Here is a 266,830-nt window from a genome sequence, read left to right on the forward strand (position 1 = left end):
CTATATGGCACACGCCTGCACATGGGACACACCTGCACAGCACGTGCCTGCACAGCACATGCCTATATGGCACACACCTGCACAGCACACGCCTATATGCCACACGCCTGCACATGGCACACACCTGTACATGGCACACTCCTATATGCCACACGCCTGCACATGGGACACACCTGCACAGCACGTGCCTATATGGCACACACCTGCACATGGCACACACCTGTACATGGCACACACCTGTACATGGCATACGCCTGCACAGCACACGCCTATATGCCACACGCCTGCACATGGCACACACCTGTACATGGCACACGCCTGCACATGGCACACACCTGTACATGGCACACACCTGTACATGGCACACACCTGCACATGGCACACACCTGTACATGGCACACACCTGCACATGGCACACACCTACACATGGCACACGCCTGTACATGGCACACGCCTGTACATGGCACACACCTGTACATGGCACACACCTGCACAGCACATGCCTATATGGCACACGTCTGCACATGGCACACACCTGTACATGGCACACACCTGCACAGCACATGCCTATATGGCACACGTCTGCAGGGTACATGCCTATATGACACACGCCTGCACATGGCTTCCCACAGTCACCTGCTCATTCATTCACCAAAGTCATCCTGCAGTGGATTAATTCGGTGAAACAATCATTTCCTCAATCATTCATTCAACAACTATTTGATGCCTATTTACTGTTGGGAAACATGGTAGGACAGGCCGCTCTTAGCCAGGGGGCAGCAAAGGACCCAGGAATGCTCAGACCCCGGGCCTCCCCCATGAAGGCCCATGAGGGAGACACACGCCATGAGAGCAAATGTCCATGCATCCTCGGCTGGGCTTAGGCCTGGGCCTCCAGTTCAGGCCATGCGGCGGCTCACTGGGTCCCAGCTGGAGATCTAGAGGCCGTCCCTAAGTCCCAACCAAAAATATGGAGTCTTGACAAACGCCACCTGCCTCAAGAGAGGTCAGGCACCCGACAGACTCCGAGAAGAGCAGTCCCTCCCCAGGCAGTGACTCTGCCTACTAGCAAATGAGGCTCCTCGTGGTCCTGGAACCAGAACAAGTCAAGCTCGAATTCCTCTTTGGATTGGAGGCTGCGGGAAGGGTGAGATGGGGACACCTAAGAGCTTGCCCCTCCACCAGAGACCTGCAGTGACCTTGAGTTCTAAGCCCCGGTGAGAAGCCGCAGCACCCACCTGCAGGATCCGGCCCCTCCGTTTGAAAGGGATGCTCCAAGTTCTGGCGAAGTTCAGCTGTGCAAGAGCAGAGGAAGGAAAAGGTTTGTCAGGAGCCATGAGCAGGGAGTGGCTATCTCAAATGAGGGCGTTAGGGCCAGCTGCCTGGAATGAGAGTGCTTCAGCTGGGCTTTAAGGATGACCAGGGTTTGTGCAGATTTGTGTGAGCTGAAACCTGCTCCAGGAAGAGGGCCTGCTGCATGTGGAAGACCAGGCCAGGAGGCACCAGGCAGACCAGCCACTGGAGACTCACAGGCTCCGCAGGGAGGCAGCAACGCCAGCAGGAGCTAGATTATCAAGTCCTGCGTGGGGGGTGGCAGAATGGCTGGTTGTCCCCCTTGATTTCCGTTCTCTCCTCTTTCTATAGAAACACAGTTTCCTCTGAGCAATGTCTGTCCAGCCAAAGACCACATTTCCCAGCCTCCTTTATAGCCACATGTGACCGTGGGGGCTGTCCAGGCAGGGTAAAGACAGCCTTGTCCTAGACACAGCTCCTGGGTGCAAGGGATGGAAACTCCAACCAACCTATGCGAGGCCCAAAGGGGAACTGACGGGCTCATCAGGCAGCCAGAGGAGTATGAGGCAGCTTCAGGCACCGGCTGGGCCCTGCAGGCCCCGCTGCTGTCTCTCTCCATCCTGTCTCCTCATCTGAGGGCGCTGAGTGCCGACTTCCTGCTCCTGATGGGGCCTGTCCACAAGGTGGGTACACACACACATTCACACACGTGCAGGTGCCCCACATGTACACACATGCACACGCAAACACCTGTATGGCCCCATGCTCCCCCACACATATGTGCACATGCATGCACACCCACACACTCATTCATGCACACACACACGTATGTATATGCGCACTCACACATGTGCACAAAGGCATGGCAAACATGCACACACACATCAATGAACCTAGGCAGACATATACAGGCCCACATACGTGTACACCTGTGCACACAGGCAGTGCGTGCATGCATAGATACGTGTGCACACACATGCATTATCAAGGGGAACAGCAATGAGTTCAAAGCACAGGCTCCGAGGCCATGCAGACCCCATGCACACAATCCCTGAGCTGCGGCCAGTCGCCGGACCTCCACCCTCACACCTAGAGAATGGTGACTACGGCATCCACCTCCTGGGGTTCCAATAACAGTCGAAGAAACATGCATGGAAACCACTCCCAAAACCTGGTGCCTAAATGGTTAACAAGGCCACTCTGCTCTCTCCCCACGCTCTGTGCTCTGCTCTTCCCGGCTCCGGCTCTCTCTGTCTCTGTCATTCTGTCTCTGTCTCTCCCTGTCTCTATCTCTCCCTGTCTCTGTCTCTCCCTGTCTCTGTATCTCCCTGGCTCTGGCTCTCTGTGGCTCTCCCTGTCTCTGTTTCTCCCTAACTCTGTCTCTGTCTGTCTCTGGCTCTCCCTGTCTCTGTCTTTCTCTGTATCTGGCTCTCTCTGTCTCTGTTTCTCCCTGTCTCTGTCTCTCTCTGTTCTCTCTGTCTCTGGCTCTCCCTGTCTCTGGCTCTCTCTGTCTCTGGCTCTCCCTATCTCTGTCTCTGGCTCTCCCTGTATCTGTCTCTCTCTGGTTATGTCTCTCCCTCTCTCTGTCTCTGTCTGTCTCTGGCTCTCCCTGTCTCTGTCTTTCTCTGTCTCTGGCTCTCTCTGTCTCTGTTTCTCCCTGTCTCTGTCTCTCTCTGTTCTCTCTGTCTCTGGCTCTCCCTGTCTCTGTCTCTGGCTCTCCTTGTATCTGTCTCTCTCTGGTTATGTCTCTCCCTCTCTCTGGCTCTCTCTGGCTCGGTCTCTCCCTGTCTCTGGCTCTCTCTGGCTCTGTCTCTGTCTCTGGCTCTGTCTGTCTCTGACTCTCCCTAGCTGTCTCTCTCTCTATATCTCTCCCTGTGTCTGTCTCTCTCTGGCTCTGTCTCTTCCTCTCTCTGGCTCTCCCTGCCACTGTCTCTCCCTGTCTCTGTCTCTCTCATCCCTGGGCTGTCCAGGGCCCTGTGATGACAGCCATTGGGACAAACACTCAGTCTCATTCATCTCAGGTCTTTGTTGGTCCAGGCTCCCGCTTTCTTCCCTTTTGCATCTTTCAGGAGAGTCACACCTGTCACAAGATGCCCAACAAACCCTCGGTGATTAAGTGGAAGATCAGCTAGGGATGGGATTGAAAGAGAGTGTCTTTCTTGAGCAGCTACTGAGTATCCAGGCCCGTGATGGACTCTGTCATGTAGAGACAGGGAAGGGGGGCCCTGGAGGGCCTGGGTGTGTCCTGGAGAGGGCAGTGCACAGCGCTGGCCAGTTGGAGGTGATCCACACATGGGATGATCCGGTGACGTCTGTGGCTCGGCTACGCTCAGCACACGTGTTAAACGTGAGCTCTGGACCCGGGTCTGCACCGGAGGTGGTGAATGTAGGGATGAGTAGGTCACAGCCCCTCACTTCAGGATGAAGCTTGGTGGGAGAGAAAGAAGGCCAAAGAGTGATAACAGCAGCCAGGTGCAAGGTAACAAGGGGCAGAGGCGAGGAGCCCAGTCCTCTAACCAGGTTCCTGAATGAGGTGGCCTGGCAACAGGGTTTTGAAGGGTAAGTAGGAGTCCTTGAAAAGAGTGTCTTGTGGGATAAAGCCTCTGTGTACACAGACAGGCTGATGATTCAGTTCTCACAGAGGCTGAGTCGTCGCCCAAGCTTACACCGCTCTTAAATGGCAGAGCCAGGACTCAAACCCAGGTCTTTCCAGTTGAAACATCCATGCTCTGAACATGCCACTAGCTAGGACATCCCCTTTGTAACTTCCACAAACCTGTCCTTGTATAAGGGATCCCAGCAATCCCCTCCCCCGCACTCTAGAGCCGCTTTCCGTGGGTGAAGGGGGCTGCAGTCTGTGGGGAACCTCCAGGTTTAAGGTGAGGGGTTATGGCCACTGCTGTCTCTTCCCACCAGCCCCCTTTCCTGGGTGGACCTAGCTCCCAACCTGGGTTCCAACAGCCCCCTGCTCTCCAGCTCCCAGGTCAGGAGAGAACCCTTCCCCACACCTGGCTCATGCTGGGCCCTCTCCCTGAGCGGGGTCTACAAGGGACACACTCGGGGGCAAACCACCAGCGGTCCCCATGAAGGCAGCCTCAGCACTGGCACCATCTGTTTCACAGTGAGGACTCGGCCCAGGGATGGAACTGACAGCCAAAGCCATGAAAGGAAGATGAAGAGCAGGAAGGAGGGAAGGAGGAGGGAGAGGGAGGAGGGAGAGGGAGGGAGGAGCAGGAGGGAGGGAAGGAAGAGGGAGAGAGAAGAGTGAGAGGGAGGGAGGAACAGGGAGGGGGAGGAGCAAGGAGGAAGGAGGAGCAGAGAGGAGGGAGGAGCATAGAACAGGGAGGAGCAGGAGGGAGGGAGGAGCAGGGAGGAGAAACGAGCAGGAGGGAGGGGAGAGCAGGGATGAAGAAGGAGTGGGAGGGAGGAGCAGGGACGGGGGAGGAGCAGGGAGGGGGAGGAGCAGGGAGGAGGGAGGAGCAGAGAGGAGGGAGGAGCATAGAACAAGGAGGAGCAGGAGGGAGGGAGGAGCAGGTAGGAGAAACAAGCAGGAGGGAGGGGAGGGCAGGGATGAAGGGGGAGTGGGAGGGAGGAGCAGGGATGGGGGAGGAGCAGGAGGGAGGGAGGAGCAGGGAGGAGAAACGAGCAGGAGGGAGGGGAGGGCAGGGATGAAGGGGGAGTGGGAGGGAGGAGCAGGGATGGGGGAGGAGCAGAAGGGAGGAGAGAGCAGGGAGGAAAAAGGATCAGGAGGGAGGGGAGAGCAGGGAGAAGGAAGGAACAGGAGAGAGGAGAGAGCAGGGAGAAGGGAAGAGAAGGAGGGAGGAGAGAGCAGGGAGAAGGGAAGAGCGGGAGGGAGGAGAGAGCAGGGAGGGAGGAGTGGGGGACTGGGCTCACTGGTGCAAAACGGAGCCACTCTGTGGGAGCCGGTAAACTAAGCACAGGCAGAGAGCTGGGCACCCCGCCTTTCCCTCCCACCCTCAGCCACCCCCCACTGCCGTGCACCCTGCCCCAGTTGGGAGCACGCTGGGAGGTGCCTTTGTCATCAGGAGCCCAGCCCAGCCCAGAGCAGCAGATGACAGAGGCCTCCTGACCCACAGTTAACCCCACCCGGGCCTCGGGGACCCGATCGCTCTGTGCCAGCTTCAGGCCCACCTGGCCTCCGGCTCCAGACTCTGCCGGCTGTCAAAATGCCCACCATTAGCAAGAGTGTCTCCCCCACTCAGAGGTCAAAGAGACGACGGATGCCCCAGACTCATGCATCGCATGGGCCACACCGGCTCACGTCTTCATATTACAGAAACCAAGAAACGCACGTCCAGATGGCGGCCCGCCTCCCGCCAGCCTGGATCCTGGATCACAGCCTACACACGGGACCAGCCGCCCCGCCACCCTGCAAGGCAACACCACACTCCCAGCCACTCGATGACCTCAGGCTCTGAGAGGCCCGTCTCCTGCCCTAGGTCACACAGCTGGCCAGGGCAGCCAGGATCTGAACAGGAACCACAAGCTCTCCCCAGGGGGCAGCCAGATAAGGAGGGTATTGGCCATGGTCATGCCCCAGCCTCCTGGTATCGGTCCCCATCCCTTCCTCACCAATGTCCCGAGCCCAGGACCCAAGGAGGGCCTTCAGGGGGAGGGCAGCAGGTCAGCATCGGGGCCCGTGAGGGTCTCCAGGACACAGCCACTTTGGGACCACGGACAGGACCTGCTAAGTGTAATGGAATGCAGGGCCCTTGGGCCCTCTGTGGTCTGGTCTCTGCTGACTGCGCCCCAAAGCAGGGCACCTCCCACATGCAGGCACAGCCTCTCCCTCTGCATCCGCTCACCCTGACCCACGGACGGAATCCCACCATTCCTCCCCACACCTTGGCCCCTCCTCCCAGCTCTGAGCTCCTGCCTGTCTGGCAGTACAAGGTGCCCTTTTGGCTTTGAGAGAGGACACACATAAAGTGTGCTCAGTAATAGCACTTGTCAGCTCCCTGATGGGAGATTTCACAGAGGAGGGGGGCTTCAAGTCGGGTTTTGAAGAATGTGTAGGAGTTCACCAGGGGGTTCAGAGGGCAGGTGAGGGGCATTTTGAGTAGAAACAAAGAGGCAGGAAATATTCAAGGAAGGGAGAGGAATCAGACAGGCTTGTGCAGAGGGCCTGGCATGGGGGTGTGGAAGGTGACAGCCTCTTCGGCCTCCGAGTGTCAGGCCAAGGACTCACCAGTGTGCGCGTCAGAGGGGCCTCGGAAGGTCAGAGGAGGTTGGCGGTGGAGGGTCAGGCTCGCCATTCCAAGGGTGACCGGGCCACTGCTGTGTGACGGGGCTTGGGCTGGGTCCATCCGGAGGTGCAGCCAGGGCCATGACGGGAAGGATGATGGACAGGAGGGCTGTTCAGGGGGCAAAAATAAATGGAATGCTTTTTTCTCGTGCCTTTGATGGATCCAAAGTCACTTTGTTAACATAAGAACATAAAAATGTGTAATGCGTGGCTTGATTTGTACATAAAATTACCATGTTTGGTCTATTTGGAGAAAGAAGGCCTGCCGGGGGCAGGAGCTGCACGGGAGGGGCACTGCTTCTCCCCGAGGGTTTCTTTTGCTTCTTTTTCAGGTCTCTGCTGCACAGGTGCCTTGTTCATGTGGGGTGCTCCAGCCCGTCAGGGGTCAGAGGTTGGAGGTCAGCCCAGCTGCCGGGCAAGAGGCCCCCTCTTCCCTGTGGGGTGCCCCTCCTTGCTCATGGCCTGACCGGTGTGGGGAAGGAGAGAGGGCCCCTCAGAAACAGGACTGGGGTAGATGGATGACAGCTTTATCCACACTCGACGCCGGGGTCGCTCCACCCTCTCCCCAGCTGTCCCCAAGGGCAGGGGCCTTGGTGCCTGGTCAGGTGTTCCCTTGGCCTCCCACCCTCCAGGGCTCCCTGACCCCCACCCCACCCCCTGCTTTGAGGTCCATCCCGGCACCAGCCCCCTAAGGTTTTCGTCTGATCCCAACTCAGAAGCCTGGGGTCACCGCATTCCCGTTGCCCCGCACCCTGCCTGGAGCAAAGATGCCTGCTGCACACACGCCAGGCCCTGCCAGCGCCCGCACGAAACAGCTCGGCTCCTCCTCCTCAGCAGAGCTCAGGAGGCAGATGAGACTCTTATGCCCCCTCAAAAGACAAGGCACCCAGAGGCAAGGCCACTCCCGTGAGGGCACCCCGCTAATGAGGGCAGGGCTGGGGCTCCATCCAGGGCCACCTGCCCCGCAGAGCTACGCTGACCCTGTCCCACCTGCGAGGGCATCCAGGGCTTGGGGCCGGGCCCTGCTCTGCCCCTGCTTCTCTAGTTCGTCCTCACCCTGCCCAGCTGGCACAGCATCTGCAGGGTGGAAACTCACGCTCCTGGGCACCACGGGATGCAGCCCAAGCCCAGCCTGGTGGTGACACCCTTGAGGTGTTTGGGGTCGGCGATGTGACATTGCTGGCTCTGTAGGTCAAAATTGTGAAATGCTGGCGGGTTCACGTGATTCGTCCTGAAGTCCGGTAGGGGACCTGAGAGCCTCTGCCTCGCCCCGCACTGTCCCCATCATCTTCTGACCCCCCGCAGGGATAGCCACCCTCCAGGAGTCACACCTCTGTGCTCTGGAACCAGCAGTGAACCTCCAGGAGTGCCATCCCTCAGTGCAAAGACACTGCCCTGATATCCAGAGATCCCCCAAGTCCCCTCCCATGGCCGTGCTGCCCTCAGCTCCCATACCTGGGCCCAACCCCCCGCTGCATGCCCTCGGCTCCCCAGCGCCCGCAGAGCCCCAGCACGTGGCGGGTGCCCCAGGAGTCCCTGGAGGGCAATGGAAGGCCTCCTAACCCAGGCTGCTGACCCAGTCAGGGTCCAAAGCCAAACGCAAGGATGAAGGTGTCGGAGAGCTGGCAGCCAGGAGCAGGTGGAAAGGCCAGGGTGGCAGAGCCTGAGAGACAGAGGGAGACGGGGCTGCTGGGCTCATGGAACAGGCCCAGCCCCTGAGTAGCAGCCTCGAGCAGCTGAGCCCAGAGAAAGACGTTGAAAGTCAGCCCGTACTAGGCAGGGCAAGGGCCTGGGAGGAGAGGGGCCGGACCCCTGCCTGGGTGGGACCTCTTCCCAGAGCCAACGGCACTGCTGCCCCTCGGTGTGGCCTCTGAGCCCCGCTGTAAAGCAAGTGACACCCACCTGATAAGGACTGGTCAGCGCCGAGCAGGGCGGCCCGGAAGCTCATGGTGCACATCCACGCAGCCACCACATCCCATCCTGTCCCAGGAAGTCACAGGTATTTCCCATTCTGTGGACGGCAGCCGAGGCTGGAGGAGGAGAGACCCGGCAGGTTCCAGGCCCCGCCTGCCAAGCACCATGCTGTACTGCCCACAGTGGCCAGCATCCCTCAGTGTCCAGCAGCTGCAGGAGACCTGTGGAAGCCCCAGGAAGAGGCCTCAGGGCGTGCCTGGCTGGGGCCTCTCTATCTGAGTCCACTGCATCTTGCATGAAGTTTCCTTGGGAATCCTGGGGAGACCTGGGAAGTTCATTGGGAGCTCTGGATGCTGAAGGCCAGGAGCTTGGGCCGGGTGGGGAGGGCGGTGCAGGGGCTGGGGGGCTTGCCAGGGTCTCCTAGCACAAGCCACCCAGCTCCCGGCAGGTGGAGTCAAATAGACGTGTCTCCTCCACCGCCTCCACCCTCCCAGCCGAGGGCCCGGACCCCATATTGGCTCTCTCAGGGCCTCGGCCTCCTCTTGCCCTCCTAGAAAAGGCCCTGAAGAGGGAATTCTCATGGCTCCCTGGCTCTCCTCAGCGACACCCTCCCACAGCAAGCAGGCCTGGAGCACCAGCACCTGACCCTCTGGGAAGCAAGCAGGTGGGAGCAGGGCGGGCGAGGCTCCCAGCCACCCCGCTGCTGGTGGAAAGCCTGGGTCTGAACCCACATCTTCCACAGTATGAAGGAGGCTCGATCAATTCCGGAAGATGCTAGACTTCTTCCAGAAATTCAAGCCCCAGATCCTGCCTCTTGCCTCCTCCCCAGAGCCTTGTTTCACAACATGATTGAACCGCCCCATTATTTAATAAAACTGTCAGAACAACTGATTTGTGCGATGTACATGGTTCCCTTTTTTTGCTCTTCTTTCTTTCCAGATTCAATAAACCCTGAAGTCGTTCCAAGAAGACAGGCGAGTGATGGGAAGCATCAATTTCCTGAGGACCAGCCCGGCTGCACAGGACAAGCCGCACTGAACCCAGTGGGGAGCCACCCCTAGAAAGGCCAGGGCAGCTGCTTATAGGGAGGCAACAACCACCCCTGCATGTGGACGGTAGGAGAGGAGGTGGCAGGGAGTGAGTGCAACCAGGGAAAGCTTCCTGGAGGAGGAGACATCAGGATTCTGTCTTGACGCACTAACAGGAGTTTGCCGTTGGAATAGAGGTGCAAGAGAATTGCATACAGAAGGAAAATTGAGTTTGCAAGGACATCTGCAGGACAGCAGGGGCTGTGGGAGAACGCTTAGGGTGACAGAGTGCGTGGCCCCGGGTGGGTAGAGCGCTCAGACTTTGAAGTCAGAGCTCATACCAGGCCTGGGTGCCAAGGTAAGGTCCTTGATCTCCAGGCTGGGGTCACTCAAGGGCTGCAGGATTCTCAGGGAGGACTGTAGGTCCCACAGGCACTGGGCTCGGGAAGGGGCAGTGTCCCCAACCCACAACAGAGCTGGTGTAGCTGGGAGCCTCGCCCCTTCCCAGTGCAGGGAGAAGGCAGCCCACAGCCTCCATCACCCAAAGGAGTCGACTTTCGCACGCGCAGGTTTGTCAGGCTGACTGTGCACCCAGACCAATGCAGCCTCATCGCTACCGGGTCCTGTTGACTGTCAGGCCCTGGAACTCAGCTGCTTCAGCTCCTAAACTGGGCACCTCTTTCTCACTCCCTTGTTGGGAGAAAGGCTCCGCCCCTCTCCAGACCCCGCCCCCAGGGAGGAGGGGCAAGACCTCTCATTGGAGGGCTCTGTGGGAAGGCGGGCTCTGAGCGCCAGCTCTGCCCCTAGCAGCTGCTGCAGCTGCTGGGCTGGGGCAGGAAAGGGGAGAGTCCCCATGGCCCCCGCAGCAAGCCCCTGCCTCTCTCCTGTCCCGCTGCTGCACCACTCTGAGGCCCAGGTTCTCTTCTCCCAAGAGCGAGTGCATTGGGTAAGTCAGCGCCAGGGACCAGCCCCCAGGTTCCCCAGCTCCCAGGTGAGTGCAGAGAGAGGGGCGGCAGCTACAGCCCACTTAGCTCAGGCCACCTGGTCCCAGCGCCACGAGGCCGGAAGCTGCCTTCTCCCGAGGGCCCTCAGACCCCTCCACCCCTGCCCAGCCCAGCCTCCAGCTGCCCACTGCCCTCAGCCCTCACGCCCTCACTCACTTCACAGGCAGCAGAAGTGGGCTGGAGTTCCAGCCGTGTGGCTGGGGTGAGCAGAGGGAGGGTTTTCGCTGAGACGTGGGTGAGGCTGCTCCCTCCATAGACTGTGAGAATCGGAGGGTGTCCCTCCCGTACCTGGAAACTCCCAGACACCCCAGGACACTCCCTGAAGGGTCCTTGGAAAGGCCTGACAAGGAAGGGGGGGCACTCTGCCAGACACTCTGTCAGAGAACATTCTAGACTCACCTCCCACCTGCCCCCTCACTAACAGCCTGCCCTCTCGGCCCGTCCTGGACGCCTCCCTCACTAACAACAGCTAAGTGTAGCAGAGCCTGCGATTTTTTTCCCCAGTTTTGGAGGGCTTCTGGCTGTCTGGCTAAAGACTCTGTTTTCCAGCCACCCTTCAGCAGGGGTAGTCCTGGGACCAACATATGGCCAGTAGGATGGAGGGATGGGACGAGGGAAGCCTCTGGGCTAAGTTGCTAACAGGAAGGAGCCGGCCACCCTGGTCCATTCTCCCCTCCCTGCTGGCCAGAGGATAGATGTGGTGGCCGGAGCAAGAGCAGCCACCTTGGCCACAGATGGAAGCTGTGTGTTGAGGATGGCAGAGAAACAGGAGGGAAGGAGCCTGGGCTTCATGTGTGGTGCTGCCACGACCCCCCTGGGCTGCGTGACCACCCTGGGTTGCCACAAACCCCCACTTCCATGGGGTTGCCTGCCCTCTGTTCACTGCTCTTATTTCTGGCAGTGGCCTGAGCCCACAGCCCAACTCACCCCCACAGCATTTCTCATCCTGCTGGGCCTGTGGCTCTGGGCAGGTCCCTGCCTGGGGATTCCTGGCGTCTGCCCTCTCGTGGGTCTTTCAGTCTAATTGGCAAAACATTTGAAGAGCTCCTGCACTCACAGAGTGAAACCCCAGGAAACGGAGCCCGCGAGGGATGCCAAGCTTTCCTAATAACACCACCTTTGTTTATTGTGGGATGTGGGCTGCTGTCGTGATGCAGGATCCAGACCTTGAGTAACCCTGTGCGATGGCAGGCCTTCACCCTGGGACTGGCCAAGGGCCCTAGCCCCTTCATCAGAGGTAAAAGGGTATCCCCATTCCCACCCGCCTCCCACAGGGCTCCAGCCTGACACCACTCGAAACATCTCATCAGGCCTATTCTCCCGACTCCAGGTCACCCATGACTCTCCCATCCTCATCCGTTTCTGCACATTCCTCGCCATGCCCATCTCCCTCCTGCCCATCCCGGAGCCCACTGGACTGCACAGCCAGCATCAGCACAGCCTGTCCTGCTGAGTAGGGCTGCCTGCAGTCCATGGCACGAGATAGAGGCAGAACCTGGAGGCAGGCCGAGGTCGCCGCTACTCCTGGCCACTTCCAGACCACCCTGCCACCATCCTCCCTTCAGTCCACAGTCCAGACTTCCTGGAAGGCACCTTGCAGCCTTCGTTTGCCAAATTGTGAGATGCGTTTGCTCACCGGCCTCCTCCCGCTGAGCGTCCCTGGTGTCTGACCCACCTCTGTTTCCTTCTGTCTGCACAGGTGTTTGTTGCATGACTGAACGACATTGAGGAGGGGACACGGCTCAGTAGAAACTTCCTTTAAGATGCATACGAGCTGCGGCAAAGCAAAGTGTGTTTACAAGGAGTTCCTGTGTGGGCTGGGCAGGGGCATCAGCTGCTTTTACTGGGGGAGGATGGTAGTGATGCAAACACAAGAGGTAGGGTTGGCAGCCGCACCCCTTGCAACTATCAGGGTAGCCTTGAGGCTTTCACAGGCGTGGTGAGGACCTGTCCTTGCGTGTTTCCCTCTTACCATGTTACCATGGAAACACACCATGCATGGACCTTACCCTGCGGATATGCCCCCTACGTGGCAAAAGGGATGTGCAGATGTGAAGGACCAGGAGATGTGTGACAATCCTGGGGGACCCAGGTGGGTCCTAAATGTCACTTCAAGGGTCCTTTTAAGAGGAAGGCAGGTGGCCAGGCTTATGCCTATAATCCCAGCACTTTGGGAGACCGAGGTGAGAGGGTCACTTGAGGCCAAGACCAGCCTGGGCAAAATAGCAAGACCTCGTCTCTACAGAAAAAATTAAAAATTAGCCGGGCATAGTGGCGTGCCCCTGTAGTCTCAGCCACCCGGGAGGCTGAGGCAGGAGGATCACCTGAGCCCAGGAGATGGGGGCTGCAGTGAAGCATGATGGCACCACTGCATTCCAGCCCTGCATTCAAGCACGGGTGACAAATCGAGACCCAATCTCAAAAAAGAAAAAGAGAGGGAGGCAGGAGACAGGTGTGAGGAGGGGAAGGGCTGCGAGACAGAGGCTTCGAGGGAAGCAGAAGGTCTCCAGAAGCCTGCAGAGGCCAGGAGGAAGCCTCCCATGGGGCTTCTGGGAGGAGCCCGCTCTGCCAACGCCTAGATGGAGCCCCTAACTCTCCTTCTGGATTTCTGACTCTGGAGCTGTGAGAAACGAATTTCTGTTGGTTGAAGTCACGGGTTGGTGGTTAGTTATTACAACAGAAACAGGAAACTGGTACGTCGGATCGCTCCCAGCCTCAAGCCCCAGCTCTATTTTCCGATAAAAGCTAAGTTCTCACCATGAGGTGCTCTAGCTGCCAGGGTGGAGGAGGGGTGTCACCCCACACTGATTTGTGGGCCCAGGGGTGAGGACACCTCACCTGCCACCCAGAACCGGGCCCGCATCTCCCGGCGAGGCCTCCGTGGCTGCATTGCCGGCAATGACTAGGTGTTTTCTGCTGAACATTGAAGATATTTTCCACTGGAGATTTAACACGGAACATCAAGAACCATTGAAATCACTCATATCAATTGAAGATACAATAATTGAACCCCATAAACATTACTGAGAAGCTGGTGGAGCTATAAGGAGAGGCATAAATAGAGATAAATTGGGCCCCCTCCACCCCCCCCAGCCTCCCCCTGGAAGGAGCTCACTGGAGATGCTCACGGGGCCGCTCAGTGACAGAGACCCACAGCAGGGAGAGGGGGGCCGGGGGGTTCTCACCACAGAGGGGCCTGAGCAGATCCAGAAGCTTCTGTGCATCCGTTGATGGTCTTGATCGGGTCCTTGGTGAAAGCGTGGAGGGAAGGGACCCAGGGGATGACAGCTCTGTTCTCCAGTGGCCTAGGCATCTCCTTTCCTCTAAGGGCCGCACCCCGAGCCCTGATCTGGGCCGCACACGGAGCCCCGATCATAGCCATACACTGAGTCCTAACCCAGGTCATAATCCAAGCCTCATCCTAGGCAAAGTCTAAGCCATGATTCTGGCCCCAAACTCAGCCCTGCTCTGGTCACAGTCTGAGCTCTGACCAAGGTCACATACTGAAGGCGGACTGTGACTGGAGGGTGAGTCCTGAGCCCTGGTGTCTCATCTCAGGCGGGTCCAAGCTCCAGGACTGTGGGTGCTCCCAGATGTCCACCACATCTGCTCACGCTGCCCTCTCTCTGAGCTTCTCACAGGCCGGGCCCTGGCTGGGCTCTGCATATGGAAAGAAAGGCCCCCTGTCCTCAGGGCATTTGACTCCCCACAGGGAGGCAACACCTGAACAGTGATATCAGCCAAGTACTGTGGATGACGAGAGTCCCCAGCCCGGCTCTCTCTGCCCTCCCATGCCCAGGCCTCCAGCTCTGACCCTGAGAGCCCTCCAGCCTCCGTCTCCGCCCTCTGCCAGGCAGATCAGAGCACTGCTCCCACCTCCGAGCAGGGCTCCTGTCCTGGTCTGCTGTGTGTAGAGGCTGAGGTCGAACAGGCTGAGCGCCGGGGGCCTGGGGTGCACTCCCTGAGTGGCAGGGCAGGGCCCCCTCCATGGGGCCTCACTCCTGCTTGTCATGGTTCAGAAGAGCTGAACGGGGAAGCAAAAGGCACAAAGTCAGCCTGTCTGGCTTTGCAATCTTGGCCTCCCCTCGGCTGCATGGCACAGAGAGGTTTCTTGCCATCTCTGAGCTTGGCCTGCCTAGCTGCAAGGGGATGATGATGGCATCTGACTCCTGGGCTGTGTCATCAGAGGGGACCCAGGCAATCACTGACAAATTCCCGGGGCACGAAGCACTCATGAAAGGGAACACAACCATGATCAGGTCCTAGAAGCGCCACACTGCCCTGGACTCCAGACCCGTGATCCTCCCACGCTGCCCCCAGGGTCTCTCGAGGGCCCACAGCCTCCCTGCCCTGCTCTGTGCCCCCTTCCTGGGCCCTCCCGATTGTGGACCCTTCTCCGTGCTGTTCCCTCCTCCTCTCCCAGATCAACTCTCTATTTCCCGGCTCCCTGGGCACAGGTGTGAGGCTAGCAGCTGTGACTGTGCAGGGTGAACGGCTGATGCCCCAGCCACCCTCCCAGGCTCGTAAATCTGCCCTATTCCCCTCAAGCCGATACTCAGCCAGGCCGCCTGCACAATCCAATATATTTCAGTTACAAGCTGGTCTGTTACCTGATTCATAACCGATCTGTCACCCTGAGAGATCAATGTATCCGTGGGATGCCACATACATAACACCTGGTGCATAATTGAATTCAGGCTCCCTGGCATCTCAGTGCATGGCAGGTGCTGCTGGGAACCTCAGCCCCCTCCCCTGGGACAGGGACAGGAGCAGGGGCAGGGAGAACGTGCCTCCTGGCTGCAGCACGGGAGGCGCAGCTCCGGAAGGACGTCTGCAGTTCTAGGCGTGGCTAGGTGATTCGGATCCTGGGCATCCTTGCCATTCTGTCTCAACTCTATTTGAAGAGACCTCAGAGCCTTTTCACCCAGCCTCCCACACCTGAGCAGTGGGCCCCCTCTCTGCCTGCACACTCACTGCCTCGGAGCGGCCCAGCCCCCACTCTCTGCCTGCACACTCACTGCCTCTGAGAGCCCCAGCACCCCCTTCTCTGCCTGCACACTCACTGCCTCTGAGCGGCCCAGCCCATTGCAGACAGTACAGACCCACAGAGCCAAAAGTGCTGCATTTACCAGGCCCCTCCCTAAGACATCAAAATGCCAGCTACTCAGAACCTTCGGGGGAAGGTATTATTGGCTCATTGTACAAATGAGGAGTCTGAAGTCAAGGAAACGACCTTCCTAAGTTTGAACCACCAAGCTTGATTTGAAACCAGAGTCAGAACCCAGACCCAAGACCTCTCCTGCATCTGAGATGAAGCCCAAGGGGCTGCCCCAGGGTGGTCAGCAGGGGCGGGGCCAGGGTGGTCAGCAGGGGCTGGGCCAGGGGCGGGGACTCCACAAACAGGAGCTTTCGGGGTCTATCAGGGTCTGCGTGTGCAGGGGGCGCTGTCTCCCTCCAGCTGGTGTATTTGTGGGGCAGAAACTAAAGTGATTGGGCAAGACCCTGCCCGTGTCCCGCTGCCACATGGCCTTGGGAGGTCTCCTGTCCCCTCCAGTCCACAGGGTCATCTGAGCTCCTGGTTCCTGTGGCTGGACATCCTCGCTGACCTCACCTCTGGCGGCTTCAGAGAGGCCAGGAGGTGCAGGCTGGGTGCCCTTGGCAGCCAAACCTTTCTGGAAGCCCAGGGGTGACTTCAGCTGGGTGCCCTTGGCACCTGGACCTTTCTAGAAGCCTGGGGGCTGACTCCAGCTGGGTGCCCTCGGCACCTGGACCCTTCTGGAAGCCTGGGGGCTGACTCCGGCACCAGACACAGCCGGGGCTCCCCTCCCTCATCCCGCCTCTCACCCTGTCATTGATTCTCCTTTTCATGATCGTGGCACCCACGATGGAAATGGCATCTCAGCTCCTGTGAGGATCTATACCCCAAAATAGCAAAATAATTCCCATGGTGCGAGAATGTTTCAGGCAGAGGCATGCGGGCTGGGGTTATTGGGGCCATGTTTCCACACGCACCTAATGTATGGACACATCTATTCCTGGGGCCGCCAAATCAATCCATGTGGAAGCCTGGGGAGCTGTGCGTCTCCCATGTATCAGGGCGTGGAGGGAGTGCCGGGGGTGGGGGGCAGGGGCAGAGGCCCAGATGCTGGGTCCACCATGGAGGCTGCCAGGCGCTGAGGGGGGTCATTAAATACATCCCCCACACCCCTCACTTGTGTGAAGGTCAGAGGACAAAGGACGGACGAAGGCATCTGGTCACCTCTAAAGGGCCACACAGATGCCTCTCACCCTCACCCCACATCACAAATGAGAAACTGAGGCCCGGTCAGGAAGGCATCAGGTGGACAGGAGCCAGGACCCCATTGCTTCAGGCTCTGTGAGTGGCTCCCTCGTGCCAACACATGCACACATATGCACACACACACAAACACGCATATACACAGACACACACGGAGACACATGGACACACACGTGCACACACATGCACACACACACAAACACGCATATACACAGACACGGAGACACATGGACACACACAGGCACATACGTGCACAGAGACACACATGGACACACAGGTACACACAGACACCACAATGCAGATATATGCACATGCGCAAGGAACACGTGCATGCACACACACATACGCACACACACATGCACACACATGCTCACATATGCACACACACATGCTCACACCGAAGCAAGACACAAACACAGACACAAACACACACAGGCACGTACACAACGGGAAGCACTTCTCAGGGGGTCGTGGCATCTCTGCCTCTGGTGGCCTCTCCTGCAGGGGTCTCCACCTGGTGGTGCTGGGGGCCCCACCTGAGCCCTGGCGAGACCTTGCCTCCCCTCTCCCCGCTACGGGACATGCCAGGGCAGGGTGTGGCTTGTTCACCGAAGCAAGCCCCAGGGTGGATGCAGGGCTCAGGGAAGTCTCTCCCAAGGGAGCACAGGCAAGCGCCCTCGGTGGGGCACAGCTGGAGCAGTGCCTCCATGGCCACACGGCTCTGGGGTGAAGCCCAGCTCTTGGGCCGAAGGCCCCTGGTACCTGAGGGCCTCTCGTATTCCCATCTGGAAAGCGGGGTTGGCAATGATGCCCATCTGCACAGCCAAGCCAGTCCAACACCTGGTGCCAAGCTGGCACCAGGCACACGGGCACACAGACCCCAGAGTGGATGGTGGGACGTGAGGGGAAGGGGGAAGGACAGGTGACAGCAGAGGCAGGCTCTGAGCCAGAGTCATGCAGGACGCACTGCCCAGCCCTCCTTTCCCCGAGCCCTAAACAGACTCACAGAAGGTCTCAGCCAAAGGGGCTCTAGAGACCGGGGGCCCATCTCACAGATGGGGAAACCAAGGCCCAAGGAGAAGAGGTTCATTCAGGAATACGCAGCAGATCACAGACCCTCAGAGCTCGATGGGCCTCCAGGCTGCTCCCTGCCAGATGGGAACTCACAGAGCAGCCATGAGACAGTGGAAGGGGCAGGGGCAGGGGCAGGGGCAGGGGCAGGGTCTGCCGTCTTCCTCTGGGACTCGCCCCATCTTGAGCCGAACAGATGAAACCGTTGACAGTGAAGCCTCGCCTGGGAGGACTTCAGCTCACAGCACGTGGGCCGGCCTGAAAGGGAGGACTCGGGGAAGGGGTGCTGGGAGGGCTGGGGACCCGGCAGCTCCTGGCCGGCATCCTCTATGAACTGCAGCAATTCATTATCCTTCCTCCAGCTGATGAGGGTGATCAGGAGGACAATTAGTCTTGGAATTACCGCGGAGGAGACCGTTAAGAGAAAAATAAATTAAAAAGAAATCCATTCGAGCTGTAATTGTAATACAGTGTATCATAGTCAATTGAATCGCAAATACAAGCTGGTCCCTTGTCGATTGATTTCAGCAAGTAAACAATTTGGGTATTTAAATTGGAAACTCACCGGGAAAAGGAGCAATGATTTGGTTAAAGGGAGAACTGAAAACGTCAGGCCAAAAATTGGTTCTAGGTGTCTGACTGCTACAGGACTGTGCAGGTGACCCTAGATGGGAGGGAGGTCACCAACTCCTCCCTGCCTGCAGGTCAAGGTCACCCCATCTGGAAGCTACCTAGACCCCAGCAATGTTACCTGACCTGTGACACCTTTGTTCCTGTGTTCCTCCTCTGTGCCGCCCATGGTGAATGTGGCTTCTCTGTCTACATGGATGCACTCCCACCACACTGGGAGCTTCTGGGGCACAGGAGTCCTGCTTTACTTCCTGTGTTGAGCCCAGGTAGGTGGGGTGGGGGTGCTTAGAAGGCAGCTGTCCAGAGAGCAAATGAATGAATGGGTGGATGTGTGGGGGACAGATGGCGAAATGAATGAATGAATGCATAGATAGGGGATGGATGGATGGATGAGTGGGTTGGTGGATGGGTGGATAGATGGGTGGGTGGATGGATGGGAGCTGGATAGGGAATGGATGGGTGGATGGTAGATGAATGGGGGAATTGGATGAATAGATGGATGGGTGAATGAGGGAAAGATGGGCAAATGGCTGGGGAATGGATGGGTGAATGGATGGATAGGTGGGTAGGGGATGGATAGATGGATGCATAGATGGGGGATGGACGGGGATGGATGAGTGGATGGATAGATGGGGGTTGGAGAGATAGATGGATAGGTGGGTGGGTGGATGGATGGGGAATGGATGGATAAATGGAAGATGGAGGGATAGATGGATAAATGGCTAGATGGGGAGGAATGGATGGATACGTGGATGGATGGGCATTGGAGGGATAGATGGGTGGGTGGATGGGTGGGTGGGTGGGTGGATGCATGGGGAATGGATGAATAGATAGGGGATGGAAGAATAGATGGCTGAATGGATGGATAGGTGGATGGATGGGGGTTAGAGGGATAGATGGGTGGGTGGATGGGTGGATGGGTGGGTGGATTAATGGGGAATGGATGAATAGATGGGGGATGGAAGGATAGATGGATAAATTGATGATGGGGAAGAATGGATGGACAGGTGGATGGATGGATGGATGGAGGTTAGAGGGATAGATGGGTGGGTGGATGGTTGGGGGTATGGGTAGATGGATGGGTAGATGGATGGGGAATGGATGAATAGATGGGGGGTGGAAGGATAGATGGATAAATGGATGGATGGGGAGGAATGGATAGATAGGTGGATGGATGGATGGGGGTTAGAGGGATAAATGGATGCGTGGATGGATGGGGAATGGGAGGATGGATGGGGGATGGAGAGATGCTTAAACAGACTTAAAAGACTAAGGTATTGACAGCAGGTAGCCATTTCTCCCCCTCTGCAAGAACTCTGGGCCTGAGACTTCAGAGCCCTTTTTAAATCTTCCAACAAGGAAACTATTTTGTAGCAAAAAAAAAAAAAAAAAAGCAGAGTCACACCTGAGGCCTCCAGGATTCCCTGGCTTCCTCCATCACCCTGAAGCAGCTGGCCTCCTGTACAATGAAGAGGGTGCCTGAAGACCCCAGTTAGAAACAATGCCCCATGCGGAGGGGCTGCTGTCCTACAGGATGGGGTGTGTGCTGAGAAGGAGGGACTTATATCTGGAGCTCCTTCTCCCCCAGGCAGAACCTATGGGGTGGTGTCTCTCATGGTGACATTCTCCACCAGTTCACATTCCCCTTCTAGGGACTGCCCAAGATAATGCCCAGTGCAGGAATGTTTCCACCAGGGGTCACAGGAATGGCTCTGCTGCCCTGGGGGCTGAGTTGGCCACCTGTCTGGTGCCACCAAGTTAACAAGCAAAGCAGCATGAAGGCAGTGGCTGGGGAATCAACCCTGATTATCAAGGATAAGAGTCCTGAAGAACCACATGAAGAGAGTGCCCACAACCTGGAGGATCTCCCGGATACAGCTGTGTTACCATGATGTCCAGTGGAAGACACCACAACGCCATTCAGGAGGGACCTCCAAGCCTGAAAGCCTCAGAGTGATGGTTTGACTCACACCACCAGTAAAATAACTTCCAACAAGCTGAGCAAGAAGAAAAGGGGAATTGTGGCAAATTGCATTTTCCGAAAATGGTCACCTTACCACTCTTCCATCAAGAGGTGGTGCTATGGATTGAATGTGTCCCCCAAAGTTCATGCGCTGAAAACTTTACGTAAACACAAATGCAATAGTGTTGAATGGTGGGACCTTTCAACACTATCACAAGGGTGATTAGGTGCTGATGGCTCTGCCCTCATGAATGGATTGTCATTGTTGAGGGAGTGGGTTCCTGATGAGAGAATGGGTACAGCCTTTCCCTCTTTCTCACATGTGCTCTTGTCCTTCTGCCATAAGATCATGGAGCAAGAAGGCTCTTGAAAGATGCCGGTCCCTGGCAGCCTCCAGAACTGTAAGAAATAAATCTCTGTTCGATATGAAGTATTCAATCTTGGGTATTTGGTTATAGTAGCACAAGCAGACTAAGACAAGCGGAGTCTCCTTCCCCTCCTCTGGAACCTAGGGAGCTTGTGACTGCTCCAACCAAGAGAATGTGATGGAGGTGATGCCATGTGACTTCTGAGGAGAAGTCATAAAAAGGATGCAGTTTCTGCCTGGCTCACTCTCTTGAAATGCTCCCCCAGGAGCCAGCTGCCATCTTGTAAGGAAGCCCAATCCACATGGAGAGGAAAAGTGTGGGTGTTGGAATCCTCAGCCCAAGCTTAGGTCCCAGCAGACAGCCAGCATCAACCAGGAAGCATGTGACTGAGTGAGGCTTCAGGTGATTCCAGCCCGAAGCCTTTGAGCCAAACCTGCGGGGCAGAAGGCTGGCAGGGTGAGTAAGACTAGGGATATGTAGGGCCAAAGGGAAGAGAGGACCCATGTTCCTGCCCTGGTCCAGGCCCTGCATTTTCATTTTGCACTGGGACCCCCAAATCCTGTGGCTGCTGCTGAGCAGAAGGGACTTCTCCAGTGAGCTCCCTCGGCAGATCCATGGCTCAGAGCTCAAGGGGCCCAGCAGTGTCCTGGGGCCCTAAGGCCAGCAGCCGGGAAGTTCCTGGGCAGTGGGTTCCCCAAGGCATGGTCCCCACAGCTCCCGCATGAGGAGGGTGCCAGGCCCAACCCTCCCACAGCAGCCTGAGCCTCCACGCCCTGCAAGCTTGTCCATGTCACCCTCCCAGGCAGGATTTGAGGCAGAGGTGTGTGATCCATGCTGTCTCCATCGTACCAGAGACAGCCAGCAAGGAGGGCAGGAGAGAGAGGGCCACAGACTCCTGAGCCCTGGCCCGGCACGTGATACCCACTGGACAGACACCTCTGGTCCACCGACTATGCACCAACGTCATGTTCTTTCCATCACCTATCAGGGGAACTTTCCCCAGAAGTTCAACAATTCTGACCTTTGGGTTCCCATAAATTGTGTCCAGCCTGGGAACCAGAAGACCGATTTTCATTCGAGCTCTGCCATGGAGGTGCTGTACGACTTTGGGGAAGCCCAGTCTCTCTCTGGGCCTTGGCCTCTCAAGAAGGAGGGGGCTAGTGAAGGTGCAGAGATGCCCTCCCTCAGTGGCCTGCTGCCTCCCGAGGTGCTATTGTGGCACTGACCTCCCGTCCACCCCTTCTCCTATCCTGTCCTGTCCTGGCACCAGATGGACACCCGCCAGGTGGGCCTGTCTGGCTGCGGCTGCTTGGCTGGGACAGCGGGCAGGGCTCTCAGCCTCCTGCTGCTCCAGACAGGGGACCTGAAGGTGACTGTGACCCTTCAGTCCTGAGTGGGGAGGCCGCGTCTGGCCGGGTGGTAGCAGCTGCTGCCAAGGCAGCACTGTCCTGGCTTCCCCTCCTGCTGGCTCTCAGACTGAACTCCTCACCCCAGAACACCTGCTCCCACCCAGGGCCCACCCCGGGGAAGTGCTGATGGGGCAGGGGCTCAGGGCAGCCAGTCACAGGGCTGCATTCCACAGTGGGCTGACCTCCCACATAACCTCCAAGGTCACGCAGCTCACAGAGAGTGAAGGCAGAGCCCCCAGCCGGGTCCTCCCTCCCTGGCAGCCTGGCTCAGGCCTCTCCCTGCAGGCAAGCCCCTCCTCTCCGGGCTCCATTTCCTCATCTGTAAACTGTGCACGTGACCGCGGCCCACGGGCTGTCCCCCAGCTGCGTAGGAGAGAATTGGGTGGTGAGCACCTGGCCCCTCCACCGTCAATTCTCTGCCTGCCCTGCCCCCAGAGCCTCCTCCCTCAGCCTCATCATGAGCCTCCCAGCAAATGCGGCCTGCCTGGACTGAGTCTGGGCTCCTCAGCCTCTGGAGCCCTCACACCTGCAGCCAGGAGGCGCCAAATCCAATTTGCTCCCTGACACCTCCTCGGACATCCCGGGGCCCGCCTGCTGCAGCGGCAAATCTGAGAAGGTGGCAGCAGCTCTGGGGAGGACCGTCTGCCCAGCTCCCCCACCTGTCACTGAGCCCAGCAGTGCTGCCTCAGTGGTGTGTTTCTCAGGCCCCTGGGAAGAAAATTGTTGAGAAATAGCTTCACAGAATCTCTAAAACCCTGAAGCACCGTGTGTGGTGCTGGCTTTGTGGGGGTTTCAGGCCTTGGCGGAGGGTGTGGGGCAGGGAGAGGCTGGGGCCATCTCCTCCCTCTGCCTGAGCAGGAACCAGCATCTGCAGACCTGGCTGGATGCGCGTGGAGGGGGGCGCACTGTCTCCTGGGGGGGTCACAGACTCTGCCTGCCCTGCAGGGTCTGTTGTGGGCCCCCACCCTCAGTCCTTGGCTGAGGAGGGTGCTAGGGACCCCTCAGTGCTGGCCGCTGTGCTGACGCAGCCTGGGGCAGCTGGTGAGACGCTTTGCCCTCAGTGCACTGCCCACCTGGTGCCCTCTGTGCCACGGTGGGCAGAGCAGCCACTCTGCATGGAGCCTCCTGTTCTTGGGGGTCCTACTCCCTACTCCTGGAGGAACAGGTGCAGAGAAGAGGAGCCTGGGATTGCCATAGAGCAGGCTCTACCCTGCCAGGGACCCCCTTCACGCCCCCAACGTGGAGCTGGGTGGCAAGCAGCAGAGAGGCCACAGCCTGGGAGCAGCCAGGGCCAAAGCCAGCCCTTTGCTCTTGGAGTGGGAAACTGAGGTCTCAGGAGGGGCAAGGGCTTGTCCTAGGCCCTCAGGGAGGAAGACAAACGACCTCCGCCCATCAAGGGCTCAGTGTGGCATTCCAGGCCAGTCAGGCAGCCTCCTCCTCCGGGAAGCCCCTCTTGGTGGGGGCTGGGACAGCCCCAGGCAAGGAGCAGTGCCCTGGCTCCATGCAGCACCAAGCCAGCTTCCCACCCCTCCACCACAGCAAAGCCCCCAGCATGCCCCTCCCCAGCTGTGAGCGCAGGTTCATGTTCATACACAAGCTCACACACAGCCACACTCACTCCCCAGCAAGCCCCAGCCTGCTGCCTGCAGTCCTGTTGGCCTCCATTCCCATCCACATCCCACCCAGGCTTCATCTCAGGGGTCCCTGACAGGTGAAGACAGGCGCGTGGCTGGATAAGCCACAGCGGTTTATTCGGGTGCTCAGCTGGGGCCGACACAGGGGTGAGTGGGGTCAGTGCAGGGGAGGACAGCAGGCAGCTGTGAAGCTCTCGGGTCCATTGCAGGCCAGGTGACGGCATCAGCTGACAACGCAGCGGACTCCATCAGCTCCCAGCTCCGGGCCAGGAGGGGTGCTCGGGGCTGGAGAGCCCACACCACAGCCAGCTGACAGTTCAGCGGCCGATGCTGCAGATGAGAAAGTGGAGGCTCAGTCAGGGCCCTGACCAGGTGACAGGGAGAGCTCAGGGTGCCAGAGGGTGGGGTGGGAAGCACCTGGGCCTGGTCTGGGGGCTCACAGTGTCCATGGAGGTAGGGCCCTGAGAGGGGAGTGGCCACCTGCAGCTGCAGGGGCCAGCCCAGACTCTCCTGGCCCTGGTCAGGCTCCACGCAGGCCTCGGTCACCCATCCCCACGCTCAGCACCATCCCCTGCCCTGCACTCCATCCCTGCCCAGTCCATCCTTCCTGGCCACATCCATGTGCCCAGGCTGCGGACTCCTGCAGCTAGAGCCTTCCCGAGTCCACCGGAGCACCCCAGGCCCAGTACAGCAGGCCCTGCCTGGCGCACCCACCGGCCCTCCCTCTCCTGGGCAGCTTCCACCTGACTTCAAAGCCCACGAGACGACCCTACCTCTTCCCTGGCCCCTCCCTCTCCCCTCCTCCTCCTTCTCTCCAATCCTTCCCCCTGTCCCTCCCTCTCCTGTCCCCTCTCCTTCTCTTCCCTCCCTCCCCGCCTTTCTCCAATCCTTCCTCCCCTTCCCTCTCTCCTGCCCGGTCCCTCTCTTCCCTCCCTCCCCCTCCCTCTCTCCCATCCTTTCTCCTCCCTCTTTCCTCTCCCTCCCCCTCTGCTCCTTCTCTCCAATCCTTCCTCCTCCCCCTCCCTCCCTCTCCCTCTCTCTAATCCTTCCTCCTCCCCCTCCCTTCCCCCTCCACCTTCCTGTCTCCCCTCCCTCACTCTCCCTCTTCTCCCCTCCCTCACTCTCCCTCTCTTTTCCCTCCCTCCCCCTCCCCACCTTCTCTCCAATCCTTCCTCTTCCCCCTCCCTTCCCCTCCCCCTCCCTCTCTCCCCTCCCTCCCCTCTTCCTCTCCCCCTTCCCTACCCCCTCCTCCTCCCTCTCTCTCCTCTGACTCTCCCCTCCCTCCCCTCCTCTCTAATCCTTCCCTGCCAGGGAAATCCTGTGGGGACTCCGGGGCTGGGGAGAATGCCCCTCCTCCAGCCCCTCTCCTGGGGAGCAGGCCACTTGCTCCTGAGGCCCCATCACGTGCCCCTCTAGCGTTGGGCAGATGGCAAGGGGGCAGTTGCTGCTTCTCTGTACTTTTCCATGATGACTTTTTTGCAGCAAGCATGTATCATTTTTGCACAACCAATAAATCTACTTTCAAAAGAAAAAACTGAAAACCCCTATAAAAGTCCAATAAGGACAAACGCCAGTTGCCTGACCGTGGGCAGAGGCAGCTGGAGACAGGGCTATGGGCGGCAAACTCCCTGCGGCCAGGAGCAGAAGGCCAGGGCCTTCTGGAGGAGCAGAGGGAGGAGGCAGCTGGGGAGGGGGCCCCTCAGGACTTGGTGGCACACTCACTGCTGGCTCCCCGAAATCCAATTACCACAGGAAGCAGGGAGGCGAGGGGAGGGTGAGGCTGTGGGCCAGGGCCAGTGAGGGGCCTCTTGGGTGCTGAGCCAGGTGCCCAGCAGGTGGCCCACGTGATGTGCAGGCGGCTCCTGCAGGGCGGAGCTGAGCCAAGGCAGCCGGTGCTGTGGGGCTCCCCATCAGAGCCCAGCCCCCCAGGAAGCCCTGGCCTTTCCAGGATTCTCCCCAAAAGGCACCCAGTGCTGTGGGGCTCCCCATCAGAGCCCAGCCCCCCTGGGAAGCCCTGGCCTTTCCAGGATTCTCCCCAAAATGCCAGTCCCTGGAGACACCTGTCCTGCCCCCAAGGCTTTCCATAGCTGGTATGAGGGGGTCCTCAGGGCTGGCAAGAGGCTTGGCCAGGGTCTGAGGGCCTCAGGGCTCAGGGACCGGCTGACACTGACATAGCCAAGGTCCAGGGAGCAGATGATGACGCTGGGTGCGGCCCGCCTGGCCCTGGGAACCCAGAAAGGAGGATGGGCGGCCACTGCAGGGCTGCAGCTGGAGTCAGGGCAGACCCCGCTCCCCACCCACAGCTCCACCCTGGCCCCATCCATACCACAGGGTCTCCCTGGACCCTTCATTCCGCCATGGGGCTTGGCCTTGGCACATCCAGAATCCCCTTGGGGCCGCCCCACCCCTGCCACCTCCTCTCCCCGCCACCCCGGATTTGGGATGGTGCCTGTCTGTGCCCCACTGCACCCAGTCCCTGGATCCCTCGGGATAGTTCTCCAGTCATCCCCAAAACTTGGCCCCTCACTTCCTGCCCAGAACTCTGGGCTCTGCCAGGCCCAAGGTCTACCTTGTGCTGGGCCCAGGCTGTTCCCTCTGCTGGAATGATTTTCCCTGCACCCCACTCTCGGTGAGGCCTGTTTAAAATCACAACCAGCCTCATTCCAGCCCCTGCTACGGTCTGAGTGCTTGTGTTCCTCCAAAACTCAAAGGCGAAAATAACCCCCAGGGTGATGCTGTGAAGGGTGTGGCCTCTGGGAAGTGCCGTGGTCCTGAGGGTGCAGCCTCCTGGTGGGATCCAGGCCCCAAGAGCTCCCGCCCTCCCTCCGCCACGTGAGGATGTAGGAGAGGTCGCCCTCAGCAGCCCAGAAGGGCCCTATCAGAACCCAGCCCTGGCAGCACCCTGATCTGGGACTTCCAGCCTCCAGGACAAAGAGCAGTTTCTTCTGTGGTAGAAGCCACCTGTGGTGCTTGGTTACAGCAGCTGAGCTGATAAGGACCCCCCACCGACAAGGGCTCCCTCCCCCAGCGCTTCCCACCTCAGGGGCTTCACCTCTGGCCTCATCACACTCTGTCCATGCTCCTAGCCAGACGGTTGCACCTGCAGGCAGAGACCTGTCCTGTCCATGGAGGTGTCCACAGAGGTGTCCCCGGGCCCAGGCCAGGGCCCGCATGGACACCATGAATGCGTATTGATCGAGTGAACAAATCTGTGATGTGCACAGCTGTTTCCAACTCCCAGGCACTGCACTGCTCTGGCAGAGTGACTGCCAGACCAGGATCCAGCTGTGTTCGGAGGCACCCCCCACTTCCTAGCTGCCTGGGGATGAGGGTGGGGGCGCCCCAAGGATGGTGGTGCTCAGCGTGCCCCTCAACACAACGCAGTGTCCTGGTGTCAGTGGACAGGGTCTAATGCGAGGTGGCAGCAATGGTGGTCAGGGAGCAGCCTTGCACTGCCTGACGCCCCCATCTTCTGGCCAGAACTGCCCCCCCATCCCCACATGTGTCCCCCAAGATTGGGAACTGGGTCTCGTCCATTGCCCTTGTCCACCACCACCCCTCAGCCTCCCCACACACACTCTGTCCAAGCCAGGGCAGCAGGGCCCAGCCTCGAACCTGAGAATCCCCAGGAGAGCTGTCCCCCGTGACCTACCAGGGAGTCCTCCCTGCCCTCACACCTGGAGGGCAGACTGAGCCAAGAGAGGGGAAGGGCAGGCCTAGGGGGCAGCAGCCTGGGAGGGAAGTCCCTGCCCCACCCAGTACACACCTGTGAGAGGCCAGCTGGCAGTGGCAGCCCCATGTGGGCACCTTTGCTGAGGCTGCCAGCTCAGCCCCACCCAGCTGGGCCTGGACACGCCCTTCAGCATCTAGTGCAGGCCACATTCCCCTGAGCTCTGGAGCCTTGAAGGTCAATGGGCCAACCCTCCGCCTGCACCCCAGGCTGGCTTTGTGGTGCCATGGAATTCGGGGTGAGGCCTGGCTGGGGATACAGGGATGGATGGCCCTCGGGCCCTGTGCAAATTCAGCCCAGCCTCTGCCTGCCTCAGCAGATGGCATGTGGCATCTGCCGGCTGAGTGGCCCTGTGATGGGGCAGATCTGAGGGGGAAAGGTTCCCATGGCATCCTCTAGGCCCAAGCCATGAGCCTTCCCCACTCCCTGCCGCCCCTCAGCCCCAGCTCCTCCAGACCCCTAGCTGGGTCTCTTCACCCCCAGGGCCCGGCGTAGAAGAAGCTCCCACCTCTGCCATGGTGCCCCCGCCCCTCCTCTGAGGGCTGAGCCTCAGCCATATGGCACTGGAATGAATGCTGCTGGGGAGGCCTTTGGATCAGAACAGATGGGCGGACGCTGGTGCAGTGCAGAGAGGCAGGGGCTGGGGGTGTGGGGCTGGGAAGGATGAGGCCCGGGCTCTCTCTGATCAGCTGAGTAGCACAGGTATAATCACTGGGACTTGAGGAGCTGCCTGGGCTCTGGCGTCCTCTGGCCACAGGCTCGGGGGCCCGAGAGGGGTCTCCAGGAAGATGCTACTGCAGGGTTCTGGAAATTGGCTCTCAGGGAGATGAGGCTGGAGAGTGTCGGCCTCCCGGCCTGGCACAGCAGCATAGCACCCCCTGTCCCACCCCACCCCTCCCCACACTGGTCAGCAGCCTGGGCACGGGGCACAGGGCTCTGCCTCACTCCATCCTCTCCCTCCTGCCTGAGAGGAGCAAAGCCTGGGGTGGGGGACGAGCAGAGGCACAGACTCATGCTGGCCCAAAGTCCTTGGCCAGGATCAACCCCTCTGAGCTGTCCCCATATCTGTAAAATGGGCAGATACTTGGCACCGACCCTGCCTGGTTGTTTATCCTCCTCTCTGCCTCGGACGTCCCTGGGCCCCACACTGGGCTGGACACCAGACACCAGGGGAAGCAGGGTTTCAGCCCCCATCAGAGGGGAGATGAAACAGGGAGAGGAGATGGTAGGTGAACAGTCGTGGAGAAACTGCCTAAGGACCGGGCGCGGTGGCTCACACCTGTAATCCCAGCACTTTGGGAGGCCGAGGCAGGCAGATCACGAGGTCAGGAGATCAAGACCATCCTGGCTAACACAGTGAAACCTTGACTCTACTAAAAATACAAAAAATTAGCAAGGCGTGGTGGCACATGCCTGTAATCCCAGCTACTCAGGAGGCTGAGGCAAGAGAATCACTTGAACCCTGGGAGGTGGAGGTTGCAGTGAGCCGAGATAGGGCCACTGCACTCCAACCTGGGCAACTGAGCAAGACTCTGTCTCAAAAATAAAATAAAATAATAAAATAAAAAGAAAAAAGAAAGAAAGAAAGAAAAAGCAAGCAAGCAACTGCGTAAGGAATGGCTGACCCCAGAAGAGGCTTGGGCCCCTCTGCTGCTGTCCATGGTGCTGAGATCTTGAATGCTGGCCAGAGGCGAGAGCCAGCAGGCAGGCAAGGGCAGGTGGTCATGGGCAGGGGTGAGCCCTTGAACTGGGTTTATCATCTAAAAGGTGACTCTGACCTACTCACTTCAGCTACGTCAGCATCAACTTTTTGCTCCAGGGAAACACAGTGTGCATGTACCATGCTTTCTGGCCTCGTCAATGAAGGGTCAAGGCTAGTCCATAGCCAGGTTTAGGTTCAGCCTGTGACCAAGGTCAGAGCTCAAAATGTAACTAGAATTAGGGTCAGTGTGTGACCAGGATCAGAGCTTAGTTTGTGACCGGAATCAGCGTTCAGGGTGTGGCCAGGATCAGGGCTCAGGGTGTGACCAGAATCAGGGTTCAGAGTGTGAACAGGATCAGGGCTCAGGGTGTGAGCAGGATCAGGGTTCAGAGTGTGGCCAGGGTCAGGGCTCAGTGTGACCAGGGTCAGGGCTCTGTGTGGCCAGGATCAGGGCTCAGAGTGACCAGGCTCAGGCTCAGGGTGTGAGCAGAATCAGGGTTCAGTGTGTGAGCAGGATCAGGGCTCACTCAGTGTGTGACCAGAATCAGGGCCCAGTATGTGACCAGGATCAGGGCTCAGAGTATGAGCAGGATCCGGGTTCAGAGTGTGACCAGGATCAGGGCTCAGGGTGTGAGCAGGATCAGGGTTCAGAGTGTGGCCAGGTCAGGGCTCAGTGTGTGACCAGGATCAGGGCTCCGTGTGACCAGGATCAGGCTTAGGGTTTGAGCAGAATCAGGTTCAGTGTGTGAGCAGGATCAGGGCTCACTCAGTGTGTGACCAGGATCAGGCTCAGTGTGTGACCAGGATCAGGCTCGATGTGTGAGCAGGATCAGAGCTTAGTGTGTGACCGGATCAGGGCTCAGGGTGTGAGCAGGATCAGGGCTCAGTGTGTGACCAGGATCAGAGTTCAGAGTGTGGCCAGGGTCAGGCCTCAGTGTGACCAGGATCAGGACTCAGAGTGTGACCAGAGTCAGGGCTTAACGTGTGACCAAGATCTGGGTTCAGTGTGACCGGGATCAGGTTCAGTGTGTGAGCAGGATCAGGGCTCACTCAGTGTGTGACCAGGATCAGGCTCAGTGCGTGACCAGGATCAGGCTCAGTGTGTGACCAGGATCAGGCTCAGTGTGTGACCAGGATCACAGCTTAGTGTGTGACCAGATCAGGGCTCAGGGTGTGAGCAGGATCAGGGCTCAGTGTGTGACCAGGATCAGAGTTCAGAGTGTGGCCAGGGTCAGGCCTCAGTGTGACCAGGATCAGGACTCAGAGTGTGACCAGAGTCAGGGCTTAACGTGTGACCAAGATCTGGGTTCAGTGTGACCGGGATCAGGCTCAGGGTGTGAGCAGGATCAGGGTTCAGTGTGTGGCCAGGGTCAGGGCTCAGTGTGTGACCAGGGTCAGGGCTCAGCCTGTGACCAGGTCATATCCAGTGTCCACCCTGGAGAGCTGCCTGTTGAGGCACCACGAGGGCCAGACCACTTCGTGGGCTCCCTTGAGCTTCACTGTGTGGGTTTCTAGGCCTTCTTGGAGCACAGACCACTCAGAGCCTGGTCTGGTTGGGAACAGTGCCCATCCCTCAGCTCACTGCCAATGTCCCTCAGACATGTCACCCTCTCATCCCACTCACCACTCTGCCAAATAGCATGGGCCACCCCTCGATGAAGAGCCTCAGCTGCCAGGGAGCTGTGAGCCCAGCCCAAGCAGGCATCTGCCCCTGTTGACTGCCTGATGCCAGACCCACAGGCCGACAACCGACACGCTCGGGGTCCAAATGCCTGGCTGCCAGCCCCCTGTGAGAGGCTGGGCGTGTGTGGCCCTGAGCCCTCCCCGCCCCACCCTGGGTGGCCCTGGGGCCTTGAGGCCCTTCTCTGCTTGGGCAACTGGAGCACCCAGCACATTCACATTCCACTGCTGACACTTTCCAAATAGCTTATTAGAAATTAATATTTAATTCTCTTCTGTGGATTTAACTTAATTATTCAATTTATTATTGCAATTACTGAGAAGCACCCGGAAGCAAAATTGCTTGCTTTGAGCAGAGGAGACAGTCAAGGAGGCAGGAGTCTTGCCAAGCCCATCCCAATTTCAGAACGAGCTTTACAGCCTTCGCCCCTGGGGATTCCTCCTTGTGTCCCACTGAAGTCTCATTTGCTGCGGTTAGAAAATAAAACTTCTTTTCCCTGTCAGGGCTGGCTGAAGATGCTTCCTGTTCCCTGAGTGTCACCTCCTGGGTGGTGCTTCCCTGGGGTGGGGCCAGAATCCCTGTTTCTGCTAAGAGGGGAACCCTGAAGGCAGCACCCCCATTTCTTCCTTCCATATCATGCTGGGGTCCACTGCCCAGACAGGCAGGAGGAAGGAGGGAGAGACGAGGAAGGAGAAGGAAAGCTTAGGGAGAGAAGGATGGCAGGAGATGACGAGGAGGGAGGGGAGGAGGAAGGGAGAGGAGTGGGGGCCTTGTTTCACTACCACCCCCAGGCACAGCTTCTAATCGGCCCTGCAGGTCGGGTCCCGGTATCTGCAGCCTTGCCCTCAGGGAGAGGCTGTCACCCTTTACAGATTCTGGTACCAAAGCTCCAGGAAATGTGGTGATCTGTCCCTGGGCACCCACGTGGACCCGGCCAGGTGGGGACTCAAACCCAGGGCCATGGGCCACAGGGATGAGGTCTCCTGACCGACACGCGGCCCTGCTACTGGAAAGGTCGCAGCTGCCCACAGTTAAGCCCCAGGGCCCCCTCCCCTCACCCACCTTCCTGCCTGTCCATTTCCTGGGGGAAGAGCAGAGGTCCTGGGGGAATGGGGAGGCAGGACTGGATGCCCGGGATGACCCTGAGCCCTGCCTATGAGGATGGCTCTGCCCTTCCCCCCTGCCCCTCCAGGCCTCAGCCGTCCTTCTGGCTCCCGGCCTCCCAGCCTCCTTCACCCCGAGGGCCCGCTGCCCAGGACAACCCATGGGCTGCTGTGTGTTTGCTCCAGCCCACTGTGGATGGGTGCCAGCCCAGAGCTGAGAGTCACATGCCAGCTGGGAACAGCAGGAGGTGAGGAAGAGACGGAGGGGAAAGGTGGGGTCAGGGGTCCACTGGGGCCAGCCACTCTGCCCCAGTGTCCTGCTAGCCCGAGGGCCATGTGGGAGCCCCAGAAAGAAACCGCCGCTGTGTCCCGCCTTGGGTCTCAGGTCTGCAAAGCAGAGTGCCTGCAGGGTAACAGTAACGCAGCCCACAAGAGTAGCAGAGACGGGCAGTGAGCTCCACGGCCGTGACTGAGTGAGGCTAGACACCGGGTGGGCTGCAGGCCCTCATCCCTAATGCTCAGTGGCCCTGCAAGGTAGCACGCATGTCCCATTTCACAGATGAGGAAACTGAGGCTCAGAGAGGGGAAGCCCCATGCAGAGGCCCCACGGTGAGGAGGCCTCTGCTGCACAGCACCCTCTGCTGCCCAGCTCTGCCTCCAGCCCACTTGCCAGATTCTGCCCTCAGCGGTGGTCCTCAGGGCAATCTCCATCTGCCTGGAGCTCGGGGAGGCTGGGTCTGGGTCCCAGGGGAGAGATCTTGATGGAGAAGCCTCTAGAGAGCCACAGGAGACCTCGGGGAGCCTCTCACACCCCGAGGGCAGGGTCAGGCCCGGGTGGCCTCCAGGTTAGGCCAGGGAGGGAGGGCCCCCAGATTCCGACCTGGAACCAGGGAACCAGGCCCTCTCGGGCTTCTGATCCTCTCAGCACGGAGGGGCATCTACGTTATCTCCCAGGCTTCTGAGTGAAAGGCGCCACTATGGTCATGCCCCAAAGGCAGCAGGCACTGAACTGTCCTGGGCCACCAAAAGGCAAACAGACCCTCGCACAGCGCCCCAGCCGGCAGGCAGTGCAGCCCACCAGGCCTCAGGGTCACCAGACCCAAGCTAAAAACCTGGCCTGCCACCTGCTAGCTGTGCAACCTCAGGCTGAATACTGTACCTCCTGGCCAGCAGTTTCCCTGGCAGTACCACAGAAGATTCTGTGAAATGAAGGACTGAGGACAGAATCTGTGTAAAGTACTCACTCCCTGCTGGCATACAGCAAGCACTCAATAAATGGCAGCTCTGAGTATGGTGCATTGTCACGTCCCGTAAATGCCTGGTGTGTGAACGCTGCACTCCTGTGCCTCAGCCCCAGGTGGAGTGGTCAGTGAGAGAGAGATCCTGCCTCACTCCAGAGTGCCTGGCTTCTGAGCGAATCCTCTCATCTCTGCACCTCGGTTTTCTCATCTGAGAAATGGGGACCTCACAGCACCTTCTTTGTGGCACTGTGGCGAGGAGTCAGTGAGAGAATGCCCATTAAAGCACCTACTAAGTGCTTGGCAGACAGAAGATAACACGGAGGAACCGCAGTTGTCCCCACCCTTCTGGGATAGCCAGCGCAAGTCTGCCACATGCAAGTATGTGCACACACACGCAGGCACATAACACAAAGGCCACGCCAGGAAGCACGCAAAGGTCCCGCCACACACTTCCCAAATGGAAATCAATGGCTTTGAGGCTGATATCTCACAGCTTTCAGAAAACATTAAAACCCTGACCTGCTATGCTCCTCCACTTAGCCCCTTAAATGTTTTGTGCTTATGAAAAATACTTGATTGATCGTTGCCTGGATACTGTAATTTTCTATTTACTGAGGCCCAGCCTTGTGGCTCCAGGAGCCAGGAGCCCTCAGACAGGGATTTGCTCCCTGGGGCCCTCACTCACTCATTCACAAACTCATTGACTCATTTATTCATCCACTCACTCACTCACTCATCCACTCATCCACTCACTCACTCATCCACTCACTCATCCACTCATCCACTCACTCACTCATTCACTCACTCATTCACTCACTCACTCATTCACTCACTCACTCACTCATTCACTCACTCATCCACTCATTCACTCACTCATCCACTCACTCATTCACTCACTCACTCATCCACTCATTCACTCACTCATCCACTCACTCATTCACTCACTCATCCACTCATCCACTCACTCATCCACTCACTCATCCACTCATCCACTCAGTCACTCATTCACTCACTCACTGATTCACTCACTCACTCATCCACTCATCCACTCACTCACTCATTCACTCACTCACTGATTCACTCACTCACTCATCCACTCACTCATCCACTCATCCACTCACTCACTCACTGATTCACTCACTTACTCCTTCACTCACTCATCCACTCCTTCACTCACTCATCCACTCATTCACTCACTCATCCACTCATTCACTCACTCATCCACTCATTCACTCACTCACTCATCCACTCATCCACTCACTCACTCATCCACTCACTCATTCACTCACTCACTCATCCGCTCATTCACTCACTCATCCACTCATTCACTCACTCATCCACTCATTCACTCACTCACTCACTCATTCACTCACTCACTCATCCACTAATTCACTCACTCACTCATCCACTAATTCACTCACTCACTCACTCATCCACTCACTCACTCATCCACTAATTCACTCACTCACTCATTCACTCACTCACTCATCCACTAATTCACTCACTCACTCACTCATCCACTCACTCACTCATTCACTCACTCACTCACTCATCCACTAATTCACTCACTCACTCACTCATCCACTCACTCATTCACTCACTCATTCACTCACGCAGCCACTCATTCACTCACTCATTCATCCACTCACTCATCCACTCACTCATCCACTCACTCATTCACTTACTCATCCACTCACTCACTCATTCACTCATCCACTCATTCACTCACTCACCCACTCACTCACTCATTCACTCACTCATTCACTCACTCTCTCATTCACTCATTCACTCACTCACTCAGCCACTCACTCATTCACTCGTTCACTCACTCACTCATTCACTCACTCACTCATTCACTCATTCACTCACTCACTCATACTCATTCACTCATTCATCCACTCATTCACTCACTCGTTCACTCATTCACTCATTCACTCACTCATTCACTCATCCACTCACTCATTCACTCATCCACTCACTCATTCACTCACTCACTCAAGTATTCACTCATTCACTCGTTCACTCACTCACTCATACTCATTCACTCATTCATCCACTCATTCATCCACTCACTGACTCATTCACTCATTCACTCACTCATTCACTCAGTCACTCACTCACTCATACTCACTCAGCCACTCATTCACTCACTCATTCACTCATTCACTCACTCGTTCACTCATTCACTCATTCACTCACTCATCCATTCACTCATTCACTCACTCACTCAAGTATTCACTCATTCACTCGTTCACTCACTCATACTCATTCACTCATTCACTCACTCATTCACTCATTCGCTCATTCACTCACTCATTCACTAACTCATCCACTCACTCATTCACTCACTCACTCATTTATCCACTCACTCACTCACTCATTCACTCATTCACTCACTCATTCACTCACTCACTCATTCAGTCACTCACTCATTCCCTCACTCACTCACTCACTCGTTCACTCATTCACTCATTCACTCATCCATTCACTCATTCACTCACTCACTCAAGTATTCACTCACTCGTTCACTAACTCACTCATACTCATTCACTCATTCACTCACTCACTCATTCACTCATTCACTCACTCATTCACTAACTCATCCACTCATTCACTCACTCACTCATTTATCCACTCATTCACTCACTCATTCACTCATTCACTCACTCATTCACTCACTCATTCACTCACTCACTCATTCACTCACTCACTCATTCAGTCACTCACTCACTCATTCCCTCACTCACTCATTCACTCATTCTTTCACTCATTCGCTCTCACTCACTCATTCACTCACTCATTCCATCCTTTCCTGCAGAGAGATCACATCCCCAGGAGTTCACAGACAAGTCAACAGCTACCAAAGACCAATGTGGAAGGTGCTTCTGCAGGTGCAGGGGCTTGGGTCCTGGGATCCAGAGTGGGGAGATCATGGATAAGGAGAGAGGAGGTGCCCAAAACCCAGATCCCAAGGGCTCACCTCGCTTCTACAAGGTCCCACCAGCTCATTTCTGCAACACCCACATCTGAGAAACCTGGACAATGCCACGTCCTGGCCACCCAGGGCACCAGCCCTGTCTTGTAGCCTGGCTGCCAAGGGAGCCCAGGCAGGGCTTTCTGAAGAAACTGCTCGGGGCCATTTCATCCTCTGAGAGCTATCAGTGCAGTCCTGGGGGATGCACCACCACCAAAGCATCCTCCTCATCCTGGTGTGCAGGGTCTCTGTCCCCATTACGCTGAGCCCGGCCCAGATCCTTCATCTACAGCAAGAGGCCTCCTCACCAAGCAATGGGGCCTGGAGAGGCTTCTGGAAACACCGGCACAGGCCGGGGCGGGGTGGTGGGAAAAGGGGAGGCTCCAATACAGAGACCAGAGCTGGGACCCGGAATGGCTCCATCGAGTGCGGCAGGCGGGCTTTGCCCTAATGCCTGTCATGACTGAGGATGCCCCAAGCCTGACTACGGACCCTGGCCACACACTGACCTCTGACCCTGATCACATATGGAGCCCTGACCCTCATCATATGCTGACCTCTGACCCTCACCACAGGCTGGGCCCTGCCCCTGATGCCAGACAAGCCTTCACATTAGTTGTGAATTGGGTCCTGGGACCTGCAGATGAGTGAGGCTGGCTGGGTGCGGTCCCTCCTCACCGTGGAGACTCACAGCACTTGCCAGGGCCTACTTGGTGCAGCCACTGCTCCCTTGTCAAAGGAGGTCCCTGTCTTGATTGCTTCCAGGCTCCTGTGAGGGCCAGGCAGGAGGTGGACTTCCAAGATCCTGGCAGAGCTGAGCCCAAGCTGGGTTGTGGCTGTCAGAGCCAGGGAGGGGTGCTCTGGGGGCTGGGCCTCTTGGAGCTCCCAGGCTGGCATGGCCTCACCCGCCACTCTGAATGGGATGTGTCCAGACCAGGTGCCTGTGGTTTCATTCACCACAGTCTTGGTGGGTCTGGGCAGAGCAGTCAGGATGCTGATGAGGCTGAGCCCGCGGGGAGTGGGGCAGAGGGCGGGGCTGCGTAGCCCTGATTGATCCCTAGCAGAGGAGTGAAGGCGGGGCCAGCAAACCCCTTCCCCACCTGAGCCTGCAGGCTGGGAGATGCTCCCACTCCAGCAACAGAGCCAAGGGAGGTGTGGCTGCAGGCCTGTTCGCCTCCCTTCAGCCTACATCCAAACTGCCAGGAGTTCCCCTGCTTGGCCCCAAGGCCCACTGTGCCCCTCCAACCTCTCCCTGCTGTCAGCCCCCAATGGTTGCCCTGCCTCCCCCCTCCCCCCAGACCCTCCTCACCCATGCAGATGTGGACACGGCTTGCCCTCACTCCCACCCTCCACGGCTTCGCCTGCCCTTGGAATACTCCACGCTCTGAATCTCCAGCGAGACCCCAGGGCTCTCCTGGTCTGGCTTCTGCTGCTGCCTAACCACCTTCTCTGCTCCTTGGCCCTGGCCCTGCTGGGACCTCTCCACTCACACAGCATCAGGGCTGCAGTGCTCCCTGCCCCTGGCTCAGCCACCTCCCCTGCCTCTCCTAACCCTCTCCTCCCTCCCCTAACCCTCCCCTGCCAGGTGCTCACATTCAGGCTGTACCTTAACTGTCCATTTCCATCTGTCTCTCCTGCTGGGAGGTCGGGCACTCCTGGGCCCTCTGCAGTCCCGCTGCTGGCTCCTCCCCTCTGCCTTCTGACCACAGGGCATGGGTGCAGCTGGGCCGCCACACCTCAGAGCAGCTCCATACCTCCTTGCAAGTGACTACAGGCAAACCATGTGCTGCCTAGGCCCATCTCCTCTGCAGTCTGGGACAGTGGTACCAGTGATGCCTGCCCCATGGCCCGTGATGAGGCCAACACAGGTAACGTGTGCAAACCACAACGTGTCACTCAGATGTACTGGCTTCCTATGGCTGCTACAACCAAGTACCATATGCAGGCGGTGCTCTAAACAACAGCCATGTGTTCTCTCATAGCCCGGGAGGTGAAGTCTGGGATGGAGGAGTTGGCAGGGCCGTGCATGCCAGGGTGGGTCCTTCCTTGCCCTGTCCAGCTTCTGGTGGTGCCAGGTGTTTCTGGGCTGGTGGCTGCATCACCTCATTCCTGCTCCCTCTCCACTTGGCCTTCTCCTCTGGGTGCTTCTGTGTCCTCTCGTCCTCTCAGGACACCAGCTGTCAGATTTAGGGCCCACTATAACCCGTTAAGACCTTATCTTAACTCATTACATCTGCAAAGACCCTGTTCCCAAATAAGGCCATGTTCACAGGTGCTGGGGTGGAGACCCTGATTTAGAGGGACTAAGTCAGCTCTGTACAGGGGTCATCACCATCTCCACAGTAACTATTACTATTACCAGGGCTGGTTTCCGGCTGGCTTGGGGCTGCACCAGTGTGGGCGAGAGGGGTGGGCACTGCTCAGATTGTGGCCGGGCACACGCATGGGCTTGTGCATACATGCAGCCTGCGTCACAGAGGCGACACTGGCAGCAGGCGGGGGTCCTCTCTGCAGCCCGGCTCCTGCAATCGAGCTACGATTGGCGCCTCCCGCCCACCTCTCAGCCCACGCTGTCCTGCTTGCGTCTGCCCCTATTGCTTGTTCTTCCGTGGATCCTCTCCCAGAGAACCTTTGCTACGAGGACTCAGAGCTGGGAGGGGGACCCTGGTGGCCCCCAGAGACAGGATTCTGTGCAGACCCCACACTCAGAGCCCCCTCAGGCAACCCACTCTGCTCAGCCCCACTCCTCTGGCTAAAGAGCACTGGCTCTGGAGTCCTGGGGGGCTGGAGGAATGGGGTCACTGCCCCAAGCCCAGGCTTAATAGAGGCAGAAGACTGGGCTCCCCAGGGCAGGACCTCCAGACAGAGCCTGGCAAGACCACAGCAGTTCCCGGCATAAGGAAGCAGCAGGGGTCAAGAAGGGCTCCCCATGGCAGGGCCCTTCCTAGGGCTCAAAGGCCCCTTCCCTTCCTGTGGGCCCTGCCCCACCTCACCTGCTCCCTGGGCAAGCTGCTGAGCCTCATCTGGAAAATGGACACAATAACAAGTCCCCCACCGCACCCACAACCCCAGTGACAGCCAGGCCCCCCACTGCACCCACACAGCAGTGACAGCCAGGCCCCCCACTGCACCCACACAGCAGTGACAGCCAGGCCCCCCACTGCACCCACACAGCAGTGACAGCCAGGCCTCCCACTGCACCCACACAGCAGTGACAGCCAGGAACCCCACTGCACCCACAGAGCAGTGACAGCCAGGAACCCCACTGCACCCACACAATAGTGACAGCCAGAACCCCCACTGCACCCACACCCCAGTGACAGCCAGGACCTCCACTGTGCCCACACCCCAGTGACAGTGAGGACCTCCACTGCATCCACAACCCTAGTGACAGCCAGGCCCTACATCCTGCCCACAATCACAGTGACAGCCAGGACCTCCACTGCACCCACACCCCAATGACAGCCAGGACCCCCACTGCACCCACACAACAGTGACAGCCAGGGCCCCCTTCCTGCCCACAACTCCAGTGATAGCCAGGACCCCCATCCTGCCCATAGCCCCAGTGACAGCCAGGACCTCCATCCTGCCCACAACCCCAGTGGCAGCCAGGACCTCCATTGCACCCACACAACAGTGATAGCCAGGACCCACACTGCACCCACAACCACAATGGCAGCCAGGCCCCCATTCCTGCCCATAACCCCAGTGACAGCCAGGCCCCCCATTCTGCCCACAACCCCAACACCAGCAGCTCTGGATACCAGGAGTTCTCTTTGCCATCCAGGATTTTAGTAGCAAGACCTCGGCTGACCCAAATGAGGTAAGGCCACCTGGGGTCTTCACATGCCCTGCCTAATGTGAACACACAGAAGCCCTGCTGTTGGGGGACGAGCTGACTGGGGAGACCCCAGGGATGCGAAACAACATCTGGAAGGTTCACAGTGTGTCTTCACACAAATCCAAGACCTGCTGAGTCCATGCTGTCCTGGCCACGCTGGCCCTGAAGGCTGGGCTCTGCCTCCGCATTCCTCAGGAGGCTACAGGATAAATTTAGATAATGGATGTATAACACATGGCCTGGCACACAGTAGACCAACCATGGGAGTCTCCAGTGCTCAGTAAGACTCAAGTAGGGCAGCCTTGAGTGAGCAGCCGAGTACTGCAGAACTGAGCAAGGGTGGCATCCACCCTGTTCCCTTGCCAGCCTTCCCGGAGTTTACATGGAGAGGCACTGAGCCTCCATTCCACCAGCAACCAGCACCAGTGTCAGCCACACGCGGATCCAGCTTTGAATGGATCCTTCAGCCGCAGTTGAGTCTTCAGATGATGCAGCAATGGCCAACATCTACCTACAGTCTCACAAGAGACCCAGAGCCAGAGCCACCCAGCTAAGCCACTTCCAAATCTTGACTCACAGAAACTGTGAGATAATAAACATTGATTTGGTTTCAGCCACTAAGCTTTAAGCTAACTTGGCATGCAGTATCAGTAATGGATATACCTGCTTAACATGTTTCAGAGGCTCCACGGACACTAAGGGCCTTCCCATGTTCTGTCCCAGCCCTGCCCGGCTGCAGCCCAGGGCCCTGTGCCCTGGGGACAGCCATGCTCCAGTGCCAGCCGTGTGTCTCAGCACCCACTCCTCCCTGCCTACAGGAGCTGGTGAAGCTTCCTGATGAGCTCTCCTCACTGGTGCCTCATTCCTCTCCTCTCCGGTCCGAATGCACACTCACCACATGGCCCAGCATGTTCTGTGCACTGACTGCTAGCCCCAGAGAAATTGCCAGTCATAAACTTCTGGAGGTCAGTGCCTAGGAAAAGAGAGGCTTCAGGGTGGCCTTGCCCCAGTGGCTCTGAGTTGCAAGAACACAGGGCACCCCTCTGCCATGTGCACCACTGGGTCCCTAGAGCCCATCCCATGCCTAACACAAAGGAGATGCTCAACAAACACATAGAGGATGATGAAGCAAGGAAGAATGAATGGATGCAAGGAAGGAAGGATGGAAAGATGGATGATGGGTGGATAGGTGATAGATGAATGGATGGGTGGAAGGATGAATAGTGGATGGGTGGATAGATGGACGAACAGATGGTGTACAGGTGCATGGGTGGATGGTAGCTAGGTGGATGGGTGAACAGATTGTGGATGGATGGATAGATGGGTGATGAATGGAAGGTAGATGGATGGACAGATGGTGGATGGGTGGATAGATGGGTGGATGAGTTGATGGATGGATGGATGGGTGGATGAGTGGATAGATGGATAAATGGTGGGTGGGTGGATGGATGGATGGATGGATGAATGGATGGATGGATGGAAGGATGGATGGATAAATGGATGGTGGATGGATAGATGGATTGACAGTGGGTGGGTGGATAGATGGGTGGAAGGTGGATGGATGAATGGAAGGTGGATGGATGGACAGATGGTGAATGGGTGGATAGAAGGGTGGATGGTGGGTGGATGGATGGATGATGGATGGATGAATGGATGGATGGTGGATGGGTGGATGGATGGATGGCAGATGGATAGATGGATGGATGGATGGTGGATGGGTGGATGGATGGACAGATGGATGGTAGACAGGTGGATAAATGGGTGGATGGATAGATGGATGGATGGTGGATGGTTAGATGGATGGTGGATAGGTGAATGAATGGATGGTGGATGTGCAGATGAATGGATGGTGTATGGGTAGGTGGGGTACTCACCACGGAAAGCATCACTTTCAGACAGAGGTGGCGATGATGATGATGATGACAAGCAGGGCAGTGACTCCAGCTGATAGGAAGTAGCACTTGATCTTGTGTCTCTGGAGCTGGGAGAGAGAGAGAGGTTGTTTCCATATCCTGGTCCTCCAACCTCCCATCCTCAGGGGCATTTGGCTTGTGCATACTTTGGGCTGTGGCATGCAGGGGCTGAGTCCACCCCGGGGCAGGGTCCAGAGAGAACCTGTGTCTTTCAAGGGGCTCTGTCCTGAGCTAGCATGACTGTTTATTGAAGAACTGCTCTGGGCTGGCTCTGGAGCCAGGTTCAAAGGGAGAGAGGCAGGAGACTCAATTTAAGCTCCAGAGTCAGCCAGGCATGGGTGTGATTCATGCTTTGTCCATCTTGAGCTGAGGGATCTCGGCTGTTTCCCTTCTTGGTACCTTAAATTATTTTGTAAGGATAAGATGATGCCATGGACTCCATGGAGATATTTGAAAGCCTTAAAATTAAGGTGATGCCTGGAAACTACATAGCCTGGGGCCTGGCGAATGCCAGACATATAGTCTTCACCTGATAGTCTTACTTGTATATTCTTGTGGCTATTACTAATTTAAAAAATTCTGGACCCACCATCAAAGGTCTCATGGAAGAGAAAGACATTGATCTGTGCTAGGGGACTGATTAGATAGGGATTTAAAGGCTTCATGTAGAAGGCTATGCCTCATTCAGGTCCTGAATGTGGGGTGGGAAACCCCTAGGCAGACCAGGGGGTGAGAGGCAAGGGATTAAGGGAGAACCCAGAGAAAAACGGGAGCTTAAATAAAATGGTAAGTACCAAGTATCCAAAGGAGGGAGCAGGGAGCAAGGGACAGGGAATGGGAAGGGAGACAGGTTGGGATGAGACAGTCCTGCAAATTATGAAGGAGTTTAGGCACCACCCCTAGACAGCAGGGAAGACAGGAGTTTAGAGCAGGAGAGTGATATGTTTAGCAGTGTGTTGTTGGAGAGAGCACTCAGGAAGCCAGACAAGAGGATGGGTAGAAAAGAGATCTGAGACAAGGATGCCAGACAGGCGGAAGACTAACGTGTCCATGAAAGATGGGCAGGGGCCTAGGGGAGGGTAGAGAAGGGAGGGTAAGATGGAACAGAGTCAAAACCAGAAGGTGGAATCCTCAGAACCTAGGAGTAACTGGATATGGGAGAGGAGGGAAGTATAAAGGACAAGCCAAGGATGAGTCCCCTCGGTTACCCCTCTGGGTCATCAGTTAAATGTTGGGATGAAAATCCATTAATGCAACCATCCATCCATCCATCCATCCATCCATCCACCCACTCATCCATCCATCCACCCACCTATCCATCCACCCATCTACCCATCAATTCATCTATCCATCCATCCATCCATGAGCCCACTCATCCATCCATCCATCCACCTATCCATCTGTCCATCCATCCATCCGTCCACCTATCCACCCATCATCCAACCATCCATCCATCCATCCATCCATCCATTCAACCATCCATCCATCTACCCACCTCTCCATCCATCCATCTACCCACCTATCCATCCATCCATGAAAACATACACCCATTCATCTACCCACCCATCTATCCACCCATCCTTCTACCCAGCTGTCCATCAAGATGACCAGCCCCCAGCTCAGCTCCCTCAACTGTCTCAATGTCATTGCACCTTAAGAGGGACCCACATACTGGCCTGAAAATGACCAATTGCTGAAACAGCACCACTTCCCAGCCTTGGGAAACACATTGCTACCTGTGTTCTTGGCCAGGACACTGAAGCTCAAAAAGGTAAAGAGACCTTCCCAGGCTTCACAGTGTGTGGCAGATCTGAGGTTCAGGTCTCTCTCCCTCTAGGTGTTGTCACAAAGTCATGTTGCTGCCTGGACATCCTAGGATGTGGGCAGGGTAATAAGGGGTTGGGGGATGGCCGGAAGGGGACAGAAGGCCAAGAGTGAATCAGACAAAGCCCTCAGCTTACTGGTTATGGGGGGGGGGGTGGGCAGTCAACCCTCCTGGCAGGGACAGGGCTCTGCATCAGTGCACAGGACAAGGCGCACTGAATTAAGGACAACTTCAGGACCCATGACAGCGCCCATGGCTTAGGATACTGGGGTTTGTGGGTGGCCAGTGTCTCTCAGGTCCATGGTCCCCTCACCAGCATCGTCCCAGTCAGTAGTACAGCTGCCCTTTCCCAAGCATCATCCCCTACCACGGCACAGAGGTGGGTCCCACCAACACCCCCATTCTACAGAAGAGGAGATGGCTCAGAAAGGTGATGTGGCCTGCCCAAAGCCACCAGCCTGAGATCTGCAAAGCCAGGATTGGAGCTGGGCACCCAGCCACAGAGGCTGCTGCTGACTCCACACCCTGCCCCATAAGCCCCGTGCACTTGGAGTTACCTGTGCCCTGTATGTGCCATACGAGTGCAAGGTGGATTTTCCTGTGCCAGCCCTACTCCCACACTCCTGAGACGGAGCCTGATGAACCATGTGTGGGGGTCTCCCAGGTACCCGAGGGGAGCGAAGGGCATGGAGAAGAAACAGGAGCTGAGGTCAGGCAGTTCCACTTCCAGGCCTGTGCTCACATCACTGCCAGACTGTGGCCTTGAGCACAGTGCTGGGCCTCTCGGCAGCTGCAGTTCCCGGCCTTTGACCTGGGGTGCCATGCCCTGGTCTGCAGGCCGAGGTGCATGCTGGAGGAGCTGGTGCATGGGAAGAACTTGGTAGCCATTGCTGGAAGCACTCCCCTGGGCCTCTATCCACACACCCAGCTCCAGACCCCAGGCAGCTGACAGGCCCAGCCTGGCCTCATACTCCTCTTCAGTTGGGTGTTGTGCCCATGCCCTGCCCAGACTGGGCCCTCGGCCACTTCCTGTGGCCCTGAAGTTGGCCAACCGAGGGCCTCCTTACGTGGTCCCAGGTCAGGCCTGTCTCCCTGCGCTACGTCTCTCTGTGTCTACCCTCCATCCCCCAACCCTCTGGGTTCAACAAATGAGGGGAGGGCGGCCGCAGGGAGGCAAGGAAGCTGGAACCACAGAAATGGACAGGCCAAAGGGGCGGACCCGGGTGTAGCAAAGGATGTGCCCCAGAGGAGCCCGAGGGAGCACCTGCGGAAGAAGGGAAGGGAAAGGACGCCCAGGGACACTCTGCAGCTCCAGCCAGCTGCTGCCAAGCCCGGCCCTTCCACAGCCTCCTCTCTACCCATCACCAAGCCACCGCTCCATATCTGGACACCGACTTCAAGGGAAGAGGCGGGCGCAGGCGATGACAGGCAGGGCCCAGGGATGCCAGATGCTGGGGCTGAGACAGATGGTGGAGGTAGAGGCAGAGGCAGGCCTTTGAAGAGGGCTCTGCAGCCCCAGACTTGTCCAGCTCCCCTCCCCGACCCCAACTTCCGCATCAGCTGCTGCAGCCCAGCAACGTCCCTGGAAGGGAGGAGCTGCCTGGCCGGAGGGGCTGAGCTCCTGCTGTGGCCAACCTTGACCTGGGGTTCACTGAAGCCCCCTGGGCCCTCCTCACTCCAGCAGGCACCCAGACAGCCACCCTGCAGATGAGAAGCCACCCTCCCCAAGCTGAGGGAGGGGACAGCCGGCCATGCACACAGCCCCCACTCATAGGGCTGACCTTTCTGGTTCCCCAGTGAAAATGTTTCGACCACATCCATGACCTGAGTAGACTGCAGAGGGACCTTCCTTAACGAGGCGAGATGAATTTTCCTGTTAAATATCACTGTGTCTGGAGGATGGGCAGGACAGGCCCGTGAGGCATGAAGAGCTGGCACAGCTTTCCTGGGGCTCAGGCCCCTTTTACAGATGGGAGGGCCTAGGACCCAAGCGGGGTTTTTGGACGGGTGACGGTCAAGGCCGAGAAGCCCACCTAGAGCCCCCACTCTTCGTGCTGGGGAAGCCTGGCCTCATCCACATCAAGCCTTGAGAACTGCCTGGGGCACGGTTCTACCCTGCCTCAGTGTCAGAGGGAAAGGGGGCTGGGGGATGCCAGGATGCCAACCCGGGAGACCTCCCTGCATCATGGGATCACAGCTGACAACATCTCAGCAACGGGGCCAGGAGGGGCCGGTGTGCTTGTGTTTAATTAACTCATTGTGTGGGCAGGGCTCGTGACCAGGCCCAGACCAGGCCCATGGACACAAGCTCACCTCCTCAGGAGGCTGAGCCCCTCCCCTGTCTGCTCTGCCTCTTGCCCCCAGAGGGAACCAGTCCCTAGGTTATGGTTTGGGAAGGCGGCTTGCTCCCTGCAGGGCGTACGCAAGGGCTCTTCCCTCTGCCTGCTGGCTCTTCATCACCATCTTCAGCCCCACCACCTCCAGGATGCCTTCCCAGATGTCCCAAGTCATGCTGAGTCGCTAGGGTCCAGAGCCTTGGCTTCCGCCTGTACAGAACTGGCCACTGCACCCTCCCAGCTCAAATCTCACCTCCTTTCCCAGTGGAGCTGTGGGAGGCGGATGAGGTGTGGCCACCCTAGCCATCTGAATGTGGCAGGTGCTCAGTGGAAACATGGTAACCAAGAAGAGAGAGGAGAAAACAAGTGACCCCAATCATGGAGGCTGGGGAAGGCTCCAAGATGGCTCCATGACCCCAACCATGCATTCATGGAAGGTTCCAAGATGGTGCCATGACCACCACCATGGGTTCAGGGAAGGTTCCAAGATGGCGCCATGACCACCACCATGGGTTCAGGGAAGGTTCCAGGATGGCGCCATGACCCCAACCACGGGTTCAGGGAAAGCTCCAAGATGGCTCCATGACCCCAACCACAGGTTCAGGGAAAGCTCCAAGATGGCGCCATGACCCCAACCATGGGTTCAGGGAAGCTTCCAAGATGGTGCCATGACCACCACCATGGGTTCAGGGAAGGTTCCAAGATGGCGCCATGACCACAACCACGGGTTCAGGGAAGGTTCCAGGATGGCGCCATGACCCCAACCATGAGTTCAAGGAAAGCTCCAAGATAGCTCCATGACCCCAACCATGGGTTCAGGGAAAGCTCAAGATGGCGCCATGACCCCCAACCACAAGTTCAGGGAAGGCTCCATTAGTTCTCTGTAGATGTTGCCCAGAGGGCAGCCCAGCCCTGCTGTGTGACCAGGGCAGTCCCTCCGGCCTCTGCAGCTCCCTGTGCAGGTGAGGAAGGAGGAATGCTGGGCTGTCAGTCAGATGGGGCACACAGATAGGCACCCCATCCACCTGCTCCCTCATCCCATTAACATGAGGGTCCACAGTGCACCCCAGACATGGAGAGGGGGAGACGCCCAAGCCTAGAGAGGGCTACACATCTGGGGAGGCTCACCCTGGCTCCACCTCCTGAAGTCCCCTCGTCCCCCCACAACATCCTCACCCCAACTCCACCTCCTAAAGTCCCCTTGTCCCCCGCAACACCTTCCCACTAGTGTGTGAGTGCCCCAGTCTAAATACGAGCAGAAAACTAGGGACCCCAGATGGCTGAGGAGTGCCCCCAGCAAAAAGAATGAAAGCAGAACAAACGGAAAGAAATTCACAGACATGGAGCAGGAGAAAACAGCCGCCAGCACAGCCCACAGGGAGGGCAGGCATTCGGGCACAGACTTGGGGCTGGAGGGACCAAGGGGAACCTGCACTGAGTGCCCTGGGTGCTGGTGCCCGTGGTCCAGAGAAGGACGTGACTCACCCAGGATACCCGCAGACCTCAGAGAAGGACGTGACTCACCCAGGATACCCGCAGGCCCCAGAGAAGGACGTGACTCACCCAGGATACCCACAGGCAGGGTCCGGCAGGTGGCTGGATGCTGGATGTCTAACGCGGGCCCCAGCGCCCTCCTCGGGCCATGAGGCCTCCTCGTCCCCACCTGGTTTGCTCCTCCCTCTGCCCCTCCACCCCCACCCCTACCCCCGGCCCCTTCCTCCTGACCCCCCTGCACCCTGGCCCCCCATTCCTCAGGAACCGCTTCCCATGCAAATGCATTCAGAACACATGACGTTTCAGAAACATCTATTTGTATATATTTAGACTCCATTTCAAAAGAATTATTCAAAATCGGAGCCATTTGGATAGATGGGTGTGGAACGGATTGTTTCTTAAATGTTCACGTCAAAAATACCATGTTTTCTAAGTGGATTACAAATGCTGTAATTATTGAAATGGGCGCATTCTGCTGGGGAAAATTACAGAATTATGACTTGGATCTCAGGAATGCTGTGTCCTTGGGCACTCACTTTAGGCCAAAGGCGGCAGCGGGTGAGAGCACATGGCGTTGGGTCCACTGTCCTGAAAGGGAAGCGGCCCTGAGGGTTTCCTCTGTGCCAGGGCCCGCCAGGGACACGGGAGTCCTGTCTTTTAGGGAGGGCTTCATGCAGGGTGGGGGATGGACAAGTTGAGGAGCATGGCGGGGCAGGAGGAGGTGGGCACGCAGGAGGGGCTTCACCTGGCGAGGTGGGGGCACAGAAGGCTGCAAGTCCCCCAGGGGAGACGGGCTCACCTCTCCCAATTAGCCCCAGGCTGTGCGGGACGCTGGAGCTTCAGGGCAAGGACTCCGCAGCCGGGCTCCAGCCACAGCCTCACCGCGTGGCCATGAGGCTCTGCCCATTCGAGGCTTCAGTTTCCCCGGTCAGTTTCCTCTGGAGGTGGGATCCTGGGGTGCTTTCTTTTGGTTTGACTTCTGTTACAACGAGCCTCCCTCATGAAGACAAAAATGCAAAGAGGGAAGCCTTTTAAAGAGGCTTCTGCTCCTCAGACCCACCCCTGAGACACATGCCACAGGTTCAGGGCAGGGCAGGTTCAGAGGCGGGCAGACAGAGGCAGGAGGTGGGGAGCCTGGCAGGGGCAGGTGGGGCAGGAAGAGCCTGGCCAGGGCTGAGCCCAGGACTGGGACTCTCACCCGAGGTGGCGTGACCATCCCCACCCTCCTTTCTGCACCAAGTCTCCGCTGGGCACCTTCCCTACGCTAAGCAACCTCCCGGGCTCGTCAGGCATGAGAAATCCCCCAAGTTGGCCCCCCTCCCCTGTTTCTGTGACTGAAGTCCCAGGCTGATCCCCATGTCCCCAGGCCTCCTTACACTGGAGGCTGAATAAATGAATCAATTAATTAATTAAAAAAATTAAGAAATCCCCAAAGACACCAGGCTCCCCTAGACCCCAGCTCCACACAGACAAGCTCATCCCTGACCCTCCAGACCACCACCTCTTCCCACCCTCCCTGAGCAGAGCGGACACCCACACCTGTCTGCCCCAGTCCCTCTCCTCATGTTGCGTATCAATTAGTTAATCGGTACATATTCATTGCCTATGTGCAGGGGCTGTCCTAGGTGCTGGGGATGTCAGGGAAGGAAACAAAGACCCCGCCCTGGCGCAGACACAGGAAGCAGGCGCAGAGGAAATGCACCCTGCGGCGGTGATGATGAGGAAAATGGGCAGGGGCTGGTCAGCAAAGGCGTCACTGCCAAGGTGACTTCTGAGTCCAGACCTGAAGGCAGGAAGGGAAGAGCCCATGGTTATGAGGGGGGAGCTTTTTAGGCAATCAAAAGCCCGGAGCCAGGGGCCTGAGGTTCCCAGAACGGCGGGTGGGCGGGTAGCCTGGGCTCGCTGTTCCCTCTGCCCAGTTCTTTCCCAGAGCCCACCTCCTGCTCAGCCTCCCCTCCTGCGGCCCGACTCACCTGCCGCCTGCAGTCACACACCTGCCACCCCTCCTGCTTCTCCCTGCATGGACCACTCTCTCCCTGGAGGGGCTGAGGCTTCCTCTGCCTGCTGTTCCTTGCCTGCTCCGCCCACCAGTGTGTGGCTCCATGAGGCCAGGGGTCTCGGTCTGTTCGGGCCTGTGTCTCCAGCCCTAAGCTGGGGTCAATGACTGGCACACGGGCGGCTCGTGGTTTTGTGGACCTCCCTGCTGAATATCCCCACCAAGTGAAGCCACAGGGCCTTTCATGGCCTCTCCACCCAAAGGGCCTGGCACAAAGGGGGCCCCCGTGAGTGCACAGGCCCTGGCTCTCTCCACCGTGTGCCAGCGGAACCACCCGGGCCCTCCCCTGAGCCTCCGTTTCCTTATCAATCAAACATTTTGACAAGCAAGTCCTCCTGAGGATGGCAGAGATGACTGCACGTTTGGTCGGTGGCCGCATGCTGTGAGTGCACAGGCATACTCTCCTTCCTGCAGACAGCCCCTTCCCACAGCTCGGACGGGCCATGCTTGGACACTGTCACTCCAAGGATGGAGTCATGCGGTCCCACCAGCAGGCCCCAGGTGGATGCGGAGGGAGGGCCCATGAGCTGGATCTCTCCTGGACCTCTCTCTCCCGAACCATGCTTGCAGTGGCTGCTCGTGAGTCCTGTCCACCAGCCCCGCAGGGTGGCTTACATCTTTTTAATGCGTCTGACTTAGAGAAGCGTTGGGTTGGGGGAAGGCAAGTCTACCAGAGACAAGGATCTCCTGTACCTCCCGTTTCCCTGCTGGCCCACGCCACCCGCCCAGGTCTCCATGCATCTGACTTAGGGAGGCAGCGGCTCCCTCACCCGACCCAGGAAGCACATCTGCCTCACCTAATGCTGTGACTGTCAGGCATCCTGGTGACTGCATTACCCGCCCCCCCTCCACCCTGCACCCCTGTTGGCCTCTTTCTGGGGAGAAGGAGTGCCGTCTGTCTCCCTGGGTCTCCAGGACCCCGGCCTACATTCCCCACCCTCCCAGGTTGCTCAGAATGTGCAGGGCCTCGACTGGGCCTGGCCCCTCTGCAGGCAGCAACCCAGGGCTCCTAGCAGCTCACATCCTCCTGGCTCCTGGGCCACCACCTGTTACCTCCATATCTGACAATCCTGTTCCCCCTCCTTTCCTGCCTCCTTTCCACACCATTAACTGAATTCTTGCCACAAGTCAGGAGCTAGGGACACGGAAGGAATAAAACCCTGCCGCTGAGCCCAGTCAGCAGGGAGACACATTCGACAGACAGATGCTGGTAGCCAGAAGCAAACGCCGGAAGCTGAGGAGATGGAGCCCCCACACCTGCTCCACCCCACACCGTGGTACCTCTCCTGCCACCATCTGCCAGCTGCTCCCCGGAGCCCCATTTCTCCCCTCCATGCCATTCTCCAGCCAGAACTATGCTCAAGGCTCCAAGCCACACTCCTCCTGCCTCACCTCCCCAGCCCCTCCCCTGCACACTCCTGCTGCTCACTTGCACATGCACACCTGCCCCTGCACACCCGCCCCTGCACGCCCACCCCTGCACGCCCACCCCTGTACACCCGCCCCTGCACCCCCGCCCCTGTACACCCACCCCTGCACACCTGCCCCTGTACGCCCGCCCCTGCACACCTGCCCCTGTACACCCACCCCTGCACACCTGCCTCTGCCAAACACCTCTCTCCCCTTCCTCACCTGGCTCCTGCCTACTCAGTCTCCCAACCTCAGCTCAGGTGGCATCTCCTCCAGGAAGCCTCTCAGACTCCTGCTCACCAGCCAGGGGAGGTGTTGCTAGCACGGCTTCCACAGAATCCCACCGGGGCAGGGGTGGTGTCTGGCCCGTCCCTGGCTCTGCAGACTCCATGACACTTGGTAAACAAATGTGCAGATGCACCAGCTGGGCCTAGGGGTGGGATGAGAGGCAAGGGATTAGGAAAAAGCTGCCCAGAAGAGATGTGGGAGCCAGAGGGCAGGCAGGAAAGGCCCCCAGGAAGGGGGACTGGTTTGGGTGAAGGCCTATAGGAGAGAAAGTTCTAGGGCTCAGGGGAAGCTTGGCACAGCCAGAAAACTGAGTTCAAGGTCCCACTGAGCCTCCGCTGCCATCAGCAGCCAAACCTTAGCCAGGTGGGCTTCCCAGAGCAGACACCCCTCCTTTCTGCAGAAGAAGGTGGCCGGGGGCAGCCACGCCCTTTCCACAAGGAGCCTTAAAGCCCCTTGGGTAAGAGCCAAGACAGGCCTGGAGAGCGTGAACTAAAAATAACCGGTAACAATAGCATGGAAGTTGGAAGGGAGTAATCAGAGCTCAAGCTTTTAAAGACCCATGCATTATTCAGGAAGGGGCTAGGATGATGTCTAACCTGAGACTTCATTTCAGTAGAATGACCTGGCAACATTTCAAGGGAAACAAATACAAGATTGAAATAAAGTGTAGAAGAAGTTTTAAAAATAGAGTAAGGAAAAAGTGAACTAACTTTTTAAAACTCCATTGATTCAGGAGGTGTGGAAAGTGAATGCACCAGGTGCATCTGACTTCCATCCTGGACTTAACAGGAAGCGTTAATGGAGTAATCAGGAAAACCTGAGAGGGGCCTGCGATTAGCGAGTCACGTTAAATACGTGGTTAGCGCCAACTCGCCACTTCTGAGGGTGTGCGGGAGAGAATGTCGGCTCCTCCTGATGCTACTCAAGGGCTGGGGATTGGAGCATCCTGATGAGGAAGCATTAACAATGGTGGATGGGACCCAAAGAGGCCGGGCTTGGTGTCCTATTTCTGCAACTGTTATGTACATTTGAAATATTTTCAAAGTAAAAAGTTTAAAACTCTAGCAATAAAAAATAAAGAAGCTTTCAGACATCAAGATAAATACAGATCAAAAAGTAAGAAGGGAGAAACAAGTCCCCATATATCAATAATGGATTAAACTCGCCAATGAAAAGACAGGGATTGTCACATGGGATTTTTTTAAATCCAGCTATCTGCTATTTACAAGAGGCATATCAAAAGCACAGAGGCATAGAAATACTGAAAATGAAAAATAACAGGAAAATATATGATGAAAACATTAATCAAAAGAAAGCTGGGATAGTCCTGTTAAGGGCAGTCAACATGGATTTAAGATAAAAAGCATTATGTGGAATCAGAAAGGTCACCTTATAATGCTGAAAGTTTCACTTCACCAAGATGATACATTCCAAACTTGTATAGAGTCTTAACGAAATAGCCACGGAATACATAAAGCAAACAGTTATAAAGCTACTGGGAGAAATTTCCAAATCCACCAGTGGGGTAGGAGATTTCAACATATTCCTCTCAATTTATGATAGGTCACACAGACCAAAAAGAGGTAAAAATACCGAGATCTGAAATACAAAGTTAACAAGCTTGATTTGAGGGACACTAATATAACTTTCCACGCACTAATTAAAGAATGCACATTCTTCTCAGGCACAAATGGAACATTTACAGAGATGGAAAGTTCTAGGCTATAAAGCAAGTCTTGGCAAATTTCAAAGAAGCAGTGTTGGACATAAAAGAAATTCTCTGAGCAAAATGCAATTGTTAGAAGGTAATTAAAAAAACAGTAAATTAAAAATCCCCATGCATTTAGAAATTTTATGATCTCCTTAAGTAATGGGTCAAACAAAAATGATAATAGACATATACAGTTTCTAAACTGAACAATAATGGAAATATTATGTATCAAAACACAGGATGCAGTATAAACAGACCTTTACAGGAAGATTTATAGGCTCTAGATGCTTATGTTAGAAAATAAGAAAGGCTGAAAATTCGTGGGCCAAGTGTCCAACTTTAGAGGGAAGAACTTTTCTTCCAAGATCAGGAACAAGACAAGGGTGCCAGCTATCATCACTTCTACTCAGCACAGCACTGAAAGTCCTCGCCAGTGTAATTAGGCAAGACGAAGAAGTAAAAGGCATCCAAATTGGAAAGGAAGAAGTTAAATTGTCTCTCTGTTTGCAGACGACATGGTCTTACTGATAGAAAACCCCAAGGACTCCACACAAAACCTGTCAGAAGTAACAAACGAATTCAGGAAAGTTGCAGGATACAAAATCCACATTCAAAAATCAGTCACGTTTCTATACACTAACAATGAACTATCCGCAAAAGAAGTCAAGAAAACAACCCCATTTACAATAGTATTGAAAAATTACTTAGGAGTACATTTAAGGAAGGGGTGAAAGATATATACAATGAAAATTACAAAACCTTAATGAAGAAATTGAAGAAGACACAAATAAATGGAAAGATATACTGTGTTCATGGATTGGAAGAATTTATACTGTTATAATGCCTATACTATGCAAGGCAATATACAGATCGAACAGAATCCTATCAAAATTCCAACATTTTTTCACAGAAATAGAAAAAAAATCTAAAATTTGTATGGAACCACAAAAGACCTCAAATAACCAAAGCAATCCTAAGCAAACAGATGAAAGCTGGAGAGGTCACATTAAATAATCTCAAAATCCACAAAGCTATGGTAACCAAAACAGCAGGGTACTGGCACAAAAACAGACATACAGACCAATGAAACAGAAGAGAAGGCCCAGAAACAAATCCATGCATTTGCAGTTAACTAATCTTTGGCAAAGTTGTCACCAATATGTCAAGGGGATATGACAGTCTCTGCAACAAATGGTGCTGGGAAAACCGGGTATCTACACACAGAAGAGTAAAAACGGATCTCCATCTCACGCCGTATACAACAATCAACTCAAAATGGATGGAAGACTTACATGTGAGACCTAAAACTGTAAAACTACTAGAAGAAAACATAGGGAGAACTTTTCTTAACACTGGTCTTGGTAAAGATTTGTTAGATATGACCCCAACAGCATGAGCTACAAAAGCAAAAATAAACAAAACAGATTGCATCAAACTAAAAAGCTTCTGTCCAGCAAGGGGAGCAGTCAGCAGAGTGAAGAGACAACCTGCAGGATGGGAGGAAATATGTCCAAACCATACACCTGATAAGTGGTTAAAATTTAAAATCTATCAGGAACCCAAACAACTCAATAGCAAGAAGACAAATAACCTGATTTTTAAAATGGGCAGAGGACCTGAATAGACATTTCTTGAAAGAGACATACAAAAAGCTAACAGGGCCAGGCACAGTGGTTCATGCCTGTAATCCCAGCACTTCGGGAGGCCAAGGCGGGTGGATCACCTGAGGTCAGGAGTTCAAGACCAGCCTGGCCAACATGGTGAAACCCTGTCTCTACTAAAAATACTAAAATTAGCTGGGCGTGGTGGTGGGCACCTGTAATCCCAGCTACTCAGGAGACTGAGGCAGGAGAATTGCTTGAACCCGGGAGGTGGAGGTTGCAGTGAGCTGAGGTCAGCCTGGGCAACAAGAGTGAAACTCTGTCTCAAAAAAAAAAAAAAAAAAAAGCTAACAGATATATGACAAGGTGCTCAACAGCACTATTCATCAGGAAAGTGCAAATTAAAACCAAAATGAAGTATCGCCTCACACCTGTTAGAATGGCTTTTCTGTACACATGCACATATACATATAAGATCAATGTTGGTGAGGGCGTGGGGAAAAGGGAACCCTTGCGCACTGTTGGTGGGAATGTAAATTAGCGCAGCCATCATGGAAAACAGTACGGAGGTTCCTCAAAATATTAAAACTAGAACTATCATATGTTCCAGCAATCCCACTACTCGGTATACATCCGAAGGAAATAAAACCAGTATGTCAAAGGGGACACTGGCACGCCCATGTTTATCGCTGCCGTATTCACAATAGCCAGGACGTGGAATAGGCCTAAGTGTCCATCCAAAGTCGGATAAAGAAAGTGTGGTACATATACACCTGGAAATACGATTCAGCTTCTGAAAGAAGGAAATCCTGTCATTCGTGACAACGTGGAGGCACCTGGAAGACATCATCCTTAAGTGAAGTAAGCCAGGCACACAGAGACAAATGCTGCGTTATCTCACTTATACGTAAAATCTAAAAAAAACCTGAACTCACAGAAGCAGAGAGGGGGATGGTGGTTAGCAGGGGCCAGGGGAGCAGGGGAGGAGGTGGGGAGATCTGGGTTAAACGGTACAAGGTTTCAATCAGACAAGAGCAATACGTTCTGGAGCTCTATCGTACAGCATGGTAACTATAGTGAATAATAATGTATAGTAGACTTAAACATTGCTAAGAGAATGTATTTAAAATGTTCTCATCACAAAATAAGTATGTGGAGGGATGGGTATGTGAATTTGCTTGATTTAATTTTTCCACAATAATACATATGTCAAAACATTATATTATATACCATAAATATATGCAATTTGGCATTGGTCAATTTAAAAATATACAAAAAAGAAGCCAGGTGTGGTGGCTCATGCCTGTAATCCCAGCAATTTGGGAGGCCGAGGCAGGCGGATCACGAGGTCAGGAGATCGAGACCATCCTGGTTAACACGGTGAAACCCTGTCTCTACTAAAAGTACAAAAAATTAGCCGGGCGTGGTGGCAGGTGCCTGTGGTCCCAGCTACTCAGGAAGCTGAGGCAGGAGAATGGCGTGAACCCGGGAGGTGGAGCTTGCAGTGAGCCGAGATCGCGCCACTGCACTCTAGCCTGGGCGACAGAGCAAGACTCCGTCTAAAAAAAAAAAATATATATATATATATATATATATATACACAAAAAAGGAAAGGAGAGAGTAATCCCTAATGCAGTCTCTGAGATGGATATAGCACTGATATCAAAATCAGACAAGGTCAGAAGTGGGGAAACAGAGGCCAATAGAGATGCAAGATTCCTAAATGAAGTATTTTCACACTGGATTCATCCATCAGGGAACGCAAATGATTGTTGCTCTTATTCTTACAGATGCTGGTCAAGTTGAGTTTACCCTAGAAATGAAAGAGGGGTTAATGTTAGAAATCTGTACGTGTCATCCACCAGATTAAAGGAGAGAAACTAAGTAATGATCTCAATAGATGCAAAAAAGAAAAAGCATTTGATGAAATTGAACACCTGACCCAATCAGGATTAACAACAACAACAACAAAAACCTCTTAGCAAACCCTTAGCAGACTTCTGGTAATCGATGATTAAGATAAAGAGTATCTACAATAAACTTGAGATTAATATTCTTAATGGGGCAATGTTGGAAGCATTTATTTTAAAATTCGGAGCACAAGAGGGGCGGCCACGCCCACGCCTAGTCCACACTGAACTAGGGCTCCAGGACACAAGAGAACAAGAAAGAGATTTTAAAGGGATCAGGATCCAGAGGGAAGACATTAAACTGTCATGATTGGTAATAACAGAATTATCATCACAGGAAACCTAAAAAATTCTTAGGCAAATTATTAGAGATAATGAGAAATGAACACTTGGCTGACTATACACTCAATTTACAAAGATCACACACATTTCTATATATCAGCCACATCCAATTAGAAAATGTGGTTTTAAAATGAGACATCATTTATAGAAACAAACAAAATATATGTTTAGGAATAAGTCAAAAAAAGAAAGATATATAAAGAAAATCATCACTTACATGTATTTTAAAACATTAAAGAGGGCGTCAGTAAACAGAGTGATATACTATGTTCACAGACAAGAAGACTCACCATCGTGAGGATAAGACTGACCACATTGATCCACAGATTCCATGCAACGCCAATAAGAATGCTAACAGGGTTATCTATGCAATTTGACAAGGTGATTCTAAAATACGTATGGAAGAGCGAGGGCCAATGTCCCCAAGACACTCCTAGAACGAATCCGGGAGGTGGAGGCCAGCCCAACCAGGTCTCATCGTTTCATACGGAAGAGTAGCAACTAAGACAATGAGCGGGGACACAGGGGGAGAGACGCTCATGGCAGCCCACAGAGCGGAAAGGGAGCCTGGCACAGAACCTGCCACCTGCAGGGGAGCAGGGGGAGCACGGCAGACCGGCAAGGGGCCTTCCTGCACCTGCAGCGGGAGGCATCGGCCAGAGAGGACATTTGCAACACGTGTAGACTCAGAGAGTGTTGGCTTTGAGGTCGGAGCCCACGCACCTGTGTGCAGATACTGCACCATCATTACGACGGAAAAAAACCAACAATCCAATTTTGAAAATGGGCAAGAGGCATGAACAGACTTTTCGCAGTGAACAAAACACAAATACAAACACATGAAAAATTCCAGCCTCGTTAGTAATCAGGGAAATGCAAATGGAGACCACACTTAGTTACTATTTTACACCCAGCAGACTGGCAAAAATCGAGGAGTCTGACGATATCGAATACAAGATAGCCAGTGAGCGGATTGAGAGGAGCTTGTCTACTGCTGGTGAAAATGCAATAACCACATGGCTGGAAAGCAATTCACTCTCAGCTGACAGAGGGGAAGCATCTGCATCCCCGAGACCCAGGGATCACACTTTAGTAGAGAGCTGGAGACATGCTCGTCAGAGCAGCAGCCGACACAAGTGTGCTCAGAGCAGTGCTGGTTTTTCACCAAAAACTGCAAACACTCTACGCAGCCATTGAGAGGAGAATGGATATAAATCATGCTAGGGTCACGCAATGTCATCTTCTGCATCAGCGAAAATTATGAACTGTAGCTATGCATAAGCACATGGATGAGTCTTCAAAACAAAGCTGGATGACAAAAGGCCAGTCTCGGAAGAATACTAATAGTATGGCTCAATTTTTAGGAGCTAAAAAATAAGCAAAACCAAACAATACATTGTTTAGTCGTGAATACATCTTACCAACATTTCCTGCATAAAATAAGACAAAACCATTTAAAACTACATAAGAGCAATGGAATAACAGACACGCAATTTGGGGACAAGATTAGGTTGGGGTGAGGGCAGAGGGTGTGACGGGGCAGGGCTGCTCCCAGGAGCAAGCAGTGGTCCTGCTGGTTCTGGATTAGGAGGTGGTTCATAGACACTATCCTTTATATCCTAAATACACGCTACACGCAACCTGGTGTGGCGGGGCAGGGCTGCTCCCAGGAGCAAGCAGTGGTCCTGCTGGTTCTGGATTAGGAGGTGGTTCATAGACACTATCCTTTATATCCTAAATACACGCTACACGCAACCTGGTGTGGCTGTTGAATAACAGATCAGGAAAAGCTCATACAACAACAATGCTGAGACAAGCTAGGGGTTTGTACAGACTTTACCTCTAACCCTTACAGGTAACCTTCTCCACAATTCCAAAATTCCACTGCTGTAAGATCCAAACATGCTAATTCCGCAATTCCAATTATCCAAAGACACGGCACAGCAGAGCATGGAGCTAAGGACTTCCCAGCAGGAGAGTTCCCCACTCTTCGGTTCCACAGCCCCCGTCCCATAAGGGTCCCAAAGGGGGTGTCCACTTGCCAAGGGCACCCAGGGCCTGTCCTCAGTGGCCAGCCCTGGGAGGGCAGAGCAGCACCTTGTAGCCACCCCTACCCCCATGAAGGCAGGGCTGGGGGACCCCCAGGAGATGGCGGGGCTGGGCTGAGGGTGCTCTCGAGGGCTCCACACTGTGCTGGTGGGCCAGGTCCCCTCTTCCAAGTTACACAAGGGCCCATTTCTTGGGCAGAGCCACAGGTCCTCCTGCTGCTGGCTCTCCCTGCCCCCCACCATCCAGCCTGCCCCCATCTGAGGAGTCAGGAGCCAGCCTCCACCCCTCTGCCCACCCCCTCCCTGGCATGCCCCCTCCTCCCCTGGACACAACCCCAGCTTCATTCATTCATTCATCCCTGGAGGAGGAGGCAGCCTGGACTCCTTAAACATTGGGTCTTGGACTTAGGGTCAACCAGACGGGGTGCAAACCTGGCTCTGCCCCTCGAGTGTAGCTTTGGGGAAGCCTCTTGGCTTCCCTGAGCCCTGGGCTCCTCGTCTTCCCCGTGGAGGCTGGCAGAACGGAGGGATGACCGAGGACCTGGGAAGTGAGATGCGCAGACACGGGAGAACCGTTCAAGGCCACAGAGGCTGGCCTGAGCCCAAACGCCTGCTGTGCCTCTGCCTTCTGAGTGGCCAGACACACTCCTCCTTCCAGTCATCCCCACCAACCTGTGTTAGCACCTGCTACACATCAGCACCACCCTGAGAATGTGCGAGGCAGCGATGAGCAAAGACCATCATGAAGGCTGCCATCCGAAAGTGGCCGCAGCACGCACTCAGTCATTCCTTAGTCTCTCCAATCCTTCTCCTTCTCAATGAACACACATCTGTGCCTGCCAGGTGCTGCGACCAGCTATGGCCAGATGATGTCCTGTACACGCAGCTCTCTCCTCCTGGAGAAACCCCGATGCCGGTCCTGAGCCAAAGGTGTCAGCAGAGTACTGAGCCTGGGCAGGTGTGGGAAGCAGGGAGGGAGCAGCAGATGGGTGCCCACCGCCGAGACTCCAGACCTATAGATCCACCAGCCCTGGAGAGCTGCAGGCACCAAACTTCAGCCCATGAGAACGGCTGCCTGGACTGAGCCCAGCAAAGCTCTGGGGGCGCTACTGCCCGAGGCTCAGGGTCCAGCCCCCACCCTGGTGTGTCTAGAAGGTGGGACATGGAGTCAAAGAGATTATTCTCAAGACTTCAGATGTAATGTTTGTCTGTTGGGTTTTGGACTCTTACTTGGGACCAGTGACCCCTTTCTTCTTTCCTGTTTCTCTCATTCAAAGTAGAAATGTCTGTCCTATGCCTGTCTCGCCCTTGTATTTTGGAAGTGAATAACTTGTTTGATTTCACAGCTCATAGTGGGGGGTGGGGGCAATTGGCCTCAGGACAAAACATGTCTTGAGTCTCGCCCATGTGATGTTTTAAGAGATGGGATCTCACTGTGTTGCCCAGGCTGGAGTGCGGTGGCTATTCGCAGGTGCAGTCCCACTACTGATCAGCACGAGAGCTCTGACCTGCTCTGTTTCCCACCTGGGCCGGTTCACCCTGCTTTAGGCAACCTGGTGGTCCCCCGCTCCCAGGAGATCACCATATAGATGCCGAACTTAGTGTGGACACCTGAGGGGCCCAGACTTCCTGCACTCAAGCGATCCTCCTGCCTCAGCCTCCCAAGTAGCTGGGATTACAGGCACCACCGCCATGCCCAGCACCTTTGTGGCGTCTGGATGGGACTTTAGACTTAAAGGCCAGTGCTGGAACGAGCTCACGTGGGGGCTACTGGGATGGAATGATGCTCTTTTGCATGTGGGAAGGACATGAGTTTTGGGGGCTAGGGACAGAATGCAAAGGTGTGAATGGCCCCCTCCAAAATCCAGGTGTTACCACCGTGACGGTATTGAGAGGTGATGAGGCCTGGCGGCTGCTCCCTCATGACGGGGACCAAGGCCCTTACGAGGCTTCACGCAGCATCCTCCACCTCGCCCTCTGCCTTCTGCCACCTGAGGACGCAGCTGGGAGACCCTGTCCGGACAAGATGTGGCACCTGGACCTTGGACTCCCAGCCTCCAGTGCTGTGAGAAGTAAATCTCTGCTCTTTAGAAATGACCCAGTCTCAGGCATTCTGTTTAGCAGCACTAAGGGATGAAGACACCCACATTCAGAAGAGGCTCTGAGAGCACCAACATGGCAGCTCCAGGATGCCCGCACAGCTCCCCAGGGGAGTTAAAGGGATTGAGTAACGGGACAAAGAGCCCCAGCCAGAAACTCAGCACCCACGGGGCTCCTGGTGTTCTCTCTCTCTCAGACTCATAAAGATTGCTCTTGCCTCACTGATCTCTGTCTAGCTCCCAGGCTGAGAACGCAGCCCCCAGACGGCAGGAAGTGCTTCCCAAATGCTGCCCTGTGGGGCCGGCTCTGGGCAGAGTAGGTTCCTGGCACTGCAGATGGTCTGGAAACTGGGGACTCGTGGCGCTGAGAGTGGACTCCCTAGGAGCAGGTCTGGGCTGGAGTCTGGGTCTGGTTTACGGAGGTGGAGCTACTGGGAAGCCTGGAGGGAGGGGAAGCAGGGCATCCTGGGCTCAGACAGTGTCTGCCCTGAGCCTGGCCCACGGGGGCTCCACGTCTTCCACCTGGAGGAACAGAGGCCAGCCTCCCACTGCCCTGTATCACTCGGTTGCAGGCTCCTGCCAGTCACGGATGGTTCTCGGGAGCAGGGGCAGCTGAGGGCCTCGCTCACAGGGCTGGGTGCTCAGCAGGGAGGGCACGGCTGCACCCACTACCCACACCTCCTCCGCTTCTAGAAGGGCCACGCCTTTGGAGGGAGCCAGCCCTGTGGCCTTGGGCAGGGCATCCACCTCTCAAAGCCTGAGTCTCCATCAGTAATGCTACCTCCCCAACAGGAACTAAACTGAGGCAGACACCGGGCCCCCGCCAGGCCGCACACAGCAGGCGCCCAATGCCCCTTCCTCACGGGGCCACGCTACGACTCTACCATGGGCTTGACCCCAATTTATAACATGAGGAAGGGGCTGAAGACCAGAAGCCTAGATATGCTCTGCAAACCCCAGGGACGTCATCCGGACGGGGCGAGGGCGGTGGACCCAGGTCCCAGGGACGTCATCCGGACGGGGCGAGGGCGGTGGACCCAGGTCCCAGGGACATCATCCGGACGGGGCGAGGGCGGTGGACCCAGGCCCCAGGGACGTCATCCGGACGGGGCGAGGGCGGTGGACCCAGGCCTGTGCCAGGCAGCTTCTCTCCCTGGAGGAGAACTGTGGGCAGAGGGTGGGCTGGGCAGCCGGCAAGGAACAGGAAGGGCCACCGGGAAGGCTGAGGAGGCCAGCGTGTCTGAGAGGTGGGCCTGGGGCCCAGCCCTGACCCAGCAGGAGGTGGCTACTAGGAAGGGGGACAGCCGACCTGGAAAGGGGGGATTGGGTGGCAATTCCCAAGATCCCCGAGGAGGGCAGGTCCTGGGCAGAGGCTAAAGGAAGGGGGGAGGATGGGAGCCGAAACAGAGAGGACTCGACTGGGGCGGAGGCAGCGGTTTCAAGGACGCAGTGGGTTGCATAATTGTTCATAAGCCTGTGCTGCCTTCTCACGGCACCTCTCCCTCCTCCGCCCAGGGTGCTGCAGCAGGCCGTCCGCGTCAGGACCGGCTTGTGAGAAATGCTCTGGTCAATGCCGTGGAGCAGCAGTGACATGTGCTGTTTCCAAGCAGATCCCTTCAGGGAGACCGTGGCACTCCTCCCTCTCCCTCACTACCTAGAGCCCATGATGTCTTCGAGAGAGCTGGGGTCCCAGAGTGGGAAGCACGGCAGCAAAGCCACAGCCAGACCGGCCCATGGTGGCCTCGCAGCTCCAGCACCAATCACACCCGCAACCTGGGGGCAATTGTGACTGCAGCTTAATAGCCTGGGCTGATGGCTACGAGAGCTCTGAGCTTGGGGAGTGGGGGCCGGGGGATGCCGAGCTCTGCTGCAAACCTGCTGGGGGGTCCTGGGCAGCTCCAGAGACCTCTCTGGGCCTCCCATGCCCTTCTTCAGAGTGCGCCACATGAGACCTGCTGGAGCCAGGCCGGCAGCGCAGCAGTGTGCTGGAGTCATTAATGCAGGCAGGCCCTGAGCTAATGAAATCCACATGGCAGCCACTCACACTTCCAGCCATGTGCTCCTCTCGGATTTTTACAGCCATTCTCCTGCCAGCGGCAAGAGCATTTTGAGGGAAAAATGCAAATTTGGGGGACATGGGGGAGCTCTTCACCAGGCTAAAAATGGCGCTCTAATGAGGCCTCCTCCCCTGGAGTAGGAGCGAGTTAGAGCTCCTCGGGGTGCGAGGTTGGAGCAGTGGGTGCCAAGGCATAATCCCTGCTTCTGCATAATCCCGGATCCCTTTCCAAGTAGCGGCGTGGGGGCTGAGCCAGGGGAGAGGGAAAACAGCCATCAGCGTCGCGGGCTCCTTGGTGAGGCGGACACTCACCCGCCAGTGAAGGCATCTGGAGCAGGTTCCAGGCCCGATCGCAGTAGCCTGCTGCCGCTTGTTTTCCTTCGGAGCGTTATCTGTCTTGTTGATGGCAGCGTTAATGAGCCCTCGCTGGATGCACCTGAAGCAGCAGCTAGGCACCAGGCGCTGGGGAGCATGGAGCTGCAGCCCCAGGCGCTTGCAGATGTGGGGAAGGCAACACCGAGGGCATGGCAGCACAGGCAGCTGACCCCAAGGCTGGCCAGCCCTGCTTCCCTGACCTGCAGTCAAGGCTGCCTGCTCCAAGGAGCTGCCGTGGTGACGGATGTAGTCCACATGCAGACTGCCTCGAACGCAGGAGCCGACGGACGAGGGGCTAGCCTTTCCCTGCCTGTGCCTCTCGGAGAGGGATAAGCGTGAATCACCACTGTCCAGGCCCGAGGCCTGACCCAGTAAAGGAAGGCCGAGGAAACCCCCGTAAGGGCAGCTCAGCCTCCAGCGAGCAGCCCATGGTGCTGGAGCTCAGAGCTCTGGTGCAGCCCGCCAGCCAGAGGGCTTTGCTGGGGATCATGTGCCCATTTAAAAGACGAAAATGCTGAGGCACAGAGTCACCGGGCAGGCAAGTGAGGAGTTCCAGCCCAGTGCATTTGGGATCAGAGCCAGACTCTCCCTACAGGCCCCCGCCGCCTTCCACCAGATTCCCAGTCTCCAGACCCCGGCCCCCCTGCACACCGCAGCCTGCCCCCCATGCCACACACTGCTGGCTCAGGCCGTGTCAGAGCTTGAGATTCCGGTCAGCTAGGGCTGAGAACCCTGCCCCCCTCCCCCCACAAAAGCCACAATCAAGAAAAGAGACTTGGTTCATCCTTCTGAGGGCAGTTGAGAGAAAGGGCTGCAAAGCGTGGCCCTGCCGCTCATGCCCCTCCTGCAGCATCCTGACACCTCCCATAAGCAGTGGGCCCACGAGCAGCTCAGGGCAGAGGTTGTCCTCCCAGTTAGGGTGCGGCAGGCTCCTGTCCGTCCGAGCAGCACTGCTCTGGCACCCTCTGTATTCTGAGAGCACACATCAGGCCCTGGTCACGTTCCTGCCTGGAGACAGGGCCCGGCTCATGAGAGGAGCCTTCAACACCCTTCACTGAGTGCCTCTTGCCAGGGCCTGGGCACCATGTACCCGCCGCCCACGTTCTCTATCTGCAGGGCCTGGGCACCATGTACCCGCCGCCTGCGTTCTCTGTCTTCAGGGCCCGGGCACCATGTACCCGCCACCCGCGTTCTCTGTCTGCAGGGCCCGGGCACCATGTACCCACCGCCTGCGTTCTCTGTCTGCAGGGCCCGGGCACCAATGTACCCGCCGCCCGTGTTCTCTGTCTGCAGGGCCCGGGCACCATGTACCCGCCACCTGCGTTCTCTGTCTGCAGGGCCTGGGCACCATGTACCCGCCACCCACGTTCTCTATCTGCAGGGCCCGGGCACCATGTACCCGCCGCCCGCATTCTCTGTCTTCAGGGCCCGGGCACCATGTACCCGCCGCCCGCGATCTCTGTTTTCAGGGCCCGGGCACCATGTACCCGCTGCCCGCGATCTCTGTCTTCAGGGCCCAGGCACCATGTACCCACAGCCCGCGTTCTCTGTCTGCAGGGCCCGGGCACCATGTACCCGCCGCCCGCGATCTCTGTCTGCAGGGCCTAGGCACCATGTACCCGCCACCTGTGTTCTCTATCTGCAGGGCCCGAGCACCATGTACCCGCCGCCCGCATTCTCTGTCTTCAGGGCCCGGGCACCATATACCCGCCGCCCGTGTTCTCTATCTGCAGGGCCCGGGCACCATGTACCCGCCGCCCACGTTCTCTATCTGCAGAGCCCGGGCACCATGTACCCGCCGCTCGCGTTCTCTATCTGCAGGGCCCGGGCACCATGTACCCATCACCCGCGTTCTCTGTCTGCAGGGCACGCACGTTGAGAGAGAGCTTGTTTGATATCTGGGCGGTTTGTTTGGTTTAATTTTGTTGTTTTCCCTTTCTGCTGTCAAGAGGTAAACAGACGGCTGCTTCATCTTCCTAAGCAGGTCTGCATTCGTAATGCATGGGTTGCGGGTGGGAGGAGGAAGGGCCGGCCCCCCCCCACCCGGTACCAGGGCACCAGCTCTGTCCTGGCTGTGCCACCCACTGGCTGTGTGTCTCAGGCCAAGCCTTGGAACCTCTCTGAGCCTCTCTTTCCCGCGTCTGTAAATGAGGCTGGAGACCCCGTCCTGCCCTGAGGTTTGAGGTGGTGCTGCCGGCGACAGTGGTCAGGGGAAGAAGCGGCAGCCGCCTGTGCCCAGCGCCCCAGCAGGAGCTACCCGCGTGGTGTCGCTCAATCTTCCTAAAGCTCCAGGCGAGGAAGAAACGGCTCAGAGACAACACGATTTGTCAAAAGTCACACAGCAAGCAAGTAACACAGCCAGGACCCAGGCCAGGGCACCTCCAAGCATTTATCCTTCCCTGGAAGTGCCAATAGCACTGTGAGCGCCGTTGTTTACTTCCAGCCACCCCTGCTGTCTCCATTCTTGTGTGCGACAGTTTGGAAGCATGCTGCCGTGGTGACCTCAGCCCCGAGTCCCCATCCTGGCTCCCCTGTGGACCTGGCAGGTCCTCCCCTCCCCACCCCTCGGCCATTTCCTCTGCACAATGGGACTCTGCTTCCTGGCCACTGCCCTAGTGGGGCAGGTATGAGGCTTGGCTGAGTCAAAGCACAGACACACCTGCTCTGTGTGCACTCCAGCCCAGGTGTGGGGATGCTCAGAGCAGGACACAAGGTCCAGCCTCTGCCCTGCCCTGCCCACGTCCCCTCCCCAGGCCTGCAGGAGGGCATCTGCCTGTTCACAGACTGGATGTGCCCACTCCCGGGTGCAGTATCTGGGATAGAGACCGGACGGGCAGCCTGGCAAGGAGACTGGGCTCTGCCACGGGTGAGAGTGCGGAGGTGGACAGGCTGGCGACAGCCCAGGCCGGCACTACGGGTACGGGAGGAGGGCCGGTAGCCATGGAGTCACAGCAGTGGTGACGGCGGTGCCTGCAGAAGCAGGGCTGCTGGGCCACCTCCCGAGCACAAGCAACAAGCAAGGCACAGGCCAGCGTGCGTGCCGCGTCTGCACAGGGTCAGAGGGCCCAGTCCAGGAAAGGCACAGACAAGGTTCCGGGCGTGAGGCCTTCCTGATTGCCACCCTGAGGGTGCAGTCACCCCCGAGTCACCACCCCCAGTGGCCGTTCTGGGCAGGGACCCATTGCAGGTAGGGCAGTCACCCCCCAGTCACCAGCTCCAGTGGCTGTTCTGGGCATAGACCCACTGCAGTAGGGCGGTCACCTCTAGTCACCAGCTGGGCTCTGTGTTTGCCCCTGCCTCGAGGTCACTCTGCCCTGACATCACCAACTTCCTTGCAAGGCCTCAGGCAGGATGGGTGACCTCGCTGAATCTCCATCACTTCATCCCCAAGTGGCAATGGTGACCCCTCCCGCAGGACCCTGCGGCTGGTCAGTGGGAACACGTAGCCAGCCTTTTCCCAGGGGCCCGGCACGTGGCCCATGTTGTGTGTCGCCACCCTCATGGACTCCCAAGCCCGGAACAGGACAGTGGGTGAGGGAGGTGGGAGGTGGAGCCCTCAGGTTCCCCTGACCCAGGGCTGCCCACTGATCCCTCCAGACCCTGTCAGACCCAAGACTGGACTAGGACAAAGGCAGGGCTGAGAGAAGACGCCAAGCCTTTTCCAGAAGACAGAAATCAATTCCACGCAGAGATATTCTTGGCTTTTCGTTTAGAGAGCAATAAAATGCCCTGTGCCTGCCTTCCACCTTCTTCTTGGCAGAAGGCACCAGAGAGCCGTGGGCTCTGGCCCCGGGGGCCCGGCCGGCTGGAAGCCTGGCAGTGTGTTAAGGCTTTTTAATGAAACCAATCTATATCTGTTTGCAGGAGGCAGGGTACAGTCAACTGAGTTCTGCTGTGGTTTCCAGGAGTCGGAGGCTGCAGCTGGCTTCCCCAGTGCCCCGTGGGGCCATGCTTCCTGGCACGGAGGCCCTCCCCATGCCCCGGCCTCTCCCTGCTGCCTGCTGCTGCTGTCTGCAGAAGACATCCCATCTACCAGCTCAGAGGAAGGACCCAAGCCCACCTGGCCAACACTCCAAACCACCTGGAGCCTGCAGACGGACAGAAATGCTTCCTGAGTTCCCAGAAAGCGATGGGCCTTTAAGCAGCACCTCTGTACACAGCAGTGGCAGGGGATCCCCGTGGGACCCATCTTGCTTCACCTCTCACGTTCTTCCCTGAGCGGCCCCTTCTCTGGCTCATCCCCCTCCCTCCAGCACCCCCTGGCAGAACACGCTTCCTCCCCCGCCATGCTGGCTGTGGGAGAGGTGTTCCGGCATATGGGGAAGGGGGGGCATCAGAGAGGCCTGGACTCGAACCCTGGCCTCACCACCTGCCAGTTGCATGATGGGGGCAAGTCCCAGCCCCACCCCAGTTTCAGTCTCACATCCACAGAATGAGGACAACACAAGACAGTGCTGCAGGCGGCTGCTGGGCTGAGGACGGCCAAGGGGAGGAGAGTCCCTTGCAGGGGTGGTGCTGCACCCGGGGCTCTGGTGCTGAAGCTGCACGCCCCATGCCCTCCCCTGCCTGCCACTCCCTGGGCCAGGCCCCTCTGACAGGTTCTGGACACTCACTCTGAGCCCAGCCTTGTGCTGACTGCCTGGGTGGTTTGCGGGGACAGACTTGAGCCACCTTTGAGGATCTTGAGGCCAGGTGGGGAAGGCAGATCCCTGTCCCATAACAGAGAACAGCAGAGGGCAAGAGGAGAGCTCTCAGATACAGAGGCCCCCAGCGGCTGAAGGGGAGTGAGGCAGGTGGGGACTCTGTCCCCATCCCCATGAACCTGTCAGTAAGAACTCAGCACCCTAAGACAGAGGTCACTTTCTTTATCCCATTCTCCCAGTGCCCTACGCAGTGCCTAGTATGGAGGACTCAACACCATCACCCTAATACCTACCATCACCAAGTGTCACCACTACCACCATCCCTACCAGACCAGCCACATCATTATCACCACCATCACCACCACCACAGCACCATCACCATCACCATCATCATGGCTGTCACCACCATTACCATCACCACCACCATCACCATGGCTGTCACCACCACCATCACCATCACCACCACCACCACTGTCACCATCACCACCACCATCACCATCACCACCATCACCATCACCACCATCACCATCACCACCACCACCACTGTCACCATCACCACCACCACCACCACCATCACCACCACCATCACCATCACCACCATCATCACCATCACCACCACCACCAGTCACCATCACCACTACCATCACCACCACCACTGTCACCACCACCACCACCATCACCACCATCATCACCATCACCACCACAATCACCATCACCACCACCACCATCACCACCACCACCACTGTCACCATCACCACCACCATCACCATCACCACCACCACCACTGTCACCATCACCACCACCACCACCATCACCATCACCACCATCACCACCATCATCACCATCACCACCACCACCACTGTCACCATCACCACCACCATCACCATCACCACCACCACCACTGTCACCACCACCACCACCACCATCACCACCACCACCACCACCATCACCATCACCACCACCACCATCACCACCACCATCACCATCACCACCACCACCACCGTCACCATCACCACCACTGTCACCATCACTGCCACCATCACCGTCACCACCACCAGTCACCATCACCACCACCGTCACCATCACCACCACCACCATCACCATCACCACCATCATCACCATCACCACCACCATCACCATCACCACCACCACCACTGTCACCATCACCACCACCACCACCATCACCATCACCACCATCACCATCACCACCATCATCACCATCACCACCACCACCACCATCACCATCACCACCACCAGTCACCACCACCACCACCACCATCACCACCATCATCACCATCACCACCATCACCATCACCACCACCGTCACCATTACCACCACCGTCACCATCACCGCCACCGTCACCGTCACCACCACCACTGTCACCGTCACCACCACCGTCACCATCACCACCACCATCACCATCACCACCACCATCACCACCACCACCACTGTCAGCATCACCACCATCACCATCACCACCATCATCACCGTCACCACCACCACCACTGTCACCATCACCACCACCATCACCACCATCATCATCACCACCACCACTGTCACCATCATCATCACCACCACCACCATCACCATCATCACCATCACCATCACCACCATTACCATCATCACCACACCCACCACCACCATCATCACCATCACCATCACCACCATCATCACCATCACCACCACCACCGTCACCATCACCATCATCATGGCTGTCACCACCATCATCACCATCACCACCACCATGACCATCACCATCATCACCATCACCACCACCACCATTGTCACCATCACAACCACCATCATCACCACCACCATCACCATCACTATCACCACCACCATCACCACCATCACTATCACCACCACCACCACCATCACCATAATTCCTACCACCACCAATACCACCAGCAGCAACCACCATCATTATCACCACCATCATCATGGCTATCACCACTACCATTACCATAACCACCAACACCATCACTATCACCACCACCATCACCATCACTGTAACCATCACCACCACCACAACCATCACCATCACCATCACCACCATCATCATCACCATCATCACCACCATCACCATCACCACCAACATCACCATCACTATCATCACCATCATCACCACCACCACCACCACCACAATCAGCAGAAGTAACTGTGCCACATGCTTTCACAGGCAATCCTGAGGCATTCCTGGTATTATATTTTACAGGAGAGCGCAATGAGGAGCAGAGATTAAGCAATGTGCTCGAAGTTGCACACAACTCGTCACTGGCAGAGCTGGGATTAGAACCGGGTTCTGCCTGACTCCGGGGACAATCCTCATTTGTTAAGCAAACAATGGCAGCCACTGCTACTCAGCACAATTTCTGAAGCAGGGGCTTTTCTTGGTGAATGAGGACCAGGGTCAGGGGCTGCCTCAGGGGTCCTGGGGAACACTGTTGCTCTGAGCCACAGGTATTGGAGGGAAAACAGGCTCATTTGCATGCCATTTGCATACAGTTGCTAAAAGGAGCCACAATTCCCCACCACTTCCAAACTGCTTTGTTCTGCCTTGAAAGGGACCTTCCCACACACACATACCCATCCCCCAATCATCATAGACACAGACACCCTGACGTGGGGCGGTGTCCCTCATCACCTCTCTGCGAGGGAGGCAAGTCTCCACTTTCAGCACAGTGCCCACTTCGGGGGTGACCTTGGACAGGGAACCTCCTCTCTCTGACTGCAGCCCACCCAACTGGAGCAGCCCGGGGTTCCCAGGCCCTCCTAGCTGAGCATGCAAAGATGGAGGGGCAGATTGGACAGGACAAGGTCCTCTGCAGGGCCGGTGCTCAGGAGGGGCCTCCGGAGGGCAGGAGCTCCCCGCAAGCCCGAGGCATACTGGACAACTGGCCATGGACAGCCAGAACACCTGGACTGGACAGGATGTCAGGTGCTGCCTCCTGGAGACCCCCAGGCAGGTGCCTTGCCCAGCCAGGAGACTCTGGGAGCCTCCTCCCCTGTAGGCCACCACATTCCACCCACCACTCCCCTCTGCTTCCCTGGCAGCTGCTTGGCTCCAGGACACTGGGCAGCTCCCCTGCCACTGCAGGGGTCCAGGCTGACAGGCTGGGAGGAAGCAGTTTGGGAAGGTGCTTCAAGCTGGCCTCCCAGGTTACAACTCCAGGGGCCTGATAGGCAGGGTCTCAGGTCCCTCTGAAGATCCCCCCGATGACCCAGGGGTGGGAGGCCTGGCCCTGGGGGTGCTACTCTTCCTCTACCCACCCTGGCCAGGCCACCCCTGCCAGTCACTCACTGCTTCATGGAGATCCAGCCGCCTCCTGGAGAAGTCCTTTCTGCCCACTCTGCTGGCCCCACAGCCAGAAAGTGAGGCACTCTCACCTTGGTGCTCCCACCCACTGCCCCTGGGTGAGCATAAGAGCTTGAACACGCATACGCACACAACACCCAAGCTCACACACACACACACCACCCGTGCTGTCTCACAGACACAACACTCAAGCTCACACACACACCTGCGCTTATACACACATGCACACACGCACTTGTGCTCACACATGCACACACAAAACCTATGCTCATGCACACACGTACACACCTGCATGCAACATGCCTATGCACGAAGGCACACGTGAAGGCACACATGGATACACAGTACACACGCTGTATGCACACACAGATGCCTGTGTGCACACACAGTACACGAGTGCATAAGCTGTGCACATATACAGGAATGCACACTGGTACATGAAGGCACACGTGTGCACACTGCACACATGCACACAAATGCACACACACACGGATGCACGCATGCAGGCATATGTAAATGCACGCACCCGCCCACTGCTGCCCCGAGTGCACACCTACGCTGTAGGTGGAACTCAGGGAGTGCTTACTGTATCTTGGACAAGTCTTCTCTTTGCCCCCTGGGCCTTCTGCCTTCCCTCAGTTGGGACCCAGTCAGCTGCAGCAGAACTTGTGCTTTTTTTTTTTTTTTTTTTTTTTTTTGGAGACAGAGTCTCACTCTGTTGCCCAGGCTGGAGTGCCGTGGCGTGATCTAGGCTCACTGCAACCTCTGCCTCCTGGGTTCAAGCCATTCTCATGCCTCAGCCACCCAAGTAGCTGGGATCACAGGCATGTACCACCACACCCAGCTAATTTTTTTGTAGTTGTATTAGAGACAGGGTTTTGCTTTTTTATCATATTTTTAGTAGAGACAGAGTTTTGCCATGTAGGGCCAGGCTGGTCTCAAACTCCTGACCTCAAGTGATCCACCCACCTTGGCCTCCCAAAGTGCTGGGATTACAAGTGTGAACCACCACGTCCAGCCGGAACGCATGCCTTTCTGTTGCTCACCTCAGAGACCCCAGAACCCACGCAGCTCAGAGTCTGGAAGAGCCCCAGATGCAGGGCATGGTGCCAGAACAGAAGGGTGTCCACGGTGTGTGTGGGTGCAGCATCACCGGGGCCCTACTCCCACTGCCAGCCCGAGGGGCCCCTGAGCCACCGCCTTGCATGGTCCGGCGAGCTCAGGCGAGATACATCCAGCCACAGTCACGCTGCAGCTGAGGCGTGGCACAGCCCACCTTGAACCCAGGTCTGTCTGACTCTGAAGTTGCTCCTGAGTCACCAAGGACACTCCCAGGTGAGGTGAGGAGGATGGGCACGTTGTCTGAGGACGGGGCCGAGGGGCAGAAGGGCGACAGCACCCCACCTCCCGTGACTGCTGTCTCTACCCTTCCCTCAGCTGTGAGCCTGGTATTTATTAGACGCAGCAGATTGATTTAAATCTTTGCTTAGGGTTATTTTTCTGTTCAGCATTCTCCCAGAGAAGGACTGGTCAAGTGGGCACGGCCAGAGCTTCTGTAGACAGGAAAGGGCACGGTTTCTGGGGTCCCAGGCCTGAGAGGGCCGAGTTCAGACTGGGTCACCCTCCCTGCCCCCCATACCCCTACAGGCTGTCCTTTACAGCGCCTGGAAACACAATTCACATTTACATTTCTCAGCAGACTGGGGGAAGAATCTATAACAATCTGATCATGAAAATGAGATTCTCCAGTGTTCTCTGTACCCGGGGACACTGCAGGCAGCTCAGGCCTCAGCAAAATCCAATTGCTGTTTATTTCACCTGCTTGGCCTCCCAATTAAAAGGCAGCCTCCTTCGCCCCAGACAGAGGCCCACGTCCCCCACAAGCAGCCTCTCACAGGGCTGCCAGCCCAGCACCGGTGCAGGCCCCTTCCCCTACCGTTCTGCTACTTCCCTGCCTGCAACGTGGCCGCTCCCAGCTCTCAGGATTAAAATACCGAGTTGCTAAGAATGCAACTAAGGGGTTCTGGAAGGAGACTCGGTGGCACGCCTTCCCCCGGGGGCACCTAGGGGATGCCTCGCAGCAAACCCTGAAGGCTGTCGTGGCAAGGAAATCGGGCCTTCAGGAACAGGGCAGTGGTTCAGGGCCTGGTGCACCTTCCCAACCCGGCCCCACTCTGCCCAGGTGCCCTTGGGCTGCAGAGGCTCAGGATTCACCCTCTGCACTCCCCCAGCCCGCCTCTGCTTGGGCCTGGCTTCCAGGCACAGTTAAGTGTCTCTTCCTCCAGGAAGCCTCCCTTGATTCCCTAGAGCCAATGGCTAACTCCTTCCTCCGGTCTCCACAGCCCCGAACCCAGAGCCTGCCACCTGGAAGGCACCTCAGAAAAGCGTGCAACATCTTACCCTGGGGCAGGCCCCTAATTTTACAGGGAAGAAAGTAGAAAAAGTCAAATCATGATCTCAGCACAACTAGCTCAGAGCCTGAGAGCCACAGAAGCACAACTGTTTAGAGATGGAAAGAGAGAAGGGAAGGAGGGAAGAAAAGCGAGTCGGAAAGTTGAGGGCCAGATGAGCAAGCATGGGCACTGGGGCCGGGTCTGGCAGCCCACTCTCAAGGGACTCAGCCCTCCCTGGCCACGCGCCCTCTGTCCTCCCTTGGGGCATACACTGGCCGGGGCCCACGGCCAGGGAGGCCGGGCGGGTTATCAGCTAACCTTGCCCTTTGTTGGCCTTGGATTAACTCAGAAGCCCAAACTCTTTAGCCACCATCTGACCCAGCCTCACTTCTCAGAACCTTGAGCCCCATTCCCCTGGAAAGCTTCGATGTGGCCAGAGACCTCTCTGCATGTCTTCACCTCACCCCAGCAGTCGGCTGAGTCCCCCGGGAAAGATCCTGACACCCCAGCCTCACCAGTTCCTGGGGGAAGCACAGAGGGCACATGCACTCTGTGATCTGCCTTTACTGAGCACCTACTGCATGCAGAGCTCTGCCTCAGGCACTAAAGCCCTGCCCCCGGAGCTAATGTTCTGCAGGGAGGGAGACCACAGGGCAGAGCCTCTGCAGCTGGGTCAGGGAGGGAAGGTAAGGTGAGGGCAGATCTTCTGATAAGCACATATCTGAGACCTAAGGGGAAGCAGCAAGGCAGGATGCAGAGAGGACAAAGCAGTCAGGGAGGGAGGGAGGGAGGAGAGAGGGAGGGGGAGGGGGGAGGGAGGAGAGAGGGAGGAGAGAGAGAGGAGAGAGGAAGGGAGGAGGGAAGCAGGAGGGAAGGAGAAAAGAGGGAGGAGGAGGGAGGGCGAGGGAGGGGAGAGGGAGGAAGGGAGGAGGGAAGCAGGAGGGAGGGAGGAGAGGAAGAAGGAGGAGGGAGGCAGCAGAAAGGGAGGTAGGAGGAAAGGAGGAGAGAGGGAGAAGGGAGGGAGGAGACAGGGAGGGAGAGAGGGAGGGAGGAAGAAGGGAAGGAGGAGAGAGGGAAGAGGGAGGAGAGAAGGAGGAGGGAGGAAGGAAAGAGGGAGGGAGAAAGGTAGGAGGAAGGGAGGAGAGAGGGAGGGAGGAGGGAGGGGGAGGGAGGAGAGGAGACAGGGAGGAGAGAAAGAGGAGGGAGGAAGGAAAGAGGGAAGCAGGAGGGAGGAGAGAGGAAAGGAGGAAGGAGGGAAGAGTGAGGGAGGAGGGAAGGAGAGAGGGAGGAGGGAGGGAAGGAGGAGAGAGGTAGAAGGGAGGGAGGAGAGACGGAAGGATGAGGGAGGAAGGAGAGAGGAAGGGAGGGGGGAGGGAGGAGGGAGAGAAGGGAGGAGGGAGAGAAGGAGAGAGGGAGAGAAGGAGAGAGGGAGGAGGGAAGGAATGAGAGAGAGAGGATAGAGGGAGGGAGAGTGGGAGGAGAGAGGAAGGAGGGATGGAGGAGAGGGGGGAGGGAGGGATAGTGGGAGGATAGAGGGAGGAGGGATGGAGGAGAGAGGGAGGAGGGAGGGAGGGAGAGTGGGAGGATAGAGGGAGGAGGGATGGAGGAGGGGGGGAGGGAGGGATAGTGGGAGGAGAGAGGAAGGAGGGATGAAGGAGAGAGGGAGGACAGGGGAGGGAGAGTGGTGAACAGCTGCTGGGAACTCAGCACATGCTGGGATGCTGGCACTCCCTGCTTCCTGTAGTTATTTGAAGACTGTAGCCCCTCCCACTGCACAGGCGCTGTGACGCCTCAATGCATCGACCCATGTGAGCCCCAGGATGTTCCTGGCGGAGGAAAGATCTGTGAAGGCGGCATTTCTCCTTGCCCCTCATCCTGGCCACAGCCCCGGGGTGGGGGTGCAGGGGGTTATTATTCTCCTTTAACGATTGTGTTTTCCCGGCCTTCCTGCCAAACCACGAGCTCCAACAAGGCAGCTCACGGGCACAGAGGGGTCTAAGGCTGCCCTCGCTATACCCAGCAGAGCCTCCTCCAACATGCCGCAAGTCTGTCCTTCAGACCTGCCCTGGGGGCACAGGTCACAGTGCCAGATGCCAGCCAAGTCCAACCTGGGCAACAGGGCTGATGCCCAGGAGAGTCCTGCCGGCCACAGCTGCCCAGGGCATCTCCCCAACAGCCACTCCTTCCATCCCACAGCGGGGCCAGCCTGCTCCCAGCCCCATCAACTCTTGCCTGGTGTCCCTCTCACAGGCTCATGAAGCCACTCACGCCCACCTGCTCATGGTAACAAGACAAGGCCCAGCCCTCCAGCAGACACCGAAGTCCCCTTCAGGCCTGCAGCGACTCCGTGGTGGGACAGCAGTCTCTCTACCTCGTCCTTCTTGTTCCAGGTGGCATGGCTGTTTTTAGGCCTTCGTTTGCTCATCAACTTTATAATCAGCCTGCCAAACTCCTTGAAAAACACTATCAGAATTTTGATTGGAATTGCATTGAGCCTATAGATTTGGGAATTGGCAGCTTTACAAAACCCACTCTTCCTATCCATGAACATGTGTGTGTGTGTGTGTGTCCATTTATTTAAAATTTTTTATGTATTGTAATAAAGCTTTATAATTTTCTCCACAAATATTGTCCTCATATTTTGTTATTTTACACATGGTATTTTTGCTGGTATTATAAATGGTATGTTTTTAAATGCAGCTTACTTATTAATATGGTTTGGATGTGTGTACCCGCCCAAATCTCATGTCCAACTGTAATCTTCAGTGTTGGAGGCCTGGTGGGAGGTGCCTGGATCATGAGGGCCGGTTTCTCACGGTTTAATGCCATCCCCCTAGTGCTGTCATGGCGATAGTGAGTTCTCACAAGATCTGGTTGTTTAAAAGTGTGTAGCACCTCCCCCGTCTCTCTTGCTCCTGCTCCAGGCATGTAAGACGTGCCTACTTCCCCTTCGCCTTCCACCATGACTGTAAGTTCCCTGAGGCCTCCCCAGAAGCAGAAGCCGCTATGCTTCCCGTACAGCCTGCAGAACCGTGAGCCAGTCATGCCTCTTTTCTTTATAAATTACCCAGTCTCAGGTATTTCTGTACAGCAAAGCAAGAATGGACTAACGCACTTATTGACTATGTACGGAAACGCCTTTGATTGTAATAACATGTGGACTTCAGACGAGCCACTTCACAAACTCTCTTATAAATTCTACTAATTTGCCCAGGAGTTCTTTTTATGAATAAAGACAGTTGTGTTTCCTCTTTTCCAGTCTTTACATATGATTGGGTGTCCTTTCTAACGGAGCCCAGCTAGCACCCTCGACTTTCTCTGTTTTTAAAGGAGGGCTCCTCATATCTCACCGTGAATGTTCGCTGTTGAGGTTTTGGTAGATAATCCTGGTCAGTTAAGAAAATTCTTGCCTTTCTATTTTGATGAGTCTTAAAAATATGAATGGGTATTCAATTGTAACAAATACTTTCTCAGGACGTCTGGAAATGGCAATCATCTGCTTTTTCTTATTTCTTCTATTCCAGTGGGGTGAATTCTATTTATAGGTTTCCTGTTGATTAAGTGAATAAATAAGCAGTGTTAAATCCACTTCCAGCGTAAATCCAACCTGGCGAGGATGCTGTATCTCCAAACACTTCTGGTTGCAGTTTGCTAGTGTTTTCTTTGGGATCACCACGGTTCAGTTCAAGGGGTGGACTGGCCTCGAACATCCCCTTCTCGTGTGCTTGTTCCTCATCCTATGCGTTTAGGAATTTCCCCTCTTTTTATTTTTCTTTGGAAGGTGTAAGACTGGATTTCTTCCTTGAAAGTGGGGTAGAATACGCTTTAAAAATCATCTGGGTTTAGTGTCTTCACCATGGAAAGAATTTTTCCTACTGATTCAATTTCTTTAAAGAATGACTGAGGCTATTTAGAGTTGATGTTGGCAAAGTGGACTTTTCTAGGAATCTGTCTATTTTTTAGCTGAGTTTCCCCATGTGTTGGCATGAGATTATCCATGGACTCCTCTTGTTATTTTGAAATGTCTGCTCTTTCTCTCCTGGACTGCTGTTGCTAGTAGTTCAACTATTTAAATGGTCCTTCCTAAGAACTGGCTTTGGACTTTGTAGCGCCTTCCATTAAAATTTTAACAAGTTAAAGTTAAAGTTAACTCTGCTCCTGTCTTTACAAGTTTCTTCCTTCTATTTCTTTGGGTTCATTCTGTTGTTCCTTTACTTTAAAAAAGTCTTTTTAATGTCTATTTTAATTTTCAGCTTTCTTTGGTAGTATAAGCATTGAAGGCTACTAAGTTTCATTGAAGTCTCCCACAAATTTTGATATGCAGTATTTTCATTAGTATCCAATCACGTCTTTGTACCTAGCTATTAACTTCATATCCCTTAATGATTTCTTCTTTGACCTCTGAGTTATGTAGAACTGTTTTAAAATTTCCAAACATACAATGACCTTTTTATTTTTTGCCACCAATATCTAATGACTGCATTTTTCTAACTGCATTTTCTAGTGATTGAAGTGTTCTACACATTACTGATCTTTTGAAATGTTTTGACTCTTGCTATATGACCTAGTCCATGGTCAAAATCTGGAAATATTCCGGTTGTACCTGAGAAAATGAGTGCCCTCTATTTGTGTAGCAGAGGGTTCTGTAAGCATCCGTGCAGTTCAGCGTTGGTGTTCAAATTTTTAGGTTTCCTGCTGACACTCCCCATCAATCTCTAAAACAACGTGCTGAAACCTTCCACTGTCCTGATAGATTCATTGATTTCCTTCTGTAATTCTACCCACTTTTGCTTTATGTATTTTATTAAGTGTAGAAGGGTTTAGGATTTTTCATCCTCCCGATGAGCTGAACCCATTCTGGAGTGACTCCAGTGTATCCTTAATATATACTTTTTGTCTTAAAGTCCATTTTGTCTAAAATTAACATTGCTACTTAAGCTCTCTTTTGCATAGCTTTTGACTGGCAAATCTTCACACCTTTCCTTCCAATGCCCCTTGGCCTTATGTTGGAGTGCCTCTCTTGTCAATAGCAAAGGTGTTATTTTTTCCTCCAATCTGACAGTCCTTAACTCTGATGAGCCCTTTTAATCTGTCTGCATTTATTTTGCTCACTGGACAGTTCCAAATGCTTCTTTGTGTTCTCGCCCTGTCCTGCATTTTTCTTCTGTGTTATCTGCTCCTCCTTTTCTTTTTGTTGCATTTTTTCCCTTCTCCTTTCTATTCAACATAGGTTTTTGTTTAATTGTATTCTTATTCCATTTTTACTGATTTGGAAGTTATATACTCTAATACTCTTAGGTTACCTTAGTCTTCAGTTTCTTATTAACTTTCTACTCAGTTTGTGTGTGTGTGTGTGTGTAGTTCTATGAAATTTTATCACGTATGTAGATTCATGTCACCAGCACCATGTTCAAAATACAAAACTGTCCCACCACCACAAGGCTCTCCTGCAGCCTTTTACAACTGCACCCTACCCCACTCCACTTCCCTAACCCTTGACAACCAGCCACCGCTCTGTCCTCCATCCCTGTGATCTCGCCCTTTCGAGAATGTTACAGAAATGGAGTCACAAAGCATGGCCTTTTCGAGACTGGCTTTTTCATTAAGCACAATGCCTTAAGAACCATCTGGGTTGCTGGCATTTCCGAGTGGGCTCCTTTTGTTCCTGGGTAGAGCTCCACTGTGTGGCCGTGGCAGTCTGTTCACCTGCTCACCTGCAGAGAGGCACAGTGGGGCTTTTCCACTTTGGGGCCACGGCAGATAAAGACACGATGAACATCTGTGTGCAAGTGTTGGTGTGAACGTGAGTTTTTCTTTCTCTAGGATAAATGCCCAGGAGTGAAACTGTTGGGTTTTATAGTAAGTGTTATGTTTACATGTTTAAGAAACTACAAAACTGTTTTTCAGAGTGGCTGTAACATTTGACATGCCCAGCAGCAGTGCATGAGTGAGCCATTTCTCCTCACCCCCGTGCCTCTTGGTCACTTTAGCGGCAGGCAGTGGCATCGCAGTGTGGGCTTAATGTGTATCTCCCTCATGGCTGCTGCTGTGGGGCATCTTTTCATGAGCTTACTTGCTACCCATATGTCTACTTTGGTGAGTGTCGGATCAAATTGTTGTGCACTTTCTGATTGAATTGTTTTCTTTCAGTTGAAATTAGAGAGCTTTTTATATATTCTGGATACATCCTTCATCAGACATGTGATTTGCAAATATATTCTACTAGTCACTGGCTTCTCTTTTCATTCCCTTAACAGGATCTCTTGCAGAACAGAAGTTTCCAATTTTGATGAAGGAACCCTTGAGCTTTTTTATGATGTACAGTTACTAGCACAGGCTAAAATTAATCAATATTTAACTCCCCTGCAAATACAAGGATCTCAGAATATTTGGACAATTCTTCACCTTTAATATACTATCATTGTCCAGTAGTTCCATCCTTTGTAAAAAATCTATTCCACAAATTAGACACTCTACTAATTATGGACTTTTTAAAACCTTAATGAGGATTTGGATTTACTTACACATTTACCAATTTCTTGGTTCACTATTCTTCTTGCATCACACATACTCTTTCTGGGATTCCAGTCCTTCACCTTGAAGTCCATCTTTTGGAAACCCCTTTTCATGAAGGCATGTTGGTGGTAAGCCCTCGCAGTTTTTATTTGGATAGAATGTCTGTATTTTGCCTTTGATCTTGAAAGGTAGTCTTGTCAGTTGCAGAATTCTAAGTTGACACTGACTTTCTCTCAATACTTTGTAGATACTACCATTTTCTGGCTTCGTCTGCTGCCAATGTAATGTGAAATGTCGGCAAATTTGTCATCACTTCTCCCTTCTTTCAAATTGCTTGAGGCTTTCCCTTTCTCTGTGCTGTTCCGCAGTTCACCCATGATGTGCCCAGGAAGGTATTTCATGTATGTGTTCAGTATGCTTGTGCTTCCTGTGTCCGTGGAATCACACATCACATCAACAACCTCTTCACACACTGCTTTCCTCCATTTCACTGATCCTCCTCTTCCGGGACTCCAAGACGATGCATGTTGCATCTCTGGTTCTACTCTCCCCATCTCTTCATCTGTCGTAGTTTCTATTTTCTTACCTCTCTTTGCAACATTATTTCTTTAGAAATCTTCGAGTTTGCTATTACTAACTTCATCTATGTCCAGTATGTTGTTTAACCCGTCCACAAAGTTCTTCATTTCTAAAAGCCATACTGATCTTTCACAGATCGGCCTAATCACTTTTTAGAATATTATTGCTAATTTTTGTGATTTCATCTTTTTATTTTTAAAAATATTTCACAGAAATCATATTATATGTCTGATTATTTCCAACAGCTAAAGTCTTTTGGGGTCTAAACTTGATATTTTTGCTCTTGTTGGTTATTCCTCCTGGTTTTCCCTCAACGGCTTTCCCCATTACAGACTAAGTGATTTCCAACTGGAGGCCCAAAAGATTCTTCTTATTCTGTGGGTATCCCAAAGGCCTGACTAGGGGATCTTTTCTCCAGAACCTTCTTCTTGGCTCCAGGATCCACAGGTAGACCTGGTGCTTATTCAGGCTCAGGGCAAGAACCTTCCTCGTTTCCTGAGATCCTCTAGGGTGGGCAAGCTGGCCGTGCTCATTTGAGCCAGATGGATGAGGCACCTGAAAACTGCCCTCACTCACCTGGAATGCAGCACTGTGTAGGGAAAGGGCATGAACTTGGAATCCAGACACCTGGTTCAAGGCCTGCCTCTAGCACTCTCTGTGAACCTGGACATGACCCTGCAGCTTGAACACCACCCCTCCAACACCACCCTGGGCTCTCAGTCTGTCTGTAAAATGAGGGACCTAGTGAGGGGACCCGGGCTCTCTAGCTCTGACAGGAACAATCCCCGCCACTCCCCTCTGCCTCTTTCTAAAACACGCCTTGGAAGGCCCTGCAGGCAAGCTCCGCCACAGAATGCCACATCCCATTTCTCATCACAGACCCACCATCCTCCTAATCTCTCCTGGTAAACATTTGGGCTGCCTGAGGGATGGAATGCAAGAAGCACAGTGTCCAAGGTGAGCAGTGTGGATATGAATCCCACCGAAATCCCATCTGGGATAGGTCGGCAACCCTCAAGGTCTTCCCGGGTGCCTCTCTCACACGCTTGCTAAGAGCATTCCTTCCTCAAAAGCTCTGATCCTGACAGGCTCCTGGTGAAGCCAAGACCACAGTCTCCTTCCTGGCGAACCTCAGGCCACCCCTGGCCCACATCCAAGAGAAGGGGTTTCCAGGCCCAGATCTGAGGGCAACACTCCTGGACCCTCCTGGTTCTCCTTTCATCCAGAAATGCCCTTGCCCTCAGGGCCAGGCATGGCCTCTGCCCTCCCTGCGTGCCACCTGCCATTCCATGCCCCCACTGGATGATGGAGCTTCATGGACAGCCATCTGCTGTCCTGGCCATGCTCCTGCTTGGCCTCTCAGCATCTGAGCAGCTCTCAGGAAACTGTCCTAGAGTGCAAAGGGCACGTGTGCACTGTGGAGACACATGGACCAGGACTTACCCATTCTGCCCGTAAGTTCTCGAGTCCCTGCTCCTCAGCCACAATGCAGAGGTGAAGCCGGCTCTCCTAGCTTGGCCCTTGGTCTTCTCTGCCTGAGGTACTTCTGGATCTTCCTGCCCCTCGCTGGCTGCAGTGATTACTGCCAAATCGCCTTGGAGGCCTCTGCTGTCCGTCCTGCAGGGAAGCCCCCGACACTCTAGACTGTGCAATCCCAGCTCTGTCAACGCCCCAGCTTGGCAGATTGCACGCTGCCTACCCCAGCATCCAGTCCTTTCCGTCTTAGTAACAAAATCCCGATTTGGGGCTGAAGCCGTGTTTTCCAGCTTCTAATGCAATGAAATGTGGGCATCTGACTAACTCCCAGTCAGTGGGCTGAGATGCAGGCAGAGATCTCCTTCAAGGGAGGGTGTGTGACCTTCCTCCATTCCTTCCCTACACTCTGCTACCTGAAACACAAGTGTGATGGGGGGAGGCCTGCAGCCATCCTGGGCCATGAGGACCATGGCAGAGAAGGGAGCAGAAAGACACCTGGACCTCTGAGGACTGTGGCCCTGCCTTGCCAGCTCCAGGTCATCAATGTCGGTGACGTAGGGGCCATGGCGCCTATCTACTCTAAGACACCCTATTCTCTGTTTCCCACCAAATGCAGTTACACTGATTTTTAACTGATACACAAAATAACTTTCATCAAATATGTACTGACTTGCTTAGTATACGTTTTCTGTAGCACACGCTAAGCTCTGGAAGAAGAGGCCTCAAGTTTGCCTTGGTTGTTTCTGTATCCTCAGCACTTAGTAAGGGCTCAGCCAAGAGGATACTCCCAGAAGATGCCTGGACTGACCAGGGTCAGGGCTGGGGCCAGAGCTTAGTGTGTAGCTAGGATCAGGCTCAGTGTGTGATCAGAATCAGGGCCAAGTCTGTCACCAGGATCAGGGCTAAGTCAGTGACCAGGATCAATGCTCCATGTGTAACTGGGGTCAGGACATAGTGCAGGACCAGGAGCAGGGCTCAGGGTCAAGGCTCAATGTGCAACTGCAGTCAGGACACAGTGTGGGGTGAAGGTTGGGGCTCAGCTAGCACCAGAGTAGAGGCTGTGTCCAGGTTAAGACTGTAACGCAAGACAGAAAACACACACAGCCATACGAGGCCACTGTCAGCCGTGCTGGGTATCTTTATTTATTAAGCTTTATTTTCTGTAGAAGCAAGGTTTTGCTACGCTGTCCAGGCTGGTCTCGAACTCCTGGCCTCAAGTGATCTTCCTGCCTCAGCCTCCCAAAGTGCTGTGATTACAGGCATGAGCCACTGTGCCCAGACCATGGTGGGTATTTTTAATGGACAAGAACCCAGAATGAAGATCTACAGAGGCTTCCTGGAGGTGGTGGGACTGAGGTCACCTGGTTTGGCAGGATGGAAGGCCAGCTTTCCCGGGGTGGAACCATCAGAGTGGAGGCCCCGCCCAGAACCAACAGCAGCACCATGGGCACCCATAGAAGGGGTAGCCTGGAGGGAGGCCAGGCGTGCGCAAAAGGCAGCTGGACATGTGGCTACACCTCAGGTTCTTTCATAGACAAGAGTTACTGACACATTGCTGGCTCCAGGGGAAAACGCAAAACGAGGAAAAGGCCCCTCTCCCTGCTCTCAGGGATGCTGTAGTCTTTTGACTCTCGGCTGTGCCAGAGCTTCCCCGGAAGCTGCTGGGACCAGCATGCCTCCCACTCAGGCCAGTCAGCCAGCATCTTGCTCCTGGGACAGGCTTTGGGCCATGGGAGCCAGGCAGAGGCCGCAGAGAAAGAAGCTGGAGGCCCCAGACTAGCCAAGGCCCGGGCTGGTCCCACCTACCGCTCCTGCTCGCTCCCGGCGGCTGCCCAGGCTGGGGGGCTGCAGACTGTGCCCTGCCGCACAGGGACTGGAGATGGGGCAGCACTGCCAAGGGATCTCCCAAGACTCAAAGGAGGTAATGGAGGAAGAAGGATCTGAAGACGCAGGGAAGTGCCCAGGCCCCCGCAGGGAGGCTGAAAGCAGCGGTGCCCGCCATGCCTGAGAAGCAGGCTCCAACTCATGTGCTCGTCAGCAGCCGCACTGCTGCCTGCTTTGTCATTTCATGCTTATGTAAAAAAATACCTTTTGCAAGAAAAATCTACAGGTACAAAATGTCATCCCAGCCCCATACAGTACCAAGTAATATATAGGCATATATATATAGATATATATATAGATAGATAGATATATCTATATATATATCTATATCTATATATATATCTTTATGTATTTATAACATAGAAAATTGGATAGAAATTATTCCAGGCGTATGGGATGTGGTTCCCCTGGGCCAGAACCACGTAGGGCAGAGGAGCCCTGCCCTCCAAGTGTGCATGCCCACGAAAGGGACAGGGGCTTTCAGGAGTCACACCAGATCACACTTGGGACCTTTTTAGGGCCTGGCCGAGCCACCCTTTCCAGAGCTCCGGTGAGCAGAGGGCCCCTCAGTGCATCTTCCCCACCTCCCCTGCCTCCAGGGACGCTGGGCTGCAGACTTCGCAGCTGCTGCCACATGGGGTTGGAGCCTCCAACAGCATCATCCCTCAGTAGACCTGGTCCACTGAGCCCCACAGGTTGGCTCTCTGCAGCCTTTCCCTGCAGGTCACCACCCTCTACAGTCAATGGCAAGGACGCGACATCACAGATAGACAGCCCACATCCTCTCATCCTTCCGGTCTCCTGGACTCAAGTTGTCCCGGTGCCCTGGAGACCCCGTCACTGCCACCTCTCCCCTGCCTGGACTCAGCAGGGGAAAGACTGGAGGCCCTGCTCCTGCCCTTTGGCTCTGCCAGCACCCCCGACCAGCTCTATATCTCCTCCTCCACCTTCAAGATCATCCCTGAGAAGACCTCGAGCCCCGAGTGGGCGCCCTTGGGGCTGTCCTGGGAGCCTCCAGCAGGCCCCTGGGCCACTCCACTGGCAGGACTACCGTCCTGGAGTGAGGGTGAGGCTTCCCGGGTAGGGCGTGCTTCCACCAGCCTCTCGAGGGTCCGGTTGAGGGCCTCCACGCCATCGGCCAGACGCTGGCTCTGCTCGGCCAGCCGTTGCAGCAGCAGGTTTTGCTGGGCCATGAGTGTGCTCTGCTGCTGGGCCCAGGAGGACAGCAGGGCGCCCTGCTGCCGGTGGGAGTCCAGCAGCCGCTGCTCAAATGCGGACGTTTCAGATGCTGCCGCTGGGGTCCTCCTGGACAGCAAGGGAGGTGCTGGCGCCGAAGAGGGCGGGGAAGGCTGGAAGGCCCCCATGAGTGTGGTTGCTGGTGGGGTGGAAGCTGGGGAAGCAGGTGGGGAGGGTGAGGAGGTGGGTGCGTGGAAGACTCCTCGTAAGTCCAGGGGGTCAGGTTCAGGCGGGCTGGGCCCTTCCAGGGTCCTCAGGGGCAGCCACAAGCAGCTGGGGGTCTCGTCCTCCTCATCGGCTAACAGAGGGAGACAGGGAAATGTCAGCCTGCACGTCCACAGCCCAGTGATCTGGGGGGTGAGCAGGGTGCAGGGAGAGTGCCCACGTGAGGCCCCTGCACCTGGAGCTGTTTGGGTCTCACGATGCTCCGTCTGCAGTGGGAGTTGCACCCGTTTGAGAGATGAGGAAACAGACCCAGAGAGGTGGGCACATTTACTCTAGTAGTGCTGGGACTGAAGCCACAGCCTGCCCAAATGCAAAGCCTGCATGCCCACTCATCACAGCACCACTTGTATTCATCCTCCCACCGACTCCCCTGTGCTCCGTCCGCTCGTCCGCCTGCCCTCTGGTCTACCCGCCATCCTGCTACCCAAGTGTCTATTCCTCCACATAGACACGCCCACCTCATCCACTCATCTATCTGTCCACCTGTCTGTTCATCACTGTCCAGCCATCCCCTTCCAACCTCCTCTTCCTTCTATTCATCCATCCATCCGTCTACTCACTCATTTATCCATGCTGTCTGTCCATCCACCCAGCCACTCACCCATCTACTCCTTCCTCCTTCCATCTACCCATCCACCTGCCCGTCTACACCTTCCTCCTTCCACCCATCCACCCGCCCGTCTACACCTTCCTCTTTCCATCCACCCACCCGTCTACACCTTCCTCCTTCCATCCAACCACCTGCCCATCTACACCTTCCTCCTTCCATCCACCTATCCACCCGCCTGTCTACACCTTCCTCCTTCCGTCCACCCATCCAACTGCCCGTCTACACCTTCCTTCTTCCATCCATCCACCACCCGTCTACACCTTCCTTCCATCCACCCACCCACCCGTCTACACCTTCCTCCTTCCATCCATCCACCTGCCCATCTACACCTTCCTCCTTCCATCCACCTATCCACCCGCCTGTCTACACCTTCCTCCTTCCATCCACCCGCCCGTCTACACCTTCCTCCTTCCATCCGCCTGCCTGTCTACACTTTCCTCCTTCCATCCACCCGCCCATCTACAACTTCCTCCTTCCATCCATCCACCCGCCCATCTATGCCTTTCTCCTTCCATCCACCTATCCACCCGCCTGTCTACACCTTCCTCCTTCCATCCACCCGCCCGTCTACACCTTCCTCCTTCCATCCGCCTGCCTGTCTACACTTTCCTCCTTCCATCCACCCGCCCATCTACACCTTCCTCCTTCCATCCACCTATCCACCCGCCTGTCTACACCTTCCTCCTTCCATCCACCCGCCCGTCTACACCTTCCTCCTTCCATCCACCCGCCTGTCTACACCTTCCTCCTTCCATCCACCTGCCTGTCTACACCTTCCTCCTTCCATCCATCCACCCGCCCATCTATGCCTTTCTCCTTCCATCCACCCGCCCATCTATGCCTTTCTCCTTCCATCCACCCACCCGTCTACACCTTCCTCCTTCCATCCACCCGCCCATCTATGCCTTTCTCCTTCCATCCACCCACTTGTCTACACCTTCCTCCTTCCATCCATCCACCCGCCCATCTACGCCTTTCTCCTTCCATCCACCCACCCGTCTACATCTTCCTCCTTCCATCCATCCACCCGCCCATCTACGCCTTTCTCCTTCCATCCACCCACCCGTCTACACCTTCCTCCTTCCATCCATCCACCCGCCCATCTACGCCTTTCTCCTTCCATCCACCCACCCGTCTACACCTTCCTCCTTCCATCCATCCACCCGCCCATCTACGCCTTTCTCCTTCCATCCACCCACCCGTCTACACCTTCCTCCTTCCATCCACCCACCCGTCTACACCTTCCTCCTTCCATCCATCCACCCGCCCATCTATGCCTTTCTCCTTCCATCCACCCACCCGTCTACACCTTCCTCCTTCCATCCATCCACCCGCCCATCTACGCCTTTCTCCTTCCATCCACCCGCCCGTCTACATCTTCCTCCTTCCATCCACCCGCCCATCTACACCTTCCTCCTTCCATCCATCCACACATGCATCCGTTCTTCCAATCATCCTTCTGGCCATGCCCTTGTCCATCAGGCACCCATCCACCTAAGTGAATGTCCCCAGGAAGACAAGAGGGTCAAGCTTCCGCAGGGCAACAGGGAGAGAGGCCTGAACCTGAGATGCAGCAGACGTGGGCTCCAAGGCCAGCTCTGCTTGGTCTCAATAGCCGCGCGACCCTAGAAAACACCTTCTCTTCTGCAGGCCTCAAATTCCCAGTCTGCAAATTAAAGGCCTGGCTTCACAGTCTCTAGGTTTGGGATCTCTGACCCTTCCAGTTCCCTGGGTGTGGAAAATGGGTGAACAAACGTCCCTCCCTGACACACTGTGGGGAGGCCCCTCGCAAGCGGGAGCAGGACATTCTATGCAGAGGCGACTTCACAGAGGCCTCATCCCTCCTGACACACCATGGGGAGGGCCCCTTGCAGGTAGGAGCAGGACATTCTACGCAGAGGCGACTTCACAGACACCTGGTCCCTCCTGACACACCGTGGGGAGGGCCCCTCACAGGCGGGAACAGGACATTCTATGCAGAGGCAACTTCACAGATGCCTCATCCCTCCCTGATACTCCCTGGTGGACCCCCTCGGGAACAGAAGCGGGACAGTCTATGCAGAGGTGACTTCACGGCCGCCTCCTGGGCCTGAGCCTTGCCCACCTCCTCTGCAGTGTGTGTGGGGGGGGCGGTGCCTGCTCTGCCAGAACTGAGCCCACAGGCTCACTGGGAATGCGGCACGGCGTCCATGGCACAGGTGGCTGGCCCAGTTGCCACTGCCCTCCTTTCCTCCTCCTCCTTCTCCTCCTCCTCTTCCTCACTGTCCCATCGTCCTCCTGCTGTCCCAGGCATCAGCGCTGCTTCTGACCAGGTGATCCCAGGGTGCTCAGGAGGGGTCATCTTGCTGGCTGGCTGCTTTCCTCTTGAAACAAGGCCTTCCGTGTGGTGTGGCCCTGAGTTTCCAGCGAGTCCACCTTGCCCGTCACCAGGTGTCACCTTCTGCCCATCACCTTCTGCCTCCTGGAGGCCCCTGGGCCTAGCTGCCCTCAGCGACTAGAGGTGCTGGGCCAAGGGCTGAGGCCAAACAGCCCAGAGCTGGCGCCAGGAGACCCAGCCCCAGCCTTGCCTCTGACCTCATCCTGCAGGTGACCTTGGCACAGCCTCTCCCAGGTCTTGTCTCCCGGCCTGGCGTTCACCAGCTGTCAACAGGGGCCGACCCTTGGTGACCTGGACCTTCTGAGTCTCATGGCCCCCGAAAGAAATGGGGAGGCCCAAACTGAGCTCAGCCTCCCCGTTACCACACACTCCCACAGTGGGGGTGCCCGGGCTGGGTCCCACTGGGGAAGCTCAAGGCGGCCCTGGCCTTTCTCCACCCAGTCAGGCCCCTGCGTGGTTCCAGCTGCGGCCTCCTTTTCCTCTTGCACCCCTGAGGCAACTGAGGACCCTCTGCGGGCACAGCCGTGATATCCCAGCGTCCTGGGGATGTGGCTCCTCTCTCGTCACACCTGCCTGTGATGTCCTGGGCTCGTCTGGCTGCTCCTGGACCCTGGCCTCACACCCACTGCACCATCTCATCTGCCAGTACTGCCCCTGCTCCGCCCTCAAGAGTGTGTGCTCTCCTGGCCCCAGCTGGCCCAGGGGCTTCTTCTGTGCTCCCACAGTGGCCCATGCCACCCTCACCTTGCTGGACTTAATGTCCAGCCTGCCTGGCCCCTGGGACTCCTTGAGGAACAGGCTCTGGTCATCTCTGCCCGTCAGGGCCAGTGGGGAGCACCAGGCCACAATGGGGACAGAGCCGGTGAGGGGAAGACAGCGGCTGGGCCTCCATCTCAGCTGGGCCACAGTCTCCAGCCAGCCTGACCTGTCAGGTCCTCCTGTGGTGACCACAAGTCAGCAACAAGGCCCAGTGAGTGGCTGGTCCTCAAGGCAGCTCCAAGTCCCACTTCAAGAAAATAAAGGCCTGAGCTTTCTTGTTCCCTCTGAGCCACTGACCTGCCCCAACCACAAAGTCCCCTCTGCAGTCCCCCGCCCCAGGATGGACACTGAGCTGCATGTCAGCATCTGGCACGGGAGGTGGAGCGGGAAGGCCCCAAGTGCCCTCCCCTCGGCTGCACCCCGGATCCATGGGAGAGGGCGGCATGGTGCACACAAGAGAGGAGACGGTGCCGACCGCTGTGGGCACCACGCAGACCACTGCTGCCACAACCCCGCCACTCCCAGAGCCCCAGAGCACGGGCAGCAGACTGGTTCAGAGGAGGCCTGTAGGCATGCCCCTCCCAGGCACAGGGCAGGGCCTGGGCCCCTCCAGACAGACGGAGGGAGGGTTGGAGGATAGGGGATGGAGGCCGGGCCGGCCGGGCACTGTGGCCCTCACACGGACTTACTTGGTGCCGGCTGGCTCCAGCCAGGAGCTGGCGGGCTGCCTCCGCATGCGAGGACGCAGCCTCAAGGCTGGCTTCAATACTATCTGCAAATCAAGACAACAGAAGGCAATTACAGATGGAGGCCCAGCCGCCCCCGCCCTGAGGACACCCCCCAAAGGCAAGCCCAGGGAGCCTGAGCCCAGGGCCTGCAGAGGAGCGGAGGCTGCAGGGATGGGCGCTGGGCTGCCAGACGTGCCGAGGGCTCCACGTGGTGCGGGCAGTGGGCAGCAATGACATTAGAACGGAGGCCTGGAGGTGGCCCAGGGAAGGGGACTCCTCAGTGCCCACACCAGGTGGGGCAGGAAGAGTCCACTCAGGAAAGGGTGGGAGTGGCAGGCGGAGGTCAGGGCTGGGGTCAAGTCCTGCTCTGTCATGACCTTGCCTGGGCCAGCCCCTCCACTCTGTGGCCACGGCCCTCTCTGAAGGGGCAAAGCCCCTGCCTTAATGTCTGTGGAGTTGCGACGCGGCTGATGGAGACCGGGTCTGCAAGCACAGGGCTCTGGTTTGCCACACGCACTGGCCCTCGACTCAAGCACAGGGAGCTGATCAGAAAGTTGTGCTGCCGTGCGGGGATCACGGGAGACGGTACCTGGGCAAAGCCGGGCTCGGTGGCTGCAGCAGTGCCACCCAGGGAAGCCACATCAGCAGGGCCCACAGGAGACACCAGACCAGGGCCGGGGCAGCCCCAGGGATCCGGAAGATTCCATGCTCAGCATTCTCTTCCACCCAAAGGAAGGACACATGCCACCTGGGCACCAGGAGCGCAGGCACAGCCTGGGTCCGCAACAGAGCCACATGCAAACACGAGCAAACACGAGCACGGGCAAGCCTTCTTCCCGGAGCGGGGTTCCTTGCAAGGCCTGCCTCCAATCAGGCAACTGGATAAGAGCTTGGGAGGCAGGAGTATCTAAACAAACTGTGCACCTGCAGTGCCTACCAGGGCACAGGCCTGAGCTGACTTGAGCCTCAGGGGTCTTAAGGCCTGGGATAGAGAGGCCATTACAACCACAGGGACTGCTGCCAGGCACAGCGTCACCTCCGGCCTGGCACGACTGGCTCCGAGGGAGGAGGGTCCTCAGAAAGACAAGGCCACTCCCCACCATCCCAGCAAGGACTCCCTACTCTCATCAGGGAACTGTGGCCCCATCTCTGCAAGCTCCCTGGGCAGGAGGTGGAACCCACGAGCCCTGCCTTCAGAAGCCCCCGCCCAGGCCTCACAGGGATCCCTGAACCCTCGGTCACCAGCTCCACCCCACCCTTGCCCCCAGCGCAGGGCCGTAGTGGAGCCGCAGGCACTCGCAGACACACCCTGATCGCCGCATCTGGGGGCTCCTGCCCTAGCCAGGGAGGGGAGAGCCAGGCTCCTGCACAAGGAGCCAAAGCCCAGAGAGCGGGTATGGGTGACGGCCTCGGCCGCTCCTGGAGCAAAGCACCCCTTTGCTCACTTGCAGACAGCCCCCAACTGAACTCTGCTCTCTATGTCCTGCCACATTAGGGTCACGACCCTCTGAGCCAAAGGAGGAGGAGAGGGAAGGAAGATGGGGCCAGAGGTGTGACGGATCCCCCCACAATTGCCACCCAGGAGGGACCAGCCTGCCAGGGAGGAGGTGCTAGCCTGGGCCCGGGCAATGCCACGCTCACATGCAAAGGAGCCACCTTACACCTGCAGTGGTAACAGCCTGGCCTCGCTTCTGTTGCTGAGAGGTGAATGTGGACAGTGGAGAGCATTTGCCAGCAGAGACAGGAAGGCCATGGTGGTCCGGGCTAACACAGGTGGTGCTGGACAGGCCACGTGCCTTGGCTGGACACTTTCTCTGCCCCGTGACCACACACAGCCTCAGCCAAGCCCTGGACCCCACCCTTGGACTCAGCCTGTGCCCAATCCTGCTCTACACCTAGCCCTGGCCCTGGGGACTCTGATCGTAGTATGTGACCTGGAGGCCCACCCTCAGAATGGGGACTGACGTCCTGCTGCTCCAGGGCTGCATGCACGGGCCACAGACCCAGGGCGGTCCCAGGGGCATTCTTAGCCAGCATGGCACTGCCCACATTCAAGACACCTCACACAACCACTGCCCAGCTCCGCAGCCAGCAACATCTCCCTCAGCGCCCAGGCTGCCAGGTGGGCACGCCATGTCCTGCCCCGGAGCAGTGCACAGAGATGCACAAGGGGACGGGGGCTGCTCCCGGTGCTGTGCGGCCGCGTGTTGCTCGTGGGGTGAGGACAGGTTTGGTGCGTGGGCCCTGTGGTACTGAGCGACACTCCAATACCTCATCAGCCATCAGCCCTGGGCCCAGTGGCTTTGTCAGGTCTTGGAGGCCCCCAGTCTGTGAGGTGAGCCCTGCAGAGCCACAGGCCCTGGGCACCTGCTCCTCCCAACACAGGGGGTGCTCCACGGGGGCCCCTTGCAGATCCCCTGACTCCAGGAGTCCAAGGGATACCCAAGCACTAGGCCAGAGGCCTCCAGGGGCCAGAGAGAGCAGCCTTTGGGACTGCCCTCCCCAGACACTCGCAGAGCAGCACACACACCTCAAAGGAAACTGCCTGCCCAGTGGCCTCAGGGCACAGGGACCCCTGTGGGAGACCCCCCCGCACTGGGTCAACTCGCTGTCCCCAGCCCCACAGCCATGACCAGCCCTGCAGGCCTGGCCCTGCCCAAACCCCAGGCAGTGCCGCTGCAGAGCGGAAAGCATGGCCGGCTCAGGGCAACTGGGCCTGCAGCTGGGATGCCCCCACCCTGTCCTCAGGCTTGGCAGCCACTTCCCTACTCCCTGCCTCTGCGCCCACAAGAGGAAGTCTGGCCCTGTCCTAAGCACTCTCGCTTGGGAATTCAACACGTCAGTCGCTGTCAGCAGCAGGGCAGGCCACTCGAAGCAGCTCACAGGCACCAAAGATCCCGTGCTGCAGGGGAGCCCAGCGGCCTGGGGACCTGGAGTGGCTGATCCACCACGGGTCACAGAAGTCAAGGCTGGGTCTCAGTCCAGGGCAGGGAACCACAGGGTGAGCAAACCTGAGTTCCTGCAGCCTCCAGGGCTGAGGACTTGCAGAAAAGGACTAAGCACCTGGGCCACACCAGTGCCACCCCTGCCAGGCCCCTCCTTCTCAGCCCCACACGACATGTCTACCCTTGCCATGAAGCACCCCCAAACCAGGTCTGCCTCTGCCCATAGGACCCTTGGCTGCAAGAATCTGCCCTGCAGGAGACAACGTGGCCTCCCTGGGGGTGGATCCAGCCATCCCTGGCCTGCACAGGCCTGTGAGGACCCAGATCCTCCTCCAGCCCCACCCCATCAGGAGGCCCACTGACCAGGCCCATCCCCCAAGCCCCACCACAAGGCCTAGTGCCCAGGCCCATCGCCCAAGGCCCACAGCCCAGGCCCCTTGTCCAAGCCCAGCCACAGGGTTGGCTGGGTCTACATGCGTCTCCCAACCAGTCTGGCCCACTCTGCCCATGGGTCCCAGCCTCATGCACCGCCGTGAGCAGGAGCAGCTGAGGATGCCCCAGCGCTCCAAGTTCTGCCGTGGCCGCCACTGGGGGCGTTTGAGGCCAGCCCCTGCCTGTCCTGTGAGGCTGGGTCCTTCTGTCCACTCTGTGGCCCTCAAGGAGCTGGTCCTGCTTCCGGGTCTTCGTTCCCAAAGTCCTTCCGGCAGCTCCCAGGAAGGGGAGGGTCCAGCGGGGCTCTGCTTCGAAGGGTGGGCCACCATATGCAGAGGACGGCGAAGGAGCTCCTGGCACGGTGTCTTGAGGAGGAGAGGAGGTGCGGTGGGAGGAGACACGGAGGCGGCAGGAGGAGGCACGGAGCCAGCATCACCCTCAGAGCCAGCGTCACCCTTGGAGCCAGTGGCAGCTGCGGGCTGCAGACGAGGCCTGACCAGACAGAAACGCCTGGCTTCCGGTGGTCCCTGAGTGGGCCCGTGGGCTCGGAAGGGGGCACAGCGTGCCTGACAGGCTGAGAGTAACCAGACAGCACCACGTGTGGGGCTTCCAAGTGGGCCCAGAGGGAAGGGCCTGCAGAAGGAGGGGGAGGCCACTGCAAGCCAGAGTGAGGCACAGCGTGGGGCAGGGAAGAGTCAAGCTCCTCCCTGGCTCTGCCCAAACTCCTCAACAGTGACCAATGAATGGACAGGTTACCTGCTGCTCCCTGGGAGCTATGGCAAGGGCCAGCTGGCTGGAGGTGCATATGGGCTGAGGCTCCTCCCGCCTGCTGGCTGGCCTTGCCTTCTCATGGTAGCTGCACGCTGGGGCTCTGGGGCTGGGGGAGAGCGGAGGGAAGCCCTCCTTCTTCCCAGACACCCCTGTCTTCAGACCCTGGGGCCAGCTGGGCCCTGCTGCCCTGCATGGGAAAGTAGGGACTTCTCCCTGCTGGGACCCACTGGTTTGGAAGACCTGGCTGCCTAAGGACAGCTGTGCTCACCGCTGGACTGCATTTGGAAGGGGAGGGCTGCCCGTGGAGAGGAAGGCCAGGCCGGGGCCCAGGGCCAAACAGGCCTCCTGGCCACACGACATCAGGCGGGAACGGCAGAGGCCAAGATGGGGGCTTTGGAGGGCACCAGGGCACCCTGGGCTGCACCCGCTGCTGCTGCACGTCGGGGAGCTCAGGCCTCGTCTCTGCCCCTCACCAGGCACTGGTCCCAGAGGCCACCTTGTGACCGCCTCCCCATGGTAGCGCTCACCTCTCTACAGTGACTAGGCCCCAGCGTCCCATCTGGACACCTGGTGGGCACGGCTTGAGGTGGCATCTATGGTCGAGCCCCTTGACGGCACAATGCTTGGCAATGCCGGGAGGACCCTGAGCTGGGACCCCAGGCGTGAACCGCAGCCCTTCCACTACCGAGACAGGCAGAACCCTCCCTGGCCCCGACCCTTGGTTTCCCCACCTAAAAGAAGAGATGGGCCAGGAGGGTGGCGGGCCATCTCCATGGGCCTCTGGGTCTCCCTCGGAGGGTCTCCCTCTTGGGAGCTGGTGCAGAAGGATCACAGCCCACTCGCCGGCCCTGCTTGCCCCAGGGCAGGGTGGTCCCGGGGGGCGGGCTGTGGGGAAGGCCCACTTACTTGGCAGGGGCTCCGTGGTCTGGCCCTCGCCTTGGGGACCGTGGGCGGAAAAGGTCTCTGCCACCATGCGCTCCACAGGCGTGAGGAGGAGGCCGGGGGCGGGGCCGCCCTCCGCCAGCTTCTTGCGCACAGCACCTCGCAGGTCCCGCCACTTGTGCTTGAGGTCCCCCAGGTCGCGGCGGCAGTAGCCCAGCGCGTTCACTGCCTGCAGGATGCGGCTCCACACGCGGTGCTTTCGGGCAGGTGTGCCCCGCAGCGCCCCGAACAGCAGCGGGTAGTGGCGCCTCACCCTCTGCACCAGCACCTCCGTCTCCTGGGGGCTGAAGTTGGGCTTGCGTGTCTTGGTGCGGGAGTGGGGGCCCGGCCGCAGGGGTGTGGAGCCCAGCCCGGCACCCAGCAGCAGGGCCGCCGCGGCTGGCTCGGGGCTGCAGCTCTGCCGGCAGATGGCTTTGCTGCTGCTGGACCCTGGAAAGGCACCAGAGGCTGAGCAGGGGGCAGAGACCCTGGGGAGAGCAGCCAGGTTTGGGGTCACAGGTCATCACAGGCCATGCATCTGTGCACAGCGGCCAGGCCTCGCATCGGCACCCAGCATAGGCAGCCTACATCCACTATACAGGGGCCCTTCTGTCTCAGCTACTCTCTGGGCCTCCCGCCTGTCCACCCGGCAGGTGCCCTCTGCCCTCCCCGGGGCCCTGACCATGTGTGGTGGGTCAGCCCTGGTTTGTCCCCCTCCCCACAACTGCTCCCTTCCCTGAACTGCTGGCATGAGTGCCCCTCGTGATCAGTCCTTCACTGGGACTGATCAATCTGTCACTGGGACTGGGTGGGCACCTGAAGTGAACAAAGCGCTCCACACACTCAGCACATCCCAGCCCGCGACAGGTGGCCAGGGGCAGAAATGGCTACAGCCACCTCTGGAAGCTGACAGTGGGGAGAAGGGGGGAGGACAGAGCGATAGGAGGGGTCCTGGGGAGAGGAGGTGGTAAGGGAGTGATGGGGCAGCCCAGCAGGCCCTGTATGGGGCCACAGAGCAGCTGGAGGGGGCCACAGAGCAGCTGGAAGCCCAGGCTCCGAGGGGATTGAGGGGCCAGCCTGGCCCAGCCCCGCCCCAGGGAGCAGCAGGGTGCTTGAGCCGCAGTCACTCTTCTCCTGGGGACACAGCACAGTACCCGGGAAGAGGACGCCAGCTGCCTGAGGGTCTCCGGACACACTGCCAGTTGTCAGAGCAGGAGGGACCAGGAGGCTGTTCTCGGCACAGGCCCCAAGGTGAGGCCACAGCTCAGTCAGGGCATGGAGGGAGAGTGAGTGGGTGGGGTGGAGCCTGAGAGTCCTGGTGGGCAGCTGAGCGCTTTAACCAAAGGCCCGTGGGCACCAGGGGCAGCCTGGCTCTTCCTCAACTGAGGAAAAGAGACACCCAGCCAGAGCCAGGAGCCTCTGCCCCACTGGCCTGGGAGCCAGGGCTCCTGGCAGCAGCAGGTATGGACAGGGCGGGATGAATGGGTCAGAGCCCTCCAGTGGGAGCAGGAAAGACACCAAAACACAGCAGGGATGGGGTCCCTATGGGAGGGGGGCAAGGTCAGCATCCCCTCAAAAGCCCCCTGCAAACCTGGAGCCCCACCATGGTTGGGGGCCGCACAGGCAGGCCAGGGCTGCTGTGTGACTACAGTGGGAAGAGGACATGAGGGACTCTGGCTCTCCACAAGCAGAGGAGGCCACAGCGCATGGAGTCAGAACTGGACACAGTCACCCCAGGGTTAGGGTCAGGGTTAAGGGGACCCAGAGCTTTTAGACCTCATGGTGAGGACCTCTCTAGGGAGGCCATGGGCAACCCCATAGAGGAAGGGCTGTGGCCCAGGGTAGGTGAGCAACCAAGGCGGGCGGGGGCGCTGGGGAGTCGGTGGGCCTGGGCGGGGTCACCGGGCACTGTGACCTCTGTCCCATCTGGGAAGGCCCCTCCCTTGCCCCAGGTGAGGGTTCCCTGAACGGAGCCTCCAGCCTCCCTGGCTCCACGCTCAGCCCCTTCATCCTGACCTCTCGCCTGTCAGGTCCTCGACGGGCGGCCTCCAGTGGCAAAAGGGTAGGGCTTCTCCTGGGGACTCAGAGGCAAGGGACAAGACTGTGGGCCTCCCACTTCCTGCCCCCACATACAGCCTGGCGCTAAGGTAGGGCCTGACTCTAGGCACCCGGGCGCCCCTGCTGCTTCACTGCCTTTTCCAGAGGAACGCAGGGCTGAGGGCCCACGGTGCTGGCTGGGAGGTGCCCTGGCTGGCGGTGCAGCCCCTCTTCTCGTGGATGCAGGGACTTCAGGACACCATGCCCTGGCCAGGCCTGCACGTTCCCATGCCGCTCTCCCCACACCCCCCCAGCACGGGTACATCCATAGCAGAACCAGAGCTCCAGCCTCTACATCTCTGCAACCTCACAACCCTATCCACCCCAGAACAGCCTCACTGTGGGGAATCTCTGGGCAGAGGCCCAGGATGAAGGCATGGAGGCTAGTATCTGTCAACGAGCGGAGCAGGGACCAGCGTCTGTCAATGATCAGGGTGGGGCCAGTGTCTATTAATGAGCGGAGCAGGGGCCAGTGTCTATCAATGAGCAGAGGGGAGGCCACTGTCTGTCAAAGAGCAAAGGCAGGGTCAGTGTCTGCCAATGAGCAGAGGCGGGGCCAGTGTCTGTCAATGAGCGGAGGTGGGGCCAGTGTCTATCAATGAGCAGAGGGGAGGCCACTGTCTGTCTAAGGGCAAAGGCGGGGTGAGTGTCTGCCAATGAGCAGAGGTGGGGCCAGTGTCTGTCAATGAGCAGAGGCAGGGTTAGTGTCTGTCAACGAGCAGAGGCAGGGACAGTGTCAATGAACAGAGGCGGGGCCAGTGTCTGTCAGTGAGGGGAGCAGGGACCAGGTTCTGTCAATGAGCAGGGTAGGGGCCAGTGTCTGTCAAAGAGCAGAGTATGGAGCCAGTGTCTGTCGATGAGCAGGGGGAAGGCTAGTGTCTATCAATGAGCGGGTACCAGTGTCTGCCAATGAGCAGAGTGGGGGCTAGTGTCTGCCAATGAGCAGAGGCGGGGCCAGTGTCTGTCAATGAGCAGAGGCAGGGCCAGTGTCTGTCAATGAGCAGAGTGGGGGCCAGTGTCTGTCAATGAGCAGAGCAGGGACCAGTGTCAATGAGCGGAGCAGGGACTAGTGGCAACGAGCGGAGCAGGGCTGGAGGAAGACAGGGCAGGAGGGGAGGGAGCAGATGCTCAGACCTGGACCCCAGCCTGGGCCTGGCTCCTCTTAGAGGCCCCTTCACCCACCCTTAGGTGAAGGGGTGAGGGCTAGGGGCTGGCAGGCAGGCCCTCGGGGCAGCAGGTGGCCCGAGGCTGGGACGGGTACCCACCAACAGCTTCTCCTTGCTCTGATACCATGGAGGCCAAGTCCTTGATGATCTGATTCACATCCAGCAAGTTGCTCTGTGGAAACAACATAGAACCACATCAGGAGCAGGGCTGTGGGGCAGACACCAAGGGCACCTGAAAGTTCCCATGGAACCTGGGGCGGGCCCAGGTGGCACCTGCAGAATCAGGAACCAGAGAACAGCTGGGGACCGGCTGGTCTGTCCACTTCCTGTGACAGAAGGCATAACTGGGTCCAGAAAGGGCCAGGGGTGAGCCCAGGGTCACCCCAAAAGTCAGAGACAGGGCAGGGATCTGAGTGCTCCATCTCCTGACTCTGAAGCCAAACCCCAACCTCTCCAGGTGTCCTAGGGGCTGTGAGCTGCTTCCCTGAGTACAGAGGTCCCAGGGTCTGTCCCCAGGATTTGCAGTCTAGTGAAGGACAGCATCCCCAGCACTGTAAAGGCCTGACTGCAAGAGAGCAAAGAATGTCTAGGGCAGATACACCATCCCCACTTGCCTGGGTGCTCCTGCACAGAAGGGTCTACCTTTCCCTCTCTGTGTAACAGCACTGAGCATGGGCCAGCACACAGGCACTGCTCAGCAAATCCTAAAGAAGTGGGATAGATGGACGAACGGGTTCAGGGGAGTGGACAAAAGGGTGGATGGGTAGATGGAAGGATGATGGACAGATGCGTGAATAGGTGGGTGGACAAATGGAATGGTGGATGGGTGGGTGGATGGATGAATAGATGGGTGAGTGGATGGATGGGTGGGTGATGGGTGGATGGGCGAGTGGATGGACAGATGAATGGGTGGATGGATGGATGGGTAGATGGATGGATGGGTAGGTGGATGGATGAATGGGTAGGTGGATGGATGGATGGGTAGGTGGATAGGTGGTTGGACAGATGGGTGAGTAGATGGATGGGTGGGTGGGTAGATGTATGGATGGGTGAATGGATGGATGGGTGGGTGGGTGGATGGATGGATGGATGAATGGATAGATGGATGGATAGATGGGTGGGTGGGTGGGGTGGGTGGATGGATGGGTGCATGGGTGGGTAGATGGGTGGATAGGTGGGTGGGTGGGTAGATGATGGATGGATGGATGAGGGATAGATGGATGATGGGGGGATAGATGAGTGGGTGAATGGATGGAAGAGTGAATGGACGGTATGTGGACGGATGATGGACAGGTGGGTGGGTGGGTTGGTCAATGAGCGGCTAAGTGGATGGTTGCTCCACTGCTATCCAAGGACTGAGTGGCTCCATGAAGCTAGTGAACAGAGTAAGGAACAGAAACGTGGGCCAGGAGGACTTCGGGTACCCCTCCACCCCGGCATACTGTGCTGGCCTCTTCCATCTTCCATGCTGTCTACCTTTACCCTAACTCCTTTTTCCCAGTTAAGTGGCTCTGATGATCCTAAGAGACGTGGCCATGCCACTCTCAGAGCACACACCTGGGCTGTGCTTCAGGCAAGGCACATACCATCCCCTTCACACCTGGCACCCACTCAGGGGCATCCTAGCACCCATCTAACAGAGCAGGGAGTGGGGGCTCAAGTGGTCCCATGACCTCCAGGGCCTCTCGGAAAGGGGAAGAGTTGGGACTCAGACCCCTGCCCACCGACCAGATGCCCACTCCTTCCCTGACTGCCACGCTGCACCTAGGACGGCTCCTCCACTGGCCAGATGCATGGCCCTGGGCAAGCCTGGCCATCTCAAGCCAGGTTTGCTCACTTATCACCCGAACAAAACCAACCCTCCTCACATAGCACCTGGCACATGGCTGGGTTCCAGCCAAGTCCAGGGGAAGCTCCTTCAGGCCTGCCGTGACCCCTGCCCTGGCACACCCGTCCAGTCAGCAGCTCATTCCAGAGCTGGGACTGACTTCCATGAGGGTCATTTCACCCCACTGCAAAATGTTACAAGGGAATTCATTTTCTCTTTAGGAGTATTCTGGGAAATGAAGCAATTAGCATGATCTTAAACTGACACGTAGTATCAACTGCAATTCAATTATCAGGCTTAAATGTGATGCAGAGGCAGGCGGTCCCTCTGCAGGAACTGGGCAGTGGCTGGGAAGGTAGCGAGAAGGTGGGGCCCAGGGGTCATGGCTTCAGTGTGCATCTGTGGCATGGCTATGGGGGCAACAGTGAATGAAAGGATGGGTGCGGGTTGGCCCGGGCCGGTTTCTGGTCTCCTCGTCACCACCACCTTCTGCCAGAGTGAGGTCACGGGTTCTGGAGACCAAGCCTAGGCTCCATCCTACAATGGGGACATCAAGGTCACAAAGCATGGCTCAGCCAGGTGGGTCCCCACCTCCACGGGCTTCCCAGTTATAGATGTGATCCCGTCAGAAGCCAGGCATGACCTCACCACCACCAACTTCGACCCCGGCCACTGAGCATACCCAGGCCTGGTGCACCCTGAGCCTGGTCTTGGTGGCTCATGGCCTCAGGGACTTGCAGGGGCCTTCCCAAGAGCTTCACAGGCAGAAGCATCTCCCCACGCGGCATGTGACTCACCTGTTATTGCCCCATTTGACAGGGAAGACAGAACCTGAGTCACTGAGAGGGTTAGTGACTGCCCAATGACACACAGCTGGAAAATGCTGGAATCCGCATCCAACCCACATTTAGGCAGACTCCAACCCAGGTCACTACCACCACCAACGTGGGGTGGCACCCAAGGCCGCCCTCCAGGTCGTGGAACCCAGGACCCCGGCCAGATCTCAGGGACAGTGGAACCCAGGACCCCGGCCAGATCTCAGGGACAGTGGAACACAGGACCCCGGCCAGATCTCAGGGACAGTGGGCCGCCCTCCAGGTCATGGAACCCAGGACCCCGGCCAGATCTCAGGGACAGTGGAATCTAGGACTCCGGCCAGATCTCAGGGACAGTGGGCCGCCCTCCAGGTCATGGAACCCAGGACCCCAGCCAGATCTCAGGGACAGTGGGCCGCCCTCCAGGTCGTGGAACCCAGGACCCCGGCCAGATCTCAGGGACAGTGGAACCCAGGACCCCGGCCAGATCTCAGGGACAGTGGGCCGCCCTCCAGGTCGTGGAACCCAGGACCCCGGCCAGATATCAGGGACAGTGGAACCCAGGACCTCGGCCAGATCTCAGGGACAGTGGAACCCAGGACTCCGGCCAGATCTCAGGGACAGTGGGCTGCCCTCCAGGATGTGGAACCCAGGACCCCGGCCAGATCTCAGGGACAGTGGAACCCAGGACTCCGGCCAGATCTCAGGGACAGTGGGCTGCCCTCCAGGTCGTGGAACCCAGGACCCCGGCCAGATCTCAGGGACAGTGGAACCCAGGACCCCGGCCAGATCTCAGGCACAGTGGTCCGCCCTCCAGGTCGTGGAACCCAGGACCCCGGCCAGATCTCAGGGACAGTGGAACCCAGGACTCCAGCCAGATCTCAGGGACAGTGGGCCGCCCTCCAGGTCGTGGAACCCAGGACCTCGGTCAGATCTCGGGGATGGTGGGGCTCCCTTCAGGACGTCCCGTGCTGCAGCCACCAGCATGGGATGGGCCTTATGTGTGTGCACCAATCAATCTGCTTCCCATGAGCAGGGGCAGAGAAAGGCCACACTGGCATGATGCTGCTGTGTCCCTGGGGGGAAGCATGGCTCCGAGCCCCTGCCCAGCCTGTGGGGATGCAGCTTTGGTGAGAGATGCCAGGGAGGGGTGTGGCTGAGCAAGGCCGGGTCCAGTGCCTTTCAGGGGCCTGGGACGCCCAGCAGCTGGGGCGGGGTGGAAGAGGGGCAGCTGCGAGTCCCTGAGGCTCGGCCTCAGTGTTCCAGGCACGCCTCTGTGCACACACGGCCACTGCACTGGGCGTTCCCTGCTGACATCAGAGTCAACTTCCACAACCCCAAAAGCGCGGGCTGGGACACAGTGTTCCCAAGACAGGCAGAGACCCTGTGGCGCCCCCAGGGCACAGATGGCCTGCATTGTAGGTTTTGGGGGAGGTCCCCAGAGGCAGTGGCAGAAGTGATTTTCCATCTCATCGCCGACACTCACTGCCACTGCCTGGCTTCACAGATGGCTTGCTCCTCCAAGGCCCCGGGTCCTCCTGGGCAGAAGGGTTTTGTAGTCAGTGCTGGTGCCGAGGATGCGGCTGACAGGAGCCGGCACTCGCGGAGCCACCTGCTATCCACGCCAACCTTACCAGCAACATGTCAGGCCCGCAGACAGAGGAGCTGGTGGGGGGTGGGGGCATGTTCTCTGGGCTGGGGCTGCTGCCGGGGCTCCCACCCACTCATTGCTAGACTCAGCAGAGAAGCAGCAGGAGCAGTGATAACTGCCCATTGGGATGAGCTAAGACACAAAATGTTAATTTGCACCACAGCCAGCGCGGGGGACACACAGACTCCAAGCCTTCAGTGCCTTGGAGCCCTCACAGGCTGTGCCTCCTGTGAGCGGGGACCATGGCTCCTGGCACCACGGGCTCATGCATCCCAGCTTCAAGAGGCTCGGCCAGCAGGGCTGGCAGGGCCTCAGGGCTGCATGCTGAGAGGTTCCCACTCCCTGACCTCTTACGAGCGAACGCAGCATTTGTGTGAAGCCTGCTCTTCCTCATTTTAGGTGCCCCTCTCTTTAAGACGCCTGGCACTCAAACATCGGCCTGGTCCCACTTCCCTGCAGAAGGGTGAGCTGCCAGCCGGCCCAGCCCACTCGGAGGCACCCCCTGCCGAGGCGCTCACTGATAAGTGAACATTGTTCACCTCAAACAAAGCAGGAAGCAAAGCCTGAACAGCAGCTCGGGCTCCAGGCAAGCAGCCACAGTTAAGAAACCCCTGAGCCTTGTTTTCTGGAAAATGGCTCACCACAGAGAACCACTTCCCACAGGCCCTGGGCACGGCCAGCTGGACCCAGTCCTTGGGGAGCACTCTCTGTATAGAAGGGAAAGGACGCTGAACTCAGATAGTGAGCCTGGGGCCCCTCCCTGCTCCCCAGCCTGAGGCTGGAGGCCAGGGCCCCACTACCCCTCCTGGCGACCGAGCCGGGGATCTCACGGAACCAACTGAGAGGGCTGCTCAGGGCACAGGCAGCCCCAGAAACCCAGGTCCTGCCACATCAGCCACACGAGCTGCAGGCTACGTACACACCACTGTGCTGTCTCAGGATGGGGCAGGGTGCACCCTGGCCCTGAGGCCTGCCCTGGAGGCCCCAGATGCAAAGGGATGGGCCACTTCTACCAGGCAGCCCCAAGCCCTCTGCATAGGAGCTTCCTGAAGGGAGCAGGGAGCCTGAGGCACTGCCTGCCTTTGTGTCTCTTCCTCCATCATGGGAGGCCGCCGGGACTTACTGGGGATTCTCCTTCGTCCTGGCCCAGTGCTGGTCCCAGAACAAACAGAGGACTAAAGAGCTGAACACACCCTGCGGCTGCAAGAGAGCCGGGCAGGCACAGTGGGGCTGGGACCTGCAGCTGGGCCTGTCGCTGATGGTGCGGGCAGATCCCAAGGATGGGCCCAGAGAGGGCCCACCGCAAGAGACATAAGAGGGCCTCTCAGGCAGGCAGCTAGCATGGGTGGGTCCCCCCAGGCACTGTGGGCCCTGGGCCCTGTGCACCTGGGCAGGCCTCGGCTCCTGAGGAGGAAGCTCGGGGCAGGCGCAGCTCCACTCCCAGGCACACCTAGGAGACTTGCCAGAGATTTGGGCTCCCCCACGGGCCTAGGTGGGAGCCTAGTTCCAGGCAGAAGCCCCGTCCTCAGTCCTGGGGCGACAGAGAGGCCAAGGCCAGGCCTGAGAAGGGTGGGGCCTGCTCGAGGGGCTGGGACTGCCCCGGATGGAGCCCTCCAGGGCAGCGGCAGTCCTGGTGCTGTTCTCGGGGGACACGCAGGCCATGCCCTGGCACGGCAGCCAGAGGGCGGGAGAGCGGGGGAGACCCAGAACTTAGTAGATGGTTAAATCATGCAATTATTTTTCAGACTGCTTCTAAAACTAGAACTCATTAAAAGCGCTCATGGAATTTTCTTTCTCTTCTTTCACTGGCACAGTGGAAAAAGCCCCTTGCACGAGACATAATAAAACCTTGGTGTGTGTGTGCCTGTGTGTTCCTTTCACTTTCCCGAACGAGAAGTCAAAACATCACTGCATTTTTCTCTATCACACCATCTCTTCTTATAATTAGGATCTTGGCAACCATCCACCTACAAAGACGACTATTCCAGTTAATGGAGCCACCAAACCGTATGCATTTATTTGTCCACTCGCCCATTTATAGCTAGAGATCAGCCAGGTCAGGCACCTTCAGGCTGTGCAATGCCAAACACAGGGCAGGTCAGCTGGGCTCTGCCTGGGGCCTTGGAGCCCCGCCTGGGCCATCTCCGCATCCCATCCTCCACCCTCCCAGGCCTGCCAGGTAGCCATGGCAACAGAGCAGATGGCGTATTCTGAGCTCTGTACCTGGGTCAGGTGATGCCCGCTCAGGAGCTCCAGCAGGTGAGATGGGCTTGGCGAGGGAAGCCCAGTGCAGACACAGAGGGGCAGGTAGGCAGAGCTGGCAGAAAGCAGACACCAGCTCTGGACCAGTGCCCCGGTGAGCCTGCTGCACGCTGGCAGTGGACTGAAGGGCACGCGCCTGTTCTCTCCAACCTCTCCTGCCCAGGGAGATGAATCGCTGCTCGCCGCCCGCTGCTCAGGACTGGTGTCCTCAGCTGGGGATTAAGTCACTGGCTCCTGGGGCGCTGGCTCTTTCCATGCCTGGCTCTGGACCTGCGGGTGGCCTTGGAGACAAATCCCACCACCCTCATCTCAGAAAGGCCAAGCAGAAGTCGGCTCTCCAGCATCGCGGTGAGGATGGCCTTGTGCTGGAGTAGGGCACCTGGGCTCGAATCCCAGCTCCATGGCGTGTGAGCTGTGTGACCCTGGGCAAGCGATGGGCCTGCTCCAAGCCACCGTCATCTCTGACAAAATCAGAACGTAGGAGTGTTCACTCTCACAGAGCTCTGGTGTGGGCTGAGACGCATATAAATAATGTCAGCAGAGCCCTGTCGTTAAACACAGAGCCTCCATGGAGTCCCAGGATAGAAACACACTCACCCAGCCCCCGACCCAGCCCTCCTCCACCCACCCCACCCAGCACTGCCACCCACCCATTTGTTCATTCAGCAGCCACTGGGTGCCAGGCAGCGTCAGGCCGGTGAGCTGCTGCGAACGCAGACGTGACGGGAACAGGCAACGCCGCTGCCTCCGCGGGCTTACGCTCGAGTGGCGAGAGATGAATCCTAACGAGAACCCAACAGTGTGTGGGGGGCGAGCGTGGGAGCGGCAGGGGTTAGAGGGCACCCCTGGAGTCAGGGCCTGCCAGTGAAAGGGAGCCAGCGGCTCAGGCGTCAGGCATAGGGTGCTCTGGGCCTCGGGCAACAGGAACCAGGAGCAGGGGTGGCCAGGCCTGCCCAGGGAACTGTGAGGTGTGGGGTGAGGAATGAGGGAGAGGACAGTCCATTGGGAGTACGGGGTCAGCTGCCTCTCCCATGGACGGTCACAGCAACGCACGCCCCCCCCCCGCCCCCCCACCTGTTTCAAGCAGAATGTGATAGAAGGGACACTGTAGGGTTTCTGAGGCTCGGCTTCCTTCTGGCTCTGCCAGGGTCCTGGCAGCATCCTCCAGGGCCCAGCCTCCATGCCAGGAGGAAACCAGGCCATGGGAGAGGCCAAGCGTGGAGCTCCGGCCCAGATCCCAGCCTACATCCCAGCCAGTAGCCAGAACACCAACACGAGACAGGGGCAGACAAGCCTTCCCGAGAGTCTCCACCCTTGGCTCTCCGAGCTAGTGGACAGGGAAAGCAGTCTCAGCTTTGCCCCGTTGGAAGTTCTGACCCACAGAACCCACGAGCTTCCCCCGTGGAAGCGAGGCGAGGGCCGGAGAGGAATGGAGGAGTGCCGAGAACCAGTGGTGGGAAGGCAGGTGCGGCACCCTTTCTCATGGGAATTTTGAAGATGGGCATGACTGCAATGTGCTTGCTGATGGGCAGAATTGGACGAGGGAGACGTGAGGGTCCAAGATGGGCCTGTGGAGGCGGTGGGTGGCGGGCACAGACAGGGCGGGAGCCACAAGCTAGCTGTGGTGCAAGCAGCTCACCCACCGCCCCTGGAGAGGAGGCCGGCCAGGCCCCAGGAGGCTGTCAATGAGCTCTTCTAAGGGCTTGTTTCCCCTTGGAATGAGAAGCAAGGTCAAGGTCACCAGTGGGGTGAGACAGGGAAGGAGAGCAGACATGAAACAAATCACAGGAAGACTGTCCCGAGCCCCCAGAACGCCACCTAAGCCCCAAAGCGCATTGAGCATGGAGCCCTACTCCAGGCTGCACCAGACCCACCAAGGGCCTTTCAGAGCCCCAAACAGTTCCCAGCCCTATCCCAGACCAACGCGGGCAGAACACATTTCACCAGGTGCCCCGCCAGTGTGGATCTACAGCCCCGCACCACCACAGAAGCACAACCCTGTCAGTCGGGCTCTTCACGGGGTGGCAAGCTCCACCTCCCCCACACTCAGCACACAGAAAGTGGGGGGGCCACGTGTCAGACCATGGCTCGCCTTTCCTGCCCCAGAAAGCTCCAGGACCCCACATGAAGAAATCCCAGGACTCCGGAACCTCCTAGGCTTGAGTGCTTTCCTTCCTCAGGAGTCCCCAAGAAAACGCAAACCCCTCCCTCGAGCAGCCGCACCGCAGGCCATCAGCAGCATCTGCTGCCGTTCTCAGTGGCACCGACACCCCAGCTGGCAGCAGTGCAAGGCTAACCCCTTAGCGTACAGTGAGCTGCTGAGCCAACAGCAAAGCCCAGGGTTCACCTGCTCACCCCAGAGCTTGGCCGCATTCCCAAGGCAGAGGGCCGGGACGCTTGAAGGAGGGAGGGGCAGGTGGAGATCCCAGCGCGGCAGGAGGGTGGCTGTGGGGCACGTGGACAGCCACGGCCACACCGGCCACACCTCCTGGCGCGGGTTCTTCCCAGGCCTGAGTTCTCGCCAGGCAGTTACACTCCACCGCGGCACTTTCACCCTGAGGCCAGCAGAGGCTGGTGTCATTGTGCCCATTTTACAGATAAGTAAACCGAGGCTCCAGGAGAGACCTGCCCAGGGTCACATGGCCCAGTGGTATGGCAGTGCCTGAGCCTGGGATCCTGGACCAGCACCTACTTCTCCTTGTCTAGAAGACACCTGAGGCCTGCCGGCTTCCCTCCGCAGGGGACAAGGAAGCTTCCTGGAGACCTGGCTGTCATCCCTCCTACCAGCCTGGCAGCCAGACAGCTCTGGCCACCTCGGATCGAGGGTCATCTCCTGCTAACTGGGTGCTATTGGTGTTCAGACGCCACCTGTTGGCTCTGCCCTGGAGCATCTGCATCTGCCCACACACTGCAGGGATGCATTTCAGCCCCATGGGGCCCTCAGCAAGCAGGAAGTGGGGCTGCAGGGGGGGCGGGAGAGGAGGGGCCACACTGGCCCAGCCTTGGCACTAAGCTTCCCCTGGCCACCACAGCCACCCTATTCTTTATCTTGGTCAAATAAAAAAGGTTACCTAGGCCCCACCTGGAGGTGCAGGGACAGGGGCAGGGGCAGGGGCAGCCGGGACAGGGGCAGGGGCAGCCGGGACAGGGGCAGGGGCAGCCCACCCAGGGGCCACGAGGAGAGGGAGTAAGGGAGCTCAGGGTGGGGAGGAAAGAGCGAACTGCTTCAGGGTCTGCAGAGGGCCGGGACCCCCTGCGGACCTCAGAGGATGCAGAGTGGCCAGAGGGAAGGTGGAGGGCGGTGTGAGGAAGGGCACCGGAGGTGAGAAGCAGCAAAGGCCAAGAGGGTGCCCAGGGCCCCTGGGAGAATCGAAGGGCATGAGTTTGCAGGGACGAGGCAGGGATCAATCACCTCGCTAACACCTGGGGCAACAGCAAGGGCCCAAACACCAGGCTGAGGGCTGTCCTTTGTCCTTCACGCCCTCACCCACAGCATCACTCGGACTGGTTTGCAAAGCACTTTGCAGTCACTATCTCAAGGGCCTTCTCATTCCCAACCATCTGGCAGGAGTCGGAGACCAGGGCTCAGAGAGTGACCTGGGAGGCACCGGGCATGGTTCTGGCCTGGGCTCCTGGCGGCAGCTGGCGGCCCTGCTGTGTGGCCGTGGGCACCCTGCCTCCTCTGGGAGTCCCGCAGCTCAGTGCAGAGGGTGGAGGCAGCTGTCCTGGAAGCCAGCTCTCTCCTGGCCAAGGCCAAGAGGAGATGGGGCCGGTCAGCAGGGTCCATACAGGGCCGGCACAGCTGCAGGAGCTCAGAGGGCCTGGCTGGACAGGCAGACAGCTGAGAGTCAGCAGACAGCCCTACAGAGGAGCTGCTGCTGCAGGGACGGGCAGTGGCTCCTGGACACGACCTAATTAGATGCTCAGACACCTCCTCGCCCACGCCAGGGCTCGCACTGCTGCTCAGACACAATTGAAGCTCACACTCCCGGTGATGAGATGGGAATGGCCTCTCCATCTTCTCCCCCATCCAGACAGGGCCACTGGTCAGGAGGCTGCCAGCCGCCAGCACTCACCTCTGCGGCACCTGGATACCCAACACCCGGAGTCCTGGGAGGCTCGGGGCTCCAGCCCAGGACCAGCATCAGGGGCCACCCAAGGCTGGAAGGCCAGAGACAGGCTACTTCAGCTCAGGCAGGGAGGGGAGTGAGTACACAGTGGAGACAGGCAATGTTCCGGGATCCCTCGAGCCTTCTCCCACCCGAGCAACCCATAAGCAGACTCAGCTCCCACATGTGACTGGCACAACCCCTCCCGCTACGACCCTCCTCTGGGAGATGGTGGGCAGCCCCAGGTGAAAAGTTCAAATTCCAGGGCTGCCAGACCCTGCACCCTCCAGAGACAGATGGCACTTGGGTCGGAGTCAGACTGCCTGGGTTCCAGCCCTGTGGCCTCCCCCACTGGGAAGTGGGCATGATGTCCTCCCTGGAGGGAGCTTGTGCACTGAGCCGGCCCCAGGTCCTGCTCACTCTTGGGTGGCCGCTCTGCCCCTCTAACACCCCTGTGTACGCAGCTGGAGCGGGCCTGTCTGGCGGAGAGTCCCGGCACCATGGAGAGGGCCAGGGCCCCATGCAGGCCAAGGACAGCTGCCCTGCGGCCAGTGAACGGGCCACAGAACACATAGGGGGCAGGCCCCCGTCACTGGCAGCCCTCAGCCTCCACTGGACGCTGGGTGGCTCCACTTCTGCTCTCAGAGGAACTTTAGTGTATTTATCAACTCCATTCCTGCACAGCAGAGAAAAAGGAAGATGCCCAACATAAACCAGTAAAGAGAAACGTGGCCTGGTGTGCTTCCAGCTGGGTCGTCCATTGCCCAGACTCAGGCTGGGAATGCTCTGGGGCTGGCCTAGCCTCTGCCTGCACCTCCAACCCCCTGCACTCACCACACAGCCCTGCAGCATGGCTCTGCAGGACACCCTGTGCGCAGGGATGAGATGCTACCTGTGGGACCTGCGTCCATCCTGGATGCCAGCAGTGAGGGCTCAGGACAGGCCTAGCAATGGGGGCTGGCTATCATCAGGGATGGGCCGGCCACTGTCATGGGAGGGGGGAGGTCACTCATGGGAGAGAGGCAGTCACTGTCACGGGGGAGGGGGTGGTGACTGTCATGGGGGAAGGGTGGTCATTGTGGGGGAGGGGGTGATCACTCATAGGGGAGGGGGTGGTCACTGTGGAAGAGGAAGGTGGTCACTGTCATGGGGGGGTGGTCACTACCATGGGAGAGAGGGTGGTGATGGTCATGGGGGAAGGGGGTGGTCATTGTGGGGGAGGGGTTGGTGATGGTCACGGGGGAGGGAGTGGTCACTGTCATGGGGGAGGGGGCAGTGATGGTCATGGGGGAGGGGGTGGTCACTGTCATGGGGGAGGGGTGGTGACTGTCATGGGGGAGGGGGTGGTGACTGTCATGGGGGAGGGGGTGGTGACTGTCATGCGGGAGGGGGTAGTGATGGTCATGGGGGAGGGGGTGGTCATTGTGGGGGAGGGGGTGGTGACTGTCATACGGGGGGGTAGTGACTGTCATGGGGGAGGGGGTGGTGACTGTCATGGGGGAGGCAGTGGTCACTCATGGGGGAAGGGTGGTCACTGTCATGGGGGAGGGGTGGTCACTGTCATGGAGGAGAGGTGGTCACTGTCATGGGGGAGGGGCGGTCACTGTCATGGGGGAGAGGTGGTCACTGTGGGGGAAGGGCAGTCACTGTCTTTGGGGGCACTGGCCAGTTTGACACGTCGGTTCCACAAGTACTGGCAAGTCGCTGTGGAGCCCACTACTCCAGGCTCTGGGGATGGGGCTGACCCCAGGCAAGCAAGGGCCGCTCACCTTCTGTCAGGGCAGGGACCAACCAGAGACTCCCCGTGGGAGGCGGACAGGGGTCTAGGGCAGTCGAGGGCAGTGGGGAGGGCCTCCCTGAGGAGGGCACGCCGTGGAAGCAGCAATGCTCAGATCAGGGCAGGGTGCTCAGGGGCACATGGAAGCCAGCAGGGGTCCTCAGGGTGGGTCTCGGCAGTCCCCACAGGCTCCCCAGGACGGGGCAGGACACCCTCCCTCAGAATCCGACTGCACCAGGCCTGGGCGGGGGCAAGGTCACTGCCCAGAACGGAGGCTGGCCTGCTCTCCACTGTCTCCCGTGGGTGACCTCTCAAGCCAGCCTCATGGCACCCCCTGGGTCCTCTGACAGGTTGTCACTTCCACAGGGCCTGCTACACTCTGCCTACGGCCACACGGGCTGTCCCAGCTGGCAAGTCCCTGAGGACAGAGAGCGACCTTCCACCTGCCCACTTCACAGATGAAATGAATGAGGCAAATCGGGGTTCAAGGTCACCCAACCAGTGAGTGGACACGGGCCTAAAGCCAGGACAGCATGTCCCCAGCCTGGCCCTTTGTTTTGTCGCAAGGACGATGCTGGGAAGGAGGACAAAGGAAAGGGATGCTGGGCGTGGCCATCTGTCCCAGTGGACAGGAGCCCCCAACACAACCCCGATCTGCACCCTGCCTGACAGCAGCCACGGACACTCGAGGAGACCAAGAGCAAGGCGGAAAGTGGGCACCAGGAATCGCGCAACACTGGCCCACTACTGTGATACTGCTTCCCCTCCCTGGGCCTCAGCTGGCCCTTGTGTTCACACCCCCACTAGCCACCTAGTAAGTCATTGAAGGCTGGCCACAAAGGGGGCTCTCTCTCAGACCCCAAGTCTGCCCTAGGGGACTTCTGAACCTATAAAATCTTGCAAATCCCAAAGCCCCCAGTGAATGTGGGAGGAGAGATGAGGGGATGAGGGTGCCGGCTCCACAGGAAAGGGCTACAGCCAGCCGAGGTGCGTAACACAGCTCCACAAAACCCTGCCGCCCACCCTCTGAGCCCTGCGCAGGCTGCAAAGATGGCTGCAGAGCAATCGGGCCAGCAGGGCCTGGCATGTGCGACCTCCGCTGCGTCACAGCCTCTCAAGCGTCACACTGGAGTTACTGTCACCGGGACCTGCTGCAGACCATGGGGAGGGCTTCCTAAAGGCTAATGACAATTTGCGTTTTGTTTTTCCCGTTTTCAGAGACCAAAGGGAGGGAGTGATGCAGTGAGGTGTACAGACGCCTTCCAAGAACGACTCCCACCCCGCCGCCCTCCGTCCCGCGCCTGCTGTTGTTGGCATGAGGATCCACATCCTCTGCGTCACCCCCATGCTGCAGACAAAGAAAGTGAGGCTGGAAGGGCCAGGCTGGCCATGGGGCCTGCCCACTCTGCACCACTCCCAGCCCCCCTGCTACCCCCCGTCCGCACAGTGCTGAGCTGTGAGGGTCCCCGAGGGCCACAGGCAGAGCCCAGGCCCGAGTGAGTTCAGTTCAGCCCAGAGCCCCAGCTTTCCTCCCGCCCTGGCCCAGGCCTCTCCATCTCTGAGCTGGACGACTGCAGTGGCCTCCACGTGGGGCGCCCTTGCCCTGGGAAAGGCCGCCGCTCAGCCCACACTCACCACACAGAGTGCCAGAGGGAACCCGGGGCCAGGACTGCCGGTTGGAGAGGCCCTCACACAGACGATCGCGGACGGGGCAGCCAGCCCCAGCCTCCACTCCTCTGAACCCCATCCTGGGGTGGCTGCACCGGGCACGAGCCCTCACCAGGCCCTAGGAGCAGGACTCCCAGGCCAGGACAGTGAGAAGCCAGCCCCTCAGGTGAAGGTGCCACGCCGGAACCCCGAGACCCGTGCCACAGATGCTGCTGAGTGAGCGCCAGGAGGCTGGAGGTGGGCCAGGAGCCACGCCTCTCCCTGGACGCTGCCCTCTAACGGCCTCCTCATGCCCGCAGCCCTCTGTGGGGGTTTGGGCTTTTTGGCAGAATGAGCTTCTGTGAGCGACCTCCACTCCTTGGACTTAATCAATAAGCAGCGTCTCCTCTCTCCTCACGCCACTCTATGCCCCACAGGGAGGGCTGAGCCTGAGCCGCCCGAGGGGCTGTGACTGGACCTTCCCAGGAGGATCTCAATTCCAGCACAAAGGGGAAGCGGTCCGTCTGCCTCTCTAGCTGTGAAGCCTTCAAGGCAGTGCTCCTGGAGGAGCTCACGAGCACCCGTTTCTCCACTCCTCTGGGAACAGTGGGCCTCGTGCACCAGCAGGGAGGGATGGAAACCATCTCTGTGCTTCGGGTGGTTCTCTGGAGCATCTCAGCAGCAGCAAAGGGCTCGTTCAGCCCCAGAGAGAAGCCCCCGAAGCAGCCTCCAGCCAGGGCCACAGGCCCAGAGCTGGTGCCTTCCTCTCCAGGGAGCCCGAGGACAGGAAAGGGTGAAGGGAAGGACACCTCACAGAGGAGGCGGGGGCCCCAAACACAGGTCTTGAGAAATGGGCGCTCCTCCACCAGGTCAAAGTAGGGGGTTGCCACAGCAGAGGCAGGGAGGTGGGGGCCACAGAAGTAAGGGGCAAGGGAGAAGGGGCTGAGCCCCAGCACTGTGGGGTATTCCCTTCCTTCGAGAGTGGAAGACCTGCTCCCTGGGAGAGCAGAACCAGCCACAGGTCCTAACCCAGTGACTTAGCTGAATTACTGCCAGGCCTCTTTTCTAGAAGAGTCAGCTCTTAGCAGACATTTGCTCTGGAAACCCAGCCTCTGGGAGCTTCAGAGTGGGCAGGCCCTAGCGCCTTCTGCAGATGAGGTGGCCAGAGGAAGGGAAGGACGTTCAAGGTCACACGCAGAGGCTCGGATCCCACCGCCAACAGAGCGTGTCCCCCCCACGCTGCCTGATTGATGTGTTCTATGTACACTCAGGCATCAAGAGAGAAGAGGCTCACTCACACATGCATGCACTTATACATGCATGCACACACACGCACTCACGCACACATGCATAGTTGCATGTACACACGCACTCACATGCATCACACGCATGCACACACACACGCACTCACGCACGCACTCACATGCACGCACACACGTGCACACACACATGCATACGTGCATGCACTCACACACACATACATACACACATGCTCAGACTCAGGTGCCTCTTGGGAAACTCTGTTTCAGCAACTGTCTTAAGAGATTAACCATGGGCTAGAGACACATTTGGCAGCACATATTATACATGTGTAAACTTTAAAGAAACGAAAAATAAGCAGCATCCAATGCCCACACTCTACAGTTGTACCCCGACAGCTCACCCCACCACCTGCTGGTAGCACCACCAAATTGCAGGTTCAGTTCTGAGCAATTTATTCAACCTTTCAAAAAAAAGTTACTGGGAACTGCATTAAGCACCAAATCATCTTCATTAGAGCTAAACAGCCTCCTGGAAGTCTAACCACACAGCAAATGAAATGGCCATGGTGACTGAGAGGCTACCCCAGCATAGACCCCAGCTCCTGGCCAGAGGGCTGTGCCCTATTAGGGAAACCCAGGAAGGAGGGGATGGGGATGGGGCTCCCAGACTCCTGTCTCTCCCTTATTGGACCAGATGGCCAGAGAGAGGTGGTTAGAATGGGCAAGGCCATGGAGGCCTAGTTCCAGCCCCTCCAGGTCAAGGGCAAGCAATGGTGCAGCAGGCTGGCACCTGGGCTCCTCTGGTTCCCAGCCTCATGTGGAACGTGGAGAGTGAGCACGCTTGCCCACGCCAGCCTCACCTCCATCTGCAGGATGGCCTCCTCCCGCAGCCGGATGGCCTCCAGGTCCTCTTCAGTGATGTCCGGGAGCAGCGCCTGCTCCTGGCCCTGCCACATGTTGTCACTCCCGTTAAAGACCTTCTCATCAGCCAGCTCGGCAAACGGGGCCTGGGGACTCTGCTGATGACAGACAGATCTTGTTAGCACTGACCCCTCCCATTACCACCACACTCCAGGCCCAGATCTTATCAGCACCGGACCCCCACGGCCACCCATTACCACCACGCCCCAGGGCCAAGTCTTCCCATGGCTCCCAGCAGGACACCCAGCTCCATCTCAAGATGAGATGAGGCCACAGATGCTAGGCCTTGGCCTCCCACGCCTCTGGAAGTTGGGACCCCCCCAGAGCTCTGGGCAACGTCATGCACACTGTGAGGGCAGGAGAGGAGCTGGGGCTACCATGAGCAGTGGGCCAGGGTCACAGGAGAGTGGACCCTGGTCCCTGCCTTTTGGCACATGTCCCCCTCTCTGGCCATCCCAGGCCTGTGCAAGAACTTGTGAGCCCCATGGCCCCCACGCCAAGCCAGGGATACCCTGTCCTTGGCCAGATGGAGGACACGAGAGCAAAACGTGGCCCCGACCCCAGAGAGCACACAGTCTACCTCGTGTTCCCTGCTTTTGGGGGACACAGGCCCTTTGTGAACCGCCAGAAAAATGCCCCTATGCACATAAACACAAATTCTACCTCTTCATTTTGGGGGCTGTGAGCCCAACGAAGGCCCCTCAAGGAGCCAGTTACAGAGCCAGGGGCAGGCTACAGCACAGGGCTCAGAGATGAGATGGGACTGCAGGCAGGGCACAGGTGCACCCGCAGGAACCCAGAGGAACCCGCCCTCCCGTGACAGCCTCAGGAAGCAAGCCCAAGAGGTTTTTGGAATTTGTTTTCACTCCTTGTTAATTTATTGGCCACATTTTGAAATTCAACAAAATGGTGCTTTTCCCTTCACTATCCCCATCTGCTCTCTGAGGGGACGATCTGGGTCTGAGGTGGGGGCCTTCTGCGGCCATGAGCCTGTCACTGGGCATCAATCTGGGCCTCCCAGGCGCCAGTCACCTGGGAAAGACCACAGACGTCAGTCCCCGGTGTCATCAGCCCCCCCGCATCAGGTCCCAAGTGGGGGTGTAGGGGCCCGGGAGCACCCAGCAGAGGGGAGGGTGGGCAGGAGGCAGGAAGGGTCCATGCTGCAGCCGCCCCCTCCAGGTGCACACGTTCATACGGAACTGAAAACGCGACAACAGTGGTGATCCCACCCCACAGCCCTTCCTCCCCTCCCGTCAGGAGCCTGGCCACAGTGCCCCCCACCTTCCCTGCCCATGCCAGCAGGCCTTCCTTCACCTCCCGCCAGGAGCCTGGCCACAGTGCCCCCCACCTGCCCTGCCCATGCCAGCGGGCCTTCCTTCCCCTCCCGTCAGGAGCCTGGCCACAGTGCCCCCCACCTGCCCTGCCCATGCCAGCAGACCTTCCTTCCCCTCCCGTCAGGAGCCCACAGTGCCCCCACCTGCCCTGCCCATGCCAGCGGGCCTTCCTTCCCCTCCCATCAGGAGCCCGGCCACAGTGCCCCCCACCTGCCCTGCCCATGCCAGCAGGCCTTCCTTCCCCTCCCGTCAGGAGCCCGCAGTGCCCCCACCTGCCCTGCCCATGCCAGCGGGCCTTCCTTCACCTTAGGAAGGTGTGTGTGGTTATGCATGTGTGACTGTGAGTGCCTGTGTGGTTGTGGGATGTGTGACCATGTGACATTGTGTGTGTGTGAGGGAAAAAGGGAGACAGGAAAAGGCACCGAGAATGGGCAGAGCAGAAAACTGAGGTGGCGGCCTGGCCAGGACCGGCCTCACCACGAGCACCTGCTCCACTCAGCCGTGCCCCCTGATCTTCCTGAAAACCCTGCAGGGAGGAGCCAGGGCCTCCACAACAGCCGAGGACACTGAGGCAGAGCGAGGTGGGGCTGGCGCCATGCTAAACCAGGGCGAGCCCATGGGGCTCTGCAGCAGCGCCTGCCCTCAGACACACATCAAGGTTCGGTGAGCGCAAGGACAAGGCGACAGCGGTGGGGATGGCTGACAACGAACAGTGCCATGTGTGCCAGGCCCACTGATGCCACGCTGGCCACTGCTACCTTTACTTGCTCCTCATGCTCCTGGGGCACCGTAATGACCCCCCACCCACCATATGGGAGACTCAGGGAGTTCACAGCCACCCAAGCCACTCTGCAGTGAACGTGCAATTCAGCAAACCTGGCCAGGCTGCTGCTCCTGCAGCCCTCAGGAGCAGACCCATGGTGCCCTCAGCCCTGCCCCCAGATCCAGCTTCCCCTCAGCTTCACTCATGCTGTGCCCACACACACCCCCTGACACAAATCCTCGGACCACCCTGCCTGCCCAGGCAGGTGCTCTCCCAGCTGACTCGTCCGGCCGCTGGTCTTGGCCCAGTAGGTGTCACCACATGTCTGGAGAGGAGGATCTGACAGAGGTGGGGGCTGTGCCGGTCCCGATGCCTCGGGGCCTTCTGTGGCAGCGGGGCAGGAGGCACAGTTGCTGGGCCTGGATCAGAGCCCCTGCTGGGACAGGACTCTCAGGATGGGGGCTGCCCAGCTCACACCAGAGCCAGGGACTCAGCCACAGGCCCCCTCCCTTGCTGTCCCCACCCCCGTCTCCCCAGCCCTCTGCGGGGAACATAATCAACGTCCTCTCCCAGGTCTGGGAAAGGCCCCGCAAAGCACGGGGTCCCAGCCAGCTTTGCGCCTCTGCTCATCAGGGCCCTCAGGCAGTGTGGACAGCTTTGCCAGGTCCTAGCCTCTGAGGGCACAGGGCCCTGCCTAGGTGTCGCCCTAGGCATGAGATCTGGGTGCAATGTGTGGAACTGACTGGGAATGAATCCAGGCTAGACCTGGGGTGCAGGCAACCTCTCTGCCTCATCTCTCCCCACTGGACCCTGCTGGCCTCCGCTGTGCCTAGGGACAGCACTGTCCACCAAGAGCAGCTGGCCATGCAGGCCAGGAGGCAAGGCACGGTGAAGGATCCTCCGTCAGCGCTAGGCATGGAGGCACTAGGGGTACAGCTGCCACCCCAACCCATCCCACTCACGTCCAGAGCTCTTGCCATGCCCCTCCCATGTGTGTGGGCATCTGGGGACATGGGCTGCAGGGCAGCCTGGCTCACAGGACCTGCTCTGCCGGCTCCCCCAGTGCTCGGGGACTATAACCTCAGTCGCCCTGCAAGGAAGCTGTAGAGGCTGCAACTTGCTCATCTTCTGCCCTTTCCCAAACTGAAAGCTGCCTCACCATGCCGTGTAGCTCAGGGTGGGCACGTGCAGAGACCCCAGGCCAGAGGAAGCTCTGTGAGCGCTCCTGGGGAGGCCTCCCGGGATGGGGGGGGGATCACCTCCCCTGGAGCAGTCACTGGCCCCGCCTGGCTTCCCAGCAGGTGCTGCTCCCAAAAACCACCCAGGCTGGGTCCCGTTTATGCCCAGGGCCCAGCGAGGTGCCCCGCCTCCTGAGGCCCGAGAACCCTCTCTTGGCCAAGGTGGGGAGAGGACTGCGCCTTGGCCGCTGGAAGGAAGACCCCAGACACCACACAGGAGACGGAGGGCTCCGCCCCGTCTCACATGCTTTTCTTTCCAGGAACACCCATGGGGGGCCCATGGTACCCACCCTATGCCAGGCACTGGGACTGGAGCAGATGGACAGGTGACAACCAAATACAGACAGATGAACCCCGGCTGGGCACCGAACCAGTGGATCTACAAACAAGCACTTCATTGCGTTTCTGGCAGAAGCCACCCCAGGCAGGTGCGAGGCTAGGAGGGCTGTATGCTGGTATGACTGCATCCAGGACGGGGCGACCTCACTAGTCCCCACAGTCTGCCGAGACGGCTGGTGACAACAGGACCAACAGCCACAGCAACCTTGGAGGGACGTGGCATGAGGCTGGAGACAACAGGACCAACAGCCACAGCACCGGCCACCCCAGGAGGGACGCAGCATGAGGCTAGGTGCTACTTCCTTTCTCCCATTTCCTCAGGCCCCTCGGCAGGGGCACGGCCACCCTCGTCTAAAGGGCACCTTGCCCAGGTCCTGCAGGTGGGATGGTGAGGCTGCCCTAGCCAGGTTCTCCTTCCCAAGCCAGCTTCTTCCTACACACCACCCTGACACGGGTAGAAGCTAGCAGAGGCCTTTAAATAAATAAATATGTGGATAGATGAATATAAAATAAAAGATCTAAAAAATCTGTTGACAAGCACAACTCGTCCAAGGTGGTAATTATCACCTCCCCTTCCTGGAGTGGGCGGGAGGAAGTGAGCAGTGCCTGGCGGTGGGAGCCCAGGGAGGCGCTGGCCTCGCGCCAAGCCCAGCAACCCCAACGCCTCCTTCCTACGGCTCCAGCCCCTAGGCTTCCGGGGCTCTTGCAGAAAGAGCCTGGGCTCAGGTTCCGGCCCAGCACTGGTGCCGGCTGTGAGGCCCCAGGCATGTCACGCCCTTCTCTGGGCCTCACTGTCCTCATCTGTAGAATGGGAGCAGTGGCACTCACAGCCCCGTGGTCTATGCCCCTCAAGCTCCACCCACACGGTCTGACCCCTCATGTCTGCAGAGCACAGCAGCTGTGCACCTCACTCCACCAGGAGCCCGAGCACAAGGCTCTCCTAAGGTGTGAGGGCTCAGGAACACTGCCCTTCACTTCCTGTGTGGGCCTGGGGAGGGTCCTCAGCTTCCCTGAGCCTCCAGCTTCACTTCCAGGGGATGGAGCTGACCTCACCACGTCCTAGCATCGCCTGGAGAGCTCGAGGTGAGGCATGCGAGGCTGCAGCATACAGCAGAGATGCCATGAGATGCCACCTTCCGGACTCAGGTGGGAAACCAGGTTGAGCTGTGCTTTTCCCAACGCTGTGAGCTACGGGGCAGAGACGTTCCTCCCAGGGGGGACATGGCCATACACGCCCCTGGAGAGCAGCATGACGGTTGAGCACAGCCTCCTCCTGCCAGCGGTGACAGGCCCTACAACAGCCCCACTGACTGGGGTCCCGTGGCCTGGGTAAAGTCAAAGCCCCCAGGTAAACATAACAAACTCTTGAGGTAAGAGGTCCCCGGGGCAGCCCGGCTGGTGTGCCCGAGGACGGAGATGAAGGAGCCTGCCCTCGGCCCTGACAGCAAACAGCCACAGGCGAGGGGGCTGGAGGAAATGTGCTCCCTCCCACGATGAAACCCTCCAGGGCAGCTAATGCGGGCGAGTGAGATGGCCAGGTGGAGAAGGCACCACAGGACGTTCTGTGCAATGTTCCCTGGACTTGGGGGTTTCAGTGACAGCTCCCCAGGAGCTGTGGGCAGAGGGTGCCAGGCACCCATGGAGACCTGCCTCGGATCTGTGCCTTGGGATTGATGCCACCGCCTGCATGTGGAGAAGGGGGAAGCTCAGGAGGATAGGGGAGGGCGCAGGGGTGGGAGGGGGGTGCAAACGGGGTTCCGTGTGGACGCCCAGGAAAGCGGCCAGGCTGGGGTGCGGGCTGTGTGGACACCCAGGAAGGCAGTCGCGCTGGGGTGCGAGCCGTGTGGACGCCCAGGAAGGCGGCAGGGCTGGGGTGCGAGCCGTGTGGATGCCCAGGAAGGCAGTCGCGCTGGGGTGCGAGCTGTGTGGATGCCCAGGAAGGCGGCAGGGCTGGGGTGCGGGCCAGAGGAGACCCCGCAGGTGCTCGGTCTCCCTCACCTCCACAGCGGGAGGATCGGGGGCCTGGTGCCGCTCTCCCCAGCAGTGCAGGACAAAAGCCAGGGGAGGAAGAGATGGCTTAGACGCCCGGGTCCCTCCGCGGCCTCCTCCTGAAAGGCTCACAAAGCGCTCCTTTATTCTCCCCACAAAGGCCCAATTTGGGTCTTGAGCTCCGAGGCTGGGATTAGGGATTTGCTGGCAAGGTGCTGGGGCAAGCGCAGAGGGGACGGCCCTGTGATAGTTTTCCAGCTCAAGAGGCAGATAGACAAAGGCGGCTTTCTCCTCCCCACAGGGCTCAGGGCCTGGGTCCCTGTTCCGACACGTAGGGAAGAGACATGCTCTAACGTGAGTGCTGGAGACAGGGCACACATGGTTTCCCGTGGGAAGAGACTCCGCTCTGCCAGGCATTCAGAAAGCAGGGACCCGAGGCCGGCGCTCCGGGCTCTCCAAGGCTCTGGGAAGGAGACCACTTTCTCATGCACTCCGACCCGAGGGAGGGCAGGGGCCAGAGCAAGAGGCGCTCACACAGGGAGTGGTGGTGTCTTTTCAGGAGCCCCAGATAGCTCACTGTTTCCTCCAAGCAGCAACAGACTCTATTTATTCACTGGTGGAGTCTCTGGAGGCAAAGCCCAGAACATCAGGACGGACACGGCTGTGGCAATGCTTCCCCCAGCCCCAAGTTAAATCAAAGGGAAATGGACCCAGAGACAAGGGGCGACCTCCAGCCCTGTGCCTCAGACATGGAGGCGTGTCTAGGCAATTTCCAGCCAGCCCGTGAGAGTGAAGCAGGTCTTCACTTCTGCAGCCCGGCTGGGGACACACAAAGTCGTGGTGGAAATGTAGGCTGAGGTGGCCAGTGACGGCAGAGACAGAGTATGACCTGCCACTGGGGCCATTGCCCTGATGCTGCCCCAGGGACTGGGATGCTGCTCACTGGCTGAGCCCAAGCTGGGTCTGAGACTGACCCTCGACCCAGCTGAAAACTACGGACCACAGCCAGGATCGCCAACTCCACACAGGCTGAGCTGCTCACCCCACACCCAGGGGAGACAGGCGAGAGACAGGGAAGGCAGCAAGTGCCCCTCGCCCCTGCCAGGGCTGCCCGGCCTGTGAGCAGCAGCCCCCAAGTCCCCCCACATCAGCCTAGCATCAACTTGGCAACAGTCCTTTTGTTGAACAGGGTTGCATATCATCTCATCATTTATAGTTTGCAAATTCCTAGAAATAATCTAACCTTCCATGATTTCTCAGAAGCACTACTGGCCACTCCCCACCTTTTTAAAAGAAAATTCTACCGAAAGGCAATACATCTGTGTTTCAATGCCAGGTGCAAAGAATATAGCTCTATGACTGCTTACAAAGGAAACATGTCCCAGCCAAGACACAGGACACTGGCCAGGACCCCCGGGGCCTCCCTCCAGCACCTGTCATCCCAGGTCCCCAACAGAGGAGAACCCAGTTCCAACTTCTAACACTGTCCACCGGTGGGGCCTGGTTCTGAATACTACAGAAATGGAATCCCACAGTCTATCCCCTTGGGTCTCAGGCTTCTTGGACTCAGTGTTATGTCCGAGACATCACCAGTGGGCGTGGTGGCCACAGCTCACTCTTTTGGCTGCTGTGGAGTCCCCCGTGGCATGAATTCAGCAGGTGCTGCTTTTCCGTGCTGGTCAGACTGGGCGGTGTTCCAGGTTGTGCCACTGCGTGGGGGCTGCTATGAGCATTCTCCCATGTGACTTCTGTCAACACACAGTTGTCCTGTCTCCACGGGGGAGTGGCCGAGGACTTCCACAGATACCAGAATCTGTGGGTGCGCAAGTCCCTGATATAAAATGACTTGGTATTTTCATACAACCTACGCATATCCTCCCATATATTTAAATCACCTCTAGGTTGCCTATAATATTTAATATGATGTAAATGCTATGTAGTAAATAGCATAGTTGTTCTACCGTATTGTTTTGGAAACGATGACAAGAAAAGAAGAGGCTGTCCATGTTCAGAACAGCTGCCATCTTTTAAAAATATTTTCAGTCTGTGAGTGGTGGAATCCATGGATGTGAAACTCATGGATACGAAGGGCCAACTGAATATGCATGTCTGTTGGGCAGAACTGCAAGATCCTAGGTCAGAAAATGCTGGACTTGATATTCTCGAACAGTGTTCCAAAGTGGTGATGCAGAGGCACACCCCACCAGTAAAGGCATGAGTGTAACCGCCTGCACGCAGCCCACGCCCGGCTTTTGCAGAGGTTCTCACTCATGTTTGCTCTAGTTATTTGTGTGGGTGTGGTGTGTGGTGATTTACCATCATGGGTTTCTTTGCCATTTTTCTGATGACTCGTGTTGCCAAGTACACAATCACAGGCTTATGAGCCAACCGGAATCCTCTTGTGAGGTGCCTGTGGAAAGCTGCTGTCCTTTCATTGTTTTTCAATAGAGTTGTCTGCCCTTTCCTTGTTGATTTGTAAGATATCTTTATATATTAAGGATGTAAGTCCTTTTCACACGTGTTGTGCAAACGCCCTGTCTTGTGCTGTGAGCTGCACTCTCTTCCTGGGGTATAATTTTAACAAAATGTGTTGACCTTCTCCTTTGCGGTTGGCACTTGTGCGTCTGTGTAAGAAATACTTGTCCACCGTGAAGGCGTCAGGGGAGCCTCCCATGGTGCCTTCTGGATGTGCTACTGCCTTATCTTTCACACGTGGGTCTGTAGTCCAGCTGGAAGTGCTTTCTGCACAGGGTGAGCTGACGTTTGCAAAGGGTCCTTTTTTTCCAGTTCAAACATCTGAGTGATCCGTATCAAGCTCTGAATGACTCACCCACCTCCCGTGGCAGGGCAGTCCACCTCGGCCACAAACCCAGCCGCCACATACGTGTGGTCTGTGTCCAGTCTCCACCCTGTCCCATGGGTTGGTGTGTCCGTGGGCTGGTATGTCCACGGGCTGGTGTGTCCACAGGCTGGTGTGTCCACGGGCTGGTGTGTCTAGCCTCACACAAACACCACACTGTTTTCATTTCTGTGCTTTATAGTGTGTTCCAATACCTGATAGTATAAATCCCTTTCGTTCTTCTTCAAAATTGCCTTTGCTATCTTGGGTCTTTCATATTTCCATATACATTTTGGAATCAGCTTGACAGTTCACACACACACACACACTGAAAACCTGCTGGAACCTTATTGGGATTGTATTGAGCCTACAGATTCACTGGGTGAGAGCTGACATCTCCACACACATGGTATCCCCTCCATGGTTTAGATCATCCACTGGGTGAGAGCTGACATCTCCACACACATGGTATCCCCTCCATGGTTTAGATCATCCACTGGGTGAGAGCTGACATCTCCGTAAGCACAGCAACCCCTCCGTGGTTTAGGTCATCTGTCATTTCTCTCAGTAATGTGGCATGTTTTTTAATGTAGAGGCCTTAAACCGCTCTTCATAGAATTTTTTGAAGAAATTTATCTATTGTAATAAATTTATTATATCAGTCTTTAAATTTCCTCTCCAAACTGTCTTTTGTCAGCATACACAACGTCTTCTTGTCTAGTGACCTGTCCTGCCGCATTCACTGATGAATTCTGACAGCACGCTACAGGTGCGTTCGGATTTTCCATGGACATAATCACACTGTCTATGAAACACAGTTTCTTCTCAATCCTACTCTTTTTTTTCATGCCATACTGCGCTGGATACAACTTCTGGCACAATGGGGAACAGAAACCACAGTACTAGATGCCCTAGTTTTATCTTCTATCTTAGGAGAAAAGATGTTAACATCCCTCAGTAAGTCTAACGTTAACTGTAGGGTTTTTGAAGATACCTTCTGGCAGATTAAAGGCATTCCTATCTATTCCTAGTTTGCCAAGAGTTTTTTAGCCTCCTTGAGTGCTGAATTTTATCGAGTGCTTTTTTCTATCTGTTGAAATGACCTGTACAGATTTCCTCACTTATTCTGTATTACGTGGTGAATCACACCCAGACTCTGAATGCAAATCAATCCTGCATCCCTACAATAAAGCCCACTTTATAATGATGGATCATCCTTTCACAGATTGCTAGATTGAAGTTACTAATATTTAGGACTTTTGTGTCTATGTTCATAAGAGAGACGGGCATGTTATTTTCCTTCCTGGGAACCTCATAAGAATCTGGAAATCAAGGTACTGGGGCCTCATGAGGCAGGCAAGGTGTGCTTCCTCCTGCCGTATTCTCTGTAACAGCGTGTGTAAACTGCTGCTAGCTACTGCTCAAATATGGGACTGAATTCACCCATACAGCTATTGAGGTCTAGAGTTTTCTTTGTGGGATATTTTTAAATTATGGATTTAATTTTTTAATAAATATTAAACATCCCAGATTTTCTGTACCTCTTGGTAAATTGTTTTCTAAAAAAAAAAGTCTCCTCTAAGTTGTCAAATTTATTGATGTTTATAACATCCCTGCGTTTTTCTTTTTTTAATGTGTAAGGACTGGTAATGATCTATCCATTTTCATTCTGACAACTGGTAATCTGTATTTTCTTTTTCTATCTTGATTAATCTTGTAGGGGTTTAACAACCCTTTCAAAGAGCCAATTATTTTGGCTTTGCTAACTTGCCTACTGAACGTGTTTTATATTTTGTTAATTTCTGCCTTAGTAATTGCATATATTCCTACGTAATGCTTACTCAGTCTGCCCTCGACGTGTATGTTACTTCTCTGATGATGCGAGGACATCATGACACTTTAACACTATTTGCCTCCCCTCTGTCTTCTGGGCCATTTTGTCAACAGCACACACCTGACCATAATCTGAAGCCCGCCAGTCCTCATCATCACCGTTCCACCGTCGACGTTAACCTGGGCGCAGCCACATCAGCTGTTTCCATTGTCCCTTACTCCCTCCTCCGGGACACGCTTCCCTCTGAGATCACTCCTTTTCCACGTGGAGGGGGTTCTGTTGATGAGGAGTTCTCTCGTTTTTGTGCCTCTAAAACTGTTTTCACTTCACCTTTATTTCTGAAGCATGTCTTCCCCAGGGTGCAGCTGGAGATTATTTTTCTCATGCGTTTTGAAGGCACATTTCCACTGTCTTCTGGATTCCATCGTTTCTTCTAAGAAAGTCAGGTGTCAGTCTTGTCCCTTTAAAATCATGTGACTTTTTTCTCTGACTTTAATGTGCTCTTAACATTTTTTTTCTAGTTTGAATCTGCTTTTCTAAGATTTTATTTTTGCCTTTGGTTTTCAAATTTTTATCATGCTATGACCAAGGGTGTTTTTGCTTGTTTTTGTTTTTTCTTTTTTGAGACAGTTTTGCTCTGTCCCCCAGGCTGGAATGAAATGGCGTGCTCTCAGCTCACTGCAACCTCCATCACCCACGTTCAAGCAATTCTCGGCCTCAGCCTCCTGAGTAGCTGGGATTACAGGCGCCTGCCACCACACCCGACAAAAATTATGTATTTTTAGTAGAGACAGGGTTTCACCATGTTGGTCAGGCTGGACTCAAACTCCTGACCTCAAGTGATCCACCTGCCTCGGCCTCCCAAAGTGCTGGGATTATAGGCGTGAGCCACTGCACCCAGCCAAGGGTGTTTTTTTTTTTTAATTATTTGAGACGGAGTTTCGCTCTTGTTGCCCAGGCTGGAGTGCAATGGCAATCTTGGCTCACTGCAACCTGCGCCTCCCAGATTCAAGCAATTCTCCTGCCTCAGGCTCTCTAGTTTTTTTTTTTTTTTTAATTTGAGATGGAGTTTTGCTCTTGTTGCCCAGGCTGGAGTGCAATGGCACAATCTCGGCTCACCGCAGCCTCTGCCTCCCGGGTTCAAGTGGTTCTCCTGCTTCAGCCTCCCGAGTAGGTGGAATTACAGGCATGTGCCACCACACCCGGCTAATTTTGTATTTTTAGTAGAGACAGGGTTTCTCCATGTTGGTCAGGCTGGTCTCGAACTCCCAACCTCAGGTGATCCACCCGCCTCGGCCTCCCAAAGTGCTGGGATACAAGCATGAGCCACCACGCCTGGCAAGGGTGGTTTTTTCAAAGGAGAAATTTATCTATTCATAGAGCTTCTTGAATCTGTGACTTGAAGTATTTGGACAGTTTTGGAAAACTCTCAATCGTTACCTCTTCAAATATTATTTCTATCCATTTTCTCTCTCTCCTGTTCATCTAGGACTCTATATTCTTTAGATTTTCTATCATTTTTTCTTTTGCATTTCAATATAAGTTTTCTTATGCCCAGCCTTCTAATTCACCAATCCTTTTTTCTGCTTTGTCTATGTGGAGATTTAGCTAACCCACTAAATTCTTAATTTTAATTATATTGTTCAATACCAGAACTCCCTTTTTAAAATAAAATGTAAGTTCTCTGGTAAAAGTCTATACCATTTACTATTTCCTTTCACATGTTAATAACACAGATTGAATATCCCTCATCCGGAATGCCTGGGACCAGAAGTGTTTCAGATTTTGAACTTGTTTTCAGATTTTGGATTTTATTTTCAGATTTTGGAATATCTGCATTGTACTTATTGGATGAACATTTCTCATCAAAAATCCAAAAACCTAAATGTTCCAATGAGCATTTCCTTTGTGCGTCAGGTTGGCTCAACAAGTTTCAGATTTTGGAGCATTTTGGATTTTGAAGTTTTAACTTAGGGATGCTCAACCTATAAGCTGAGTGTCCAACCAACTATTTGAACATCTGCATCACCTGTTGGTCAGTTTCTACTTCCTGTTTTTCCTTGGCTTTAGTCATTGGATCCTGTTACCTGTGATGCCTGATGACTTTGGCTTAAATCCCAAACACTGTATGAAAAACTGCAGAGATTCTAGATGATGGGATTGTCCTCTGTCTTTGGAGAGACAACATAGGCATGATTCCAGGCTATACTTTAGGTTTGGCTGGTCAGGGCTGGTCTGCTTCTGGTTTACCTTCCTCTCATGGGATTGTCCTCTGTCTTTGGAGAGACAACATAGGCATGATTCCAGGCTATACTTTAGGTCTGGCTGGTCAGGGCTGGTCTGCTTCTGGTTTACCTTCCTCTCATGGGATTGTCCTCTGTCTTTGGAGAGACAACATAGGCATGATTCCAGGCTATACTTTAGGTTTGGCTGGTCAGGGCTGGTCTGCTTCTGGTTTACCTTCCTCTCATGGGATTGTCCTCTGTCTTTGGAGAGACAACATAGGCATGATTCCAGGCTATACTTTAGGTTTGGCTGGTCAGGGCTGGTCTGCTTCTGGTTTACCTTCCTCTCTCATGGTCTCAAGCAGAACTCGTGTTTACAACAGTCCCTCCTCCGGGGTGGGCCTTAAAATCCACCTTCCGTCTTCTTAGTACTCTGAGGGTACTCCAATTTCTGTCCAGCTTTTCCTGTAAAGTACTTGTTGCTTGACTTCTTACACTCTCACATCATGCACACACCAGCGAATATGGATCAGCAAAGGCCTGCCTCAAGGGGAAAACGGACCAAGTGCTGCAATCCCCTTGTGCTCTAGGGTTTTATTCCTAAGGGTCCTGAACTCTAATTTTTGTCTCTCCAGCCCAGTAAGACCACTAAAGCTATAAGCCACCACTGCTGTTCAGTCTCGATAAGCTGAGACACAAGCTGGCAAATGTCCTGGGGGTGAGAAGGCAGTGATGATGAGCCTGAGTGATCTGGGAACGCATGCCTCTCTAGGCCTGGCTCCCAGCTGCTCCCATGTTCCCCCCATGTTGGATCCATGTGTGTCTGCATGTCTGCATCTATCTGTGTGTCTCTGGGTGTCTATCTGCATGTGTCTGCGTGTCTGTGTTTATCTGCGTCTCTTCATGTCTGCGTGACTGTTTATCCGTGTGTCTGCATTTATCCGCATGTGTGTCTGCATGTCTGTTTATCTGTGTCTCTGTGTGTTTACCTGCGTGTCTACATGTCTGTGTTTATCTGCACGTGTCTGCGTGTCTGTGTTTATCTGCATGTGTCTAGATGTCTGTGTTTATCTGCATTGGTCTGCATGTCTGTGTTTATCTGCATGTGTCTGTGTTTATCTGTGTCTGCATGTTTGTGTCTCTGCGTGTTTATCTGTGTGTCTCTACATGTCTCTTTATCTGCATGTGTCTGCGTGTCTGTTTATGTGTCTGCGTGTCTGTTGATGTGTCTCTGAGTGTTTATCTGCATGTTGTCTACATGTCTGTTTATCTGCATGTGTCTGCATGTCTGTGTTTATCTGTGTCTCTGCGTGTTTATCTGCATGTGTCTACATGTCTGTGTTTATCTGCATGGGTCTGCATGTCTGTTTATCTGCATGTGTCTGCGCATCTGTGTTTATCTGCATGTGTCTCTGTGTTTATCTGTATGTCTCTGTGTATGTGTGTCTCTAGCTCTGTCTCTGCAAGTCTCTGCATGTCTGTGTCTCTGTGTGTTTATCTCTGTGCATCTGTGTTTATCTGAGTGTCTGCATGTCTGTGTGCATCTACGTGTGCATTTTTCTGTGTGCATGTGCCTGTGTTTTTTGTTTTTGTTTTTGTTTTTGAGACAGAATCTCACTCTGTCGCCCAGGCTAGAATGCAGTGGCGCGATCTCGGCTCACTGGAACCTCGGCCCTGCCTCCTGGGTTCAAGCAATTCTCCTGCCTCAGCCTCCCATGTAGCTGGGATGACAGGTGCTCGCCACCACGCCTAGCTAATTTTTGTATTTTTAGTAGAGATGGGGTTTCTCCATGTTGGCCAGGCTGATCTTGAACCCCTGACCTCAGGTGATCTGCCCACCTAGGCCTCCCAAAGTGCTGGGATTCCAGGCGTGAGCCACCGCACCTGGCCACGTGTGTGTGTGTGTTTTAACCCAGGTTTTACAGTGGCTCTCAGCAGGAGAGCTGGTCTGACCTGTGAGTCCTGCCCAGCACATGGAACCGTCCGCAGTCATTCTTTGGGAGCTGAGCCCTTGTCAGGCACTGTGCCAGGGCCCAAAGGTCAAAATGCCCACGTTTTCAAGGCTGTGCCTCAGGGCGCCCCTCAGATGACACCCCTGCCCTTGGCCCTCCCCGCCCTTCCATGGAGCACAGATGGCAGCGGATTCTGGGCTGTCCCCTAACAGCCACTGACCATGGTCAGTACTCGGCACCCACCTGTTTACTGCCCCTCTGCGCCATGGGAAGCAGCGCTCTGGACTTTTCTGCAATTTTCTGTTGAAAAAAGGGCAAGAGAAGAAAGATAAGAAGAGCAAAAAAGGTGGGGAAGGGAGAAGAAATGGTCAGCTGAGCGCAGGGCTCTGGACGACGGTGCAGCACAACACGCCTGCCACTCCCAGAAGAGGCTGCCGGGGCTGGGGCTGAGCTCTGCCAGCGAGTCGCTGGATGGCCTCTGTCCACGCATGGGAGCTCTCTGGGCCCCAGTTTCCTCACCTGTCAGAGCAGGGTGAGACCTGTTCTTCCTGCTTCCCCAGAGCTACTGTGGGTCAGCTCTTGAAGGTAAATGTCCTCTAGGACACATGCCCTGAGGCACAGTCTGGATCCTGGCTGCCTGGAGACTGTCTGCAAGAACGACCCTCTTCTCTGCCTTTGGGGATGGGGCTGCACCAGGCCCACAGGGACAAGACAGCCATGAGAGTGCTCCGGGAACCGAGGCCCACCCCACCTGGCCTGCAGACCCCCGCTGCCCCCACCAGCACCTCACCTTCTGCACCACTCCATAGCACTGAATGGCATCTGAGAGCTGGGTTTTCAGCCGGTCCAGCTGAGGACGCTCCTGCTGCAGACGCTCCTGCTGCAGAGAAGGTACAGCTGGCACGGCATGGGAGGCTTGGCCCTGCCCCAGCAGCCCCCACCACCCACACCTCCTCCCGCACCGATGTCCCACCTTCCCACACTCAGAATGGGGCTCGCCATCAACTACTTCCCCTCCGTGTCACCGTCATCTCCACAGGCACACCCGGGGTCCCCAGGGACACCATCACCACAAAATCCGGCGCAGGGGTCAACACCACCTGCCGGAGCCAGGAGCTACCCAAGGCACATAAACCCGGCCCCACACCACCTCCACGAGCAGCACTGTGACTCCTCCTCCACAGCGCAGGACGTCGTGGCCCTGAGTCCCGAGTGACTTGTCTGTGGTCACATAGGTGGCGGGGCCACTGCCAGAACCATCCCCCTCCCCAGCATCTCGCCTGTACCTGGGCTCTCCGTGGCCTCCAGGGTCCACCGACCCCAGTTCCTTCCTGCTGGGATGTTCGCCACCACACCTCAGCGCCCACCAGGCACCTGCTTCAGAGCTGGAGCTGGAGAAGCACGGAGCCGGGGTGGGGCTGGACACGCAGCCCTGGGGCCCGCCTCATTGCTCTGGCTCACCGTGGACACCACCCACCAGCAGCAGCACCAAGGAGCCCACAGCTTCCTCCCAGCACCCACCCCGTGGCTATCGGAGGATTGGAGAGAGCCAAGGCTAAGGCGGGCTGGTCTGGGGTGAACCTCTGACAGCCGAGGGGCACTGGGAGCAGCCTACCACAGCCTTGACCTCTTCCCACAGTCGAAGGCACTACATCTCATCGAAGCGTCCATGGCCCAGAGTCAAAGACGTGGTAGGCACCGACTGTGCACCCACCAAGCCACGTGAAGCAGCCATTCGCTTCACGAGGAAACGGCCTGCGCGGACCACGCAGCTCTGCTCTCACCCCACAGAAACGCCTCTCAGAATCGCAACCCTCCACCATGTGGGGCCTTGCTCAGCACCTCACGTAAGCGCGGCGCCTCCCGTAAGAGGGACCCAGCATGTATTCTTGGATGAATGAGTAAATGAATAAGTGACTCAGGCACACCTGAGTCAGAGAATGGAGAACAAAGCTACAGAGGAAGAGGTCAGACACAGGCGTCGATCCTGGTCATGACGCTGCTGACATCACTGCCCGAGGGCACAGGCCAGAGCAGCACCCGGTCCCCACAGAGTGGTCCCTGCAGGGCAGCCATGGCTATGAGGAGTGACCCATGCATGGAAAGGCTCCAGGCCGCTCAGCACAAAGCTCCCAGTGTTCCTGTCATCTGCCTTTAGGGAGACTCTGGCCACCCCATCACTGGACAGGGGGCTGCTGCCTCTGTTATAGTTTTTTAGTGTAACTAACTTTTGAACTGATTCTACTTTTTTAAGTACAAGTTTTATTACTAATTTAGATCTGATAAAATCTACCCGCTTTAAGTGTAGAGTTCAGTAACTCTTAGTTGTACAGCCATCCCCACAACCCAGTTTTAGAACATGCCCATCACCCCAGAAAGGGCCCTGCGCCTGCCTGCAGGCACCCCAAAACCAAGCCCTGCTCCCAACCCCGACAACTGCTCATCAACTTTTGGTCTCCAGAGATTGCATTTTCTGGATGTTTCACACAAACAGAACCACACACTGTGTGTTTTCTTGTGTGGGGGCATGTGGTCTTTGAGCCTCACCACATTGCGGCCTGCCTAACTCTTCACTCCTCACTGCTGACCACACTCAACGCGGCACTGGCCACGTCACGTGTATTTTCCACAGGGAGGGCGACATGCATTTCCCCTGTAGGACTGGCTGATCCACGCTGCTGGCTCTGCAGCAGGCTGAACTTGCAACCCCAGCCCTCCCAAGGCAGTGAGAGCAGCTATGGGCAGCACCTACGGCAGGGACAGATTGGCGTCTTGCTCACACTGTGCACGTGAAGCAGGTGCGGCCAGCAGCTCACACTGTATGCGTGAAGCGGGTATGGCCAGTGGCTCTCACTACGCGTTAATCCAGTACGACCAGTGGCTCACACTGTATGCATGAAGCAGGTGCGGCCAGCGGCTCACACTGTACGCATGAAGCGGGTATGGCCAGCGGCTCACACTGTGCGTATGAAGCAGGTGCAGCCAGCAGCTCACACTGTATGCATGAAGCAGGTACAGCCAGAGGCTCACACTGTGCTTATGAAGCGGGTGCGGGCCAGCGGGCTGCAGCTTGCTGACTCCTGCCCCGTAAAATTTTAGGGTTCAGCAGTATTTAATCTTTTGTCACAAGTACCCTCCAATCTTCAGCAACTGGGCACTGACCTGGTGTGGTGGAGCGGAGGGTGTGGGGACAGTCAGAAGTGGGGACAGGGCCAGGCGTGGTGGCTCATGCCTGTAATCCCAGCACTTTGGGAGGCAGAGGTGGGAGGATCACTTGAGGCCGGGAGTTTGAGACCAGCCTGAGCAACATGGTGAAACCCCACCTCTACTAAAAACACAAAAATTAGCTGGGCATGGTGACGGGCGCCTGTAATCTCAGGTACTCAGGAGGCTGAGGCATGAGAATCACTTGAACCCTCGGGGCAGAAGCTGCAGTGAGCCAAGATCATGCCACTGCACTCCAGCCTGGGAGACAGAGCAAGACTCCGTCTCAAAAACACAAAAAAAAATTGGGGACAGGGTGGAAACGAGGGAACAGCCCTGGGGCAGCTGAGCCGGAACGGTAGTGATGGCTGTGGCGGTGGGTATGCTGATGGCCACTGCCACGGCCATATGTCTGGCTTGAGGCCCATGCGTCTGATAAGGCGCCAAGGTAGGTGAGGGGATAGGGAGGGTGCACGTGCAGGTGGCCTTGGGTGGCGGATGCAGCAGAGGGGCAGGGGATGCAGAGCAGGGGAGAGGATGGTGAAACAAACAATGGCGGGCCATCAGCTTCCAGTAAGGCCTGGCCAGGAAGACCCAGGGTGCTCTTGTCCCCACTACTGCATAAGCCAAGGACAGCAAGAGTCCGGGTGGCCACACCAGCTCCCAGCACGTGGTCAGCACACGGCTGCTGCCTGAATGACTGCACACAGGTTCTGAGCCATGGAGCCACGGGAGGCTGGGTGCCAGGCCAGTCTGTGTCCATCCACACACGTCAGCCTCCCTGTATCCTGCCTCGTGTGACATCCCTGCTCTCATCACAGGCAGAGGGGTCCATTCCTCTCCTCCCTCCCAGCCCCAGACCCCAGGAACATACCGGGCAGGAGCTGCGCAGCAGCTCGGCCATCTGCTTCACGGAGCTGGCGCTGGCTGCGATGGTCTTGTTGGTCTCCTGCTGTGCCGTGTGCCTGGGGGCCGAGAAGGAGCCAGGAGCGAAGGCAGGGGAGGAAGGCAGCAGAGAGCAAGGGCCCAGAAGGACGCAGCAAGCAGGGACGCACGGGCCGAGTGGGGGAGACAGAGACAGATGGATGGACAGGCGGAGAGAGGGCCGAGAGACACACAGAGACAGAGAAAACAGCAGAGAGGAAAACAAGAGTAGGGAAAGGGTAGCAAACAGAAAGAGGCAAAGACTCAGAGAAAGAGAGAAGGGAACAGAGACAAGAGCAGCGGTGATTCCCACAGAGAAAGAGGAGGGGGCCCAAGAGCCAGGACAGGGAGAGACAGGCAGACACCCAGCAAGAGACGGGGGAGATGGGCAGACACCCAGCAAGAGACGGGGGAGACGGGCAGACACACAGCAAGAGGCAGTGGGGGCAGAAAGGCAGGCAGAGAGAGACGGCGCAGGTAAGCTCTGGCTGGGGTGGGTGGCCCAGCCAGAACAGTGGCAGCCGGGCCCCACCAATCGGCCACTGCGAGGACCACCTTGCTCCCCCGCCGCAACCACCCCCAAATACCCCACAGACAGGAGGCTGAGCCACGAGCCCTCCCTGCAGAAAGGCCCGTCTCGGGGTCAGCTCCCCTCGGAAAGCCAGCAGGAGAATCAGGGCAACAGTGCCATGGCCCAGGGAGGCCAGCAGTCCCCACCCCCCTGCACACCTCTGAGGGGTGCACACCTCTGAGGGGCCCCAGGTGAGACGGTTCTCACACCCAGACCCAGGGAGACACAAGGAGGCCAGGACAGTCCCAGGTTACAGTTCCAAGCATGACCTCGAAAGCAACTGGGAAGACCAGCCTGTCTCCCGCTTGGGGTTCGCCACCCCCATCCCTGGAGAGAGAAGCACCAGGGCAACGGTACCCCAGCCCGGCTGCAGGCACACACACCAAGTGCAGGGAGGACCCTGGCCTGCTGGAAACTGGGGAGCCTCAGTGACCCTTTCAAGTACAGCCCAAAAGGCCCCTGCAGGCCCCTCAGGCATCACCCAGGACCTGCACCAAGCAGGCCTTGGGGCCGACACGTGGGAGCGAGCCTGGCACCACCACTGCAGGCCAAGCCTACAGGAGCGGGGCCCACCTCCTGATACCCACCCTGGGCGGGCAGAGCCTGTGGCACACAGAGGAGTAAGACTGCCCCCCAGAACAGGCACCCAGCAGGCTAGAGAGGCTGTGGGCCAAGGAGGTCAAGGAGCCATAAGGTTACTACAGACTAGGCGGGAACCACGGGGACAGGAGCTTTCTTCCCCGGGGCCTTGGTCAGGGCCGCCTCCTCCTGCGGCTGGCGTCTGAGGCTTTGGAGAGCCTCCAGTGCCTCCAGCTCCCAAACACGCCTCTTCGGCCAACCACTGGCTTGACACCGTGAGAAGGATGCAGAAGCAGAGTGCCCCTCACCCCCGCTCCCACCAGTCCCCTCCTCGCCCTGGGCTGCCACGCAGCCTCCTGTCCCTCTCCCTGGGCTGCCACTTGGCCTCCCATCCCCGGCCCACTCACCACTGCATCCCCTCACATTCTGTGCACAGCAGGCCTGAGCGATTCTGCTAAAGACAGTTCAGATCTTGCCAGTCCAAACCTCAGAGCTCACCAACAGTTCCACATCTCATTCCGGTCAAAGCCAAAGTCCCTCTAGCACTGCTCTAAGACCACACGGGTGGCCTCCTGCACCTGCAACTTCACCTCCTCACACCACCCTCCTGCACCTCCGACTTCACCTCCCCACACCGCCCTCCTGCACCTGCAACTTCACCTCCCCACACCACCCTCCTGCACCTCCGACTTCACTTCCTCACACCACCCTCCTGCACCTCCGACTTCACCTCCCCACACCGCCCTCCTGCACCTCCGACCACCTCCCCACACCGCCCTCCTGCACCTCCGACTTCACCTCCCCACACCGCCCTCCTGCACCTCCGACTTCACCTCCCCACACCACCCTCCTGCACCTCCGACTTCACCTCCCCACACCGCCCTCCTGCACCTGCAACTTCACCTCCTCACACCACCCTCCTGCACCTCCGACTTCACCTCCCCACACCGCCCTCCTGCACACCTGCAACTTCACCTCCTCACACCACCCTCCTGTACCTCCAACTTCACTTCCCCACACTGCCCTCCTGCACCTCCGACCACTTCCCCACACTGCCCTCCTGCACCTCCAACTTCACTTCCCCACACTGCCCTCCTGCACCTCCGACCACTTCCCCACACTGCCCTCCTGCACCTCCGACTTCACCTCCCCACACCGCCCTCCTGCACCTCCGACTTCACCTCCCCACACCACCCTCCTGCACCTCCGACTTCACCTCCCCACACCACCCTCCTGCACCTCCGACTTCACCTCCCCACACCGCCCTCCTGCACCTGCAACTTCACCTCCCCACACCACCCTCCTGTACCTCCAACTTCACTTCACCACACTGCCCTCCTGCACCTCCGACCACTTCCCCACACTGCCCTCCTGCACCTCCAACTTCACCTCCCCACACCACCCCTAGGTTCTAGGCCCACGTGGGCGGCCTCCTGTACCTGCAACTTCACCTCCCCACACCACCCCTGGGTTCACTTCACTCCTGGCCCATGAGTCTCTGCTGCTCCTGAATGAGCCGGACAAATGCCTGCCTTAACATTTTCCTAGGCCAGATGCAGACAACCAAGCCCTAGTTGCTGACCCAGGAGCAGCTGTCTGTGGTCACGCTGCCACCGTGGGCAACGCCCCCAGCACCAACACCTGCCCAGACAGCTCCCCTGGGAGGGCCAGGCAGGTCACAGCTCACACTTTTCTCTGCTCCGCGCTGACCTCTCCACTCCTCTAGACTCCCATGTGGCAGGGGCTCTCACTCATGCCCCCACTGAAACATCCTCATGGAGCCATTAGTGCTGGAACGAAGGCAGCCCGTTTCCTGTAGGCAGTGGGTCAGGCTTTTCTCTTTCCAGGCAGGATCTCGTCTCATTTGTGCCTCCCTCACAAACTGTTAGCACCATGCAGGATCAAAGTGAACAAGGCCTCCTTACCCAACCTGGCAATACCCCAGGCATCAGATCACCCTGCCAAGTCCATCGTGGGAACAGGAGGTTGCCAACCAGAAAACCCAAGACATGATGAAGGGAGTGGGGAATGAGAGCCACCAGTCAAGGAAGGGCAGCCAGGCGGAACAGCACTGCAGAGGGGCCACCTTCCATGATGCTCGTCCTAATAAAAGGCCCAGAGGAGACCTCCACTTACAGCCATGGTACCAGGCAGTACCTCCTACCTCAAACAAGCAGAAAATACATTTTAAACAAACACACACACAAAGCTAAGGGATGCAGCTAAAACAGTACTTACAAGGAAATTACTGCTTTAAATTCTTATATTAGAAAAGAAAAAATAAAATCAGTGTCCAGAAAGTCCACCTAATGAAGCCAGCAAATTAAACACAAAGGAAGTAGAACAGAGATAATAAAGGTTAAGTTCAATAATTAATAAAATAGGAAACAGACCAATAATAGAAACAATAAAATAAAAAAGCATTCAAAACATTACCCAACTCTGCCTAGACAGGTCAAGAGGAAAAAAAACCACACTTGCAAATTACCAAGATCAAGAATGAAAGAGTGAGCCTGACTACAGATCCAACATTAAAAGAACATTAAGGAAACACAAATCATATCAGGCCCATAAATTTGACAACTAAGATGAAATAGAAAAATTCCTTAAAAGACATGAATTATATCAAAACTGACTCAAAAAGAAATAGAAAACCTAAATAGCTCTATATGTATGTCAAGAAGTAAATTTGTGCTTAAAAACATTGCTGCAAATACACAGGCACAACAGGCTTCAATATCAATATCATGCAATCCCCTAGAAAACAGAGAGGAGACACACATTGTATGAGGCTCGCACTACCCTGATAACAAAACCCAAACAGAGAATCTAAAGGAAAGAAACCCATATATCACTCACAAACCCAGCAGCAAAAATCTTCAATACAATTTTAGAAAAACGAATTCAACAATATATGAAAGAGACAGTACACCATGACCAAGAGGCATTTACCCACAGGATACAAGGTTGGTTCAACATTCAAACATCAGTGAGTGTAATTCTCATATCAACAGAGCAAATTTAACAAGGAGAAAAACATCTTAATAAATTATGCAGAAAAAGCATGTGACAAAATTCAACACTCATTTTAGACTAAAACTTCCTTTAGTTTAGTTCCTAGTTTCCTTAACTAGAAAAAAGAAGGGGACTCCCTCAATCTGATACAGAGAGGCTGTTAAATAAAAAACAAAACAAACATCTAGGATACTTAGAGCAAAAGACGGAATGCTTCCCCGTAAGATGTGGAACGAGGCAGGTATGCGTGCTTTCACTACTTTACTCCTCATACTATAAGTTTACCTAGGAATAAGGGGGAAAGAACTAAGAAGCATAAAGATTGAAAATGAAGAGTAAAACTGTCTTCAGTCATAGAGACGTGAACATCTATATAGAAAATCCCAAGGAATCCACAAAGAAGCTCCAGGAACTAATCAGCGAGTGAATCTATGCAGGTCACAGGATACAAGGAAGTACACAGAAGTCTCTTATATTTCTATGGAGTTGCAGCCAATGAGAGGAGAGGAACACAAATAAGAGAAAGGCCAGCCTGTGTCCGTGGGCTGGACGATGACATTGTTATGGAAGTCCAGCTTGGCCGTGCCTGTGGGTTGGGCGACGATGTTGTTATGAAAGGCTGGCCTGGCTGTGTCCATGGGCTGGATGATATTGTTATGAAAGGCCGGCCTTACCGTGTCTGTGGGTTGGACAACGATACTATTACGAAAGGCTGGCCTGGCCGTCTCTGTGGGCTGATGACGATATTGTTATGAAAGGCCAGCCTGTACGTGTCCATGGGCTGGATGATATTGTTATGAAAGGCCGGCCTTACCGTGTCCGTGGGTTGGACAACGATACTATTACGAAAGGCCGGCCTGGCCGTGTCTGTGGGCTGGATGATATTGTTATGAAAGGCCGGCCTGGACATGTCTGTGGGCTGGACGACAATACTGTTATGAAAGGCCGGCCTGGACATGTCTGTGGGCTGGACGACAATACTGTTATGAAAGGCCGGCCTGGCTGCATCCGTGGGCTGATGACGATATTGTTATGAAAGGCCAGCCTGGCCATGTCTGTGGGCTGGATGACGATATTGTTATGATGCCAGTTCTTTAATTTATCCACAGATTCAAGGTAATCCCAAAAAATTATAGAAAGCTTTTTTTTAAAGAAATAATAATTGACAAACTGATTCTAAAATGTATACTGAGTTACAAAGGGGTATGAGAGGAGGAGATGCGTTTGGGCAGCACGGGGGGCAGCACCAGCGTGGCTGGCTGAACACCGTGGCATGGGGCAGGCGAGGCAAGGAACAGCTCGTGGCCACCTCCTGGGTCTCCAGAGTGGACGGTGAGCCATCGGGGACTCTCTGGAACTTCTGCCTGTCGCCAAAGTATGAGAGACATCCTAAAGACGCACTTTTAGGCAGACTCCTGCTGGCAAGGGGAGGCCTCGTGAGGGGCAACGGGGCAGCAAGGCCAAGTGTGGGTCCCACTGGAGGGGGCTCCTCCGGGAAATGGCGACTCCAATCTGAGGCTGGACACTGCTCCAAAGGCCGAGGTGCCTCAGCAAGGGCAACAGAGCAACCCAGGACCAGCAGGGCACCTGGCCCAAGGACACGGGAGCTCACACTGTCAGAGCCAGGGAGTCACCATCCTCACTAGAAAATGGACTGATGATGTCAGCATTCCCACTCGCCATCACGAGGCAGTTGCCACAACAACAAACAGAGTGCCCCTCCCGCTTGTGTCTCACTTCCCCATCCATCCTCACAGCCACCGAGGGAGGGGGTCCCACTCCATCACCATAGCATGCATGGCTTGGGGAACAGCAGTGGATCCAGTGCAGGGAGACGGATGAGACTGCACCTGTCTTATGACCCCAACACCAGCGAGGCCCATGTCAGTGAACCTGTGACCCTCACCCGCCCTGGACTGCTTCAGCCAGGAGCCAAGTGAGGCAGAGAAAGCTGGAAACGCTAGCTGTACATTGAGAGAGCGGGCCCATCTCTCCACATTCAATGTGGGATACAGATGCAATGCCTGGAACCATAACACCCATTTGTCACCTCAAGAGAAGCTGGCCTGAGATTGAATCTGATGCATCAGCAGAGCCAAAAGAAACCAAGTGAACTGGAGCCTTCATCAAACTGCACCTGAAGCCCCACGACCGCTTTACAAAACCCACGTATCCCCACAAAGCCAGCTCTGCACGGTTTTGGTGAAAGGCCAGGCAGGCGGCTACAGGGTCCAGGAAACCTGACCCAAGCATCCCTCTCCCAGCACTCCTGTGCGAGGTCTGCACAGCTGCCCGGCTCGGCGGCTCCTGCACTACCAGCCAGGTGGTGCCGTTGCTGCCAGCAGTCAGGTGACTGAGGAGTCTGCGAGGCCTGCCCGGGGGGTGTGTCACCTGAGGCCCATTTGCCCTAGCGCCCTGCCCTAGTCTGCCGGGGCCGGAACCGACCTGAGTACGGAGGCTCTCGCATTTGCCTGTCATTACCTAAGATGTCGTTTAGAAGCACCTCATGTCCTGCATATCTCATACCTGCTCATTTACTCCCATGACCACCTGTGTTTTACAGATGAAGACACAAGGCCCTGAGTCACAAAAGCACCTGCAGGCTGGAGCTGGTGAGCTGGAGTGGGCAGAGGTAGGGTCAGGACCAGCCCAGGCTCCCCGACACCGGGCCCTGAGCTCTCCCAGCCTCCATGCCAGCTTCCAGGTGACACACTCGCCCTGGAAGGCACCCTGCTGCCCACTCCAGACTCGAGTGGTTAATCGGCACTCCCGCCCCTCTGTCCGTGTTCCTAGTGACTGCGACGCCCCTGCCGGTCCCTCGGCTGAGGGGGCTGTGGGAAGAGCCTGTGGCTGGGCTGGTTTGATTTCCTGGTTCCTGCCCTTTCCCAGTAGGTACACTGCCCCGTCCTAGACCTGGCAACACCCCAGGAGTGACTCCATGTAGACCACGGCCCAGCTTCATGAGCGGGTGATGCCCAAGTCAACACAACGCAGTGGTGTTGGTGCACAGACCCAGGGACCGCCCACGGTGGAAGAGGTGGCCAGGGCGAGTGGGCCGGCAAGGCCTGGACTGAGCGGGCCTGGAAGTGAGGCCGGCAGAGGGCAGCACGGGCAGAAGCCTGAGGCCGTGGGGCTGGAGGGGGTGGTGTGGCCATGAGACAGGTCTACAGTTGTCAGGGTCATGCTGGGCAGACCTGAAAGGCCACAGCACAGACTTTGGGTTTTACTTTACGGGGAGGGAGGCCAGTGGAACATCCTGAGCAGGAACTGATGTGATCAGATCCACATTTTTAAAGATTGCTTTGAGCTCTGCATGGACAATCCACCGTCGGGGGCAAGACTAGGGGTGGGGAGGCCAAGAGGAGACAGTGCAGGAGCCCAGGGGCCAAGGCTGGGCCTGGACCAGGAGGTGGAGAGGTGGTGAGAAGTGCGTGGACACGGGGCAGCTCAAGAGAAGTGGACAGGCCAGCCCATGACCGGTGAGGGCAGGGTGGGGTGGGGTCCTGGAGGTCCCTTCCTTGGCCTGGGACTAACAGGGAGACCCCAGGTCAGTCCAGAAGGACCCTAAGTTAGCAGGCGAGAAGGTGGCAGGGCTGGAGGGACACCTGGGGTTCTGGGGCCCCACTGAGGAGGGATTCCGAGCTGTGGGATATGCAACACCACCAAGGGAGGGGAGGAGGTCAGAGAGGAAAAGAGGCTGGAGTAGATGGATGACGAACCAGCACCAACGAAGGCCAGGGCCCCGGAGAGCACGAGACGGATGAGGAACCAATACCAGCGAAGGGGAGGGCCCCGGAGAGCATGAGACATATGAGGAACCAGCACCAGTGAAGGGGAGGGCCCCGGAGAGCATGAGAGGGATGAGGAACCAGCACCAGTGAAGGGGAGGGCCCCGGAGAGCATGCGAGGGATGAGGAACCAGCACCAGTGAAGGACCTGGAGAGCATGGGCTGCACAGCAGGAGGAAACTTCTAGAAGGAATCAACTCAACAGTAAAAAGAAAAATACCCGATCAGGACATGGGCAAAGGATCTGAATAGACATTCCTTCCAAGAAGATATACAAATGGCTAACAAGCAGATGAAAAGATGCTTGAAGCCTTCAATTACCAGGAAAATGCAAATGAGATCACCACAAGACCCCACTTCGCACCCACTAGGATAGCCACATCCAAAAGACATATAACAACAAGTGCTGGCAGTGAGGCGGGGAGACAGGAACCCTCCAACACTGCTGGTGGGGGTGTAAAATGGGGCAGCTGCTTTGGAAAGTCTGGCAGTTCCTCAAAGGATTACACAAAGAGCCACCGTATAACCCAGCAAGTCCAGTCCTGGGGATATATCCAAGACAGGTGAAAATCTACACCCACGCAAACACCTACCGCAAACATTCACCGCAGCTTTATTCATCATGGTCAAAATGAAGTCACCCAAATGCCCACCAGCTAGTGAATGGGTCTGTCCTTACAGTGAGACAGAGGGGTGCAGTTCTGCACAAGCTGGTGAATAGGTCTGTCCTCACCGTGGGACAGAGAGGGGGCAGTTCTATATCAGCTGGCGAATGGGTCCATCCTTACAGTGGGAGAGGGGCACAGTTCTGTACCAGCGGGCGAATGGGTGTGTCCTCACAGTGGGACTGAGGGGCACAGTTCTGCACAAGCTGATGAATGGGTCCATCCTTACAGAGGGACAGAGGGGCGCAATTCTGCACCAGCTGGCAAATGGGTCTGTCCCTACATATGGAGGGCACTGTGAGCCCTCTCTGGCCCCCTCACAGAGCCCTCCATCGGGCACTCCGGGAGGTCAGCTCTTCACACCCTGCTGGCCACCCCTCTGCCACAGGGACTTGCCTTCAATCAAGTGGGATGGGATGAACCGCACACATGGATCATGGTCCTGCCCTGCTTAAGCTCTCACTGCAGGAGGCGGGGCTGTTAGGACTAAGCCCCTGAAAGAGCTGCCAAGCGAGGGCCCACGGTGCTCAACGATCGTCATCCAAGGCTCCTTGAGCCCTTCTGGTGCTGATTCTGACATGCAAATCCCGGGCCAGGAAGGAGAGCACACCTCACGCGGAGCAGCAGTCCAGCTCACCCAGACCCCACTGCCATCGCTGCATGCTGGGCAGTGGGCCAGCAGACTCTCAGCAGCCACCTCTAATGCATCCCCCCCCAGGGCCACCCCACCTACACCCTCACCACACTGGGGAGGTGAGAGGGAGGCATCGCTGCACGCCCCAGGCAGATCAGAGAACACAGCCCATGGGAACAAGTCCAAAAGCCCCAAGGGGAGCGGGTCCTCTGTGCCACTGTGGAAAGTAAAAAATGTCCTCTTCAAAGTTTCCCTTCTTACTAAAGAATATATCATAGGTGTTAGAAATAATAGTTTTTTTAAAAAAAAAACTAACTTCCTTCAAGCCTCCTTGCTTTTATACTAATAACTCTTTGTTAAGCCCTATCCTATGTAGCTGTTAGATATAAGGGAGTAAGTACATCCTATGTCCTTGTACTTTAATCAAGGTATTTGTTCTAAACATGCTCAAGCATGTCCCAGCTCACAGCCTACGTGCCCTCCTTATTTGGAAATGTCATTACTTTTCTAAGTTCTTTCGCAAGCAACTTCCTCTTTTCCTTTTGTTCTCCATTACCTTTACCTGTTCAGGAAAGTTTTAAGTTGTTAGCCAATCAGGTCTAAAGGACCCAATGCGTAAGGGATAAATATTCTTGCCTTTCTTTGTTCAATTGTGCTCTCGTGGCAGGAGTGCTAACAGGCAGCACCCCTTCTGCAGAAAGTAAAATTGCCTTGCTGAGAAAATTCTTTGAGCGCTAGTTCTTCTTTTCGGCATCAAGGAACGAGCATTTCTGACAGCCACACACCGGGGGTGCGCCAGCCCACACACCATCTCCAGATCGTGACGGCCCCCAGGGTGGAAGGGAATAGAGCCCAGACAGGAGTGCGTGAGCCGAGCTGCCACTGAGCCCCGCCCACGGGATCGCAACGTGGCCACTGGACTCCAGTGTGGGGGTCTGTGACAGGGAGGCCTTTGGGGGGGGTGGTTCCGCACACAGGTGACAGAAATGACCTGGCCACACTGGCCTTGCATGGGATCAGAGAAATGGGCCCCACCTGGTGAGGTTTTTCTGAAGCTGAATGTATTCGGGTGGAAGGACCACCCTTCCTCCTGAGACTGGGTCCCTCCTACGCTGCAGGGCTGGAAAGCCTTTTCCCTGATGAAATGATGGCGGCCATGGATGAAGGTATATTCTTTAAATGTCCTTAGTTGGCGACTTCGTCAATGTGGAAGAAATATAGAACTGGCAACCATGTTGGTCTCAAAAGTTATTTTTAAATGTTAACAGTCCATGATATGGGAGCATCACAGGGGCCACAGAAGGCTCTAGATAAGCCATGCCAAGCAGGCTAGGCCCACAGCTGGCCATGCAGGGAGGGTCAGAAAAGCACTAAGGCGAGTTTCCAGACCTGAGAGCTAAGGCCGGCCCAGGGGAGAGCCAAGGTGCCGGGATACTCGGTCCTCAGACCAGGACAGTCTCCTACTCCACGCTGGGGTCCCCTCTCCTCTCCAAGGCCCACAGCGGGTGGTGTTGGTCTTCAGCTAACCAGGCCGGGCGGCCCAGGATGCGCACATGAGGGCCAGGGTCCGGACGTGCCCATCCCACCTGGCCCTCGTGACCTAACCCAGGAGTCGGCCAGCGGCACCAAGATCTAAGCGCAGCAGCTTCACTGGGAACCTGCCCACCACACTGAAGAGACGGAAGAGCCACAGACCCGACCTAGAGTTACACAAGTTATCTGCATCAACAGGGCCCTCTGAGAGGCCACGCGTTTCCTGAGCCCGAGCACCCCAGAGCCCAGGTGTGACCAGCAGGTCCACAGTCCCTCACTGAGGTCTGACTCTGCAAATACGCGTGGGTGTGAGGAAGGCTGGAGGGAATACCAACATGCTAACAGCAGCTCCCAGGCATCCTGCGTCCAAATTCCCTATCATGAGCCTACGTCACTGTCACATCAGAAAACACTAAGTTTCAGTTTTATAAAAGAGCTTAAAAAAAAAAGGCTAAGAATAGAACTGCCCTGAACATCTGCAAAGGGTGCTCCGCAGCTGGTGCGTGAGGCTGTGTGGCAGGCGCCTGCGGATTTTGAACGGAGCCGCCGTGAGGAGGAGCAGAGACTCCAGCACCCTCCACCCTTGTGGGAGCCGTGGCCCTCCCGGCCTCCTCAGTTCTGGCCCTTTCAGGGTGTGAGGCTGGTGTGGCCACCAGTTCTGCACAGGGGAGTGTGAGGACAACGTCCCAGTGCAGTGGCCTGGGGCTGGCTGGGGTCCTTGGAGCTGCGGGCATCCCGCTCACTGCAGGGCGGGACACAGGCCAGCACAGGAGGTCACAGCAGCAAGTGCAGTGGGGGCCAGCTGGAGGGGAAAAGTATAGACTGCTAGCGTCCCCTCAGACCCCAGAGTGCCACTCTAACCACACCCAGGGCAGATGCTCCCTTCCCCCCCTCCCCAGCCCAGCCAGGGCTCAGACTTAGCAGACAGCACCCAAGGCACCTCTCCCCATCCCAGACCAGCCCAACCCAGGGCAGGCCGCTGGGCACCCCTCAAGGAAAGTCCAGTGGGAGCCCGCCAAGGCTCAACTCCCCGAAAGGGCAGAAGCAAGATCGGACGCCCCACTCCAACCTAGCCCATGGCTGTGCAAATGGTACATCTGTGTCACCTCCTGTGTCCATAGCTGAGCAGGCCCCAACAGGGAGCCTTCAGACGTGACAAAGACACATTTGGAGCATGTTGGCAGGGAAAAGTGTGTGCCAGCAGGCATGCACCCCCTGACCTTAGCACACAGGTGCACCTGGGCTTCTACGTCGGGGCGGGGTGCACCTGTGTGCCCTGTGGAGGGCACCTGCAGGCTGAGGGCCCAGTCTCAGGTTCACAGCACTGACTAGGCTTATCCGCAGGCGCGTGTGCATATGTGCGCACATGTGTGTCCGGGCAGCTGTGCGCAGGCAGCTGTGTGCACAAAGCCCGTGTGCGCAGGAGGACCACACTCCCGCCCCTGCCCCCCAGTGTGCACCATGCCCAGGCAAAGAGATACCACGGCCCACACACTCACAGGCTGTCCCGAAGCTCCTGCGTGTCACTCGGTGTCCCTAAGGACTGAAGGCTCCGCTCCAAGGAGGTCACTGCCCGAGAGAAGAGGACAGGGTGAGGGCAGAAGGAGCTTCCCTGCCCCCTGCTACTCCATACGGGTGGCCCCACTGCAGCCCGGGCAGGGTGAGCAGAGCCCAAGGACCAGTGCTTGAGCCAGGGCAGACCACCTAAGTGGCCTGGAGGCCAGGGCCCACACTGCCTCAGCATAAGGTCACGCCCGCCAGAACCCCTCCCCAGCTGGCCTGCGACAGGTGCTCAGGCCCACATGCAGCTCAGGGGCTCTGAGGAGCTGCCTCCAGCAGTCTTGCCCTGGCTCTGGGGACAGCTTCTCTCCACCCTGCTCCCCTCACCCCGTCCCTTGCCCCTCCCCTGGCCGTGGCTCTCATCCCTGCTCTCAGCCTCAGTGACCTCTGGTCTGCACGTCTGAGAGGCCCTGGGATGCTCCTTCCTCCACTGGGCTCCATCCAGATCACACAAAAGGTGTCAAGAAGGAGCAGCATGGGGTCAGGGAGAGGAGCCAACAGCGGGCAGGGGGCAGCAGGCAGGAGCAGCCAGCGGGAGCGGTACCCGGCCCTGACCCAGCCCTCGCTCCTTTCCACCCACAAAACCCGGGACTGCACCACAGGATGGCCTGAGCGGGGAAGCCATCCAGCACCCTCGCCTCCAACGTCGCATCAGTGGACCCACGAAACCCGGGACTGCACCGCAGGATGGCCTGAGGGGGGAAGCCATCCAGCACCCTCGCCTCCAATGTCGCATCTGTGGTCCAGGGTGCCTGGATGGAGGGGCAGGCCCAGGCCAGACGCACACTCACCACTGGAGTTGATTCGGAAGACGTTGGCCGACATCTCCTGGAACAGCTCCTGGAGGTTACACGGATCGACCTGGGTGGCTGGGAGAAGACAGGGAGGAGAACACAGGCTAAGGGTGAAGCCTGCAGGCCCAGCTCTGCTAACCGCTCTGGGCAGCCCCCAGGGGCAGGGACCCGAGAGGCAGCAGAGTGGCCCTGAACCCCCTCACTGCCTTTGCGGCTTGGCCACCCTGGAGTCAGTGCTGGACACCCGCACCTGCCTTCACAGTACCTTCAAGCTGGAAGGAAGGAGAGAGGAAGGCAGGGGGTGGTCCCTCAGAAAGGCAGCACCCTGAGTTTCCATACACCGCAGCAGCTGGCGTGTGTGCCCGGAAGCTACGAGCACCTGCACGTGGAGGCTCAGAGCAGCATCACTAAGAGTCAAAGCACAGCCCCGCTGATGAAGCAACAGAAACAAGGTCTAGCTCTGCACCGGCAGCTCAGCATTGGAAACAGAAACACTGGTTTCTGAACAATGCAGGTGAGCCCTGAGCGCAGCACGCACGGAGATGAAAGCCAGCAGGAAAAGGCCACACGCCGCACGGTTCCACACATCTACCATGTCGGAACAGACCAATCCTAGGACAGAGCCAGGGCAGGGGCAGTGAGAGGGAGGAATGGGCATGACTGCTGATGGGTACGGGGGTCCTTTTGGGGGTGATGGAAACATTTTAGAATTAGAAAGTGGTGATTATAGAATGCTGAATATTCTAACAGACACTGAGCTATATGCTTTAATATGGATAAGATGGTGAATTCTGAGTGACTAAGTTTTATCTCAATTTTTAAAAATCTACAGAACATTATGAGGACAGCAAGTCCTCATGAGGACATGGTGGATGGAACGCTCGCCCGCTGCATGGTGAGGATAAACGGCACGGCCACCATGGGAAGGGTCTGCAGGCTGCACACACTCGCCCTCTGTCCACCCCCCAGTCAGCATCTTGGGCATTTACACAGAGGAGCAGAGCACACATCAAAGCACATGGAAACACTCGCTGCCTGCCCGCCCTCCAGCCAGCAGCCCCAGGGTTTACACAGAGGAGCAGAGCGCACATCCAGAGAAGCTCCTGAAGAGCACTCCCAGCTCCCAGCAGCTTGATTGCTACCAGCCCACACCCGGAGAGAGGGCTGGTGTCCAAGAGACACCGGGGAAGGGACAGCCACACGGGGCCTGTGTGCAAGGAAACTCCAGGCACGCAACACGGTGAATCTCAGAAACACTGTTCAGAAACCAGAGCGAACGGGGCGAAGGTCCAGAACGACCAAGGCAATCCCCGGGGCCTCTGGGCCAGGCTGGGGAACTGGGGCAGGGCCGGAGGGACCCTCCTGGGTGAGGGCCTGCCCTGTGCCTGGACAGAGCTGTGGGTTACACATCTGTCACAACGCCCAGGATGGCACACTTAGGAGCTGTGCAGTTCACTGTACATAAATGAAAGAAAAGTGAACGGCAAGTAAAGCAGCGTTCAGAAGGAAGCACGGAGGGCCGAGCTCGCTCCGAAACGCATGCAGGTGGAGGCACTAAAGGTCGATTAAACCAGGTAGAGACTCCAGGCTCGCATCCAGGTGGCAGCTACGTGGGTGTCTGTGCAGTTCTTTCAACTTTCTCTGCAAGTTTACAATTTTCCATATTAAAATTTTTAAATAAAAGAACGTGGTTTGAGGTCTACAAACAGGTGTGAGGGCTAGAAGATGCTAGGGGTGCCGGGGGGACCCTCCCAACACCAATCCTGTCTGGGCTGCCCTGAGGTGGCCCGGCATGAAGGGACACAGCACCCCTGGCTGGATATCTCGGTTTCCACCAGGACAAGGCCCAAGCCCAGCTCTGCTTGGGGTCTCTGAGCCACCTGGCCAGGGCAGAGCTGACCCTGGCACTCCATCTGGGTGCACACAGGCCTGTCCACGTATGCTCTGTGCACCCCTGGCTCCCCAGCAAGTCCTGGCCCCCTGCACACTTTCCGTCCAGCTACCTCCACCCTGCCCCAGCCCCAGGCCTCTCGGTCCAGCAGCCACACTCATGGCAAGGCCTGGAGAAAGGAGGAACTGCCAGGCGGCCTCCAGGAGGGCGAGGCCTGAGGGACGGCCCCCCATCACCCAGCACCCACCACCCCTCGATGTCACCATGGCCCAGCCTAGCAAGGTCAAGCCAGGGCCTCAGTTGCATTAGTAGAACAACGAGAATGAGGATGAGTTAAATCAAGTTTAGCCTAAAGGCGCCTCCTTACATATTTTCAGTTCAGCCTAAAGGTTTATCTGTACATCTTGAGCTATGACAACAGGGAGTGTAAATGGACCATGGTCTATACTTGTGCCAACCACTGAATTTTGGCCAAACAAAGCCAACTGCTGGAACTGTGTTCAAATAAGGCAAATGCCAAGCTGTAACTGATCTGTTTCCATGCCTCACTACCATTTTCTGTATGTCACTTTCCTTTTGCTGTCCAAAATCTTCTACCCATGGCTGTGCTGGAGTCTCTGAGCCTACTCTGGTTCGGGAGGGTGCCCAATTCATGAATTGTTCACTGCTTAACTAAACTCCTTTAAATTTATTTCAGCTCAAGTTTTTCTTTTATCATGGAACAAGCTCTGGCAGGAGCACAAGAACCTATCCCAGGGCCCAGGATCACTCTCCCCATTCACAGGTGGGCAGGTGACCTGCTCAAGGTCACAGGCCAGTAAGTGGCACACACAGGGTGGGGGGGGGCAGCAGGGACACAAAACAAACAAAAAGAATTGCCAGAAATAATGACCAAAAGTACCCAAATTTTATGAAACTATAAACTCGGAGATTCAAAAATTTCACCAATCCACAAGCAGAATAAATACATATTTTTTAAATCCAAGGTACATTATAGGCAAACTGCAGAAAAACAGTGATAAAGAAACCTGAAAAGTGGCCCGGAGAAAAAACTGCACATTTCATGAGGAAGAAAAAACATAAGAAGGACTTGACCCTTTCGTCAGAAACTGTGGAAGGTGAAAGACAATGGAAGGATGTCTTTAAAGTGCTGGACGGAAAAACCTGCAACTAGAATTCTACACCCACTGGAAACAGATTTCAAACACAGGGGCAGATTTTGACAAGCAAAAGTGAAAAGGATCGGTTCCAACCAGATGTGAAGTACAGGAAATGTTAGAAGCAGCTAGTTAGGGTGAAAGTAACAGCAAGAAACCTGGATCTCCCTGAAGAATTAAAGAACGCCAGAATGGTAAATAGAAAAAAGATACGTTCATTTATTTAAAACACTATCGATTGTAAAAGCAAAATCCGTAACTATGTGCCGGGGTCATCATGTGTTATAAATGACTTGTGGTCCTGAATGTACTGAAACCACATCAACGAGGCAGGTTTATCATGTGTTATAAATGACATGTGATCCTGAATGTACTGAAACCACCTCAACGAGGCAGGATTATCATGTGTTATAAATGACGTGTGATCCTGAATGTACAGAAACCACCTCAACGAGGCAGGGTTATCATGTGTTATAAATGACGTGTGATCCTGAATGTACAGAAACCACCTCAACGAGGCAGGGTTATCATGTGTTATAAATGACATGTGATCCTGAATGTACTGAAACCACATCAATGAGGCAGGGTCATCAGATGTTATAAATGACCCGTGGTCCTGAATGTATTGAAACCACGTCAACGAGGCGGGGTCATCGTGTTATAAATGACATGTGATCCTGAATGTACTGAAACCATGTCAACGAGGCGGGGTCATCGTGTTATAAATGACCCGTGGTCCTGAATGTACTGAAACCACATCAATGACGCGGGCATGGGACACAGAAGTGCATTCCTGTGTGGCCGATCCACCACACAGGACATGATACGGTGCTACTTGAAGGCGGGCTGCGGAAAGTTAAAGATCTATGCTGTAAACTCTAAAGCAACCACTAAAAAAAGAAACAGGAATCTCTCATAAGCCCATAGTGGAGATAAAATGGAATGCTAAATAGCACTCAATTCTACTCCAAAAAAAAAGGAAGGAAGAGAAAGAAAATAAAAAGGGGGAAAAAAAGGAAATATAGAAAGCAAACATCAAGACAGTAGAGTTAAAGCCAACATGAAGGCCTTACACTTAATGATGCATGAGCCGAACACGGCTCGTCCACTCCAGTAGCCATCAACTCCTTGCGGCAATTTAAATGTAGATTTTAATTAATTAAAATTAAATAAAATGGTAAACTCGGTCGCTTCCTGCACTAGCCACATTTCAAGTGCCCAGGAGCCCCATGTGGCAAATGACTGTCACACTGAAGAATGCAGATGACAGGGCCTTTCATCATTACCAAAAATCCTACTGGACAGAGGCACTGCTTTCACCATTCTGACCAAAAAGCAGAGCTTCTCCGATGAGAGTAAAAGCAAGATTCCGGCCAGGCGTGGCAGCTCATGCCTGTAATCCCAACACTTTCCGAGGCTAAGATAGGAGGATCACTTGAACCTAGAAGTTCAAGATAAGCCTGGGCCACACAGTGAGATCTCTTTCTACAAAAAAATAAAAATTGGCCAGCTGTGGTGATGTACACCTGCAGTCTCAGCTACTTGAAATGCTGAGGTGGGAAGACTGCCTGAACCTGGGAGATCGAGGCTGCAGTGAGCCTTGATCACACCACTACATTTTAGCATGGACAACAGAGCAAGAGACCCTGTCTCAAAAAAATAAATAAATAAATAAAAAAGGCAAGATCTTGCTCTACAGTATATACAAGAAGCCCACTTCATATATAAAATCAGATGAAATTATAAGTAAAAATTAGAAAAATATATCATGTAAACAGTAATCATAAGAAAGCTGGAATGGCTACACTAATATCAGAGTAGAATTCAGAACCACAAATATAATAGAAATAAAAGAAGGACACTTTCAAAACAGATGGTCAACTAAGATAAAACAATTCTAAGTATGTATGCACCTAATGTCACAGCTTGAAAATACGTGAAGCAAAAACTGATAGAACTGGAAAGAAACACACAAATCCACAGTTACAGGCAGCGCGGTCAGCAGAGCAAGCAGACTCAAGAGCATAGAGGCCACAGAAACTCCAACACCATCAACCAGCCTAACCCACGCAACAGGAGAATACACATTCCTGCCAAACGCACGTGGAACATTCACTAAGACAGACTCTATTTTAGGCCATAAAGCAAGTCTTGACGTAGTTATAATCGCTGAAATCATACAAAATACATTCTCTGAAAAGAGAACTAGAAATCAGTAACAGAAAGTTATCTGTGAATGACATAATCATCTGAAATTACACAACACACTTCTAAATAATCATGTGTAACAGAATAAATCAAAGAGAAATTAGGAAATAACTGAATGAAATAAAAACACAAGATATTAAAATGTGTATCAGTAAAGCAATGCATAGAGGGAAGTGTATAGCAATAAATACTTAGAAAAAAAAAGATCTCAAGTCAATAATCTGACAAAAGCATTAACCCAAAGTAAGTAGGAGAAAGAAATAATAAAGGTGAGCAGAAACCAATTAAATCAACATCAAATCAATAGAGAAAACTAATGATATCAACATCTGGACCTTTCAAATGATTAATAAAATCAATCGATTTACATGGGAATAATACTGAGATGATAAAATTATTCAGATCAAGATTAATTGATCTTGATCTTAATTAATTGGGCATATCTTTAAAAGTCACACCAACCCTACGGCCAGCAATTCAACTTGCAGGTAATAATCCCCCCACAACAAAATGCAAACATTTGTCCGTACAAAGATCCTACAGAAATGCTCACAGCCTCTTTCCGCCTAACAGCCAAAAGCTGGAGAACGCGAAAGCATCCATCGATAAGTGGAAACACAGGCTGTGCTATGTCCAAAGACATGCCTGCCGCCCAGCAATAAAGCCAGGACTCGGCGCAACTGTGCTTTCTAGAAACGGCTGTTGAGTCACAGCATAACCTCAAGACTGAGGGAGCCGCGGGGAGTGCCCTCCTGTCACCAGGCAGGCTGTGGGGCCTCCCCCAAGCACTGCCTCTGCTACTGCTGGGGGTCCACGGTCACGAGGCAGGGGCTGCCTCATCCCACACCACCACGGCACTCCTGTGACACCGCAGCCCCACCAACCACAGCACAGGCCTCCTGCCGCTTCCAGCCCCGACTGGGCCAACTCATCACTACATGCAGGACGCCACATCCTGGTCTCAGGAAGGGCCCATTCCCACATATCCCACGGCTGCCGCTGGAGCACAGGTTTGTTGGGTCCGGGAACCCTCAGAGGGACAGCCACCCAGCTGAAGACCCTGGCTTCACAGGCCGTTAGCAACAATCCCGTGACTCTGGCCGGGGACCTAAGGGAGGTCCAGAGAGGGCCCCCCTCATTCCCAGTCCTGTCCCCAACACCCATTCCCAGGAGAAGGAAGAAAAATTCATTTCCCAGATTCCATCTTCACACCATCTGAGCAACTTCACTAACACTCCATAAAACAAAACAAAACGTCAGCAGCGCTTATCAGGACTTCTCTCTGCCGTCCCCATCCCCACCCTCCAGTTCTGCTGTGAACAGGGATAACGGGACACCCTAAAACGCCAAAAGGCGGCAGGCACGCTCCCCACCAGTGCGGCGTCCCCCTACATCTCACTGCAGGCCCCACTTACCTGCCCGCTGCAGACGAAGGCCTCTGATGAACACTCGGCCGTGTGTGGGATTACAAGGGTCTGGGTCCCCACCTGCTCTTCACTGAACCAGGTCTCAAGGCAATGCAGCCCCAGCACGAGGGGGTCCCCAGGGCAGGAGCTTGAGGAGGGCACCCACACAGCCACTCCACAGTGAGCACCGCGCCCCCCTGGACACCCAACACCCACCACAAGCCTGCCTGGACCACTGGGCAAGCTGACAGGCTGCCAGGCTCTGCTGCCACCAGGCATGACACTGGCCAGGCAGTTCCCCAGTTGCCGGAGGGGATGAGCTGAAGGATGTGGACCCGGCTCAGGTTCAGGCAGGAAAAAGCCCAGTCAAGACAGTGTGCAGCCTGACTTGGCTTGAGCTAGCGCTGGGTGCCTCACATGCAATGCTAACCCCGTCCCACGGCTGCAGACAGGGCATGGTGTGTGCCCGAGTCCATATGCAGTGGCCCCAGGGAAGGGAAGAATAGCCCAGGGCCGGCCCTCCCTCTGCCATCTGGGAGCCACCATACACTGGCCCTGCGGTGAGATGCCTTGGCCCTGCTACCCTGCACGTGAGCTGCTGCCAGATTCTGCTACCGTGACCTGGGCAGGGCACAAGTGGCCAGCCCACCTCCCACCCTGGGAGGACCCTTCTTGCCCACTCATCTGGTGATGGACAGACGTGAGGAAAGAGGTAGTAGTGACAGAGGTCTGAAGCCCCAGGAGGCCAGCCCCACTCTGGGCCTCTGCACATCCATGATGGTGCTTCAAAATCCACAGAGCACCACCGAGGGGTCCTCAAGGAGAAACGGAGTACCCCAAAACCTTAGTGTGTGACTGACAAGGCTGATGATCGCTTCCCCAGCTGGCCCTGGGCCAGCCCATGCCGAAGGAGCGAAGAATCGGATGCAGCTCAAAGCGAAGTTGACGTTGACTAAGCTGGGCAGCTACGTGATGTGTGACGGCTCTTGTTACACTGGCCCAGGCGACCACGGAGATGGGTCTCTGCAGGCCAGGGAGAATCACAGGCCCGTGGACCTATACCGTGGATGAGGCAGGGGAAGCCAGGGCGGGCAGGCAGGGGGTGTGGGCCAGGGCACCATGGCCAGGAGGGGCAGCTCAGAGTGGATAGAGCAAATGCTGTTTGGCTCCCACAGGGCGCTAAGAAACCAGACTCAAGCACTGGCAAGGTTCACCCCAGGGAGACAGGGTCACCTCTGAGGGCCTCATGGAGAGGACGTGTCTAAACCCCAAGCTGCCATGCCAGCAAAGCTGAGAGCCAGGCTTTGTGCCAGCAGCCATGAGGCAGTCGGGGAAGCACAGGGCAGCTCCTGCCCACCTGGACAACCACTCCCGAGGGATGTCTGTGGGAAAGGCAGGTGGCAGATGGACACATCAAAGACAAGGCTCGCTCCCCACACCTGCTGAGTCTGGGCCCTCACCAGCCGAGAGCAGCGGCCCTGCCGTACAGCGCCCTCCTCCTCTGCAACCAGCCCTCCTCTGGACAGCTGCGCCAAGGGTGTCTCCAACACACATGGCAACAGTCCTGCACCATGCAGGCAACTCCGCAGAGGACTGAGAGGGCTAGAGGCACTTCCCAACAGGGGCTGATGATGCAGCCGGAGAGCTGGGGAGTGAACCAGCTCATTCTGGGGCAGGGTCGGGGCCAGACTGGTCAGCACAGGGCTGGGTTTGTGGCCAGGGTCGGGGCCTCATGCTCCAGGAAGGCGGACGGCATCAGGAAGGAGGCGTCCATGAAGGCTGGGGCGCAGGGGTGGTGCTCAGGCCTTGGAAGATGGAGACAGGCGAGCACCAGTTCAGAAAGAACACGGGGCCACATAAGAGAAGTGAGGTTTGCCGGCGCCTCCTGTGCACCAGCCCTGGCCGAGGCATGTCCCGTGTTTCCTCGTGATGGCGGGAACCCTGCTTTATAGAGGAGGAAGCGGAGGCTCCAAGGATCACAGAGCAGACAGAGGCACATGGGGCATGGCTCCACTCACAGGAAACGTCCAGAACAGGCAAAGCCGCAGGCAGACCGCAGACTAGAGCTGCCAGGGCTGGGGGAGCTGAGGGCGGGGTGACTGCCTAGGGCCAGGGCTCCCTTTTGGGAGATGGAAACGCTCTGGAATTGAGACGGTGGCGGTGGCTGCACAGCACTGGGAATGAACTAGCATCACCAGGTTGAAGACTTTAAAAGGGTGAAACGACAAACTTTGATGTGTGACTATTATGTCAATAAAGAAAGAAAATAATAAGGCTGTGGCACTCACCAAAGGCCCCAGAGCTGGGAAAGGCAGGGCCTGGCGGGTTTGTTCCAGCTCAGTCCCAAGGGTGCCATCCCCTCTCGACCTCAGCCTTCCCACCACTGTCTGGATCTCAAAGGACCTCTCTAGCCCTTTGCCTCAGACCCCAGGGCCGCATGACCCAGCCCACACGCAGGCAGGGCCTGCAGTCTGCTCGGACTTCACACCCCACGGATGACACCACGTGCCTAGACACCTCCCTGGGCCCAGAGGGGAAGCCACAACACAGCATGGGGCTGATGTCAGAGAAGGGGCAGTGTGTACTGGCTTCTGTTGGCTTTTTAAGTTCTTAATACACTTTAGGGAGCCTGTTTCAAAGTCAAAGACGAGGTATGCAATTAGAGAAATGCCCCTCAAGGCCTAACTGCAGAGCCCTCCTGGGTCGGAAAAGGAGGTGCTCACAAAACACTCTCACACTCCCCCAGACCCCTCCCCTGCCCCCCGACGCCTCCCATCTGTCCACACGTGGCTCCACCCTCTCAGATGCAGAGCCTGACATTGGGGAGGGAGTTGAAGTGGCACAGTGGGGACTGAGAGAGGACAAGGACATTGAGAGTGCCCTCAAGTGCCCCCTTCCCAGCCTCCCCGCACCCGCCCCCCCAGGCCCGGCCGGGCAGTCTTCTTCGGAGGAACAATCCAGGCCCACATCTCCTGCCAAGGCAAGGGCAAAGGGACTCCTGTTCACGGGAAATAAAGGCTCATCCTTGATGAGCACGGAGAGGAGTACAGCGCAGGCAGTGGTGGAGAGGCCCCTTGGGGCTGCAGGCACATCCCAGGAGGGCCCTGGCAGGCTAGCAGGCAGGCCGGCAAGGGGCCCTGGGGCCTGACCCCACCCTCCAACCCGAAGCAGAGTGCGTGCCTGGGGCGCATCCAGACACACGGCTGGGGCCAGAGGTCTTGGACACAGGCTAGGACAGCACGAGGTAGAAGAGGATATGAAGCCATCCCACCACCTCCCGCCCGGGACCACCTCCTCTTCTTCCACACCAGCGAGGTCACCCCCGTCAGTGTCACTGTCCATCAGCCACTCACTGCCCGGCAGGCTGCAATGAGCCCTCCTGCAGCCCAGGCCTTTTGCAGAGTACCACAGACTGTGCCTCTAACTTTGCCACCTCCTCCACCATCCCGTTAATTACCCAGTGCCCAGCACAACCACCGGCTCACTCAGCACCCCCAGCCCTGACAGCACCAGGAAACCCACTCGAACCCTGTGAGGAGGGCAGGAGGCCTTCTTCATGTAAAAGCCAGAGACAAGCAGCCCACAGCCCATGACAGCAGTGCTCTGTGTCACCCCAGTCCCAGGCCCTGCCGGCCGCCTACAATAGGGGCTGACCCCACTGCTGGGGCGACTGAGCCACTACAGCGGCTGCCAGAGAGCAGAGCCCCTGTCCTTGGACACAGCAAAGGGGAGGCCCTGGGGCCAGCTATCCCACTGACGGCCAAAGAGGGGCTCCCCCACGGCCCCCAACTGTGCCAAGAGGAAGGGCTGCCCCATAAAGACCTCCCTCAAGCTGAAACAGTCCCGAGGAAGTTCCGGCAGCAAGGCCGAGTGACTCGGGGCCGGGACTGCCACTGCCTGCTACCTCATCCTGCAGCTGAGCAGGAGGCCTCAGCGCCCGTGACCAGAGATGCCTACTTAGGTCTGCCCCGTCCAGGTGGGGCTGGGAGCACTTGCTCAGATCCTCTTCCAGACACTGTCAGCTCCACCACAGACAGCACTGCGGTCCTCGCCACACACTCGGCTCAGGTATGGGGGCAGATCCCAGCCAATGTCTTGAGGGGAACCTTGGCCCACTGCAGCCCAGTGCTCTAGGGACCCATCCAGTCCCGGGGCAGGGCATGTCCAGGCAGCTTCCACACCAGGATGGAGGCCTCATCGCCCACAGCTGGAATCCAGTGCAGGAACCAGGCTGCCGCCCTCCTCTTCCAGATCTCCTGTAGCACGGCCTCGTGCAACAGTCAAGAGGCCTGAGTGCATGCCATGTCTATGCCCAGCACCTGTCCCAGCACCTGTCCAGGCCCACCACAGCAAGAGCTCAGACGCCATGCCTACGCCCAGCACCTGAACAGGCAACTGTCCCAGCACCTGTCTGGGCCCACCACAGCAGGAGCTCAGACGCCATGCCTACGCCCAGCACCTGTCCAGGCAACTGTCCGGACACCTGTTCCAGCACCTGTCCAGGCAACTTCCGGACACCTGTCCCAGCACCTGTCTGGGCCCACCACAGCAGGAGCTCAGACGCCATGCCTACGCCCAGCACCTGCCCGGGCCCACCACATCAGGAGCTCAGACACCATGCCTACGCCCAGCACCTGTCCCAGCACCTGTCCAGGCCCACCACAGCAGGAGCTCAGACGCCGTGCCTACGCCCAGCACCTGTCCCAGCACCTGTCCGGGCCCACCACAGCAGGAGCTCAGACGCCGTGCCTACGCCCAGCACCTGTCCCAGCACCTGTCCGGGCCCACCACAGCAGGAGCTCAGACGCCGTGCCTACGCCCAGCACCTGTCCGGGCCCACGCTGACCTCCTGCGGACCTCCCTGACCCATCAGACACCAATAAAGCGATGCTCTCCCTGGGAAAAGGGACTCTGCCTGAGCCTCAGCCTCAGGGTCTGCAGAAGGCCCACTGCAGCTCTGAGCAGATGCTGCCTCCCAGGTCTCAACCTGCCCACCCTGACACCACAGGGCGGCGCCAGCCCGTAGGAAGGCCTCTTCTGGGTGTTAAAAACAGTAACAGAGCAGCATGTTTCAAACCACGGCGCTGAAACCCAGGTCAGAAAACCAGTTTAGTAAGTTGCAACCAGCTTTTTCTTTCATGAGTAGCACAAGACGCAGCAGGAGGAACATGAGCACGCGTGGCCATGGGGAGCGTCGGCACGGCTAGAAATGCCTGATTCTCGGCGTGTGTGTCTACCCCAGGCAGCAACAGCAAATGCCCTTCTCGCCACGGCCGTGGTCCCAGTGTGTGACTGGGTGATGGTGACGGGAGAACTCTGTCCTGCCTGTCTGCATGCTCAGCTCCGCTCTAGGACGCAGTGAGGGATAGGCCAAGTCAAACGCCAAGCAGGGAGACAAAATTTACTAATGCTCCCTTTATAGGTAATAGATATTGGCTGAATGCACAGATGGGTGGATGCACAGATGAGTGAAGAGTGAACGGGGCAGAGGATGAATGAACAAGAACACTCGAGATGAGACAGTGGTGATGGGGAGTGGGGGAGGAGGGGAGAAGAGGAGGAGGAGGAGGAGGGGGAGGAGGAGGAGGAGGGGGAGGGGGGAGGAGGGGGAGGGGGGAGGAGGAGGAGGGGGAGGGGGAGGAGGAGGGGAGAGGGGAAGGGGAGGAAGAGGAGGAGGAGGAAAGTCACTGTGGAGGAAGATGCAGGGCAACATGGCCAAGATGGGCCCCACCCTCCTGCTGGACAGAGTGGCACCCTAGCAAGGTGAGCTGAGCAAGGAACTCACCTCTGGGCGGCTCCAGACTGAAGCCCTCGGAGGGCAGGGCCTGGCAAGAGAAGGTCTTGGCCACCACCTGCTCCACGGGCGTGAGAGCCAGGGCCTGGGGCTTGCCGGAACCAGGGCTGGGGCCATGGGCCGCCTTCCGGAGGTCGCCCAGCTTGCGCCGCACGATGGCTCGTAGGTCCCGCCACTTGTGCTTCAGGTCCACAACGTCGCGGCGACAGTAGCCCAGCGCATTCACGGCCTGCAGGATGCGGCTCCACACGCGGTACCTGCGAGTGGGCTCGGCCTTCAGCAGCCCCGTGCCAAACAGCAGCTGGTGGTGCTTGCTCACCTTGGACACCAGCACCTCGGTCTCCTGCGGGCAGAAGTTGGGCTTCCTCTTCTTGGCCCGGGTAGCGCTGGGCCCCGCCATCCGGCCATGGGGCCCAGCAGCCGAGTCCTTCCTCGGGCCAATGGTGGGTGATGAGGTGGGCTCCGGCATCCGGCTGCCTTCAGGGGCAACCCCAGGCCCTGGAAAGGCACCAAAAGGCGGATGTTTAAGGCCCTGGGCCTGTGGAGGCAGCGGCCCCGGCGGCAGCTCCCTACGGCGCCTCCTCTCTGGTTTCTGCTTCAGGACACGGCTGCCTGGTCCTGGCCACCACCCCTCCCTGCTGGGTGTCCAGAGACCTGGGCCCACGATCCCCTAGCCCTGACACTGCCTCACCAGGTGCCATCAGCAAGCACGTAGCTTCTGGGTCACAGTGCCCCATCTCCAAGACAGCACACCACTAGCCCTGCCTGCCCCTGCAGCCACCACAGAGGTGCAGGAGCCGGGCAGGCTAGGTTGCGGCCCTGGACCCTCTCCAGGGTTTCCTGCCCTCAGGCCAGGGCTGGGCTGCTCCCGGGATCAGCCCTCGCCTGGGGACAGCCTTGCCAGCTGACATTTTGGAAGGCTCCTGCCTACCTGCCCACAGCACAACTAAGAGCCCTCTGAGCACACGCCTCGGCTTCCCTCCCACACTTGGGCCAGGGCCGGTGGGGACACGGTGGCCAGCCTCGACTTCCCCTCCTGCAGTTGGGCTGAGGCCGGTGGGGACGTGGTGGTCTGGTCGGCAGCCTCACCCCCCTACCATCCTGTGCCTCCACAGCCCTCCATCCTGCAAGGGAACAGGGCTGCACTGGCAACAGTGGCAAAGTCTCTGCGTCTTTGCTCACAGACGAGCTTTTTCACTAACCGGACCAGCTTCCTGAAGGCAGGGACAGTGCCCGACACTGCAGGTTCCCTGGTGCTGCATGTCTGAGCCCCCGAGGAGAAGCACTCAAGTGCAGGCCTCTCCCTGGGGGCCTGGTGTCCCAGAAGGACCTGGAAGGGGCCCCTCCACCAGGAGGGAAGCCCACCAGGACACCTGCAGAGGTCACCGGACCTGTTCCTCCCCAAACCCCAGCAAGCACTCTGCCACCCCTCACCAGCCCACTGCACAAGGACAGTAGGGCTTGAGGGTGAGGGGCCACAAGAGCAGGTCCAGAGCCCCCAGCGGGAGCACCCCTGCTCAGTCCTGAGCCTACAGGGTTGGCCAGCTCTGGCCACCACACAGCTTCCATCCTGTGGCCTGTATGGGCCGGCTGCACCCTTGACCCTACTCAGGGGAAGGCCTGGCAGGGGGCAGGGGATGCAGGCCCCTTGCCTCCTGGTCCCAGCCTCCTCCCTGCAGCTCCCACCTGCTGACCCTGCCCTCCTCAGCACCTGCATCTCCAAGCCGCCTTCCCAGGACCCCTGAGACCCAGCGTCTGAGTGAAGTACCTCGCTTCCTGGCCCTTGGGACAATAGGCGTGCCTGCCGGCCCCAGATCTCCTTCCCCGTCCTTCCCCACACAGGGGTTCTGCAGCTTGCTTTCTGGAGACGGGCAGGGGAAATGGCGGATTCCATACTCGGTCCAACATCTAGCGCACTCTACGGACAGCAAGGGACAGTCACGATTACTCTCAGCTCAGGGCGCTCCTGGCAGTGCCAGGCCCCCATGCACGGACAGCAGACACCCAGGACCCGAGATGCTCCACTCAGGGCTCCTCTTCCAGGAAGCCCTCCCTGCCTGCTATATCCTCTGGATCATCCCCCTTCTGCTGAATGCCAGCAAGGAGTTCAGAACTTTAGGTGTTCCGGACTTTTCTCTGAACCAGTTCTGAAATGTGACTGCAAACTAGCAAACAACCCCCAGGGCTTGCAGGGGTAGCCACAGATTAATCCCTGGACAGCTATTACCAGTCAGCAACAAAGTACAAAATGGGAAGTGCGGCTCCAGCATCGTTTAAGGCAATTTGAAACTGCTGCGACCTCCAAGCTCAGAATCATTCTACTGCATTTTATAAAAGTGCCACTCCGTAGCGTATGGGAGATGAAAAGCAAAGCCACACTGCTGTCCCCACTCGGCTTTGCGGAGGCAGAGACGCATGCTCCCCATCTCCCGGCTCCCAGCCCCCGCACAGAACGCATCGTAATTTTCTCTAATTATTTCCATTTGTTCACAAAACATTTCTGGACACATTTCATTGAAATTCATTGATCCTCAGATGCACCTTATAAAAGCCTTTTAACATCTCCGGAACCACGATGTGCCTTTCGATCCACGGCACCCCAGAGTCACAGACACGCCGTGTGTGCCAGGCTGAGGCCTCCGAAGCCAGACCCCGCGTGCCTGTCTGCAACCTGTTCTTCCCGGGACGTGTCCCGGTAGGTCACAAGGATGCTGCTGGCTCAGAAGCGCTTTCCAGCCACATCCGCGGCCTCCAGGGCCAGGTCGGCACAGTGGGTCCCAGGGCTGCATCCCTGAGCCAAGCGCCTGAAGCAGCAGCTCTTGGAAAAGGCCCTTCTTACAACCCTCAGAGAAGTGACACTAGGGGCCGCCCTGGTGAGCTCCCTCTCAGGATCCGTCTAGGGGGACCCTACAGCCCAACGTGACGGGGAGGGAAGGACTTTCCCAAAGCCTCTCATCGGACCCCTGCGAGGTGGGCGAGGGCCCAAAGGCTACCTGGTCCATCCTCCTGCCCCCAGACAGCACTGCCCAAACCACACAGGCAGAGACAGGCCTACGGCCACACAGACTCAGGAAAGGGCCTCCAGTGCCCAGCTCACTGCTCTGGACTGGGGCTCGCTCACCCTCCAGCTCTGGGCCCTGGTGGGGCGAAGAGGGAGAAGCCTGCGGAAGGACGGGAGGGCAGCTGCCTGGCTCATTTCGGGGCGGAGGTTTCCGCAGGGCAGAGAAGTGCAGCAAAGTAGATCAGAGTCAGAAGAAGACAACCCTCTGGAGGGGCTGGAGAGGGAGCAGCCGCAGCCTGGAGACAGACACTGCCCTGGGAAAACCAGGCACCCACGAAAGAGGCACTGACCAAGGCCCGGAGGGGGCCCAAGTCACAGAGGGAGGGATCCCAAGTCACAGACGCCTCTCAGTGTTTGATGAAGTGAGCCTCCAGCATGGGCCCCCCTCCCAAGTGGGCAGGGCCTGTCCCTCCAGCTCCCGGCAGGCCCTTCTCCCCTGGCATCCACACCATCCTCTCTCTGCACAGAGACACACTCTCCAAGCTGGAAACCCCGGACAATGGCCTGTGAGGGGATCCAGGCACTTGGTGACTGAGCTCAGCCTCTGCTCAGAAATGGGGTCCCACAGGCCCCCAGAGAGACCACAGGCCCTGCTGTCACTCAAGGACACGCCATCACCTCGCCACACTGCATCCGCTCACCCAAGTCCAGAAGGACACGCCATCACCTCGCCACACTGCATCCGCTCACCCAAGTCCAGAAGGACACGCCATCACCTCGCCACACTGCATCCGCTCACCCAAGTCCAGAAGGACACGCCATCACCTCGCCACACTGCATCTGCTCACCCAAGTCCAGAAGGACATGTCATCACCTCACCACACTGCATCCACTCACCCAAGTCCAGGTCCTGCCCACTGCACCAACGTTATTCCACACTGCTCCCCACGCCCCTCAAGGGGCCAGTATGCTCTGCCCATCTGAGCCATGTGAACCTAGAACATGGCAGGGACAGGCCTGGGACATTTGCTGTTTGCTTTTGAATAGAATAATACCCACAAATTACAGAAAAAATGTAAATGCAGACAGTTATAAATAAAAAAATAAAGATCACAACATCCAGAGATAAACATTAACCCTGGAGGTGGGCGGCTGTCTCCCACAAGCAAATGCTGCACGTATGGCTTTGCTTCTTCCACGCACCACATTCGCCACAAATCACAGAACGTGCGCGGGTCACTCGAGGGCCTTCGACGATGTGATTTTAATGCCCACATCGAATTCTATCCCAGCTGTAACACATCGTCTCCCTAAAGCCAGATGCTCACAGTATTTCTGAGTCAGCACTCGCACAAATCATATGTGGTGAACACCTCTGCCCGTGTGTCTATCTCCTAAGACAGAGTCCAAGAGGAAGCACGGCTGGGTTAAGAGAAGGAACACTCCCGGCCGCCCCAAGCTGGCTGCTCCCGGCACCCCTCGCCCACCCTCCCCTGCAACCCCACGGCCCCTGCTCCTGCCCCAGGCTGCCCCGAAGCTGGCTGCTCCCGGCACCCCATGCCCACCCTCCCCGTGGCCCCTGCTTCTGCCCCAGGCTGCCCCAAAGCTGGCTGCTCCCGGCACCCCATGCCCACCCTCCCCTGGCCCCCACTCCCGCCCCAGGCTGCCAAGGGCATGTCGACATTTTCTTTTCCTGCCAGGTTACCGTGAGGCTGACCACTGCTGGTGTGCTGAGGAGACAGCTACATGTCCTAGCTGTCCACAGACCTGGCCCGTGTGCATGGAGCTCTGGGGAGCTTTCTTCTGTGTATCTGAGTTATTTATGAGTTGACGACTCACTAGCTGGCTTTTTGCTGCCTCTGTCCAGACAACATTACAATGACACGACGGCCCTAAGGTGCTGCAGTTAGGGTGGCAGGACTTTGGCACACAGCAGGGACTGGGCACATGCAGCTGACCCTACACCCATGGGGAATTTGTCCAGGCCCCACCAGCCTGCCTGGAAGGCCTTGCCCAGCTCTGAGGGTCCTTGAAGGCCCCGCCCACACAGAAGGCCAAGAGCTGAGGGAAGCAAAGGAGACACTGAGCCAGGCTCGCCCCCATGCCCCAGAAGCAGCCCCAGCACGACGATTTTCAACAAACCGGGACAACACTGGTGCTTTTCTTTCAGATGTGTGTTCGGGTTCGAAATCACTTTAAAAAGACAACTGGAAAAAAGTACATCTGAAAATGATGAAGTAAACTTCCAAGTAATTCCTAAACAAAGAAATCATAATGGAAAGTTAAAGATATTTAGAACTGAACAAAAATTTAAAATACTATACATTTCAAAATCTGTGATATTCAACTAAAGCAGTTTCTAGGGAAATTTCTAATTTCCAATGCTTTTATTAGAAATGAATATTTACCATATTCATGGTGAATGTGGTAAATATTCAATCTGGGAGTCAGAAAAAAAAAATAGCATCTACTTAAAGAAAGGAGGGAAATGATGAAACTATGAGCAGAAATCAATCACAATTTAAAACTCGCACGCACAGAAGGGGGAAGCCAGGGGCCATATCTCTGCAGAGACCTGTGGAACTGCCAGGTCTCTGTCGATACTGACTATAAAAGAAGACAGAGAAGGTACAAATACAGAATATCAGGAATGAGAAAGGGGACGTGGTTGAGATGCTGTGGCTGTGAAAGCAGCAGCAGCCACCACCGGCCCTCAGCGGCCCTGCCCGAGCTTCACGGGTGTCGACACATCCATCTGCATGACCACCAGGCCGGAGGTCTCTTCTCACCTCCCCTTCCCAACCCTGAGTTCACAAAGCTCATGAGCAGCACGGTGGGCAGGGCTGAGACCAAGGCAGGCAGGGTGGGTAGACAGGGCAGGGCAGACAGGGCAGGGACCAAGCAGGCAGGGCTGGCACGCTGGGACAAAGACTAGCAGGGCTGGGACCAGGGCAGGCAGGGTGGGCAGGGCTGGGACCTCGGCAGGCAGGGCTGGGACCAGGGCAGGCAGGGTGGGCAGGGCTGGGACCAGGGCAGGCCAGCTTCTGCATCTGCATCTTAACCATTACATGAGGGTGCCCCAGTGTCACAACTGACAGCGAAAGGCTATTGTGTACAATTTCATTTCAGTAAGTTGAACATTTAGATAAAACAGTCGAATTTCCAGAAAAATGCAACTTAACAAAACTGACCCAAGAAGAAACAGAAAGCCTGAATAACGTTTGACAACTAGAGGAATTAACTGGTAGTCAGAAAATCTTTCCACAAAGGAAAACACTAGACCCGCATAGTTTTACAGCAAAAACCCAGAAACATTCAAGGAATACATAATCCTGTTCTTCCACAAACTCACCAAGAATAGAACCACCATCTCCATTCAACACTGCAGTAGAGGTTCCAGCCAGGAAAAGAAACACATAATAGGTGAAAGCACTGGAAAAGGAGCGAAAACACTGTCATTATGCACAAACACCACCATCTACAGGGAAAGCTCAACAGATTCCACAGACAAATAATTACAATAAAAAGGGTTTAGCAACATGGCTGGACACAAACCAGTACACAAAAATCAATTACACCACACAGGAAAACCCTGGTTTCTTCAACAAATAAACTTGGAGGGAAATAAAGAGATGGAGGGAAGCCAGAGACAGAGACACACTCGAAGGAGGAGCACAGGTCAGCTGTAACACAGCATCTCGGGAGGCTCCACGTTAAACGGCATCTCTGAAACAGACACTCCTAGAGGCCGTCGGCCACTTCAACTGCAGGTCGGGTATGGCAGCCAAACGCGCTGTCACAGTGGAAATCTGGTCACACATAAAAGGAGTCCTTCTCTTTTAGAGACATGCTGAAATATTACCAGATGAGATGATCTGCTATCTGGGATTTACTCTGGAATGACACAGCAGGGAAGCAGTTTGGGGGCACATGTACCGCCACACTGGCCACGAGCAGTGAGGGGAAGCCGAGGTACACCAGGGGCTGTGATGCGTCTGTGCCTACTTTGATGTGTTTGCAAGTTTCCACATTTAGAAAATTAAAACATAAAATATTCAAAAATTAAATACAATATCTGGACTTTGTTCTTAGAAAAAGCCAATTACATGCACACACCAGCAAGACGCATTTGGAAAATGTAATATTCAGAATGGTACCACTTACAACAGCAGGAAAGAAAGTTTTTACTTTGTTGAAATGAATTTAAGAAAAGATATGTAAGATCTTTACAGAGAAAGTTAAATGACTTCATTGAAAGACATTAAAGAAAACCCCATAAATATAAAGACGTGTGCTTGTTCACAGACTGGAAGGCTCAGAACGATAAAGAAATCACTTCTCCCCACATGGATGCAGGGACGCCAGGCAAACCCAGTCAAAGCTCCAGAGTGCGACAGGTGATCCTAAACCTTATGGTCAACATCAAACCGCCAAACATACCCAAGACACTTCTGTAGAAAAATAAGAAGGGCACTTTGTTCTAAAAAGTATTGAGAATTATAGCAAAACTATAGAAATTAAGGTGGATTTTGGCACAGGAAAAGCAAACTTGACCAGAGAATCCACATGAAAACTTTATCACAGAGCTGTCACTGCAGGTCTACAGAAGAAAGGCAATTCAACAGTCCACACAATTTGTTCTTCAAACAGAGAAAAACAACATCACAGCTTCCCCTCCACACTCACCCCACCTCACACCATAAACAAAAATCAAAGGTCAATTACAGTCTTAAATATGAAAAACAAATTGTTCAATCTTTAGAGGGAAGTAAAAGATGGCAGCATTATCATCTTGTGATGGAAGTTACTAAAGAGAAAAGTGCAAGTCCCGAAGGGAATGATGGATCAACTCAACGCTGCCCTGGCTGAGAACTTCTGCTTCCCAGCAGGCCTCCCAGTGAGAAGCCGGCCCGGCCTGGATTGGGCTGTGTAAACCCACCTGATGAGGCTTTCGTCTCCAGAGCACAGGAGGGAAGCCTGCGAACCCATAAGCACAAGGCAAACCCAAGAGAAAAGCAGACAAACAGTGCTCACTGGCAGGAAGACCCACATGCCCAATAAACACGAAAAGGGGATCCACCCCATTCATTATCAGAGAAACATCCTTCCAACCAGAGAGGACAAGCCACACCCACCAGGCTGGCAAGACATCACCGTCCGACACCCCTGGGTGCTGACAAGGACATGGAGCAAAGAGGGCTCTGGGTGGGGCCCACATCAGCTCGGCTGCAGGTGGCCCAGCCCAGGAATGTCACGCCCCGTGTACCTGCAGAGGCCCTGGCCATGGGCACAGGCTGTGAGGGACGACACAGGAGCCAGCCTCAGCATCCCTGAGACGCGGAACACGCCCAGACGCCGCGGTGTGCTCACAGAACCCAACGTGATGCAGCGCGGAATCGAAGGAGCCACAGCCACGCGCAACGTGGAGGCTCTCAGAACACGACGCGTAAAAGTAGCACGACACGGAGCAACGCAAATCGTCTGAGCCCAGGGAAGTTCAAAACCTGCACAGCTCAGCAACATATGGCTCAGGGATATGCACACGCATAAGCAAAACCGTGAAGAACCAGCAAGATGCGGCACATACACAGATCAGAGCAAGGATGAAGGAGGCGGGAGGGTAAAGGAGCAGGGTCCTGGGGGTCAGGCGCACCACCTCCGAACCGTTAGATCTGAACCTGTGTCTACACCCCACGCACACGTGTGCACATGCACACACACGTACAATCCTGTGTCTACTCAGCGTCCCTTGGAACACATTTTTAAACATAAAATAGATCAAGCAGCTGACACCGTGCCCTGCCTAAGGCCCCGCAGGCTTCCCTGGCCCATGGAAGGAACCTCCATCCACACCGGCCCGTCTCCCAGGACACTCTCATTCAGGTCTCCCGGGGCTGCCTTCTCCAGGGTCCCCCTCTACTCTCCACTAAGCACCCCCTCCCCGAGGGCCCTCCTTCACCTCCTCAGTTCATGCAGTCCACCCCTCTGGGCTGGCAGTCCTAGTCCCTGCTGGGTTATTTCCTTCCTAGTACTCAAGAAAGAGGATCTCAGAACCATCCCAGTCAGAACACAGGCCCCCTAAGGGCACAGGACTCACTTGTCTCTCTGCCTCCTGCCCAACTCCTGGCACACAGCAGACGCTGTATCAATGGTCTCGGCGGGAAGGAGGAAAGGGAGGCAGAAGTGGGAGGAGACCAGGCCAGCCCGGCACTCCCAGTGGGCAGGAAGGATGAGGGCATCCTAGAGGACCTGGCCTGTGAGGCGCTAAGTGGTGATGGCAAGATGAGGAGGGGCACTTGGTGATATCACCAATGGCCATCTGCACCTGTCCTCCCTGCTGCCATCCTATCCCAGCAGGGCTGAGGCAGGCAGCCGCCCTCTCAAGCACATGCTGCTCCCTCTCTGCAGGGCTGGGGGTGGGAAACAAAGCCAGGGCACTGGGGGCTGCCAAGGAGCCAGCGAGGGCCCCTCAGCCGGCCTCATTCCCTGAACAGGCCCCCTGGGGACCAGAGCCCCGGCCAAGAGCCAAGCAGAGCTGCAAGGGAGGAACCACCCCAGCAGAGAAGGGCCCCAGGGTGAGGGAGACCTGCCCGCACAGCTGGGAGGACGCTCACACCCCAGCAGAGAACGGACCCAGGGTGAGGGAGACCTGCCTGCACAGCTGGGAGGACGCTCACACCCCAGCAGAGAAGGGCCCCACGGCGAGGGAGACCTGCCCGCACAGCTGTTAGGCTGAGCCCGAGGCCTGGCACTGGGTGGAGAGAGGTACGCAAAGAGCTTGAGGCCCCAAATTCAGTCCTCTTCCCCACACCCAGACAACCCTCATGGCGGCTGCCCTGACCCAGGCATCACCTACATGACCCAGGCCTGCCCACGTGAAGGGCCGGATGTGCAGGCCAAGCTGACAGCAGAGCAGGAGCGGGGGGTTACCATGGCAGTCAGGTACCATGAGGACCTAAGCGGGGCCAGCCTGCAGGGTGGGGGTGGATGAGGTGAAATGGAAGAGCAGCGGCTCGACGCTCTGAAACACCTAGAAATAAACCCCAGCTCTGCCCTGCACCAGCTGCGCGGCCCTGGGATGAGGTTTGAGAGCCCCAGGGGCCTCAGCTTCCTCCTCTGTACAGAGTGCAAAGTGCCACCTGCTCCACACCGTCATTAGGAAGGCCAGGTGAGATCCTGCATCCCCTCAGCCACTCTCCAAACACCCCGAGCACCACCCACCAGCAGCTTGGTGCTCTAAGTGCCAGCTCCATGCCCAGCATGAACTGGGACACCCAGGTCTGCCCACACCCAGGACAGCCACTCCTGATGCTTCCTTTCCAGGGGCCTGAATGGGCTGAGCTCAGGAATCACACCCCATCTCAGGACACAGGCCACTTTCCTCAAAAGAACAGAACTGGTGTACAGCCATCAGCAAGACACAGTGAGGATCCTACCCTACCCACTGCCATCCCCTCCTCCCCGCCCTCACTTCCAGCTACTATCATTACCTAGGGGCTGACAGCCTTGTCTCGAAGGTCCCCCGAAAGGACCACGGCTCCCCAGGCCACCTCCACGGGCGATGGATCCGTATGACATCTTCTTACAGATGGCAGGGCCAGCAGCCTCCACACTGAGCTGGAGGAAACACAAAAAGCAGGGGGAAGAGGGGGAAGACATGGGGATTAAAGCTCCGATTCAGGGTGCACAGGGGCTGCCGGCCCCTCCCCAGCCCCAAGACCCTGGCTCCATTGTACCCATTCCCTAGGCTACTCCAGGCTTCTCACCAGCCCCCAAACAGCAACCCCCCCCACAGAGCCCCTTCAAGGTGGCCTCTTGGTCCACTGGTCCCTGCAGGAACACAGAAACACAGCCTGAGGAAGGTGTGCCCCCTCCCCTCCCAAGAGGGACCCCCAGCAAGGTGAGCCCTCTGGCCGCCTCTTAAAGACCAACCCCCACCGCCAGCCTCCCAGGTGGCTTCTGGGAGCGCTGGGCCCCCGCCATGCAGGCAGGGCAGCATCCACTGCATGTGAGTCAGGCCCAGGCCGGGCTGAGAACCCGGCGCCCATGCAGCCTGCCGGCATCTCTAGCTCCATCGTCTTGAGCCGCACTCCACGGTAGTGGGGCTGGGTCAGGCCCGGGGTTGGCTCTGCCCTGGCTGAATGAAACCTGTGCAGCTGGCAAGAGCCATGGGGCCTCTCTGGGCCTCAGTTTCCTCATCTGTGAAGTAAGGGGAAGAAGAGGACCTGCGTCTTAGGGCTGTTGTGACATGCAATCAGACACACATTATGGTTGGCGAACAGTAAGCACTCAACACGTAACTCATGGGAGTGGCGCCACCCTTGGGGCACCGGCCATCCCTGGAATGGGGAGCTGGGCATCCCGCCCAAACCTCTCCTCCCGTGGGCTGCAGCTCCAGGGACTCAGAGCAAATGACCAGAGGATAACGGGAGCTCTCCTGCCCAGACACTGCCAGAGCGTCCTCCCTGTGTGCAGGGGTCCCTGTGCGGGCAGCTTCTGACTGGCCTACACCCTAATGCTATCACTACGCAGCCTGCTGGCCAGGCCACACCTTAAGTTCTAAACACCTTAGGGCAAGGGCTCCACCCGCCCACACAAACGCCTAAGTGCGAAGGCAGGTTTCAGAGCAAAGTGAGCCTCACGCCAGCTGAGTACAGACCCAAGTCCCTAGGGCCGGGGAAGGCGGTGTGACCCCACGTTCCCTCTGAGCAAGACACCCGCCTGTGCCATCCAGCCCTGCCCAGAGCAGGGCAGCACCAGGACACCATCGACCCAGTGGGCCCCACTGCCCTGCTCAGAACAATCGGGACCCAAACAGCTCTGGTTGCTGCGGATCGCACCTACTAACATCCACTGCATTAGAAACTCAAACGGAGGCTTCTGAAATAGTAGTAACTCATTTTAAATAACAAAGCTCTTACTGTGAACACAGATAACATCTTTATTAAAAACCACTGCATTTTCCAAAACAAAACCCCTCAGAGACAGCGGTGCCGTCCTACAGTCGTGGCACCCTCCGGGCAGGCCCAGCAGGACAGCTGGACTCACACCTGCTGCTGGGGCAGGCCTTGTTCTGCCCAGGGCGCACGAAAACGCCCGGCCCCACGCAGAGAGGCAGCAGGCAGAGTGGTCCTCAGCCCCTCTCTCCACAGGTCTCAGGCCTCGCATCCCAGGTACCTGCCCAGTCGCCATGGCCTCCCTCCCCTCTCTGCAAGCTGCCTGGAATGGGGAGGTGGGCAGGAAGTTAGGTCTCAGTAGGAGGCAGGAGATGTCTGCTGCCCCAGGGGAGAGTGGGCTCTGAGAGCGGGTGGGATTCCAGGAGCCCCGAGTGAGAGGCAGGTCTCAACCCAGCGAGCAGAGAGCTCCGCACACGTGCCGGGGCCTCATCGGGAAAAGCTCAGATGTGGAAGACAGCCCAAGACACATGGGGGAAACACAGCGTGGAGGAAACAGACACTATCCAGAGAGAAAACTTTAACACGTAACAGCATAGCAGCTAGCACTTCCTTAACACTTGGCGCGTGACGACAATCACAGAGGCGCTTTACTACACGCGCAGATTCATCCTCACAACCCTCTAAGCTGGGGCCACAAGCATCTTTACCTTGCAGCTGAGGAAACTGAGGCATGGAGAGGTGAGGTAACTTGCCCAAGGTCCCCCAGCTGCTAAGTGGTGGAGAAGGTTTCAGGCTCAGGCAGTCTGGTTCCAACACCTGAGTTCTCTGTACTGCCCTCAAAGGAACGAGCTCAGATAACAAAGGCTGTGTTAACAGCCCCAGGACAGGAACGGGACACCAAGAAAGGGACTTTCAGAGAACACAGAGGAGCACCGAGAAGCCAACATTGGGAGCAGCAGCAAAGAGCTCCAGAGAAGGGGCAGGCAGAGCGGGGGCCTCCAGAAACCAGAGCACGAAGACACCGCAGAGTCAGAGGAAACCACCAGCCCTGCACAGGCACTTCTCCATCCGAGGAAGGAGAGTTCCAGAAAGAAGGACAGGAGGGCCAGGGGAAGAGAATTGTCAGGAACAGCATTCACACTGATCCCAGCCGGAGCTCACTCGAGCTGGTTAGGGGCCCCTCACGCCCCGTGAGACCTCAGGAGCACAAGCCGTCTTGGGTGAGGGCTGCTGCACAGGCTTTCAGAGAACTCGGGGAGGGGCACTCAAACCCCAGGTGGGGAGGGTCCAGCAGTCCCAAGGAAGCGGCTCAAGGGGGCTCTGAGCACAGGGCACTACTTGCCATCACCTCAAATGATGGTGAGGCGCTGGTGGGGCCAGCCAGTCCTGACATGAGACTTGTGTATGGGGAGCTCCCTCTACTTCACGATTGAGAGCAAGCTGCTGGGGGCACGTGAGGGGCTGGCAGGGCAGTGAGCAGGTGGCGGCAGGAACCAGGGCCCGGGGAGGGAGGAGGGTGGAGCTAGGGATTGGCACGGAACCCAGGGAGAGTCAAGGACAAGTCCTAAGTTCTGGCCCAGAAGGCACACGGACAGTGCTTTGACTTCCTCGTGCCAGAAAGTGAGGGGAGCCGTGTGCAGGGATGAGCCCAGAGGGGCTCGCACAGGCAGGCAGATACCCAAAGCCCTGGAGGTGGGGCTACATGCAGAACGCGAGTCCACTGTGTAGGGACAGTTGTTAAGGAAGAGAACTCCCAGGGAGAGAAGCCACCACGGAGAGAGGAGAGGGCCCCACAGACAACACAGGAGATGGGGACGAGTCAGGGGGATGTTAACCAGAGGCCACGAAAGCCACGGCGGAGGCTCCATGAGAGGAGGGGGCGGCCAGCGGCCATCACTGCAAAGGGCGGCAGGGTCTGCTGGGTTTCAGGACAAGGGGGAGCAGCCAGCGGCCATCACTGCAAAGGGCACCGGGGTCTGCTGGGTTTCAGGACAAGGGGGAGCAGCCAGCGGCCATCACTGCAAAGGGCACCGGGGTCTGCTGGGTTTCAGGACAAGGGGGAGCAGCCAGCGGCCATCACTGCAAAGGGCGGCGGGGTCTGCTGGGTTTCAGGACAAGGGGAGCAGCCAGCGGCCATCACTGCAAAGGGCACCAGGGTCTGCTGGGTTTCAGGACAAGGGGGAGCAGCCAGCGGCCATCACTGCAAAGGGCACCGGGGTCTGCTGGGTTTCAGGACAAGGGGGAGCAGCCAGCGGCCATCACTGCAAAGGGCGGCGGGGTCTGCTGGGTTTCAGGACAAGGGGAGCAGCCAGCGGCCATCACTGCAAAGGGCACCAGGGTCTGCTGGGTTTCAGGACAAAGGGGAGCAGCCAGCGGCCATCACTGCAAAGGGCGGCGGGGTCTGCTGGGTTTCAGGACAAGGGGAGCAGCCAGCGGCCATCACTGCAAAGGGCACCGGGGTCTGCTGGGTTTCAGGACAAGGGGAGCAGCCAGCGGCCATCACTGCAAAGGGCACCAGGGTCTGCTGGGTTTCAGGACAAGGGGGGGCAGCCAGCGGCCATCACTGCAAAGGGCACCGGGGTCTGCTGGGTTTCAGGACAAGGGGAGCAGCCAGCGGCCATCACTGCAAAGGGCACCGGGGTCTGCTGGGTTTCAGGACAAGGGGAGCAGCCAGCGGCCATCACTGCAAAGGGCACCGGGGTCTGCTGGGTTTCAGGACAAGGGGAGCAGCCAGCGGCCATCACTGCAAAGGGCACCAGGGTCTGCTGGGTTTCAGGACAAGGGGAGCAGCCAGCGGCCATCACTGCAAAGGGCACCGGGGTCTGCTGGGTTTCAGGACAAGGGGAGCAGCCAGCGGCCATCACTGCAAAGGGCGGCGGGGTCTGCTGGGTTTCAGGACAAGGGGGGGCAGCCAGCGGCCATCACTGCAAAGGGCACCGGGGTCTGCTGGGTTTCAGGACAAGGGGAGCAGCCAGCGGCCATCACTGCAAAGGGCACCGGGGTCTGCTGGGTTTCAGGACAAGGGGAGCAGCCAGCGGCCATCACTGCAAAGGGCACCAGGGTCTGCTGGGTTTCAGGACAAGGGGAGCAGCCAGCGGCCATCACTGCAAAGGGCGGCGGGGTCTGCTGGGTTTCAGGACAAGGAGGAGCACAGGAAGCTTGAGGAAGGCTCATGAGAGGTAGGAACACTCATGGGAGGAGGGAAGGGATTCAAGTCTGAAAGAGCTGAGCTGAATCAGAGCTGGGGCCCCTGGGGGGACTGGAAGGCTGCCCAACTCCCCTCTGCTCCGGCCAGGCACATGGAGGGGAGTGAAGATTCGTGAGCTGCTCCACCACCACCAAAGAGACCACCTGACCAAACTCACAGTTTCATTTCGCTGCATATGGAAACATGAAACACCTCTGTGTTTGCTCAGCCAGCTCAGGGACAAAGGCTAACCCACGGTCAGGGCCACCAAGTCACCGCAGGCAGAGGAGGCTGGTCTGGAAACACGAAATGGCAGCACATGTCTTCTGCCTATTCACGGCCCCACCCAGCAAGCCACTCTGGGCCCCTGGGGACACCTGGAATCCAGTGGGTGCAACCCCCCCATCGCTGGGAGACCACAAGGGGCCATGGGGTACTGAGCTGTACCAACCCAAACCCCCCAGGTGCCCCACGCTTCCACTTCCCTCCAGTGTCCAACTCAACCCCCACCCTGCGCTGGCCCAGCCCTCTCCAGTCCTGCCCCAGCCCGCAGTGGCCCCTGCGCCCACATCGGCACCCAAGGTCTCTGGGAGCTGGGCCCTGTCCTGCCCCAGCCTCAGCTCTTGCTGCGCCCCTGCCCCACACACTTGCTCACTGGGGGTTCTGCCTGTTTCACCCAGGCTGCCTCCCACCTCTGTGCCTTCACCCAGGCTGTTACTCGGCTTCCCCCATGCTGCTCCTGCTCCTCCACCCCGCAACCAGCTCATGCCCCCACTTCTCAACCCAGCTGTCCCACCGGGCCAGCCAGGTGCTCCCATCCTGACCTTCCTGCCCACACCTGACCTCAGAGCCCGATGCTTACCACACGTCAGGCCGAGCATCGCCACGCTCCATAAGATGTAGATGCCCACCTGTTCCCTGCCTGAGGGAGGCTGCACGCCCGCTGGAGCCGTCCTCACCCACGCTGGCCCGGTCCAGTGCATCATCACCCCAGCCCTGCCCTGACCTCAGCACATCCCAGCAGGCCGGATCGGAAACCCTGTCTCCCGTCCCTAATCAAGAACCCCCACAGGATTGGTCCACCCTTCACTGAGGGAGGAAAGAACAAGAAGCCCAGCCCTCACAGGTGCTGAGCCAGTGTCCTTAGACCCGGCAGCGCTCACGTCGCTGGATGCCACACAAGTCCATGAGGACGTTCTCTCATGCAGCCCGTTCACAGGGGAGCCAGGGAAATCTCCAAAAGAGAACCTGACTGGCACCAGGCCACCCAGAGCCCGCCTGCCTCACCTGCACCTGCTCAGCAGGCACTGGCCAGGTGCCTCACCTGTGTGAGCAATGCTGATCCTCACGACACTGTGAGGCAGGACTTAGAACCCCATTCAAGAAGAGGACACTAAGGCCCGGGGTCAGCCAGCCGTCAGTGCAGGGCATGAAACATGCCAGAAGGCCTCAGACACCCTGGCCACAGCAGGAGCACACTGCCAACCACAGCTGGCACAGCTGCCCTGCCAGGAGGAGGGGTCAGCACCCAGGCATGCTGGCTCGCTCGGATGGGACTTCACCCGGACACCATGAGAGCCTCCCAGAAGTGAGCTGGGTGCAGGGAAGGGCTGTGCCACAGGAGCCAGGAAGGCAGCCGGGCACTGTGGGATGCGGCCTCGAAGTCCTGGGCACAGCAAGAGAGGGAGCCAGGCCTTCCCAACCAAAGCACTCTGCTGAGTTCAGGACGCGGTGGCGCCCCCAAGAACTCCAGGAGAAGGCAGGCCAGCATAAGGGGCTGCACATGGGCAGGGGACCCAGCCAGGGCCAGCACTCAGAGGAGGGAGGGCTGGGCAGGCAGAGGCATGGCCAGGAGGGGGTGTGGCAGAGGACAGGGACGAGGCGTGAGGGGGACACGGAGTCCCTTGGGGGAGTGTGGCAAGGGCAGAGCGGGCACTGGCTGAGCCACATGTGGCTGAGGGCCTGGGCCAGGGCCGCAGAAGCCATTCGCAGCCCCGCTGAGCGGAAGCTGGCAGCGGGGCCAGGACGGAGGGGTGGGCAGAGGCTGCCAGGCTGTTTTGCCCAAGAATAGCCCGAGCTCCAGGGCTGCCTCAATGAGGCCGGACAGAGGCCAGGGACAATGCCCCACTTGCTCCCAAGGAGGCTTCCTACCGAGCTGCTTCCGTGCCCGCCGAGGCCAGCCACCAGCCCCTCAGGCTGGCGCCGGCCCTCCCCAGGGCCCCCGCCCCCCGCCAGCCTGAAGGGAGCCGTCTGTCCTTGCACTGCCCAGATCCTGTTTGCAGGGCGCCGGGGGAAGCGGCGGTGCCAGGGAACACCCACCTCAGGCGTGCCACCACCCTGGCAACTCAGCCTGCCCCTGGGACAAAGTGCCCCGGCCCAGGAGGAGGGAGGCCTGGCAGCAGGCCACACCCACTGCCCGCCGGGCTCCCGGCTCCAGCTCTGGGGCTCAGTCCCCAACTCCTGGGCTGTGGGGCCAGTGCGGGGGTCTTGAGCCCTTCAGTCAGACTCCCCAGTAGGGCCTCTGAGGCAGGGGGCCGGGCCCCACACAGGCAGAGGACACCCAGGCTGGGCCACCCTTCCCCCAGCAGATGGGAACAGCGTTCCCCAGGCCGGGGCTTCCAGAACAGCTCCAGCCCCTCAGCCTGGCTTGAGAGCAGGTCGCCCACAGGGCCAGGCCCCACACAGGTCACACCAGCTCTCCCGCCCCTGGTTTCCTCATCTGTCAAATGGACAGCAGTCCCTCCCTCACCTTCGGGCACGCGTTCTCTGGACCTCTGACCCGGGCACCGTGGTGGGGACACAGCAGCTCCAGACAGGCCTGGCCTGCTCTCGGAGACTCTGTGCTCCAGATGGGGACAGACGGGAAAGCGGCATCGTGCTTGTCCCATGGGGGAGGAAACGACAAGGGCAGGTAATTGGATGTGCCGGGTCAGTGAGGGCACCAGAGGCCCCGACAACTTGGGCTGGAGGACATGAGCGCAGGGACGGGCTCCTCGGGCGAGCCCAGGGCTGAGCCGCCAACCGGGACACACGGCAGCAGAGGCAATGACAAGAAGCGGCGCTGCCTCCCAGGAGCGAGGGCACAGAAAGCAGCCCAGGGCCCACACCCAGACAAGGGGCCAGGGCACGGGCGACCTGTGGCCTCCACGGTGCCCACCTGCGGACCCAGTGTGGCGGAGTGAATCCTGGGGCAGGCTCTGGCCCAGCTGGGCTGCTCACGCATGGGCTTTCTGCAGCCCCCAGCCTCCCCTGTCCCCTGGGGAACAACATGGTGACCGAGGTGGAGCTGAACTCGCTCCCAGGGAGCTCAGGCTCAGGCTTGCCCTTGGCCAGTGGAACACATGCTACCTTCACACTCCCTAAATGAACCTCAGGCGAGCTCCACAGGCAAGGCCGGAAAAGACAGAGGGAGCTGTCAGTTCACAGGGACGGGTGCACACACACAGGGAGCAAAGGCCTAGATCAGTGGCCAGACCACAGCCAGACCCCGCTGCAGACCGCCGGGAGCCCTCAGCTGCGCCCCACCACAGGGAGAAACCACAACACAAATTTCTGCTCTCCAAAGCCTGCCCTTTGGGGGAAACCAGTTTCCAGGGCAAAATGAAACTGCAAAGTTCAAGAGGAGAAACTGATTGATGGATGAGGCGCCCCAATGGCCTGCAGCAGGAGGGCTTGCTGTCAGCAGGGCAGCTGCCCACCAGGAGCCCCCATGGGTGGCCACGCTGCAGCTCCTCTGCCGGGTGCGCAGCTTTCACCACACCCCTAACACAGCCTCTCCACAGGCAGGAATCAGACAGCGGCACGGGAAGGGGCAGTCCCAGGAAAAGTGAGCACCTTGTCTGGCATCCTACTCCCAGGCGGGAAGAGACAGAACCAGGACCCCAGCGGAGCTGTGGCCTCAGGGGTTGCTGCTGGAGCTGTCTTCCCACCGTGAATTAGCTGACTCCCTTACTTGGCCTCAACAGACCCACATTGACAGCAGTAGGTCACCTCCCTGCCCTGGACATTATCGGCCTCTTTAGACTTCTCTGTATAATCCCTAAAAGCATTCAGTGCAAGGCAGAGAACACAGTCTGAGCCCACTTTCTGCTGCTGTAACAGAATGTCACTCACAGGGGAGTCTGTAAGGAAAAGAGATATCCTTAGCTCATGGTTCTGGGGGCTGGGAAGTCCAAGACAGAGGGGCCTCCGGTGGAAGAGCATACAAGCACACTAGGCCGAGATCAAGTGGGGGCCAGCGCTTCCTCTCATCAGGAGATCACCCCCAGATACGGCAGTGACCACGACCCAATCACCTCTCACGGGTCCCACTCTTCATACCGTCACAATGGTGACTGGATTTCAATGAGTTTTGGAGGGGACATTCACACCACAGCACAGTCCCAGTCCAGGAGCAGAAGACCTGGCAAAGTCCCAGCTCAACCTCTAGCTGGTTCTCTCTCTAGCCTGCTGTGTCCCAGCAAGTCCTGGCCCTTGAATCTGTTTCTTCCTCTGTAACATGGGACCAAGAAGGGAAATCTCAGAGGGTGGGTGTGAAGACCAGTGAGATGAAACATGTGAGCCACACTTAGGTCCAGGCAGGAGCTCAAAGCCCAACTTCCAAATCCCTGGACACTCAGGTCCTGGCCCCACCCTAACTCATAGACATCTAGAAGGGTTCCTGACCCCCAGGAGCCCACAGCCACCACGCTACACTCAAACAGACCAGTCTCCAAGCCGCCAGCAAGGAAGAGGCTCTTCTGTCATCTCCCCACGTGGCTGTGTGAGGGCTGTGGCTCCCTGTGCACTGGTATCTACTGGGGATGGCCCTATGGGTAGAGCCATCCCAAGACCACGTGGCCCAGAGGAAGCAGCAGGGCCTGGTGAGGAAAGCGGGGAGCCTCTGGATCCTGTTTCCTGGTTCCTCTAGCTCAGTATGGAGGCTGCTGGCCCTGCCCTCTGTAAGAAAATGTCAAACAGATCCATCACCGGTGGAGGTGGCCTGGGGAGACATGGCCTTTTCAGTGGGAACCAGGGGGAGAGGGAGAAGAGATGTGGGTTAAAGCTCCGATTCAAGGTGCACAGGGGCCTCGTGCCCCTCCCCAGCCCCATGAGCCTGGCTCCACTGCACCCATTCCCTAGGCCACCCGGGGCTTCTCACCAGCCCCCACAGAGCCCCTTCAAGGCGGCCTCTTGGTCCACTGGTCCCTGCAGGAACACAAAAACACAACCTGAAGACGGCGTTCCCAGGGAATCCTGAGCTGCCCAGCCTGCCACTCACCCTGAGGGCCAGACAGACACCACGAACTGGTCCCCACAGGAGCCTTCAAGCTGTGACTGATGTCCCCTGGACCACCCTCCCCTCTACTGCCCACTGCCCACAGAACCCACCAAAACGGCTCCCACCCATGAATGTGCCCTCAGGGTGCTTTGGAAGTCAACCGACCCAGAGATCTCAGGGTGAAGACCACGCACGCCCTCGCAAGAGACTGGGATGCCCAACAGATGGTGCCTTGCGTCTGGTCACACCTGCTCACAAGACCACAGTCTCATGTGGAGACGTGTAGGACCTGTCTGGGGGTCAAAGGGGATGATGAGTGACGGCAGACAGCATGGTTCCAGGTGAGGAAGAAGAGTCACCTGTACCAGGAATTCTCTAACTGAAACCTCAATTTTTAAAATGAGAAAACAAAACCTGGGGAGGGAAAATCACTTATCAAGGTCACAGGGACACAGCGGATCTAGAATAAGGTACCTGGCGCCCCATGGCTGCAGTGCCTTCTACCTGCCCCAGCTTCCACACTCAGGGTTCCTCGGCACTCTCCCTGCACTGGCACTAAGGCCTGAAGTCTGCCCTCATGGCAGTCTCCCTGCTGGACCATGAGCTACGGAGGAAGAGAAGCATGTCCTCGTCATCCTACCCGCCACACTAAGCACTCCCGCGCTCACTCACCAAGCAGTGGTACTCGATTAGAACTTGGAGGAGTCAGCGTGAATTCATAGTTTTTAAGATGCACAGAGAAATACAGATATAGATGTGTGTGGGTATATATAATCACACAGGCACACTCATTTACATAGCTGAGTGTGTACATGACAGACATCTACTCCCTAGCTTTGTCCACTGAGAGGGCTGAGACACTACACACCCCCACAGCAATGGGCACACCCAGCACAGAGCTCTTGCTTCCTAAATACCACTCTTCACCGAAAGCAAGCAAGAGATATTAACATGTCTTAGAGAAATGGCTGATTCCAGGACTATACCCAGGAAAGTAAAAGATAAGTCTGGATCATGGAGCATGCTGTTATGCAAAAGAGTACGGAAGAGCTCAAATAAAGGTGGGGCATCTCAAAAGGACACAAGAACCAGCTTGAAAAGGCTGTCCCTGGCCAAATCTGGACAATCTGAGCATGAAAATAAATAATGATAAGAATTGTGTAATTCATTGAATAAAATAAAAATTTATGAGTCTACACTGTTATAGATGAATAAGTAGAAAAAAACAAGAAGAGCTTTTCTTTAGAGTAGAAAGCCAGCTAATAACTGTGGAAGGAATGATGGAACCAGCAACCAACAGGATAATCATTCATTCCGGTAAGAATGTCCAACAGATGTTAAAGCTAGTGTGTGAAAGCTTGATGAATAACAGGATATTTACATAATTGCAAAGGATCTTCCCTGAGATACTTATAAATTAAAAATGTAAGAAAATAACTTTACATAAGAGAAGTCTGGTAGGCATCATCTTAATCAAATGATCTAAGTCAGCATCATCAGCCATGGGACAAGCCAGCACCACATACCCCTCTGACACGATGCACAGAGAAGAACATCACTTCCATGATCTCCCTGCCCAAAGTGTGTGACTGTGAGAAACAGCAGAGACACTCAGACTGAGAAGAACTCACCAGCCATCTTCAAAATGTCAATGTCATCAAAGACAGGCAGACTGAGGTGTTGTCTGAAATAAAAGGAGGCTAAAGAGACAATCACTAAAACCAACACAGGATCTGGGATTTCATGTTACTAAAAAGGACGTTTTGCTAAAAAGAACACAACTCAAAAGGTCTGTCCTGTGAATATGAACACAACCTTTAGAATGGAGAAGCTATTGTATCCATGTCAATGTCCTGATCTTGATCACTGTGGTGTAGCTATACACATTGTGTATTTGGGGATCAAGGAGCATCACGTCTGCAACTCACTATCAAGTAGTTCTGAGAAAAACCATCCATAAACACATGCACGCACACACACACACACACACATACACACACACACACACACACAGAGACAGAGAGAGGGGAACAAAGAATAAACCAAATGAGGGACATGTTAACATTTGGGATATTTGGGCAAAATATACACAACAAGTTTTCCTGTTAATCTGGCAACTTTTCTTTAAAACTAAAATTATGTCCAAAAGTTCTAAATTAAACCTAAAATAAAAACTCACTGGAAATTATTTTTTAATCATAGGAATAAATTGTAAAAGGTGCAAGCACTGAAAAGTGCAAAACATTACTAAAAGAAAGTGAAGAACATGTAAATGAGTGAAGAGACCTACCATGTTCATGGACAGGAACACTCAAGACTGTGCAGCTACAGCAGCTGATGGTTTTGTAGAGGAATTTGGCTGAACATTTCCAATGTGCCAAAAATTGTCCCAGGACACTGAAAATGAAGGATTTTTCTGATTGCTTTTTTTTTCTTTTTTTTTTTTTTGAGAAGGAGTCTTGCTCTGTTGACCAGGCTGGAGTGCAGTGGCACAATCTCGGCTCACTGTAAGCTCCGCCTCCCAGGTTCATGCCATTCTCCAGCCTCAGCCTCCCGAGTAGCTGGGACTACAGGCACCCACCACCACGCCCGGCTAATTTTTTGTATTTTTAGTAGAGATGGGGTTTCACCATGTTAGCCAGGATGGTCTCGATCTCCTGACCTCATGATCTGCCTGTCTTGGCCTCCCAATCTGATTGCTTTTATGAAGCATGTATAACCATGTCACCAAAACCTAATAAACCTAGTCTAAAAACAAGAAAAAGAAAAAATTACAAATGAATGTTATAAATATTGATGCAAAAATACTAAATAAAACACTAATAAATAAAATCCAAAACCCCCTCTGCTTGTTTTTCCCAGGAATGCAAGGCTAGCTCAACACGAGGACACTCACCAGTGCACTACACCATATTAACCTAAGAGACCTACAGGGAAAAGCTGGTGAGTTTCTCTACAGATGTTAAAAACAGCATCAACAGAGTTGAACGCTCATTCCTGATGAAAACACAAGAAGCTGTCTTATAATGATAAAATAAAGAACCTTTCATCCTAAACGAGCACCTTATTTAATAAATCACACTAGGAACAATTCCCGAAGATCAAGAAGAAAACAAAGGTGCCAGCTATCTCCAGTCCTATTCAACACTGTTATGGTGGTGTCAGCCAATGCAGTTAAAACAAGAAATCAACAAGACATTAAAAACAAAAAAAGAAATGAAACAAAATTCTCTCTCCTTGTAAATGATATGACAGTATACTTGGAAAACCCTAGCAAAACAATGTTAAAATCTGAACAATAAAAGACTCTGGTAAAGTATCAGGATATAAAATTAACATACAGAAATCCACAGCCTTCACATATACAGAAACCAGTCTGAGGCTGTCATGGTAGGAAAAAACCCATTTACAATAGCAACGAAGAATACAGTATACCTAGGAATAAATTTAACATGAAATGGGAAAAATCTCTACAAGGGGACTTTAAAGTATTTTAAAGTTCACAAAACTAGAAGTGATCAAACAGAAAGCTATCCCTTGTTCTTGAATAGAATGACTGTATCACAAAGACGTCAGTTTTCCTATCGCAATAAAAATACCATCATGCGTTTTTATGGAGCTGGACAAGTTGGCAGACAGTTCATATGGGAAAACAACAGGCAGTTCATCTAGGAAAACAAAGACACAAGAATAACTGGGAAAACGCTAAACAAAATGGGCTCGCACTTGCAGACTTTCAGAACCCTAGAGAGTGAAGTCCTGATGCGCGTTACAACAGGGACGGATCCTGAAAGCACCGTGCTAGGAGAGAGGAGCCAGACACCAAAGACCACACATGTTTGATTCCACTGTCATGAGAGGTCCGCAAGACGCAAATCTACAGAAACAGAAAGCAGACAGATGGACGCCGGGGTGGGGGAGGGAGAGGGGGACTAGGGAGTGACTGCTAATATATGTGGGCTTTCTTTTCAGGGTGATGGAGATATTCTGGCATTTGATAGTAATGAATGTACAACACTGTAAGTAGACTAAAATTCACTTTAATTATACACTTCAAAACGGTGAACTTTAGGATATGTGAATGACAATGCTATTATAAAAATGCTAGAAAGCCTCTATAACTACAACTGTGCATGAAAATATAAATAGACCAATGGAATGAGGAAGAAAGTCTAAAAATAGAGCCACGTACACATGGAAATTTAGTCTATGATAAATGCGGCATCACAAATCAAAGAAGGACTTGTTCATAAATGGTGCTGAGACACCTGCTTAGACATTTGGAAAAAAATTGGTTCATACCTCACATAATAAAAAGAATACACTCCAAATGGATCATGGCTATCAATACAAAAAAGATAAAACAATCAAAGTATGTGCAGAAAAAATGAATTCCCCTTTAACCTCTATGTAGGGAAAAGTTTCCCAAGCAGGACTCAAAATCAAAATACTATAAAAGGGAAGACTGACACATGTCACAGCTTTTATAAAAGCAAGCGAACAAACAAAAAAAACTTCTGCATGGTTAAAAAAAAAAAAAAGTACCCTAAGCAACGCAGAAAGACAACAGACAAGCAGGGAGAAAAGATTTGCAACATATGCCAAAGGACAAATATTATCCTTAACATATAAAGAGCTCATAAAAACTACAAGGAAACAAACAAAAAAAACGGGCAAAAGACACAAACAGAAAATTTACACACACAGGATATAAAACTGGTGCTTAAACATGTGAAAAGATTGTTCAAGCTGACTCATAACTAGAGAAGTGAAATTTATACTGGTTCGGAGAGTTCCCCTTCTGCCCATGACTAGGAAGCTGGAAAGAGTGCTGCCCGAACCTAACAATACGAAAAGGCCTGGTCTCATCAGACAGCTGAAGCGTCAGGGCCATGGAGTAGCCTGAAACCTAAAGAAAGACAAGAGAGTCCCAGGAGAGAAGATGGGAGCACTGGTCTCTGCAGCAGAGAAAGGACGGGAGACCCCAGGGGCCACCCAGGCAGACAAGAAGAATGAAGCCACCTGGGCGGCCACATCCACTCACAAGCTCTTCTCCATGGGCTCAAGAGAAAGCCTAGCACAGGACAAGCCAGGACCCCTGGGGTGCAGGTGCCAGCAGACGGCAGACGGGCGGCCCTGCAGCTCAAAGACAGGAAGCCCCTCTCCCCTGAAGAATAAAAGTCCAAGCCTATGGGTTAAGGGCAGCAATGGCTGAGTCCTGTGGCCCCAGGGCATTTGTGAACACCCACAGTGGCTAAGGAAGGGTCAAAAAACACCTTATGTCTCTGGAAAAGGGGCAGAGCACCTTCCTGGGCCCACTGCAGGAGTGCAAGAGAGGCAGAAAACACTCTCCTCTACAGAGCAGCAAAGGACTCAAGCAGAGTTTGACTGTCGCAGGGAGAGGGAAGGGTCACTGTGAAACCCCCGCTCCCCAGACCAGGCCTGCCTGAGACTGAGGCTGCAATGAGACAACCGCCACCCGGCTGCCAGGCTTCCAACAGCCAGCAGACGCACCTACTGCTGCAGGAGGGGAAACAGTGTGGGGAGAGACCACCTCTGTATCTGCAGCATGAGCACAGGAGGAAGCCCAACACTGCCGGGGGTAGGGCAGGAACACCCACCCACCCTGAACCCAAAGTAACTCCAGAGGAATCTGCAGCCAGGTCATATACTGAGGGTAAAAACAGCAGCAACAAAACCCGAATCCAGGCCAACCCCTGACCAGCTGGACTCAACCCCACATAAATGGCCTAGCATAAGGGGCATGCCCATTTCTGAGCATAAATATTATTTATCTTAGTCTGCAGTCCTATAATTGAAGTCAAAATCAATCAAAAAGTACGAGACACACAAGAACATTAGAAAAAGCAAACCACTGTCAAGTAACAAGACAATCAGCAGAGCCAGACTGAGGAGAGGTCAGAATCATCAAGGAATTTAAAATAACTATGGCTTCTATGTGAAAGGTCCCAGTAGAAAAGATGGACAAAATGCATGAGCAGTGGGGAAGCTCAGCAGAGAAATGGAAACTAACAGGAGGTCGCAGGGAAATGCCAACAATTAGAAACACCAGACGGAAATGAAGAAGCTTCTGGAGCTCTGCCATACACTCAACACAGCCAGGAGGGAAAAGTCAGTCAACCTGAAATTACCCAAACCAAAACACAGAGAAAAAAGTGAAAAAAGAAAACAAAAGACAAGCACCTACCAGACATTATCAAACGTCCCAGCAAATGTTTAACTGGAATCCCAGAAGGTGAAGAGAGAGAGAAGAGTGGCAGAGAATTTTCCAGAAAGAATGAAAGGCATTCACTCTAGACTGAATGTGTTTTCCAAGGTTGGAATCTAACCCCCAACATGATGGTGTTAGGAGAAGGGCCTTTTAGGAGGTAATGAGATCATGGAGGTGGAGCGCTCATGAATTGGATCAGTGCCCTTATAAATAAGACCCCAGAAAGACCCTTCACCCTTCTGCCACGTGAGGACACAGATAGAAGGCCCCATCTAGGAACTAGGACATAGGCCATCACAGGACACCAAATCTGCTGGCACCTTGATCCTGGACTTGCAGCCTTGAGAACTGTGAGAAACACATTTCTGCCATCTATGGTATTCTGCTATAGCAGCCTCAACAAACTGAGACAGTATCATCCCACAGACCCAAAAGGCCCAGAGAGGCCAGGTATGGTGGCTCATGCCTGTAATCCCAGCACTTTGGAAGGCCAAGGCAGGAACATCACTTGAGGCCAGAAGTTCAAGACCAGCCTGGCCAACAAAGTGAGACTCCATCTCTACAAAAAATAAAAAATAAATGTAAACATTCGCTGGGCACAATGATATGTGCCCAGCTACTCGGCAGGCTGAGGTGGGAGGATCACTTGCGCCCAGGAGTTTGAGATCACAGTGAGCCAAGCACCACCGCACTCCAGCCTGGGGGACAGAGTGAGATCCTGTCTCAAAAACAACAACAACAACAAAACCCAACAACAACAAAAAGCTCAGAGAACACTACAGAAAATAAATACTAAATAAAAAAGGTGAAAAGCACATAGAAATATCATACTCAACCTGATGAAAACCAAAGGTTAAAAAATCTTGAAGCTGACAAAGAAAGAATACAGACTGTATGCAAAGAAATGAAGAAAAGAATTACAGCTGACTTTCCTTCAGAAATCATGCAAGCCAGAAGACAATGGAGTGACATCTTTAAAGTGCTGGGAGGGAAAAAAAACAAAAACAAAAAAAAAAACCTGCAAGCCAGAATTCTATACCCAGTGAAAATATCTTCAAAAATGAAGTAGAGAAAAAAAGCTGCTGACCTAACTACCTTCGGAAAACAGCATTCTGACTGGAAATGTCAGACTAAAGCAAAAGGGACTATATAAAAACACTACACTTCAGCTGCCAAGGCTGTTTCTCACAGGTACAGGAGGACATCATTACAGATCCTACAGACATTCAAAGAATAAGGAGGGAATATTACTAACAACTTTATGCCCATAAATTCAACAACCTAGATGAAATCAACAAATTCCTTGAAGGACGCAACCCTGAACAGCCTTGTATCTATTAAATACACATTGAACTGATAGTTTAAAACCTTCCATTAACAAAAACTCCAGGCCTAGAGGCTTCAGAGCAAATTCTATCAAACATTTAAAGAATACCAAATACATAAACTCTTCCATGAAGCGGGAAAAAAAAACCCTGCAGGAAGCAAAGTCAGGTGAATGGCTGCCAGGGGCTAGGGGTCGGCCATAGGGATGGACTGCAGGGGGCAGGAGAAAACATCCTGGGTGGTGAAAATGTCCAGTATCTTGACGACAGTGGTGATGCACGACTGTACAAATTCATCAAAATTCACTGCACACTTAAAAGACTAAATTTTATTGTATATAAATTATACTTCAATAAGGCTGACATCACAAAAACAACCAGACAACACTCATTAATCATGACAGCAACCAGGATCACAGTCACCCTTGTGAGGAGGTATCGGGCTGGAAAGGAGCACAAAGGCAACTTGCAGGCGTTGGAAACACTCTGTTTCTGTATCGAGGTGGTGGTTCCAGGGGTGGATACACCTGCAACAATTTGTCAGGCTGTATACTTAAGGTATGTGTCTCTTACCATACGTGAGCTAAACGCCAACTCTTAAAAAAAAAGAGTATGAATACAAATTTTTAGCCTAAGCTGAGGGTTGGCAAACAACAACCCACAGGCACTCTGCCTCATCTGCAGTAAAGCTTTGCTGGCACACAGCCACGCCCATTCATCCATGAGTTGTCTATGGGCTGCTTTTGTACCATGGGGCAGAGCTGGGTAGCTGCAACAGACACTCTAAAGCCGGAGAACACCAACATATTTACAGTCTGGCCCTTTCCAGGAAATGTGTGGTGATTCTGGTTTAAGCAAATGGAAGAACAGGGTTGCCATCAACCAAGGAGACGAAGGCTGTGAGAGGAGGTGGTGGATTCTGAATTCTGCTTGGCAGACATTAACCTTGAGAAGCCACCTCACTGAAAACACAGTATGGGCAACTGAACACAGGATCTGATCTCAGGGGAGAGGCTAGGACTGAAAGACCCACCATGGGAGCCTGACCCCGCAGGTCTGCAGCACGACAGACAGAGGATGGGCCCTGGGCATGTTCACTGCAGCCTCAGCTCCTGGGACCTGGCATCTGGCAGCAGAGTGGGAGGAGCCCCACAACCATTTGCTGAAAGAATGAGAGAAAACCAGCGAAGGATGAGTGGGAGGGAGAAGGGAAGGGAAGAGCTGGAGAGGCTGGGACACGGAGTACAACCACGAATGTCAGCCTTACAGCAGCCACAGGATGGACCCCCTCTTTAAGAGTGGGCACACTGGCTTTGGAAGGATGAGAAGAGAAACTGGGCCCCAGGGACAGACAGAGGCTGTGGGGTGGAGCGGGGGTGCTGGCTTCCCTCACCCCTCATGTGAGCAGCAGGGGCAAAGGGGCTCCTGCCTGGGGGGGCCCCTGGCACATTCCCGAGCCTCTGTGCCCCTCCTCCATGAAATGGTCTCAGCAATGCTGGAGGATGAGCTGAGCTCACATACGCAGAAGGACCCGGAACATCCCCCAGGCCTCCTCCTGAGAAGGTCACCCCACCAGTGCTGTTTCCTTCCCTGCTGTGCCTCTCCCAGCAGACTCCCCCAGGCCTCCTCTGTGGCCTCTTGGCCAAGCCCCTGCCCCTGACTTCTGGATGCTTTTTCTTGCTCCACTCCCTCCCTCTGCCCCTCCATCCTACCCCTCAGCCTGTCCTAGGCCTCCCCCATCACCTGTCTGCTGAGACCCCTGAGTGGGTCTCTCTCTCGGACTGTGTCTGTGTCTCCCTCAGCCTCTGTCTCTGGGTGTCATGAGAAGAAAGAGAGGAAGGGAGGCCTCACAGGACCAGGCAGCAGGCATGTGAGCCTGGCCTGGAGCTGGGCACAACTCCCTTAGGAAGAAAACCATCTGGTCTGTGAAGGTACTGCAGGGTGCAACCTGGGCTACGGCCATGGGAGTGGGTTCAGGCCCGGCCATGCTGCCACCTGCAAAGGACAGCTGGGTGATCTCAAAGGTCCAGCCAGGTCTCACCCTGACTGGCGGCTGGGAGAGAGGAGGCTGGGAAAACACCCACAGGGGAGGCCAGCAGCGGGATGGCAGGGCCAATCCAGACTCCCGCCAATACCCCACCTGGCCCAAGAAACCAGGACACAGGCATCAAAGACAACATCAAGAGGGGTTCACTGCCATCCTCCAGGAAGAAAGCCCGGCAGGCCCACGAGCTCCACGGGACCCTGAGACCACACCACCATCCCACAGCTGATGGACGCTGGCCCCTGCTCTCTGTGATGCCCCCACCCCCACCCCTCCTTCTACCTCTGACACGGGGACCTGCCACAGGAGAGAGAAAGTGAGTCAGGCAAGGAAGGGCCGAGCACAGAAAACCACCAGAGACCTGCCTGCTGCCCATCAGGGCGAGATCTAGACCTCCGGGATCCAAGAAGACAGCCTTACCCACTCCAGGCAGAGGCAAGCAGGCACACACAGGAGAGGGAGCTAGGCAGGGGAGCGGGGAAGCGGGGAGAGGGATGGCCAGGGAGGAAGGGCTCAGAGCACAGCCAGCGGCACACCCAGGGGATTAAAACATCAACAAGAAGAAACACCTCAGGCTCCAGGTAATACACTGTGTGTGTGGAGCAAAGGGGAAGTCTCCAGGAGGCGTCAGTGAGGAAAAAAATTAAAAGACTAAAGTTCAGGCCAGGCGACATGGCTCATGCCTGTAATCTCAGCACTTTGAGAGGCTGAAGCAGCCAGATCACTTGAGGTCAGGAGTTCGAGACCAGCCTGGGCAACATGGTGAAACCCCGTCTTTACTAAAAATACAAAAGTTAGCCAGGCGTGGTGGCCCACACCTGTAATCCCAACTACTGGGGAGGCTGAGGCAGGAGAATCGCTTGAACCCAGGGAGGCGGAGGTTGCAGTGAGCCGAGATCGTGCCATTGCACTACAGCATGGGAGACAGAGCGAGACCTAGTCTCAAAAAAACAAAAGAAAAAGGAAAAAAAAAAGACTTAAGTTCACTCACTGGGGACTTGGCTTCCAGGCAAATCACTTTAGAAGTGGGAAATGCGGCTGGGTGCGGTGGCTCACGCCTGTAATCCCAGCACTTTGGGAGGCCGAGGCAGGCGGATCACGAGGTCAGGAGATTGACACCATCCTGGCTAACATGGCGAAACCCCGTCTCTACTAAAAATACAAAAAAATTAGCCAGGCGTGATGGCGGGCGCCTGTAGTCCCAGGCTACTCGGGAAGCTGAGTCAGGAGAATGGCATGAAACCCAGAGGCGGAGGTTGCAGTGAGCCGAGATTGGGCCACTGCATTCCAGCCTGGGCGACAGAGTGAGACGCTGTCTCAAAAAAAAAAAAAAGTGGGAAATGCATGAATTATGGCCCCTGGAGAGTTTTCTCAAACAAAGACCATCTGAAAAGGGGAAAGAGGCTCTGAGAAGGCTCTGGAAACTAGTGGGGGCAGGGAGGGGCTGGGGCGGAGGAAGGAGAGACTCAGCTCAGCCTGGGGAACAGGCGCTGGCCTCGGGCTGCCCTGGGAAGACCCCAAAAAAAATCCAACTGCTGCTACCAAACCAATCCACATTTGACAGAACCCGCCAGGGACCCGGCGCCAGGCAAGTGCCCAAGCACCATTAGTTTCTGTCCCCTTTCCCCAGGAAGGAGACAGGCTTGCTGGAAAGACCCAAATTTAGGGTCACCACACCTCAACCACAGTACTCGACCACAGTACCCAACCAGAAGAAACAGAAGTGGGTCTCACACAGGGGTGGCCCCATTGGTCACAGTACGCTCCAAGCCTGCCACGTGCCAGTCCTGTCCTAAACACTGGGGTACAGCAAGGGACAAGCCACACATCTGCTTCTGGGTGCCCGTGAGAATGGGGCAGTCTCCCAGCTGCTCCCGGCACCCACAGCGGACAACTGCATGTGGCCCCTTGAGGACAGGGGTGCACACCCAGGGCCTGGCCTGTGCTGGACAGAGAGCAGCAGTGGAGCGGTGCCCCGGGGGAGGGTGGGTAGCAGGTGAGGAGCGCCACACATGGTGGTCAGAGCAGTGCGGGTGTGTCCCTAAGTCTCTGCAGGGAAAGGAAGCTGGGCTGGCAGAGGATGGCGCAGGCCCTGGCAGGGCAGGCACTGGCAGGACATGCCCTGGGGCTGGGCGCCAGCTTCCTCGGCTCCAAGGGGACCCACCAGGCAGGCCTGGCAGCAGCTTCCTGAATGCTCAGCCCACTGGGCAGCCTTCGGTGCACCTCCCAGTGAAGTCCGCCATCCAGCTCACCACAGTGCACACTGCATGCTCTCTCAAAGGTCTGACCCTTCAATTAGCAAAGCAAGTGGTTCAATGAAAATGAAATCCTGCCTGTGATGCCACCAGCACTCAGCTGCTGGGCCAAACTCCCCGCACAGAGACCCTCAGTCATGGCAACTGAGGCCCAGAAGATGCGGCTTCCTAGCAGCAAGAGCCTGCTTGCTCCCAGGCCTGGCTGGCTCCCATGAGGCTCCAGCTTCCAGCACAGGCCCAGGCTGGGGTTCCAACTGATAGAGATGTGTGGACGCCTGCAGGGTGTAAGGAGAGAGGAAGAGGGTGGGCAAAAGCAGCGGGCAGGGCCTCCTAGATCTGGCTGCCCCTCCAGGTCCATGAGTACAACAGAGGCCCCTGTGCTGGAGACTTCACAAGTCGGACCAGCCGCTATAAACATACGGAAAACATGGTCCCAGCAGAGTCGGTGGACACTGCAGACTGCAGAGTCCGCGCCTCCCTGACCTGCGTGCAACCTTCAGAGAATCGCTCCATCTCTCTGAGTCTATCCACATAATCCAAAGTGCGGGAGCAATTTGCACCCCGCAGGGCTACTGAACGGTTGAGAAAGGGACAAGAGTGTGTCTCACGCAGTGAGACTCCACATGTGTCTTGGTGCCCTGTTTTCCCCTGAGGGGAACTTGAGAACCGCAAGGGCGACCCTGGGGCCCAGTGAACCCTGCTGTGGTCTGAATGTTCGTGTCCTCTGCAAGTTCCCACTTTGAAATCCTGCCTCTAAGGCGATGGCGTTAGCAGGTGAGGCATTTGGGTGGTGAACAGGTCATGAGGCAGAGCCCTCATCAGGGGGATGAGTGCCCTTGTCAAATGGACCCCTGAGAGCGCTCCGGCCGTCTTTCCACCATGTGTGCGCACAGCAAGACGTCAGCAGCCCGCAACCCACAAGAGGGCCCCCCAGAACCACCCCTGCTGGCACTCTGATCTCAGACTTGTAGCCTTCAGAGTGATGGGAAATGAGTGTCAGTCACCAGCCAGTTCATGGTATTTGTTCACCAGCCTGAATGGACTGAGAAGCTCCATGGCCTGGAGAAGGTGTCAGGCAGAGAGACAAGGCCAGCTGGACAGCCCACCCAGACACGGGACTCCCAGGGCCCAGGCATGGGGGCTGTAACCCCGAGTGGCAGACCCAGGGCCTGGAGTGCCAGGGAAGCGTGTGCCGAGCCATCAGTGGACACCCCGCAGAGAGGCCAGCCCTTCCTTGCCCTTCCCCCGGGCCAAGAGCTTCAGGCGGATCAGCAGAACCTGGGCAGAGCAGGGAGAGCCACACAGGACCCTGGGCTCAGGAAGAGAGGGAAGCACTCCTGAGTCACACGGGAAGCAGAGGGCAGCCACTGGCAGAGCCCCACACCTCAGGCCTGCCCTCCTGTCCCATCTCTCTGCTGTGCCCACCCTGCCACCTCCCCCCGTCAACGGGGGACATGGCAGCACCCTCAGAGCCCATCCCTCCAAGAGCACGTCCCCTCATGTTCTCCGCAGACACTCCTCATCCAGCAGCCCAGAAACCAGCGGGTGACTTGGGACAAAACATACTCCAGCTCTTCATCTCATCAATTACCCAAGATCTATCCCAGATAGACTAAAGGGCTACATCGCTTACAAATCAAAAGTAAAACATTAAGACAGCCCCAAAGAAAACATCTACCAAATACAAAAGCAACGTTATCCACACACACGAACACAGACTTGGCAGCATACTAAAACAAAAAGCTTCTATAAGTTAAAATGCAACATAGGCAAAATTAAAAGGCAAAAGATAAAGTGGCAACATATTTGCAACAAACATGACAAAGGCTGCTACCCTCAATAAATAAGGCCCTCCTACAAATTCATTTTTAAAACATTCAGACATAACATGAACTAAGTCAGGGCAGCGTGCAGGAAGGCAGGCGAGCGCCCCAGCAGCATGACAAACAACCCAAGAATCGCAGGAAGGCTGCTCCCAGCCAGAGGACGCCAGCACCTGCCATCGGGTTAGTGCTGGTGCATAACTGGGGGAACGGCAGGGACCCCAGCCTCAGACACAGCTTGTGGGGGTGCGAAGCAGCACAGGCCCCTGCAAAATGATCATGCAGAGGGACCCCTCTTCACTGCACCCCCAGAGCTCTGCTCCAAGGAATCCAGACAGAAACTACCAGAAGCTGGAAGCACTGGAAACAAAAATCAAGTAGCTGGAAACGTCCTGAAGACTCAGTAATAAATAAATAACAAACCGTGCTACTCATTTATATAATATGCAGCATCTCTAAGCAGGGTCTAAACACGTGTCTTTAGTGATGTGGGTAAGTGCTCAGAGATGCCGAAGTGGATGGGCTGCACGTGCGTGCGTCACACAGCCATCCCACACAGGGATCTGCGCGGTGAACGATGCGGTCCTTTCTGATATCAAGACGCAGCAGTCCCTGATCCAGCCACTGACACCCCCAAGCACTCACATGCTGGAAAGGCGCGGCCCCAAGACCCCGTACACCATGGTCAGAGCAGCCTTGTGCCGATTGCCCCAAACAGCCCAGGACACAGGACAAACCCTGGTCTGTCCACACACAGGAACACCGCTCAGCATCACAAGGGAGAAGGCGCGGACGCCACACCCACAGTTCAGGAAAGCAAAAGCAGCCAGGCCAAAGAGAGTCATGCTGTGTGATACCATTTACAGAAAATTCTAGAACAGGCAAAAGTCACATGTGGTGACAGAACTCAGAAAGGCATGGGAGGGGCACAAGGCATTCTCTTGGGGTGGAAGATCACCTTCGTGGCACGAGCAAAGGCAGCCATCAAAACTCATCACACGGAACACTGGGGAGCTGTGTGTCCTACTGTGTGTTAATTATACATGCTCGAAGTTTGCGCACTTGCACAGCAAAAAGACTAGAAGGAGATCTATTACAAAGCCAAGAGTAAAGTTCTCCCAGATGTGACAGCAGGCATGAGCCTTGAATCCACTGCTCAGGGTAAGAAGCCAGTCCCAAAGCACCACGTGTCATCCAAGGTCATTTACAGGAAACGCTCAGAACCCACAAATCCACAGAGCCAGAAGATAGATTAGGGGTTGCCCAGAGGTAACAAGGAGACAACCTCAGTAGCTGCTCCTGGTGGGCCTCAGGGAGCCAGTAAGCTACCGCCCAGAGGTCCTTCAAGGCGCACGGGCGTGTTAGGTGCTCCAACGGGCACGGGTGTGTTGCCAACGGCCGACCGCAGGCCCAGCACCCTTGGTTCCACTGCAGCCTCTGAGTGTGAGCTCCTCTGAGGCCCTGGGTGGTGCACCCTTCAACACCCAAGGCTGGCCCGGGCAGACACCCTTCCCACCAGCAGGCTCTGTGGTCGCCAAGCTCACAGGGCACTCTCATAGCTCCCTGGATGCGGCTATCATGCCAGCCTTGGGAGGACTAGGCTAGCAGCATCCCTTTGCAGAGGACTCTCAGAGCAGAGGACCAAGCCCGCAGCAGATCAGCACGGATCAGAGCAGCTCACACGTCCTCCCACCCCACGTCAGCGCCTCAGCAGCAGATGCGGCCTCAAATGCGTCAGTCTCCTCATCTGTATAGTGGGCATGCCTCAGCGGGCTGCTGCCAGCAAGGACAGACCGTCCGTCACGGAGTAGGCACCACACCTCTGAGTAAGCCTCCAGGGGCTGCCTCTCCTCCTAACCCCCAGACTCAAATGCCCCCAACCTCGCCCTCCCAGTGAGCAGCGGCTCTGCACTCGTGCTGCGCTCATGTCTGGGGCCAGCCAGCAGGGGGATGAGCCACACGCTGGCTGAGGAGCTACGCTTGCCCAGAGGTGCTTGTCTGGGAAAAGGGAGAGTGGTTTCACAACTTCTAAAACAAACACGGCCAACACCACTCCTGCCAGGGGCACGATGGGGAACGGGGCGGGGAGGCCCACTTGTCCTTACACCTTCGTTTCCTAATTCAGTTTTCAGGGTTCAACATGCCACAGGTACTTCCACACCCTTGAAAGCCCTTCTCTGCCTGACGGGGAGGCGCGAGACCACACAAAGGAGAAGAGAGACCCCACCAGACAGACGCAGCCCCCAGTGCTCCCCCCAAGCCCCCACATCAGGTGCAGGGCCCCAGCTCAGGGCTCCAGCTTTACGGGTGGGGCCGGGGCTGCCTCAGCCTCCAGGGCTCCAGGCTGCTGACGTAGGCCTGGCAGGGCCAGGGGATGCCCCAGTGCCACCCACCCAAATCTGCCTAGATCTACAGCCTTCAGCAGGCTCTTATCCCAAGCAGGGTTCTGTGGTCCCTGAGGGAAAGGAAGCGTCTAATCCCCCTCTCCCCAGGGTCTGAAGGGCCTTCTTGTGCCGCTGTCCCCAGCAGAGGAGAGAACTGACACTGGAGGGAGAGGGCAGGAGAACACGTGGGTCCCGCACACTCCCCACTGCCAAATCTGCGCTGGGAGTTCCAGGTCACAACAACAACAAGAGTGGGGAGGTGGGTGGACACCAAGGCCAAGCTTTGTCCAGGGCGTACCACGTCACCAGGCACTGTCCTAAGCACTGAACTCATTCCCACCTCCCAACAACTCCACAGGACAGAAACGGAGACACAGACGAAAGAACAAGAGAGCCTGCAGCACGTCCATGGGGAGGCTGGGCCTTGCCCTCCGCAGATGGATGCAGAGCCTGGGGTCCCACCCATGGCCAACGGCCCCTTCCTCCTTCCGGGCACCACCGGACACAGCAGCAGCAGGCCACAGAGCAGGGAGGACGCAGCTGGGACACTCACCTGGGGCTCTGTGGGCCCAGGACAGGCTCATGGCATCGTGGAGCCTCCTGCAGGCTGAACTGCATGGAGGGCAGAGGGGACAGACCCTGAGGCAATGTGCCCCTATCACGCTGCATCCTGACCCCGCCCCCACCCCTGCCCTCACCTAGCCCAGGCCACCCCACTTCTCACAGCAGCCCCTCCATGGGGCTCCCCAGCCAGACTGTAGGCTCCCTGCAGAACCCCTCCCTCTGTCCCCTGCCCAGAGGACAGTCCTGCCTCCCTCACGGGGAAACAGCAAGTGTGGAAACAAGCTGTGTGGTGAGGCTGAAAGTTGGTAAAATACCCATAATGGAAAAAAGACTGCAAGGAGAAAATGCTCCAGGAAAATCTGAGTGGCCACCAGGGACGGCCCACGGCAGATGCCACCGACACCACCTGCTGACAGGCGTGGTCTGAGTTTTCTACAAGGAATGAGTACTACTCTTAGGAAGGTGAGATAAAGTCCTTTTAAGAAATAATAAAGGGGGGGGAATGCTGCAAAATCTTCCAATGCCCTTCTCTCCTCGCCCTCACCCCCCACACACACATGCACCTGCACACACACCTGCACAGCTGGCCTCCCAGCATCACCCACAGCAAGTCCCTGGCTCCAGCCTCAGTCCCAGCACTGCAGACTCAAAGCAGGCACACAGCTTCCCAGGCCTCAGCAGCCAATCAGGGCCGTCAGGGCCTTGCCCTGGCCCAACTGCTGGGCTCCAAATCATCTTCAGAATCAGTGCCAGAAGCTGCTCCCCTGGGAATCCTGCCCACCCTTGTCCCTTGACCTTGGAGCACCAGGGAAACTCCTGTCTCCACAGCATCCACCCAGCCCAGGTCCCTGTCGGGCCATGGGCAGCCCAAGGCCATGTCTCAGCCACCTCCATATGGCCAGCACCTGCCCACTCTGTGATGGTCCCAGGATGAATGGCTAAACCCCACGGCCGGGCAGCAGGTGTCCAGGGAAGTGAGCTGCCCAACGCACTCCTGTCAGTGCTGGGGGAGCCTCCGGCCTCCCCCTTCCAGCACCCAATGGGCTCTCCCCTTGCTAAAACCTATCAGCGCCACCCCCCCCACCAAGCACAAGGGTGGAGGTCAGGGTGGGCTCAGGGACGGTGGCACAGGCAGGAGTGTGTCTTGGAGCTCAGTGCCCTTTCTGGGAGACCCCAGAAGCAGAGGCAGGCGCCCAGCAGTGCTGAGGGGTCTGGAGTGAGGCAGGAGAAGGGCAGCACCCAGGGGAGCCACACACGTAAACGAGGAGGAGCCACGCGGGGCAAACCACAGAGTCTTCCAGTTTCCTTCAGTGGGAGTGTCAGCCCCGGGCTGTAAGCAAGTCCCCAACCCCAGATGACCTGGGCAAGCATCGTCACCTCCCCGCAGCTCGGCGTCCTGGGCCAGCCCCTAATGGAGCAGAAGACAAGCCCTGCCTGCCTAGGCATCGGGAACAGGCAGCGCCCGCGGGTGCCGCAGCTCATCCTGCGTGTGGGAGACACTGAGTCACAGCCACGGCTCATGCCCGCACCCACTCTCAGACGCTGCCCAGTCCTCCCCTCGGTGAGCAGGCCGCCACCTCCTCCTCTGACGGGTACCTGACACCCCCCCTACACACAGGCCAGATGCTCGGTGGGGGAGGCCTGGCCGTTCCCAGGCCCACGCGCCCCTGCCAGCATCAGCCCTGTGCAGCCTCCGTGTGGAATGGGGCCCCTGCGCATGGGCATCCGAGTGGCATGTGTGAGCGTGTGTGCTCATGTGTGCGACAGAGAGCCAGAGGAGGAGGAGGGCCCAGCTGGGGAGCTGCAGTTACATGAATCAGTGTTGTTATAGCAACTTCAACTCCACGTCAAGCAGAATGCCAGCCGGGCACCCCCAGGCACCTCATAGACCTCGCCCAGAATCAGCGGTGGAGAAGCACCGATCGCTAACGGCACAAATGGGCGGTCGGAACACCAGCAACACACATCCTCTTTCTCCCTCCCAACCTCCATCATTCCCCGGGAGGCCGGCCTCTGCCCACTGACCAGCTGCCGGCACTGCCCGCCAGTCCCTTCTGCTCGGGATGGCAGCAACAAACAGCAAGATGCCAGCGCCTGAGTCATGTGGGCAGGGGGCAGGGAGCACCCCTGCACGCAGCTGCACGCAGCCCAAGAGTCATGCTGTGCCCTCAGGCAGGGACCTCCTGGCACAGAGAAGGTCTGGCCATGGGGTGGCCAGGAGAAGCAGAGCCACCCACTGTCACCTTCAGGCCATAAGGAGGAGGGGACCCATGGGCCCCATCCACTCAGGCACATTTCACTCCAGAGGAAAGCTGTTCACTTCACCAGAGGCCAGCTTTCCAGGAGAGAAGGGGCCCGGTAGGCCCTGCCTAGGGCCAGTGGCCGTCACTTCAGTGAGCTCCCAGGTCTGTGCGGAAGGCACTTTTCTGTCCTTCCACAGATCACAGAGTTGGAGATCAACCACAGAGTGGGCCCAGCCCTCGTCCAGGGTGGAGGCAGCAGGCAGCAGGCGGTGAGGGCCCGAAGTGCAGGCTCTTCACCACTGTGCTGGAAGCACAGCCCCAGCCGAGCAGGGTCTGGGGGGAAAGGAAGGCAGGGGGGCAGGAAAGGGGCCTCAAGAGAAGGTGGGGACCCTCTCTGGAGAAGGGCACAGGGACCCACAACAGGACAGGGAAAGGCTGGCCCTAGCCCTGCCTGGGACCAAGAAGAGCCCCGTCATGCAGGTGGCTTTCCTACAGGCAGCCTCAGAAACAGGGGTGGAGTCATAGGCCACAGGACCTAAGGGAAGGGAGACAGGAGAACCAGGGGTCAGTGTGCGTGGAGAACAACCCAGGGTCAGGCTGGTCAGCAGCAGCTGAGAGAGAGCTGGAGAAAGACAGGCCAGGGCAGGGCACAGAAGCTGGGTAAGACGTGTGGTCAGAGAACGGGATGCTGCCACTTCAGGGCCCAGAGACAAGGCACCACCCAGTACAGAGTGCAAATGCCAGACAGCCATCCTCTGTGGGAGGCCCCAAGCACAGATGGCCAGGCGCTGTCCGTGGTGCTGAGAGCCACAGACTGCAAGCTGCCCCCACCAGCCTAGTCCACACCCACTAAAGCCTCATGGGGTCTTCCCTCTCCCAGCCTCAAGCTCAGCACCTGCCAGAGCTGGAGGCCCTACTGTCACGGCAGGGGGCAGGGGTGTGGACACATATTTGCTAAGTGCCTACTGTGTGCAGCCACCAAAAGAGGCACTGGAACATTTCCTTTTTCAATGTTCACAACCCTAGGAGGTTATCAAGGTGAGGAAACTGACCTCGAGTGTTAAGTATGGCTACGTACATATTTTTCCTATTTCCTTCTAGAACTCACCTTAAAACAACAAGGAGAATGCCCCCACCACTGCTACCAAATTAACAAAAAGTTTGAAAATCCAAGCTTCACGTTTAGAAAAAAACAGGAAATAAATACAATCTATAGGCCCTAAAGCACAAGTGAGGGCTATGACCAAGAACAGAGAGGGCAGGCAGGGCCCACGCAGGAGGGAGTGAAGCAGCACTGGCGGTGGAAGGGGTGCAGTGCAGCACCTGCAGAAACACGTTCCCTGAGCATGGCCACTGACCCAGAACTCAAACGCCTTTCTTTGTCACACCACCAGCAACAGAACCGGGTGAGAAGGGTTGGCGTCAGGAGCCTCCTGAACAGTCGACAGACCCAAGGAGCAGAGTAGGGACCATACACGGAGTCACTAAGAGAGCCACATGTGCAGTCTACCTCCGTGGCAGGGCTGCAGGAGAAGGAAAGGGCCTCTGGAAAGCTACTGCATCCCCTACATCCCCATCCCCTGCCTCTCTGAGAAGGAAGCTGCAAGGACTCTTACAAGAAGCTGGCCCAGAAAAAAACTAACACATTCTAAAATGAAATAAAACCCAATAGCCAAAATAATCTTGAAAAAGAAAAATTTGGAGGCCACATTCTTCCTGATTTCAAAACACGCTACAAAGCTACAGTAATCAAAACAGTACGGTTGGGCATGAAATCAGATATATAGACCCAAAGAATAGAATAAAGAGCCCAGAAATAAGCCCTGGTGTATACATGGTGATATGATCATCAACAAGCATGCTAAGACTATTCAGTGAGAAAAGGATCATCTTTTCAACAAATGGTGCTGGAAAGACTGGATAGCTCCACGCAAAAGAATGAAGTTGGATCCTCACCTTAAACCACACACAAAAATTATCATGAAATGTATCAAAGGCCTAAAAGTAAAAGCTAAAATTATTAAAACTCTTACAAGAAAACATAAAGGAAAACGTGCATGACGTTGGATTTGGCAATGATTTCTTAGCTATGACAGACACCAAAAGCACAGACAAGAAAAGAAAAAAATAGATGGGATTTTATCAAAATTAAAAACTTTTGTACATGAAAGTACACTATCAACAGACTGCAAAGGCCACTCACAACATGGGAGAAAACATGTGCCAGTCATGTGTCTGTTGAGGGATTAACATCCACAATAAGTAAAGAATTCCTACAACTCAACAACAACAAAAAATCTGATTTTAAAAGTACCACACATGATAGAGACAAGAAAAGCGAATGAAATGAGGTGAGAGAAAGAGAGAGAGAGAAAGGAAGGAAGAGAGGGAGGGAGGGAGGGAGGGAGGAAGGCAGGCAGGCAGGCAGGCAGGCACTTATAAAGGGAGGAAAAACCAGCCAGGCCACAGATTCCTCTGAAACAACACTCAAGGTCAAAAGACAATACAGTGACACCTCCAAGACCCTGGAAGGATGGCGGCCCAAACCAAGGGCTCCAGCAACATTCAAACCACCCCGCAAGCCAAGAAGCCACAGCTTTGAATATGCAGCACTTAGGGACTGTTCCCACCCACCATCCTGAAAAAAAACACCTTCAAAACAAACCTCAGCCAATCAAAAGCTGACAGAGGAGATGCCATCAAAACGACTGTCAATGAGCATGAACTATTAATATATTTACCAGTAGATTTAAGACTAAAACAAATGTGAGCTTGGGGTGACAGAACAGAATGCAGATAAGCCCTGACTATGGAGTAATGACTCAACTGATGACACCTGGGAAGGGAATGAGACAAGAGGGAGTGAGGTAGAACAATTAGCTCCTCACCTCATTAGTAAGAACTGGAGTCAAAGGATATCATTTAAAGCTGACATTTCAGTAACAGAAATACAAGTAGATTTAATAGTATAAAGGCAAACACTGAGAAAGGTACTATTGTCATCGAGAATTGGTGATAGGAGGAAGAAAACAAAATACATTCATTTTGTAATTACTCATAGAAGGTGTGCTAGTTTCCAATGACTGCCGTATCAAATCACCACAAATGTAGCTGCTTACAACAGACAAATTTGCTCTTTCACAGCTTCTGTAGGTCAGAAGTCCAGCTGGGCCATGTTCCTACTTGCAGACTGGGAAAATAACTCAGATTGCAGGAAGAATCCAGGTCCCTGTGGCTACAGGACTGAGGCCCTGTTTCCTTCCTGGCAGGGGACCACTCTTAGCCCCTAGAGTCCTTGCATCTAGGGGCCAGCAAATCCTTCTCACTCTTGGGACCCCTCTAACATCCTCCTTCACCACGTAGCTCTCATTTCTTGCCAGAGAATGCTCTCTGCTTTTCAGGACTCAGATAATTCAGCCTTCCCAGGTAATCCAGGATAATCAATCTACTTTGAGATCCATACCCTTTAATCACATCTGCAAAGACCCTTTTGCCATGTAGCATGACATGTTCACAGGTGTTAGGGATTAGAGCGTGGCTATCTGGGGAAATGGGAGAACATTATTCTGGCTATCACAGAAGGTACTTAATAAATGGTCCCTCTCAACACGAAGTATTAGAAGCATTTATGAATTACATAAGATGCTCTATAATATCTGATATAGACAAAAGTATAGACTCTCTTCAATATAAGAACTCTTTAAAATTTTTAAAAAGGAAAGAAAATGGACCACAGAGTAAAAGACTTAACAATACATGCACACACACAGCACACCACCACTCAGGTCAAAGGTAGGTGACCTATCAATAAATGTACATTAGTTTAACTTCACTAGGCAAGAAAAAAAAAAGATTCCCCGATTGAATTACAAGGCAAAATCTAACTTCACATGGTATAAGAGACACATTTAAAATAATTCGGTAGAGTTAAAATTTTGTAATGGGCAAAGGTATGCCAAGCAGATAGAAACTCAAGAAAGCACTAGTTATGATCTTATAGTCAGACAAGTAGAAATGAGACAAAGAAGGGCACTTTGATCCTAATGAGTGCACTTGAGAATAAAAATATAATAGTTATAAATAGCTACGCAACAAATCACATCGCGGCCAACACTCACAGGAGCCGCAAGGAGAAACAGACAGAAACGTATCAATGGTAGACATTAATTCACTCCTCCTGGTCCACAACAGAGCAAGAGACAGAAACTAAGTAAGGATTATACATGACCTCAATAACACAACTAAGGCGGTAAAAGTGATTGATATACACATCAAACTTCCGTAACCCAAAACAAAAACCCAATCCTCTTTTCAAGCCCCAGTGGAACAATGATGAAAACTGACTCCAAATTAGGAACATAAGAAACCTTCCAAAACCCAGAAGTTCAAGAGGGAATAGTCAATATTCTCTCATCAAAATGCAATTAAAACTGGAATACTAACAAAATCAGGAAATTAAAAGACTTGTTACTTGGAAATTTTAAAACTTGCTCCTGAAAAACTCTCGAACCAAAAAGAAAATACAAACCAAAACTGCAGAACTTCTAAACAGCAATAAGGAAAATGTGTCTCATCAAAACTTAGGCATCAGCCCTTGAATACAAAATAAGTTTGAAAAGAATAATAAAAAATGAATCAAGCATTCACACCAGACATTTAGAAAAACGATAAGATAAACTGAGGAAAAGTAGAAGGGATTATTATTAGCAAAAACAAGGGAGTTTAAAAAGCAGAGAAATAAGGCAATTAATTTAATTTAAAAATTCAAAAGCTGAATCTTGGAAGAAAAAATAAAACAATAAAATGGAAACTATTCACTAACCTAACCAAGAAAAACAAGAGAAGCAACCGAGATGGAAATAACTGCAGAAACCAAAGATATTAAAAGAGTCACAGAAGATCATTTTACTCAAGCCTACATGAATAAATTTGACAAACGGGATGAAATTGATAATCATTTGGGAAAATATTTACAAAACTGATCCCAAAAAGTTCAAACAGAATAATTTCCATAGGGAAAATAATAAAGACAAAATCATAAAAGAACTTTCATCCTCAAAACGAAAACAAAACAAAAAAGCACCAGGTCCCAATAATTTCACAAAGGAATCTAACCACTCTTTAGAGACCACACAATTCAGTGCTATTAAACTATTCCAGAGAATGGCATAAGAAATATAACTTCTATATTATGTTTATGAAGCAACTATAATGTTGATATCACAACCAAAAACAGTGTACATACAAAAGAAAACTACAGACCAACCTTAATTATGAAGAGCAATACATAAAAATCAATTAAATATCAGCAAAAAGTACACTCACCAGCACCTTAAAAGAATTATGTATCAGAGCAAGTGAAGTATAATCAAGGAATTAAAGAATCTTTCATTATTAGCAACTTCATTTGTATAATTCATTATATTAATGTCTTAAGAAAAAAATCATATGATCACCCCATAGATGATTTTTTAAAAAAGCAACTAACAAAATTCAATAATGATTCTTGATTTTTTAAAAAAGAAAACATGAAATAAAACAGAAAGTACAGGTTTTTCATTAACATACCTTTCTCAATCCAAAGCCATACTCTGCTTTATGGAGTAACAGCAGAGACATTCCTAATAGGTGTCTACTAAAAATACCATTAGCTACCATCATGCTGAAGGATCTAGTCCACAAAAATAGGTAAGAGAAAGAAACTAGAGTATAAAATTGGAAAGGATAAGGTTAACCATCACTATTTGCAGTTCACATGAATGGATACCTTGAAAACCCAAGATAATGAACTAAAAAAAAAAAAGAAGAAATCAGTAAGTTAGCAAAAAACAAAATTTTTTTTTTTTTTTTTTTTGAGACAGAGTCTCGCTCTGTCACCCAAGCTGGAATGCAGTGGGAGGATCTCAGCTCACTGCAACCTCCACCTCGCAGGTTCAAATCATTCTCTTGACTCAGCCTCCTGAGTAGCTGGGATTACAGGCACACGCCACCATGCCCAGCTAGTTTTTGAATTTTTAGTAGAGACGGGATTTTGCCATGTTGGCCAGGCTGGTCTCAAACTCCTGGTCTCAAACGCCTGACCTCAGCCAGGTGATCTGTCTGCCCCGGCCTCCCAAAGTGCTGGGATTACAGGCATGAGCCACTGTGCCTGGCCCAAAATTAATATTTAGAATACAATAGTATTCACACACATATGTGATAAATAAAGAAGAAAATATTCCTTGGAACAACAATAAAAGGGATAAAATTTCTGAGGATAAAGAACACCTGACTCGAAACATACCACAAAGCTACAGTAATCAAAACAGCATGGTGATGACATAAAAACAGACATACAGCCTAACGAAACAGGATAGAGAGCCCAGAAATAAATCCACTCATTCATGGTCAAATGATTTTAGACAATGGTTCCAAGAATTCACAATGAGAAAAGGACAGTCTCTCAATAAATGATGCTGGGAAAACTGCTTCTCTAGATACAGAAGAATAACAGTGGACACATCTCACACCGTATACAAGAATCAACTCAACATGGATTAAAGACAACCATTTAGTCCTAAAACCATAAAACAACTAGAAGAAAAGGGAGCAAAAGCTCCACAACGTCAGTCTGGGCAATGATTTTTTGAATATGACCCCAAAAGCAAAGGCAATAAAAGTGGAAATAAATGGGGTTACAGGATAATTTGGCAATGTACATCAAAATTACAAAAGTGTGTACCCTTATTGACCCAGCACTTGTTCTGAACATTTATCCTGCACATATATCACACTTAAACATGTGCAAAGCAGCATATGAACTAGACCACCCATTTTGTAATAGGAAAAGATCGAAAGTCACCTAAATGTCCAGCCCCAGAGGCCTATGAAATCAGTCTGAGCATATCCACACCATGGAATCCTCTGTGACTGTCAGAGACAAGAAAGGAACCCTGGACTGATTCCAAAAGATCCTCACATCACTTACCATATTAACACTTCGTCAAGGGAGGGAGGGATCCAAGGTGCAGGAATGTGTCATATCATGACTTGTGAAAGAAAAAGCAAAAAAGAAATGTTTATGTTTGCTTGGAAGGTATAATGAAGCTCTGGAAGGACAAACAGTCATTCTTTGCTTAACCATAGGGATACAATCTGAGGACTGTATCATTAGATGATCTCCTCACTGTGCAGACACCACAGAGTATATCCTCACACACCAAATGCTGGAGCCCAATACACACCCAGGCCATGTGGTAAAATCTATTGTTCGAGGCTATAAACCTGGACAGCAGGCAAATGTACTAAATGCTGTCGGCAACTGTAACAGAGTGGTAAGAATTTGCCTATCTATACATATCTAAACATAGAAAAGGTACGGCAGAAATACAGTTTTAAGGATTTTTTTAAATGATACAACTGTATAGGGCACTTACCATGAATGGGGCTTGCAGGACTAGAAGCTGCCTGCATGCGTCAGGGAGTAAGTGGCAAGTGAATGTGAAGGCCTGGGACATTACTGTACACTTTGGGGGACTTTATAATAGACGCTGTACACTGCCGGGGACTCTATAACACACACTGTACACTGCCGGGGACTCTGTAACAGACGCTGTACACTGCTGGGGACTCTATAACACACACTGTACACTGCTGGGGACTCTAACAGACGCTGTACACCGCTGGGGACTCTGTAACAGACGCTGTACACTGCCGGGGACTCTGTAACAGACGCTGTACACTGCCGGGGACTCTGTAACAGACGCTGTACACTGCTGGGGACTCTAACAGACGCTGTACACTGCCGGGGACTGGGTAACAGACGCTGTACACTGCCGGGGACTCTGTAACAGACGCTGTACACTGCCGGGGACTCTGTAACAGACGCTGTACACTGCCGGGGACTCTGTAACAGACGCTGTACACTGCCGGGGACTCTAACAGACACTGTACACTGCCGGGGACTGTGTAACAGACGCTGTACACTGCGGGGGACTCTGTAACAGACGCTGTACACTGCCGGGGACTCTGTAACAGACGCTGTACACTGCCGGGGACTCTGTAACAGACGCTGTACACTGCCGGGGACTCTGTAACAGACGCTGTACACTGCCGGGGACTCTGTAACAGACGCTGTACACTGCCGGGGACTCTGTAACAGACGCTGTACACTGCAGGGGACTCTGTAACAGACGCTGTACACTGCTGGGGACTCTGTAACACACGCTGTACACTGCCGGGGACTCTGTAACAGACGCTGTACACTGCCGGGGACTCTGTAACAGACGCTGTACACTGCAGGGGACTCTGTAACAGACGCTGTACACTGCCGGGGACTCTGTAACACACACTGTACACTGCTGGGGACTCTAACAGACGCTGTACACCGCCGGGGACTCTGTAACAGACGCTGTACACTGCAGGGGACTCTGTAACAGACGCTGTACACTGCAGGGGACTCTGTAACAGACGCTGTACACTGCCGGGGACTCTGTAACACACGCTGTACACTGCCGGGGACTCTGTAACAGACGCTGTACACTGCCGGGGACTCTGTAACAGACGCTGTACACTGCAGGGGACTCTGTAACAGACGCTGTACACTGCCGGGGACTCTGTAACACACGCTGTACACTGCCGGGGACTCTGTAACAGACGCTGTACACTGCCGGGGACTCTGTAACAGACGCTGTACACTGCAGGGGACTCTGTAACAGACGCTGTACACTGCCGGGGACTCTGTAACAGACGCTGTACACTGCAGGGGACTCTGTAACAGACGCTGTACACTGCCGGGGACTCTGTAACACACGCTGTACACTGCCGGGGACTCTGTAACAGACGCTGTACACTGCCGGGGACTCTGTAACAGACGCTGTACACTGCAGGGGACTCTGTAACAGACGCTGTACACTGCCGGGGACTCTGTAACAGACGCTGTACACTGCAGGGGACTCTGTAACAGACGCTGTACACTGCCGGGGACTCTGTAACAGACGCTGTACACTGCCGGGGACTCTGTAACAGACGCTGTACACTGCAGGGGACTCTGTAACAGACGCTGTACACTGCCGGGGACTCTGTAACACACGCTGTACACTGCCGGGGACTCTGTAACAGACGCTGTACACTGCCGGGGACTCTGTAACAGACGCTGTACACTGCAGGGGACTCTGTAACAGACGCTGTACACTGCCGGGGACTCTGTAACAGACGCTGTACACTGCAGGGGACTCTGTAACAGACGCTGTACACTGCCGGGGACTCTGTAACACACGCTGTACACTGCCGGGGACTCTGTAACAGACGCTGTACACTGCCGGGGACTCTGTAACAGACGCTGTACACTGCAGGGGACTCTGTAACAGACGCTGTACACTGCCGGGGACTCTGTAACAGACGCTGTACACTGCAGGGGACTCTGTAACAGACGCTGTACACTGCCGGGGACTCTGTAACAGACGCTGTACACTGCCGGGGACTCTGTAACAGACGCTGTACACTGCAGGGGACTCTGTAACAGACGCTGTACACTGCCGGGGACTCTGTAACACACGCTGTACACTGCCGGGGACTCTGTAACAGACGCTGTACACTGCCGGGGACTCTGTAACAGACGCTGTACACTGCAGGGGACTCTGTAACAGACGCTGTACACTGCCGGGGACTCTGTAACAGACGCTGTACACTGCAGGGGACTCTGTAACAGACGCTGTACACTGCCGGGGACTCTGTAACACACACTGTACACTGCTGGGGACTCTAACAGACGCTGTACACCGCTGGGGACTCTGTAACAGACGCTGTACACTGCCGGGGACTCTGTAACAGACGCTGTACACTGCCGGGGACTCTGTAACAGACGCTGTACACTGCCGGGGACTCTGTAACAGACGCTGTACACTGCCGGGGACTCTGTAACAGACGCTGTACACTGCAGGGGACTCTGTAACAGACGCTGTACACTGCCGGGGACTCTGTAACACACGCTGTACACTGCCGGGGACTCTGTAACAGACGCTGTACACTGCCGGGGACTCTGTAACAGACGCTGTACACTGCAGGGGACTCTGTAACAGACGCTGTACACTGCCGGGGACTCTGTAACACACGCTGTACACTGCTGGGGACTCTAACAGACGCTGTACACCGCTGGGGACTCTGTAACAGACGCTGTACACTGCCGGGGACTCTGTAACAGACGCTGTACACTGCTGGGGACTCTAACAGACGCTGTACACTGCCGGGGACTGGGTAACAGACGCTGTACACTGCCGGGGACTCTGTAACAGACGCTGTACACTGCCGGGGACTCTGTAACAGACGCTGTACACTGCCGGGGACTCTGTAACAGACGCTGTACACTGCCGGGGACTCTAACAGACACTGTACACTGCCGGGGACTGTGTAACAGACGCTGTACACTGCGGGGGACTCTGTAACAGACGCTGTACACTGCCGGGGACTCTGTAACAGACGCTGTACACTGCCGGGGACTCTGTAACAGACGCTGTACACTGCCGGGGACTCTGTAACAGACGCTGTACACTGCCGGGGACTCTGTAACAGACGCTGTACACTGCCGGGGACTCTGTAACAGACGCTGTACACTGCCGGGGACTCTGTAACAGACGCTGTACACTGCCGGGGACTCTGTAACAGACGCTGTACACTGCCGGGGACTCTGTAACAGACGCTGTACACTGCCGGGGACTCTGTAACAGACGCTGTACACTGCCGGGGACTCTGTAACAGACGCTGTACACTGCGGGGGACTCTGTAACAGACGCTGTACACTGCGGGGGACTCTGTAACAGACGCTGTACACTGCCGGGGACTCTGTAACAGACGCTGTACACTGCCGGGGACTCTGTAACAGACGCTGTACACTGCGGGGGACTCTGTAACAGACGCTGTACACTGCCGGGGACTCTGTAACAGACGCTGTACACTGCCGGGGACTCTGTAACAGACGCTGTACACTGCTGGGGACTCTAACAGACGCTGTACACTGCCGGGGACTGTGTAACAGACGCTGTACACTGCGGGGGACTCTGTAACAGACGCTGTACACTGCCGGGGACTCTGTAACAGACGCTGTACACTGCCGGGGACTCTGTAACAGACGCTGTACACTGCTGGGGACTCTGTAACAGACGCTGTACACTGCTGGGGACTCTGTAACAGACGCTGTACACTGCTGGGGACTCTAACAGACGCTGTACACTGCCGGGGACTGTGTAACAGACGCTGTACAATGCGGGGGACTCTGTAACAGACGCTGTACACTGCCGGGGACTCTGTAACAGACGCTGTACACTGCCGGGGACTCTGTAACAGACGCTGTACACTGCCGGGGACTCTGTAACAGACGCTGTACACTGCCGGGGACTCTGTAACAGACGCTGTACACTGCGGGGGACTCTAACAGACGCTGTACACTGCTGGGGACTCTATAACAGACGCTGTACACTGCTGGGGACTCTAACAGACGCTGTACACTGCTGGGGACTCTGTAACAGACGCTGTACACTGCTGGGGACTCTAACAGACGCTGTACACTGCTGGGGACTCTATAGCAGACGCTGTACACTGCTGGGGACTCTATAGCAGACGCTGTACACTGCAGGGGACTCTGTAACAGACGCTGTACACTGCGGGGGACTCTGTAACAGACGCTGTACACTGCTGGGGACTCTGTAACAGACGCTGTACACTGCGGGGGACTCTGTAACAGACGCTGTACACTGCGGGGGACTCTAACAGACGCTGTACACTGCTGGGGACTCTATAACAGACGCTGTACACTGCTGGGGACTCTAACAGACGCTGTACACTGCTGGGGACTCTATAGCAGACGCTGTACACTGCTGGGGACTCTATAGCAGACGCTGTACACTGCAGGGGACTCTGTAACAGACGCTGTACACTGCTGGGGACTCTGTAACAGACGCTGTACACTGCCGGGGACTCTGTAACAGACGCTGTACACTGCGGGGGACTCTGTAACAGACGCTGTACACTGCCGGGGACTCTGTAACACACGCTGTACACTGCCGGGGACTCTGTAACAGACGCTGTACACTGCCGGGGACTCTGTAACAGACGCTGTACACTGCCGGGGACTCTGTAACAGACGCTGTACACTGCGGGGGACTCTGTAACAGACGCTGTACACTGCTGGGGACTCTGTAACACACGCTGTACACTGCTGGGGACTCTGTAACAGACGCTGTACACTGCTGGGGACTCTGTAACAGACGCTGTACACTGCTGGGGACTCTGTAACAGACGCTGTACACTGCAGGGGACTCTGTAACAGACGCTGTACACTGCCGGGGACTCTGTAACAGACGCTGTACACTGCCGGGGACTCTAACAGACGCTGTACACTGCCGGGGACTCTGTAACAGACGCTGTACACTGCCGGGGACTCTGTAACAGACGCTGTACACTGCCGGGGACTCTATAACAGACGCTGTACACTGCAGGGGACTCTATAACAGACGCTGTACACTGCTGGGGACTCTATAGCAGACGCTGTACACTGCGGGGGACTCTATAGCAGACGCTGTACACTGCCGGGGACTCTGTAACAGACGCTGTACACTGCCGGGGACTCTGTAACAGACGCTGTACACTGCCGGGGACTCTGTAACAGACGCTGTACACTGCCGGGGACTCTGTAACAGACGCTGTACACTGCTGGGGACTCTGTAACAGATGCTGTACACTGCCGGGGACTGTGTAACAGACGCTGTACACTGCGGGGGACTCTGTAACAGACGCTGTACACTGCCGGGGACTCTGTAACAGACGCTGTACACTGCGGGGGACTCTGTAACAGACGGTGTACACTGTCGGGGACTCTATAACAGACGCTGTACACTGCCGGGGACTCTGTAACAGACGCTGTACACTGCCGGGGACTCTGTAACAGACGCTGTACACTGCGGGGGACTCTGTAACAGACGGTGTACACTGTCGGGGACTCTATAACAGACGCTGTACACTGCCGGGGACTCTGTAACAGGCGCTGTACACTGCGGGGGACTCTGTAACAGACGCTGTACACTGCCGGGGACTCTATAACAGACGCTGTACACTGCTGGGGACTCTGTAACAGACGCTGTACACTGCGGGGGACTCTGTAACAGACGCTGTACACTGCTGGGGACTCTAACAGACGCTGTACACTGCGGGGGACTCTGTAACAGACGCTGTACACTGCCGGGGACTCTGTAACAGACGCTGTACACTGCTGGGGACTCTAACAGATGCTGTACACTGCGGGGGACTCTGTAACAGACACTGTACAGTGCTGGGAACTCTATAGCAGACGCTGTACACTGCTGGGGACTCTATAACAGACGCTGTACACTGCTGGGGACTTTAAAATAGACACGGTCCCCACTTGCAACATTGCAGGTGACAAGAAGGAAGGAAGAGCTGCAACTCTTCAGCTCTTCAGCAAGCCCAGACCTAGAAACTCCTTGAGCCAGGGCTCTGGCACGCTCTTTGGGGCTCTGCGGTTCCTGGCGCCTCCAAGCTTCTAGTGCCACCACGTTCCCCTCATCCAGACGCGGGTGCTCACAGTGGAAGCCGTGTGCAGTACATCTGGTCCAGCCGCAGCCTTGCATGGAGCCAGCACCTGTGCCAGTACCTGGGGCTGCCCGCCCTGCCGCAGCAGCCGGCATGCCTGGCTGTGCACAGTGGCCAGACTCATGTTCGCTCACCCACACGCCCCTCACTGCTCCATGCCTGGCTCACCCTTGGCATGTGTGGGATCTGGGCTGGTAGCACGAGCTGAGCACAGCCTACTGGGCTGAGTGGGCGGAACAAGCCCAGCGGGTGTAAGCACGACTCAGGCAGAGGCACCTCCAGCCACAGAGGTTTCCAACGGTCTAAGTGACACCCCAGGGATCCTGTGACAACACCTCCTGAAGGCCCTGCCCGAGGCTGTTTTGCAGTTCTTTTTTTTTTTTTTTTTGAGACGGAGTTTTGCTCTTGTTGCCCAAGTTGGAGTGCAATGGTGCGATCTCAGCTTACTGCAACCTCCGTCTCCCAGGTTCAAGTGATTATCCTGCTTCAGCCTCCCGAGTGGCTGGGATTACAGGGGCGCACCACCATGCCCGGCTAATTTTTGCATTTGTAGTACACAGGGTTTCACCATGTCGGCCAGACTGGTCTCAAACTCCTGACTTCAGGTGATCCACCCACCTCAGCCTCCCAAAGTGCTGGGATTACAGGCATGAGCCACCACACCCAGCCAACTTTTTTTTAATAAGTAGAAGGAGTACACTCTAAAATGATGATAAAAAGTATAGTATACACAGAACGGTAACATAGTGTTCATTATCAAGTCTTATGTAGCGTATGTGCTGAACTGTTAGATGACGGGCAGTGTAGCAGGTCTGCTTGCACCAGCTCTCCACACACACGGGAGTGATGCCCTGCACTACATCGTGACCATCAGGACATCACCAGGTGACAGGAATTTTTCGGCGCCAGTATAATCTTACAGGTCCACCCTCGTCTATGCCATCCATCATCGACCAAAACGTCCTTATGCTTCACGTGACTGTGTGAGAAACTCACAAGAGGCCGGGCATGGTGGCTCACACCTGTAATCCCAGCACTTCAGGAGGCCGAGACGGGCGGATCACCTGAGGTCGGGAGTTTGAGTTTGAGACCACCCGGGCCAACATGGCGAAACCCCGTCTCTACTAAAAATACAAAATTAGCCGGGCATGGTGACACATGCCTGTAATCCCAGCTACTAAAGAGGCTGAGGCAGGAGAATTGCTTGAACCTGCGAGGTGGAGGTTGCGGTGAGCCGAGATTGCACCACTGCACTCCAGCCTGAGCGAAACTCCGTCTCAAAAAGAGAAAAAGAAAGAAAGAAACTCACAAGAGTGGCTGCTGTGGAGATGACGGCTGGGCCGGCCAGGGATAGGGACACTTTCTACTGGATGCTTCCTGCCATGTTTTAATTGTCAAACTACCTATTCAAAATAGTAAAGTAAAAGGTCATTAGAATAACCTGTGGGCCATCCACACCGTGGAACAGGCCTCTCAGCAACAGGAAGAAACCACTCCTGGCCCCTGCAGCAGCCCTGAGAACCATCCGGGGAATGATGGCGAATAGAAAAAGCCAATCCCCGGCCACACACTGCAAGATTCCATTTCTACGACTCGCTTCAACTGACGACATTACGGAGATGGAGAGCAGACTGGTGGCTCCCAGGAGTTAAGGAAGGGTTCATGGCAGAAGCAAGGTAGGCTTCGCTGAAACGGGCACCGACACAGGGCTCCTCTGAGTGATGACGGAAACCTCTGGCATGGCGGCCGCGTCGGCCAATCCGCTGGCTGTGCTCCTGTCCTCGTTCTGCACAAAGCTACCACGGGGAAAACTGGGTGAAGAGTGCACAGGATCTGTGTATTATTTCTCACAACTGTATGTGAATTTACAATGGTTACAATAGTTTAATTTACAAAAAGATCCTGAGATGCCAAACACCACGCCCGAAGGTGCTGAGAGAGCAGAGGCCACATTCTCCCTGGTCTGACTCCCCCGAGCACCTGCCCCGTCCACTCCACCACCTCCTGGAGCAGAGGCCTAGAGGGAGGCGAAGCGTCACACAGCCCACCCTCTCCCACTGCAGATAGGGAAGCCCAGGAGGAAAATCGAGGGAAAGCCTGGGCAGCAAAGGTGGCCGGTTCACAGCACAAGCTGCCTGGCTACGTGCTGGTGTGGCATCGCTCGTGCTGCTCAACCGAGACTTCCAGTTCTCCTCTCTCGGGGAGTGTGGGGTACTTCCTGGCCTCTCGTGGTTGCAGCTGTGTGGTTCCTCCTGGCCAATGAACTGTGAGTCCCCAATGAACACACACCTTTGTTGCTTCAGGCTACTAAAACCTGAGGGATGTTCATTACGAAAGCAAAACCATACAGGTTACATTCTCCACCCGTCCAATCACAGCTCTGCCCACGCTGGCTGCCCGTCTTCACTCCTTGCTGGGCTGGGAGGCCCTCCTGCCCTGGCTAAGGCAGAAGCCTGCAGGCTGCCCGTGGGCCCCACGCTTATGCCTGCGGCCTCCAGTGGCCTCCATACCCTCTCACACCGGTTAAGGTGTCAAGATAACAGCTTTGGGGGCAGATACGCAGAAAGACGGGAGGTGCTCTGCCCATCGGACCACCCTGCCAGACTGAAGGAACCAGGGTGTGGGCACCCCACAGCAGCAGGGCGGGTGGACCGGACAGCTCGGACCTCTTACTCCCCATCTGTAAACTGGGGAGTGAAAGCAGTTCTAGAACTATTCTTAGCTACAGAATCTTTTCTCCAAACACAACCGTACTCAGAAAACACCAAGTGAAACAGATCACATCAGAGCTGCTCTGGGTGAAGGGAGGGACGATGATGGCAGCAGATCTAAGACTAGAACCTCCGGGGTTCCAAGGCACAAATCGACTCACCTGGACGTGCCCCACAGTCCTGGGCCCATTTCCCGTGGCGCAGTGTGGGAATGACAGGCCACAGTTTCTACGGCCAGACCCCACGGGATTCCTCCCACAGCTCTGCTCTGTGCTTGCTTCATGGTCTTGGGAAACTACATCACCTCTCGGGTTGGACAGAAAACAACTCCCACCTCCCTGCTCCAACCAGGGGCAGCAGGGCCACCATGCCATTGAGCTCTGAGCTGTGGGATGGTCCGCAGGGTCACCGCAGCACTCCTCACACCCCAGCTGCCAGCGTGCCTGTCCACGTCCCTGTGTGCCCTGCCAAGTCTCCTCGGCTGGCAGCATCCCAGGCTGTGCCTGCGCCCTGGGGACAGTGAGGTGCGCTAAGGGTGCAGGGCCCTAGAAGCCAAGTCTCCATAAGGAGAGATGCAAGCAGGGGACCCGGTCTCCCTTCCGTAAGTTAGGGTGATGGTGTCACCTTGGAGGCTGCTCTGGGAATTCAGGACCTGCCCGCCTGCAGGAAGCATCGCTGTTCCTGTCCCTCACCACTTCCTGCTCCTGGCAGGGAAGGGGGGCGGCCCTGTGCATCAAAGGCTGAGCGGCCTAAAGGTGAGGCTCAGCTCCTCCCATGGTTATCTTGTGCCCACTGTGGGCATTTTCCTGTGCTGGGACCACAGAGACAGAAAAGACAAGGTCCTGGCCCTGGAGGAGGAAAGCTAATGACTGCAATGCAACAAGGCCCAAGCCACACAGAGCCACTTCCCAAAATCTGCAGCCCTCTCTCTACCTTGCCCTCCCCGGGAGGCACCAGGCCCTCAGGATGAGGGGATGGGGCTGACTCCTGATGGCGTCCCCCAGCGAAGACTTCGACAGCCCAGGAGGTCACCAGTCGGGGCCACTCCAGGCAGAGGGGCGGCCCCAGCAAAGACACCGGGGGCAGGCTGCAGGCAGCCTGCGAAGTCAGCGCAGCAGGTTTCCCAGGGGCTGGAAAGCCCAGGGAGCACCGCAAATGCCAAGTGACAGTGAGGCTGGAGCTGCCAGGAAGATCTGTCGCCAGGGGGCGGCACCGCCGGATCTACCCCTCAGCAAGATGCAGAATTAAGGGGCCCAGGCTGGAGGCTGTGACCGGCGAAAACGCCCAGGTACCAGGAAGCAGCAGAAGCAACGGTTCTCCCCACTCGCAATTCCGCCTCCTGCGCCCACTCCCAGCACACCACGCTCATCAGCACCTTCCCACAAGTGAGCAGCAGCGGGAAGGAGGTCAGACTCCCAGCAAGGAATCCAGCTCCTCATTAGCACCGAGGGTAGCCAGCCCAGGAAGGAGGCTGCTGTGTTGTGTTGCTTCTTTCTAATGTTGGGAGAGACTGATTCTGGGCTCTGGTTTAAAAACATGTCCCCTTCCAAATACTTGGCTAGAATGGATCATGGGTCCAGACGGAGGGCAGCCAAGGTGGCCCGCTCTGTCCAGGGCAGATGCCTGTGGCTCTCTTTGTCCGTGGCTCTGTCCAGGGCAGACGCCTGTGGCTCTCTTTGTCCGTGGCTCTCTGACAGGACCCTTGATGACCCATGCCCTCAGAACACTGGCCCTCATCTTCCCCAGACCACGCCACACTCAACTCCTTCACCATCACCCCTCCAATGCCCAGCTTCCCATTGGTACAGGTTCAGTGTGCACCCCTCAGATGACACCCAGGGTCAGGCTCAGGCGATAAACACAAACACACACACACACACACACGCACACACCCGCGCACCTGGCCCCAAAGCCCTGGAAACGCTTGACTCAACTAGGCACCATCCACAGGCAACCACAGCCTCTGGGGGCTCACACCACCCCGACCTCCTAGCCTCAAGCCTTATGGGAACAAGAATCTTGAGCTCCGCCCACCTCCCCTCTCCATCAGAAATCTCAACCTCCATACCTGGATTCCTTCAAGCCTGTGGACCCCTGCCACACTCTGCTCTGGAACATCATCTCAAGATGGAAGGGAGGAGCAGGATTAGGTCTTTATTAGTGCAGTAATTGCCGTTATTAATAACATCCTCTAACTCAACAGGGAATTTTTGTTTGTAAAGCTGCTTCCAGCCTGGTCCCCCTGGAGAGCAGCAGAGCAGGATCGCCAGGTGGGCAGGGCAGCAGAACGGTGAGCAGTGCCTCTGATTTCTGCCTCTGATCAGAATCCTGGTGAGAACACCAGGGCTCAAGTCATGGCTGGGCATTTACCACCCCCGTGACTTCAGGTAAGTTTCCCAAGGCTGGGAAGTTTCCTGATCTGAGGAGCAGGAAGAGCCTAGCAGGTGCCTGACAGATGCCCTGTGGTCAAAAGCAGGAGGTGTTATTATAATCAGAATCCAAGACAGCCTGATGCTCAGTCCTACTGTGCGAGCTGGCCGTGCCATGGCTGACCAGGTAGAGCAAGCTCTCTGATGCGTGTGGCAGTGGCGAGGCAGCCCAAGGGTCTCACAGGAGACAGGCAGCTCCACCTGCCCTGGGGCTGCACTCCCTGACCTTCCACAGCCCCTCTGTGCACCTTGGGAATTCTTCCCTACACCCCTCAGGTGATGTCCCCCAAGACGCCCGGAGATTCCAAGTCTCTGGGACAGACACAATGCTGCCCACCTCCCAGGAGGCTGCAGGATCAGACTAATGACATGGAAAGGCAGGGCTCCTGGAGGGGCCAAGTGACATGGCCAGGGTCCCACGGCTAAGATGCGGCAATGCTGTGTCCCTACCTGGATGCTACGTAAGTCAGGGCTGGGTTGTAGCCCTCCCCGCGGGGCAAATCAGAGGGAGAAAACGAGGCAATCTTCCACTGTGGAAGAAAACAACAGTTGATCTGGCCACAGCACTGGGCCAGAGGCTCCCAGGCCAGCGTGAGTGCCTGGCTCTGCTCACTCGCTTCCATGCTGGGGAGGGCTCGAGCCTGCAGCCTGAAGCCCAGGGTTGCCAGGATAATGAGCAGCAGCTGCTGCCAGTCCACTCAGCTGCGTGGCTAGCCCACCAATCCATCCAGGGGGCCCACAGCGCAGCCACCACAAGGCACCCAGCACACAGTGCCAAGGCATGGGGCCTGGCCCCTGCAGGCTCCAGACACAGGCCCTAGGTGTGGCACTGCTCCACCCAGCCCTGTCTCCAGACCTCTTCAGCAAACCTCAGCCTGGGCCCCGGGTTCCCTGCTCAGCACCAACAGCCATCAGAAAAGCCCAGGCCTCACCCTGCCTCCCAAGACCCTCACAGGCTGACCCGAGTCAGACCTGCCTACTAGGAGTCCAGCACTGCTGTGCCTTCCCTTGGGCCTCCTGCTGCCTGGAGTAGCTGCCTCTCCTGCCCTCCCCAGCTAAGGCCACTCAGCTCTCCAGACACAGCTCAGGCCTCACCAGCATCCAGGATTCTTCCCAGGTATCTACCCAGCCCTGCCCAAAACGCACCCCCAAACCCTCCCAAAGCGCACCCCCAGCCCTGTCCAAAACACACCCCTAGCCCTGCCCAAAACATGTCCCCAGCCCTGCCCAAAACACACCCCCAGCCCTGCCCAAAACACACCCCCAGCCCTGCCCAAAACACACCCCTAGCCCTGCCCAAAACATGCCCCTAGCCCTACCCAAAACACACCTCCAGCCCCAAAATATGCCCCCAAACCCTCCCAAAGCACATCCCCAGCCCTGCCAAAGCACACCCCCAGCAGAGTCAGCTCCCCTCTCCACCTCCTCACTCCACCGCCTCGACCTTGCTCTGTAAGGTGCCCTCTCCACTTCCTCACTCCACTGCCTCGACCTTGCTCTGTAAGGTGCACAGCAGTGTCCGGAGCAAGGCCAGGACAGCCTGATCCTGCTTGCCACTGTGTCCATCCCAAGACTCATGCCAGGCATGGCCTTAGCATAGTCTCACAGAACATTACGCATCTCAGACAGCAGCCCTGATGGCAGGGGCAGGAGCTGGGGACTTGCCAATGACCCTGTCCAGGCAGGCACACCCAGCAGACTGTTCTGCTTGCCTGCAGTGGCCCCCAAGTGGGTTCACATCCTAACAGGACCTACCCAAGGACAAAAAAGGAAGGGCCCTGTGCAGCACAGTCTGGATTTGAAGCCCACACGGAGCCATCTTCACCCCCATCCCGGACTCAGCAAGCCGCAAGTTGACGAGAGAATCTCATAGCCTGGATAAGGCCAGGCAGGACAGCCACAGCTGGCTTCTGAGGACAGCCCTGGATGGCAAGCAGGACACCCCGAAGCAAGGCCCCTGCAGGAGACACCGCCCAACTGGGCTCCGTAGGTGAGGACACCCCGCCCATAAGGCATCTTCAGAAACCTATTCAAGGCACCTGGCTTGTCATTGTTGGTAGTGCCCTTCTTCTCTGCCAGGGAACTCAGACCAAGAAAACTCTTCCTATGGAAGCTTCCAGATGGCTCCACCGTGCAGCACTAACAGGAAGGATAGTGGAATAAAAACAGCACAGGCTCAAGATCAGCTGTGAAACAACCCCTCACGTCTTCAGCAAATCCCCATCAGGCATTCACTGGGCCCCAGGCCCTGGGCCACAGGTGGATGGACGTTCAGAGACGCACAGCTCCCCGCGGGTGGGGTGGCAGACAGGGAGGTGTGGAAAGGTACAGAGTCCACCACTGGCACTGGGGACCGTGGGGGCAGGAGGAATGATGATCTTCCCCAGCTGCCTCAATGCACCCAAGAGGGAGAGGATGAGGATGCCCTCAGTACAGAGAGCAGAGCCAAACATAAGCATCCACACTGAACAACTGACTGTCACCTCTGGAGAGACAGCGCCGGCCATGCGCTCTCCAACTCTCTCGCTCACTCCTTCTTGCCTTTAGTCTTTTGGTCACCACTGCTCCACACACAGATGCCGCAAATGTTTAGACAGGGCTGAGCATCCCAGCAGAAAGCAGAGGAATCTGAGAGGAGGGCTGCTCAGGAGTCCGCTACTATGGACGACACACAAATCAGACTTTAAAGAACACAATGAATGACAGCTGGACTGGGCCACAAGGTCAAAATCTACTTGTAGCAAGTAACACCATCCAAACAAACCCAGTAGCCACAGAAACGCCCGTGTGCATTAAAACAAAAAGCCTGGAGCCAGACGCCGTGACTCACGCTGGGAATCCCAGCACTCCGGGAGGCTGAGGCCAGAGGATGGCTTAAGGCCAGGAGTTCAAGACCAGCCTGGGCAACTGGGCAACACAGTGAGACACGCCTATCTCAAAAAAAAAAAAGAGGTGGCTGGGCACGGTGGCTCACACCTGGGATTACAGTGTGTGGCTCAGGCAGGTTGATCACCTGAAGGTCAGGAGTTTGAGTCCAGCCTGGCCAAAAAAAAGAAGTGGCTGGGCACAGTGGCTCACGCCTGTAATCCCAGCACTTTGGGAGGCTGAGGCAGGTTGATCACCTAAAGGTCAGTAGTTTGAGTCCAGCCTAGCCAACATGGTGAAACCCCGTCTCTATTTAAAATACAAAACATTAGCCAGGCGTGGTGGCAGGCCCCTGTAATCCCAGCTACTCGGAAGGCTGAGGCAGGAAAATCACTTGAACCCAGGAGGCAGAGGTTGCAGTGAACCAAGATTGCACCAACGCCCTCCAGCCTGGGCAACAAGAGGGAAGCTTCTCAAAAAAAATTAAAAGGGCCAGGCACGGTGGCTCATGCCTGTAATCCCAGCACTTTGGGAGGCCGAGGTGGGTGGATCACAAGGTCAAGAAATCGAGACCATCCTGGCCAACATGATGAAACCCCGTCTCTACTAAAAATACAAAAAATTAGCCAGGTGTGGTGGCAGGCACCTGTAGTCCCAGCTACTTGGGAGGCTGAGGCAGGAGAATCACTTGAACCCGGGAGGTGGAGGTTGCAGCGAGCCGAGATTGCGCCACTGCACTCCAGCTTGGCGACAGAGTGAGACTCCGTGTCAAAAAATAAAAATAAGAAGAAGATAGCCTAACCCCTAGCCAACTGTTCTTATGGCCAAACACCACTCAGAGGGATAAAACGGCCAACAACCTCAGAAGAAATGTGTCTGTCTGGGCTGAAAAAATGACGTCCTAGAACCCGACAGTTGAGGGACTCACGGCAAGATCACCATTCTGTGTCTCAGTCTCTCCATCTGGGAAATGGGGACAACAGACCCTCCTCCCAGGGTGACTGTGAGAGTAAACTGAGTAATGAACACAGTTCGCTGGTCACCTGGCACCAGGAGGTGCTGTGACTAGTATCATTAGTGTCACCACCTGCAGACACTCACCACCCCTTTTCAGGACCGTGGAAGGATGCACCCACGCCGTGTCGCGAATGGCTTGGTACAGCCATGGTCGAGGCGTGTTTGTCTTTCCTCCCCACCTGGAAGGTGACTCCCCAACTCCGCCCACCTGGAAGGTGACTCCCTGATTCTGTCTCAAGCTCCAGCATCGTGACCTAGCTGTACTTCTCACCACGTTCTCCTCAAAGTCTTACGTGTCCAGTTTATTTATTCATCAAAACCTGCTAGGTGCTTATCCTACTCTCGGTGCTGGGTGGGGTGCTCAGGACACAAGGGTGACACAGCAGAGGTCTATGCCACAGAGGCTCCCAGGCACACAGGAGAGACAAACACGGGAGTGCCAGGGCATTCCAAGCAGAAGGCTCTGCATCGACAGGCACACCAGTGAGAAAAGCCACAGACTATGCAGGAAAAATGACTGCACTGTCAGGGACATAAAGCAGGGACTGAAGATGTGGCAGGAGCTGCTGGCAGGAGCCAAACCCAGGACCTCGCTCTGCAGGCCATGAGGAGCTGTGGAAGAGACTTAGGGACACCTGGCTGCCCATGAGCCCCTAGACTGAGTGCCTAGGTCTAGGCTCTTGACCCAGCATCTGCAGAAGGCCAGACTCAGGGGAAGTGTCCAGGGAAGGTTCCTGGATAGAGTCAGAGCAGCCAGAGGCTGCCAGATGTTCATGGGGCCAGGCCAGCAGAGGAGGAGAGAAACAGAGGTGACCCAGCCAAAACTCAACCTCCTCCAGGAAGTCTTCTTGGATTTGCCAGCCTCCCACAGCCACCTGCATTCACGGCCTGTGCTGCTGTGTCCAAACATTTGTTCTACCAGATTTCTGCTGAGGTCCTGTGATGTATGGGGTCGAACCGTATGAAAGCAGCGGTTCAGTCGGGGGAAGCACTTCAGTACTAACAAACTTCAGCTTTCTTTCAACTCAATACTGTGTCCACACTGGGGGTATCCTAAGCAACAATCCCCACCCCTGTCTCACAGACACTAAAGATAAAACAGAAAACAAGCAGATGAGTGACAATGACAAACAAGAAATACTGTAGGGAGAGTGGTCAGAAAGGTGAGCTCAGACATGCCGGAAGCGGAGCTTCCCCCAAGCCAGGAGCGAGCCAGGAACTAAAAGAAGAGGCAAGTGTGCAGCAGAGGAAAGAAAGGGCGCCAGGTGTGGCTGGAAAGGCACCTGGCAGGATGAGGAGCGGAGAAGCACGGGCGGAGCAGCACGCGCGAGGCCCATTTTGAGCCGCACCACACCGCTCACAGAACTTCCTGTGATAAGCAGTGTTCCCTACCCGCGCTGCCCCACACAGCCGCCACCAGACACGTGTGGCTACTGAGTGTCTGACATGTGACCACTGGCACGGAGGACCTGAATCCTTCACGTTAAGGTCAATGTAAACAGCCACACATGCCTAGGGGCTACCACACTGGACATGGCAGAGCTTCCAGAGCAGGAGGAGTGCGCCATGAGGCAACAAACACGAGGTCCCTGGAGAGTTTCTGCGGGGACAGCACAGATCAACATCACCTGAAAGTCCCTGGTGGGGATGTCGCAGGCCCCAGTACCCAGGAAGCACCTTCTTATAACTTGGAGAAGGGACAGAAAGGCGTGGAGAGGCAAGCACACAGGAACGGGGTCCCCAGCTCAGGCTCGAAAGCGGGCTCCGCTCATTGAGCGGCAGGGCACCAACCCTTGCACCCAGCAAGTAGGCGCTGGGGCGCTCCCCGGGACGGCACTGACCTCCAGGCGCAGGCACCGGCTGCCCGGCCCAGAGCCCACCGACCTGGGGTCTGAACAGCGCGCGAGGACCCGCCGAGGGGCTCATGTGCCCGCGGTCCGGTCCCCGAAATGCGGCGCTCTCGCGGGGCTGCGGCTCAGGGTCCCTGGCGCCCCTGGGGTCCACCCCCGGCACGGTCCCGCCCCCTCCCCTCCCCACCGGCGCGGCCCCGCCCCCCGTCCGGCCTCCCGCAAGCCCCACACCACGCCACGCCGCGGCCCCCGCCGAGCTCCGGGCCCCGCGCTGGTCCCCGGCCGCCTCGCCCTCGCCGCCCCACGCCCGGCCCCGGCCAGGCCCCAGCCCCACCGCCGCCGCCTCACCTGGGCCTCGGTGGCTCGCGGACCGCTCCGGGCGCTCACGGCGGGCGAGGCGGGCGGGGCGGGCACCCAAACATCACGTGACGGCCCCTCCCGCCGCCGGCGTGCGCGCCCCCTCCCGCACCAGCCAATGGCCGCCGGTCCCGGACGCGCGCGGGGACTACCCGCCCCAGAGGCCCCGGCGCGGAGCCGGAAGCGGCGCGGACGGCGGTCGGCTGGGCCAAGAGGCCTCTGCGGGTGCGCGCGCGAGTCGGCTGTCCTCACCTGCATGGTGGTGGGCCTCCGTTTCCCCGTTTCCCCGTTTTGCATATGGGGATGACGGCGAAGGTGGAGGTCACGTGGAGGGCGGCGGCCCGGCGCTGAGGCGCTTCGGGAGCGGGCTCCGCCCAGCCCAGGCCGAGCCCGGACCTCACACGGGCCAAAGCTGGAGCTTCTGCGGGGCTGCGCAGGCGGCGCGTCTCGGCCAGGGCAGGGCCGGGCACCTGCGCGTCTCGGGCTGCGGGGACGGGCGTTGGGCCCCAGGTCAGGCTGCACGGGCTCCGCGTGGGGCCGTGCTCGGCCGGGGGCTGGCAGGCCCCGCGGGGACTCCGGACGCCCAGTGTCACCAACGAGGAAACTGAGTCTCAAGACATCTGAGGGACCTTTGCCCGAGGTCGCAGCCCCTCCCTGGAGGAGCTGAAGCGCAGAGTAGGGACCCCCTTGCGGAGACCCTCCTGGGACCTCCTTCCGCAGGGGCCTGGGGCGCCTCCCTTTCCCTGCTCTGCCTGCGGGCACTGAGCTCCCGAGAGACTCCAGCCCCTCGCTCTCCCGGTGACCTGCTGGAGAAGACACCTGGGAGGAACCTGCGGACAATGGGTGTGTGTCCTTGGGCCGCCAGGGTCACCTTTCAGCCTGTTTCCCCAGAGGTGAACCAAGAGTCACACCCAAGGCAGGAGAGCAAGAGTGATGAGTCCGCTGCACCTTCTCCGGCCAGCGGAGGTTCTCCCGCCGCCCTCACTCTGTGATGCTTGCTGTCCTTGCGAGGCCCACCCCAAAGCCCTGCGGGCAGCCCTGGGCTCCCGCGGACAGCCTTGCTGAGCTCCTGGGAAGGAGGCGTGCCCTCCCCTTCCCCCACCGCCCCGCTGGCTGGGGTTCTCTGCAGCCCAGGACTGTGCACGTGTGCGCACAAGGGTTCTGTGAACATGAACACAAAAGTGTGCTCGTGGACACTGCGTGGTACTGTGTGCACACAGCGCACGTCTGTGAGCTGAGGGAGTGTTCCTGGACACCAGGTGCAAGTGCACAAGTGTGTGCCCAGGCGCGAACATGGGAACGGTAGTATATGGCACAAATGTGTGTGCACACATGGGTGGGAGGGAAGAGGGGCACATGCCCACCAGCATTCCTGGGCTGGTGCTCAGGCCGGCCTGTCCTGGGCCCACCCACGCTCCTTGCCTTGGTGTATTTGAGTCTCCCCTGGGCTCCCAGGAGGCAGTAGTGTGTGCCTGTCTTGCAGCCTCGCCATGATTTGAACAGGGCTTCACTCTTCGGCTAGGACAGCTAGAGTGCAGGGAAGCCGGCTCCTAACCAGGGAGGATGCCCATGACTGCTGACCCCCCAGCTTCCACTGGAAGGGGAAGGTTCGCCAGGACCAATGCCTGTCTGAGAGCTGGCAGTCTGGACTGAGGATGCCGGGTGCCTGGCACGGTGCCCACCTCCCCTTCCGTGGCTGGCGCTGTCTGTCTGGCCGCCACCTCACTCAGCCTCCTCTGACAGCTCCGTGTTCAGGTGTGCAAAGGAGGGGAAAGTGAAGCCCTTTCCTCCCAGGGCAGACCTCCTCCAGGAGCCGCTTTCTTGACCATACGAGGCGTATATGGGGCTGTTTCTGTGCCTGGACACTGCAGGGGGAATGGTCTAGCGTGGGTAGGAACCACCAGAGGAGGGGCTCCGTACCTGTTGGCTCCTCCGAAATCTGGGATGAGCCCGCCTGAGTGCCCCACAGCAAGTCAGGGAAGGTAAACCTCTCCGTGGAAGAGCCAGGAGCCCACTCCCTCAGGCTGAGCCGATGGGGAGGGGGAGGAGGATGCTAAGGGGTCCTCAGGAAGGGATGAGGGAAATAGCCAATAGCTGCCTGGGCCTAGGGCCGGGGCTCCCCTCCCTTCCCTCATCTCTGCCTGGGCCTAGGGCCGGGGCTCCCCTCCCTTCCCTCATCTCTGCCTGGGCCTAGGGCCGGGGCTCCCCTCCCTTCCCTCATCTCTGCCTGGGCCTAGGGCCGGGGCTCCCCTCCCTTCCCTCATCTCTGCCTGGGCCTAGGGCCGGGGCTCCCCTCCCTTCCCTCATCTCTGCCCCTCCCTGGAAGAGGTCATCACATGACCTCGGGCAGCTCTGGGCTCCCTCCTTCCTCCAGAGAAGCAGGACTCCCTGGGAAGAGCTCGGGTCCCACCCCTTGGCCAACCAGCGAGACCAACAGGGTGAATAAGTGGGATTGGCCCCAGGACGCTGAGTTCTGTTACCTAAGGGGGTGGGGGTTGCCTGGTCCTCAGCTGGCACCCCCCAAATTGGATATACCATTCCAGGTCCCAGAGGGAATGTGGGCAACAAGGTTAGGGGGTGGTTCCAAGGCCTTCAGAAGGAACGTTGAGGCAGCACCCACTAAAGCCAACCTCAGAAATGCTCCCTCTCTGAATAATAGCCTGGACTTCTCAGGGTTTAAGCTGAATTTCCAGGTCAGTGTCAACCTATGGCTTTGTCGTGAGATTCCCCACCCTCCCACCCTTCCTCTCTACCCTCTGCTGCCTGGCTTCAATGTCGCCTGCTCAGGAGACCATCCCTTGCTCCCCTGCAGCCCCTGCCTGGACAGGAGAAGGCCTTTGCACCTCCTGCTCTGCTCCCAGCACAGCTTCTGCTCCAGCAAAGCCCACGGGCAATCAGTCCTTGATTCCTGCACCCACCAACCCCGCCGAGCTGCCCTCACTGTTACCCAGGCCTCCTTTGTCCCTTAGCAACAGACCCCCGGTTTTGTTCAAGGCATCAATGTACCCAGCCTCACCAGCAGCTGGGCCAGCTGTGACACTGTTTGCCCAGGGGATGACTGCAGGAGGCACAATTGAGCCTCCTGGTCCTTTGGAAGGGGCAGCTGTGGCCACCCACCTCACTGACAGTCTTCCTTTCTCCTGGCTCCAGCCTGAAGTGTGGGCACGGCATCCCGAGGACAGCAGCCATGTGGCCAGCAAGGGGCAGGGTCCCAAGCTGAGGATGTGAGCAGCTGCCTTGGTGCCCCAATGGCACCGTCAGACTCATCACCATGGGAAGAACAAGCCCCTGCTCCCTTTATGGGGCTGCCTCATTGGATTTCGTCAGGTTTTCTGTAACTCAAGCCAGTGCCACTTCCATTGTAGCTGATTTGGGCTCCTAAGCTCACGGGAGTGGGACATCGTTCTATTAGCTGCATCCTGCCCCTCAACAATGATGGCTCCTTGCGGGCAGGCCCCAAGGGCGCATCATGGCCCCACACACAGCGAGTGCCCCACACCTGGAACAGCCTGGAGGAGCTTGTAAGGCATGAGGGCACGGGAGCCACACTCCCAGGTACCTATTTTCCACATGTCCCCATGCAGCCCAGGCTTCCAGCCACATCTTAAAAAATAAAAAGATGAGGAGGAGAAGAAACTTTGGTCCTAACACCAGACTAAGCCCTGTCTTGCTGTGTGATGCTCAGCCTGAGGCACACCTTCTCTAGGCTTGTTCACCAAAGCTGCAATGCAGGGGCAGAGCAGTCATGAGGCCTGCCCAAGAGTGAGGTTGGTAAAGGGTTGGGCAGAACCAAGGGCATGGGATGTGTGGGAGGGTGGCGGTCCATTCCCTTGTCACCCACGCAGAGGCAATGTCATGAGTGGACACGTGGGAGTCTCTGGGAAGGGCCTGACACAGCCCCAGCACAGGACAGGGGTCTGACCATTCAAGACTCAGTCTGCGTCATCAGAGACCAGGCTCTTAGAAACCAACTCCATCCTGATGCGCATAACAGCCTCCCAAGGTGTTTAACACGGAGCAGGAGTGACAAAAAGAAAAATGAAGTAAAAGAATAGAAAATCCATCAACAAGCATGTGGAGTGCTGTTCTTGCTAATGCATCATCCAGGAAAGGACACTTGCCACCCTTCCTGGGAATGCTTCCCACTCCCCAGCCCCCTCCTGGCATCCCTGAGCCTGAGATCAGCAGGTGGGGACATGGGGACAGGAGGAGTCTCCGCCCTGCAAGGGTGCAGTCCCCCCAGATTCCACAGCCACCGCTAGGCCTGCTGCTGGGCACAGCTGCCCTTTTCTTTCTGCCACAGTTCATCTCATTGGCAAAGCCTGTCTCCTCTTTCACTCATTCAACAAGCTTTACTTCCACGCCGGGCAACATGCTAGGATCTGGGGATAGCGTCCAGTTTGATTTGGTTGCTGATGACAGAACAACCCAAATAACAGTGGCTTAACGATTGATGGTTGCTTTTAATGTGATATTTTTATGTCCAGGTAGGCAGTAGGACTGGAAAGGTGGCCTCACAATCATCAGGACCCCAGGCCCCCTTAGTCTGGTTGCCCCATCAATACCCAAATAGGCCTTTTGCCTCACGGTACCAGACAGCTGTTGAAGCTCCAGCCATCATGTCTGCTTTCAGCCAGCAGGGAGGAAACATTGGCATACTCTTTCCAACCTTGCAACCCGTGCTTTTACGGATGCTGCCTGGATTTTGCACACCCCACCTCTGCTTACAGCCCCCCTTGGCCACAGCTGGGTCTCGGGTACTTCAAGCTGCAGAGGAGGCTAGGACATGTCTCCACCCCAGGGGCTGTGTTCTCAGCTAAGAGCTGGACTCTTGCACTGAGTAAAAAGGGAAGGTTGGGGTTACCTGGCAGTCTCTGCATCAGGACACAGCCCTGTGCACCACCTGGCAGGCAGGCCAATGTCGACAACCTGCAAATCACACGCGTGTGTGCTGGGAACCTGTGCTGAGGCCCTGCAGGAGCGATCGGGGCGTGGGGGCACCCGGGGGGATGGGGATCAGGGAAAGCCCATCAATGAGGAGACAAAAATGGGCAAGTCTTGAGGGGTAGCATTTCTGGGGGGCGAGCTGTGAGTACCATGGCGAGAGAGGAGCCAGCAGCGTCCACGTCCCACTCTCCTCTGTGGACACATCCTGACCCCTTCAGCTGCTTGGGGTCGGGAGGGTTCAGAAGGCCCGTCTCCTGGCTCCTCCTCATTCCACAGGTGAGAAACCTGGTAGGGGAGGGACACGTACAGGGTCCCAGACCAGCACCGGGCCACTCTGGGCCCAGCCCATGTCACCTCACCCCAGGCTTGGTCTCTGCCTCCTCGTCATGGCACCTCCCCTCTCCACACATTCAGCCTGTAACAGCCATGAAGTCATAGCCCTGTGGAGTAACCAGTGAGCCGAGGGGACTTTATTTTGTTCTGCTTCCATTTTTTTTTTTTTTTTAGACACAGGGCCTTGCTGTGTTGCCCAGCTGGAGTGCGGAGGTGCAATCAGCTCACTGTAGCCCTGACCTCCCAGGCTCAAGCAATCCTCTCATCTCATCCTCCCTAGTAGCTGGGACTACAGCTCATTTTTTTTGTATTTTGTGTTTTTTTATTTGAGATAGGGTTTCGCCATGTTGCCCAGGCTGTTCTCAAACTCCTGGACTCAAGCGATTCACCTGGCTCAGCTTTCCAAAGTGCTGGGATTATAGGCATGAGCCACTGCACCCAGCCTCTGAAGGGACTTTGAAAATGCTATCATTCACCACTTCTTTTACAGTCAACAGCACACGTTTTGGTTCTGAATGTGCGGTTCTTGTGTGTCCGCTGTTTGGATTTAGACCTGGTACCCAAATGAGACCAGGACACTTCACACTGGGCAGTGAGCATCCTAGACATGCACACTGGGCAGTGAGCATCCTAGACGTGCACGCTGGCACCTGGCTTCTTGGTGGACACCTTAGAAACCATCAGGAGCCACTGGTGAGTGGGGCTGAGGGCATGTACCCACGTGTGAGTGCCCGCGATGAGAGGCATAAGCATGAACACGATGGTGACTGTGGCAGCAGCTGCTCCCTGAATGCTCCCCTATTCTCCCCCTGATGCAGCCACACTTCCGACCCCTCTTGTCATCTAAGGCCCATGTGGCTGGCCCCGTGCGGGAGTGGGTGCAGCACGCCCTGCCATCCTTCCCTGTACATCTGCCTGTGGCCAGGAGGCAGGGCTGCCCAGCAGCCGCGGAGCCACAAGAGGGAAGGAACAGGTCCCAAGGCTCTCGTTCTTGTCCTGGGGGTCACTGAGTTGAGTGGACAAGGGTTGAGTGAAAAGAGAAGGAGAGAGGCGAAGGGGCCGCCTGCTGCAGGCCCTCAGCCTCCCCTTCCTGCATTCTAGACGTCCACCTGGAGCGCTTGAGGAAGGGGCATCGTGTCCCAGGAGAGAGGCCTCATCCCATTGCGGAGAGGGGGATGAATGGGGAGCTTGTGCATGGATGAGGAAGACGAGCAAATGACAGGGGGATCGTTTGAGTGTCAGGGAGGGAGAAGGCGGCCACCTCTGCCACCTCGAGTGGGCAGCCCTGGGCCTGTGGAGGAACAAGACATGCCCTCATCCCCCAGGCTGGGGGCAGAAAGAGCAGAAGACTGCGCCCTGACCTTTGGGTTCCCCTGGGGGAGACCTAGTGAGCGCTCAGGGCAGGGCCGAGGGCAAGCGCTCTCCCTCCTGGCCCTGCCTCTGCAGCTCTTCAAGGAGCTGAGCCAAGCCGTCCCTCGAGGGGCAGCGGCTGAAGAAGCCCCATGCTGGGACGCATTTCACTGACACAGCCCACCTGTTATCCTATGAGCTGCTCTGCAAAGGCACGTATTATTCTCTCGGTAATGAGGGTCGGTTTAGGGACAGACGCACTTCATCTCCCTCCTCCCTGCTCTGCGCTCCCTCCAGCTGAGCCACCAGAAGCTCCAGCCTCCCAGCCAACCCCTGGGGCCCTTTCAGCCTGGAGGCAGGGAGTGTGGTTTGACCCCTGGCTCCACCGTGTGCCTGCTGGGTGGCCCAGCGCATCAGCCTCCTCATCGGTGCTGTGCACACCAAAAAGTTCCCAGCTCCGTGGAGCCAACCTGAGGCTTAAGTGAGTCGATGCAAGAGAAACCTGGAACAGTGCTGAGCACAGGGCCTGGCCCTCTGGAAGCCCTGGAACATGCGAGCTCATGCGTTGTGTGTGGGTGAGCATTTGCCATTGACATCTTGCATGGATGCCAAGCACCAAAGCATGGGAGCTAAGGAACACAGCATGATGCCCTCAGGGTATCTCGGAAGTTGAAGAGGTGGCAGACAAGCCAAAGGGGTCACCGCTGGACCATGAGACTGCTGTTAGAAGGTGATATGAGGAAACACTACGTTCTGTCCGGGATGTTGGAGAGGTTTCCCAGAGAAGGAGCATTTGGGCTGGGTGTTGAAGGATGAGTAGGAGTTTGCCAGGCAGGAGCAATGTGGCTCTAACATGGCTGCTGGAGAAGGTTGCCACATCCACCTCCTGCATCACTTTCTGCCCCAACTCCTATTCCAGACATGGCATGTAGGGACTTGCCCACACCTCCTCCCTCCCTTGGCCCCCACCTCTCTTCACATCTGCACACAAATGCACTCCCAGATACTCACATACAGTCACAAACATTCTTATACTCACAGAAGCTGGAGTTGACTCCGCTGTGCTGAAATCAGCCTCCATGCCCACTCAGAAACCCAAAACACCCCGACTTCTGCACACAGGGAAACACGGTAATGAGATGCTAACGAGCTAAGGTAAAAATCAGGGAGAACAGCGTTTTGCAAAATCACAACAGTTTGTACTTCCAGGGGCTCCCTCCCCAGCAAGCGTGCTGCCAAAGCTCACGACAGTGCTGTGTGTGGGCTGAAAGCAACTGTGGGGGGTGGGGGGACACCTCCTAGGTTGTTGATGGAAGCAGAAGGGGTCCTCGAGGTTGCCGGGGTGTGCCTGGCCCCAGGCCCTGCCCAGCAGTGCCCCTCTCTGCTTGGCTTACACACCTGGTCTCCCTGGGAAACTGCCTGCTTGAGGCCTTCTGGCGCCATGCGTCATGCCAGGCTTACATCCAAGCACCTGCCCAGTGTCCCAGGCCTCTGACTACAGCAGCCAGAGCTCCTGGTTCTCCACACGCCTGCGTCCAGCTCCTGCGTTGGCACAGCCTGGGCCTCTGCCTGGAGGGTAACCCGCTCATCCTTTAGGGTTGCACCTCTGCACACTCTCTACCACCTGCTCCAAGAAGCCTTCCTGACCCCTCGGCCCAGCTCTGGGGCCTCCTCTAAGCTCTGCAGGCCCAACCTTCCTGCCTGCTGGGTGCTGACGGTGATGTCCCCCCACCCCCAAATGGAAGAACTCCTCCTTGCTGGCACCTGGCCGTTACTGCTCTTCATTGTGTGTTTGTTGGATGAATGAATTAGATAGAAGGTGTATTAATGAATGATAGACTTAGAGTGACCGACCTGGAAGGGGTCTTGAGGATCATCTGGAATATTCTGGAGGAAACTGAGGCCTGGAGCAGGGAAGTGGCCCCCAAAGCTACCCAGCAGTGGGGGCAGAACTGAGTTCCTGGCTCCCCAGCCAGTGCGTTTCCCTCTCCACTGGATTGCGGGAAAATCTCCAGGGGCCTGAGCCCTGCCCTCATCAGGATGGCCTCTCCCCTGCCTTTGGGGTCCCCACCGCTCTCTGCAGCGCCATCATCCCTTTCTGAACCAGACACCCCAGCTTCCCCGTGGCTGAGAAATGGGCTCTGAAGAGCAGACAAGGTGCTGAGGGGAGGGCCAGACATTCTCCCCTGTGACCCGGGGCCTGTACCCCATCACTCTCCCCAGCTCCAAGGGGCCTGGGTGCAGTGCTGGGAGGGGCCCAGCACCAGGACAGACAAGTACCTCTGGTCCCTGGGAGGTCGTGGAAGTCAAGAGAAAAGTCATCATGGCTGGATCTCATCAGGGTGCTCCCTTGGGCTGCATGCTGAGAGCTCCCAGGGCCTCAGGGGCCATGGGATGGTGGCCTCCAGCCCACGGGGCAGCATTCCTGGGTGGAATCGTCCTGACCGCCCAGGCCTCTCCCTGTGTTTTCATCAAGGTTGCAGGGAGAGAACTCACCGGTATCATGAAGACAGATGAGCGGTGCAGACCCAACACAGCTCCCCTGTGCCACATGGGGAAGGGCCCAGGAAGGAGCTATCACCACCCTGGACAAGCATCCAGCCCCCGGCAGGGTGGCCATGCCCAGGTGATGCTCAGTGGCGACAGCAGGAGGCCAAGGGAGAGGGAGCCCAGCTGGGTCCAGCCCAGCCCGGCAGGCGCAGCCCTGAGCAACATTGGTATTTTGCTGTTTTTCCCTTTTCCCATCTGGAAAATGAGTGCTGTGTCTTCAGTTCTGATTCTCAGTGTGGGGCACCATTCCCTGCGGGAGGACAGAACTGAGGCTTCTGGCAAGGGGGGCAAACCAGGTGGCCCCTCGCCCACCCCACACTGCCCCTCGCCCACCCCACACTGCCCCTCGCCCAGCCCACACTGCCCCTCGCCCAGCCCACACTGCCCCTCAGAGAAGCAATGCCGTGTTGGGAAGGCTTCATTGCCTGCCCACCCAGGAGTCCGGGCCCTGCTGCTGTTCCCCACTGGGGCCTGGCTCCAGACCCGCAGACTGAACCCACTGCACTGCCCCCACGAAGCCTGGGGCAGCCCTGGAGCGTTACTGCCACCTCCCTGGACCTCACTTTCCCTGTAAGTGAAGCAGGGTAGCTGCGAGAGGCCCTTGAACCTGTCATGCATTCACCAGGCTCCCGTGCCGCCAGGTGCGGGGTGGGGGGCGCACCTGCTGCTTGGTGGGCCCTGGCCTGGAGCAGGGAGAAGCTCGGGGCCGAGCTCCCGGGAAAGGCAGCCAAGACAGTGCCAGGCATGACTCCAGTGCGGCAGGGGCTCCTGGCCTGGCCTGTGAGGGGTAGGGCGGGGAAAGGCAATTTAGATTCACCTTCTCTTTGATAAGAAGTAGAAAAACATGGTGGGGGGCGGGGGGAGCCGTTAATCCATGAAGAAAGAATTCAGGTGCTAAGACCTTATAACATCGCGGGGGGTGCCTCAGGGGGAGGGCGGGGCTGGGGGGGACCTGTGGCTTCCTCCCAGCCTCCATCTCTCCATTGAGGCATAGGACACCTCCCCTTCCCCACGGCCATCTCCTGCCTTTCCTCCTCCGTCCTGCCCCTCCTACCAAGCTGTCAGAGTATGCCCCCAAAACTCAAGGGTGTGATGGCCTTCTGGGGTGTTCACAAAGCTGTAGAGTGAGATTCCTACCCTGCTAAGGTCCTCCCCTAAACACATCCACCCTGCCCCACATGCACACACACCACACATTCACACACACTCCTGCAATGCACACACGCAGACCCACACACACTCACACGCACACACACCACACATTCACACACACTCCTGCAATGCACACACACAGACCCACACACACACGCACACACACCACACATTCACACACTCCCGCAATGCACACACGCAGACCCACACACACACGCACACACACCACACATTCACACACACTCCTGCAATGCACACACACAGACCCCCACACACACTCTCACATATGCACACACACCACACAGTCACACACCCCTGCGATGCACACACGCACACACACATCTCACACAGCACACACACCACACAGTCACACGCTCCTGCAATGCACACAAGCAGACACACACGCACACACACCACACATTCACACACTCCTGAAATACACACACATGCACAGACACCCACATACACACAGGCACACACCACTCATTCACATTCTCTCACACACACATATGCACAGACATGCAGCATATGCACATACGTTCTCACACATACATGCAGACATGTACACAGCACATGCAACACAGACACACACGTTCTCATACACATGCACATGCTCCCTGAATAACACGTGCAGATACACAGTGCATGCACACACATGTTCTCACAGCCATGCACACACTCCCTTACACACATGCACAAATATCCCACACACAGCTCATGCACACACGCATGTTTTCACACAATGCACACACTCCCTCACATGCACATTCACACAGACACACGTTCCCACATGCATGTACACACTCCCCACACACATGCACACACCTCACAGAGTGCATGCGCATGCACTCCCTTACATGCACAGACACGTGTGTTCACGCATGCACACACTCCCTCACACAAGACACGCATGTTCTCACATACATGCACACACTCCCTCATATGCACAGAGATTCATGTTCACACACAGGCACACAATACCTCACACACAGACACGCACGTTCTCACATGCACACCCTCACACACACAGATACGCATGTTCTCACACACATGAAGACATTACCTCACATGCACAGGCACGCACATTATCACACATACACACACTCCCTCAAATACACAGACTCAAGTTCTGACACACACAGATGCACACACTCCCTCACACACACATTCTCACACATATGCATACACCCCCTCACATTCACAGACATGCATATGTACACATGCACACACTCCCTCACATGCACAGACACACATGTTCACACACGTGCGCACACCCCTCACATGCAGAGCATGTTTACACATGCACACACACCCTCACATGCACAGACATGCAAGTTTACACATCCACACACTCTCTCACACACAGACACTCATGTTCTCACACATGCACACCGTCACGTACACAGACATGCATGTTTACACATGCACACACAGACATGCATGTTCTCACACATGCACACGCTCCATCACATACACAGACATGCATGTTTACACATGCACACAGACACACATGTTCTCACACATGCACACACTCTGTCACATGTACATTCTCTCACACACACTCATGTTCTCACATGTGCACACACTCCATCACATGCACAGACACACACATTCTCACACCCACACATACACCCCCTCACATTGACAGACATGCATATTTACACATGCACACATTCCCTCACACACAGATGCTCATGTTCTCACACACATGCACATACTTTCTCACATGGACAGAGGAGAGGAAGGGGCCTGCCTGCAGCCCACCTTTCAATCAAGGAAGAACCAGCTCCCAGCTGGATCTGTTAAGGAGGCTGGGGTGGGAGTGCTCCTGAGCCCTGGTGTGCTCAGGGAGGGGCCCTCCTGGGGCTGTGGGTGGCAGGACTGCCTTCAGGAGAGGAGGCGCCTCTGCAGCTCCGTGTGACCCCATGATTCTCTGGCATGGAGGACTACCCCTCCCTTCCTCCCCCTAGTGTGTATGGAGCTCACGGTGACAGAGAGGGGCCTGGGGCAGGACTTCAGGCTGTGGGGACCCGGTGGACAGGGGCTAATGGGGGGCACCACCAGTGGCAGTGGTGGGGGACAGCAGCTGAGGGCCCTGAGCCTGTCTGAGTGGCTGGGCAGTGGCCTTCCCCCCCGGCCTTGCCTCACCCAGGTGAGACTCAGATTCTGAAGGCACTAGGAGCTTCATCCCTGGGCGTGGACAAAAATCTCAGCAAGCTTGGGTTCAAACCTCAGCTCTCTCTTGCTGTGTGACCTTGAACAAGTCACTCTACCTCTCTGGGCCTCACTTTCTTGTCCAGGAAATGGGCACTTGAGACCAACCATGTGGAAATATGTCTGTGAAGCTTGGCACAGATTGGGGGCCATGTGTGTGGAATTTTGGGTTTCCAAGCCCCGACCTCAACCTGGGTGCCTCCTGTCCACCCTGCGAGGTTGGCCTCCAGGCCCCAGCTTCCATCCATGCCTTGACAGAGGTAAGGAGGCCTTCCCATCTGTGATGGGGACAGGGACCATTCCTGTCTTGTCCAGTGGCTGCTGGGAGGTGAGGGGCAGCAGGTGCTCTGATGAGCACTGTGGCATCATCCCCACCCAGCCCCTCATCCCGGGCACGTGAGGCTGTGCTCTCAGGCCATCCATGCACTCGCTCAGTCCTTCACTCACCCCAAAAACATGCATCAAGGACCTTGACCCAGGCACTGGAGGGCAGCAGCGACCAACACCAGCAAAGCTCCTGCCCACCCCACCACCCGGAGCAGACACTGGGAGCCGACCGCACACAACCCACCCTGATTCTCACGCCTGTCTCAGACAGGAAAACAGACAGCCAGGTCCCCAGCAGAGGAAAATACACTATTCGTGCTTGGCACCAGAACTGAGAAGAAAGAAGGGGGATCCCAGACCATCCAGGCAAGGGGATGCGGGTCTGTCCTGGGGGAAGCCGGGGACCCGCCGCTCCGCCGTTTGGTGCCCCTGCTGTGTGGATGGGCCGCTCACTGGCCTCCCCCTGGTGACGGTGGGCCAGCGCCGGGGGCGGGAGGCGCTGGGAATATTGACTGTATTTGGTGATCATTGCTGTATTTATAGGGCTCGATGGAGATAAAAATAAAGTGAGGAGGAGCCGCATGAGTCACTGCAGTGCTTCGCAGCGTGGTCTCTGCCTCCCAGCTGGGTACAGAGCCTGGGGTGGGATGGGTAAGGGGGCAGGGGCCAGGGACCCAAACAAGGCTGGGCCCAGGACAGCTGGACAGCTGGGTGTCAGTGGAGCCCTGTGCTCACTCCTGCGCTGGCAGCCAGCACCCTTCTGAGCTTGGAGCAGGGTCTCCCCCAGTGCGGCCTGTCTGCCTCCCATCCCCGGACCACCTGCATGGCCGGAGTCAGGTTCAGCAGGGTCCCAGACCACCTGCGTGACCAGAGTCAGGTTCAGCAGGGTCCCGGGCCACCTGCGTGGCCGGAGTCAGGTTCAGCAGGGTCCCGGGCCACCTGCGTGGCCGGAGTCAGGTTCAGCAGGGTCCCGGGCCACCTGCGTGGCCGGAGTCAGGTTCAGCAGGGTCCCGGGCCACCTGCGTGGCCGGAGTCAGGTTCAGCAGGGTCCCGGGCCACCTGCGTGGCCGGAGTCAGGTTCAGCAGGGTCCCGGGCCACCTGCGTGGCCGGAGTCAGGTTCAGCAGGGTCCCGGGCCACCTGCGTGGCCGGAGTCAGGTTCAGCAGGGCCCCGAGGTAGGAGGAGCTTCCAGAATCCTGAAACCCCAGGCAGGATCTGTCCTCCAACCCTCCTCTGGAATTTCCCCGGCTTTAACTCTCCCTTTCCGACATCCCACGGCGCGGGTCCCATGCACGTCACAGGGCTATTGTGAGGGCTTTGCATGCTGCCGAGGGCTGTGCCGATGTTAGGACATGTGTGGTCCTCCCTGTGTGGGCTCCCCGCTCCCATGTCTTCCTGAGAGCCTGGCTCTTCCCCCGGCTGCGTTCCGTCCTCTATTTTTGCTTTGAGTTCAGCTGTTGTAAGTCAAGCCCACATGAGCCTCAGGCTTCAGGTGGGCAAGGGAGCCACAAACAGCCGATTGGACCCCCCGTGGAGAGCTGGCAGAAGCCTCAGGAGTGCTTGCTTTCCGGCTCCAAGCCTGTCCCCTGCCCGGCCTTGGACTTGGAATGGCCTCCATGAAGACCCTGTTCCCACTGCTGAGAGTCACTCGCTGCCAGCTCCTAGCTGGCTCCCTCTCAGGGAATGGCCTTTGACTGGAAGCAATGTCCTCGCTGCCCCCACCCAAGGGCAGCCTAACCCCCGGGACTGGCTGACACAGTCCTGGACCTCTCGCCCCAGGTTGGCACAGCTCTGCAGGGGCATCCCAGCTCCAGGGGCTGTTATGGGGCTGGCCGAGGCCCCAGGACCACAGCACCCAGTCCATTCTCCCGCTCTGCCTCCTCACAGGAGCTGCCCCTACCAGCTTTCCCCAGTAAACATCCATCAGGCAAACGCCCACCTCAGAATCTGCTCCAGGCAGAAGCCTGCTTTCCCATGGGGACCCCAGTCTGTTTGAATTGGGTGGACGCTTCCTGATGCTCCCGAGGTCGGGGCCTCCCAGCCTTTTCTGACACTTTCGGCGGGGGCTACTGCATTGGTGAGCATGCGTCTTGAAGGCCTGGTGCCACCAGCTTGCCTGCCAGCAGTGGGGAGCTCGTTGGAGAGCTGGGGAGCAAGATGGGACCCCAAGCCCCGCCCCCACAAGCTGCTGGATCCACCCAGACCTGCAGCTAGTTGTTTCAGGGAATGTACGGGGTCCTAGTTCCTTTTTTGCTTGAACAGGCTTGAGTTGGGCTCTGTTCCCCTCTGAGTGGAGATCTGCAGCTAACCCGGCTGTGGTGAGCTCTGGGAAGTGGGGCCTGCTTGGAAACTAAAGGGCTTCCTGGGCCCTGTGAGGCTGAACACTGCTCAGGGTGTGCAAGCCACAAAGAGGTTGGAGAGTAGCTGCCAAGGGCTGAGAGGTGCTTCTAGCCATCACAGCCCACCACCCCTGGCTCTAGGAAGCAGTGCTGGGGTCTCTGGCCATCAGCCAACCAGGGTCCCATGGTGAGGCTCTGTAGGAGGCCCTGAAGGAGGGATGAAGCCTGTAGGAGGGGACATGGTGATTGCCGGAGCTGCCGCGGCTCCCCTGGGTGGAGCGGGAGCCCCAGGAGGCCAGGTCTGCGCAGGGCAGAGGGGGCAGAGGGACACTGCCGAGGCACAGAGAGCAGGCTGAGCTTGGCCGGTGCATTGGCTGCACCGTGGCGGGCCCCCTGTCCCATTTGCTCCTGTGGCAGGCCCTTTACCCCACACTGTGCCAGGCATGCAGGAGGAGTGTGACTCTGCTCCTACTTTGTTGAGTGACTGAATGAGAGAAATGGCACAGCCCAGGAGAGAAGCCAGAACCAGCTGTCCCTGGGGCTCCCCTGCCCCACCGCAGGCATGTGAGTGCACTCCCAGGCAGCCCCTGAAGCTCCTGATGGGCGGGCGGTGTCACTTCATTAGCATAAACCAGGGGAGGTCCCAGCTCCTCTCAAGCCCTGCAGCCAGACCTGCTCACCCCTCAGCCCCAGGCTCCCCCACCCTCCTCAGTGAACCTCTTTCTGCCTTGGGGCCCTGGGTGTCCTGCCCTGCCCGCCCAGGCAAAGTGGCCATGGCATTGAGGTGGGAGTTGGGTGACCCTGTCCTGCAATGCTGGGCAGAGTCCTCAGAAACTTGTAGTCCTGGTTCCCCATGTCTTATGGACGGGGAGACTGAGGCTGGAAGGGGCAAAGTGACCGAGCCCCACCATAGGCAGCCCAGGCCTCCCCAGAGGCCTCGAGACCCCTGGGTTAGGCTGCTCAGAGCCCAGGTCCTGGCTTTTCTGGGCCACAGCCTCTGCCAGCCCTCATGCTCTCCCTGCAGGGTTGGGGTGGGATGCCCTGGGGCAGGGGTATGGATAGCACAAAATACCAAGGCTGGGCAGAGATGTGGCCGCACCTGTGAGGTGAGAGTGCAAGGCTAGGCAGAGGTGTGGCCACACCTGGGAGGTGAGAGTGGGGCTGTGAAGCAGAGAAAGGAGGTGAGCCACATTGGAATGGAGTCAAGGAGACCTAGAAGTTGGGGGCTGAGAGGTCAGGAGGGCGTGGGGCAGGTCCAGGTGCAGCAGCAGGTGCAGCAGATGCAGCAGGTGCATCAGGGGCCTTGGGGCTAGAGGGGGGCGCTGCGGGAGGAGACAGTGCAGAGCTCTGGTGTGCAGGTGGAGAAGGCTCTTCAGGCCAGGGGTGTTGGCTCCTGGGCCTGAGTCCCAGAGCTAGGCCTGGAGCTAGGGATGTGCTCAGTGTCACCAGGACCCTTTGCTGTTCCTGCCCTTTGGTCCATCCCTCTCCATGAAGGCCCGTTCTCACTTCGCCTTCTCTGGTAGCCTCACCATGGCTCTTGGGGTCTGGAAGCCTCTCTGAGTCTCTGTCTTGTGGAGGGTGGGAGCATCCACTGGGGCACATCTGGGCCCTGCCTTCACCGCCATCCCAGCCGCCAAAGGGTTTTCTGGGTGGTGGAGCACACAGAGGCTAATCAGGCCAAAGGGTTTGTTTGTAGCGGTCTAGACGCAAGAGAAGCCCCAGGAGAAACAGAGCCCTTGTGTCCAGCTCCTGCCTGAACTGGAATCCTGGCGAGGTTGGCGGGCGCTGCCATGGCCTCCAGCCTCAAACTATCCACAGTTGGAGAATCTGTGGCTTTTCACTGTTTGGAAGATGGAAAAGGGATGGAGGGGACGAACCCTGCCCTCTTTTTCCTTTTCCTCCTGTTTGGGAACAGGAGGGAGCCCCTGGGCAGTGGAGGCAGTGGGGAGGGAGAGTCTGTGTAAAAGTACCCTGGGCTCTGGTTCTGGGTAAGGTTAAGGTGGAGCACACACATGCCAGCTTCCTCCCCCACAGAACGAGGCTATGAACCTGGACAGGCAGCAGCTGACTGAGGCCTCTCAAAAGTCAATGCTAGCGGGTGAACTGGGGAGGAAAATTTACATCTGAAGCAGCCCCAAGCCCATGGTAAGTCTCCTCCTTTCTCCCCACTGGTGTCCTCCAGCCTGGACTCAAGGTGGCCTGAGTCTGGAAGTGGGCATCAGCACCAACAGAGGAAGATGGAAGAAGCTCCTTCCAGCTCTGGCTCCTAACACGGAAAGAGTGGGGGAGAGATTTCCATTTCTTTTGTCCCTTTCTGTTATCTCACACCCCAGCCCCAGGCAACCCAAGTGCAGTGTCCTACAGACAGGGCAGCAGGCGGGCCCCAGGCATTTACAGACCCCAGGAGGGAAACTTACTCTCTAATCAGAGGATCTGAGCTCACAGGAAGATGGGGTGAGCCTGAATTTTTTGTTTTTCCCTCTATCCTCATCCCACTTGGCCCACACATGGGGAGTGCATGGAGCAGTGTCCTAATGGAAACCTTCCTTTTGGCCAGAAGACCACAAGAGGAAATCCCAGTGAACAGAGGTATAAGAGGGCACTGAGGAAGCTTGGGAATGGGACATCATCAAGTTGTTTATGATTGTCTAGGACCAATCCCAAGCTGAGCATGCGTGGACCCTAAACAGCATACCACACACTTGGAGAAACCATCTGTGGGGTAGACACTGCCCAAGTTGCAGAATGGCCATGGGGTATTCACACACAGGACAGATATGAATATCATAGAAATCACAGCCCATGAAAGACAGGTCAGAACTTGCATCCAGGGCCAGGTGTGCTGGCTCATGCCATAATCCCAACACTTTGGGAGGCCAAGGCAGGAGAATCACTTGAAGTGAGGAATTTGAGATCAGCCTGGGTCTCAAACCCAGAGTGAGACTCAATCTCCATAAGAATTTTTAAAAATTAGCCAGGCATGGTGGTGCATACCTGTAGTCCTAGCTAATTGGGAGGCAGAGGTGAGAAGACTGTTTGAGCCCAGGAGATCAAGGTTACAGTGAGCTATGATCACAACACTGCACTCCAGACTGGGCTGGGCAACAGAGCAAGACACTGTCTCAAGAAGAAGAAGGACAAGGAGGAGGAGAAGGAGGAGGAAAAAGAGAAGGAGAAGGTAACAGAGATAGAGAAGGAGAAGAACTACTTGCATCCAGGAAGCTGGGGAGATTGCCTGCTAAAACAAGAGTTATCTCCATCTCCACAGGATTTAGACCAGATCCAAGGCCTTATACAATAATATTCAAATTTTCCAGGATATGATCCAAAGTGACTTGGCATATGAAGGACAGGAAAATGACAACTTGTGTTTTGCATGAAACAAAACAATAAACAGAAGCCAACTCAAGATGGCACCGTTGTTAGGATTCAAACAAAGACTTAAAAGCAGCTATTATAAAAATGATCCAACAAGTAAAGGCAAACACTCTTGAAATAAATGGAAACATAGAAAACTCAGCAAGAGGGGGAGGGAGAGAAAGAAGAATCAAATAAAAACATTGGAACTGAAAATTGCCTAACCAAAACAAAAATACTTGTGGTACAAGCTCAATAGCAGGATGGGGATGACAGAAGAAATTAGTGAACATGAACATGGGTCAACAGAAAGTACCCAATATAAACAACAGGAGATAAAAAGAGTGAAAGACCTGTGGGACCTGTGGAAGGATATCAAAGTCTAACATTCATACAATCAGGGCCCACAGGGAGAGGAGAAATATAATACAAAAACAAATATTTGAAGAAATAATGGTTGCAAACTTCTCAAATTTAGTAAAAACAAGCCTACAGATACAAAAGATCTGTGAACCTCAAGCAGTATAAATCCAAAGAGATTTATTTCCAGACACATCAAATCAATCTGCTAAAAACAAAAGACAAAGAAAAAATCTTGAAAGCAGAAAAAAGTAATGAATTATTTATAACAGGAAAAATTATCCAAATGACTTTGGATGTCTCATCAGAAACCACAGAGGCTAGATGGAAGCAGAGGAAAATTTTCATGCTGAAAGGAAAGAACTACGGCCTAGAATTCTATACCCAGTAAAACAGTCGTCAGGAGTGAAGGTGAAATACAGACATTCTCAGATGAAGTGAAACTAAGTGAACTCTCCTTCTGTACTATTTTTACAACTTCCTGTGCGTCTATCATTATTTTGAAATAAAAAGTTAAGGGGGAAAAAAGGGCAAAAGACCTCAACAAAGTTCAAGAAATGGGATATTTGGATGGTAAATATGCACATGGAAAGATATTCAACATCATTCATCATTAAGGAAATACAAATTCAAACCACAAGGAGATGTTATTCCACACCTACTAGAATGGCTAAAATACGGGAGTGGTGGCTCACGCCTGTAATCCCAGCACTTTAGGAGGCCTAGGTGGGCAGATCACCTGAGGTCAGGAGTTCGAGACCAGCCTGGCCAACATGGAGAAACCCCGTCGTCTTTACTAAAAATACAAAAATTAGCTGGGCATGGTGGTGCATGCCTGTAATCCCAGCTACTCAGGAGGCTGAGGCAGGAGAATCGCTTGAACACAGGAGGCTGAGGTTGCAGTGAGCTGAGATTACACCACTGCACTCCAGCCTGGGCGACAGAGCAAGACTCCACCTCAAAAAAAAAAAAAAAGCATGGGGTTAAAAAAAATACTAACCCTACTAAGTGTTAGCAAGAACTCAAGGCAACTGGAACTCAGTCACATTACAATGGAAATGCAAAATGGCTCAGCCACGCTGGAAGACAGGTTGGCAGTTTCTTAGCAAGTTAGACGTGCGTTTGCCACAGGGACCAGAAATCCCATTCGAGGTACTCACCTAAGTTAAGCAAAATCTTATATTCACAAAAACTTGTGCACAAATGTTCATAGCACCTTTATTTGTATTAGCCCTAAATCGGAAAGTACTCAAATCTTTCAACAGGTGAGCGACTTAACAAGTTGTGATCCATCCACACTGCAAGATAGAGCTCAGTGGTGAACAGAAACAGAAACGAACTTCTGGGACATGCAACAACATGGTGGTTGCCAATGGTGTTATGCTGAGTGAGAGAAGCCAGCCTCCACAGGAGGCGTACGTGCCACTCCACCCACATGACATTCTCAGGAAGGCAGATGTACAGCAATGGAGTTGCAGGGGGCAGGGGCAGGAGGAGGTGCAACTGCAGGCAGAAGGCACAGGGCAGGGGAAGAAACTGTTCTGTATCCTCATGGTGGTGATGGTTACATATAAACACAGGCCGGGCATGGGGCACACACCTGCGAGCCCAGCACTATAGGAGGCCGAGGCAGGAGGATCACTTGAAGCCAGAAGTTTGAGGCCAGCCTGAGCAACATAGCAAGACCCCGTCTCTACAAAAAAATTGTACGTGTAAACTCATAGAACTCCACATGTGAATTAAATTTTTAAAATTGTCTTAGAGGAAAGGCCACAGAGCCAGAGAAGTACTGGAACCCATGGAGGGCCAAGCTTCCGGAACATTCCTCCAGGGAGCATTCAGGGCAGGGGCTCTGATGTCATCGTATGACATGACTGATGGTGACATTGGCCCGGTGGACTCAGCAGCCAGCCCTGAGCACCCCTGACACTAGCATTCCTCCTGGCCTCCACTTTCTGCCTTCTCACTCTGCTCTGTCTTTCCTATCTGGCTCTCTGACAGCAGGGCCACCCTCCCCTTAGACCAGAAGCTCTCCAAAGTAAATGAGGGATGGGATCTGGGGTTTACTGAGCATCTACTCTCTACTGGCCCCTGCCAGGTCCTGGAAAGGCACCTCATTTATCTGCACATGCTTGGGGCGGGGATGTTTGCCCCCGCTTTACAGATGAGCGACTAGAGGCTGAGCCAGAGGGCAGGGGTGGGTCCAGGAGGAGCTGGGTTTGGATGCAGGGCCGCCTGCAGCCAGTGGTCACCCTCCCAGTGTGCAGCTCTGCCCTCAGACCAGTTCTTTACCAACACTGTGTACCATCTGCCTGCATCTGTGGTGCCCAGGGTGAGGACAGCCAGGGTGCCGGGTGGGAGCCTGAAACTGAAGCAGGAGCTCCTCAGGTTCTCTGCAGGCCCCTGCATGGGGGGCGTCTAGGGAGGGAACTGGCTTTGCACTGACAGACGTTCTGGGGCGGAGGCCAGGACTCAGGTGCCTGCCTGCTGAGTGCTCCTTGTGTAGCAGTCAAACTGGGTTGTGCTGAAAACTTGCTCCCTGCTGCCGCAGAGGACCTGTTAATTAATTAAATGACACTTCGGCTCCCTGCATGGCCGGTGAGTGAGAACGAGCACCCGTGGCTCTTAGGATCCGGGGCGAGGCAATGAGGGCAGGACACAGCAGCATGGGCGAGGTCTGGCTGCCGGGGGCTGGCTGGGCAGGACAGGTGGGTGAGTGTGGAGGCTGGGGACACCAGCCTGTGGACACGGGGCAGGCGCTGGCCCCAGGACCCTGGGCTTTCCTGCCCGCTTTGTTCTCCCTCCTGTGTCCACGGCAGGCCAGCCACTCTGTCATCTGGACAGCCCGCGTGGGGCTGCTGTCACAGTGACGCCGTCGGATGGTATGCGGAGCACAGACCCCATGCCCACCAGGGAGGTCTTCCCTGTCCTGGCCTGCCCTGCCTCCTTCCTGCCCAGAGTAGCTGAAGAAGGGATCCCACAGCTCCCTCTGCATTTGTCCATCTCTGTGGCCACCCCCTGCCCTGGGTCCGAGGTTTGTCTCCCCCGACCAGACGGTGGGTTGACTGTGAGTAGGACAGTGTATGGGTCATCTCAGAGTCCACGGCCCCCAGGAGGCAGCCATGGGAAACGCTGACCACCAAGGGCAGGCCCTGTGCTGGGTGATCTGGCCTCTAATAGTCCAAACGTTCCTAGGAGGTGGCATCTGTAGCATGAGCTGCCAGTGGCCCCTGGGGAATAGAATCCTGGGTCTTAAGCTGGGTGAGTAGTTGCCAGAATAAAGACTTCACTTCACAGCCTGACTAATTTCTGACCAATGGGATGCATAGGAAGTGATGTGTGCAACCTCCAGGAAGTACCCTTAAAGAGCAGTGTAGGCCGCTCTTCTCCTCTGCTCCTTCCTGATGGACAGAAGGTGAGTGTGACAGCTGGAGCTCCAGCAGTCACCTTGGACCATGAGGTATAAGACACAGATGAGGAGGAATGGTGTGGGATGCAGTTGAGGGCCAGAGACGCTGACGTCATCCTGCTCCGTGGAGTGAGCCATCGTGAAGGCCAAGTCAACACGTCGGAAAGAGGCAAAGTATGGAGAGTCAGAGGAGCAGAGCTGCGGCCCCATCACGCTTCATCCAAAACCTGCGACAGCATCAGGTTTTCCATTTGCTTAGGCTAATCCACCATCCACCATCTGCTTGCATGTGGTTTCAGCCAGCTTGAGTTGGGTTTTCTGTTATGGGTTTTCTGTTACAGGCCACTGAAAACTTCCCAACACATACAGTGGGAGAGTCATGTGTTTCAGCTGGCCTGTGAGCCTGGGGAACCCAGGCAGACTTCCTAGAGGAGGAGCCCCACTGGGAGAAAGGAGGGAAGGGTGCTCCATACTGTGGGTGAGGGCATGGGGGACAGGTCCTCAGACCAGGAGGAGAGCTGGTACCCCTGGACTGATAACCTGGCAGCCCCTGGGTCCCAACCCCAGGGCCCTTTGCCAGGCTCCATTTGGCCCAATTTAAAATTCTCAGGCAGCACCTCACACCTTCCCTGGAACTGTGGAAAGCATGGCATGGCCTCTCTGTACCCTTCAGATTTAGTTACCGCACCTCCCAGCTTTCCCAGGCTGCCTTCCTCTGACCACATGCACACAGGATACACAAACATGTGCACTTGCATATACACATGGGCTCTGTGTGCACCTCTGTGTTTACATGCCGGTGCACATGCCTGCACCCCATGTGTGTATTCACATGCCCTGTACACCCATGTGTACACCGTGTGCGTGTGGTGTACATGTGCACGTGCCCTTATGCTCATATCATGTCCACGCACACACACGTGTGCACTTGCATATGCATTCTGTATATACAAGTGGGTGCACACATGTATGCAGAGTGTCTGCATGTTGTATGCTCCTACACACACGAGGAGCATGCGCAGAGCTGCACGTGTACACTTGAACATGTGTGCACATGCATGTACCCACCCATGTATACACGTGGTGCACACATATACACATGAGGGTGTGCATACAGACACACGCCAGTATGCCCTACTCTCCATACAGATTTAGTGGAGGCAGAAGTGCAAGGGGCGTGGGGTGAGCCAGGGTCCAGCCAGACCTGAGGGAGACCAGCTGACACCACAAGAGAGGGCCATGCCCTCCTCGGCCATCTGTAGCAGAGCTTGCCAGGCCCCCGCCAGCCTTGGGTTTAGCTATGGCTGGGGGCAGAGGTCAGGAATCCAGCTCTGGGTCCCCCATGCCTCAGGCTGTGCAGGACTTGAACCAGTCCCCAGGCCAAGCCAGCACCACACCCTTCCCCCTCTGCAGGATGGGCCTCCCCTTTTCACCCCTACCCGGATTCCCAACCAAAGACTAAAGACTTCAGCAGGCAGGGAGATTTGCACATCCTCAGGTGGTCAGGCTTCAGAGCTGGGGTTGGTGGGTAGGCGGGTAGAGGGGCTGGTGTGGCTGAAGCCCAGGGGAGTGCTGGGGAGGTGGTTGGCCAGCTCCGGATCTCTGCTCTAGGAGAGAGCAGGGGGCTCCTCCCTGGGGCCCAGCGCGACCTCAGTTTCACGGGAGTCTCAGAGAGCCAAGCCCCCTCCTCTCCCAGATTTCCTTTGTCCCACAATCCCAATGTCTGTGCCAACCAACCTGGTGCAGACCCTCGCTGCCGTTGGTGCTGGTGAGGTACCATGCTTGGGGGCACATGGTGGCTGAAGGGAGGGAAGGTGTGGAATGTCTCAGATCAGCAAGTTCCAAGCACGGCTCACCGGCCTCTGCCCATGTGGCCTCCATTCCTCCAGGCCAGGGACAGGGATGGGGCAGGAGACAGCCTGTGTCTTTTATTCCTTTTATTTTTGGGAAAACAACCTTCTCCACCTCTTCAGGATTTGGGGAGCTGCTGTTCTTCACACCCTCTAAATCTGGGGCCAGCAAGTCACCAGCGACCTCTGGTACTAAGGAGGTCAGCCCGGGGGGATGAGTTACAATGAGTTACACAAGCCGTGGCCCCGTTCGTGACCCACATCGCCTGCCTGACACACTCCAGACACTGCAGGGAGTGCAGGCTGGGATGTGGCACTGGAGGGCGTGTACGTGGGCGTGTGCTGAGATTGCGTTCCTTACACACACAGAGTCTGTGTGTGTACGAGTACATCCTCATCATAGCCTTGGTGGCATGCCCTGGGCCCCCACAGATCCTGGCCAAGGATCTGGGCTCTGAGCTGTGGACCCACCCATGGTAGCGGCTGGATCCAACAGTGCCTTCTGCCCAGGCCCATGGCGAGCCTGGCCCTGTGGAGGGACGCCTCCTCCGTCATTACCTGCGTCGTCTGTCCTCTCTCAGCCACCTCCACCTGCGTCACTGCCAGCCCGCCTCAGCATGGAGCCTGCTTTCCCTCCCACCCCCAGGCCCTCGGTTCTTCCCACGTGGGATATTCTGGCTGTACGCGCGTGACCGTGACTGTGGGGACTGGCCCAGGGCTTGACTGTGGGGACTGGCCCAGGGCTTTTCAGGGTTGGAGCTGGGATTGGAGCCTGCCCTGCCTCGGGGAAGATCCTTGCTCCCTTTCTCCATGGCACCTCTGTGATTCTCGTCACCTGCCAACACCAGCACCAGGGCTGCCCCTCCTGACGGCCCCCTCGCCGTCTTTCTGGGCACACTCCATCGGCACAGCGTCTTCACTGTCCTCCTGACAAACCTCGTGCCACCCCCATCAGCTTCAGCACCACCTCCACAGCAGCCGTGGCCAGCACCGACGTCCTTTTCCGTCACCGTCAAGCCTCAAAACTGGGACCGTGGGTAATGGCGTCACCCCATCCGCCGTCTCTCTCTAGCTGCCAACCGCGCCTTCACCAGACACGCCCGGCACCACCTTCCAGGTCAGCAGTCCCAGCCCTGCGTATCGGAGGCCTGCTCTCCCACAGCGTCCACAGTCACTGGGCCAGGCTCGCACCTGTGAGGGGCCAGGACCCATAGCGGAGCCCGGCGAGGCTCCCTCGGCCACCCTCTGGGTCCTCCTGTGCTCCTGGGGCACAGCCCATGTGGGCCCAGCCACCCAGGGCTGAGCGGGCTCTGCAGTCCCCAAGGCCGGGGCCCACTCCACTCCCCAGCGTTTCCCGTCTGCTAATTTCCTAAATGAACACTAATGCAAATGGCTCAGGCTGGCTGGGTTGGGTTTTTGTTGCCTGTTTATTTATTTTTTCCTCTTTGCTTCTAACTCCTTTTTCTACCCTCTAAATTGGTGCAGCGCGGGGAATTCACAATTCACCTCCTCACTCCCATTTCGGCACGCGCTCCTCTCTGCTTCCTTAATTATCTCATTTGTAATTCTTCATCTCCCCTCCCTTTCATCTCCTTCCAAACACCCCAACCAGTTAAAATAAATATGTATTTTTAATGTTGAGGCGCCTAATTTAATCTGGCAGGCAGTGTTCTGCAGTCACCGGCAGGCATCTCAGGCTGAGTCACGTCGTGGGCCACAAGGCTTCCCAGCCCCCCGCCCGTCTTGCCAGTGGGCTGTGTGGGGAGATGGCTGGGGGCAGTGTGCCCGGGAGCCAGGCCTTGGACAGGGCACTAGGGAAAGCCTGAGGCACTCTCTCAACCGCCTTCCTCTCTGCAGGCTCTGTCTCAGGTACGCAGGGAGCACCTGGGGAAGGGGAATGGCCTGAGGCTGGGCAGGGGGCAGAGAGCTCACTGCCTCGCAGGTCATGCTGTGCTGATCCTGGGCTGCACCAGCTTATTTCTGACTTGCTCCTGCTTCCCCTTTGCTGGGCTTGGTCATCAGGCAGACCCTTTGCACCACCCCAGGGACTGCTGCCACCACGTGTGTCCTCCACGGAGACCACATCCCTCCCACTGGGACGCTCCTTCCAGCACCACTGCAGCACCATCCTTGGACCTGACCTAGAGCCTTGACCAAGAGCACCACATGCGGGAGTCAAAGGGTGAGGGGCTGCACCTGGCCTGTCACCTGTCCTGCTTGGGGACAAGGAGAGCTGAGAGGACAGGGAGTCAAAAGCCCATCCCTGTGTGCCCTGGTCATCCTGAGACCTCATCCCCAAACCAGCTAACTGCCTGCCTCCTAAGAGAAGCTTTTCATGACTGGTCTGTTCATCCATTCATCCATCCATTCATCCATCCACCCATCTATCCATCCATCTATCCATCCGTCTATCTATCCATCCATCCATCCACCCATCTATCCATCCATCCATCCATCCATCCATCCATCCACCCATCTATCCATCCATCCATCCATCCATCCATCCATCCATCCATCCATCCATGCATCCATCCATCCATGCATCCATCCACCCATCTATCCACCCATCTATCCATCCATCTATCCATCCATCCATCCATCCACCCATCTATCCATCCATCCATCCATCCATCCATCCATTCATCCATCTACCCATCTATCCATCCATCTATCCATCCATCCATCCATCCCTTCAGTCATTCATTTACTCAGAGTTCACCTGGCTGAGAGAGGTGCTCTAGGGATTCAGAAATGAGGCTTGTAAGAAGGGGGATTCCAACATCAGGAAGTCCCAGGGCGCTTGGGGCTGGAGGCAGGGGGATGGAGAAAAGCCCCAGGCCTCAGTGTGGCCATCTGTCCCACCGGCCATTGCAGCTGCCCTGACTGATGCTTCTAACATGGCCCCTGCACCTGGACTTGCACCAGACCAGGCCCCTCCTACACTGCCTCAGCGTCCTGCTGCCACTCCCAGTGCCTATGGGCCTCGGGGTCTACAGGCCCCACCAGGCCCTTTCCCAACCTTTGTCCTTGTCCCTCTCCATTTCCTTGGCCAATGGAATATCTGCCAACAGGAAATACAAATGAAAACTGCAACAAAATGCCCATCCACACCGCTGGGCAGGACTGGCTAAAATAACACGTGCGACGCATGCACCTGCTGATGGAGAATCCACGCCGGTAAACCTCAGGCTGCGCGTGGCCTCAGCCCGGTGCTTCTGTTCCCCCATAGACACCCTAGAGAGTGGTGCCCCGCATACTCAAGGAGGCCCCTGTGCAGCTTCCTCTAGGGAGACACAGCATGTGAGCCTGGCAGACACAGGCCGGGCCCTGCAACCTGTGTTTCACCTGTGACAACCCACTTAATATACGGAACAGCTGGGGAAGTTGAAATCCTGGGAATGGCGTTCAGGGACAGAAGAGTAGTTGGAAGGACCGAGGCATGTGTAAGAGCTGGGAGGCACAGAGCTGCAGGCCTCACTGTGAATTAACCTCACACACAGCACTGAGCACAAAACACTAAGTACTGAAGGGAGTGTGACTTGGGGAGCCACTTACGAGTTTAGGAGCCAGGGGAGCCCCTCTGTGCACTATCTGAAAGACGTGTATGGAAGGGAGAGGTGAAGAAAGGGACTTGGGAACCAGAGGCTCCATTGCAGCAGGAAGAAGAGGGAGGCTTGTGGGTCACGGAAAGTCAGGTAGAAGATGGCAGCGTTTGGTTTTGTTCCCCTAAACCAGAAGAGATCAGAGGCAAACATGGCAGGTGCTAAGAGGCACTGGAGCTGGGTACTGGGATGGCTGCCAGTTATGTTGTCCCCATACACTTCAGTGTAGTGGAAATATTACAGAAATGTTTAAAAGAAGAAAGATACCCAGTAACTAAGTACCATGGAGGTGTAAAATGCTGATAGCTCCTGGAGCCTTGCTTGCAGGAGTACAAATTACCCTAAAGTGGAGAGGGACTAATGGGGTGTCATGGGCTCCTTGCCCATCCATTGGTAGAGCTGGGAGTGGACTATCCTTGGAATCCCTGCAAACATCCCAGGATGCTGGTTCCCAAGGCTCTCATCTCTCCACGTGGAAGCCCTGCAGGAGGGAGCACGGGTCCCACCTTTCCTCTCCATGCAGCTCTGCCCCTCTGCCCACCACCAGGAAAGACTCAGCTGGCTGATTCTCAGGAAGGGGTACCGGGCAGCCACAGCTCCCTCCTTGGAAGTACACAAGCTACGGCTGGGTGACATCCTTTGGGGTCCCTGCAGAGACTTGCCTGGCATTCGAGGCCATGTAGGTGCATTGGGGTGAGCAGGATCATGGGATCAGGAGAAAATCCCCCCAGGCTGGATCTGCCTTGCCTGGCCATGTGATCCAGGGCCTTGTGTGCCAGTTTGTGTGCATATATGATTGTGAATATGTTTGCATTTGGTGTCTGTGTTTTCATGTGTTTGTGTGTATGTGCACCTATGCTTGTGCACCCATGCACACCTTGGGCTGAGACCCTCTGGGGGACAGAGACCCTGAGGGCCCCACAGAGCTGTCAGCTTCCTGGGCCTAGCTCCAGTTGAGGACAGAAGGGAGCAGGAGGAGGTAGCTAGCGCTGGGTCATGTGCTGTGGAGGAGTGGGATGAGGGCTGTGGGGTGATGGTGGAGTCTTGAGGTATAAGGAGCTGCTCCACCTGGTCTGACTATCACCCCTATGTCTTGACCCATTCATACACCCACTCGTCAAATAGTAGCTGAGTCAAGCAGCCCTGGGCCCAGCCCTGAGCTGGGACTGGGATAGATACAAAAATCCAAATACGCAGGCCATGCCACCGCATTCTGCTGGGAGAGAGACTGCACACCAGAAGGCGCTGCCTAGGAGAGGGGGCTGAATAGGATGCAGGGAGAGCTCAGAAGGGCCAGGATTCCCCCACCCTCCCAGAGCTTCAGACTGAAAAACATGGTGGGTTGACCACAGGAAGAATGGCATAAGCACTGAGCGAGCCAGTTGCCAGGCTCTGAAGACATCTTAGGAGAGAGCCATGTGGATTCTGGTTCCTGGCTCCATGGGCCATCCAGACCCTACAGGCCCGTTTGCTTCAACACCATTACAATTACTATCATCATTACCATCCCCTGAAGCACCACCACCACCACCACCACCACCTTCGCCATTAGTGCCAACACCATTATTACCACCTTCACTATGACCACCACCATCATCATCATCATCGCCACCTTCGCCCCCAACACCACTACCATCACCACCGTCACCTTCACCATCATCCCCAGTAACCACCACCATTACCATCACCCCCCATCAATACCACTATCCCCATCACCTCCACCGCCCCCACCACCACCATCATCATAATCACCATCATCACAACCACTACCATCACCACCACCATAAACACTACCACCACCATTATCATCACCATAACCATCACCACCACTATCACCATCATCACCTCCAGGATGACCATCATCACGACCAAAACTACCATCACCATCACCATAACCATAACCATTATCACCACCATCACTACCACCACTCCCATCACCCCCCACTCCCATTACCATCATTACAATTGCCACCATCACCACAACCACTATCACTACAACAACCACCATCACCGCCCACCACCATCACCATCATCACACTTGCCACTATCACCATCACCACCATTACTACAACCACCACCATCATCACCATTGCCATCATCACTACCATTACTATCACTACCATTTCCACCATCACTATTACCACTATCACCATCATCACCACCACCACCATTATCACCATCATCACTACCACCACCATCACCATCACCATCATTACCACCATAAGCATCATCACTACCACCACCATTATCATAATCACCACCATCACCCCACCACCACAACCATCACCATCACCATCACCACCACCTCCACCATCACCACCATTAGCATCACCACTACCACTACCATCACTATAATCACCACCATCACCACCACCACCACCATCACCATCATTAACACCACCACCATTATCATTACCATCATCACTACCATTACTATTATCACCATTTCCACCATCACTATTACCACTATCACCATCATCACCACAGTTATCACCATCATCACTACCACCACCATCACCCCCCACTCCCATCACCACCATCACCCCCCACTCCCATCACCACCATCACCCCCCACTCCCATCACCATCATCACAATTGCCACCATCACCACAACCACCATCACTCTGACAATCACCATCACCCCCACCACCATCACCATCATCACAATTGCCACTATCACCATCACCACCATTACTACAACCACCACCACCATCTCCATCACCATCATCACTACCATTACTATCATCACCATTTACACCATCTCTATTACCATCATCACCACCACCACCATTATTACCATCACCACTACCACCACCATTACCATCACCACCACCATCATCACCACCATCAGCATTATCACTACAACCACCACCATTATCATAATCACCACCATCACCCCACCACCACAACCATCACCATCACCACCACCTCCACTGTCACCACCATTAGCATCACCACTACCACTACCATCACTATAATCACCACCATCACCACCACACCACCACTATCACCATCATTAACACCACCACCATCACCATCATCATTGCCATCACCATCACTATCACCACCCCATTACCATCATCACCATCACTATCACCATTATCACCACCACCACCACCATCACCATCATCACCACCACCACCACTAACACTGTAATCACTAACATCACCATCACCACCATCACTCCCACCACCACTATAACCATCACCACCATCCCTACCATCACCCCACCACCACCATCACAACCACAACCATTACTGCCACCTCCACCACCATCATCACCACCATTATCATCACTATCACCATCATCACAACTACCACCATTACTATCTCCACTACCATCACTACCAGCACCACCACCATCATTTTCCCCATCATCACCACCATCACTATCACCATCAACATCATCACAGCCATCATCACCACCACCATCACCATCGCTCCCATCACCATCACCACCACCACCACCACTGTCACTATCACTACCATTACTATCACCACCACCGATATCACCATCACCATCATCACCATCACCACCACCATCACCATCACCACCACCATCTTCCCAATTAGGCTATGAGCAGAGGACTGTGTAAACCCAGTTGAGGGCAGATGGTGAAATGACAAAGGCTACTGGGCAGTTTGGTATGGAAGAACAGGAGAAAGTTTGTCCGGTTACTTGCTTGCCGTGTGATCTTTTGCATCAGCTTGCTATTTTGGAGCCTCAGTTTCCCTACCTTTAAGAGGGGAATTATGCTCGCTAACCTCTCTGCTTTTCAATGTTTGAGAGTGAGATAATTTGAAGTATTTGAAGGTGTGTGTGCCTTGTAAAGTGCTGAGCAAATGTTACGCGTTATGATCACCGTGTGAAGCCCATTCCCAGTAGTGACCCCCTCCCCAGCCCTCCTCCCAGCAACCACACATTTGTCAGGTTTTGGGAGGGCAACAGTTCCAGGAACGGACCCCAGGAGCTGGAAGATTGATTCCACCTTTGACTGGAATGCAAACAATATGCAAATGAACATGCAAATTCCCTGTGTTCCTTTGGAAGATCCCAGCCTGGTTCTTTAGGGTGGGCTGCCCTGCCGCTGGCTTTGAACATGGGGAGGGACTGAGTTGGGGAAGTCAGAGGAGGAGGGAAAAGGCATTGACACATCAGTACCTGATTGAACTCAACTGGCCAATGCTGCTGCCCTGTCTCTGTTTTGCAGAGTATCAACTGTGTCTTTACAGAGGCCCAAGCCTCCCTCATTGTCTCCCCTGTCAGCCTCTGACTCCCTCCTCCCCAACAGCTCCCAGCCACTCACTCCCCATCCTCTCTCCTCCCTCCCTTCATCCAGCTCTTCCTGGGCACTCTTGCAGGCTCTGGACGCACTCTCCTCCTATGGTGGGAACTCTGGTTTTGAGGAGAGACACAAGAGGAGATGATCCCCCCACTAGGGTCTCCCCATCATGGTCCCATCCCACGGGTCCAGGCCACAGAGTGTCAATACGGAGAGTGACGTGAGGACACTGAGGCAGGGGTTGCCCTCACCTCGGGGAAACGGAGGTTTCTCCCTAGCGCAATGTGGTCCAGGCAGCCCAAAGGGAGAGGGCGTCCTGGACAAAGGGCTCAGCAGAACAAGGACTAAGAGGACAAGAGAGAGCCTGGCAGGGGTGGTGACCAGCAGGGTTTGGGGATGAGGCAGGGGGGCTGGCAGCCAGGTAGACCAGGACAGGCCTCATGAGTGGGGAGGGGCTTGGGCTTCATGGGAGGAAAAGAAAGCCACCGAAGGCTCTGAAGCCCTGGAGTGGCAGGTCACAGCCGCCCTTAGGAAAGATAGCCTGGGGCAAGGTGCACTGGAGGTGAGGAGGCCAGCGGCCCTTCACAGCCCTGAAGAGTTGACCCGCTTTTCCTGGAACCCACAGGAGTCTGAGGCAGACAATGGCTGGCTCACGCCCACATGTCACGGCTCCTGGGAGCCCTCCAGCGCGCTCTGCCCCTCACAGGCTGAGGATCCCTCCCAGGGGCATGTGGGTGACCAGGCTGCCTCCTGGGGCTCATCCACAGAGTGATGGGTGAGAGGGTCCTCTGGGGCTTCCGAGAAGGGATTTAACAGTCCTGCTGCACCCTGGCTGTTCTGTGCCTTCAGGTGGGGCAGGGTTTGGTGTGCACATCCCTCTCGGGGAGACAGGGTTCCAGAGTCCAAGCCCAGGCCCTGTGCTCATCTCCAGGGCCCTCTCTGCTGGGGCTGGCACAAAAGCCAAGAGCCTGAAGCTGACCCCCACGTCACCTGGACCCCACGTAAAGGCTCCTGGTTGCTGTAGTGACAGCTGTGGCCAGCTGGGGGAACCCACCTTCTGCCTGTGCGTGGGGAACCTGGGCCAGAGAAGTCCACCCATCAGGCAGCCAGGAGCTACCACAGTGCCTCGGACAGCCCCAAATGTCAGTCTGTGTGCAGAAGGCGCCCATCCATGAAGTCATCTGTGATGGAATCTGTGTCAAATCCCGTGTTCATCTTCCTTTTTAAAAAAAAAAATTAATCTGCATTCGGAGGAGCTGGCTGTGTTGAGGCCACCTGCAGGGCCACTGAGGTCCCTGTTCTAATAGGATGTTAGAGCCAAGTTTCTGCTGGTGCTGGGTGGGCGGGGCATGCAGGAGGGCTCAGGGACCCTCCCTTGGGCTACTGAGGCAGAGTATGCTTGGGTACATGCAGTCCCGTGCACCCATCCTCACAGTGCACTTACATGTATGCTTACACTCCCACTCTCACACACACGTGCACTCACACTCATGCTCACACATCCACTCACATACATATGTGCATTCACACACGTGCACTCATACACGTGCTCACACGTACACTTACACACGTGCTCACACACGCACTATCAGGCACACTGCACTCACGTCCTTACACATCCACTCACACTCACATGTGTATTCACACACATGCTCACATATGCACCATCATGCACACACAGTGCACTCATACACACTCACACATCCACTCTCACACACACGTGCACCAACACATGCTCACATGTGTATTCACACAATGTGCATGCTTGTACATGTGCACTCTCGCACACACATGCACTTTCACACGCACATGCACTATCATGCACACACGCACTCAGTCACATGCACACACTTGCACACACTTGTACACTCGCACACATGTGTACACTCGCACACACACATGCACTATCATGCACACACGTGCGCTCAGTCACTTGCACACACGTGTACACACATGCACTATCGTGCACAGACGTGCACTCACAGTCACATGCACACACTCTTGCACACACATGTACACTTGCACGCACACATGCACTTTCACACACTCGCGTGCACTCACAGTCACATGCACACACTCTTGCACACATGTTTACACTCGCACACACATGCACTATCATGCACACACATGCACAGTCACATGCACACTCTTGCACACGTGTACACTCACACACACGCACTATTATGCACAGATGTGCACTCACAGTCATGCACACACGCTTGCACACATGTGTACACTCGCACACACATACACTATCATGCACACACGTGTGCTCAGTCACTTGCACACACGTGTACTCACACACACGCACTATCATGCACAGACGTGCACTCAGTCACATGCACACTCTTGCACACACATGTACATTCACACACTCACACATGCACTTTCACACACACACTCACATGTTCACTCTTGCACATGCATTCCTCTCACTGCCTGCTCCAGAAATACCCCAGGCCTTTCTTTCGTCCCCAATCTTCTGTGTGAGTTGGAGCAGGCAGGCCAGGGCTGCTGTAGCAATAACACGGCAGATATGCAACAGCTTAAACTGCATAGATGTTTTCTGTTGCTCATCAGGGTCGTTGCGGTGGCAGGATAGTCTCTACCCCACAACAACCAGGATCCAGGCTCCTCATCTGTGACCCCACCAGCCCCCAGGCAGCAGGGGGTGCATGGAGCAGGTTGGGAATTTTCTGCAAGCTCAGCCTTCATGGCCCCACACTCCATCAGCTGGGACCAGTCATCTAAGCACAGGGGCACTGGAAAACAAGAGTGGCCTGTGTCCAGGAGACAGAGGGAGTCAAAGTGGTGTCACCTCCTCTCCTCCACCTTCCTGGGCACACAGTCTCTCAGGGTGACTTCATGCCCCCACCCTGATGCCTCCTCAACTCCTACCGCTGCCCAGACCCCTGTCCCAAGCACCCCAAAGATGCCCATGGCCCACCCCTGCCCAGCACCTGCCTCTTAGAGGGTCTCACTGCTTAGTGGTCTGTCGGATTGTGGATCTGACCATCCACCTCTCTACTTCAAACCCTTTGGGGGCTCCCAGGCCTAGGATAAAGGCTGCACTCCCCAGCCAGGCACCCACACCTTCCAAGGCAGCCCCACCCTCCTCCTGCTCCCCTCTCGCCCGAGGCCTCTTCACCAGCTAGTGCTGCCTTGCAGCAAGTCAGCCCATGACCTCCAGCCTGAAAACACGGGGTTGTGGTGTCTGTGGAGTTTGTGGGTCAGGACTTCCAACAGGCCTGGGGGGACGGCTTGTCTCCGGGGCCTCAGCTGCGGCTAGTGACCAGTACAGCTAGTGACCAGCTGTGGCTAGTGACCAGTGTGGTCTCTCCAAGTGGCCTGGGCTTCCTCAACACATGGTGAGCTCTGGGCAGCACTTTGTTTCAATAGACTACATTTTAGAGCAGTGTTAGGCTTATTGTTGATCTGAAAATACGATACTCTCTCCCTCTCCCCACCCAGTTTCCCCCATTTTTTACAGCTTGTATTAGTGTGCTTCATTTGTTACAATTGACGAGCCAATAATACAACATGATCACTAAAGTCCACAGTTCACATCAGGCTTCATTCTGGGTATTGCACATTTGACGGGTTTTGACCAATGTGTGTGACATGTATCTACCTTTATACCAGCACCCAGAGGAGCTTCACTGCCTTAAAAACCCCTGCACTCTGCCCATTCACCCCTCCCTTCCCACTACCCCAGCGACCACTGATGTGTTTACTGTCACCATAGTCTTCCATTTTCCGGAACGTCGTAGAGTTGGAGTCACACGGCAGGTAGCCTTTTCAGAGCGGCTTCTTTCACTTAGTCATATGCATTGAAGATGCCTCCATGTGTTTTCATGGCTTGACAGCTCTTTTTTTTAGCAGTTAATATTCCCTTATGTGGATGTATCACAGTTCGCTCATCCACTCACCTATTGACAGGCGTGCTGATTGCTTCCAAGTTTCGGCAGCCATGAATAAGTCTGCTATGAACATCCACGTGGAGGGTTTCCTGTGGACTTCGCTTTTCAATTCATTTGGGTAAATTGCAAGGAGCATGATTGCCAGATTATAAGGTAAGAGCGTGTTTAGTTTTGTAAAAAACTGCCAAACTGTCTTCCCCAGTGGCTGGCTCAGTGTGCACTCCCACCAGCAACGAGCGAGAGTTCCTGATGCTCCACATCCTCGCCAGCATTTGGTGTTGTTGCTGTTCCAGGTTTTGGCCATCTGAATAGGTGTGTCGTGGTATCTCATTGTGGCTTTAATTTGCATTTCCCTAATGACATATGCTATTGAATGTTTTTTCTTGCGCTTATGTGCTATCTTGTATCTTTGGTGAGGTGTCTGTTCAGATCTTCTGCCCATTTTTAAATTGGGTTGTTTGTTTTCTTATTGTTTAGTTGTAAGGGTTCTTCGGATGTTTCCATTATGTCTTTTATTGGGTGTGTCTTTTGCAAATGTTTTCTCCCAGCCTGTGGCTTCTCTCTCGATTCTCTCAACAGTGTCTTTTGCAGAGCAGTTTTTAATCTTAATAAAGTCAAGTTTTTACATGGCATCTCTGGACTCCAAAAGTGAGTCCTCTAGCGATCAGGTGGGAGCTAAAGAACCTAGGCCAGGCAGCATCACCTCCAGTCAGGCAGTCCCAAGACCACCCAGATTCATGGGAAGGAGAGGCAGACCCCGCCCCGGGTGGAGTAGTGTCAGCATCATGGGCGCTATCATTGCATTCATTTCTGAAAAGCCCAATCTGCCACATTTCCAGCTACCCAAACCCTGGACAACTCCTGCCCTTCTGACAAGCAACTTCTTGTCCCCTAGAGAAAAGGGTTTCAGGGTGCCCTGGTCTCCTGGCATGTGGGTGGTCTTTGGGAGTTGTCTGCATGCCATTGCCCCCTGAACCTGGCTGACTCTTCCAGCAGAGACCCCCCCCCCCCCATCCAGGGGATGAACCACGATTGATCTGGGCCAGAGAAGCAACCCTGTTTCGTTTCTCGTGATTGGTCAGCTTGGAACATGTGATCCTTTTCTGACCAATGAGATGCAAGAGGGAGACTGGGTAGGGGGAGACCTGTTCCCTGCCTTGCTTTCCTAGAGCTGCTGTGGCTGAGTAGCAAGCTCAGAAATTCATCCCCATTCCTCTGGCAGCACTGAGCCCAAGACCCAGGTGTCAGCAGAGTTGGCTCCTTCTGGAGGCTCTGGGGAAGGATGTGTTCCCTGTCTTCTCACTTCTGGAGGTTGCTGGCAATCTTCTGTGATCTATGGCTTCAGATGCATCATTATAGCCTCTGCCTCCATCTCCACGTGGCCTCCCTGAGTGTCTGTCTCCATGTGGCCTCCCTGAGTTACCTGTCTCCGACTGTCTGTGTCTCCACGTGGCCTCCCTGAGTGTCTGTCTCCACGTGGCCTCGCTGAGTGTCTGTCTCCACGTGGCCTCCCTGAGTGTCTGTCTCCACGTGGCCTCCCTGAGTTACCTGTCTCTGACTGTCTGTGTCTCCACGTGGCCTCCCTGAGTGTCTGTCTTTTCATGAGGACTCACTGACCATCTGTCTCTCCAAGTGGCCTCCCTGAGTGTCTATGTGTCCACGTGGCTTCCCTGAGTGTCTGTCTCTCCACGTGGCCCCCCGAGTTACCTGTCTCTGAGTATCTGTCTCTCCACGTGGCCTCCCTGAGTGTCTGTCTCCACGTGGCCCACCTGAGTTACCTGTCTCCGACTGTCTGTGTCTCCACGTGGCCTCCCTGAGTGTCTGTCTCCACGTGGCCTCCTTGAGTGTCTGTCTCCACGTGGCCTCCTTGAGTGTCTGTCTCCACGTGGCCTCCCTGAGTTACCTGTCTCCGACTGTCTGTGTCTCCACGTGGCCTCCCTGAGTGTCTGTCTTTTCATGAGGACTCACTGAGCATCTGTCTCTCCACATGGCCTCCCTGAGTGTCTATGTGTCCACGTGGCTTCCCTGAGTGTCTGTCTCTCCACGTGGCCCCCCGAGTTACCTGTCTCTGAGTGTCTGTCTCCATGTGGCCTCCCTGAGCATCTGTCTCTCCATGTGGCTTCCCTGAGTGTCTGTCCCTCCGTGTGGCCTCCCTGAGGGTCTGTCTCTCTGTGTGGCCTCCCTAAGTGTCTGTCACTCCACGTGGCCCCCCGATTACATATCTCTCCATGTGGCCTCCCTGGGTGTCTGTCACTCTGTGTGGCCTCCCTGAGTGTCTCTCCACGTGGCTTCCCTGAGTGTCTGTCACTCCACATGGCCTCCCTGAGTTACCTGTCTCTGAGTGTCTGTGTCTCCCCAAGGCCTCCCTGAGCATCTGTCTCTCTGTGTGGCCTCCCTGAGCATCTGTCTCTCTGCGTGGCCTCCCTGAGTGTCTATGTCTCTATGTGGCTTCCCTGAGTGTCTGTCACTCTGTGTGGCCTCCCTGAGTGTCTCTCCACGTGGCCTCCCTGAGTGTCTGTCTCTCCACATGATGTTCTTTTTATAAAGACATCAGTTGGCTGGGAGCAGTGGCTCAGGCCTGTAATCTTGGACCTTTGGAAGGCTGAGGCAGGCAGATTGCTTGAGACCAGGAGTTTAAGACCAGCCTGGCCAACATGGCGAAACCCCCTCTCTACAAAAAATACAAAAAATCAGCCAGGCATGGTGGCACATGCCTGTGATCCCAGCTGCTTGAGGGGCTGAGGCAGGAAAACAGCTTGAGCCCAAGAGGTCAAGGCTGCAGTGAGCCAAGATTGCGCCACTGTACTCCAGCCAGGGTACTAGAACGAGACCCTGTCTCAAAAAAAAAAAAAAAAGATGGTCGCATTGCATTAGGGGCTTCCCCTACTCCAGCGTGACCCCATCTCAACTCTATTTCCAAATAGGGCCATGTTCTTAGGTACAGGGGGTTGGGACTTCAACATATGCATCTTTGAGGGGCACAATTCACCCATAATCTCCCCTCTCGTGGGGTCCCCACACCTGCCCTTAGCTGGCCCAATGCTCATCCCAGCCACCCCAAGAAGCGGGAGACATGCAAGCGGAAGCCTTTCGCCTCCTTTCTTCCCTCCCTGTTCTAGAGGTGGCCATGGGAAGATCTTTCCCTCCTTTCTTCTCTCCCTGTTCTAGAGGTGGCCGTGGGAAGATGTGATGCCCGGAGATTGGCAGCCATTTTGCCCCCACAGTGGCACCCACCTGAGGAAAGGGGGAGGACAGATGGGAGCCCCAGGGGCCCCATGATATAGAGGAGCCGAGCTCCTCCTGAGACTGCCTCCCTCTGAGTTTCTTGGGAAGGGAAAAAAGCACCCCAGGCCTCTGAGCTGAAGCCTTTCCTCCCTGACCTTCCGAAGAGGGTGCAGGGATGCCCAGGGCTCACGGGGTCTTGGGGACTTGGGCTTATGTCTAGGATTCTCCACTTGTAGCTATGTACCTTCAGGGAGGTCACCTCACTGCCCAGAGCCTCAGCTTCCTCCATGATGGGGCCCTCGTCTCTACCTCCAGGCTTCCAGGGTTCTGCAAAGCACACGGATTAGCTGTGGGTCTTACACCACGGGCGGCTCATCAGGCACCACCTCCCCAGTGAACGTATGCATGGGGGCGGCGAGCCCCTCTGTGGCAGGTGGGGAGGCAGGGGTCAGATGGGGGTGGGTGCAGAGTTCACCATCTGGCTCCGGCACTTACAGCTGGGGAGGGCCAGCCTCGGCTCTCCTTTCTGTAAGAGGGACAGATGACAGCTCCGGTGTTGGTGCTGTCAACACACACGGGGCACAAAGTGTCACCACTGTTGACACAGTGAGGGGACCCAGTGAGGACATGGGACCACCTCTGCTGAGGCCCTGCTGGCACAGTGGATGGGAAGAGAGGGCTACAGCCCAGCAGGGTCGGGGACTGCCTTGGAGGCTCAGGGCATTAGGGGAGGGGGTTTTGGTCATGTGACCCGGGCCCAGCTCCATCCTCCCCTGAGTCACTCTCAGGCTTCAGGGCTATGAGGACCCCCAGAATGTCACTCCATGCCCCCCAGTGGGTCTGAGGCCTTCCTCTGAAATGCTCTGGCATAGGGTTGTGTGCCTCCTGCCCTCTGTCTACCCAGCTCCCAGGCTGGGCTGTCTCCTGGGGTACCCAGACCGGTCACCCCCCCCCCCCCAGTGACCGCTGAAGCCCTGATGGGGCTTGGATATCAAGGCCTGGGGTGTGGATACCCAAGAGGGGCCGAGGGCCTTCTTTGGATGCCCGGGGTCTCTGTGCTGAGCGTGGCACAGGATGTTTTGTGGGGGAGTGCACGCCGTTGAGTGGTGGGCCTGAGACAGCTCGGGTTGGAAGAGAACATAGCCTGCCCTGACTTGCCGTCCATACCACTTGGAGCCTGACATGCACTGAGTGTGAGCAGGTGAGAGTGCAGAGCTGGTGAGCCCCACCTCCAGCCCCCACTCCTGTTGGTGCCTCGATCTCTCTGATTGCATTGATTTTCACTGCAGTGTTTATTAAACGCTTAATCTCCCTCCACCGAGAGCTCCCAGAGCTGGCTTGGCATCCCCTATTCCTATGGCTTACTAAGTCCAGATGAGAGCCTGGAGGGGAAGCTGGGGCAGTGGCCTGCACAGGCCCCGAAGTCCACACAGCCTCTGCTTTGGAGCAAGGGCTGTGGGGATGGGGTGAAGGATTGGCTGGTGTGGGCAGGGTGCCAAGCCTAAAAGAGGGGTATGATAAATACTGGATGAATGGTGGCAGTTGATGCCCATCCTCAGGGTTTGACCAGCATATCCAGAGGCTCAGGGCCCAGTCTGTGATCAGGGATTGGGACCAGTATGTGCCCAGAGTCAGGGCTCAGTCAGTGATTAGGGATCAGGGCTCAGTCTGGGATCAGGGATCAGGACCAGTATGTGCCCAGAGTCAGGGCTCAGTCAGTGATCAGGGATCAGGACCAGTATGTGCCCAGAGTCAGAGCTCAGTCAGTGATCAGGGATCAGGATCAATATGTGCCCAGGACCAGGGCTCAGATGGTGATGAGAGATCAGAGGTTTCTAGGAACAGGGTCAGGCCTCAGCCAGGAGGTTGTGGGGACTGGAAACAGGCTCTGGAGTGTTTTGTGCTGTTCCTGGCCCAGGAGGTTACATTCCCCAGGCAACACTCCTCCTCTTCTTCCCTTTCTGCCCGGTCAATCTTGAAGACTCTCCTCCAAGAACAAGTCCACAACTCGGGCCCTGCTGTGGTCAGAGTGCAAACGTTGGTGTCAATCCTGGTCCCTGGTCATGCGTGACCTTGAGCAAGACACATGACCCCTCTGAGCCACGGTTCTTCCATGGAATGGGACCATGCCTGGCCACTTCTGGTAATGGCCATGAGGACAGATGGAGACAGGGAGCAAAGTCAGTTTGGTCAGCACAGCTGCTGAGGAAACGTCAGGAGAATGCACACCCAGGTTTACCATTTGAAGGGGTCTTGAAGACCCCAAGGGAACCCTGACTCAGGAGCCCTGTAGCCCTAGCAGCTGCCCAGCTGGTGCCACCTCGCCTCTCCCTGACCTGCATCTCTGCACAGTCCCCACAAGGGTGTTAGGAAAACCCGCCAATCATGCCTGGTTCTCACAAGGAGAGCTGTGAAAATGAGTGGTTGAAAATAGCCCAAAAATACCCCCGGCCCTGCCTCCTCCTCCTCTCCCAGAGAGGGCAGGGCTGGCAGAGAAGGGCACCTGCGGAGTGGGCCAGGCCACTTGGGTTACATAAGCTCAGCCTTGGCCTTGGGAGAAGGCTGAGGGATCAGCATCAGCGCCAGGGCCAGGAGGAACCTGGGCATCACCTTGCCCCATAGCCAAGGGTCCTTGCCCGGAGTGGGCCTGGGCCTCGCAGACTTTCCAGGGGCAGAGAGGACAGGGCAAGGGAAGTCCCCAGCACGCTTGGCCTTGAGTGCCCCCACCACGTGCTGGGGAGATGCCTTTCCTTCCTTCCCTCCCCAGCTGCCTGTGCCGGGTCCGGGCACCCAAGACCAAGACCTGCCTGCCACATGGCCTTGGCCAGTGCCTGCACCTCTCTGCGCCTTTCCCAGAGAGCACAGGGAAATGGCCCTGCCCAGCATCAGTGGGGCAGCCACCATCCCAGGCGGGGCTTGGCAGAGTACAAAGCAGGCCTGGACGCTGGCTCCCACTAAACCCAACCCACCCCCGCCTTACCTCTGCCCCGTCCCAGCCTGCAGGAACCCTCAAGAGGCAAGCCCTGCCCTGGCACCCATCCCCCGGGGCCCCCACAGGAAACACACACCCTGCGTGGGCTGCAGGGACCTCAGCCTTTCCAGGCCTGCATCTCCTGAGTGGCTTCCTTAATCTGTGAGAGGAGGCAGCTGTCCCGAGATTTGGGGCAACAATGTCCCATGAGTTCCCACCTCTTCTGAGTAAGGCCCTGGAGAAGACTTTTCCAAACGTGCCTGGGCTGAGGCTGGAGCAGGAGGGCCAAGGGCAGGCGCAGGGAGGAGTGCTGGGGTGAGGGCTGGAACAGGCTGGAGTCTGGTGGGGACGCTGGATTCCTGCCCTTCCAGGGGAGCACAGACTGGGGCATCCCTCAGCCAGCTAGCACAGGCTTCCCTCGGGGGTGGGTTGTACCAGGTGGGCCCATAGGGCTGTAGGGGGGTTAGGATGAGGGAGTGCACAGTGGGTCCCTGGGAAATCGCAGTTCTGCAGCACTGGAGGCAGGTGGGGGTAGGGAGCTCAAGGTGCGGAGCAGAAGGGGGACCAGGTGTATGAGGTCAAGCCTCCACCTGTGCCTAGCATGCCTGCCAACCCAGAGGGAGGGAAGCAGGGCCGGGCTGAGTGAGTGCAGGCAGGAGAGCCAGAGCTGGGAGTGGGCCTGGGTGGGGAAGTGCACACGGAGGGCAGGCGGCCCCGGCTGCAGAGCGAGGACCACGGTCCAGACCAGGACAACAGGTGCTCATTTAATCATGAGACAGACTGCCTAGGTAGGTCCTGTTGCTGCCTCCTCTTTACAGGCAAAACAGAGAAGGTGCAGGCGGAGTGAGCCACTGGTCTGAAGTTCACAGCCAGAGCAGGGAGGGGCCAGCACCCAGCCATTCCTCCCAAGGTGCCCCAGGGTCCCTGGTGTGGGGAGGGGTGCTGGGTGGCATGACCTGGAGCCACAGGAGGTGCACTTGCTGGAGTCCAGCCAGTGACGAGTGTCACACACCCCCTGCCTGGGAACCCCACCTTGGAGGAAGCCTCAGGACCTGGGTGGAGGCGGACCCGGCTGGGATGACCACTCTCCAATACAGTAGCCACCAGCCACATGTAGCTATCTAACTGGAAATGGATTACAGTCAGTCAAATTAAAAATTCAGTTCCCCAGGCCACAAGCCACACTTCATGCCCTTGGTAGCCACTAAGGCCAGTGGTGGCCATGCTGGACGGCACAGACACAGAACGCTGCCACCATCACAGGCAGTTCCATGGACAGAGGCATCCAGAGATTGGCTCTGGACTCGGATGCCTGGGCCTAAGGGTTGGGCCTTCTCTGACCTTTGCTGGCCCCAGTCCAGGGGTGGGCTGTCCGGGACAGAGGCGAGGGGAGGCCAGGGAGGAAGAGAGGAAGGGGAT

The 266,830-nt window shown here is 56.1% G+C and overlaps 1 protein-coding gene across 35 annotated transcripts; it reads right to left on the reverse strand.

Moving 5' to 3' along the window:
* Nucleotides 1–79,181: 79,181 nt before the first annotated feature.
* Nucleotides 79,182–223,685, reverse strand: TSNARE1 (t-SNARE domain containing 1). Of its 35 annotated transcripts, XR_008626525.2 has the most exons (15): nucleotides 223,475–223,645; nucleotides 169,689–169,815; nucleotides 160,966–161,115; nucleotides 159,189–159,695; nucleotides 146,739–146,816; nucleotides 145,887–145,956; nucleotides 133,553–133,643; nucleotides 130,265–130,354; nucleotides 129,718–129,774; nucleotides 114,901–115,059; nucleotides 98,789–98,861; nucleotides 95,412–95,876; nucleotides 90,947–94,308; nucleotides 90,319–90,401; nucleotides 85,906–85,956 (listed from the first exon to the last, which is right to left on the reverse strand). XR_008626525.2 is itself a non-coding variant. In XM_063606945.1 (14 exons), exons 1-14 carry the CDS (start codon nucleotides 223,517–223,519, stop codon nucleotides 82,572–82,574), a joined length of 2,103 nt encoding a protein of 700 aa, XP_063463015.1. In that variant the 5' UTR covers nucleotides 223,520–223,631; the 3' UTR covers nucleotides 79,182–82,571. The 35 variants fall into 35 exon arrangements, 34 of the variants coding, with proteins under 34 accessions (XP_063463015.1, XP_034822619.3, XP_063463019.1 ...); XM_063606945.1 differs by lacking the exons at nucleotides 85,906–85,956; nucleotides 90,947–94,308 and adding an exon at nucleotides 79,182–82,679 and having other exon boundaries at nucleotides 223,475–223,631; XM_063606946.1 differs by lacking the exon at nucleotides 90,947–94,308 and having other exon boundaries at nucleotides 85,771–85,956; nucleotides 114,901–115,056; nucleotides 223,475–223,627.
* Between the last annotated feature and the right edge of the window lie 43,145 nt (nucleotides 223,686–266,830).

This window comes from Pan paniscus, chromosome 7, assembly GCF_029289425.2.
Source record: "Pan paniscus chromosome 7, NHGRI_mPanPan1-v2.0_pri, whole genome shotgun sequence".
Taxonomy (NCBI): Eukaryota; Metazoa; Chordata; class Mammalia; order Primates; family Hominidae; genus Pan; species Pan paniscus.

What these genes read in the sequence shown, in the direction of transcription:
- TSNARE1 (XM_063606938.1), bottom strand. Translation starts at nt 223,519, where the DNA reads ATGCAAAACGGGGAAACGGGGAAACGGAGGCCCACCACCATGCAG. An exon ending in ACAAGGCTGTCAGCCCCTAG is followed by an intron (nt 161,116 to 169,688) that starts GTAATGATAGTA and finishes TGCTGTCCGTAG; the next exon opens with AGTGCGCTAGATGTTGGACC. An exon ending in CTTCCGAATCAACTCCAGTG is followed by an intron (nt 145,957 to 146,738) that starts GTGAGTGTGCGT and finishes TCTCTCGGGCAG; the next exon opens with TGACCTCCTTGGAGCGGAGC.